Source organism: Jaculus jaculus, chromosome 2, assembly GCF_020740685.1.
Source record: "Jaculus jaculus isolate mJacJac1 chromosome 2, mJacJac1.mat.Y.cur, whole genome shotgun sequence".
Classification (NCBI taxonomy): domain Eukaryota; kingdom Metazoa; phylum Chordata; class Mammalia; order Rodentia; family Dipodidae; genus Jaculus; species Jaculus jaculus.
Window position 1 is genome coordinate 81,317,142 of NC_059103.1, and position 281,895 is coordinate 81,599,036.

The 281,895-nt window shown below is 40.2% G+C and overlaps 2 protein-coding genes and 3 pseudogenes across 6 annotated transcripts; 3 read left to right on the forward strand and 2 right to left on the reverse strand.

Annotated features, from left to right (window-relative positions):
* The window catches only part of LOC101609087, a 14,543-nt pseudogene extending 4,773 nt beyond the window's left edge, over positions 1-9,770 (forward strand).
* Positions 9,771-55,727: 45,957 nt separating this feature from the next.
* Positions 55,728-160,781, forward strand: Smarcad1 (SWI/SNF-related, matrix-associated actin-dependent regulator of chromatin, subfamily a, containing DEAD/H box 1). Of its 4 annotated transcripts, none has more exons than XM_045143190.1 (24): positions 55,728-55,943; positions 56,509-56,754; positions 81,626-81,803; positions 86,557-86,725; positions 89,058-89,124; positions 93,684-93,784; positions 96,795-96,896; positions 99,674-99,755; positions 101,530-101,921; positions 118,011-118,210; positions 124,342-124,432; positions 133,382-133,481; positions 134,291-134,350; positions 134,454-134,529; positions 136,045-136,180; positions 137,616-137,753; positions 139,536-139,631; positions 140,096-140,213; positions 140,375-140,496; positions 141,712-141,900; positions 142,799-142,917; positions 146,852-147,034; positions 148,248-148,357; positions 159,004-160,781. In XM_045143190.1, exons 2-24 carry the CDS (start codon positions 56,565-56,567, stop codon positions 159,063-159,065), a joined length of 3,081 nt encoding a protein of 1,026 aa, XP_044999125.1. In that variant the 5' UTR covers positions 55,728-55,943; positions 56,509-56,564; the 3' UTR covers positions 159,066-160,781. The 4 variants fall into 4 exon arrangements, with proteins under 4 accessions (XP_044999125.1, XP_044999124.1, XP_044999127.1 ...); XM_045143189.1 differs by having other exon boundaries at positions 56,512-56,754; XM_045143192.1 differs by having other exon boundaries at positions 55,835-55,943; positions 56,606-56,754.
* Positions 144,762-145,490, reverse strand: LOC101602502 (annotated as a pseudogene).
* Positions 160,782-167,488: 6,707 nt separating the features above from the next.
* Positions 167,489-220,965, reverse strand: Hpgds (hematopoietic prostaglandin D synthase). Of its 2 annotated transcripts, none has more exons than XM_004658559.2 (6): positions 220,914-220,965; positions 207,691-207,832; positions 188,391-188,483; positions 184,543-184,652; positions 173,506-173,604; positions 167,489-167,886 (listed from the first exon to the last, which is right to left on the reverse strand). In XM_004658559.2, exons 2-6 carry the CDS (start codon positions 207,821-207,823, stop codon positions 167,722-167,724), a joined length of 600 nt encoding a protein of 199 aa, XP_004658616.1. In that variant the 5' UTR covers positions 207,824-207,832; positions 220,914-220,965; the 3' UTR covers positions 167,489-167,721. The 2 variants fall into 2 exon arrangements, with proteins under 2 accessions (XP_004658616.1, XP_044999997.1); XM_045144062.1 differs by having other exon boundaries at positions 188,391-188,510.
* On the forward strand, positions 174,888-177,943 carry LOC123458551 (annotated as a pseudogene).
* Positions 220,966-281,895: the final 60,930 nt, after the last annotated feature.

Genomic DNA, 281,895 nt, shown 5'->3' on the forward strand with positions numbered 1-281,895 from the left:
ATTTCCTAAACCTGATGCAAGCTCCATCTCTAATACTTCATTCCTGGCATTTAACAATCCTTCACCAGGCCTAGCGGCTCAGACCTATAATCCTAACATTTACCAGGGAAGGAAGGAAGGGAGGGAGGGAGAGAGGGAAGGAGGGAGGGAGGGAAGAAAGGAAGAAAAACAGGGAGGGAAGAAAGAAGAAAAGAAGGAAGTAGAGGAGAGGAGGAGGGAGGAAGGTAGGATAAAAGAAAAAGAAAGAAGGGAAGGAGGGAGGAAGGAAAGAAAAGAAAAGAAGCCAGGGGCTGGAGAGATGGCTTAGCGGTTAAGCGCTTGCCTGTGAAGCCTAAGGACCCCGGTTCGAGGCTCGGTTCCCCAGGTCCCACGTTAGCCAGATGCACAAGGGGGCGCACGCGTCTGGAGTTCGTTTGCAGAGGCTGGAAGCCCTGGTGCACCCATTCTCTCTCTCTCCCTCTATCTGCCTTTCTCTCTGTGTCTGTCGCTCTCAAATAAATAAATAAAAATTTTTTAAAAAAAAGATTACTTTAAAAAAAAAAGAAAGAAAGAAAGAAAAGAAGCCAGAAGTATAGCTCATGCCTATAATTTCAGCCCTTAGAAGGCTGAGGTAGGAGAATCACTTTAAGTTTGAAAAGGTCAAGCCTGGGCTGCTAAGTGAGTTCCACGTCAGCCTGGGCTAGAGTGAGGACCTACCTGGAAACAACAACAAGATGAAACACAATGAAATTAGACAGTTAGGGGTGACAGGACCCTGAAAGTCAGGGTGAGGAGCGTCCTTGAGCCTTTGAGGGACAATATGGGTCTTCCTTACCTCCGTCCCCCTGAAAGAGTCCTTGTGAATGTAAGGGGAAACCCTGGTCTTTCGTTAGCCCTTACTTTCCTAAGAGAATAAATAAATGAAGAGATTGCTCTGTTCCCTGAAAACCTGGCAGCACCGAAACACATGGCATTGGACTAACCAGTTCAGTGCCCACCCACTAAACTCCCATAAAAGACCCCAATCTGAGTCTCTAGGTGGGTTTTTCCCACCTAGAAAACACATTGGGCAAGAACTCCATCTTCTCCCGTTCTCTTAACCTCTATGTCTACAAGTTCCATAATAAAATATTTCTAAACTTAATCCTCCATGCTCTGTAAATGCCATTTGACAAAATTTATAAGACAAGAACCTAGTGGCAATGGGTTCAGAGGACATTCTGTGTGGTCACTGAGTTTCTGGCTCCCTAACTCCTGAGTTCCAGCTTAACAAAGAGCTGAGAAAGGTTCTGTTCCTCTCAAAGGTACCCCAATTCCAATAGAGAAAAGGAAGAGAGTAGCACATGGTGGTATATGCCCCTACCTTGAAAAACAAACAGCAACAACAACAGCAAAAAAGATAGAAAGAAAAGAGAGAGGGAGAAAGATTTCATCATATATGTTATCCAGTCAGTGGTAACTAAGGCATGGGGCAGTCAGAATGCAGCATTTTTATCCCTCTCTTATTTTGAAAATATTCACTCACCAAATAACATTAAGGTGTCCCATTGTGAAGTCCTGTGTGAGAGATGCTAGAGAGAGTCCTGGGAAACCGAGATGTGGTTTCATCTATGCAGATTTTCAACAGTTCTAAAAGGTACAAAAGTATATGTTAATTATTCTATTTATTTAAATGTCTGCAAACTAAAAAGTACAGAAAGAAAGGGAGAGAATGAGCATTCAAGGGCCTCTACTGACTGCAAACAAACTCCAGATGTATCTCTCACCATGTGCATGTGGCTTACGTGGGTTCTGTGGAATCAAACATGGGTCCTTAAACTTCATAGGCAAATACCTTAACCACTAAGCAAACTGTCCAGCCCTAAAAGTACCTTTAAATGGTCATAACCATTGTAGTATATTAATTGTTTTAAAGATTTACAGAAAGACAAAGATCAAAACTTCTTATTTTTAATCCACAGAAATTAAGATAAATTATTTTAGTTTATTAAATGAAAATTTGAAGTGCTTTCCACAGAAACTGTCACAAATATTGGATACAGATGAAAATATTTAAAATATAAATTAATTAAAGTAATCTTTCATTTAAGTCTACAATCTACATTATTTTAAAAGAAACCGCCACAATATGAAATCACCTGGGTCTTAAGCAAGTATTTTAATTTTCAAAGCTCTAGGGTACACTTGTCTTCTATGTGCTTTGCTCACTTCCAAAGACTAAAAAGAAAACTTTAGATATAAGTCCTCCTGACAAAAGATGGCCAAACATTCCTAATACACAGACTTCAGAGTTAATACTGAAGACCAACTGTACTATCTTATCTGGAAGAAAAAATACTGTTAGAAGATTGTGGTGACTTCATTATAGTGGGGTCCCTTCTTCTGCCTCAAACACCACTCTGCAGCACACATAGTCATATTGATTCATTTATATCATTTTTTTGTTTATTTTTATTTATTTATTTTTTAATTTTTATTAACATTTTTCATGATTATAAAATATATCCCATGGTAATTTCCTCCCTCCCCACCCCTACACTTTCCCATTTGAAATTCCATTCTCCATCATATTACCTCCCCATTACAATCATTGTAATTACATATATACAATATCAACCTATTAAGTATCCTCCTCCCTTCCTTTCTCCACTCTTTGTCTCCTTTTCAACTTACTGGCCTCTGCTACTAAGTATTTTCATTCTCACGCAGAAGCCCAATCATCTGTAGCTAGGATCCACATATGAGAGAGAACATGTGGCGCTTGGCTTTCTGGGCCTGGGTTACCTCACTTAGTATAATACTTTCCAGGTCCATCCATTTTTCTGCAATTTCATAACTTCATTTTTCTTTACCGCTGAGTAGAACTCCATTGTATAAATGTGCCACATCTTCATTATCCACTCATCTGTTGAAGGACATCTAGGCTGGTCCCATTTCCCAGCTATTATAAATTGAGCAGCAATAAACATGGTTGAGCATGTACTTCTAAGGAAATGAGATGAGTCCTTTGGATATATGCCTAGGAGTGCTATAGCTGGGTCATATGGTAGATCAATCTCTAGCTATTTTAAGAACCTCCACACTGTTTTCCACAATGGCTGGACCAGATTGAATTCCCACCAGCAGTGCAGAAGGGTTCCTTTTTTCCCACATCCCCGCCAACATTTATGATCATTTGTTTTCATGATGGTGGCCAATCTGACAGGAGTGAGATGGAATCTCAATGTAGTTTTAATCTGCATTTCCCTGATGACTAGTTACGTAGAACATTTTTTTAGATGCTTATATGCCATTCATATTTCTTCCTTTGAGAACTCTCTATTTAGCTCCATAGACCATTTTTTGATTGGCTTGTTTGATTCCTTATTATTTAACTTTTTGAGTTCTTTGTATATCCTAGATATTAATCCTCTATCAGATATATAGCTGGCGAAGACTTTTTCCCATTCTGTAGGTTGCCTCTTTGCTTTTTTCACAGTGTCCTTTGCGGTGCAAAATCTTTGTAATTTCATTAGGTCCCAGTGGTTAATCTGTGGTTTTATTGCCTGAGCAATTGGGGTTGTATTCAGAAAGTCTTTGCCAATACCAATATGTTGAAGGGTTTCCCCTACTTTTTCCTCTAGCAGTTTCAGAGTTTCCGGTCTGATGTTAAGGTCTTTAATCCATTTGGACTTAATTCTTGTGCACGGCGAGAGAGAAGAATCTATTTTCATCCTTCTGCAGATATATATCCAGTTTTCAAAACACCATTTGCTGAAGAGGCTGTCTCTTCTCCAATGAGTATTTTTGGCATTTTTATCGAATATCAGGTGGCTATAGCTACTTGGGCTTACATCTGGGTCCTCTATTCTGTTCCACTGATCTACATGTCTGTTTTTGTGCCAGTACCATGCTGTTTTTGTTACTATGGCTCTGTAGTATAGGTTAAAATCAGGGATGGTGATACCACCAGCCTCTTTTTTGTTGCTCAGTATTATTTTAGATATTCGAGTTTTTTTGTGATTCCAAATGAATTTTTGGATTGTTTTTTCTATTTCCATGAAGAAAGCCTTTGGAATTTTGATAGGGATTGCATTAAATGTGTAGATTGCTTTAGGTAAGATTGCCATTTTCACAATATTGATTCTTCCAATCCAGGAACAAGGGATGTTTCTTCACTTTCTAGTGTCTTCTGTAATTTCTCGCTTGAGTGTTTTAAAGTTCTCATTGTAAAGATTCTTTACTTCCTTGGTTAGGTTTATTCCAAGGTACTTTGTTTTTTTTTGATGCAATTGTGAATGGGAGTGATTCTCTGATTTCATCCTCTGTGTGTTTGTTGTTAGCATATATGAAGGCTACTGATTTCTGTGTATTTATTTTGTATCCTGCTACATTGCTGTAGGTTTTTTTTTTTTTTTTTTAATTTTTATTAACATTTTCCATGATTATAAAATATATCCCATGGTAATTCCCTCCCTCCCCACCCCCACACTTTCCCATTTGAAATTCCATTCTCCATCATATTACCCCCCCATTACAATCATTGTAATTACATATATACAATATCAACCTATTAAGTATCTTCCTCCATTCCTTTCTCTACCCTTTATGTCTCCTTTTTAACTTACTGGCCTCTGCTACTAAGTATTTTCATTCTCACGCAGAAGCCCAATCATCTGTAGCTAGGATCCACATATGAGAGAGAACATGTGGCGCTTGGCTTTCTGGGTCTGGGTTACCTCACTTAGTATAATACTTTCCAGGTCCATCCATTTTTCTGCAAATTTCATAACTTCATTTTTCTTTACCGCTGAGTAGAACTCCATTGTATAAATGTGCCACATCTTCATTATCCACTCATCTGTTGAAGGACATCTAGGCTGGTTCCATTTCCCAGCTATTATAAATTGAGCAGCAATAAACATGGTTGAGCATGTACTTCTAAGGAAATGAGATGAGTCCTTTGGATATATGCCTAGGAGTGCTATAGCTGGGTGCTGTAGGTTTTGATCAGCTCTAACAGCTTGCTAGTAGAGTCTTTAGGGTCCTTTATGTATAGAATCATGTAATCTGCAAATAATGATAACTTGATTTCTTCCTTTCCAATTTGTATCCCTTTTATGTGTGTCTCTTGCCTTATTGCTATGGCTAAGACTTCTAAAACTATATTAAATAAAAGTGGGGACAGTGGACACCCTTGTCTTGTTCCTGATTTTAGTGGAAAAGCTTCCAGTTTTTCCCCATTTAGTAATATGTTGGCTGTAGGCTTGTCATAAATAGCCTTTATTATATTGAGATATGTTCCTTCTATTCCCAGTCTCTGTAGGACTTTTATCATGAAGGGATGTTCGATTTTGTCAAATGCTTTCTCTGCGTCTAATGAGATGATCATGTGATTTTTGTCCTTCAACCCGTTTATGTAATGTATTACATTTATAGATTTGCGTATGTTGAACCATCCCTGCATCTCTGGGATAAAGCCTACTTGGTCAGGGTGAATGATCTTTTTGATATACTCTTGTATTCTGTTTGCCAATATTTTGTGGAGAATTTTTGCATCTATGTTCATGAGGGAGATTGGTCTGTAATTTTCTTTTTTTGTTCTATCTTTGCCTGGTTTTGGTATCAGGGTGATGCTGGCCTCATAGAAGGAGTTTGGTAGGATTCCTTCTTTTTCTATTTCCTGGAAAAGCTTAAGAAGCAATGGTGTTAGCTCTTCCTTAAAAGTCTGGTAAAATTCAGCAGTGAATCCATCCGGGCCTGGGCTTTTTTTAGTTGGGAGATTATTGATAACTGCTCGGATCTCCATGTTTGTTATAGGTCTATTTAAGTGATTAATCTCATTTTGATTTAATTTAGGTAGGTCATATAGATCAAGGAAATCATCCATTTCTTTCAGATTTTCATACTTTGTGGAGTATATGCTTTTATAGTATGTCCCTATGATTTTTTGAATTTCTCTGGAATCTGTTGTGATGTTACCTTGTTCATCTCTGATTTTATTAATTTGTGTCTCTTCTCTCTTTCTTTTGGTCAGATTTGCTAAGGGTTTATCAATCTTGTTTATCCTTTCAAAGAACCAACTCTTTGTTTCATTAATTCTTTGGATTGTTCTTTTTGTTTCTATTTCATTAATTTCTGCCCTAATCTTTATTATTTCTTCCCGTCTACCGATTTTTGGTTTGCCTTGTTCTTCTTTTTCCAAGGCTTTAAGGCTAAGCATTAGGTCGTTTACTTGCGACCTTTCTAATTTCTTAATATAGGCACTTAAGGCTATAAATTTACCTCTTAGAACTGCCTTCATTGTGTCCCAGAGATTTTGGTATGTTGTGTTCTCATTATCATTTGACTCTATAAACTTTTTGATTTCCTTTTTGATTTCTTCATTGACCCACTCATCATTTAGTAGTGTATTGTTTAGTTTCCATGATTTTGTGTATGCTCTATAGCCTTTCTTGCTACTGATTTGTAGTTTAATTCCATTGTGGTCAGATAGAATGCAAGGAATTATTTCAATTTTCCTGAATTTGTTAAGATTTGCTTTGTGTCCTAATATATGGTCTATTTTAGAGAATGTTCCATGTGCTGCTGAAAAGAATGTATATTCTGCAGCCTTTGGATGAAATGTCCTGTATATATCTGTTAAGTCCATTCCTTCTATGACCTCATTTAGTCCAGATGCCTCTCTGTTTATTTTTTCCTGGGATGACCTGTCAATTGATGAGAGTGGGGTGTTAAAGCCACCCACCACCACTGTGTTTGGTGTTATCTGTGACCTTAGTTCTAATAGTGTTTGTTTGACGAATTTGGGAGCCCCCATGTTAGGTGCATATATGTTTAGGATTGTAATGTCCTCCTGTTGGAGTGTGCCCTTAATCAATATAAAGTGACCCTCCTTGTCTTTCCTGACTAACTTCGGACTAAAGTCTACCCTGTCTGATATTAGGATAGCAACCCCTGCTTGTTTTCTAGGCCCATTTGCTTGAAACACCGTCTTCCAACCTTTCACCCTAAGATAATGTCTATCCTTTGTAGAAAGGTGAGTTTCTTGGAGACAACAAATTGTAGGATCCTGCTTTTTAACCCAGTCTGCAAATCTATGTCTTTTCGTTGGGGCATTGAGGCCATTGATATTAAGAGATATTTTTGAAAGGTGTGTATTTATGTTTGCCATTTTTTTTGTGTGTGTGTATCTGGTTCTACCTGTACTCTCTTCTGTTAACTAGTATTTGCGTATTGCTTGTTTTTTCTAGGTTCCTTATATGTGTGCTTTTCCTTTTCTTCAGCATGGAGGATTCTATCAAGTATTTTCTGTAGAGCTGGTTTTGTCTTCAAATACTCCTTTAACCTGCTTTTGTCATGGAATGTCTTTATTTCTCCATCTATTTGAATGGATAACTTTGCAGGATAAAGTAACCTTGGTTGACAGTTGTTATCTTTCAGAACTTGGAATATATCACTCCAAGCCCTTCTGGCTTTAAAAGTTTGTGTTGAATAATCTGCTGTAATCCTGATGGGCTTGCTTTTGTAGGTAACTTGATTTTTCTCTCTAACTGCTTTCAATATTTTTTCTTTGGTTTGTGTGTTTGGAAGTTTGATTATAATATGGCGAGGGGAGGTTCTTTCTGGGTTTTGTCTGGCTGGGGTTCTAAAGGCTTCCTGTATCTGCACTGGCACCTCTTTCCCAATTTGGGGGAAATTTTCTTCTATGATTTTGTTGAAGACGCCTACTATGCCTTTGGATTGGAGTTCTTCTCCTTCTACTATGCCCTGAATTCTTATATTGGATCTTTTCATAGTGTCCCGAATATCTTGAAATTCCCACTCATATTTTTCTATAAGTTTGTATTTTTCTTTGTTGGATTGTATTAGGTCTGCCACCTGGTCTTCTAGCTTAGATATTCTGTCCTCTCCCTCATCCATCCTACTGGTGAGATTTTCTACAGAGTTTTTTATTTCATTAACTGTGTTCTTCATTGCTAGTAATTCTGACTGGTTTTTCTTTATTATTTCTCTTTCCTTATTTATGTCTTGTATTGCCTTCTTTATTTCATTAAATTGGTGTCCTGAATCTTCTTTGATTCCTTTGATTTCCTCTTTGATTTCTTCTTTGATTGTTTTCATGTGTTCTTTGACCTCTTTGAACATATTTATAATCATTCTTTTGAACTCTTTCTCAGGCATTTCCTCTAACTCTTTCTCACTGGAGGACATTTCTGATGCATTAATACTTTTAGGTGGATTTATATCGTCTTGCTTTTTAGTGTTTCTTGTGTTATAATGTATATGTTTTTGCATCTTGGATTAAGTTAATGCTTGGATTTTCTAGCTAGCTGTGTATTCTTAGCCCTTCCTACATAAAGTTGACACATAGTTGGGCTATTAGCCATCCCTTGGGGCAAAACTACCCATTCGAATCTTTGGTCGGGTTGTTCATGATTACAGGAAGGTACGGTGAAAGCAAAACGTTCAGCATCTTTCTCATTCAACGGGATGGAGAAGAAACAGTCTTTGATATCTATCACTATCAACGACCATCCTTGAGGCAAGGTAGTTAATAGGGGAAGGCCCCTTTGGATAGGTCCCATAATTTGCATCTGTTGATTGATAGCTCTTAGATCATGTAAAAGCCTCCACTTTCCAGATTTCTTTTTGATTACAAATATTGGGGTATTCCAGGGGGAAACAGAAGGTCGGATATGTCCAAGAGAAAGTTGCTCTTGGACAAGTTCATAGGCTGCCATCAATTTTTCCGAGGATAAGGGCCACTGAGGAACCCACACCGGATCCTCAGTTTTCCAAGTAATGGGAATTCCCTCCTCAGTGGCCCCTAGGAAATACCCACTCCAGCTCTACCCTTTCTTTCACTTGGTTGGACAGGGGATCGCCGACCCTGCAAATATTTGCCTATTCCAAAAGATGGATGATATCCCATATTTTGTATCATTTGTTGAGAAGCAGCAGAATACTCATTTGTAAGTCTCATTCCTAAATTTTGTAATAAGTCCCTGCCCCAAAGAGAAATGGGCAAGTCTAGTACATAAGGCTGTATTTCACCTGAATGTCCCTCCGCATCAGTCCATTTCAATGTTCTAGAACTGATATCAGGAGTTTTTGCGAAGCCTAGTCCTCATAACACCTGATTAGAAGACTGTACTGGCCATCCTGATGGCCAGTCCTTTTTTGCAATAATGCTACGATCAGCCCCTGTATCTAACAATCCTAATATCCTTTTTTCATCTACCTTAAGTTCCTGCACTGGGTGCTGATCTAGTTGTAAAGACAGGAAAGTTAACTCTGTGCCAGAAGATCCAAACCCCTGTTTCCCCCGTTGTTTATTTCTAGCAGGAAATTGGTCATGTAGACTGGCCAAAAGAACTAATTGAGCCACACGGTCTCTGGGTGATATGGACGTTATTCCCCTGGGGGAGGAAACCATTATTTTAACTATCCCTTGATAGTCAGGGTCTATAATGCCCGGGTGGACTATCAGCCCTCGTAAGGCCGATGAAGATCTCCCTATCAATAATCCCACTGTATTTTCTTGTAAAGGGCCAGAAAAGTCAGTTTCAATTAATTGTGTTCCCATTTAAGGGGTCAATACGAGTCTGGTGGTGGAGCGGAGGTCCAATCCTGCAGAGCCCTCAGTGGCTCTCCTTGGTTCCGAGGGTGTCTCAGTGTTGGCCAGGACTCCTCTTTCTGCTGTGAATTGTCCATTGCCCCATATATTTGTGGGCCCTGAGGACGAGGGCCCCACTGCCCGTTTTTTGGCCGTGCTCCACCAAAGCCAGAAACGAGGGGCTGGCCATTAATATCTTTAACTGATCTACATTCATTAGCCCAATGATTACCTTTTCTACATCTAGGACATAGTCCTGGCTGTCTCTTTCTACCTCCTCCTGATTCAGCCCCTCTTGCTGCACAATCTTTCTTCAAATGTCTATGCTTCCCACATCTAAAACAGGCCCTGGGAGGATTTGTCTTCTTTCTTTTTTGCAATTGCATTACTGCAGCGGCAAATCCTGCATTAGTAAGGGGCCCACCCAGTTCCCTGCAGACCTTCATCCATGCTTCTATACCTTTGTGTTTATAGGGGGTGATGGCGGTTCTACATTCCTTGGTGCACTGTTCAAAAACTAACTCATGGGATAAGAGGCATTGCACTATCAGGGTCACCAAAGATCCTCCCTGCAGCTTCAACCATCCTTGCGACAAAGTCTGAGAAAGGTTCTGTTGATCCTTGCACAATCTTGGTAAGATTACCCGATACTTCTCCCCTGTTGGGCAAAGCCTTCCATGCCTTAATAGTCATGCCATTTATCTGTCCATAAACCTCCTCAGGATATCCTGTTTGTGCATTGGCGAATCTGCCTTGCCCCATTAACATATCCCTGTCCCAAGGGGCATGCCCTGCAGCCTGATTGGCGGCTGCTTGTGCATTTGCAAACTCAAACATGAATGCTCTCCAGTCTAGATATTGTCCGGGAGAAAGACAAGCTTTGGCCAGCCTAGACCAGTCATCAGGCGTCATGCAATGTCTCTGCAAAGCTTCAACCTGAGCCACAGTAAAGGCAGCTGTTATGCCATGCTGAGTGAAAGAGCTCGAACGCTCCAGCCCATAAGCAGGGGGTGCCGCAGACATTCTTTCAATGTCTTGTCCCTTTCTATTGCTGTTATACCCTAACTTAGTATTTGGTGGGAGTTTCCGGGGTTTTACTTCCTCTTTATTAGGCTTCCAATTTTCTTGGAATGGAGCCAAGGAGGGGTAAAGGCTAGTCCTTTTGAGCTATTGCACGAGTCCCTCTGCTTCCTCTTCTGAATCTTCACTGGAACTACTAGAGAAAGAGACGCTTCTCTCAGACTGTAAAGATCTTTCCTCTCTTAACTGATCTAAGGCTTGTCTTCCTGCCTCTAAAGCGCCATAGCACCTATCATCCTCAAGACAGCTCCTAACCATTTTCCAGACTGCTTTTACTCCTGGTTTTAATGTTCCATGTTCTCTAGCAAAATCTAAATCTCTTCCTAGTTTTTCCCAACTGGTCACTGTCAAGTTTCCCGACATGGCAAACCAGGGGGCTGCTGTATCACATTCCTATAAGAAACGTTGCAGGGTGGCTCTACTCAATTCCAACCCCTCTAATTTGAGCAGTTCCTGCAACGCTGAATAGATCGGATGCGATGATGACGCACCCATAGTTTCAATTTTACTTTTCTAGCGCCTGCTTCCTGGTGTCCTAAATAGCCTCTAATTTTCAATTTTACCTTTCTAGCGCCTGCTCCCTGGAGTCCTAAATAGCCTCTAATTTTCCTGAAGACCTTCCCCAAACCCTGGGGTTGTAAGCCCAACTTACCGGGGACTTATCCTGAGCGCACCCCTGACTGTTGTAAGTTCTGAACTCTTCAGCGGGGGAGTCGGGTTCCCCATATGGGCCACCACTTGTCGTGTCCGCCTCAACCAGCAAGGAAGACAAAACCACCAGTTCTTCTTACAGCAGTTTATTCAGGCAACTTCAAGCTTCATCTCCCCCGAGCCTCGGGCGGGGCTTCCTTATAAGTGCACTCACTCCGCCCAATCACTCCAGGCCACGCCCAGACGAGCATCAGAAACCAATGAGCGGCAGAGATGGCAAACTCCTCCAAATATGGACTTGTTTGTCCCAAGCATAGAACTTCCCTCAGGCGCCATCTGTAGGGCTTGGCCCGAGGGGCTCTCCACAAAGACCTATCTGTTAAAACTACCACCACAACAAACCACTATGGCATTCTTTTCTTTATGATTTGAATAGAAGTGATTCCTTTTTAAAAAAACTTTTTTATTATTACAACTTACATAATTATAGATAATGAATCATGAAAATTCCCTCCCCCTCACTTTCCCCTTCACAACTCCACTCTCCATCATATACCCTCCCCCTCTCAATAATTCCCTCTTTTATTTTGATGTCATGATTTTTTCCTCCTATTATGGATGGTCTTGTGTAGGTAGTGCCAGGCCATTTTGTGTCTGGAGGAGAATGTTGTAAAGAGTCCTACCCTTCCTTTGTCTCTGACATTCTTCTTGCTACCTCTTCCACAATGGACCCTGAGCCTTGGAAGGTGTGATAGAGATATTTCAGTGCCGAGCACTCCTCTGTCACTTCTCAGCATCATGGTACCTTCTGAGTCATCTCAGAGGTCACTGCCATCTGAAAAGAGAAGTTTTCTATCCAAACATGAGAGTAGCAACAATATATGGGTATGGCCATTAAGACATTTGCTTTCCTGGGCAGTTTGGTGAGCATCATATATACAGTAAGCCAGACAGCAGGCGTTATACCCCTAGGGCTTCTGACTTCCCCATCATAGGTGTTCAGTAACAGGCATGTATTCCCTCCCATGGAGCAGGCCTTCAGTCCAATTAGAGAGCAGATGGTTTCCCCCATAACAGACATGCCACTGTTGTACCCATTGGCTCATTTGACCTGGCTGGCAAAATTAAAGGCTTGCAGTGCCCACTGTTGTTTATCTCCACTGATGAATTCTCTCTCTCCCATGGAGCTGCATGCAGCATAGCTTTTTCCAGCTTTCTGTCAGCTGGTCTACAGGGAGGACATTTTCAGCTCAGCTCCAGCAGGATTTCTTAGTGACCTTGCAGCCCAAGTCTTCAGCAATAGGGTCTCACCATCTATTCCTGGTGGGAAACCAAGAGCCTTGACAATGGCCTGTAATGTTTCAGAGGCATCAGGGACCTCCCTAGCCAACAACTCACTGGAAGGTATCCCATCCCTGGCAAATTTTTTAGTAACAATCTATGGCTTCTAGATGCACCATTGTCAAAAAAGTGGGTTTCTGTAGGCCTTATTCATACCCTCTTAGATTTTAATTAGCCCTTTCCCCACCCTTCCTTTACTCAATCCCTTCTCCTGACCTCAGTTAGACCTTTTCACCCCCAGTAATCTGTTCTTCTACTTGTATATTGCACTACTAGCCCCTTAAGTCCTCCCCTTTCCTTCCTCCCTTATAGCCTCTTTCTAGCTTACTGGCCTCTGCTACAAAGTTTTATTCCAACTCATATACAAGTCCAAACAGTTGTATCTAGGATCTACATATGAGAGAGACCATGTGGCGCTTGGCTTTCTAGGCCTCGGTCACCTCACTAAGAATGATGTTCATTTACTGTGAACTATACTGCCTTATGAGTCATACACACACACACACACACACACACACACACACACACTCACACACACATATAATTACTTTTTTGGCTTTTCGAGGTCGGGTCTCACTCTGGCCCAGGCTGACCTGGAATTTACTATGGAGTCTCAAGGTGGCCTAATATATTTTTATATTCTATTCATTTATTTGAGAGAGAGAAAGACAGACAGAGAGAATGGGCATGCCAAGGTCTTCAGACACTGCAAATAATCTCCAGATGCATGTGCCACCATGGGTATCTATCTGTCTTCCACTGGGAAATTGAACCTGGATACTTAGGCTTCACACACAAATGCCTTAACCACTAAGCCATCTTTTCAGCCCGTGTTTACTAATATTTTAATGTAGCATTAATTCTTTAACCCTCTTGTTTGGTCTATGCATATAAAATTATGCATTTATCAATATTTTAATTACAAGTTATCAATAAGTTATTTTATGAAAGATCACCAAACTTCTCTAGCATTAATTGCTAAACATTAAATTCAACATGTGGCATCCTTAGTTATTTTAATAGGTCAACTCCTTGTTTCCTGAATTTATTTTACTTACACTAGTCTTTTGTTTTTACACTAGTCTTTTAGTTTTTATTTGGTTTGTTTTGCCTAATTTTTCTTTTTAATCTTTGTGTGTATGTGTGTGGAGATCAGAGGAACAATCTTGTATGAACCCTTTCCTTCTACCTCGTTTTGAGGCAGGTTTTCTTACTGTTCACTGACATAGTTGTCAGGCTAACTGACTTGCAAGCAAGATTCCAGGGGTCCTCCTTTCTCTGACATTGCTTTTCTGGGATTATAGACACATGCTACTGTGTTGAGCTTTATGGGGCAGGGAAGGGGGGTGCTGGAGAGATGGCTTAGTGGTTAAGGAGCTTTATGTGAGTTCTGGGATTCCAAACACAGGTGGTCTGGCTTGTGCGGCAAGTGCTTCTTGCCACTGAGCAATCTCTCCAGCCCTGTTTTTTTTTTTTTTTTTTTTTTTTTTTGAGATAAGGTCTCATATACCCTAGGTTAACCTTGAACTCCTGATTCTCTTGCCTCTACCTCCCAAGTACTGAGATTATAGTTGTGCACTACCATGCCTAATTTACTTACATGGCTTTGCCAAGCCTTTGTTGATGTATTCAGCTATTTGAAAAATTTGAGATTCTGAATGTGCTCTAGGAATATGAAACAAACCAACTCTTATCTCTGCAATGTGGGAGTCCAGAAAAGATATTGTGGTGGAGATTTTAATCAAACTAATGCCCCTCTCCCCATTCTGTGCTGAGTAGATTTTACAAATCCTCAGAGTCTAAACTAAAAATATTAAGTCCTACTCTTCTCAGGTCTTGACCCAGATGAACCCTGTGACTCTGTGTCCTGTCCTGAGTCAGTCATATACCTTGTAAAACTCGACCATGAGTGGAAAACACCTCTAAACAAACAGCTTTCTGTTCCACATTTGTATTTGTTATCACAAATATAATAAGGATAAGAATAAGGAATTTTTTTTTTGCCCCCAAATCATGTAACCTTAGATTCTTGTAACCCACCAATAGTGTAAAGAATTCAAGATGATGTCAAACTGCCTGACATACTGTCAACAAAATTCTGAGCTATCAGAGCTCAGCGCTCAGACTTTTGAAGTTATTCCCTTGAGTTCGTGTTGACATGAATAAACTTTCTGATTCTTTATCTCTGGTGCCAGCTCTGTGAGACTCAGGTTCCCATAACAACATAAAGTTGGATAAATGACTTCAGAAGCAGACGTCATGGCAATATAAAGCTGGGAAACGATACAGGATTTGGTACAGGATTCAGGCTAATGATATTTCAAGGAAGGGAATGTCAAACTTGATACCTGAATGAAAAGAAATTAGGAAGACAATATGAAGGGGAGTTCAAGGAAAAGATAATGCCTTCAAAACTTAGGAACTGGTAATACATCAAGCTTCCACAGTAGCTGGCTCATATACCAGAAGGTTAAAACTAAGTGCAAAGGAGGACAGTGCTAGGCAGGTTTGGGAGTGCCCCTTACGTTCTTGTAAGGATCTCACATCTTCTTAGGAAATGGGAGTCTTTGAAGAGTTTGAAGTGTTCAAACAAGATAGAACCTGTGGTTTAGAAAGATTAAGAGGTTTTATTTCCTTTAAAGTACTTCTCAAAACCAAATCCTAATGATTCCTAAGGATCTCAGCTTTTATTTCCAAATATTTGACATTTTTTTTTCCTATTTGAAAAGGATCTAGAAGAGCTAGCCCAATTAAAAAAAAAAAAATCTGTCCATCTGGTGTGAGCAGATCGGTTTGCTTGGAGAGTTCTGGCTGCGTGAGCTTCCAGGGGTACAAAGTCAAAGACAGGAAGAACAGCCCTGTTTATAACTCTCACTTTAAAGACCAGCTCTCTGAAGAGATAACAGCATGCTTCTGTCATGGAACACTATGTAATTGTTGAAAATAAAAGCCTGAGGGCTGGAGAAATGGCTCAGCAGTTAAGGCACTTGTTTGCAAAGCCAAAGGACCTTGGTTAGATTTCCCCAGGACCCACGTAAGCCAGATGCACAAGGTGGCGCATGCATCTGGAGTTCGTTTGCATGCCCATTCTCTCTCTCTCTCTCTCTCTCTCTCTATTTCTTTCAAGTAAATAAATAAAAATAAATATATATACTTAAAAAAGAAAATAAAAGATTGAAGTAGGTGAAATTGAACCACCTCCAGGCTGTATTGCTTAACTTTTACAATTTTTGTGTATTTTTATCCAGGGTCTCACATAGCCCAGGCTGGCCTTAAATTCTCATTCCACATATTTCTACCTGCCAAGTACTGGGATTATAGGCATGAGCCACCAGGCCTGACTTTTCTTTCTTTCAATTTTTTGAAGTTGGGTCTCACTCTAGTCCAGGCTAACCTGGAATTCACAATTTAGTCTCAGGCTGGCCTCAAACTCACAGAAATCTTCCTACCCCTGCCTCCCTCGTGCTGGGATTAAAGGCACACACTTACACGCCTAGCTTGTTTTCTTCTTCTTCTTTTTTTTAGTCTCTTCTCCTCCTCCCTTCCTTTCTCTCCCTTCCCCTCTCCTCCCTCTTTCTCTCTGTCTTTTTCAGAACATGGTCCCATTATATTGCCCTAGTTGGCCCTATGATAGCTGGGCTCCCTATTGTCACAAAGGACCATGTATTAAAGAACTGGTCATCAGCTGTTGATACTATTGGTCAGTGGTGGACCTTGAGAAGGTGAGGTACAGTAGAAGGGAGTTAGATCGCTGGAAGCATGAGATTAAAGGTTGGGATGTTCTGCTCCTTCTCCTGCTTGCTTCCCGGCAGTCAAGAGGTAAGCATCTGTGCCCCACATGCTCTCTATTGTCATGCTTGTTACGACTTACAACAGGCCTAAGTGGTGGGCCCAGTAGCTGAAACATCCAAAGGTGTGATTCAAAATAAATCTTTTCTCCTTTTATGTTTTTTTCCTCAAATCTTTTGTAACAGAGACAGAAAACTAACAGTGAACCCATTATTCATCATTTTATCACACACTGAACATCACTCTATCATGGGGTTTTATAGGTTCTGCTTTTACTATCCCAGCTCAACCCAGTATTGCTGGCCTACAGTACTACAGTAGCCTCCTAAATGGGCCATTCTGCTAATTTCAGTACTGTAATCAGAGTGATTCCTCTTAAATATATCAGGTCAGCCTTGTGTGGTAACTCACACTCTTAATTCCAACACTTGGGTGACCAAAGAAGATGGATTGCCAAGAGTTGGAGGCTAGTCTGGGCCTAAGAGTAAGTTCCAGACATTGAAAAAAATAACTATTATTATCAAATAAAAATAGATGAGGTCATGTAACACTTTGGTACCAAACCCTGCCAGCCCATTATTGCACTCAGCTCATTAGTATTATGTTTTCTGGTTGTGGTGGTGGTGGTGGTCTTCAGAACTGAGGTTTGGACCTAGATTCTCTCAAATGCTTGGCAAGTCCTTTCCAACTCACCTATGTTCCCAGCAGGTGAAATTAAACTGTCTCCAGAATGCAGACCATTCAGGGTTTCACTAAATTTTCCTTTCTCCCTTTTCTTCCCTTTGCTTCATTTCCCTTTTCTTTTCCCCTATCATGGCCTTCTCATTTCATGTCCCTGTTGATTTTTTATTTTCTTTCCTTCTTCCTTTCTTTCTTACTTCTTTCCTTTCCATCCTTCCTTTCTTTTCTTTTTGTGACAACATTTCATCTAGCCAAGGTTGGCCTTCAACTCAGTGTGCAACTGAGGATGACCTTGAACTCCTGATCCTCCTGTCTCCACTTCCCAAGTGCTGAGCTCACTGGTAGTTCTCCATGCCCAGTCCATAATGGCACCTTGATTGCTAGTTAACGAAACTCTGACCCATAAAAACCAGACTAAATCAACCCCAGATTTATTCACCTCAGAAGTAATGTAAAATGATAATCATTTGTTGATGTTGTTTCTTTTTTTTGAGGTAGGGTCTCCCTCTAGCCCAGGTTGACCTAGAATGCACTGTAGTACCAGGCTGGCCTAAAACTCACAGGGCTCCTCCTATATCTGCCTCCTAGTGCTGGGATTAAAGGCGTGTGCCATGTGTAGTATACAATTTTTTTTAAGTACCAAAATCTTGTTGCTGTTGATAGTGGTTTCTTGAGACTGGATCTCACTATGTAGCCCAGGCTGGTCTTGAACTAGAGATCTTTCTACCTCACTAGTCAAGGGCTGGAATTATAAGCATATGGCACCATGTTTGACCCTGCTAGGAATTATTTAACCAAACTAATAATAATAATGTCTTACTAAGGGCACATACAAGTGAAACATGAACTAGACATATGGTTCCATTACTGATTTTCCCAATATAGCTTTACATTTTTCTTTCTAAAAGCAATGATCTCTTTCTAACATGCCACACAATATGCAAACTAATCATTATAATGTTAGGTTAAGAGACTATTCATTCTCATATATCTTGAGCTGCTATTAGAATCTAAATTTCCCTCTTCCAATAATCAAATATCTGCATGGCTAAGTTCCACAATGCATAAGATGAAAACTACTAATCCTAAAGTCCATATTTTGGAATATGAATTCATAATATTTGAGAGTGCTTTCATTGTTGAGATATATTTTTTCTTTTATGATATACAGAAATGCATGTGGATCAAAAGTTGTTTGCAGAATCAGTTGTTGTTATCTTAAAATGTACATAGTGAACACTGTGATTAGGAATGGAATTTGGGCCCAGTGAAGACTGTGTGGTTTGTGACTCATCTAACACAGATTTTGGGTGGCTGGGTGCCTGTGGCAGTTCAGGCTTGTAATGGCAAATCAGTGCTGAAATGATTTTCTTACTCCCTTTTAAAATCCGCTGTTGAATGCATAAGTATACTTAAACAGCTTAGTTTATACAGGCTAAGTATTGCAAAGGTAGAAATTGGCTTATGTTATTAATATGCCTTTCCCAGAATTTTCACTGAGGACTTAAACTTAAGCAATTATATTTTGATCTCTATTTTCCCTGTACAGTAACTTAATCCCAAAATGCAACTCTAAATTTAAGGTGTTATATACCAAATCATTAAAAGCACATTTATAACTTTCCAAATTATTTCTCATTTATCCAGTTAAGCTTGATGAGTTTCAATGTGAGTGCAAGTTATTCTTTCTCCTTTTTTACCAGAAGCACTCTGGCTAGGCTGCTGGGCCACTCAGGGTCTTTGAGGAGAGACAGACAATAAGTGAGCAGCCTCAGCACTTGACAACACTGACTTTTCAAACAATTTTTTTCTGTGCTAGAGTTCAAACTCAGGGCCTTGTACATGCCAATATTGCACATGCACATGGTGTTTCTGAGACAGAAATATGTAGCTCAGGCTGGCACTGAGTTCAGGGCAATCCTCTTGCCTCAGCCTCCTGAGTGCTGGGATTTTAAGTATGGGACACCAAGTCTAGTGACACTGACATTTCATGGGGAGTTCAAAAACACAACAACAACAAAAAAAAAGAAAACAAAACACTAAGAATAGCTAAGGGAAGGCATAAAACCCTTTGCTAAATGAAGTGGTTTGGGAGAGCACTAGAATGCAAAGAGAATTATTTTTTCTTTTTCAATATCTGAGATTTATTGAGGTGCAATAGAACTTGCAGATACTGAAGGTATTCACTGGGACGATGCTGTGGTGCTCTGGTACAGCCCATGCTTGAGCGTGTGGGAAGCCTTGCATCCGTGCCTAGAACTTTTCCCCCTTTTTGCTGGAAGAGGACAGGCTGTTCCAACTGGTTTTCAATTATGTTCTGCAGAGCTGGATGAGTGTTTTCTTCCAAACAGAAGTCCCCAGCAGTGTTCACTACAGTTCTCCAGTGACAGGCGGGCTTCTCGGCAGGCAACATTCCATAGTAGCTGGAATTGCTTCTGATATGAGGGTAATGGTTAATGAAAGCCATGTAATTTTTGTAATCTGGGGTATACTGAAGATCCCTGCTCGAGTGCTGACATATTACCTCAAAGGCATCTTCAAATGCTTGGCCCAATCTGTCTTGCTCAATACAACTCATTCTTCCCATCAAGTGATGATTCTTGAATTGAGAATGAAAATGGTAAATCAATTGCCTATCATACAAAAAGCCCTGGGCTCAATCCCAAATTCTAGTAGTTTGCAACTCTTGTCCACTCTTTTTTCTTCTCATCCTTCGGTTTTATTCACCTACTTCTCTCCCAAGGCTGAACTGTATCCTTTTACTTTTCTGGACCCAGAACAGGCTGCACTTTGACTTCCCCAAGTCGGCCTGATTATCCAAGTCTAGAGCACCTCCAGCTTGGGATATGTTGGGGTAGAGGTGGATGGCATCCTTTTCCAAAGAGAAATTTTCTAGGGAAAGAGAGCAACATATGCAAAGGCTAGGAAGGGAGAGGAAGAGCAGAGATGGAAAAGTGAAAGTTCAGCACAGTTGAGCAGGTCCTCACAAGAGAAGAGCCTGGAGAGGAGCCAAGAAATCTTGTCCAGTGGGAAAACAGTACCCTGATTTCTTTGTTGGTATTTCAAATTTTTCACTGGTGTGTTGATGTCAAAGTCAAGCCTTCAATTAAGTTATAAAAGTCAAATTTAGGGCTGGAGAGAGGCTAAGTGGTTATGGTACTTGCTTGCAAAGCCTAACAACCTGGGTTCACTTGCCCATTACCCACATAAAGTCATATGCACAAGGTAACACATGCATTTGGAGTTCTCTCTCTTATCATTCTCTCTCTCTCTCTCTCTGCTTGCAAATAAATAAATATTTTTTTAAAGTCAAATATAGCAGGGTGTGGTAGTGCATGCTTTTAATCCCAGCACTTGGGAGGCAGAGGCCGGAGGCTTGCCATGAGTTCAAGGCCACCCTGAGAGTACATAGTGAGTTCCATATCAACCTGGGCTAGAGTGAGACCCTACCTCAGAAAACCAAAGACAACAACAACAAAAAAAGTAATAAATAAATCAGTCTTTAGAAGTTTAAAGTTGGAAGCCAGACATGGTGGCACGTGCCTTTAATCTTGGCACTTAGGAGGTAGAGGGAGGAGGACTGCCATGAATTCAAGACCACCCTGAGACTACAGAGTGAATTCAAGGTCAATCTGAGCTAGAGTGAGATCCTACCTAGGAAAAAAAAAAAAGAAGTTTGTTGCAGTCAGGTCAGCATTGCTGGTATAAATCACCCAACCAAGAGCAGCTTCTGGGAAAAAGAGATTTATTTTGGCTTACAGGCTTGAGGGGAAGCCCCACGATGGCAGGGGAAAACAATGGCATGAGCAGAGGGTGGACATCACCCCCTGGCCAACATAAGGTGGACTACAGCAACAGGAGAGTGTGCCAAACACTGTCATGAGGAAACTGGCTATAATACCCACAAGCCTGCCCCTAACAATACACTCCCTCCAGGAAGCATTAATTCCTAAATCTCCAGCAGCTGGGAACCTAGCATTCAGAACACCTAAGTTTAGGGGAGACATCTGAATCAAACCACCATATCCCACCCCTGGCCCCCATAAACTGATATCCATACATGATATAAAATACAGTACATTTAGTATGACTTTAAGAGACCCCATAGTTTTTATTAATCTTAATGATTTTCAAGCATCCCACTAATCCAAAATCTTTTAACTGAGCCATAATACCAAAAATAACCTCAAAAAATCAATAATGGCACAGAATAAACATTCACACTGCAAAAGATGGCATCAGGCATAGCAAAGAATATTCATTCAATACAAGATTTAAAACAACCAGGGCAAACATCAAATTCTGTAGCTTCAAGGCCAACAACTCTAGTTAGTGACAAATCTCCAAGTTGGATAATTCTAACTACCAACAAGTCTCTGGTATCCCAATTCTACCCCTCCAGCTAGGCTACTCACAGTCCTGGAAAACTTCATCAGGCCATCAGCTTTTCTCAGCAGCCATCTTGTGGTCCCAGCATCTCCAGTGGGTCTCCACTGCAATCCATGGTTCGTCCTCATGGTCCCATGGGGTCTCTATGCAGGCATCCTACAAACCTGCTTCACACTGCCCATGGTCACTTCCAAAACACAAAACCATGTTGCAACCACAATGACCCTCTTTCCTGCATTTCTTATACTCCATAATACCAGGTAGGATGCCAATTTGTTAATCCGGGGCAGGGGGGAATAAACCAGACTTTGAAGAACAGGACACTCCTTGAGTACTCAATCCCCTTTAAAAGAGTCTACATTCTTCCTCCTGCCCCGGTGCAGGTCAGCTAGCCTAGTCTCAAAGGTTGTAATCTCTCAGTTGCAGCTGAATGGGCAACAGTTCACCCAAAAATTTCATTTTTTTTTTCTGTGCCATATCCCTCTGCTCACACCAGTTCATTTCTATGCAAAGCAACCCTGCACAACTTCTCAGGACCCAGGCATAACAGCAAGCTTCCCACACAAACTGCTAGCCCAGTCCAGGCACAGCTCTTTCTCACCCTCATAAGCCAAACCTCACAGTCCATAGTTTTTACTGAATTCAGGTCTTTCAACTCTGACCAGAATCGTCCATCAAGCTGTACTTACAGCACTGCAAGGCATCTCTTAGGCTAAGGTTTCAAATCCTTCCACATTCCTCTTGAAAGTCAGCTCCCAAAGGTCAAAGCCACAAAGTCAAGTGTTTAGCAGCAATCCCACTCCTTGGTACCACTTTACTGCTGCAGTCTGGTTTGCATTGCTGGCAAAAATCACCCAACCAAGAGCAGCTTGTGGGAAAAAAGGTTTTGGCTTCCAGGCTCGAGGGGGAAGCTCCATAATGGCAGGGAAAATGACAACATGAGCAGAGGGTGGACATCACCCCCTGGCCAACACAGGGTGGACCACAGCAACAGGAGAGTGTGTCAAACACTGGCATGAGGAAACTGGCTATAACACCCATAAGCCTGCCCCTAACAATACACTCCCTCCAGGAGGCATTAATTCTTAAATCTCCATCAGCTTGGAACCTAGCATTCAGAACACCTAAGTTTATAGGGGACATCTGAATCAAACTACCACAAAGTTTAAAGTTAGAGTGCCAGAATAATCTTTGTTCATTTTTGTTGTTGTTTCACACTATGTATCCCAAGCTATCCTAGAACTTTCTATGTTGCTTAGACTGGACTGGAACACATCTTCCAGCCTTAGCTTCCCTAAGGAATGAATTGCAAGCATGCACTTCCATGCCTGGCTGCCACTGTATCATTGAAACTGCACGTGTGTGTGTGTGTTAATAGTTGGTTTCCAAGTCTGCCTCCATTCAACACCAAGCCTCTTATCTGCTGGGATTACATCCTTTTGTCTCTATATTCCTAGCACGAAGCACTGCAACTAACATGGAAAATGTAAACTATTGGGACAGAAACTGGGCCTGGTATACACACCTGTAATCTCTGCTTTGATAGGTAAACATAGGAAGTTCAAGGTCATCCTTGGCTAGCTTCATGATATGTGCAAAACCCTGTCTCAACAAAGAAGAAAGGACTGGAGAAATTGCTTAATGGTTAAGGAACTTGCTTGAGAAGCCTAAGGACCCAGATTTGATTCCCCAGAACCCACAAGGTGGTGCATGTGTCTGCAGTTCATTTGCATTGGGTAGATGCCCTTATGCACCCATTCTCTCCCTCTCTCTATCTGCCTATTTCTCTCTCAAAAAAGAAAAGAAAAGAAGAAAGAAAGAAAGAAAGGAAGAAAGAAAGAAAGGAAGGAAGGAAGGAAGGAAGGAAGGAAGGAAGGAAGGAAGGAAGGAAGGAAGAAAGAAAGGAAGGTCTTGCAAAACCTCCAGGCCTGGTTCAGTTCCCCAGTATCAATGTAAAGCCAGATACACAAAGTGTTGCATTATGTCTGGAGTTCATTTGCTGCTGCAAGTGGGTCTAGCATGCCCGCATACTTTTTCTGTCTCTCTCTCTTTATCCCTCCCATAAGTAAAATAAAATAAAAGCATTTTTTATAAGAAAAAGTATAAAACAGGGCTGGAGAGATGGCTTAACAGTTAAAGCACTTGTCTGTGAAGCTTAAGGACACAGGTTCGATTGCCCAGTACCCAAGTAAGCCAAATGTACAATTCAAGGATTTTACAGGGTAACCTTTATTTCCTTTTTTTTTTTTTTTTTAATGTGAGAGAGAGCAAGCGTGTGAGAGAGAATTGTTGTGCCAGGGCTTTCAGCCACTGCAATTGAACTCCAGACATGTGCAAAACCTTGTGCATATGTGTGACCTTGCATGCTTGTGTCACTGTAGGTCTGGCTTATGTGGGACCTGGAGAGTTGAAAATGAGTCCTTAGGCTTCACATGCAAGTTCCCTAACCATTAAGCCATCTCTCTAGTTCTTCTTTTTTTAAAAAATTTATTTATTTATTGGAGAGAAAGAGAGAGGTGGGCAGGTAGAGAGAATGGGCATGGCAGGGCCTCCCACAACTGCAAACTCGTGTAGCTCAGGTTTGCTTTGAACTCACTATGTAGCCCTGGTTGAACTCAATCCCACTGATTCTCCTACTTCAGCCTCTCAAGTGCTGGGATTACAGGTGTGTTATAACACCTATGTCCCGGCAAGCTTTTATTTTGTTTTTGACTTTTAAGAACATCATTTATTTATTTATTTATTTATTTATTTATTTATTTATTTATTTATTTATGTGAGAGAGGAGGGAGTGAGAATGGGTACACTGCAATATTTTGCCACTAGAAACATATGCCACATTGTGCAGCTGGCTTTACATGGGTACTAGAAAATTGAACCTGGGCCAGCAGGTTTTGCTAGCAAGTGCCTTTACTATTGAGCTATCTTCCCAGGGCTGCTTTTGGCATGTTTTTGTGTTTGTTGTTTGCTTTTGCTGTGTTGCTTTTGAAACAAGGTCTTATGTTGCCTAGGTTGACCTGGAACTCACTATTGTAATAGGATAGCCTTGAACTTCTGAATCCCCTGTCTCCACCTCCCAAGTGCTGAAATTACAAGTGTGTGCCACTATAATTTACCTACAATTGAATGTGCTACAAGAAGGTGCATTAGCTGCAGGAATACATATGAAGGTAAAACTGCTCATAAATCCAAGACGTTTACCAAGGGAAAAGGCAATGGTGGCTTGTGCTGGCTCCTCAACGGGGGTGGGGGGGGTGCTGCATGGGGGGCCTGCAGGCGTTGGCTGGGACTGGCATTGTAGATTTTCCCAGAGCCTGTCCTTCCTCTTGTCTGATCAGCTTGGCTGGCTCATACTTAGCTGCAAGCTGCCTCATTGTTCTTCCCCAGTGTTATTGACCTTGCATTTTTAGCCCTGAGAATAATTTTAATTCTAACACCTAGCTAACTGAATTTGTGCAGAAGTCATATTAAGGTTGTAAGGTCATGGTTTTCCAGTTTATCATTCCTCTATGTTTATGAGCTCTCAAGAAAGAGCTTCAGTCTTGCTGCATTCTGACTCAATATTTGTAGACTATGAGTCATTTTCTTAACTTGAACTGCTCACAAACTATTGATATCGTCCTCTCAGGGTTAAATACAAACTTCTTTCCATGACCTGTAAAGGACTTCATCCTCTTCTCTCCTGGTCTCCTTTTACCTCCCACAGGGCTCACTGGACTCAGCTTCCAGTAATGATCAGTGGCTTTCTCCCAGACTTCTCCTGCTTTAACCCTAAGCACCCTCCGGCCTGCTAGGTTTTCATTACCAGAACACGATTTGTCAGATAGTTATTTACCTTGATGACAGACTTTTAAAAAACTTGAAGAGGCCTGGAGACATGTCTTAGCAGTTAAGTTGCTTGCCTGTGAAGCCTATGGACGCAAGTTAGATTCCCCAGTACCCATGCAAGCCACAGGCACAAAGTGGAGCATGTGTCTACTTTGAAAAAAAAAAAAACAAACTTGAAGAATCACATCAGTCTTATTTAATTATGTAGACTGTAGATATTGTAGATATATAATACTAATTTAGCCAATAAGAGTGAGAGATAGGTATATAAAAAATGTACATATTATACTTTAAATCCAATAGTTGGGAGGTAGAGATAGGAGAATCACTATGAGTTTGAGGCCAGCCTGGAACTACAGAGTTCCAGGACAGCTTGGGCTAGAGTAAGCCCCTACCTCAAACTAACAACAAGAAGAATAATTTGTTCTTAAATGTGAACTTACTGAAAAGTACTATATATCTTATTTGGAACTCAAGATTTTTCTTTTCTAAAAACAAAGAAATTATCATACTGTGTTAGTCAGCTTCCCAATACTAATACAAAACATCCAAGCTAACCACCTTACAAAGAAGAAAGACTTATTTTTGACTATTAGTTTTAGAGGTTTCAGACTATGGTTGGCTGGCACTGTTGTTTGGGGGCCTGCGGCAAGGCAGCACATCTTGATCAGAATGCATGGAGGAGTAAAGAGATTCATCTCATAGCTGGGATATAGGACAAAAAAGGAAGCATCAGGAAGCCATAATCCCTTTCAAGAAGGTCCACAATGACCTCAAATCTTCCACTAGGCACCTCTTAAAAGTCCCACTTTCAAGCCGGGTGTGGTGGCACACGCCTCTAATCCCAGCACTCGGGAGGCAGAGGTAGGAGGATCGCTGTGAGTTCAAGGCCACCTTGAGAATGCAGAGTGAATTCCAGGTCAGCCTGAGCTAGAGTGAGACCCTACTTCAAAACAACAACAACAAAAATAGTCCTACTTTCTGGGCTAGACAGATGGCTTAGCAGTTAAGGCGCTTGCCTGCAAAGCTAAAGGACCCAGGTTCAACTCCCCAGGACCCACGTTAGCCAGATGCACAAGGGGTGCACACACATCTAGAGATAATTTGCAGTGGCTGGAGGTCTTGGTGTGCCCATCCTCTCTCTCTCTCTCTCTCTCTCTCTCTCTCTCTACCTGCCTATTTCTATCTCTCTCTCTCTCTCAAATAAGTAAATAAATAAATAAATAAATAAATATTTTAAAAGTCCCACCTTCTGGGGTGGGAAGACAACTTAGTGGCTAAAGGTACTTACTTGCAAAGCATGGTGGTCCTAGTTTGATTCACCAGTATGCACATAAAGTCAGATGCACAAAGTGGCACATTCATCTGGGGTTTGTTTGCAGTGGCAAAAGGCCCTGGCATGCCCATACTCTCTCTCTCTATGTTGCCAACATATATATATGTCTCCACCTCCCAAGTGCTGAAATTACAAGTGTGTGCCACTACAATTTACCTACAATTGAATCTTCTACAAGTAGGTGCATTAGCTGCAGAAATACATATGAAAGTAAAACTGCTCATATATATATACACACATACATACATACACACACACACACACACACACATATATATGTACATATATATATACACACACACATACACATATATATAAATATATATATTTGTTTGTTTGTTTGTTTGTTTCATTACTGATACCTTCCATGATTATAGACAGTAAACCATGGTAATTAACCCCCCCCCACTTTCCCTTTGCAACTCCACTGTCCATCGTACCCCTCCCCTCTCCACCAGTCTCTTTTATCTTGGTTTGTATGTTTGTTAATTATAATATGGCAAGGAGAGGTCCTTTCTAGGTTTTGTCTGGTCTTCTAAAGGCTTCCTGTATCTGTATTGGCATCTCTTTCCCAATTTGGGGGAAGTTTTCTTCTATGATTTTGTTGAAAATACCTACTGTGCCTTTGGAGTGAAATTCTTCTCCTACTTTACCCTGAGTTCTTATGTTTGATCTTTTTGTCGTGTCCCAAATATTTTGAAATTCCCATTCTTACTTTCCTATTAGTTTGTCTTTCTCTTCATCAGACTGTATTAGATGTGCCACCTGGTCTTCTAGTTTATTCTGTCCTCTCCTTCATCTATTCTCGTGGTGAGATTTTCTACAGAGTTTTTTTTTTTTTTTATTTCACTGACTGTGTTCTTCATTGCTAGTGTTTCTTACTGGTTGTTTTTATTATTTCTTTCTTTTATTTTTGTTGTTGTTGTTTTCTTTTTGGTTTTTTAAGGTAGGGTCTCACTCTGGTCCAAGCTGTCCTGGAATTAACTATGTAGTCTCAGGGTGGCCTTGAACTCATGGTGATCCTCCTACCTCTGCCTCCTGAGTGCTGGGATTAAAGGCATGCACCTGGCTGCTTTCTTTATTATTTCTATTTCATCATTTATATCTTGTATTGACTTCCTTATTTCATTAAATTGATTTCCTGTACCTTCTTTGATTCCTTTGATTTCCTCTTCAATTTCTTTGAACACATTTATAATTATGTTTTTGAATTCTTTCTTGGGCATTTCCTCTAAATGAATCTCACTGGATTGACTGGAGGTCAATTCTGATGCATTAATACTTTTTGTTGGATTTACATTGTCTTCATTATTTGTGTTTCTTGTATATAATGTAGATATTTTTGCATCTTGGATTAATTTAATGCTTGCATTTTCTAATTATCTGCAGTATTATCAGATGTAGCAATCAATCTTATGTCATATATCTTTAGGGTAGGAGCTTAAGGTGCTCTTAAGACTCTCAAAGTACCTACAAAAGTGACCCTAGGTGTTGGGATTGCCTACTGTGAGAGTATTCAAGTAGGCTGAGTGGAACAAAATACAGGCAAATTCTAAAATTTAACTAAACAACGTACGTATTCAATGAAAAACAGTACAGAGTATTTATGCAAGAGTATGTATTATGACAACCAGATCCTCTAACAAAGTTACAATCCCTAAGGATGTTTGTTGCCTCACACCCTTAATCCTGTCAACTGGGAGGCTAAGATTTCTGGTTTGTAAAGGGTTTCAGGTCAGCTTGTGACCAAGTGAGACTCTTTCCCAATGACAGACAGAAGAGGAAATAAAGGCAGTATAAATCAGGAAGTAATAAATGACAAGCCCCAAATATAGCTTATTTAAGAATGACAAATCCGACCATTCATCAGATTTAACATAAAATTTATCTTGACATGTAAGGTGCAACTAGTACTTCCAATTCAAGCCTATCTACCAGGTTTATTTGGTGTAATCCCAGTTACCTTTAGGATGGATTTGGTCTCAATTATGCTGCAAGCCTGCTTGAGTAGCATTTCGCTACACTGTGGGCTCAGGTAGGCTGGCTGGGTTGGTGGTTCCCTGCTCTGGTTGCCTGTGCTGGATGCTTCATAGGTGAGCTCCCTTCCCCAGGTCTCTGAGGCTTCCTGACACTTGTGCTAGAGGGAGGGGGGGCTGTATATGGTGGCTGAAGTTCTCCTGCTGGTCCTCATGATCCTCTTCCTCATGAGCCTTGGTCCCTGCCATCCTCCCTTCATGTTTCTTGAGTTTGTGAGAAGGCTGGTATGAGTGAAGAATCCCCTCACCTGGATTTTCCTGTGGCTCAAGCCAAGCCTTGCAGCTGTGGCCATGCGGACGTGATGTTCCTGTTGCTTGAGCCACTTCTTCCTGTTTCTGTGGGCTTTAGAAGCTCTGAACCTCTCCTACTTCTCTGCTGCAGTTGATAATTTCTATTACAACTCACTTTTTAGTAGAAGAGTGTATTTTGCTGATTATTATTTTTTTATTTTATTTTTTTGCATTTTCTCCTCTAGGCTGCTTTGGCATGGTTCCTATGCCACCATCTTAACTGGAAGTAGTCTCTTTTATTTTGATGTCATTATCTTTTCCTCCTATTATGAAGGTCTTGTGTAGGCAGTGTCAGGCACTGCAAGGTTATGGTTATCGAGGCCATTTTATGTCTGGAAGAGTGCATTGTAAGCAGTCCTATCCTTCCTTTGGGTCTTACATTCTTTCCACCACCTCTTCTGCAATGTACTCTAGCCTTGGAAGGTGTGATAGAGATATTTCAGTGCTGAGCACTCTGCTGTCATTTCTCAGCACCATGGTGCCTTCTGAGTCATTCCAAGGTCACCACCATCTGAAAAGAGAAGCTTCTCTAACCAAAAGTGAGAGTAGCATTAATACATGAACATTAAGAAAGGTGCTTATTGGGCAGTTTGGTGAGCATAGCATATACATTTAGCCAGACACTAGCAGACATTATAACCTTAGGATTAGTGATTTCCCCATCACGGGATTTCAGTATCAGGCATGTATTCCCTCCTGTGGTGCAGGCCTCCAGTCCAATTAGAGAGCAGTTGGTTTCCCCCATAACAGATGTGCCACCATTGTACCCATTAGCTCATTTGGCTGGCTGGCTACAATTAAGGCTTGCAGTGTCCACTGTTGTTTATCTCCACTGATGATTTCTCTTTTCCCCATAGAACTGCATGCAGCATAGCTTTTTCCAGCTTTCTATCAGCTGGTTTACACAGAGGATTTTTTCAGCTCAGCTGAAAAAAGAAAGAAAGAAAGAAAGAAAAACCAAAATTATATATATATATATATATGCACATATATTTTAAATTACACACACACACATACACATGCATACATTTAGAGAGATGACTCAGCAGTTAAAAGTGCTTGCTTGCAAAGAAGTCTCCAGTATTCACATGAAGTCAAATGTACATAGTGGTGCATGAGTCCGGAGTTCATTTGCAGTGACAGGAGGCCTGACATACCCATAATCACTCCTTCTATCTCTCAAACAAAGAAAAATGTTTTTAAAGTTGGGGGAAAAGCTGGGCGTGGTGGCGTACACCTTTAATTCCAGCACTTGGGAGGCAGAGGTAGAAAGATTGCTGTGAGTTTGACGCTACCCTGACTCTACATAGTGAAATGCAGGTCAGCCTGAGCTAGAGTGAAACCCTACCTTGAAAACCAAACAAACAACAAAGAAAGTTGGGGTGGGGTGCTGGAGAGATGGCAAAGTGTTTAAGGTGCTGTCCTGAAAAGCCAAAAAACCAAGATTCAATCCACTGGTGCCCACGAAAAGCCAGATGCACAAAGTGGCATATGTATCTGGTGCTGTGACCTTGGAGTACAAGTATGTGCAGTCTTCAGCCATAGTGCCTTACTATCTAGTCCTAATTGGAAACCAAAAGCCTTAGCAATGGCCTGTAATGTTTTGGAGGCATCAGGGACCTCCCTGGACAACAACTCACTAGAAGGTATCCCATCATGGGGACTGAAAATTTTCTAGTAACAATCTATGGCTTCTGGGTGTATAGTTGTCCAAACAAGTAGGCTGTCATATGACTTATTCATACCCTCTCAGATGTTGGTAAGCCCTCTCCCCAGTTTTCCTTTACTCAATCTCTTCTCCTGGCCTCACTTAGGCCTTTTCACCCCCATTAATCTGTTCTTCTTAAATATATATAATACCATCCTCTTAAGTCCTCCACTCCCTCCCTTTCTATCTTACTGGCCTCTGCTACTGAGTTTTATTCAAACTCACATAGAAGTTGTGGTGGTTTGATTCAAGTGTCCCCATAAACTCAGGTATTCTGAACACTAGTATCTCCAGCTGATGGCAATTTGAAATTAAAGACTCCTGGAGGTGGTATATTGTTGGGGGTGGGCTTATGGGTATTCTATCCAGTTTCCACATGCCAGTGTTTGGCACACTCTTCTGTTGCTATGGTTCACCTTGTGTTGGCCAGGGGTTGGTATGTACCCTCTGTTCATGCCTTCATTTCCCTGCCATCATGGAGCTTCACCCTTGAGCCTATAAGCCAAAATTAACCTCTTTTGTCCCACAAGCTGCTGTTGGTTGGGTAATTTCTAGCAGCAATGTGAACCTGACCACAACAAAGTCTAATCACTTGTAGCTAGGATCCACATATGAGACAGAACTTGTGACCTTTGGTTTTCTTGGCCTGGGTTACCTCACTAAGTATAATCCTTTTCAGATCCATCCATTTTTTTTTTTAAATTTATTTAAGAGTGACAGACACAGAGAGAAAGACAGATAGAGGGAGAGAGAGAGAATGGGCGCACCAGGGCTTCCAGCCTCTGCAAACGAACTCCAGACACGTGCGCCCTCCTGTGCATCTGGCTAACGTGGGACCTGGGGAACTGAGCCTCGAACCGGGGTCCTTAGGCTTCACAGGCAAGCGCTTAACCACTAAGCCATCTCTCCAGCCCCAGATCCATCCATTTTCCTGCAAATTTCATAATTTCATTTTTCTTTATTGCTGAGGACTCCTGGAGGCAGTGTATTTTGGGGGGCAGGTTTATGGGTATGATAGCAAGTTTCCCCATGCCAGTGTTTGTCAAATTCTCCTGTTGTTGTCATTCATGCCATCATTTTCCCCTGCCATAATGGAGATTCCCCTCCAATCTGTAAGCCAAAATAAACCCCCTTTTTTTTTTTTCCCCACAAGCTGCTTTTGGTCAGGTGATTTCTGCCAGTAATGCAAACCTGACTGCTTTTGGTAAGATTGACATTTTCACAATATTGATTCTTCTAATCCAAGAACATGGGATATCTTTCCATTTTCTGGTGTCTTCTGCAATTTCTCATTTGAGTGTTTTAAAGTTTTCATTGTAGAGATCCTTCACTTCCTTTGTTCTGTTTCTTCCAAGGTACTTTATTTATTTATTTTGAGGCAATTATGAATAGGAGAGATTCCTTGATTTCATCCTCTGCATGTTTGTTGTTAGTATAAAGAAAAGCTACTGATTTCTGTATATTTATTTTGTTTCCTGCTTATTTTCTAAAATTGTTTATCAGCTCTAACAGTTTTCTGGTAGTATCTTTAGTGTCCTTTATATACAGAATCATATCATCTGAAAATAATAATTTGATCTTTTTCTTTCCAATTTGTATCCCTTTTATGAGTGTCTCTTGTCTTATTGCTATAGCTAAGACTTCTAGTACTATATTAAATAAGAGTAGGGACAATGGACACCCTTGTCTTGTTCCTAATTTTAATGGAAAAGCTTCACGATTTTCCCCATTTAGTGTTATGTTGGCTATAGGTTTGTCATAATAGCCTTTATTATGTTGATTCCCTCTATTTCCAGTTTCTGTAGGACTTTTGTCATGAAGGAATTTTGGATTTTGTCAATGCTCTTTCTGCATCTAATGAGATAATCATATGATTTTTGTCCTTCAACTCATTTATGTAATGTATTACATTTATAGATTTGCATGTGTTGAACCATTCCTGCATCTCTGAGATTAAGCCTACATGGTTGGGGTGAATCATCTTCATGATATTTTCTTATATTGTGTTTGCCAATATTTTGTTGAGAACTTTTATATCTATGTTCATGAGGGAGATTGGTCTGTAATTTTCTTTTTCTGTTCTGTCTTTGTCTGGTTTTTATATCAGGGTAATTCTGGCTTTGTAGAAGGCGCACTGTAGAATTCCTTCCTTTTCTTTTCTTTCTTTCTTTTTTTTTTGTTTTGAGACTGAACTGGAATTTATTCTGTAGTCTTAGGGTGGCCTCAATCTCATGGTGATCCTCCTACCTCTGCCTCTCAAGAGCTGGGATTAAAGGTGTGCACCATCACACTGGGCAAATTCCTTCCTTTTCTACTTGATGGAAAAGTTTAAGAAGCATTGGTTTTCTTCTATGAAGGTATGGCAAAATTCATCAGTGAATCCATCTGGGCCTGGACTTTTTTTGGTTGGGACAATTTTTATAACTCAAAGTATCTTTATACTTGTTATAGGTCTATTAAAATGATTTATTACATCTTGGTTTAATTTTGGTAGGTCATAAAAACCAAGGAAATCATCCATTTCTTTCAGATTTTTCACAGTGGCATATATATATTCTTAAAATATGTCCTTATGATTTTCTGAATTTATTTGACATCAGTTGTAATGGTGCCTTTTTCTTGTCTAATTTCACTAATTTTTTTTCTCTTCTCTCTTCAGGTCAGATTTGCTAAGAGTTTATCAATCTTGTTTATCCTTTCAAAGAACCAACTCTTTGTTTCATTGATCATTTGAATTTTGGGGGTGAAGGATTCTTTCTCATTAATTTATGCCCTAATCTTTATTATTGCTCCCATCTACTGATTTTTGGTTTGCCCTGTTCTTCTTTTTCCAAGGCCTTACACTGAAGCATTAAATGGTTTACTTCTGAACTCTCTAATTTCTCAATATAGGCATTTAGAACTATAAATTTCCCTCTTAGGGCTGTTTTCATTGTGTCCCAAAGGTTTTGGTATGTTATATTCTCATCATCATTTGATTCTAGTCAGATAGAGTACAAGGGATTATTTTAATTTTCCTGTATTTGTTAAGATCTGCTTTGTATCCTAATATGGTCTATTTTGGAGAATGTTCCATGTGCTGCTGAGAAAAATGTATATTCTGCAGCTTTTGGATGGAATGTTCTGTAGATATCTGTTAGGTCCATTTGTTCTATGACATCATTTAATCAAGATGTCTCTCTGCTTACTTTTTGCTGGGATGACCTTTCAATTGATGAGAGTGGGTATTGAAGTCACCCACTATAATTGTGTGTGATGTTATCTGTGACTTTATATCTAATAATGTCTGTTTGATGAAATTAGGAGGCCCTGGTTTAGATACATATATATTTAGGATGGTAATGTCCACCTATTGGAGTGTTCCTTTAATCAAGATAAAGTGACCTTCTTTATCTTTCCTCATTAATGTTGGTTTGAAGTCTATCCTGTCACATATTAGGATAGCAACACCTGCTTGTTTCCTATACCCATTTGCTTGGAATACCATTTTCCATTCTTTCACCCTAAGACACTGTCTATCTTTTATTGAGAGATGAGTCTCTTGGAGGCAAAAAAAAAAAAAAAAAAAAAAAAAAGGCAGGATCCTGCCTTTTAATCCAGTCTTCAAGCCTGTATGTTTTAGTTTGCGAATTGATGCCATTGATATCAAGAGTTATTATTGAAAAGTATATATTTATTTTCTCCATTCCTCTTGTTTTGTAGTGCTTCCTCTTTTCCCTTTACTTGCTTGTTTGAATGGTTATTTGAGTATGGTCTATTTTTTACTGTTTTCTCATGTGTTTGTTTTGCTGTCTCTTCAGTGTGAAGGATTCTTTCAAGTATTTTCTGTAGAGCTGGCTTATTTGTCATAAATGCCTTTAGCCTATTTTTGTTGTGGAATGGCCTTATTTCTCCATCAATTTGGATAGATAACTGCAGGATAAAGTAATCTTAGTTGACAGTTGTTATATTTCAGAACTTGAATACCTCATTCCAAGCTGTTCTGGCTTTTCAAATTTGTGTTTTATAATCTGCTATCCTTCTGATGGGCTTACATTTGTTGATGACTTGCTTTCTCTCTAACTGCTTTCAATATATTTTCTTTGGTTTGCATGTTTAGTGATTTAAATATAACATGGTAAGGACAGATTCTTTCCAAGTTTTATCTGTTTGGTGTTCTAAAAGCTTCCTGTATCTGCATTGGCATTTCTTTCCAAAATTTCTTTGATGATTTTGTTGAAAATGCCTACTATGCCTCTGGAGTGAACTTCCCCTTCTACTAAACCCTGAATTCTTATGTTTGATCTTTTCATAGTGTCCTTAATATCTTCCATTCCTTCCTTCCTATTAGTTTGTCTTTCTATTTGTTGAACTGTATTAGATCTGTCATCTGGTCTTCTAGATTATATATTCTGTTCTCTCCTTAATCCATTCTACTGGTGAGACTTTCCATAGAGTTTTTAATTTGACTTACTGTATTTTTCATTGATAGTATTTCTGCATGGTTTTTTCTTCAGTATTTCTGTTTCCTTACTCATATCTTGTAATGACCTCCTTATTTCATTAAGTTGGTTTCCTGTATTCTCTTTCAGGGGTTTGTTTTTGCTGGGCATGGTGGCACACACCTTTAATCCAAGCACTTGGGAGGCAGAGATAGGAGGATCACCATGAGTTTGAGGCCACTCTGAGACTACACAGTGAAATCCAGGTCAGTCTGAGCTACAGTGAGACCTTGCCTTGAAAAAGAAGAAAAAAAAACAAGACCCAGGAGTTTGTTTTCTTCTTTAATTCCTTTGTTTTCTTCTTTGAGTCCTTAGATTTCTTCATTCATTTCTTGGAGTTTAGATACAATCATTTTTTAAAACTTGGGGTAACCATGAGTGTACCTCTGTTCATTACTCATTTCTCCTCTGAATTCCCTTGTTTCTGCTTTGATATTTTCTCTCTGTTATTCTTCCTTGAGCCTCATGATTTGGCTTCTTAACTTCTCTCCATGGGAAAGCACATGGCAGATGCCATGTGTGTTTCTCCTAAGTTTTCCTACACAAGCTCCTACATTCTACTTTCCATGTGCCAGCAGCTTGACTCTAATTTCTCTTTAAAAGCCTCAGTGTCTCTTAAATCCACTTGCTTGCAGCTCTACTCCAGTTTTTCCCCAAACCCCAATTTCCCTTAAACACCAAATTTGTGATTTTCCCCTTGATAAACTTAATAATTTGCAACAACTTCTATACTTACAGACAACAAACCATGATATTTCTTTCCCTTCTTCAACTTTTTGTGGGTCTTTTTCTCCAGTCCTTATCCATAGTTCTGATAATCACCTTAGGGTTAGCTCATTTGTATATTACTGGCTGCCATGGTGATGTCATCATTGCTAGGTCTGACTTGGGTAGAGTGAGACTCTGCCTTGAAAAACCAAAATTAGCCAGGTATGGTGGCACATGCCTTTAATCCCAGCACTCTGGAAGCAGAGGTGGGAGGATCTCCTTGAGTTCATAGTCTTCATAGTTAATTCCAGGTCAGCCTGGGCCAGAGTGAGACCCTACCTTGAAAAAAAAGAAAGAAAGAAAGAAAGAAAAACCAAAATTATATATATATATATATATATATGCACATATATTTTAAATTACACACACACACATACACATGCATACATTTAGAGAGATGACTCAGCAGTTAAAAGTGCTTGCTTGCAAAGAAGTCTCCAGTATTCACATGAAGTCAAATGTACATAGTGGTGCATGAGTCCGGAGTTCATTTGCAGTGACAGGAGGCCTGACATACCCATAATCACTCCTTCTATCTCTCAAACAAAGAAAAATGTTTTTAAAGTTGGGGGAAAAGCTGGGCGTGGTGGCGTACACCTTTAATTCCAGCACTTGGGAGGCAGAGGTAGAAAGATTGCTGTGAGTTTGACGCTACCCTGACTCTACATAGTGAAATGCAGGTCAGCCTGAGCTAGAGTGAAACCCTACCTTGAAAACCAAACAAACAACAAAGAAAGTTGGGGTGGGGTGCTGGAGAGATGGCAAAGTGTTTAAGGTGCTGTCCTGAAAAGCCAAAAAACCAAGATTCAATCCACTGGTGCCCACGAAAAGCCAGATGCACAAAGTGGCATATGTATCTGGTGCTGGTTTGCAGCAGCTAATAACCCTGGCATGCCCAGTCTCTCTCTATGTTTTTTGTGTTTCTTTCTACTTGCAAAACACACATAAATAAAATGTGGACTTTTTTTTTAAAAGAAATATCAATGTAACCTGACATTCAGGAAAGATTGTACCTCCTGGAGTACTCAGCCAATGAAGAAAAGGGGGAAGAGACCTATGTTCAAGGTTATAAAAGGTGCTCTTTGTGCTCAAAGAGTGTGCCCACTATTTTGTCTTAGTTGGCACCTGACCTTACCAGGTTATAAAATAACAGCCTCACTTTCACTGCTCAGTGTCTCTCAGTCACTTTATTGAGAGGGGGTATTTTCAGCACAAGAGCAACACTAATCTTTAGACATTTGAAGAGCAGTTTGGTAAACTCAACATGACCATTTAGCAAAACAACAGTAATAGCTTCTCCACAGTGGCATATAACCACCCAAACTACAGGATTTTTGACCAGGTTTATGGTGCCAGACATAACTTCTTTCCTGTGAAGCAAGCCTCAAATCCAATCAGAAAGCATTTGGAGCTGGACATGATGGAGCACACCTTTAATCTCAGCATGCTGGAGGCAGAGGTAGGAGGATCATCATGAGTTCAAGGCCACTTTGAGACTACAGAGTGATTTCTGGTTCAGCCTGGAGTAGATTGAGACCCTACTTTGAAAAACAAAACTGGTCGTGGTGGTACACGCCTTTAATCCCAGCACTCGGGAGGCAGAGGTAGGAGGATTGCTGTGAGTTCAAGGCCACCCTGAGACTCCATAGTGAATTCCAGGTCAGCTTGGGCTAGAGTGAGACCCTACCTCGAAAAAAAAGGTAAAACAAAACAAAACAGAGTCTAGAAAATCATTCACAGACATGCTCACAGGTTTGTGTCCATGATGATACTAATTCCTGTCAAATAGGCAACAGACATTAACTATCACACCAAATTACTGTCATTAAGAAAGCAAATAAGCCTGGCATGGTGGTGCACACCTTTAATCCTAGCACTTGGGTGGCAGAGGTAGGAGGATCACCATGAGTTCAAGGCTACCCTGAGACTACATAGTAAATTCCAGGTCAGCCTGAGCTATTGTAAGAACCTACCTCAGGAAGAAAAAAAAAAAAAGCAAATAAGGGCGATAGACATGGCTCAGCAGTTAAAGGCACTTACTTTCAAAGCCTGAAGGTCTGAGTTGGATTCCTCACTTCTTAAAAATATTATATATATATATAATCTGTATTTTGTCTTCTGCTTTTTATCATCTGGAGACAACTCTGTCAGAGAAAATTTTTATTAGACAGAAAGACAAAATAGATGAACTGAGTTACGGTGGTTTGAATTTATGTTCCACTATAGACTCAGGATGTATATTTTTATTTATTCATTTGTAAGCAGAAGGAAATAGATGTGAGACAGAAAATGGGCATGCCAGGGCTGCAGCCACTACAAATGAACTCCAGATGCATGCAGCACTGTGCACCTGGCTTTATATGGATACTGGTGAAACAAACTTGGGTTGTTAGACTTTGCAGGCAAGTGCCTTGACCTCTGAGCCATCCCTCCAGACCCTCAGGTTATTTTATTAAACCTTGTAACTTGTACCTCCAGCCAGGTGGCTGGAGGAGGTGTCACTGTGGGCATATCCTGGAGTTCAGCTCTAAGGTTTACTAGGAACAGATCTGAATTCCAGCCAAAAGTATGCAGAGTGTGCTCTGCCGGTATTACTGTGGTTTTGTGCTTGTTGGTGGTGGGTTTTCTCTCTGTGTATGGATCTGTGTGTGAAAGGGGGCCTGCTTCTTATACATTATGGAACTTCACCTGGACCTGTAAGCCTGAAATAACCCCATTTCTCCCATAAATTATGTCTGGTTTGGAGGTTCATTCCAGCAGCATCGAGCTGACCACAGCAGAAATTAATAGCGAGAAGTGAGTTGATAAGATGAATATGACTATGTGAATTTTGGTCTTGTCACTAAAGATGTTGTACAGAGTGGTAAGCCAAGCTTTATGGGCTATTCTGTTGAAAGTTGAGAATGCTAAATGAGGAGATAATTATGTTTATGAACTTAACAGAGAACTTTTTTCGAACTTTTTTATGCTACTGGCACAAGGGCTGACTGCATTTTTCTGCTCAAGCCCTAAGAGTTTGATCAAGGTTGAACTTGAAAGTAATGAGATATGCTTGGTAGAAGATATAGAATTGAGAAATTTAAGATTTAAAGTTAGAAAAACTCCAGCAAGTTTAAGGTTGCTGGCACTGTGACTGGTTGCTAAAGTTGTTATTGTTGGGAGGATATTACCATGATTAAAGATAGCCCAATTGCTTCACAATGAAACAATGGAAAGAATGCCCAAGGTGATTCCACCCCAGAAAGACTCCATGGTAGGAATGCAAACTCTTTACAAAGGAAGAAACCTACTCTTTAAGGTTATGACTTATTTCATCCTTGAATTAAAAACATGGTTGTGTCTTACACATCTTGTATTGGTATCAGAAGCATGAAAAATGCATGGAGTGGGTCATGAAGTGCACATGGTTCTAGCAGCCACTATTGAGTCATAGCACAAGGCAGGGCCTGATGACCATGATAAAGAGACCAATGAAGCCATTGGAAAATGGACTGTAGTTTGCATGGGGACCTGAAGATGTTTTGGATATATCAGGACTGTGCAAGGGCTATCATGCAAAGCTGTTGACTTGGAATGGAAGAATTCCTTGTCTACTCAGTCTAGCTACTGGGACAGAATTGGAAAATCCAGAGACAGCAGGTTGTTGAATTTGAACTGTAGGTGTTTGACGATTACCTAATGGTTACTGATTTTCGCATTGGTCCAGTCTCTTCTTGTTATGCCTTATGTTAATGGAAATGTTTAATCTGTGTTGTTGTTACTCTGCCATTGTCACTGCAGTTTTGTACTTATTGGTGGTCCTGGCAGGTTGGTGGTGGTTTTTTCTCTCTCTCTGAGTGGGTCTGTGAAAGGGAACCAGCTTCTTCCATCATTATGGACCTTTCCCTGGACCTGTAAGTGTAAAATAAATCCAATTCCTCCCATAAACTGTGTCTGGTTTGGAGGTTTATTTCAGCAATGAGTAGCTGACTACAGCATGAGTATTGAAGTGTTTGATCAGATTACAGATTCTTTGGGCTACATAAAATGGCTATTAGACTTACCAAGGACTTGTATCAAACTAACTAAAGATGATCCTGGCTGGTTGCAGGATGCAATTGTTGCAGGATTAATTAGGCAAAATCCACTTCAGAGAGAGGGAGAGAGCCTTTATTCACACTCAGACCACAGAGGCCCTGAGCACAGATTGTATTGGAGTTATATAAATTTTACAATCCTTTGTCTGAACTTTACCATGCTTGGAGAGGGGAGAGATTTATAGTCTGGGAGTATACGATTCTGGCAACAAGATTAAGTACAGGCTGCTGTTTCCTGAGATAAGGTAGTTATATATAGTCCAAAGGGGTCAGGCTTGTTAGGTACCATCAAAGGGATCTCCCCTGCTACAGTTTCAGAGCAGGTAAGTGCAACATCTATTTCTTCAATGGAAGTTCTAGGTGCATTTCTTATAGATACATTGATTATATTCTATCTAAACTAATATAAGCGAAAAACATTAGAAATTTGGCATTTCTTCAATATAATGGTATTGATGTGAATTTATGTCTCCATGCCTTAAAATATTAGGATTAAAACATCAACTTGCTGATGTTAATCTGTTCATTATAATGGTTGTAAAAGATTGACTTTAGAGTGTTCAACCACGTTTGACATTTTCCTCTTTTTTGTGGGGTGGTGGTTTGAGGTAGGATCTCACTCTGGCCCAGGCTGTCCTGGAATTCACTATGTAGTCTCATGCTGGCCTCAAAATCACCATGACTGTTCCTCTGCCTCCAGAGTGCTGGGATTAAAGGTGTGTACCACAACACCTGGCTTCAATGTTCTTTTTTTTTCTTTTATTTTAAATATTTTATTTATTTATTTGAGAACGACAGACACAGAGAGAAAGACAGATAGAGGGAGAGAGAGAGAATGGGCATGCCAGGGCTTCCAGCCTCTGCAAACGAACTCCAGACGCATGCGCCCCCTTGTGCATCTGGCTAACGTGGGACCTGGGGAACCGAGCCTCGAACCGGGGTCCTTGGGCTTCACAGGCAAGCGCTTAACCGCTAAGCCATCTCTCCAGCCCTTCAATGTTCTTTTTAAAAAATAATTTATTTATTTATTTGCAAGCAGAGAGACAGAGAGAAGAGAGAAAGAGAGAGGGAGGGAGAATGGGCATACCAGAGCCTCTAGCCCACTGCAAATGAATAAAATGTACCACTTTGTGCATTTGGCTTTACATAGGTACTGGGTAATTGAACCTAGGTCATTAGGCTTTGCAGGTAAACACCTTAACCATTGAGACATTTCTTCAGCTCCTGCCAATCTCTTAACTGAAAATTAGGGTTTGCTGATTGACATTTAATTTTCTTTTCTTTTGTGTGTGTGTGTGTGTGTGTGTGTGTGTGTGTATTCCATTTCTTTATTTTAGTTAATATTTTATTTTATTTATTAGAAAGAGAGAGAGAGAGAGAGAGAGAGAGAATTGGTGTGCCAGGTCCTCTAGCCACTGCTAACAAAGTCCAGACATGTGTGTTATCTTGTGCATCTGGCTTATGTGGATATAGAGAATCAAACCTGGGTTCTTAAGTTTTGCAGGCAAGCACCTTAACCACTAAGCCATCTCTCCAACACTTAAAAAATTTTTTTTATTTATTTGTTTTCAAGGACATAGAGAGAGAGAGAGACAGAGAGAGAGAAAATGGGCATGCTGGGGCCTCTAGCCTTTGCAAATAAAACTCCATATTCAGGTACTACTTTGTGCATCTGGCTTTATGTGTGTACTGGGGAATCAAACTCAGTTTATTAGGCTTTGCATGCAAGCATCTCCAACCCCAGTATGTAATTTTCTATTATAATGTTATTATGTCTAAAAGCATTGTATCTTTGAGATGTTTCCTGTCTTGTTCATGCTGGTTCTGCTGGGTGATTATCACTGAGATTATCATCTAAATTTTATAAAAAGTGAATTAGGCTAGGAGTGGTGGGGCATGCCTTTAATCACAGCACTTGGGAGGCAATGGTAGGAGGGTTGGCATGAGTTCAAGGCTAGCCTGAGACTACATAGTGAATCTGGGCTAGAGTGAGACTCTATCTTGACACCCCTCCACTACAGATAAATGTGAGTCAGGAAGTGCTGTTCACCCTCATGCCATCATTCCCCCGCCATCATAGAGCTGCCTCTCAAGACTGTAAGCCAAAAATAACAACAACAACAACAACAAAAACAAACCTTTTTCCCCCTCAAGCTGCTCTTAGGTGTTTTCTGCCAGCAACATGGCAACATGAAGCTGACTACAACAATATACATATAATTTGTTTCCAGGTACACAAAGTGGTGCCTGCATCTGGAGTTGGTTTGCAGTGGCTGGATGCCCTGGACATGCTCATTCTCAATCTCTCTCTGATCACAAATAACTAAATTTTTCTCAAAGAATTATTGTTTCCAGGCCTACTAACATGTTCTTCCTATATTTGGAAGTAATAGATACTTAAAGGATAAAAATGTGTCTGATTTCTATGTTCCAGGTATGGATTGCATTGTCAGCTGACAACTGAACTTAAATGTTAATCAGAATGATTTTAAACTTTTGTGCCATTCTCTACCCAGATATCTTCTGTACTTCTTTAACTAATTATGTTTTATTAATCACACATGTACAGTCTCTCTGAATGATTAATTACCATATGTAAAAGCCAATGTCAATATTTTGGTTCTTGCTCCCAGGTCAAAAGGCCACAGTAAAGGAGAGGACACTTGTAGCTTCCTGCCGCTGATAAGTCTTTTTGACCAGAGAGGACATGGAAACCTGGAGATGAGCCCCAAATCAGTGTATCTGCAAAAGGAGAGACATAACAAATGCTTCCAAAGGAAGCCACATGGTCCACACAGCCTTGACTTATCCTAGCAGATGACACAATGCCAGGAGTCATAGAACTTTTTATAGGTCCCTAGGAGTCTCTCTTCAGAGCCATAACTAACCTCTGAAAACATAATGAATCATTAATTTTGGCTGCCTGCATGGTCTTAAACACCCAAGAAGAGAATATAACCACAATATATTATAATATAGCTGGGCATGGTGGTGCATACCTTTAATCTAAGCACTCAGGATTGCTGTTAGTTTGAGGCCAGCCTGAAACTACATAGTGAATTCCAGGTCAGCCTGAGCTACAGTGAGACCTGTCTTGAACAGTCAAAACAAACAAAAGACCCCACAAAAATATAAACAAATATTCAGACTAAGCTCCCCTGTCTAAACAGTACTAAACTCTAATATTAACATATATCTTTAGCCTTTATAAGGCCCTCATTAGTCAGCCACTGCTTGCCTTTAAATAATAACAATTAAAAAATCAGTATGACATGGTGGCACACACCTTTAATCCCAGCACTTGGGAGGCAGTGTCCTCACTGGTTATGTTTACCTAATGGTTGATTTGTATTGAATAAGTCTCTCCTCATTATGCCTATTACAATAGAAATGTTTACTCCCTGCCTTTACATGCTAAAATATATAACTTGTTTAGATTTCACAGGCATACATTATCACACAGTCCTAAATCTCAGCTAAAACTTGGGATTTTAAAATTATTTTTATTTTTTTGTTTTATTTTTCAAGACAGGGTCTCACTCTGGCTGAGGCTGACCTGGAATTCACTATGTAGTCTCAGGGTGGCCTTGAACTCATGGCAATCTTCCTACCTCTGCCTCCCAAGTGGTGGGATTAAAGGAGTGTGCCACCACACCTGGCTCTTTAAAATAAATTTTTAATTTTTTTATAGACAACTTCCACAATTGTAGACAATAACCCATGATAATTTTTTCCCTCCTCCACTTTTCCTTTGAAACTCTAGTCTCCATCCCCTCCCCCTCTCAAATCAGTCTGTCTTTTATTTTGATGCCATGATCTTTTCTCCTATTATGATGGTCTTGTATAGGTAGTTTCAGGCATTCAGGCACTGTGAGGTCATAGATATCCAGACCATTTTTGTGTCTAGAGGAGCGCATTGTAAGGAGTCCTACCCTTCCTTTGGCTCTTACACTCTTTCCACCACGAGCCTTGGAAAGTGTGATAGAGAAACTTCAGTGCTAAGAACTCCTCTATAGCTTCTTCTCAGCACCATGGTGCCTTCTTAGCCATCCCAAGTTCACTGCCATCTGACAAAGAAAGGATTCTCTAACCAAAAGTGAAAGTAGCATTAATCTATGGGTTTGAACATTAAGAAAAGTGCTTACTAGGCAGTTTGGTATGCATAGTATATAGATTTAGCCAGACACCAGCAGATGTTATACCCCTAGGGCTCATGACAAGCCCTGTTGTAGGTTTTCAGTATTAGGGATGCATTCTTTCCCATGGAGGGGGCCTCCAGTCTAATTAGACAGTGGTTGGTTTCCCCCATAACAGACATGCCACTATTGTATCCATTGACTCATTTGGCCTGACTGGCCAAATTTAAAGCTTGCAGTGTCCACTGTGAGTATCTCCACTTGGGAGGCAGTGTCTTCACTAGTTATGTTTACCTAATGGTTGATTTTTATCGATTAAGTCTCTCTTCATTATGCCTACTACAATAGAAATGTTTATTCCCTGCCTTTACATGCACTGTGATTTCTTTCTCTCCCATTGAATTACATGCACTGTATCTTTTTCTACAGTTTAACCATCTATTCCTGGTGGGAAACCAAAAGCCTTGATAGTGGCCTGTCATTTTGTGGGGGCATCAGTGACCTCCCTAGCCAACAACTCACTGGAAGGTATCTGTAGCAGACAGATTCAGGTTCGCTGAGATGAACTTCCAGACCAGGCACAGTTATGGAGGAATGGATATTTATTGAAGCTTATAGATCCAGGGGAAGTTCCATAAATGGCAGAAGAAACTAGCCTGCCATCATAGAACCAAGCAGAGAGGGACAGGCACAAGCCAAAAAACCAAAAGCCACAGCACAGTTCAGGAACTCCAGCTAGGAACACTTTGCATATCTTTAGATTGAAATCTGAAACCCACCACCACACCCTAACAGCCACTAGTGACATTGCCTCCAGCCAGGTAACTGCAGATGCAATCTACAAACAAACAAACAACTGAATATATTGGGGGCCATCTATTCAAAACACCACATTCCACCCCTGGCTCCAAATAGATTTATAACCATTACACATTGTAAATTGTACTCAGTTCAATTTCAAAGGTCCCCACAGTCTTGACCAATTTAAGATAGTAAGACCTGTAAAATCAAACAAGTTAAACATTTCCAACATATAAAGGCACAGAGTAAACATTTTCAACTGGTATAAGGCACAGCAAGGAGAGACTAAAACAATGCAAACTCAACCACCATCAAACAAACATCAAACTTCTGCAGTTCAAGTCCATTACAACCAGAGACTGACAGTCTCCAGATTTTCCAATTCTACCCCTACAGCTGGGCAGAGTAGCTGGGGAACACTTCCATCTCAACAGTGTGCTCTATGGTAGTGCCTACATAGTCCTGGTACATCTAAAACATCTTGAGGTCTTCATGCAAACTATGGTTCATCTTCCAAAGGCTCTTTGAGCCTATAAGGGCATCATGCCCTGCCTCATGCCACATCTCAGCAGCAGCTCCTGGAATTGTGTGCAATTCATGACCACTCCTCATATTTTCCATGCTTCTGAATCCAATACTAGGTGTACAGGACACAGCCATATTCTTAGTTCATGGACAAAATAAATCACAACCTTGAAAAGCAGGTTCATTCTCCAGTCAACTCTTTCTAAAAGTGTTTGCATTTCTATGATCATCTTTCCTCAGTCATCCTTTCCATGGTAAAGCAATTGGACCATCTTCCTTAAGATTGCTGATGTGGGGCTGGAGAGATGGCTTAGCGGTTAAGCGCTTGCCTGTGAAGCCTAAGGACCCCGGTTCGAGGCTCGCTTCCCCAGGTCCCACGTTAGCCAGATGCACAAGGGGGCACACACATCTGGAGTTCGTTTGCAGAGGCTGGAAGCCCTGGCGCGCCCATTCCCTCTCTCTCCCTCTATCTGTCTTTCTCTCTGTATCTGTCGCTCTCAAATAAATAAATTAATTAATTAATTAAAAAAAAAGATTGCTGATGTGTTTGACAATAGCAGATTCAGTAACCTAAAACCAGTCTCAGTGCCTGTAATTTAACTTGCTTGAGGTTTTCCAGCTTAAAATCTTAAATCTCTCAGTCCAATATCTTCAGCCAAGCACATCAGTCCATTACAAATTTAACCTTGATCAAACTCTCTGAGCCTGGGCAGCAAGATGCTGCCAGCCCTTATGCCAGTAGCCTAGTTCCAACAAAGTCCTCTGCAGTCTTTCCTTCCCCTAGAAAGCTCGTAAGCCAAGCCTCAAAGTTTGATGTTGTCTGCACTTAGCATTCTCAGACTCTCATCAGAATAGTCCATAAAACTTGGCTTACCACTCCAGAAGACATCTTCAGTTGTAAGCACCAAGTCCATGCCTATTCCTCCAAAACAAAGGTTCCAAAAGATCAACATCCACATGGTCAGGTTCATCTCACCCCACTCCTGGTACCAAATTCTATAGCAGACAGCTTCAGGTTCACTGAGATGAACTTCCAGACCAAGCACAGTTAGGGAGGAAGGGATATTTATTGAAGCTTACAGATACAAGGGAAGTTCCATAAATGGCAGAAGAAGCTGGTCTGCCATCACAGGACCAAGCAGAGAGAGAGAAGTACAAGCCAAAAAGCCAAAAGCCACAGCACACTTCAGGAACTCCTGCTAGGCACACTTTGCTTCTCTTTAGATTGAAATCTGAAACCCACTACCACATCTAAAGATCCACCCAGTGATATTGCCTCCAACCAGGTGTCCGCAGATGCAAACTACAAACAAACAACAGAATATATTGGGGGGCATCTATTCTATTCAAACCACCACAGTATCCTAGTAGGTGTCCATATGATTTATTTATATCCTCTTAGATTTGGATTATCTCTCCTTCAACCTTTCATTTGCTCACTCTCTTCACATGACCGCATGTAGGCCTTTTCACCCCCATTAATCTTTTCTTTTACTTACATACATATAATACCATCCTATTAAATCCTTCCTTTTCTATTCCCTTTATCCTTTTAAAAATATTTTATTTTTATTTATTTATTAGAGAAAAAGACAAAACACAGGTAGAGAGAGAGAATGAGCATGTAAGGTCATCCAGCCACTGCAAATGAACTCCAGATACATGGGCCATCTTGTGCATCTTGCTCACATGGGTTCCGAGGAATCAATCCTGGGTCCTTTGGCTTTATAGGCAAGGGCCTTAATTACTAAGCCATGTCTTCAGCCCTAAAACAATCAAAGTTAGTAAAGGTTATGGGGACCTTTAAAGTTGTACTAATATAAACAATAGTGGACATTGCAGGCCTTAAGTTTGGCCAGCCAGGCCAAATGAGCCAACAGCTACAATAGTAGCATGTCTGTTATGGGGGAAACCAAACATCCCCTAATTAGATTGGAGGCTTGTTCCACAGGAGGGAATACATGCCTGATACTGAAAACCTATGATGGGGGAGTTTGGCTCTATGGTGTGTTTGGGGCAAATCTAGAGTCCAGCTGTAAGGAGTAAGAACAAATTGGAGGTCTGGCTTTGTGTGCTTGCTGATGTTGGTGGTTCTGGCTGTTTGACTGTATATTGTTCTTTAGATTTATAGAGGTGAGCCAGATTCTTTAGCCATTGATGGTGTTCCCTTAAAATTTATAAGACAAGGGGTCACACATTCCCTTTAGACTTAGGTTTGCACACATCAGCCATGAGATATAGTATAGATTCATTCATTACACCAGAGTCAAGATGGCAGTGTCCTCAGCCAGTTGTGATGGCTCTGACAGGTCACCAAGGATCCAGAGGTTCCCCTTAAGGTCTAGCTTGGAGGACACCTGCCCTGACAAGGAGATGATAGCTCTGTTCTAGTCACCCTGGAAGCTAACTAGTCAACACATGGCAGAAGCCTGAGCATTCTACAGCCCTGCTCCAGTCACAATCCTGGAAGATGATGCATGATAAAAGCCAGAGAAATCCAATGTGGAATCCCAGCAAAAATGGACACGAAGCCAGCTGTGGTGGTGCACGCCTTTAATCCCAGCACTCAGGCAGGAGGCAGGGGTAAGAGGACTGCCGTGAGTTCAAGGCCACCCTGAGACTACAGTAATTAATTAATAGGTTAATTAATTAATTCCAGGCCAGCCTTGGCCAGAGTGAGACCCTACCTCAAAAAACAGCAACAAAAATGATGGACACAATGCTCACTAGTACCACTGACACAAAGAAAGTTCTAACCATGTTTTTTTTGTTGTTGTTTGGTTGGGTTTTTGTTGTTGTTGTTGTTGTTTTTCAAATTAGGATCTCAGTCTAGACCAGGCTGACCTGGAATTCACTATGTTATCATGTCACTTCAAGGTGGCCTTGAAGCCATGGTGATCCTCCTACCTCTGCCTCCTAAGTGCTGGGATTAAAGGCATGTGTCACCATGCCCAGCTTTAACCATGCTTGTTATATGTTTGCTGTGCCTGGTTAGAGAAATTATCTACTTTAAATAACAGATTCTTAAGATGTACAAGTTAGAGATAGTCAAACACATGATAAGGAGCTTGGCTTCTTCCATCTGCTGGCTTCCCCCTGATGCTCATTGTTGCCCTTCCGTTTGGCCTTTATATTCTCAATATGATAGCCAAGTAAAATTCCAAATCCCCTTTAGGGATATGAAAGGGTTAACATCTATGATGATATTAGAATAGATGATATCAGGGAGGGAATTACCATGGGATATTTTTTATAATCATGGAAAATGTTAATAAAAATTAAAAAAAAATAAAAAGAGAACAAAAAAGAACAGATGATATCAAAAGACATCAAAAGGAGAGGAGTGTGATAAAAGAAAATTAACAGGGCTGGAGAGATGGCTTAGCAGTTAAACACTTGCCTGTGAAACCTAAGGACCCCGGTTCAAGGCTCAACTCCCCAGGACCCACGTTAGCCATATGCACAAGGGGGCCCACGCATTTGGAGTTTGTTTCCAGTGGCTGGAAGCCCTGGCTTCTCACACTCTTTCTCTCTCTGTTGTTCTCAAATAAATAAACAAAAAAAAAAGATTAAAAAAAAAAAGAAAATTAACAAAGAAATCAAACCCAATTTTTTTTTTTTTTTAAAGGTAGGGTCTCTCTAGAGTCCAGGCTGCCAGGCTGAGGTGAAATTCACTATAAAGGTTCAGAGTGGCCTCAAGCTCATAGCAATCCTCCTACCTTTGCCTCCCAAATGCTGAGATTAAAGGTGTGTGCCACTTGGCTTAAAACACCCATTTCTACTGTACAAACTTTACCAGGGAGGCAGCATGACTCTGAGTCTTCTCTCTGTTACATAGCTACACACTACTTATATCTGATTAGTGCAGCCATAGGCATAAACACCCCTGAACAAACAACTTTCTATTCCTCATTTGTACTCTTTTTCAAGCTTCAGCCCAGGATGACCTGGAATTTACTGTGTAGTCTCAGGGTAGCCTGGAACACATGGCAATTCTCTTCCTTCTGCCTCTCAACTTCTGGGATTAAAGTCATGTGTCACAATGCCCACCACATTTGTACTTTCTTATCACCGTTTATTAGTAAGGACTTTGCTATTTGTGCCCCCAAATTCTCTAACATTAGAAATTTGGAACCTACTGATAGTGTAAAGAATTGGATACAGAAAAAGGGCAACCCTTCTACACTGTTGGTGCAAATGTAGCCTGGTGCAGCTATTGTGGAAATCATTGTGGAGGTTCTTGAGACAGCTAAAAATAGATTTAACATATGTTCCAGCTATAACAGTCCTAGACATATATCCTAATGACTCATCTCACTACGTTAGAGATACTTGCACAACCATGGTTTTTTTTTTTAATTTTAATTTTTTATTGACAACTTCCATAATTGGAAACAATATCCCATGATAATTCCCTCCTTTCCCTCACTTTCTTCTTTGAAACTCCACTATCCATCATATTCTCCCTCTCTCATTCAGTCTCTTTATTTTGATGCCATGATCTTTTCCTCCTATTATGATGGTCTTGTGTAGGTAGTGTCAGGCACTGTGAGGTCATGGATATCCAGGCCATTCTGTGTCTGGAGGAGCATATTGTAAGGAGTCCTACCCTTCCTTTGGCTCTTACATTCTTTCTGTTACCTCTTCTGCAATGGACCCTGAGCCTTGGAAGGTATGATTGAGATATTTCATGAGGAGCACTCCTCTGTCACTTCTTCTCAGCACCATGTGCCTTTTGAGTCATTCCAAGGCCATTGCCATCTGAAAAGAGAAGCTTCTTGAACCACAAGTGAGAGTAGCATTAATATATGGGTATGAACATTAAGAGAAGTGTTTAGTGGGCAGTTTGGTGAGCACAGTATATACATTTAGCCAAACACCAGCAGACATTATACCCCCAGAGCTCAAGACTGTCCCTGTTGTAGGTTTTCAGTATCAGGGATGTATTCCCTTCCATTGAGCAGGCCTCCAGTCCAATTAGAGAGTGGTTGGTTTCCCCCATAACAGACAAGCCACTATTGTACCCATTGGCTCATTTGGTCTAGCTGGCCAAAGTTAAGGCTTGCACATGCAGCATAGCTTTTTCTAGCTTTCTGTAAGTTCGTGTACATGGAGGAGTTTTTCAGCTCAGCTCCAGCAGGATTTCTCAGTAACCTTACAGCCCAAGTGTGTGGAATCTTCAGCAATAGGGTCTGTGGCAGTTTCAGTAGATGCCCCCCCCCCAATATATTCAGTGTCTTATTAGTTTGTAGTTTGCATCTGCAGCCACCAGGCTAGAGGAGGTGTCACTGGGCAGATCTTAAAGTGTGGTGATGGGTTTTAGATTTCAATCTAAAGATATGCAAAGTGTGCCTATCAGGAGTTCCTGAAAAGTGCTGTGCTGTGTGGCTTTTGGCTTGTGCTTCTCTCTCTCTTCTTGGTCTTGTGAAAGCAGGCCAGCTTCTTCCACCATTATGGAACTTCCCCTGGATCTGTAAGCTTCAATAAATCCCTTCCTTCATAACTGTTCTTAGTCTAGAAGTTCATCTCAATGAACCTGAAGCTGTCTGCTATAGGGTCTTGCTATCTATTCCTGGTGGAAAACCAAGGGCCATGGCAATGGCCTGTAATGTTTTAGGGGTATCAGGGATGTCCCTGGCCAACAACTCACTGGAAGGTATTCCATCCATGGCACTGAAAATTTTATAGTAACAATCTATGGCTTCTGAGTGTGTAATTGTTCAAAAAAGTAGGTTTCCATATGACTTGTTCATACCTTCTCAGATGTTGATTAGCCTTTCCTGCCCCCACCTTTCCATTACTTATTCTCTTCCCCTGACCACACTTAGGCCTTTCTATCCCCATTAATCTGTTCTTCTTAAATATATATAATACCATCCTCTTAATTCCTCCACTCCCTCCCTTTCTAGATTACTGGCCTCTGCTACTGAGTTTTATTCCTACTCACATAGAAGTCCAATAATTTACAGTTTTTAGGATTCACATATGAGAGAGAACATGTGATGTTTGGCTTTTTGGGCCTGGGTTACCTCATTAAGTATAATCCTTTCCAGAACCATCCATTTTCCTGCAAATTTCACAGTGATCACTGGGATGACCCAGAAGGCAACATAGTGCGGAGAGGAAGTGAGAGAGGAGTGTCCAGCACTGAAACATCTCTGTCCCACCTTCCAAGGCTCAGGGTCCATTGAGGAAGAGGTGGCAGAAAGAATACAACAGCCAACAGAATGGTAAAACTCTTTATAATGTGCTCCTCTGGACACAAAATGGCCTGCATATCCATGACTTCAAAGTGCCTGACACTACCTACACAAGAACATCATAATAGGAGGAAAAGATTCATGACATCAAAATAAAAGGACTGCTTACTATGCAACTGTCCAGACAGAAATTGACCTCAATACCCATGACCTTGCAGTGCCTAGAAATGCCTTCATAAGACCCTCATAATAAGAGGAAAAGATGATGACAACAACATAAAGGAGAGAGGAAGGGGATATGATGGTGAGTGGAGTTGTGAAGGCGAAATGGGGGAGGGGAGGAAATTATCATGGCTTAGGGTCTGTAATTATAGCAGTTGTCAGTAATAAAATCATACATTAACAAAAAAAGAATTCAAGTTGATCCTAGACTGTCTCATATTGTCTATAAAACCCCTGACCTATCAGAGCTCAGGACTCAGGCTTTGGATGTTATTCTTAGAGGGTGTGGTGATACATACCTTTAATCACAGCACTCAGATTGCCATGAGTTCACGGCCACCTTGAGACTATATAGTGAATTCTCAGGTTAGCCTGGGCCAGAGAAAGACACTACCTTGACAACAACGAAAGGAAAAAAAAAAAATTATTCCATTGAGTCCATGTTGACCTGAATAAATTTTCTTATTCTCTATCTCTGTTGCCATCTCTGTGTGACTCAGTTTCCCATAACAATTCAGGGAGTAAATGCTGGATATAGAGTCACCAGTTCTCACAGAGAACTGGTGAGTTTAACTTCAAACTGACTCTCTCATTTTCTTTTATTTTTATTTTCTTTTATTTTTCTTGTTTTTTGTGGGTAAGGTCTCCCTCTAGCTGAGGCTGACCTGGAATTCACTGTAGTTCCACGCTGGCCTGGAACTTAGGCAATGCTCCTACCACTGCCTCCCAAGTGCTAGGATTAAAGGTGCATGCCACTGCACTCAGCTTGATCATTTTCAAAATACAAAGAACTTATTTTACTTTGACATTTTTTCTCTCAATTTTTAAAAATTAATTAATTAATTTATTTAAGAGCAACAGACAGAGCGAAAGAGGCAGACAGAGAGAGAGAGAGAGAATAGGTGCACCAGGGCCTCCAGCCACTGCAAATAAACTCCAGACACATGATCCCCCTTGTACATCTGGCTAACGTAGGTCCTGGGGAATCGAGCCTCAAACCGGGGTCCTCAGGCTTCAGAGGCAAGTGCTTAACTGCTAAGCCATCTCTCCAGCCCTCAATTTTTATTAACATTTTCCATGATTATAAAAAATATCCCATGGTAATACCCTCCTTCCCCCCACTTTTCCCTTTGAAACTCCATTCCCCATCATATCCCTTCCCCATCTCAATCAGTCTCTCTTTTATTTTCATGTCATGATCTTTCCCTCCTATTATGGTGGCCTTGTGTAGATAGTGTCAGGCACTATGAGGTTATGGATATCCAGGCCATTTTATGTCTGGAGGGAGTACGTTGTCAGGAGACTGACCCTTCCTTTGGCTCTTACATTCTTTCCGCTGCCTCTTCCACATTAGACCCTGAGCCTTGGAAGGTGTGATTGAAATGTTACTCTGTACTCCAGTCACTTCTTTCCAGCACTATGATACCTTCTGAGATACCACCAGTGAAGATACTCAGCAGTGGACATTGCAAGCCTTATAATTGGCCAGCCAGGCCAAATGAGCCAATGGGTGCACTAGTGGCATGTCTGTCATGGTAGAAACCAACTGCCCTCAAACTGGACTCCATGGAGGGAATATACCCCTGATACTGAAAACTTAAAACAGGGGTAGACATGAGCCCTAGGGGTATAACATATGCTGATGTCTGGATAAATGTATATACTATGCTTATCAAACTGCCCCGTAAGCACTTCTCTTAATATTCATACCCTTATATTAATGCTACTCTTACTTTGGGTATAGAATCTTCTCTTTTCAGATGTTAGTGACCTTGGGATGACTCAGAAGGTATCATAGTACTTTGACATTTTTATTTTATTTTATTTATTTTTTATTTTTTTATTTTTTAGTTTTTTGAGGTAGGGTCTCACTCTAGCCCAGGCTGACCTGGAATTCACTACAGAGTCTCAGGGTGGCCTTGAACTCACGGCGATCCTCCTACCTCTGCCTCCTGAGTGCTGGGATTAAAGGCGTGTGCCACCACGCCCGGCTTCTACTTTGACATTTTTAAAGCTATCCTTGTATCTTTAGATAAATGGCAGGTGGGTCTCAGTTTTCACTCTTGCTGTATAAATCTCCAAAGGCAGTACTGTTGGAGAAAATTACTTTTAAAGGTTAGTACTATCTCTAATCATCTACAGGATAGGGATCCCAAACCTTAGCAAAGTCATAGAATTTTCCTAATGTCATTCATATGGTGGAATCCATTATTAATCTCAGATTTGTCTGGAAATAAAAATGACTTTATCCTAAAGAAAACAAAACAAAAATAAAATGTCTTCATATGGAAAAATAATCCATTATAGATTTTTTCTTTCATCACATCACATACCATGTATGCATAAACATTGCACATTTCATAAGATAACAAAAGTAGATATAATGGAAATCCCAATTATTTAGACTTTTAATCTTTCAGAATCTTGATTTTATATTTGCCCAAATTTGATACAACTGTAGGCTAATCAACCTAGGTTAGAGGGAGAACCTACCTCGAAAAACAAAACAAAACAAAAAAAAAAAAAAAAGAGGAGGGCTGATAGGCTGGAAAGATGGCTTAGTGGTCAAGCACTTGCCTACAAAGCCAAAGGACCCGGGTTTGATACCCAGGACCCACCCAAGCCACATGCACAAGGTGGTGCATGTTTGTAGAGTTTGTTGGCACTAGTCCTGGCATGTTCATTCTCTCTGTGTGTCTGGCTTTACATGGGTACTGGGAAACTGCACCTAGGTTGTTAGGTTTTGCAGGCTAGCGCCTTAACTGCTGAACCATTTCTCCAGCCCTCCATTCTCTCTATCTGACTGTTTCTCTCTCTCTCTCAAATAAATAAATAAAAATTAAGAGAATAAAAACACAGATAAAATGGATGTGCCAGAGCCTCTTGCTGCAAATGAACTCCAGATGCATGCACCGCTTTGTGCATCTGGCACAGTGGGTAGTAGGAAATACAACCTGGGCCTGCAGGCTTTGCAAGTAACAGCAAAGCCATCTTTAACCACAGAGCCATCTCCCTAGCCCCAAAGTAAATATTTTTAAGCTAACATTTTTATGAAGTAGGTACACTGATTGTCATACTACACTTTCTTTTTTAAAAAACAAACTTGCTGCTGGGCTTGGTGGCGAACACCTGTAACCTCAGTATTTGAAGACATGAGGCCGGCCTGTAGTCTGTCAAACAAAAAAAAAAACCAAAAATAAAAACAATAAAAAAGTTCCTTGCTACAACTGGGAAGCAGATCAAGCAAATATTTTGAAATTCAAAATTATAAGATTTTGGGGGGCTGGAGAGATGGCTTAGCGGTTAAGGAGCTTGCCTGCAAAGCCAAAGGACCTGGGTTTGATTCCCCAGGACCAATGTAAGTCAGATGCACAAGGGGCACACGCATCTGGAGCTCATTTGCAGGGGCTGGAGGCCCTGGCGCACCCATTCTCACACACTCTCTCTACCTGCCTATTTTTCTCTCTCTCTCTCTGTCTCAAATAAAATAAATAAAATTGTTTTAAAAATTATCAGATTTTTGTCCCTTACTAATTTACATGTGCAGGTCTCAGTTTTCCCATTTTGTACAACGTTAACTATTGAGATTGTGCAATTAAAACACAATTACGATGAAAAATTCTGCCATCTCCATCTCGTACTTGGCACAGTGTATGACACTTCAAAATCTGTATCATGACGTCATTTGCCACCATTGTATGCCTTATTACTGTTCTGTTTCACTGCTGTGTGGCCAACCTGGAGAAAACAGAACAAATGCGCGGAGGAACAATCCCACCATTGGAACCTGGCGGAGACGGAAACAAATTACCATGACAACAGCGCGCGCCCAGACTTTTTTCTGCTCGGCGGTCACTGAGGAAGAAAGAAGGCCTGGGCTGCGTGTTGCGTCATCACTACGCGCTCGTTAGGTTTTTCTGTGCTCTTTAGGAAGGTCCCGGCCGGGCTACCGTCCCTTTCCGCCAGGCATTATTATTATTAGTGTTGTTTTTCTTCCCCACCTTTTGTTGATCGAGGCTGCTAGTCCGTAAGTACTTCGGCAAGCCAGCAGCGGGGAGCGCGCGGGCCGGCGTGCGCGGGAGCGTCGTGAGCGCTGCCGCCAGAGCCCGCGGTCCGGGCTGTGCCGGGCTGTCAGCTTCCTCCCAGCTGGGATCGCGCCGCGCCAGCTTCCGGGCGGGTGCCCGCCAGCCCGGCCTCCCTCTGCCGCTGCCCCGGCCCCGCCGCTCCCCGGGCCTGGGCCGCTTTGTGTGGCCGCCGTGCAGGCGCGGGCTCCGCGTGGAGGCCGCGGCCGAGCGGAGCGTCCCTGGCTCGGTGGGCGCGCGCGGCCTTCGGGGGTAGAGCGGGGCGCGGGTAAGCGAGGCTGCGCGCGGGGCGGGCGGCGTGGCGGGGCCTGGACGCCGGCGGGCGCTTGACAAAGGCGCCGTCCCCCGCCCGGGCTGTGGGCTGTGGCCGGCCACGGAGCGCGGCCGCGGCGGCCCGAGCCGCCGGCGTGTGTGCAGAGCCCCCTCGCCGCCGGCCAGGCGCCCTGCCTTTGTGTCGAACCTTGTGCTCACGGCCTCCTCTCCATTTTTATTTTGTCCCCTTTTCCCCAGCAGATAGTTCACTGAAAGCCCCCAGCCCCCTCCCCAGGGTGGTGGTTTCTACCAATATGAATCTTTTCAACTTGGACCGTTTTCGCTTTGAAAAAAGGAGTAAAATTGAGGAAGCTCCCGAAGCAGCCCCCCAGCCTTCCCAGCCCGGTCCTTCTTCACCAATTTCTCTTAGTGCTGAAGAGGAGAATGCTGAAGGGGAAGTTAGCAGGGCAAACACCCCCGATTCAGATATAACTGAAAAAACAGGTGAGTTACAATTTTACTGATGTACCATCCAAGAGTATATTTTTAAAGATGGAAGGCAGAAGGGATTCGAATTTCTATTTTTAGTGTCACACTCATGCATTGTCTCCAGTTTTACCCTTTGAAATACAGTTTTGGTACTGACGTGGGCACTATGTACTTCCCAACCCATTCATTATTTCATATTTCAAAAAGAACACTTATTTGCAAGCAGAGATAGACGAGAGAGAGAGAGAGAGGGAGAGGGAGAGGGGGAGATATAATAGGCGCACCAAGGCCTCCAGCCATTGCAAACGAACTCCAGATGCATGCACCACTTTGCATTTGGCATTACATAGGTATGGCGGAATGGAGCCCTGGTCATCAAGCTTTGCAGGCAAGTTCTTTAACCCCCCTCCCCCAGACATCTCTCCTGTCCCGATTGTTTCACGTTTAACTTCCAGTGAAATAAGTTGAAAGCAAAATATAATTGAGTTTTATGTGAAAATAGCTACCAAAGAATGTAGGACATTTTGTACTGTGAGAGATTTTGAGGCTGTTAATTTGGCTAGAGATTTTCATTCCAATTTTTCCACAATTTAGTTAATTTTTTTTTTTTTTAATTTGAAACTGGGAGAAATTGGGCTGGAGAGATGACTTAGCAGTTAAGATGGTTGCCTGCAAAGCCGAAGGACCCCTGTTCGATTCTCCAGGACCTACTTAAGCACAAGGGGTCCCATGCATCTGGAGTTCATTTGCAGTGGCTGGAGGCCCTGGCGTGCCCATTCTCTCCCTCTGCCTCTTTTCTCTCAAATTATATATATATAATTTTTTTTGTTATTTATTTGTCAGGAAGAGGGGGAGAGAGAGAGAATGAGTGGGCGCGTCAGGGCCTCCAGTCACTGCAAACACACTCCAGAGGCATATGCCACCTTGTGCATCTGGCTAACTGGGCCTGGGGAATCAAACCTGCATCCTTTGGCTTTGCAGGCAAATGCCTTAACTGCTAAGCCATCCCTCCAGCTCCCCGCCCCCCCACTTTCTTTTTGAATGGGTGTGAGAGTGAGTGAGTACACCAGGACCTCCTGCTGTTACAAAGAAATTCCAAATGCATACACCACCCTGTGCATCTGGCTTTATGTGTGAACTGGGGAATTGAACCTGGATCCTTAGGCTTTGTAGACATGTGCCTTAACTGTTGAGGCATCTCTCCAACCCCTTGATCAGATTCTTCAAGATAATCTCTATGTACAAATCGTGATCAGATAACTTTCAGGTAATCTTTCTACATAGTTTTTTGGGAACCCCTTGGGAATTCCCTTGAATGCAGGTGAGCAATTAATGCCCTTCCTTGTGGATAAACCATTAAAAATATTTATTTATTTATTCATTTATTTATTTGTGAGAGAGACTAGACACACCAGATACTCCTGCTGCAAATGAACTCCAGATGCATGTGCCACTCTGTGCATCTGGCCATATGTGTATACTTGTTAATTGAACCCTGGCTGTCAGGTTTTACAGTTAGGTGCCTGTAATTGATGAACCATATCTCCAGCTCTTAACCATTTTTAACCAGTAGTAGCAGATGGTTAGGCATAAGAGGACTTGAGAATAAGTCAGAAATGAAGATTTTGCGCTGGAGAAGTAGCTCAGTGATTGAAAGCCTTGGGGTTCAATACCCATCTTCAAAATAAGTAAATAAATGAATTCTCTGCCCAGCACCAAAATAAACAAATACATAAGTAACAAAGTAAAAATGTTTCCATTTTAATCTTTATTTTTTATTTATTTATTTTTTGGTCACTTTTTAAAAAATAATTTATTAACATTTTCCATGATTACAAGAAAATATCCCATGGTAATACCCTCCCTCCCCCACACTTTCCCCTTTGAAATTCCATTCTCCATCATATTAATCTTTATTTTTTGAACAGTTGACAGTGGAGTACTTTTGAACCTTTAACTATGTTTTAAATTTAGCGGTGTTCCTCATTGTATTTTATGTTCAAGGGTGAGTGAGAATGAGCACACCAGGGTTTCCAGCCACTGCAAATAAACTCCAGACACATGTGCTCCCTTGTGCATCTGGCTAACATGGGTCCTGGGAAATTGGACCTAGGTCCTTTGGCTTTGCAGACAATAGCCTTAACTGCTAAGCCATTCCTCCGGGATTTAGTATAACCTGAATATAGTTGCTTATTAAAATTATTAGGAATGTTAGAACTTTTTGTTTTTATTTATTTTGGTTTTATGAGGTAGCCCAGGCTGACCTGGAATTCACTATGTAGTCTCAGGGCGCCCTTCAACTCACAGTGATCGCCCTACCTCTGCCTCCTGAGTGCTGGGATTAAAGGCATGCGCCATCATGCCGGGCTTTGCTTGTTGGTCCCCCCACCCCAGGTAGGGTCTCTAGTCCAGGCTGACCTGGAACTCACTATGTATTCTCAGGGTGGCCTTCAACTCACAGTGATCCTCCTACCTCTGTCTCCCAAGTGCTGGGATTAAAGGCACGTGCCACCACGCCCAGCTCTACTTGTTTGTTTTTAAACATACATTTCTTTGGGAAGGGAGAAGATTGGCCACTCCAGGACCTCCTGCGGCTATAGACAAACTCTAGACACACGTGCCACTTTGTGCATCTCGTTTTATGTGGGTATTGGTGAATTGAAACCTAGCTATCAGGCTTGGCAAGTGCTTTTAACCACTGATCTATCTCTGCACCCTGTTTGGTTTTTGGAGGTAGGGTCTTGCTCTAGTCCCAGCTGACCTGGAATTTACTATATATTCTTAGGATGGCCTTGAACTTGGGATCTTCCAGCCTCTGTGTACTGAGTGCTGGGATTAAAGGCGTGCACCGTGGCACCTGGGTATCTTGTTTGTTTTTTTGAGGCAGGGCCTTACTCTAGTCCACACAGAACTGCAATTCGACTATCTCCCAGGCTAGTCTTCAGCTCATATCAATTCTGCCTCAGCTTCCCTAGTGGTGGGATTAAAGGATGTTAGAATTTTTTTTTAAAATTTATTTATTTGAAAGCAGAGAGAGAGATGAGAATGGGTGCCTCAGGGCCTAGTACTCCATGTGCATGTACCACTTTGTGCATCTGGCTTATATGGGTATTGGGGAATCAAATCCAGGACGTCAGGCAAGCTCCTTTAAGCATCAAGTCATCTCCCTGGCCCATGTTAGATGCGTTCATGTCTGTTGCAGTTACATACATATATATTTTTGTTGTTTATTATTTGAGACTGAATGGGCATGTCAGGGCTTCTAGCTGCTGCAAATGAACTCAAACCATTCGCCACCTTGTGCATAGGGCTTATGTGGGTACTGGAGAATCAAACTTGGGCCCTTTGGCTTTACAGGCAAGCGCCTTAACCATCTCTCCAGCACCAATAATTTATTTTAAGGCAAAATTCACCATTTCAAAAGCAGTATTTGAATTGATATATCTTTTAGCGGCTTTACCTCTTGTTTTTTTATGTTTGCCACTTTTCACATAAATGTAACACTGCTGGCATATTCCTTGTAATTACTCTTAGAATTTTAAAATACTGCAGTATAATTGGAACTTGTTGGGTTGAGTCATATTTCTACAGGTTTTTTGTTAGCCTAATAAGTTTAGAATTTGTCTAAATGCTATAGGAGACAATTGAAGCATTTTAAGTAAAGAAGTGACATTGTTACTGGTTTGAGAACAATGGAGCCCCTCAAGCCAGTGGCTCTTAAGTTTGTCTTGGAACCCACAAAAAATTGACAAATGCATACTTTTGTCAGAAGGGCAAGTTATGCAAGTTTTATTTTAGGAAGGGATGCAAAGTCGAAAGCTTCCATGTTGGGAGAGGTCCTGAGCAGAGAATCCTCCTGGTGATTTCATTGAGGCTGTGTGTGAAAATAATGTTGGGGATGTAAATTTAGCATCAGAGTTGGGATGAGCATTACTAGTCAAGTTGGTATGTCTGTTGATAGAGAACCTTGATTGGCTGGTGGATCACAGAGAGAGAATGGACAAAATGGGCCTTCTAGGTGGGAGAACAGTTCCTACAAGGAGGAAGGACCAAGGCAGTGAAATAGTGTTACTTCCTATGAGTCAGGTTTAGTTTTCCACTGGAGTTGCTTTCTAGTCTCAACAGGGGAGGTTGATGTCTATTTTCTTCTCTGGTTTTTTTTTTTTTTTTTTTTTTTTTTTTTTTTTTTGGTTTTTCAAGGTAGGGTCTTACTCTAACTAGCCCAGGCTGACCTGGAATTCACTCTGGAATCTCAGGGTGGCCTCAAACTCATGGTGATTCTCCTATCTCTGCCTCCCCAGTGCTGGGATTAAAGGTGTGTGTCACCACACCCAGCTCTGTGTTTTCTTTTGTTTATAGTCTCAGGAGAGATCCTCCTACCTTTGCCTCCCAAGTGCTGGGTTTAAAGGCGTCTGCCAACCTGTTAGGCTTATGTTCTTTTTTTTTTTGTTTGTTTGTCCCAACATGGTTTCCCAGTGTCTTTACACAGTGGCCTCTGGTGTCATCTGCAGTAGGAGATACACATGGTAGAGCAAGTATTTCTGAAGTATTCTGAAGTAAAGAGTAGTCTTCAGGACAAAGGCCCATGAATGAAATAGCTGAGTCAGATGGTAGATCTATTTTCAACTTTTTCAGTAGTCTCCCATACTGATTTCTGTAGTGCTTGTAAAGTTTTGACTCTCACAAGCAGTTAATAAGGGTACCTCTTTCTGCAGAGCCTCACCCACATTTGATTATTTATTTGAGAGAGAGGCAGATAGAGAGAGAATGGGTGCACTAGAGCCTCTAGCTACTGCCAATGAACTCCAAGCGCATGTACCACCTTGTGTATCTGGCTTATGTGGGAAACTGTGGATTGAACCTGGGTCCTTAAGCTTCACAGGCCTTAACCACTAAGCCATCTCTCCAACCCTCTTTTTATTTTTTTTTTTTATATCTTTGTTTATTTTTATTTATTTGAGAGTGACAGACAGAGAGGAGGGGAGAGAGAGAGAGAGAGAATGGGTGTGCCAGGGCTTCCAGCCACTGCAAATGAACTCCAGACGCGTGTGCCCCCTTGTGCATCTGGCTAATGTGGGTCCTAGAGAATCGAGCCTCGAACCGGGGGTCCTTAGGCTTCACAGGCAAGCGCTTAACCACTAAGCCATCTCTCCAGCCCCCTCCTTTTATTTTTTAGGGTAGGATCTCACTTTAGCCCAGGCTGATCTGGGATTTACTAAGTAGTCTCAGGGTGGCCTCAAACTCACTACCTCTGCCTCCCAAGTGCTAGTATTAAACGTATATGCCACCACGCCAAGATCATTTGGAAAAAAAAAATATATATATATATACATACACACGCACACATTCAATATATATCTATGTATTTATTTATTTATTTTTGGTTTTTCAAGGTAGGGTCTCTATCCCAGGCTCACCTGGAATTTACATAGGTCTGGGTGGCCTCAAACTCAATCCTAACTCGGCCTCCCGAATGCTGGGAGGCATGTGCTACCATGCTTGGCTCATTAAATTATTTTTTTTTTATGTTTTGTTTATTTTTATTTATTTATTTGAGAGCGACAGACAGAGAGAAAGAGGCAGATAGAGAGAAAAGAGAATGGGTGCGCCAGGGCCTCCAGCCACTGTGAAGGAACTCCAGACTTGTGCGCCCCCTTGTGCATCTGGCTTATGTGGGTCCTGGGGAATCGAGCCTCAAACTGGAGTCCTTAGGCTTCACAGGCAAGTGCTTAACCGCTGAGCCATTTCTCCAGCCCTATTTGTTTTGTTTTGTTTTTGTTTTCGAGGTAGGGTCTCACTTTAGCTCAGGCTGACCTGGAGTAGCTCAGGCTGACCTGGAATTCATGGTGATCCTCCTACTTCTGCCTCCCGGGCTCTGGGATTAAAGGGGTGCACCACCACACATGGCTTTAAATATATTTTATTTATTTATTTCTTTGAGAGAGAGAGAGAGAGAGAGAGAGAGAGAGAGAGAGAGAGAGAGAGAGAGAAATAGGCAAAGCGAGAGAAAATGGGTACGCCAGGGCTTCCAGCCACTGCAAACTAACTCCAGATGCATAGGCGCTTCCCTGTGCATCTGGTTTACATTGGTCCTGGAGGGTCAAACCAGGATCCTCTGGCTTTGCAGGTGGGCGCCTTAACTGCATAGCCATCTTTCCAGCTCCCGGACTTATTTTTTTTGCTTGTTTGGGGTTTCTTTTTTTGTTTTTTATTTTTTCGAGGTAGGGTTTCACTTTAGCCAAGGCTGACCGGGAAGGCACTATGTAGTCTAAGGGTGGCCTTGAACTCACAGGGATCGTTCTACCTCTGACTCCCAAGTGTTGGGATTAAAGGCGTGTACCACCATGCCCAGCTGAACTTTTTATGTTGTTGTTGGGAATTGTAGTCTGCTCCACATTGCATCCACATTGGGATAAACTTGCAAACCAAGCAAAGTTGAGAGGAGGAAGGGATTTATTTCAGGCTTACAGACCCAGGAGAAGTTCCACAATGGCAGAAGAAGCTGGCCACCTTTCAAAGGTCCAAGGAGAGAGGCACAATTAAACAGCCAGCACCACAAGCAGGCAAGCAAGAACCTACAGCAGCAAGACCCCGCCCCCCCAGCTCACACTTCTGTAAACCCTAGGCTAGAAATCTGGTACCCCCCACCCAACCTCCTCCAGCCAGGAGGCTGGAAATCAAAGGTTTTTTTTTTTTTGTTTGTTTGTTTCTCTCTCTCCTTTTAGTTGAAAATTTCCATGATTATAGACAATAAACCATGGTAATTCCCTCCCCACTTTCCCCTTTGCAACTCTACTCCATCGTATCTCCTTCCCCAATCAGTCATTTTGATGTCATCATCTCTTCCTCCTAATAGGTCTTGTGTAGGTGATTGCGTAGGTGATTGCTAGGCACTGTGTGGTCATGGATATCCAGGTCATTTTGTATCTGAAAGAGTGCATTGTAAGGAGTCCTACCTTCCTTTGCCTCTTACATTCTTTTCACCATGTCTTCTGCAGTGGCCCCTGAGCCTTGGAAAGTGTTACAGAGTTGTTTCAGTGCTGAGCTCTCTGTAACTTTTTCTTAGCACTATATGATGCCTTCTTAGTCATCCCAAGGTCACTGCCATCTCAAAAGAGAAGCTTCTCTAAACAAAAGTAAGAGTAGAATTAATATATGGGTGTGAACATTAAGAAAAGTGCTTTTACTGGGCAGTTTGGAGAGCTAAAGTATGCATTTGGTCAGATTGGAAATGAATGTTTTAGTAAAAGACCTGAATCTGTTGGGGGACATACTTTCTAACTACCACAGGAGGTTTTCTTCAGGTACCTTTTCAATCTTGTTGGAAGAAATAGGTTTGTTTGTTTAGGTAATATCTGTTCTTGGTTTAGTTTTTGCTGGGTGACATATGTCTAGGAATTTGCTTGTTTCTTACAGCTTTATTTCTTTTCTTTTTTTTCCGAGGTAGGGTTTCATTCTAGCCCAGGCTGACCTGGAATTCACTACGTATTCTCAGGGTGGCCTTGAACTCATGATCCTCTTACCTCTGCCTCCCAAGTGCTGGTAAAGGTATGTGTCACCACGCCAGGCTTTACAGATTTATTTCTGTTATCTTCTTTTTTTAATTATTAAATAAAATTTTGTGTGGACAAATCATATGTTGATACCATCATTTCCTTCCTACTGTCCCCAGTCCACTGAGGGCCCTCCTTAATGGGATTGCTGGTACACATCATGGAGTTGGGGGTTACAAGCTGTGAGAGCAGCAGTCTGTCATTGTGGGGAGGCCTATGTCTCTTCCAGGTTTTTCAGTTCTGTGGAATGCAGGGTTTTGAATTGTGTCGGATGATTCTTCCTCTTTCATTGGTGGTCCTTGTGACATCATCATTTTCATTTCAAATGTTGTTATTTTGAGTTATCTGTTTTTCTTTTGATCAGTTTGTCCAGGGGTTTATAAATCTTGTTTATTTTCTTGAAGAAACAACACTTAGTTTCATCAACTTTTAAAAAATATATTATTTATTTGAGAGAGAGAATGGGCACACCAGGGCCTCCAGCCACTGTAAACCAACTTGAGATGCATGTGTTCCCTTGGGCATCTTGCTTATGTGGGTCCTAGAGAGTCAACAGGGATCCTTTGATTTTTGCTGGCAAATGCCTTAACTGCTAAGCTATCTCCAGCCCAAGTTTCATTGTTTTTTTTTTTTTTATTGACAACTTCCATAATTGTAAACAATATCCCATGGTAGTTCCCCCCTTGTCTAACTTTCCCCTTTGAAGCTCTACTCTTCATCATATTCCCTCCCCCTCTCAATCAGTCTCTCTTATTTTGATGTCATGATCTTTTCCTCCTATTATGATGATCTTGTGTAGGTAGTGCCAGGTACTGTGAGGTCATGGATATCTGGGTCATTTTATGTCTGGAGGAGCACATTGTAAGGAGTCCTACCCTTCCTTTGACTCTTATATTATTTCCACTACCTCTTCCAAAATGGACCCTGAGCCTTGGAAGGTATGATAGGAAGGAATATTTCAGTGCTGATTACTCCTGTGTCACTTCTCAGCATCATGGTGCCTGCTGGGTCATCCCTAGGTCACTACCATCTGAAAAGAGAAGCTTCTGTAACCACAAGTGAGAGTGGCATTAATGAACATTAAGAGCAGTGCTTACTGGGAAGTTTGATGAGCATAGTATATACATTTAGCCAGATAGCAGCAGATGTTACACCCCTAGGGCTCATGACTACCCCTGTTGTAGGTTTTTAGTACCAGGGATTTATTCCCTTCCATGGAGCAGGCCTCCAGTCAAATCAGAGGGCAATCGGTTTCCCCCATAACAGACATGCCACTATTGCATCCATTGTTTCATTTGGCCTGGCTGTTCAAATATAAGACTTGCAGTGTCCACTGTTGACTATCTTCACTGGTGATTTCTCTCCCATTGAGCTGCATGCAATGTGGCTTTTTCTAGCTTTCTGTGAGCTGGTCTACAAGGAGGAGATTTTCAGCTCAGCTCTAGCAGGATTTCTCAGTGACCTTACAGCCTATGTATGTGGAGTCTTCAGCAATAGGGTCTTACCATCCATCTATTCTGGTGGGAATCCAAAGGTCTCAGTAATGGCCCATAATTATTTGGGGGCATCAGGGTTCTCTCTGGCCAACAACTCATTGGAAGGTATCCCATTCCTGGCACTGAACATTTTTAGTAACAATCTATGGCTCCTGAGTGTTCCATTGTCCAAAAAGGTGGGTTTCCATATGACTTATTTATATCCTCTTAGATTTTGATTAGCCCTCCCTCCTTTCACCTTTCCTTTACTCAATCTCTTCCCCTGACCTCAGTTAGGCCTTTTTACTCCCATTAATCTGTTGTTCTACTTACATATATACAATACCATCCTTTATATCTCATCAATTATTTTATCAGTTTTTAAAAGTATTTTGTTTATTTATTTGAGAGAGGCAGACAGAAAGAGAGAATGGGAATACCAGGCCCTCTAGGCACTGCAAATAAACTCTAGTCATGAGATCCACTTTGTGCATCTGGCTTATGTGGGTACTGGGGAACTGAACCTGGGTCCTTGGGCTTCACAGGCAAGTGCTTTAACTGCTAAGACATCTATCTCTTCAGTTCTGTGTTCTTTTATTTTTAGATTTGTAGATGTGTGCGCATGCATGTGGGGGTTATATTTCTGCTCACCGGGGCCTCTTGTTACTGCAAATGAATGTTAGACAAATGCATTGGTTTTTGCATATTGCTTTATGTGGGTAAATGGAACCTGGGCTGGAAAACTGCATCCCAGCACCTTTAAGCTGTAAGACATCTCCCCAGTTCCTCTATCAGTGATCTTTTGTTTTGTTTTTGAGGTAGGGTCTCACTCTAGCTCAGGATGACCTGGAATTCACTATGGAGTTGCAAGGTGGCCCTTGAACTCATGGTGATCCTCCTATTTCTGCCTCCTGAGTACTGGGATTAAAGATATGCACCACCATGCCTGGCTCAGTGATCTTTGTAATGGCATTTTGGTCGTTCAGGAAAGGTACTTGAACTCCAACCCCTGAGTTCATGTATATTTTTACCAAGGAATTGTCATAAAATAAGACTGAGAAAGATAATTATTAAATTAGTACATTTCTTCTGGGAAAAGGAAAAGAAAGTACAGAGAACTTTTGCTATGTGGAAGGCAGTAGGGCATAGGGGATCCACCCCCCATCTCAGTCCAACAGTGTCCAGATGAGGGGTCCTCACAGAACAGGGTTCTTTAAATTCAGGAGAGATGCCAAAGCAAAAAGGAGGACTTGCCCATCTGGTAAGTATCTATTTATAATCTTGTTGTGATGGGCTTTATCCTCGGGCTCAGGGGAGCCTCAGAGAGCTGATTGGTGTGGGCTGGCTCAGCAAAAGGCCAGTCATGATGACAAGTTTTGGAGCTGAGCTTAATTACCACAATGCAGGATCAGATTTAACTTTAGGAAGAGCTATGCATGGTGGCTCATGCCTTTAATTCCAGCAGTTGGGAGGCAGAGGTAGGAATATAGCCTTGAGTTCAAAGCCACCCTGAGACTACATAGTAAGTTCTAGGTCAGCCTGGGCAAGAGTGAGCCCCTTCCTCGAAAAACCAAAATATAAATTTTAGGGGAGATGGATTCCCTCCCAGGAGGGGCTCAGTTTGTTTATGGCAAAACAGGTCTAGGTAACTCCTTTAGTCAAGAGATGAGGAGGGGAAGGGATCCTTCTCAGATCTCTAGTAAAGTTGAGATTGCAAGGGCAGACTTAAGGATATTTCTGTTAAATCACTGTAAATTACCTAACAAAGCTACCCGATTCTCTCTTACTTTAACCAAGAATACTTAAAGCTCCTTTTGGCCCAGCAGACTCCCTAATGCTCATCCAATTCCAAGCCAACTTTCAGGTTTGAAGTTGTGGTCTTTGCTTGATTGATTGAGATAATTGTGGGCATGAAGAATAAGCCAGGCTTTCACAAATGTCAGGCCACTACTTCATGGCTGATATTCAATCCCAGCCTCTTAATTTATTTTAATCTCATACTGTCTTAAGTTTGCAGTGATGTTACTCATACATTGTCTTTTCTTCTTTGGCTTTGGGAGCACAGTGGGTTTGGAGGGATTAAAATAATGGCAGATGAGTAAAAGAGGAGTTTATTTTTTTTTCAGGTATTTAATTTTACTTATTTATTTTACAATATTTATTTATTTGAGAAAAAAGGGAGAGAGAAAAAGAGAGCATATTAGCATGCCAGGGTTCCCTGCCACTGCAAACTCCAGACTAATGTGCCATGGTGAGTCTGGCTTGACATAGGCACTGTGGGCTCAAACCTGGGTTTTGCAAGCAAACATCTTTAAGCGCTGAGTCATCTCTCCAGTTCCCCTGTCCCAGCTTCAGGTATTTCAATATGGAAACACAAAATAGGAGAGGATAGAAAAGGATCCTACATGGTAAACAGTAGATATTTTACAAGAGCTACTCAGGGAATTCGACACAGGATGAGGTGACTACATCGGAGCCCCCCTGAGCACTCTGCTTTGCTGGAAGAACCAGTCCTTTTGCATTCACTGATCTGAATCTCTCCACTCTTTTTTTTTTAAAAATTTTATTAGCATTTTCCATGATTATAAAAAAATATCCCATGGTAATTCCCTCCCCCCCCCACTTTCCCCTTTGAAATTCTATTCTCCATCATATTACCTCCCCATCACAATCATTGTACTTATATATATACAGTATCAACCTATTAAGTACCCTCCTCCCTTCCTTTCTCTTCCCTTTATGTCTCCTTTTTAACTTACTGACCAAAGAGGAGTTTATTTATCTGTGAGAGAGAGGCAGTGGGCCTCTAGCATACAAACTCCAAATGCATGCCACCACTATGTGCACCTGGTTTACATGGATACTGGTGATTTGAACTTGGGTTCTTAGGCTTTGTAACTGATAAGCCATCTGTCCATCCTATGAAAGCCTATTTTTCTTTCTCTTTTGCACTTATTTTTGTTTGTTTAATTTTCCTCCAAATTTTTATTAACAACTTCCATGATTATAAAAAATAGCCTACGGTAATACCCTCCCTCCCCCCACTTTCCCCTTTGAAACTCCATTCTCTATCATACCACCTCCCTTTCTCAATCAGTCTCTGTTTTAATTTTGATGTCATGATCTTTTCCCTCTTATGATGGTCTTGTACAGGTAGTGTCAGGCACTGTGAGGCCATGGATATCCAGGCCATTTTGTGTCTGGAGGGAGCATATTGTATGGAGTCCTAACCTTCCTTTGGCTCTTACATTCTTTCTGCCACCTCTTCCGCATTAGACCCTGAGCCTTGGAAGGTGTAATAGAGATACTGCAGTACTGAGCACTGCGGTCATTTCTTTCCATCACTATGATACCTTCTGAGTCATCCCAAGGTCACTGCCCTCTGAAAAGAGAAGATTCTCTACCAAAAGTGAGAGTAGCATTAATATAAGGGTATGAACATTAGCAGAAGTGCTTACTGGGCAGTTTGATAAGCATAATATATACATTTATCCAGACACAAGCAGATGTTACACCCCTAGGACTCATGACTACCCCTGTTTTAAGTTTTCAGTATCAGGGATGTATTCCCTCCCATGGAGAGGGCCTGCAGTCCAATGAGAGGACAGTTGGTTTCCCCCATAACAGATGTGCCACTATTGTACCCATTGGCTCATTTGACCTGACTGGCCAAATACAAGGCTTGCAGTGTCCACTGTTGAGTATCTTCACTGGTAATTTCTCTTTCTCCCATTGAACTGCTTGCAGAATAGCTTCTTCCAGCTTTCTGTCAGCTGGTCTACATGGAGGAGGTTATCAGCTCAGTTCCAGCAGGATTTCTCTGACCTTGCAGCCCAAGTGTGGAGTCTTCAGCAATTGGATCTTACCATCTATTCCTGGTGGGAAACTAAGGGCCTTGGCAATGGCCTATAATGTTTTGGGGGCATCAGGGACCTCCCTGGCCAACAACTCACTGGAAGGTATCCCATCCCTGGCACTGAACATTTTCTAGCAACAATCTATGAGAGCCTATTTTTTTTTAATACACAAGAATAAAAATATAATTGAGGTATGATCTTTGGGGAGTAGCAGGATGAAAGTAGTACAGCTAGCATCGTGGTAGGAAAACAAGCTTACTAAGATCACATCTGAATCATAGTTGGTTCTATTTGTTGTTCTTCCTGAGAAGGATCATAAAAAGTCCTTAAAGAAAAGACATAGGGAATAGATTATAAACAATGTAGTTATTATTTATTAGATGAACACATGGTGAAAGGGTTGGAAATAGGGAGATGTTTGTGATGTTCGTATGGAGGACTGGGTGAGTTTGTTATCTGAGGCAGTTAAGAGTTTGTGGTGCATGCCTTTAATCTAGCACTCAGGAGGCTGAAGCAGGAAAATCAAAGTTTGATGCCAGCCTGGGCTACAGTGTGACCCTACCTTGAAAACAAACACAAACAAAAAATAGATCCAGATGTGATGGTACACTTCTGTAAATTCTATCACTTGGGGGGTGGAGGCAAGAGGAGCAGGAGGTTAAGTTAACCCTGAGCCATATAGAAAGTTTGAGGCTAGCCTGGGGTACCTGAGATACTGTCTATATCCCCCAAAACAAAACCTAAATAATACAGAAGTCTGGCTTGGTGGCATGCACCTATAATCCTAGCTCAAAGGAGGTAGATTCAGGAGGATTAAAAGTTCAAAGCCTAGGCTACAGGAGATGCTGTCTCAAAAACAAAAATAAAGCAGGAATATACTAAGCTGGATTCATATGCTTCTCTTTGATACACATCAGAGAGCATTTCAGCCCCAAAGTCCCAGTCTTCTCATCCCAGATATATCTTGGAATGTTTTTGAATAGAAACTGACCTGGGCATGGTGGAGGTTGCCTTTAATCCCAGCATTAGGGAGGCTGTGTGTAAATTCCAGGCAGTCCTGGGGCTACAGAGTGAGTTTCATTTTAGCCAATGCTGGAGTGAGACCCTGCCTTGGAAAGAAAAAAATAGCAAATAGCAAAAATGGTAACTGATCAAAAAAGGAGTATTATTAATGGTCACTAGGGTAAAAGAGACTATTTATTATTTATTATTTATTGAAGCAGCTTTGCAGGTGGAGGTCGTAGGTTATAGGCGAGAGGCTAGGTGCATTGTTAAGAAAACTAATATGTTTATTATCCAAGTCAAGCTATGTCCCCGCTTGCTAAATGTTTCTATATTTGCCTGTCTCACTGGGATATGTAGATTAGGGCTGTAGTCAGTAGTATGTTACCCATGCTCATATCAGTAAAAGGATATCAACATTTTGAACTTCACTCCTTTTTGCCTGGATTTACATAGAGGTTTTGCATAACGATCAGTAAAGTAGAAATACATGATACTTTATGCAATAACTGAACATATCATTTGGGTTTCACAATTGTGTTACCATTTGACAATATGCATGCCTTTTTTAGGTCTGTTTTAGATATGTGTGGTTAAATGTGAATCACATCTGTCTATAGTCATTGTCATTTTCTCATTAAATGTCTCTTTAGTTGAAAAGCAATACATGGAAAGGTTATGTAAAATGTTCTAAGAGAAAAATGAACACTCAGAAGGTTTAAGTGCATTTAGTTTTTATTTTAATTATTTGCTTTTTTGATGTTGGGTCTCACTCTAGTCCAGGCTGGCTGACCTGGAATATACTATGTAGTCTGTCTGGCCTCAAGCTCACAGTGATCCTCCTACATTGGCCTCCTACCCCTTATTTCGGATTTTGGAGAAAGGAGTCTCACTGTGTAGCCCTGGCTGGCTTCTAACTAGTCAACCTTCTGTGACTCCTTAACGCTGAGATTATAGTCATGTGCCACTATGTTTGCCTTCCAAATAAAAAAGAAGACTGAGCCTGGTGTGGTAGCGCACACCTTTAATCCCAGCACTTGGGAGGCAGAGGTAGGAGGATCTCCATGGATTTCAAGTCATCCTGAGACTACGTAATGAATTCCAGGTCAGCCTGAGATAGTGTGAGACCCTACCTTGAAAAACCAAAAAAAAAAAAAAAAAAAAAGGAGGGGGCTGGAGAGGGCCTCAGTCATTAAGGTGCTTGCCTTCAAAACCTGATGATTCTGATTCAATTCCCCAGTGCCCACATAAAGCCAGGTGTATGGCACGTGCATTTCAAGTTCATTTGCATTTGCTGTAGCTACAGGCCCTGTTGTACACATTGTCTGTCTGTCTGTCTCTCTTTGCTTACAAATAAACAAAATATTTAAAAAATATATTTTTTAAAAATTTTTTTTGTAGTGCTGAGAGATGGAATCCAGGATCTGAGGCATACCAAGCAAACTACAATTGCACTAGCCCCCGACCCCTTAAGTGCCTTGTGAATGGGCATTATTTTTCTATATTTCCTATGCTTAGTGTATTAGTTAACTTTAATCATTGCTCTGCCTGTGGTGAAGATTTTATACTGTTCTGAAGCCCCTCTCCCAAGGAAAATCCTATTTTGTAAGAAATGGTGCTGTGCAAATGCCTCAGGGTCTAAGTACAAGGAATGTGAAGTCCTGCTCTTCTCATGCCTTGACAAAGCTTTGCCCTCTCCTGCTGCCAAGTTCCTTTCAAACCAGACCATGGACAGAACTCCCCTGAACAGGCAGCTCTATGTTCTGCTTTTTCTGCTTTTTTTGCACTGGCTTATCACCAAGGAATTTTTTTTTTTATGTCCCCAAATCATGTAACATTAGAAACTTGGAGCCTACCAACAATGTAAAGAATTCAAGATGCTGTCAGACTGCCTGCCTAACAGCTTATAAAAGCTCAAATTCACCAGAACTCAGTGCAGAAGGAACTTGGATTTTTAAACTTTCCTCAGCCTTTTCTAAGAGGTGTGTGGTTCTTCTTGCTGACTTGAACCCAAGTTTCTGCCACATGACCAAGTGCCTGACAAAGCAACCTTAGGAAGGAAAGAGTTTATTGTGGCATACAGTTTTGAGGGAATATGTGTCATCATGGAGGGGAAGGCATGGCACCTGGAACAGGAGACTGGCTGTCACATGGCTGCCACAGGCCGGAAGCAGAGAGGAAACAGGAAGTAGGGCTGGGATATAAACTTAAGCCTGCCCAGAGTGACCCACTTCCTCCAGCAAGGCTCTATTTACCTCCCAAAGATTCCTCACTCTTTCCTAGCAGTGCCACCAGTTAAGAACTAAGTTCAAATACATGAGCCTATGGGGAAAATTTTATATTCAAGCCATAGTGCTTATTGATTTTTTTAAGCAAAATATCCTGTAAAATATGAAATAGTGCTTTATTGCATAATACAGTCTGTGTGATCCTTGTTTGATTTTGGGGTCTATTCTTTCACATATTTTGTCTCCATGTATATAACTCAGATTTATATGTATATATTTATATATATATGTATATATATATATATATATATATATATATTGTGTGTGTGTGTGTGTGTATGTGTGTGTAGCTTTGTGTTACATATTGTAATGTGGCTATTTAAAAATAGAATTTTTTTTTTGCATTTCTGTGTTAGTTCTTATATAAAATCTGCTACACCTCATTATTTTATTTGCTTGTTTTTTCAAGGTAGGGTCTTACTCTATCCCAGGCTAATCTGCAATTCACTCTGTAGTCTCAGGGTGGCCTCAAACACAAGGCTGTCCTCCAACTTCTGCCTCCTGAGGGCTGGGATTAAAGGCATGCACCTCCCTGTCCAGGGTAGTTAAATGTCTTTATTTATTTATATACTCAAGGACAGAGAGAATGGGCACATCATAGCCTCCTGCCAGGGCAGATGAGCTCCAGACATGTGTACCACTTTGTGCATCTGGCAAGTGCCTTTAACTTCTGAGTCATCTATCCAGACCCCTGGATTTTTTGTGCTGAGCAATCTCTCCATCTGCCCTTAGTTTGTTTTTTTAATATTTTTATTTATTTATTTATTTGAAAGAGACAGAAAGAAGCAGACAGAAAGAGTATAGTTATGACAGGGCATTCTGCCACTGCAAATGAACTCCAGACACATGAGCCCCTTTGTACATCTTACTTTATGTGGGAATTGGAGAATAAACCCAAGCATCTTCTTAAATTTTTTTGTTCATTTATTTATTTATTTGAGAGCGACAGACATAGAAAGACAGATGGAGGGAGAGAGAATGGGCGCGCCAGGGCCACCAACCTCTGCAAACGAACTCCAGACGCGTGCGCCCCCTTGTGCATCTGGTTAACGTGGGACCTGGGGAACCGAGCCTCGAACCGGGGTCCTTAGGCTTCACAGGCAAGCGCTTAACCGCTAAGCCATCTCTCCAGCCCAAACCCAAGCATCTTTAACTGCTGAGCCATCTCTTTAGCCCCCTCCTTAGTTTTTTTTTTTTTTTTTTAATATTTTTATTTATTTCGCAAGGAGAGAGAGGAGAGAAAGAGACATGGTACACTAGGGCTTCTTGCCACTTCAAACAAACAATGGTACGTTCACCACTTTGTGCACTTGGCTTTACATGGGTACTGGAGAATTGAATCCATTTTCGAGCAAGCAACTTTAACCACTGAGCCATTTACCATCTTCCCAGCCCTCTCTCAAGTTTTTTTTTTTTTTTTTTCTTTCCTTCCAAGATAGTGTTTCACTGTAGCCCAGGCTGACCTGGAATTCACTGTGTTGTCTCTGGGTGGCATTGAACTCATAGTGATCCTCCTCCTACTGCCTCCCAAGTGCTGGGTTTAAGGTATCCGCAACCACGCCCTGCTACAATTTAATACAATTAAATAATCACCAATTCCTCTCTGGTTTCACCTGGGCCCTAGCTAATTCGTCTCTTGACAAGGAGTCAGCTCTCTATTCTTGTCTTGTTGATAGATTTTGCCTGTCCTCAGTACTTGCTGCTTTCTGAAAGAAAAAAAAAAAAGATTTTCCAAAGAAAAGTGAGATAGGATAGGTTAAGGGTATAAGCATTATTAATTTAGAGAGATTTTGATGGGTGTATCCTACTAATGACTAAAGATTAGTGGGAGCTTCTCACTGAAGTCCATAATCTTGGTGTTCAAAGGATTCCCAGTTTCATCTATAGGTTCCTTTACATTGAGCAGATTTCTTAGCCAATCAGAGAGCCATTGTTTATCCATGTAGGCTGTGTGCCACTATTGCACATTGTGAACAAGCAGGGGACACTGCTATATGAAAGCAACCAGCCTAAAAAGATGTGTATACCTTTTAACTTTTTTTGTTTGTTTTTTGAGGTAGGGTTACACTCTGGTCCAAGCTGACTTGGAATTCACCCTGTTGTTTTAGGCTGACCTTGAACTCAAGGTGATCCTCCTACCTTTTGCTGGGATTAAAGGCGTGAGTCACCACGCCTGGCTTATCCTTGCTTTTGAGTTTACACCCTGCATTAACATTGCTGGAACATATGGTAATTTTAAAAAATAATTTATTTTCAAGGAGAGAGAAAGAGAGTGCATGTGCTCCAGGACCTCCAACCACTGCAAACAAACTACAGATAAATGTGCTACTTTGTGCAACTGGCTTTACATGGGTACTAGGGAATTGAGCCCAGATTGTTAAACTATGTAGATAAGTGATTTAACCCCCCTGAGCCTTCTTCCCAGCCCCTCTGTTTTTATTTTTATGTTTTGGGTTTTCAAGGTAGGGTTTTACTCTAGCCCAGGGTGACCTGGAATTTACTATGTAGATCAGGCCAGCTTCAAACTCTGAGTGCTGGGATTAAAGGTGTGTATCACCATACCTGGCTGTTTTTAAAAATTAATTATTATTGGTTTTCTTTTTGGTTTGTTTTTTTGAGGTAGGGTCTTTAGGCCATGATGATGTGGAAGTCTCTCTGTAGTCCCTCAATGGCCTCAAACTCATTGTGATCTTCCTACCTCTGCCTCCCTATATTGGGATTAAAGATATGCATGACCATGCCTGACTGATTCTATTTTTATAATGTTGAGGAGCTGTTGTGCTATACCATTTAACATTCCTACTGCAGTGGGTTCCAGTTCACCACAGCCTTGCTCACAATTGTTTTATTGCTTTTGGGTTTATTATTATTTTTTTGGTGCTAGCTATGGAGTTTGGGATTTGTACAGGTGAAATATATAGCTACAACCTTAGTGATTAACTTGTTGGTTTTAGTTTTGTTTTGGGGGCAGAATTGCTTTATGAGAGACATGGTCTTAATTTTTACCCAAGCAGTTCTAGAACTCACTGTGTAGCTCAGGCTGGCCTTCAACTGAGGGCAATCCTCTTGCCTCAACCTCCTTCTGGGATTATTACAGGTTTGAGTCACAATTGAACCTGGGCCCTTAGGCTTGGCAGACTAGCGCCTTAGCCATTAAGCCATCTCTTCAGCCCTACAATTTTATTCTAGATACAGATTCTACTTGTAAAAGTTCCTGCCCTGGATGTGGTAGTTTACACCTTTTAATCCCAGATTCAAAAGACTGACTTAGAGGCTGACCTATGCTACCTGATGAATTCCAGGTCAACCTCAGCTAGAGTGTGACCTTGCCTCAAAAAAAAAAAAAAAGAAAAGACTGGAGTCATCCTGTCTCAAAAACAAATAAGTAAATACAATAAAGGGTTGTTGGGAATGGTGACACATGATTTTTTTAATTTATTTTTTATTAATTTAATTTTTTTTTAATTAACAACTTCCATGATTATAAAAAATACCCTATGGTAATACCCTCCATCCTCCCACTTACCCCTTTGAAACTCCACTCTCCATCATACCACACACCTTTAATCCTAGCACTTAGGAGGCAGAGAGGTAGGAGGATTGCTGTGAGTTTGAGGTCAGCCCGAGACTACATTCCAGGTCAGACTAAGCTAGAGCAAGACAAGATCTCTTGCTGAATTTACAGATCATGAGTTCAGCTAGACTAGTGAGCCAGGAAGCCCTAGGGATCTTCCTGTCTTCATGATTAATTCAGGATTACAAATACATCCTTCAATGCCTGGTTTTTACATGGGTGCTGGGGTTTTGAACTCAGGTCCTCATGCTTGTGTGTGTCCAAGCTTCTCTGTTGGCTTTTTGAGACAGGGTTTCATGTGATCCAGGTTGGCCTCAGACTTACTATGTAATCGGAAGTGGCCTTGAACTGGTCCTCTTGCCTCTACTTTTCAAGTGCTGCCATTATGGGCATGTGCTACCATTCAAAGGAACTTCTTTGTATATAAATTGTTAAGAGAATTGAACATGTGTCTTGAAAAAAAAATTGTTTTTTAAAGAGAGAGAGAATGGGCACACCAGGGCCTCTAACCACTGCAAATGAATTCCAGACACATGTGCCACCTTGTGCATCTGGCTTGTGTAGGTACTAGGGTATTATATAGGTACTGGGTCCCAGGCAAGTGCCTTAATGGTGAAGCCATTACTCCAGCCCTTAATTTTTTTTTTTTTTTATTTGCAAACAGAGAAAGAGGAGATAGAGAAAGAAAATGCGTGTGCCAGGGCCTTCAGTCCCTGCAACTGAACTCCAGATGCATGCACCCCTGCATCTTCTCTTTACGTGGGTACTAGGGAATAGAGCCCAGGTCGTTAAGCTTTGCAGGAAGTGCTTTAACTGTTCAGACATCTCTCTAGCCCCCACATATCTTTTTTATTTTATATTGGGAAGGGCATTATTTAAAGATTATCGAATTGGGCGGGGCATGGTGGCATATGCCTTTAATCAGAGGCAGAGGTAGGAGGATTGCCTTGAGTTGAGGCCACCCTGCCTCTAGCGAGTGCAAACAAACTCCAGACTAGTGCCACCATATACATCTGACTTACATGGATACAGAGAAATCATCCCTGAGTCCTTAGGCTTCATAGACAAGCACCTTAATGGCTAAGCCATCTCTGCAGCCCTCCTGTCTTCTTACCTTTGGAATGGAGGAAGGGTTTTTCCTAAACAAATGGAGTATTTCTCTGCCTTTACTTGCAAATACTGTTCATGATGAGCCTAATGGTGATTGCTGGGGCTGAGATCTGGTTCAGTAGTGGAATGTTTGTCAAGCATGTTTGAAGCAGTAGGTTCTGTCACTACCTCTGAAGGGGGAAAAGGTGTGATTATAATAGTGAATACTATGGTTTTTGACAGCAAATGGAGGCCAAGAGTTTAGGATATATCAATTTAAACTCAAAATTGGATAATAGGTTTGTTTCTTAATCTTAATGCTTGGGAGATGCCTTTGTATCTCATTCTTTTAAGAGAAGAGATATAGGTATAATATTTTACTGACTGACTTTGTATAGACAGATGACCAATGTATAGTTTTATAGGACTTCTAGAGCAAAATATCATGGACTAAAGATGTAAGAATCAGAAGTTTAGTTTTTCAGAATTTGTGGCCCAAGAAATACAGAATCATCTTGTTAGGTTCAATTTCTTCCTTTTAAATAATATTTTTCTTTATTTGTATGAGAGAAAAAGAGAGAAAATGAAGAACGATCCAGGACCTTGTGCTACTGTAAACGAAGTCCAAACACATATGCCACTTTGTGCATGGGTATGAAGAATTAAATCCCTGGCTGGCAAGCTTTGCAGGCCAGCATCTTTAACCACTGAGCCATCTCCCTAGCCCTTCTGGTTTAATTTCTTTTGAAGGCTCTCTTGACTTAACATGGTGATTATCTTCCTGTCTGGTCATCATATGGCCTGCCTCTCCTAGCATCCTTGATGTCTGTTTACAAAGGCACCAGTCAGATGGGGCTGTGAGCTCATATCAGGACTTCATTTTAACTAATCACTTGTTTTGAAGGCCCTTGTCCAAATACATTCCAACAGAATGGAACCTTCCCATAAGACATTTAACCTTGATTGCTTTATTTATTCATGAGAGACAGGGGCAGAAAGTGAGAGAGGGAGAGAATGGACAATACCAGGACCTCTAGCCACTACAAGTGAACTCCAGACGCATGTTCCACCCTCTGCATCTGGCTTACGTGGGTACTAGGGAATCTAACCCAGGTCATTTGGCATGGCCCGCAAGCACCTTAACCTCTAAGCCATCTCTCCAGCCCCTTAATTACTTCTTTAAAGGCTCTATCTCAACAGACTGAACTCTTGATGATTCAACCTTTGAATAATTCATCTCTTTATACCAATATAAGCATAAGCTTATTCATGGATCTTGGTTAATGGCAATTACTAAATTCTTGAGATATAATCATTTGATTTTTTTTGGGGGGGGGGTTTCAAGGGAGGGTCTCGCTCTAGCTCAGGCTGTCCTGGAATTCACTATGTAGTCTTAGGGTGGCCTCGAACTCACAGCGATACCCCTACCTCTGCCTTCCAAGTGCTGGGATTAAAGGCATATGCCAACATGCCCAGCTCATTTGATTAAAAGAAATTTTTTTTATTTGAGAGAGAGAAGAAACAGACAGAATGGTCACACCAAGGCCTCCAGCTGCTGCAAACTAACTACAGATTCATGCACCACTTTGTGCATCTGGCTTTAAGTGGGTACTGGGGAATCAAACCCAGTATTAGTCTTTGTAGGCAAGTGCCTTAACTGCTTAGCCATCTCTCCAGCCCCTAATCATTTGATTTTTTTTTTTTTAATTTTTCGTAGGAATGGGGGAAGGAGTTCAAGATAGGGTCTCACTCTAGCCAAGGCTGACCTGGAATTCCCTGTGTAGACTCAGAGTGGCCTAGAACTCAGGCAGTCATCCTACCTCTGCCTCCCAAATGCTGGGATTAAAGGCGTGTGTCACTACACCCAGTTTTATTTTATATGCATATTATCAGACTATCAGTGATTGTGTTTTGTAAATGAGGAAAGTCTGACTGTACAAGAGTAAGAGCTGTGGTATCCATGTTCTTTCTCAGGTGTGATCTGAGTACTACAAAATAAAGCACAGAAAGAGGTGAGAAGATAAAGCACAAACTTGTATAATTTCTTTTAGTTCTTGCTGTTATCCTCTGAAATAAACAGAACAGCCCTGATTGACTATTAATGTTTTATTTTAAAAGTGGCTCAGGGCCGGGTGTGGTGGCACATGCCTTTAGTCCCTGCACTCAGGAGGCAGAGGTAGGAGGATCCCTGTGAGTTCAAGGCCACCCTGAGACTACATAGTGAATTCTGGGTCAGCCTGAGCTAGAGTGAGACCTTACCTCAGAACCCCCCCCCCAAAAAAAGGCATGGGGGCTGGAGAGATTGCTTAATAGTTAAGGCATTTTCCTGCAAAGCCTAAGGATCCTGGTTAGAGTCCCCAGCACCCACTTAAGCCAGATGCACAAAGTGGCACATTTTGTTTGCAGTGGCCAGAGGCCTTGGTGTGCCCACTTTATCTGCCCCCACATCAAATAAATAATAAAAAAATAAGTAGCCAGAGCCAGGCGTCGTGGCTCACACCTTTAATCCCTGCACTTGGGAGACAGAGGTAGAATTGCTGAGTTCAAGGCCACCTGGAGACTGCATAGTGAATTATAGGTCAGATTGAGCTAGATAAATTAAGTGGCAGGAAAGGTCAAAGGCATGGTGGCACAAGCCTGGGCTATAGCAAGATCCTACCAGAAAAACAAAAATGGAAGAATGGGCTGAACAGATTGTGTTTATCTGCAAAACCTAACAAAGTTTTAATTCCCCAGTACACATGTATAGCCAGGTGCACAAAGTGGTGTGTAGATGATGCATTTGAAGTTTGTTTGCAGCAGCTGAACTCTGGCATGCTCATTCTCTCTCTGCTTGGAAATAAATAAACAAAAATATTTTTAAAGTGGCAGGAGAGCTGGGCATAGTGTAACCCCAGCATTCAGCAGAGTGAGGCAAAAAAAGTTATAAGATTAAAATGAATTTAGAGTACATAATGAGTTTTAGGCCAGCCTGAGCTACATAGGGAAACCCAGTTTCAGAAAACCTGAAAAGAAAACAAAAATCCACCCTAAAGAGAGGCTTAGCTCTTCATTGTGGCCTGCAGCACCCTAAAGATGTCACTTAATCTTTTATGGACCTTAAAATTGAGGAAAAGCTGGATTCTTGACTTCACCACAGAAAAGAGTTTCAGGAGGAGCTCATAGATAGCTGAGGAAGTTTATGAAGAGATACTTTGAAGCATCAAAGTTAAGAGAAAGACATAAGAGCACCAATGTGACTTTACAAGAGTCTTAAGTTTTATTGTGGTTGACTGTGGATAAGAATTTGGGTGATTTCTGGAATTTCACTGTTGGAGAGGCTCTTCTGTCTCTATTCATTAGAGATTAGATAGGGTGGCTCTGGCTATACCTAGGTTGCAATTAACAATCAGATAAGATAAAACCTGGACCCTGGGAGGGGAGAGTTAGTAGACTGCATAGGGAATCTCAGGCTAGCCTGAGCTAGAGTGAGACCTAGACCCTACCTTGGAAAACAAAAACCCTGGAGCCACTAGGTTTGCACTAGGGTATTAAAGCAAATGCTTTTATTGTAAATGGAGTTTCTGGTAAAATTCATAGAAAATGGGCTAGAGAGATGGCTTAGCAGTTAAGCGCTTGCCTGTGAAGCCTAAGAACCCCAGTTCGAGGCTCCATTCCCCAGGACCCACATTAGCGAGATGCACAAGGGGTTGTATGCATTTGGAGTTCATTTGCAGTGGCTGGAAGCCCTGGTGCACCCATTCTCTCTCTCTCTGTGTCTGTTGCTCTCAAATAAATAAATAATGATTTAAAAAATTCATAGAAAAGTACAGATTTATACCTGAGAAGGGAGAAAGGCCTTAAATCAATGGTAATTGTGTTGGAGGCTGCTACCAGACCCTGCGGTGAGGGGCTCCTCATTTCCCTATCTTTCTACCCTGTGCCAGTAGCAAGAAGTTCTGGTATTAGAGCAGAAATTGGGAACACAGGATTGGGTTTAGCGTTGCATCATAGTTACCAAAAATAAATATACTTTTGAGATGATCTTTCCATTTCTCTTCTTTTGCAGAAGATTCTAGTGTTCCAGAAACACCAGATAATGAACAAAAACCAAGTATGTCATGTTTCCAGAATCAAAGAGGAATACAGTATATTGATTTGTCTTCTGATAGTGAAGATATTGTTTCTCCAAACTGCTCTGGTACAGTTCAAGAGAAGAAATTCAACAAAGACACAGTGATTATAGTGTAAGCCGTTTGCACATGTAAGAGGTTTCTCAAAGGATATGTGATATGAAATATTGTAGTGACTCTTGTCTTAACTTTTCTGTCTTGGTTATTTTTTTTTCTAGCTCATAGGCTAGAAAGAGTTACAGTGTGTATCTGTATATATGTATTTTCTAGAAAATTATTTTTCTTTATTTATTTCATTCATTTATTTGGTTGGTTTTTCAAGGTAGGGTCTCACTGTAGCCCAGACTGACCTGGAGTCCTGGGATTAAAGGCATGGGCCACCACACCCAACTCTTATTATTGTTTTGTTTTTTTAAGGTAAGATCTCACTCTAGCCCAAACTGACCTGGAATTCACTATGTAGTCTCAGGCTAGCCTCAAACTCACAGTGATTCTCTTATCTTTTTGTTTGTTTGCTTTTTTTTTTTTTCAGGCTAGGGTCTGACTCTGACCAAGACTTACTGGAATTCACTTTGTAGTCCCATGCTGGCCTTGAATTTGTGATGCCTCTACCACTGCTGGGATTAAAGGCATGTACCACCACACCTGGCTTAAACTATTTTTTTAAAAAAAATATTTATTTGCAAGGAGAGAGAGAATGTGTGTGTATGAGAGGGAGTGTGGTCATGCCAGGTCCTCTTACCCTTGTAAGCAAACTTCATGGGTACCTTGCAGTTAAACCCAGGCTGACCTGCTGTGTGTGCAAGTTTGTGCCTTTAATGCCCGGGTTGTCTCCTAGAAAATGATTTTTTTGTTTTTGTTTTTTTCAAGGTAGGGTCTTACTTCCCAGGCTGACCTGGGATTCACTATTTAGTCTCAGGCTGGCCTCAAACTCACAGGGATCCTCCTACCTCAGCCTTTCCAGTGCACCATCATGCCTGGCCATTTTTAAAGTTATACTATGCTGCCGGGTGTGGTGGCGCACGCCTTTAATCCCAGCACTCGGGAGGTAGATGTAGGAGGATTGTCATGAGTTCGAGGCCACCCTGAGACTCCATAGTGAATTCCAGGTAAGCCTGGGCTAGAGTGAAACCCTACCTCGAAAAACCAAAAAAATAAAAATAAAGTTATACTATGCTAATCACTAAGCTCTAGGTTCAGATATTTGGGGAAGAGGAAATCTGGATATTTTTTAAATTTTGTTTATTTTTATTTATTTATTTGAGAGCGACAGACGAAGAGAGAAAGGCAGAGAGAGAGAGAGAGAGACAGAATGGGTACACCAGGGCCTCCAGCCACTGCAAAAGAACTCCCGATGCATGCGCCCCCTTGTGCATCTGGCTAACGTGGGTCCTGGGGAATGGAGCCTCGAACCGGGGTCCTTAGGCTTCACAGGCAAGCACTTAACCGCTAAGCCATCTCTCCAGCCCGAAATCTGGATTTTTGAGCTAGAAAGATGAGAAAACTTGTCCAAGTGTGGTGGCGCATGCCCTTAATTCCATGTTCAGGTAAGAGGAGCACCATAAATTGGAAGCCAGTCTGGGCTATAGATTCAATTCCCGGTTAGCTTGGGCTAGAGTGAGATCCTGTGTGTTGAAAACAAACAAAAAAATGATGAGAAAGCTGGAAAAGGTAAGGTCTAGCCCAAGCTAATGTGGAATTCACTCTGTATTCTCGAGGTGGCCTCCAACTCACAGCAATCCTACCTCTGCCTCCCAAGTGTCCTTGTATATGCAGATGCACTCTGTGCAAGTGACTCCTTTACCATTCCATGGCCTTATTTTCCTGAGACAATGTGTCTCATTGAATTTGAATCTGGAGTTCACCATTTTTGCTTTAAACTGGCTGACCAGCCCTGCAAGCTGAAGATACGAGCAGCCACATTTGCCTTTTAATGGGAGTTGAAGATGAAACTCAGCTAGCCATCTCAGCAGACGTTAAATAGAACTTTACAAAACTGCTAAACTGCCCTCTTCTGAACTGTACTCTGAAATAGAAAACAGTGAAGCTCCTGAATGAAGAATCTTGTAGAAAATACATGTTTACTGGTCTTTCCAGTTACATACCCCATTTCACTTTTTGTTTGTAAAAGTTTATAATTTACAGAAAAGTGGTAAAATAATAGGTTCAACTCCCACAGTCCTTGCAAGAAGTCATTCATTGGCAATTTCACCTTTGCATTATTATTCTTTTCATCACAAGGGTTCCTAGAACCTATTGCAACCACTAGTTTTACATTTATTGCTTGAGATCAGTATAAGGTTCAGGAGTGATCAAAACCCTGGAGACCACTGGGAGGCAAAGATGGAAGCTTTTATTCAGGAAAACAGCAGCTTTCAGGATTGACTCTCAAGAGCAGAGTAATCAATTTGGGATTACAGATAGTGGACAATATAGACCTCTTCAGTTGGGGGAGGTGAGGAAGGGAGAAGTAAAGAAAGGTTTCTTGCCAGGCATCGTGGCGCACGCCTTTAATCCCAGAGGTAGGAGGATCGCCATGAGTTCAAGGCCACCATGAGACTACAGAGTTAATTTCAGGTCAGCCTGGACCAGAGTGAGACCCTACCTGGAAAAATCAAAAAAAAAAAAAAAAAAGAAAGGTTTCTTTAGGGGAAATCTAAGATAGCCAGGGTGTGACACCAGAACCAGTGTCCTGAAAGATAAGGGGGCCTAGACCTAGTCCTGGTGCATTGTTAGGCAAAGAAGGGATGATGACTGGGTGGTTCCTTGAAGAATGTGGATGATCCACTTCCTTGTGTCTCTGTTGCCCTCCTGCTGTCCTCCATGACTCCATTTTGTTCTTATCTAACATTCAGGGCCATTCAAAATAACAGTAGTATTTTAATTTCAGAATAGGAGTTTCACTGATACAGTACTACCAGTCTAGTTTTGCCTGGTTTCCTAATAATGTACTTTATGGTATTTCTACTCAAAGTACTGTTTTATAAATAGGGAACATGTCCTGAAATGGAAATCAACAAGGAAGTCTTCCAGTGGGGGTGTGGAGGGGATGATCAGAATTAAACAATGCTCCAAATAATAGTTGTTTTAGCTTTTTTTGTTTTCTTCTTTGAGGTGTAAGGTCTCCCTTGTTCTAATCCAGGGTGACTTGGAATTTACTATGTAATCCCAGGGTGGCAGTCCTCTGACCTCTGCCTCCCGAGTGCTGGGATTAAAGGACTTGTTTTTACCCTTTTGTTAAAAAAAAATATATATATATGGTATTTATTTATTTGGAGGGGGGTACATAGAAAGAGAGAATGTACGCACCAGGGCCTCTAGCCATTGCAAACAAACTCCAGATGCTTGTGCCCCCTTATGCATCTGGCTTACGTGGGTCCTGGGGAATTGAACTGGGGTCCTTAAGCTTTGCAAACACCTTAACCACTAAGCCTTTTCTCCAGCCCTTACCTTTTCTTTTTTTTAATGGAGAAGGGGATATTTATTGAAGCTTACAGGTCCAGGGAAGTTCTATAATGTCTGAAGAAACTGGCCCTGCTTTCATAGGTCTCAGCAGAAAGAGAGTGAGAGGGAAGGAAACCATAAGCCAAAGCACCCAGCACACTCCATACTCCTTGTTTTACATTATGTAATTTTTATTTTGTTATTTATTGAGGTAGGGTCTCACTCTAGTCCAGGCTGACCTAGAATTCACTGTATTTTCAGGGTGGCCTTGAACTCATGGTGATTCTCCTACCTCACCTCCCCAGTGCTGGAATTAAAGGTGTGGGCCACCACACCTGGCTTTGTTTTATCTTTTAATGTAAGTTGCTTATGTTGACATGAACATGTAAGCAGCTGGATTAGCATGAAAGCCTTGGACCATATTTTGAGTAGTACTTTATAGTAGTTTTTTTTCTTTCTTTCTTAGCATTGTACTTTAGATAGATAGATAGGTAGGTAGGTAGGTAGGTAGGTAGGTCTATAGATAGATAGATAGATAGATAGATAGATAGATAGATAGATAGATAGATAGATTGATTGATTGATTTTTGAGATAGGGTCTCACTTTGTAGCCCAGTGGGGCCTGAATTTACTATATAGCCCAGACCTAAAATACCTAGCAATCCTTCTGCTTCAGACTTGTGAGTGCTAGTGACTGGTAAGCCACCATGCTCATCTCATCATACCTTTTTAACTTCATTTAATATACACCAGTTTCTATGCTTCAAAAATTATTTTTATTCATTCATTGTTTAAAAATATTTTAATTTTTTATAACTTCCTATTTATTAGAGACAGAGGGAAGATACATATACAGAGAATAGGCATGCCAGAGCCTCTAGCTACTGCAAATGAACTCCAGATGCTTGTTCCTTCTTGTGCATCTGGCTATCTGGAGAATCGAACCTGGGTTCTTAGACTTGACAGGAAAGCACTTTGATCACTAAGCCATCTCTCCAACCCTATTTTCAAAGTTTTAAGTGGAAGTTCTGTAATTTCTCAGGAGCAGACTAACAGCATCATCTATCTCAGATGCTAAGGCCTGGCAAAGACTAGAAAGGAGAAGGTGAACAGTCAGTAATGTGTGTAGATAAAGAACAAAGTAAATGCCATAGTTCCTGGCAATATTTTCCATCTTAGCACAAGTAATGTGAGATCTTTTTAATGTCTTTTTATACTCAAACATATATGAAGTATAGATATACACTAAATATATAATACATGTAAGTATTAAGATATTAGTTCTTTTACTCTGACAAATGTAAGATTCTGTTTAATCCGAGAAAGACTAGAAATGATCTAGTATCATGTATAGACAGTAAAATGAACAACTATTTGCATACATTAAGTATTTTCCCCCCTCCCCCTGTGGAAATGTTTTTAGTTCTGAGCCATCTGAAGATGAAGAGTCTCAAGGCCTTCCTCCATTTGCAAGAAGAAATGATGAAATCTCAGACCTGGAAGACCTTTCAGAATTGGAAGATCTTAAAGATGCTAAGCTTCAGACTTTGAAGGAACTTTTTCCACAAAGAAGTGACAATGATCTACTTAAGGTTATACATTTCATACCATCAGTTACAAATTCTTTTTCTTTTTTTTTTGGTTTTTCGAGTTAGAGTTTCATTCTAGTGCAGGCTGACTTGGAATTCACTGTGTAGTCTTAGGATGACCTCACACTCAACATTGATCCTCCTATCTCTGCTGTGATTAAAGACCTGTGCCACCACTCTTGGCTTTTTTTTTTTTTTTTGGCTTTTGAGGTAGGGTCTGGCTCTAGCCCAGATTGACCTACAATTCACTGTGGCCTCGAATTCACAACAGTCCTCACACCTTTGCCTGCCACTGTGCCTGAATTCTGCATTATAATACTATATTTTTTAAAAAAGGTATCTTATGTTAGAAGGTAATTATTGACTATTACTTTTTGTAATAAAGGTAAGTTCTGAAAATCTACTTGTTGCGAGTCTTAACTCATTAACAGAACATTATTTTTAAGATAATGTGACTCTTTGTAGCCCATGGAAATTCTGAGATTTTTGGGCATATGAGTAGTTCTAAAATGGGAAAGCTTTCACTAGAAACAACAGAAGGTATAAATGGAACCTGCAGCTCCCCCTTTTTTTTTTTGGCTAGACTAGCTGACCAGGGTGTCCCAACAATCTTCCTATTTCTGCCCTACTTCAGTGCCAGGGTTATAGACATAAGCAAAAGATCATACCTTTTTAAAACAAATCTGTGGGTGCTGGGAATTCAGCTTAGGTCTTCAGGCTTGCACAGCATGCCCTCTTACCAGTTGAGCCATTGCCTGATCCCCCTGTACTGTATATTTCAACTGACTCTACTTAGTTCAAGAAATTTAAAGGCAGTGTGTATAAATTGCTCTCTACATTTTTAAATCCATATAAAAAAAATTCACAAGCTTTAAAAAGTAAATTTAGAATCTTACTAAGAATGTTCTTTGTGGACTGGAAAGATGGCTTAGCAGTTAAGGCACTTGCCTACAAGGCCAAAGGACCTCAGTTCAGTTCCCCAGGACCCATGTAAGCCAGATGCACAAGGTGGTGCGTGCATCTGGAGTTCGTTCAGAGTGACTGGAAACCCTGGAGTGCCTATTCTCTCTCTATCTCTTTCTCTCTTAAATATTGTGTATGTGTGTGTGTGTGTGTGTGTGTGTATGTGTGTATATATATATATACACACACACATACACATACACACACATATGTATATGTATATATATATATCATACATATATGTGTATATATATACACACATATATATGTATATGTATATCATACATATATACATATATATATATATATATATATGTGTGTGTGTGTGTGTGTGTGTATAAGATTATTCTTTAATGTTTTTTCCCTCCGAGGTAGGATCTCATTTAGCTCAGGCTGACCTAGAACTCACTGTGTAGTCCCACGCTGGCTGCGTTGAGTGCCGGGATCTTTAAAAGCAAGTAATGTAGGAAACATGGTAAAAATACACACACAGAAGAAGTTGAATTTCTTCTGAAATCTAAAATGTTACTAAGTCTCTGAAATTCAACCTGTTGGGGCTTATATATGAGTGATGTATGCATATGTCCCTGAAAAAACAAACAGAAAACTTCAAGTAATTCAGAAACGGAATAAAATTGAAGAGTCTTACCTCTCACTCACTTAAGAAGTATTGAATTGTTTTAAAGGAAACAGAATTATGCTGCTTTCCCCCAAAAACAAACTAAAGGAATATCATTGAGTATCTGCCCGTCTTTCTCTTTTCTCTTGCCACTTCCTGTTTCATGTATATAGTGCCAGAACACATTAATAGGAAATTTTCAGGGTTTCAGTGCAAAGCCATATCATTAAGATAATTAAACGTGGTTATGTATTAATTTTTCTTGACAGTGATCAAGAGTAAATTGGATAAATTTAAAGATACCGTTAGATTTGTTTGTTTATTGTTTTTTGAGTTAAGTCTAGCCCAGGCTGATCTGGAGTTCACTTTGTAGCCCAGCCTGGTCTCAAACTCATACCTGGCTTAAAGGCATGTGCCATCATGTCTGGCTCATAAAATAAACCAGCCAGGCATGGAAGTGCATGCCTTTAATCTCAGTATTCAGAATACAGAGGTAGGAGGATCACCTCGAATTCAAGGCCTCTCTGAGACTGCATAGTGAATTCCCGGTTGTCAACCTGGGCTAGAGCAAGACCCTCCTCGAAACACCAATAAATAAGTAAATAAACAGATTTTATAAAACTTTATCACAGGACTTATGCTATAATTCACACATTTCTCCACTTTATATAAGACTTCTTATTCTTAAATATTTCATTCCTTACAAGGTAATTGTTATTTTATAAACCTTTGTCTTTCTTTTGTCATTATTAGTTAATTGAGTCAACCAGCACTATGGATGGTGCAATTGCTGCTGCCTTGCTGATGTTCGGTGATGCAGGTATGCTTGCCTTAGCTGTAAGTTAGATATCTATTGGTACTGTTCGACAAATATCCTACTCTTTTAGGAGTTTTTACAAAAACTTGTGAAGTGTTAGTAGCTCAGTTTTTTTTTAACTTGTTTTTATGAGAGAGAGAGAGAGAATGAATTGGCATGCGAGGACCTCCAGCCATGGAAGTCGAATTCAGGGAGCCCCTTGTGTGTCTAGCTTACATAGGACCTAGAGAGTTGAACATAGGTCATTAGGCTTTACAGACAAGTGCCTTAACTGCTAAGCCATCTCTCTGGCTGTAGTTTCAGGTTTGTTCTGTTTTAGCTGAAGAAACAGAACTTTAAGGTCAAGGAACTTAACTTCTACAGCTATTTGGGAACCACATTTTAAGTTTATTTTTAGTTTTATTTCAATGTGTCACTAGAAATTTTGCTTGTTTTCTACATCCAGTTCCATAACATGAACTCTTGGGAGATGTATTTTCTTTCATTCACATATATATGTATAAGGATAAATGATTTTTAATACCATTCTCAACTTTTCCCTGTTAGGGTATAGTGTTTTGTGTGCACCCATACACTAGATTAGAAAACGTAAAAATATTTGCTTACATCTGTGTAGTCACTTAATTAATTGATAGCTTGTCAGTTTGGTCAGGTTTATCTATTTTTTCTTTTGAATGCCTTCATGTAATTTATCTGTAGGTACACTCACAGGATTGGTTTAGTCATTCTTATTTTTCTATTATAGTGCTAAAGTAAATACCCTACATTTATATTAAACTTTAATTCTGTAGGCTAAATTTCAAACTAGTTGCTTAATTTTGAATATGAGCATCTTTTAGGTACTTCATATTATTTTTTTTTTGAAAAAATTTTTATTGAAAACTTCCATAATTCCAGGTGTTGCAGTCAGGTTTGCATTGCTGGTACAAATCACCCAACTGAGAGCAGCTTGTGGAAAAAAGAGGTTAATTTTGGCATACAGGCACAAGGGGCAGCTCCATGATTGCAGGGAAAATGACAACATGAGCAGAGGGTGGACATCACCCCCTGGCCAACATCATGTGGAACAGGAGAGTGTGCCAACAACTGGCAAGGGGAAACTGGCTATAACACCCATGAGCCCTCCCTCAACAATACACTCCCTCCAGAATGTGTTAATTCCCAAATCTCCATCAGCTGGGAACCTAGCATTCAGAACACCTAAGTATATGGGGGGGGACACCTGAATCAAACCATCACATTCTGCCCCTGGCCCCTATAAACTGATAACCGTATATGATGTAAAATGCAGAGCATTCATCCAACTTTAAAAGTCCCCATAGTTTTTATCCATTTTTATGGTGTTCATACATCCCCATAGTCTAATATCTTCTAACTGAGCCATAATATCAAACAATCCCCCCAAAACCCATAATGGCACAGAATAAACATTCATACTGCATAAGATGGCGTTGGGCATAGCAAAGAAACATTCAACCAACACAAGATTTAAATAGGGAAAACATCAAACTCTGTAACTCCAAATCTAACAACTCTAGTTAATGACAAATCTCCAAGTCTGATAATTCTAACCAGCAACAAGTCCCTGGTATTCCAATTCCATCCCTCACAGGCTTGGCTACTCACAGTCCTGGAAAACTTCATCTGGAGCCGGCAGCTCCTTGGCAGACATCTTGTGGTCCTGGCAGCTCCACTGGGTCTCCACTGCAATCCACAGTCCTTCCTCATGGCTCCATAGGGTCTCCATGCAGGCATCCAGAAAACCTGCATCACACTGTCCATGGCCGTTTCCAAAACACAAGACTGTTGCAAATTCAATGACCCTCTCTTTCCTGCATTTCTTATATTCCACAATACCAGTTAGGGTGCCAATTTGTTAATCCAGGGGGGAATAAAGCAGACATTGAAGAACAGGATATTCCTTGAGCACTCAGGCCCCTTCAAAAGAGGCTACATTCTTCCTGTTGCCCTTGTGCAGGTCAGCTGGCCCAATCTCAAAGGTTGTAATCTCTCATACAATTACAGCTGAAACAAGAAGCAGCTTAGGCCTGAAGATTTCTTTTTTTTCTGTGCCATATCCCTCTGCTGACATCAGTTCATTACTGAAAAGCAACCCTGCACAACTTCTCAGAACATGGGCATAATGGCAAACTTTTCACACAAACTGCTAGCCCAGTCCAAGCAAAGCTCTTTCTCACCCTCATAAGCCAAACCTCATAGACCATAGTTCTTACTGCATTCAGGTCTTTCAGCTCTGACCAGAGTAGTCCATCAAGCTGTACTTACAGCACTGCAAGGCATCTCTTAGCCCAAGGTTTCAAGTCCTTCCACATTCCTCTTGAAAATCAGCGCCCAAAGGCCAAAGCCACGCAATCAGGTACTAGCAGCAACCCCACTCTTGGTACCACTTTACTGTTGCAGTTAGGTTCGCATTGCTGGTAGAAATAACCGAACCAAGAGTAGAAAAAGGATTTGGGTTTATAGACTCGAGGGGAAACCCCATGATAACAGGGGAAAACGATGGCATGAACAGAGGGTAGACATTGCCCCCTGGCCAATATCAGATGGACAACAGGAACAGGAGAGTGTGCCAACCACTAGCAAGGGGAAACTGACTATAATACCCATAAGCCTGCCCCCAACAATAAACTCCGTCTAGGAGGCATTAATTCCCAAATCTCCATCAGCTGGGAACCTAGCATTCAGAACACCTAAGTATATGGGAGACACCAGAATCAAAACACCACATCAGGTAACTTTTGTTAGAGTATGAATGGGTTTGTGTTTCTATTTTTTTTTTTTTTTTTTTGGTTTTCTAAGGTAGGGTCTCACTCTAGCTCAGGTTGACCTGGAATTCACTATGTATTCTCAGGGTGGCCTCGAACTCTCAGCGATCCTCCTACCTCTGCCTCCCGAGTGCTGGGATTAAAGGCATGCGCCACCACGCCTGGCTGTGTTTCTTTTTTTGTTTTGTTTTGTTTTGTTTTTTCGAGGTAGGGTCTCACTCTGGTCCACGCTGACCTGGAATTAACTCTGTCATCTCAATCCTCCTACCTCTGCCTCCTAAGTGCTGGGATTAAAGGCGTGCGCCACCACGCCCGGCTGTGTTTCTTTTTTTGAGGTAAGATGTTCCTGTAGCCCAAGGTGGTTTCAACTCACAGTGATCCTCCTACCTCTTCCTCCTGAGTGCTGAGATTAAAGTCCTGTGCTACCAGACCCTGCCCAGTTTGTGCTTTTAATAGCATGTAACAAATATCCATTTCCCTGAGTGATTTTCTTTTTTACTCAATTTTCTTGAAGCCCAAAATACATACAAAAGCAGGAAATTGTATGTTCCCCATAATCGTTTTTCAGTAGGTTATCTACTTCATTTTCTAACCCATAATTTGGTTGATAGGAGTGTATTTATTTTTTAGGTGTGTATTCTAAATTAATTATTTCAGCCACATTAAATTCTTTAAACCTTTAATTTCTTGTAGTTTCAACAAGGTAACTGTAGTGTGAATGGTACCTATGCAGAATATTGAAAATATTTTTTCATTTATTAGCTGTGTCATGTTGGACATTGCTGCTTATTTCTTCAGTCTTTATTTCCTTAGTAGTGAAATAGGATATATAATATAGCAAAACTTACGGGTTGTGAAGCAGAACATAGTTAACTTTGTAACTATGGTGACAGTATATACATAATGCTTTAGGCCATCTGAAAATGATAAAAGAGCACTTTGACTCTCTCCCTTTTTCAAAAAAATTTTTTGTTTATTTTTACTTATTTGAGAGTGACAGAGAAAGAGGCAGAGAGAGAGGTAGAGAATGGGCATACCAGGGTCTCTAGCCACTGCAAATGAACTCCAGATGTGTGCCCCCTTGTGCATCTGGCTAACATAGGTCCTGGGGATTGGAGCCTCGAACTGGGGTCCTTAGGCAAGTGCTTAACTGTTAAGCCATCTCTCCAGCCCCTCCCTCTTGTTTTTGAGGTAGGGTCTCACTCTAGTTCAGGGTCCAGGCTGACCTGGAATTCCCTGTGTAGTCTCAGGGTGGCCTCAAACTCACGGCAATCCTCCTGCCTCTGCCTCCTGAGTGCTGTGATTAAAGGCATGCACCACCACACCCAGCTTAGCCATTTTTGTTACAAGAGAGCAAGAGAGGGAGATGATTGTCATGCCAGGGCCTCTAGCTACTGTAATTGAACTCCAGACATGTGACTTTGCACATGGGTCACCTTGTACACCTGACTTGAGTGGGATCTGGAGAGTCTAGCAGGTCCTTAGGCTTCACAGGAAAGTGCCTTAATCACTAGGCCATCTCTCCATCCTAAGAATTAACATCTTTTTAACACCAATATTGTGATAGTTTACAAATGTAATGTCACAGTGATTTCTCTGTTGGGAGGACTGCCAAGTGTTTACTTTTCCTTTAGTCTATTCCTATGTACTTTGAGAACAATGAATATTATTAGGCTCTGGTCAAGAAAGCAGTCTACTCTTCAATACATTGTTGCCTTGGTTTTGAATTAATTCCTATTTATGTGCAATGTTTTGAGTGTGTGTGTCTTTTAAAAGGTGGTGGGCCCAGGAAAAGAAAATTATCATCTTCTTCCGAGCCATGTGAGGAGGATGAATATAATGATGATCAATCTTTAAAAAAGACAAGACTGGATCATGTAAGTTACATCTGAATTACAGTACCAAAATAAGTTGACAATATGTTGAGCCTGTGGCTATTAAGAGCTAAAAATCCACTGAAATGAATCAGTCTTCTTTTGCTGCTCTTTTTACAAGAACTCTTTTATCCACCTGTGTACTTTGCAATGAGCTTAAGGATTTATGTTGTCTTCATAGGGTTGTAGGGGATTTTCTTTTCATAGTTAAATTGCTGTTTGAAAAAGGGGAAGAGATGACTTAGAAGTAGGTATCACAAGGGTGGGAGACACTTGGCATGCTGCTTGTGTCTTGACCCTGCTTAGGTCCATTTGCAAAGACACAATTTCTTCTTGATGGGTTGATGTTACCAGTGTTCTTGATGCATCAGATTCACAAATCGCATAACGGTTCCACTCTGACCATGTGATATGACCATGTGATGTTCCATGTTTAACTGTTATATGTGTCAGGACCTAGCTTAGTATAAAGCTAATAACTTACACAAAAATCGATCAGCTAATTCTGATTTTAAAACATGAGTTTGGGTTTAGGGAGATAGCTTTGTGGTTAAAGGTGCTTCCTTGAAAGTCTGACAGCCCGGGTCTGATTTCCTAGTACCCAAGTAAAGCCAGATGCATAAAGTGCTATGTGAGATTGAAGTTTGTTTGTAGGACTGTGCTCTCTCTCTTTCTCTTTCTCACACATAAATTAAAAAATGTTGAAGTTTAGGGTTTAAAAAAAATGTGAATTTGTTCCACTGTAGTTAATATATTTTAGAACAGAATGTATGTAACCCATGATTCGCATTATTATTATGATGATGATTGTGTAGCCCAGGCTGGCCTTGAGCCTGATTCTCCTCCTCAGTCTCCTTAGTCCTAGTAATCTCTGTGTGAACAGCCCACTCAGCTTTTGAGTTTGATTTTATTCATGAAAAATGTTAGGTATGAGACTGGGGAGAGATGGCTCAGTGGACAAAGCAGTCTCACTTAAGCATAAGAAGCCCAATTGAACCAAACCCGGTGTAAAAAGCCAGGAGCCATGGTGGGCTTGTGTGATCCCAACACAATGACTGTAATATGGGAGGTGGAGATGGAGGAATTCCCTGAAGCTTATGGCAGTGAACATAGCAAAGAAAACAACATTGAGACCAGAGAGATAAACCCTATTTCAAATGAGATGGAAAGGGCATCTGAGTCAAAAGTTGTCCTCTGACCTTCATATATGCACCATGGCACATGTGTACTTGAGCGCGCACGCGCGCGCGCACACACACACACACACACACACACACACACACACACACAGTTAGGGAAGCACAGAAACCTGCACCTGGCTTAACCAAGTCATACAGGAATGTAGTAGTGAAACATGTCAGGCAACTACTCATTTTACAGTGTAGACTGGTCTGTACAATTATGCTTTTTATTTTACAGTTGTGAATTTTTCTATTTGAAAACAGTTCTCTGAAGCCGGGCGTGGTGGCACACGCCTTTAATCCCAGCACTCGATAGGCAGAGGTAGGAGGATTGCAATGAGTTCGAAGCTACCCTGAGACTACAGAGTGAATTCCAGGTCAGCCTGGGCTACAGTGAGACCCTACCTCAGAAAACCAAAAACAACAAAAAAAGACAGTGAAAATAGTTCTCTGCTGGGAACATGACTCAGGTGTTAAAGGCATTTGTTTGGAAACAGTACTCGTTGACATACCAAATCTGGTAAAGCTTTCTGGTTCGTGGAAAGTGACTATATTCAGTATTCAGAAGTCTAAAACAGTGAAATGGAAAGAAGTTGTTAGTTAGCTTGGTGTTCACTTCAGGTATGGATCACTCTGCATAGTGCAGTGATGTTATTGAGGATTATTGCAACAACAGGCCTCCAAAGCAAAATAAAACCCTTTAACTGTAAAAATTACCACAGTGTATTAAATTCTTCCTTTGCCTCTACAAACACCTCTGGTGTTGGGACTTAAGAGGCTGAAGCAGGAAGATCTACAATTTGAAGCCAGCATGCTCTACCTAACAACAACAGAAGGAGAGAGAAAGAGAAAGGGGGATAAAAAAACCTCAGTGAAACATGTACTTTGATAAATGTGGGATAGCAGTATTTTATAACTTTATAGAGAGTGGACATTTATGAAGCTAATTCCATTACTGAAGGTAAGAATACAAAAATGATTTCAGAATTTTAGAAAGCATTTTACTTATGACTGACCATCACTGTCATTGTTGAAGTCTGTGATAATGTGATGAGAATGTTTGTGTTCTGTGACAGAACATGATTATTGATATGATTCCTGATTTTGAAGAATTTGATTAATTTCATACAAGCTGTTCTCATCTAGGAAAACAGGTTGGAATGGAAAAGGTATTAAGTAAAATATCTACAGCTGAGTGTGTGTGTGTGTGTGTGTGTGTGAGAGAGAGAGAGAAGGGGGGGGGAGAGAGAGAGAGAGAGAGAGAGAGAGATAGATAGAGATAGAGACAGAGTGCCCAAGAGCAGGCTAGTTAGCTCTCAGTATTCAGTGGGTGGGACTCAAGGTCTGTCCCCAGTGACATACCTCTTCCAGCAGGGCTGTGCCTCCCAGTGGCTACTCCAGCTATTACTTTGAATTAAGGTAACTTTAGGTCTTATGTAATACTAGTTCTGGTATAATTATTTAGCCCTGGAGCCTGTCTATGCTTACTGTATTCCAATTCAGATACATCATTTGCTGTTTATAAATACATGCAGTTTTCTTTCTCCTATTGCAAAGTTTTCTAGTTGTTTTTTATAATGTTGGCAAGCTAACCCGGGAATTACATATGGTACAGCACTTGCTCTTCCACTGAGCTATGCTCCTGGTACTTCCATAGGGTTTTGTCTATCTTTGTAGAACTTATGTTGTTACTTTGTACTGGAGAGGTTCACAATTTAATTATTTGTGCCTTGGCTGTTGACAAATAACAGCAACTCAGTCAACTTGGATGAGAAAGCAGAAGACAGTCTTGTTTATTATTGATGACCTCTTGGTTTTCTCCACCCCATTAGGGAGAGGAATCAAATGAGTCTGCAGAATCTAGCAGTAATTGGGAAAAGCAAGAGAGTATTGTATTGAAATTGCAAAAGGAATTTCCCAATTTTGATAAACAGGTAAGTGCTGTAGTATACTGAAATTTAGTGTGTATTTATTTCATTTCAGTATAGTATTTTGAGTTCAACCATATATAAACTTAGGTTTGTGTTTTTCAAATCAGGTATTAAATATTTTTGCACAGCTTGTTAATAACATTGGTTACTTACCTTGTTATTAATTGTAGTATCAGCATCATAAAGCAATAGGACATAAACATAAATTTTGAACCTATTTAACTGTAAAAAGGTGTCTTCTCCATCAGGTAATTGGTGTTTTCCCATGTTCTTATTCTTGAATTTTTTTTCTGGTACTTATATTTTATTATTTACACACACACACACACACACACACACACACACACACACATTATTTTATTTATTTGAGAGGGAATAAAGAGAAGATAGAGGGAGAGAAAGGGCATGCCAGGGCCTCCAGCCCCTGCAAACGATTTCCATACACATGTGCTATTTTGTGCATCTGACTTTTTGTGGGTATTGGGGAATTGAACCTGGGTCCTTTTGCTTTGCAGGCAAGCACCTTAACTGTTAAGCCATCTCTCTAGCCCTTATTGTATATTTAGAAAGATTTTAAAAAATATTTTATTTTTGTTTATTTATTTATTTGACCGAGAAAGGGGGCAGAGAGAGAGAATGGGCGTTCCAGGGCCTCTAGCCACTGCAAATGAACTCCAGATGTGTGTGCCCCCTGTGCATCTGGCTAATGTGGGACCTGGAGAATTGAATCTGGGTCCTTTGGCTTTGGAGACAAATGCCTTAACTGCTAAGCCATCCCTCTAGCCCTTAAAATTCTTTTTTAAAAATATTTTTATTTTTATTTCTTTATTTATTTGACAGAGAAAGAGGGAGAGAGAATTAGTAAGATTTTTTAAAGTACAGTCCTGCATTGCAGTTTGTTAATATTCCATAAGCTTTGCTCAACTTCCTAGATATATGAATACTTTGCAGGTTCTTAGCAACCCATGTTAAGCATGGGCGTCTGTTTTATATTGTCAGTGTATATTGAAGCATATTTGGTTAACATTTGGAATATACTTACACTTGCATTGTTTTATTCAATTTTATGCTCAGATAATACATCTGATGAATTCTGATGAAGTAAATGAAAAAATTGTCATATTTGCTCTTTTTTCATTTTATTTTTAAATTTAATTTTTATTTATTTTAATATTACAAGCAGAGAGGGAAGGAATGGGTGTGTTAGGGCCTCCCACTACTGCAAATGAGCTCTAACTGCATGTGCTACTTTGTGTATCTTTTTTTTTTTTTTTGTTTTTTCGAGGTAGGGTCTCCCTCTAGCCCAGGCTGACCTGGAATTCACTATGTAGTCTCAAGGTGGCCTCAAACTCACGGAGATCCTCCTGCCTCTCTCTGCCTCCCAAGTACTGGGATTAAAGGCGTGTGCCACCACGCCCAGCACTTTGTGCATCTTGCTTTACATGGTTATTGGGGAATCAAACCTAGGCCATCAGGCTTTGCAAGCAAGTGACTTTAACTGCTGAACCTTCTCCCCAGCTCTATACTTATTCTTTATGTTAAAACTGTGTGTTTTGAGGCTGAAAATATAGCTCAGTTACTAGCCTAGCATCCATGGAACTCTAGGTTCTATTCCTAGCACTGCATAAATACGCCTGTAATCCCTGCACTGAGGAGGTAGAGACGAGAGGATTGGGAGTTCAAAGTTATCCTTGAACTACAGAGTGATTTTCAGGCCACCCTAGGTTACATGAGCCCTGTCTCTAAATGAACAAACAGTACATGCTTTGAAGCTTGCAGTTTGTAAAAGCTTACCTCTTTGGTGAAGTGTTGGTTTTAATTGAGGAAACACTTCTAATGTTTGGCATACTTTAGGCTAGAGAGCTAGAAATCCAAAGGTAGGACATGAAATTAAACAGAAAGCATTTTTTTTAATATTTTATATTTATTTTTAATTTTTTTGTTTATTTTTATTTATCTGAGAGCGACAGAGAAAAAGAGTGTGTATGTGACACACAAACACACACACACACACACACACACACACAGAGAGGGAGGGAGAGAGAGGGAGGGAGGGAGGGAGAAAGAGAGAATGGGCAGGCCAGGGCTTCTAGCCACTGCAATTGAACTTCAGATGCGTGTGTCCCCTTGTGCATTTGGCTAATGTGGGTCCTGGGGAATCAAGCCTCAAACCGGGATTCACAGGCGAGCACTTAACTGGTAAGCCATCTCTCCAGCCCTATTTATTTATTTATTTATTTATTAGAGAGAGAAAGAAGAGAGAAAAATGGAAAGAATGGGCACACCAGGGCCTTTAGCCGCTGCACATGAACTCCAGATGCATGCAACATCATGTGCATCTGGCTTACATGGGGTCTGGGAAATACCTGGATCCTTAGGCTTCAAAGGCATCTCTTAAGTCTAGCAGAAAGCGTGTGCGCACACCCACACCCACACGTGTGTGTGTGTGTGTGTGTGTGTGTGTGTGTGTGTGTGTGTGTGTGTGTTTCAAGGTAGGATCTCATTCTAGCCCAGGCTGACCTGGAATTTACTAAGTAGTCTCAGGGTAGCCTCAAACACATGGTTATCATCCTACTTCCTCATCCTGCATGTTGGGATTAAAGGCATGTGCCACCACCTCAGCTTTTTTAATATTTTTTTTTCAGAAAGCATTCTTAAAGCTGCCCTAAAAACAAGTTTAAAATGACATGAATTATTTGTTTTCATGTAGGTAACTTTTACATTTTATAAATGTTGCTAATTTCTAATTTTTAACAGAAAGACCAATAACTTATTTTTAGGAACTTAGAGAAGTGCTCAAGGAACATGAATGGATGTACACGGAAGCATTAGAATCTCTAAAAGTCTTTGCAGAAGACCAAGGTAATAAATTATGTTACAGAAAGGTTGCTTTTCCCATTAAATTCTGTAGTTTATATTATATAAGAAAATAGTGAACCTATTAGTATTAAAGAATGCATTTGCAAACAGTGTTGGGATAATGATGTAAAAATGATTTAAGCAGGGACCAGTGGTTTACATTATAATCCCACCCAACCCTCAAGAGGCTGATGTAGGAGAATGGAATAGGAGAATTGGTGTAAGTTTACAGCCATCCTGGGCCACAGAGCGGGTTCCAGGTCAACCTAGACAAGAGTGAAATTCTGCCTTAACCACGACTCAAAGAAAATGTTATAAATGATGAATGCCTAAATATTTTGACCTGTTCTTTATTACAGCAAAAGCAAAAAGTGACTTTTTCTCATTTGTAAATCTTTGTTGTAGTTAAGGCAGCTTTTAAATTGCCATGTTTAGTTGAATGCAGAAGAAATACTTTCTTACATTTTGGTGTCTGTCAGAATGCCTCTTGCAGTGCACACATTTGCATGAATTTGGAAAGCAGTAGCATCAAAAACTAAAGGGTATGAACAATATGTGGGAAATCTCTGAACCCATAATAAAATACTCTGAACTCTAGAAAAATGTAGAGGAGAGAGAGAGCAAATCCAAAAACATTTTAGTAAACTAAATAAAAATTCTAAATAAATTACAGACATCACTTACTTTGTGTGGGGAAATAGTTTATTTTAACTATCCTGGTACCAACATCTGCCAGAGATAATTTCCTTAAGTAAAGTGAAGTGTTTGTAAACTATGCATATTCCCATTACATTTTAAGTCATCTTCAGCCTATTTACAATGCGTAATGCAACATAAATATGATACAGATAGTTGTATCTTACTATCTAGGGAATAATGACAAGAAAAATGTTCATGCTTGTTCAGAGCAGATGCAATGATTCTTTTCATACTTTTGATCTGTGGCTTCATGTATCCATCATTATAGATTTACTAGTCCTATTGTTTTCCTGTTTAAAGAATTCAGTAAAATATAGTAGATTCACTCAAATAGTGGGAGGTTTTGATAAGAGATTTAAGTAGTCTTTTTAGAATACTTTTAGAAATTAGTTTCTGTTTGTTTATTTATGAGAGAGAGAGAGAGAGAGAGAGAGAGAGAGAGAGGCATATAGATAGAATGGGTGTACCAGGGCCTGTAGAAATTTCCAGATGCATCCACCACCTTGGGCATCTTGCTTTACATGAATACTGGGGAATTGGACCTGTGTCCTTTGGCTTTGTAGGCAAGCACTTTAACACTAAACCATCTCTCCAGCCTTTAAGTAGCTTTTAAACAGTGATAAACTTAGCAGAGTAGGTATTGTGATAGAAAAAAATTGTCATATGAATAGGTGAAAGTGACTCTTAACTACTAAGCTTCATAGCAAGATGAACATTGTTTGGCTGTACCCATTAGGGTTGGTGTTAGAAAACTGAGCTCCTATATTACACCTGGAACAATTTATGGTATGAAACTTCCTTGTATGTTCTTAAGACCTTTGATAGAAAATGGGAATTCAGATTTAATTCATTTAGAAAAGAAGTTATTACCTGCTTTCGAAACTAATTATTCTTACTGTAGAGCTTCAAATTCTACAATATATTCCTCTTAAAGTGGATTAGGATTTAGCAGTAAGTTAAAGTTTTTCTGTATTCAAAAGGAATACACAAATGTTTTTATATTCTTTTTTGGAACCTTCTGACTTAAAAATGTGTTCATTTCTAATTTATTTACTATGTTTTCTTTTTATGTACACAGATGCACAGTATTCTTCACAAAGCGAAGTTCCAAATGGAAAAGCAGTTTCGTCAAGAAGTCAAAATTATACTAAAAATGCAACTAAAACAAAAATAAAGCCAAAACTTTCCATGAAACCACAAAATGGTTTTAATAAGAAACGCAAGAAAAATGTATTTAATCCTAAAAAAGCCATAGAAGACTCTGAATACGATTCAGGCTCTGATGCTGGCAGTTCCTTGGATGAGGACTATAGTAGTGGTGAGGAAGTGATGGAGGATGGTTATAAAGGTAAAATCCTCCACTTCCTTCAAGGTGCCTCAATTGGTGAGCTAACCTTGATTCCTCAGTGTTCTCAGAAAAAGGCTCAGAAGATAACAGAACTCCGGCCCTTTAACAGTTGGGAAGCTCTGGTAAGGCTTCTCTCTCTCTCTCTCTGTCTCTCGTGTGTGTGTGTGTGTGTGTGTGTGTGTGTGTGTGTGTGTGTGTGTGTAATTTACAATACCGTTTGTAGTCAGGTTATCTTCAGCCCAGGGAAGCATAGATGGGTTGCCTTATCCTGTGTAGAGTCAAACATTACTTTCATTGTAAGCCAATAGTATTTCAAATAGTGTCATATGACCTAATTTTGAATGAATTAAGGGGTGATTTTCCAGAAAAAACCCAAGCTGATTGGCTGGGAATACTGTCACTCATACTTTTGCATAGAAACTTGGTTCATTTCACTGCAGAAGAAGAAATTAGAGCTTACTTTCAGGAAGGAGTCGTTTGCTAGCCTGTTCTGATCTGTTACTGCTGAGACACCATGCAGAAAGCAAGAATGTGGCAGAAATCTTACTCTTAACTGCTTGAAGAGCCATAGCACCGTGCAGGGGAGCTCCATGAGTACAAATGCCAACCTGAGTGCTTTATGCTTCATTCACCACAAAGAAGCAACTGTTTATTTTATTTTTCTTCTAAAATTTCTAACATGTTTTTCTTGGTTAAACAATACCATTTTATGGAGCTTAGCAGGCTGCAGCATTTTTAACTGGAAAGATAGCAAAGTTTGTGAACTGTTAGGTGGAAGGAAGGCGTACACACTGGTAAGTACATTGTGCATGATCATTTATGGAATTTGTTTCCTGTGAACATGTTTCATTAACATACTTTTTGAGTTTTACAAATGTCGGTAGTCATCAAGTCTTATATCCACAGGTAAATAGAATAACTCTATTTTAGATTTTGCTTCAGCTGTTGTGAAAATGTGCAGTTTAACCATGAGTTGTACATAGGCCCTACGTGAAAAGCAATATGGATGTTTATAGTTTGGAGAGAAGAGATGGCTGCTGCTGCTCTATATGGGTTTTAGGAAGTTTGTTATCTAGTATAGACACATGATGTGTGATTAACTTTGTATTTGGAATAAAGCTAAATGAGTATGAGATCTTGTTATGTGACATGGGAGAGCCTCTGCACAATACTTGTGAAAAGCATATTTTAAAACTTAAAGTATTTGAAACATAGAATCATTACTAGTACTTTGTAACTTTTTAAAAAATAATAAAGCCATTCGTTTTGCCCCAAGCACTAGCTTTTGCGGAGCACAGCTGTCAAAGCAGGCCTGTGCACAGCTTGTTTGCCTTTGCCCTAGTGATTTCTTTGTTAAGGCATTTGCTGAAGGGCTTTCTTGTTCTTTTCTCCTTTCTCTCATTTTTCTTGTTGTCTTTTAATCTTTAATGGCCTCCTATGTTATTACAGAATAGGACTGCTCAGGCTTGTTGGGATTCTAATTTACTAAGGCATGCAGTTACCTATCTGTACTTGTGTGTTTAGTCACTGTACCTACATGCCCAGATATCTTGTAGTAAAAGTAAATTATACAATTTTACCAGAGGTATATATGCCAGATGTTTTTTTTTTTTTAAAAAAAAGTCAGCAACTTTACATGTAGAAGGCATATTTATTGTAATTAGTTGGCATAGTTTATATTAGTCTTGACATGAATTTGGAGACTGTGCATTACTACTGACTCTTAACTTCTTTCCCTTTTAAAAAGTTGAAAGGAAAGACTTGATTATTCTAACCAACCATCTAAACATTGTTACAAAGTACTAAAAATGGACAGTTTTCTTGAGTTCAGTGAATGTAGTGCTTTGCTTTTCTCAGTAAACAATATAAATTAGATTTTGCAAAGTAATAGTTTAACAAGCAAATCTGCCTAAGTTTATATCTTTAGCCTCCTCTTTTAAGATTATAGAATTTTGAGTATAATATAGAATGATTTACTATATTAGTAAAAATCAAAGTAAGTCATTCATGTGCATTTTGGTAAAAAGCTATGCAATTTACTCTTTCCCTATTAATTAGTAAGGTTGAATCTGCAGTTTTGAAAGGCCTATTAATTAGTAAGGTTGAATCTGCAGTTTTGAAAGGCCAATTAATTAGTAAGGTTGAATCTGCAGTTTTGAAAGGAAACAATAGCAAAACCAGCCCTTCAGTCTTTATTTATTTATTTATTTTGGTATGTTTTTTAAGCTAGGGGTCTCACTCTAGCTCAGGCTGACCTGGAATTCACTATGTAGTCTCAGGGTGGCCTCGAACTTGCAGCAATCCTCCTAACTCTGCCTCCTGAGTGCAGTGATTAAAGGTGTGTGCCACCATGCCCGGCTTCCAGTCTTAATTTTGATGTCTGCTGTGTTTAGTAATTTTATGGCACTTAAAGTTTAGCAAAATTTACAAGCTCTGAGTATGTTTACTTGAGCCTGTTTTAAAGTCTTAATATAATTGAAGTTATTTAGTCTTAGCAGTGTTTTGACCAAACAGGAAAATTCATAAACATTTCATCAAAAATGTATATACTAAGCCATGAATCGGGTGAATGCCTATATATTGTGATTTTTGTTACAAATATTTCTTTGAGAGACATCAGTAATGAAATGTCCATTGATACTTTATTGTCCTGCCATATAAAAGTAACTTGAAAATAGTAGTGCCTTTTAAACAAGTCTTTGAAAAGTTGTGTGGATAATTGCCTTCCTCAAAGCCTTATGTGTATAATATGCAACGTCTGATATATACAATATATAGCATATACTTGCATAAATATATCAGGTATTCAGTAATCTAATCACAATAATTTAAATACTGATTACAATTTTCTGTATTCCTGTAATTTACTTCCCAGGTAATTTTTTTTCTCACTTCTCTTTCTTTCCCTCCCCTCCCCTCCCATCCTTTCTTCTCTCTTTGATCCTTTCTCTGTCCTTTCTTCATCTTCTGTCCTATTGGATACTGGAGGTCAAAATACCCATGATGTTACTCATACTAGGTAGTCACACTAACCTACTCCAGCCCAGTCTCATATATGTATGTATGTGTGTGTATGTATGTATACATATATATGTATACACACACACACACACACACACACACATACACATACACACATATATGTATATTTTTTAGTTAAAATGTTCTTAATTCTAGTTTTCCTCTTTATGCCTGAGGAAAAGTTGTTATTTTAAAAAAAATAAGTAAGTTCCTTAAGGGTGTTTACATTTGGAACTTTATTCATATTAAGTAACATTAAATCTAGTATTTGAAATGTAGCAAGCAAAATATCATTAGTTTAAAAGCCAATATTATTGTGAAGAGTGATTTTTTTTTTTTTTTTTTTTGTAGATTTCACACATTTGTTGGCATCAGTTCACCAGCCATTTACTGTCTTGTCTAGCTTTGTGCAAAGTAGTGGGGTTAACCCATGTTCTTGAATAAGTCTTATTTTATTGCATCTTTAAATGTTAACCAGATGAGCATCTTTATACTGACCACTGCAGTATTTATGAATAGCTGTATTTATGAAGTTTACTTAAGAACTTCACAAAGGCATCTGTCTCATTAGCATTTCAGTATATATACTGCTTCAGTTTTCCTCAGCCTTTAACAAGCTCTGCAGGTTTTGTTCATGGGTGAATACTTTCTGCCCCAAGTGCTATCTACTAGTAATTCAGCACAATATATTTTCACTGTTGCCTTCTTTAATCTATAAAATATCTATATGTATTTGTCACATAGAGCATTGTAATGCATATTTTTCCCCTCCCAGATGGGTAGCTTCATTGTTTGTAAGTACTAAGGTTTTGTTTTAATTTGTAGAGTTTGATAAACTTCAAGTTAAAAAATGAGTTCTGAGTACTTTGTTGACTGCTTCCATCTATTTATAGTAATGAATCAAACTAGCACTCTGCCCTCCAGCTGTTTCTTGTTAAGTAGGGATTAAGTAATTTGAGAAATCAGCTTTTAATTTTCCATTCCTATAAAAATTAAAAAAAAATATTTGTACTGCAATAGTGACACACTGTGGCAAGTGAGAGGTACTTCAATTTCATTCTCCCTTCCCTCCCTCCTTCACTTCGCTTCCTTCCCTTTCACTCCTTCCCTTTCACTCCTTCCCTTTCCTTCTTTTCCTCTCCTTCCTTCCCTTTTATTTCCTTTCCTTTCCTTCCCTTCCTTTCCTTCTTTTCCTCTCCTTCCTTCCCTTTCCTGCACTTCCCTTCCTTTCTTCTTCCTCTCCTTCCCTTTCCTCTTTATCCTTTCCTTTTCCTCTCCTTCCTCTTCTTCTCCTTTCCTTTCCTCCCCTTCCCTTCCTTTCTTTTCCTGCCTCTGTACCTCCCTTCCTTCACTTACTTTGGAATTATTCTGCCACTGAACTCCATCCGTAGCCTGAGACTCTTTTGAAAGGAAAAAAAGAATGATTGAAGACATAGCACTCTGTGTCACTGATATTCTTTTTAAAATGTAATTATCCAACAAGTTATAATTGCGTATTTCTTTTCTTCCTCTGAGTAATACCTGATTGTTTTTCTTTTGTTTATTCAAGGTAATGCTCTCATTCTAGCTCAAGCTGCCCTGGAATTCACTCTGTAGTCTCAGGCTGGCCCCAAACTCACAATGTTCCTTCTATCTTGGCTTCTATCTCGGCCTCTGGAGTACTGTGATTAAAGGCACACCTCACCACTCCCAGTAAATAATACCTTTTTTTTTGAGGCAAAGATGGAAGTTTTTATGGGAGGGGGGTGGTTGAACATGAGCTGCCATGACTGACTTGAGAGTATCAGTCAATGTGGGATTATAGATTGTCGGTTATATCAGTTGGGGGAAGATGAGAGGGGCAAGTGAAAAACAGGTTTCTTTAGGGGAGAGCTAAGATAGCCAGGGTATGACACCAGACCAGTAACCAGATGACCTGGGAGATAAGGTGGAGGGGACCTAGACCTGGGGGCATTGTTAGGCAAGGAAGGGATAATGGCTGGGTGGTTCCCTGCAGAATGTGGATGATCTACCCCCTGGTATATCTTTAGTGACTTTGTTTTGGGGAAGCCTGTCTTAACCTAAAATTCCAGCTTTTTGTTAATGACATGGGACCATGGTTTTTCTTCTGAAGTACCTTCATGCTGACCATAGGGGTCAACAAGCTCTTATGGGGGAGGCTGGGTAATGTGGTCCATGGATGTCCCTTCAGGGCCGGTGATGAGGAGATGGTCCTCCATGGCTAAAGACTGGTAGGAGATAGAGGAGGGACAGGTCAGTAAAAGTTGGGTGAATTAGTCCACCTGATTTTGGATGCATCTCAGAAGGCAGGGGGCCAGAGCAAGTAGCAAAAATAGTCCAGATATAGACCCTAAGAGTGGCAAAAGTCAGGGCCAGACTGTCCTAAAGATGTTCCATGACTCAGAGGGAATTGGTCAGCAAGATATTTTAGTGTTTTTTGTTGTTGTTGTTGTTGTTGTTTTAAATTTCGATGTCTGCCTTGCCTGACCAGATAGCATAGTAATAGCATTCCTCATTCAGAAAAAGGCAGGTTCCTCCTTTGTCCACTGTCAAGAGGTCTAGGGCTCTACAGTTCTGTAGCATGAGTGAGGCCAGAAAAGTAAGTTGTTCTTGTAGCAGTCGCAGGGCCTCAGTGGGTCCCCGGACTGCAATGCTCAGTTCTGTAGAAAGCCTTTCACAGGAGATTAGGCTGTGGCTCAGGCCTCCTGCAGCCAGTCCCGTGGCAGCCATAGAGGATGCCAGGCTTACCCCTACCATCACAGGCAAGTAAACAGCTCTTTTGTAATGATGAGCCCGCTTAGGAAGAAGGACTGCTGGCTCTTCCTCTGTGTACCTGGTGAGGCTAGGTACCAAAGTGACTGGGTTGCAAGGGCCCAAGTGTGTTCTTGGAGGGATGCAAGTATACAGCAGGGAGTCACACCAAAAATAAATTCCCTTAGGTAAGGTGTGGTTTCTAACAATAGAGTTATTCCTGAAAGCTCCTGACCAGCATTGAGAGATGTCCTTATGCCAGTAATCAAGGTGGCTCGGAAGAGAGTGTGGGATAGGAAGCTTGGAGAGAGGACGCCAGAAGCAGGGAATGTCTGAAGCAGATATGACATTGAACCAGGGGACTGCAGTAATGAGGGGTGCTCAAGGGAAGCACACAGGAAGCAGGCAGTGTGATTGGTAAGAATGAGTTGATTGAGGAGGGAGAGAGAAGAATTAAGGATGGACATCCACGGGGTGGTGAAGGTTAGATCACACAGATCTGGAGCTTGCCATGAGCCTTGATGTCCATAACTCTGGATATGGGCATTTGAGGCAGTTGCTGGCAGATACCTGGTATAGAGAAGGTGAGGAAAATGGGTTCTGTGTACCCTGTGAGAAAGCAGAAGGGAGAATAAAGGAGCTTGTTACTCTTGTCAAAATGCCAGGTGTAAAGGGAGGATGAGCATTCAGAGGTGAGAGATAGAGGGCTTGAGGCAAGAGAGAGGCAGCGGGGCATTTTGGGATCAGGGGAAGAACAGGAACACAAGAGAGTTTAAGTTTGAGAGTAGCCATAGGGGTGCCAGTGTATTTATCCCTGTATGAGATAGGGTAAGGGCTAAGGAAAGAGGGGGTCTGAGGAATAGCAAGTGGGAGGAACTGTGGTTAGGGTAGAAGTTAATTGGGGACAGGCAGAAGGCATGAGTTAATAAGTTGAGTCTAATATTATAAGTCAGCGTCAGACAGGGGACTCTATTAGTCTGAATTATTGTTTAGATTGTAGTTATATTTTTCTCATTGGGTGATTAAGACTATGTAGGTTGCCAGAATTAACTGGATACTTTGGAGATCAATAATGGTTCTGTGTAAGAGAGACTTTCAGGTAACTGTGAGGAGTTCTATGACTCTCAGCATTGTCATCTGTTAGGATAAGTCAAGGCCATGTTGACCAAGTGGCCCTCCCTCTTTTGGAAAGGCTGGAGGACTGATTTTCCTCCAATGTGACTCTCCTGTTGCAGATACACTGACTTGGAACTCATTTCTGGGTCTCCACATTATCTCCTATCAAGAAGACAGGTAACTTACCAGAGGCTAGAAGTTCATGTGTCTCATCATCTCCTGTAGCCTTTTGACCTGGCAGCAGGAACCAAAATATTAGTTATCTGTTTAACTCCAATGTTTCCAATTGATTTTGGCTTCTACATATGGTTATTAATCACTCAGAGAGACTGTACATATCTGATTAGCAAGACAGATTAGTTAAAAATAGTGCAGAGCAGATCTGGTTAGAGAATGGCACAATAGTTTAAAATCATTCTAATTAGACACAAAATGCCGTGGATATTCATGACCTTACAGTGCCTGACACTACCTACACAAGACCATCATAATAGGAGGAAAAGATCAAGACATCAAAATAAAAAAGAGACTGATTGAGATGGGGAGGGGATATAATGGAGAATGGAGTTTCAAAGGGGAAAGTGGGGGGAGGGAGGGCATTATCATGGGATATTGTTTACAATCATGGAGGTTGTTAATAAAAAAAGAATCCTTCTGACTAATATTTAAGTTTAGTTGTCAGGTGACAGTGTAAGCTATATCTGGGACATAGAAAGCATACACATTTTACCTTAAGTATCTGTCAATTATGAGTATAGGCAGAACATTTTAGTAGCCCTGAAACAGTATTTTTTATCAATTGTTTTATCAATAACTTTAAGACAATTGATTTAATCTAGAAATTGTATGCCAGGAAGAAGACAAGACAGTATAAAAACTTAGCATCTGTGTTTAAAAACAACTTTGGTTAGTATGTATAACAGTATAAGTACCAATTAGCCCCCAAACTGGAAGCAGAATAGCAATTTAAGAGTATTTTTCTAGGGCAGGAAACATGTTTTAAATATTAATATCTCTATAAGCAATGAGCTTAAGATACCAGAAATGAGACAGTTAATTAAGTGAAACCTTGGCTGAAAAACCTTAGCTGAGACTTGATTATACCTAACTAAATAAATATTTATGAGTGTTACATGAAGCTTAGACAAACTATATTAACATTGTAAGTAATACCATTTTTGAAGATAATTTTATTTGTGTAAAATTGGAACAGTACAGGAATGAAGAAAGTAAAGATACCTACCATTTAAGATGGCTTTAGAATCATCTATTTTTACTTAAAAAAAATTTTTTTTGTTTGTTTATTTATTTATTTGAGAGTGACAGACAGAAAGAGGCAGGTAGAGAGAGAGAGAGAGAATGGGCACACCAGGGCCACCAGCCACTGCAAATGAACTCCAGATGCATGCACCCCCTTGTGCATCTGGCTAATGTAGGTCCTGGGGAATCGAGCCCCGAACTGGGGTCCTTAGGCTTCACAGGCAAGTGCTTAACTGCTAAGCCACCTCTCCAGCCCTATTTGTACTTACTGAAAACCTTTTTTTTTTTTTTAAATTTGGAAGAGAGAGGACGGAGAGAGAAAAGCAGACAGAAAGAGAGAATGATCGGGCACATGCCTTTAATCCCAGCACTCAGGAGGCAGAGGTAGGAGGATCAATGAGTTTGAGGCCACCCTGAGACTACATAGTAAATTCCAGGTCAGCCTGGGCTAGAGTGAGACCCTACCTCAAAATCACAGAAAAAGAAAAAAAAAAGAGAGAGAGAGAAAGAGAGAATGGGTACACTGGGGCCTCCAGCCACTGCAAATGAAGTCCAGACGCATGAGCCACCTTGTGCATCTGGCTCACGGGGGCACTAGGGAATTGAACCCAGATCATTAGGCTTAATAGGCAAGCACCTTAAGCACTAAGCAATTTCTCCAGCACCTTCATATTTTTATATACATTCATGTGTTATACCATACAAGCAAGATCATGTTTTATATCCTTGGCAATAGCTTAAGGTTTACAAAAACTCTGCATTTATAGGACATCTTATTTTGTATTTCTTTTTCTTTTTTTTTTTTTAAGAGAAAGAGGCGGGGGGTGGGGGATGAGAGAATGAGAATGGGTTTGTCAGGGCCTCCAGCCACTACAAACAGACTCCATATGCATGTGCCAACTTGTACATCTGGCTTACATGGGTCCTGGGGAATTTAACCTTTTCTTAGGCTTTGCAAGTGTTGTAGTCAGGTTTGCATTGCTGGCAGAAATCACTGACCAAGAGCATTTTTTTTTTGAGGGGGGGGGAAGGGTTTATTTTGACTTACAGACTTAAAGGGAAGCTCCATTATGTCAGGGGAAAACAATGACATTAGCAGAGGGTGGACATCACCCCTGGGCCAACATAAAGTGGACAATAGCAACAGGAGAATGTGCCAAACACTGGTAAGGAGACATGAGTTGTAATACGCTTAAGCCCGCCTCCAACAATAACACTACTTCCAGGAGATGTTAATTCCTAAATCACCATCGACTGGAAACCTAGCATTTAGAACACCTAAGTTTATGGGAGACACCTGAACCAAACCACCACACTCCACCTCTGACCCCCATACACTGATAACATCCATGATGTATAATGCAATGAATTCAGTTCAACTTGAAAAGTCCCCATAGTTTTTAGCAATCCTAATGATATTTAAACATCCCCATAATCTAAGGTCTTTTAACTAAGCCATAATCCCAAAAATCCCCCCCCCCAAAAAAAAACCATGATGGCACAGAATAAACATTCACACTGCAAAAGATGGCATTGGGCATAGCAAAGAAATATTCAGTCTTTACAAGATTTAAAACAACCAGGGCAAACATCAAACTCTGTAGCTTCAAGTCTAACAACTCTACCAGTGACTGACATATCTCCAAGTCTACCAGTGACTGACATATCTCCAAGTCCAATAATTCTAACCAGCAACAAGTCTCTGGAGTTCCAATTCTGCCCCTCCAGCTAGGCTACTCACAGTCCTGGAAAACTTCAATGGGCCGGCAGCTTTCCTTAGCAGCTATCTTGTGGTCCTGGCATCTTCATTGGGTCTCCACCACAATCCACGGTTCATCCTCAGGACTCCATTGAGTTTCCATGCAGGCATCCAGCATACCTGCTTCACGCTGCCCATGGCTGTTTGCAAAACACAAGACCACGTTGCAGACTCAAATGACCCTCTCTTTCCTTCATTTCTTATACTCCACAATACCAGGTAGGGTGCCAATTTGTTAATACAGGGGGTGGGTAGGTAGCCGACTTTGAAGAACAGGACACTCCTTGAGCTCTCAAGACCCTACAAAAGAGTCTACGTTTTTCCTGTTGTCCCAGTGTAGGTTAGCTGGCCTAGTCTCAAAGGTTGTAATCTCTCATAATTGGAGCTGAAGGAGCAGAACTTTCAGCCCAAAAATTTTTATTTTATTTTATTTATTTATTTATTTATATTGGTTTGTCAAGATAGTTTCACTCTAGCCCAGGCTGATCTGGAATTCACTATGGAGAATCAGGGTGGTCTCAAATTCACAGCGATCCTCCTACCTCTGCCTCCCAAGTGCTGGGATTGAAGACATATGCCACCATGCCTGGCAAAGATTTCATTTCTGTGCCATATCCTGCTCATACCAGTCCATTTCTATGCAATGCCACCCTCCACAAATTCTTAGGACATAGGCATAACAGCAAGCCCCACACAAACTGTTTCTGGCCCAGTCCAAGCAAAACTCTATCTCATCCTCACTAGCCAAACCTCACAGTCCATAGTTCTTACCGCATTCAAGTCTGAGTTTGACCAGAATAGTTCATCAAGCTGTACTTACAGCACTGCAAGGCATCTCTTAGCCCAAGGTTTTAAATCCTTCCACGTTCCTCTTGAAAATCGGCTCCAAAATGCCAAAGCCACACAGTCGGGTGTCTAGCAGCAATCCCACTCCTCAGTACCACTTTACTGTTGCAGTCAGGTTCGTATTGCTGGCAGAAATCACCCAACAAAGAGCAGCTTTTGGGTGGTGGTGGGAGGTCGAAAAAAAAAAAAAAAGGTTTATTTTGGCTTACAGACTTGAGGGGAAGCTCTATAATGGCAGGGGAAAATGATGCCGTGAGCAGAAGGTGGACATCACCCCCTGGCCAACATCAGGTGGACAACAGGAAGAGGAGTGTGTGCCAAACCCTGGCAAGGGGACATTAGCTATAATACCCATAATACCGCCCCAACAATACACTGCCTCCGGGAAGTGTTGATTCCCAAATCATCAGCTGGAACCTAGTGTTCAGAACACCTAATTTTAAAAAACTAATTAAGTAATTTATAATTTGGTTTTTCAAGGTAGGATCTCACTAGCTCAGGCTGACCTGGAATTTACTGTGTAGTCTCAGGGTGGCCTCTAACTCATGGTGATCCTCCTACCTCTGCCTTCTGAGTGCTGGGATTAAAGGTGTGTGCCACCACACCCGGCTCAGAATGCCTGAGTTTATAGGGCACACCTGAATCAAACAGCCACAGCAAGCAAATGCCTTAACTGCTAAGCCATCTTTACATCCCTTTTTATTTTATTTATTTATTTATTTATGTATTTATTTTGCTTGAGAATGGGTCTCACTCTAGATTAGAACTCACACTGTAGTTCCAGGCTGGCCTCTACCTCACAGCAATCCTACCTTTGCCTCCACAGTGCTGGGACTAAAAGTGTGTGCTGCCACACCAGGCATCTCTATCTCTCTCTTTTTTTTTTTCTTTCGTACTTTTATTTATTTGAGAGAGGGAAAAAGAGATAAAAGAGGAGTGGGAAAGAGAGAGGGAGAGAGTGAGTGAGTATGGGCATGCCAGGGACTCCATCCACTGCAAATGAACTCCAAACACAAGAACCACTTGCGTGAATCTGTCTTTATGTGAGTACTGGAGAATTGAACTCTGGCTGTCAGGCTTTGCAAACAAGTACCTTTAACAATTGAGCCATCTCTTCAGCCCTATTTTGTATTTCTTTTACCCCTTTTCTTTCTTTTGTTGACAAGGTCTCATGCAGCTTATGTTGCCCTCAGACATGGTCCTCCTGAGTGCTTGGAGTGATTCAGAGTGTTGCCATGCCCAGCCTCATAAATGTGTATGATTTTCTTTTGAAACAGGTTCTCGGGTAGCCCTGGCTGGCCTCAACTCACTATGTAGTGGAAGCTAGCTTGAACTTCTGATCTTTTGGCCCCTTTCCCCTCTCAAGTTCCAGGTTTACAGGCCTCACATTAAATACTTCTGGTGAAACTGAAACTTTTAGGTCTGTTCCTGTTTTGTGCACATACCTTTTGCACACTGTTTTCATAGCACTGGAAACACGGCATGTCATCTCATCCACCACCCCCCACCCCTTTTAAATTTCTGAGTCAACATCTGGCTCTAGTCTAAGCTGGAACTCAACTCTGTACTTATTCACAAAGATCCTCCTACCTCAGCCTCAAGAGCAGTGCTGGTACTACAGCCATATGCCACCATGCCTGGCTCACATCCTCTTTTGTTCTGAAACTTAGCAGTAGTTTTGTTGTGTTCCCAGGTTAACCTCACTCATTAAGATGCTTCTGACCTTCCCTGCTTTCTTGGGAAGATGGTCTCTTAACTCCCCTGGCTTCTGACATACTAATCTTTTAGCTAAAACAGTTCTTGTTATGTCTGACCTTAATCACTGTGAAAGGACTTAAGAGATTTTATTGGCTTGCTTGTGATTAAATGCTTATGAAATTCAGTCCTTTCTCATAGTACTTAAAAACTGCTTCTTGTCTTTCCTAGCAATGGTAAAACTGGGGAGGGGAGGGACTATTTTATCTATCAGGTACTTTACTGCCAGTTAGAATGATACTTTCTTTAAAAACCTTATATGATAAATAATTGGCTACAAACATAGCTTACTAATTTTGTACTGTGTGTGGTATATATGAATGTTCATATGTCCATTTGTAGGTGCACATGCACTTTGTGAGAATTCATTGTTGGGTGTCTTAATCACTTTCTTCTCTATTCTATGAGATAGGGTCTCTTGCTGAACCCTGGAGCTTACTGATCAGGCTTTACTCTCTAGCCAGTGAAGCACAGGGTTTCCCTATCTCTGCTTTCAAGTGCTGGGTTCAGGCAGGATCACCAACCGCAGGTCCTCATGCTTCTATAATTAGTGCTTTTACTCTCTGCAGCTATCTTCCCAGCCCCATCTTAAACTAATTTAGTAGGTAGGTCCTGTTTATAGTGACAAGAGTGGACATTGGAATCTTTTATCCAGCTTTATGATGTTGAAATTAAATCCTAATTTCAAAAAAATATTTATTTATTTGGTGGGGGGAATGGGCATGCCAGGGCCTCCAGTCATTGCACTGCAAACAAACTCCAGATGCATGAGCTACCTTGTGCATATGACTTACGTGGCTTTTGGGGAATTGAGCCTGGGTCACAGGCTTCACAGGCAAATGCCTTAACCAGCCTGAACCCTAAAATTTTTTATTTACTTATGTGCGTGTGAGTGTTTGCACTTGCATGTGCATACATATATGTGCACACCAAATGTATCTTCCTGCTACACATGAATGCTTGTCTAGCTTTACCCAGGTGGCAGGTAGCTTGGGAATTGAACTGGGGCTGGCAAGCTTTGCATGCAAGTTTCTGATAACTGCTGAGCTATCTCCCCAGCCTGGAAATTAAATCTTATCCAAAATTGTTGGGCAAAACTTGGATTTCTTAAAAGGATTTAATGACGATTTAATGAGATTTTGAATAAAAGGCATCTGTAATGGCACATGATGCATACTCCTTCTGGATTCCTAGTTAACCAGAGTGGTTTTCTCCTGTGCCTACAGTATGTAGTAGATAGGAAAAGTTTTTGTTTGTCTGTTTGTTTTTCCATTAAAAAATAAAATATTTTAATGAAGAGGTCCAATAGAAACCCATATCTGGTATGTATGTATAGTCCTTTTCCTTGAAAGCACAGAAGGAACAATAGATTTCCTGGTGATTATGAATGGTGTCCTTGTGAAATGCGAAGCAGTATGCAAATAACTTAGTATTCCACATTGTCATTGTTGCAGTCAGGTTCTCATTGCTGTACAGATCAACCAACCAAGAGCAGCTTGTGGGAAAAAGAGGTTTGTTTTGGCTTACAGGCTCAAGGGGCCGCTCCATGATGGCAGGGGGAAATCATGGCATGAGTAGAGGGTGGACATCACCCTCTGGCCCACATAAGGTGGACAACAGCAACAGGAGAGTGTGCCAAACACTGGCATGGGCAACTGGCTATAACACCCATAAGCCCACCCCCAGCAATACACTCCCTCCAGGAGGCATTAATTCCCAAATCTCCATCAGCTGGGAACCTAGCATTCAGAACAGCTAAGTATATAGGGGACACCTGAATCAAACCACCACAGCCATTTTGTAAATAAAATCCTGCAGCAAATCAGTAAAATGGCTTCAGAATAGATTATCTAATTTGTGTCTTGCCAACATATCCTAGAATAAAAATGACAGAAAAAAAATTAAGCCCAGTGTAGTGGTGCACACCTTTAATTCCAGCTCTCCAGAGGCTGAGGTAGGATGATTTATGTAAATTTTAGGTCAGCCTGGGCTAGAGTGAGACTCTACCTTGAAACCACCACTTCTTCCCGAAAATAAATAAATAAATAAATATATAGAGAGGGAGAGAGTGTGTGTTACAAACTGTATTTAATGAAAATATCAGAATACTTGAGAAATATTGTGGTTTTGTTGATTGGGCATATCATAGAATTTTGAAATGGTGTGATCACAGGCAGCGTAGTTGCTTTTGTGTTTCAGTTGGGAAGAATTAAGTAACTCAGCTCACCATGGAGCCATCATTCCACTAGGAATAGTGCCAATCTGGACCTTCCCTCCACTGGGAATAGTGTGTGTTGAGACCTTTCTTCTGACAGCATGTTTTCAGCTGTGCATACGAAGAATTTCATCTGGGGTCTCCTTTTGAAAAATATATTTTTTTTGGTTTTTTTAAGGTAGGGTTTTGCTATACTCTAGGCTGACCTGGAATTCACTGAGTTGCAACTACATTTTAACAAAGAAATTCTTCACGTTTTCTGATCAGCACGGGAGTTTTGACCTGTTCCTTTTCCAACCTGGGCTGCTTCACTCCTCCTTAGGCAACCTGGTGGTCCTCCGCTCCCGGGAGATCACCATATTGATGCCGAACTTAGTGCAGACACCTGATCAGCATAGTGCACTACAGCCCAGAACTCCTGGACTCAAGTGATCTTCCTGTCTCAGCCTCCTGAGTAGCTGGGACTATAGGCTCGCGCCACCGCACCTGGCTCTTCACGTTTTCTTACAAAATTATTTATACAAGTAATGGTGTTACAGTTGGTTTTTTAAAGATTTAGATAATTGTTTAATTGATCCTAATTAATCTTTTTGTGTGGGTTGCTCAAGATCAAACTCAAGAGTCTTACACATATAAGGTAGGACCACTGAAATATACTCCTTAATTTCATAAAATTAGTTTTGGATCCATGTAGTACTTTTCCAAATAATAGTCTCTGTTTAAAAATAAAATATCAGGGGCTGAAGAGAAGGCTTAGTGGTTAAGCACTTGCCTGTGAAGCCTAAGGACCCCGGTTCGAGGCTTGATTCCGCAGTACGCACGTACCAGATTCACAAGGTTGCGCATGCATTTGGAATTACTAACAGTGGCTGGGGGCCCTGGTGCACCCATTTTCTCTGTCTCTCTCTGCCTCATTCTCTGTCTGTCACTCTCAAATAAGTAAATTAAATAAATAAAAATAAAATAACAAACGATAAGTACTTGTGGTTTTGAAAACTGGTAGGATTGTATTTTGACAATAGGTAGGAAAAAGTGTAAAAAATGGTTAATGTTAGAATTCAGTACTTAGAGCAGATGAACAGTGTGGAGACAAAATCAGATTCACATTTGGCACGTGTCACGTGTCAGTACTTCTTTCTTTGCTCATAGAGAAAGGAGACCCTGAGATGTCGAAGAGGAAAACAAAATTAATAGGTTATAGTAGTAATTACTTAGGGATATTTCTACCATAGGAAAACAGCTGCTAAAATATAATATTGTAAATTTTGCCAGGTGTGGTGGCACATACCTTTAGTCCTAGCACTTGGGAAGTAGGGATAGGAAAATCCCTGCGAGTTCAAGGCCACCTTGAGACTACATAGTTAATTCCAGGTTAGCCTGGGCTAGAGTTAAGACCCTACCTTAGAAAAGGAAAGCAAAAACAAAACAAACACAATAAAAACTTTTTTCTAGACTTGAACCATTAAACTATTTTTTTTAATGTCACAGTTCACAAAGATGTCCAAAACTAATGGCCTGTCAGAAGACTTGATATGGAACTGTAAAACTCTGATTCAAGAAAGAGATGTGGTTATAAGACTTATGAACAAGTGTGAAGACATTTCAAATAAATTGACCAAACAGGTTACCATGCTTACTGGAAACGGAGGTGGATGGAACATAGAACAACCCTCCATTCTAAACCAAAGGTAATTATTATTTGAACAGTCATTATTTTATCTTACCTGTGTAAGATGTCTGAACTTACTCTGTGTTGTGCTTATGAAAATTAAATGTGATACAGCAACAAGTGTTAGAAAAGCCCAAGGTTTCCTTAGATGCCACATACGTGGTATGAGTAGTTTTTCATTGATCATCCCCTTCCAGATCAGGTTATTTTATTCCATCATATAATTTTAAATTAATGATATGGTCTCATAGAACTTGTGCCTTCCTTCCTTGATAGTTTTTTTGTTTTTTTTTCATGTAATTACAGAAACCATAAAGATGGTTTTAGCTATCCTAGCCATAAGCTGTATCTTTTGTATGTTTTGGAAATGCTTTGGAAAGCCCAGAGTGTTAAATCTCTATGTGGTGAGAAACATACCAGAAAGGAAAAGAATAGACGGGTGTATTAAATACACAAGCATACATATTAGTCAAAACTACTCTTTCAACAAAGAAGTTTGCCAGGATTCTTGCCAAAAAAAAAAAAAAAGTCCAGGCATGGTGGCTCATGCCGTTAATCCCAGCACTCAAAGGCAGAGGTGGGGGATCATCATGAGTTCAAGGCTGCCCTGAGACTATATAGTAAGTTCCCCGTCAGCCTGGGCTTGAGTAAGACCCTACCTTGAAAAACCAAAAAAGAAAGAAAAACACTAAAAATTATCCAGCCATTAGTAAAATGGCTTCTTGTAATTGTGAACTCCTAATGTTTTACATCATATTAGGATATTGTGGTAGGGGAAATTATTTTGAACTTCCTTTAAACGTGTGCTTGATCTTAAGTAGTTTGGAGACCTAGGGCTGTTCAGAATATATTTTTTTTTTAATAAGAAATAAAGGAAATTATTTGCTGTGACTTTTTTTCATGGTCTTACTATATAATTCTAGGTGGCTTGATCTGTACTGTATAGCTCAGGCTGGCCTAGAACTCTCAAACTCATGGCAGTCTTCCTGACACAGACTCCCCTGTGCTATGTTTACAGGTGTGTGCTCCCATACCTACTTCTGATATATTCTTATGGTGGCAAAACTGTAGAAACAGTCAGAATCCCTAAATTCAGGAAATAACTGGAACAAATTACTGTGTTTCCATACTGTGCAGTGTTGTGCAACTTTAAAAATGAGTTTGAGCCACCAGGATAGCTCACACCTATAATCTCAGCACTTGGGAGTCTGAGGCAAGGTGGATCGTCATGAGTTTGAGAACAGTGTGGGCTACACAGTGAATTCCAGGCTATCTTGGACCATGAAGTGAAACCTTGTCTCAAGAAGCAAAACAAAAAACAAGAACAAAAAATATCTCTTAAGACTATTTATGGTTTTATTTTATTTTTTGTTTGCTGTTCAAAGTATTTCTTTATAGGTACTATATGTGGGCTAGGGTCTTGGTAAAATGATTACCTTAGTTGATGATTTTAGATACTTCTGGTATTTTTCTGAGTTAATGATCAAAGCACATTTGCTGATCATTGGTTAATTTAAAATTTAAAATCATAGTATAAAACAAACAAAAGCAACAAACTATGATTTCTGGCCTCTAATAGTAAGCTACAATCTTTTCTGTGCCCTTCTAGGGTGCTATGTGGTGGTGTAGGTAAACGTGATGCAGCTCCCACAAAAGAAGCTCTTTTCTCTGTTGCATAGAAAGAACTATGTCAGCCCAGTCATCTCCTCAGTGTAGTTGGAGCTGCTCTTCTTGTTCTCCAGCATGGATATGGGGAGTTCTTCACTCTACAAGACTGGCCCAGTTGAGTCTACTTTATCATAATTTGGTTTAAAAAAAAAAAAAAAAATCAACTGCTTTATTGCATCACTTTAAAAAGTCTCTTACACCCACACTCATTCACAAGGTCCTCTTGTAAATAGTATAATGAGGTAATATACTGTCCTTTCCACAAGACTAGCTTTTTTTTTTTTTTTAATGAAATGCTTTAGAGATGAAGTGTTTGTTTTGAAAGTGCTCATTGAACCTAGTCCAAAGTGTGTGTGTCTGTGTGTGTGTGCGCACACACAAAGCCACAGCAGCCTCTTCAGTACTGTGAAGTGGACTTCTAGGGGGAAAATTGTTATCTCAGTCTCTAGCTGAGTGACTTGCACAAGCAGCTCTTACTTGATGCACTGGCCAGGCTTGGGCTGCATAGGATAGGAACACTGTGGGGTAGTCCCTGTGCCATGGGAAAGGTTCAACAGAGGAAAAACAGACTTCTGGTGAAGAGCCTGCCATGTATGTGTATCTTTACATTGTTTTCTGTGGTTTTGGGTACCCTGGAGTTGTCCATGGTACCAAGTGCTATGCCCCCAACGCTTGGATCTTTGTCTTAACAAAACAGATCCTTTACAGCAAATATACTCTTAAGGAAATGCTAGTGTTAACTGTTTAGTGTTCCATTGCAAATTTCTGTGAATTATAGTGGTATAGACATTCCAAGATTCCTTGTCAAAATAAAGTCTTTGTAGAGAAAAAAAGATCATGTTATATATCTTGAAACTATTATACATTTTCAGTCACTTCAAAGTAAAAATTGCCCAAAGTTAAAATAGACTATAGTTAGGGACAGTAGAAACAAAATTTACTTTCTCGAATTTTTTTTTCTCACCCATAGATGTAGCCATCTCTCAGGCTTTTTAAGTTTATCAGCATTAAAATGCTTTAACTGAAACACTTTCTTGCATGTTAATTATACCAATATATTTAATCATGTGGCCAATAATATGCCAGCTAATCTCTGAAGGTTTTTATCTTGTCATCCTGAATTTGATAAGATAGGTTTGTTTTCCTTCTTGTTTCCAAATTGGAAGTCTGAGGCCCTTTGTTTAGCACTCTTAGGACTCAGTGTTGAGATGCAAATAGTTTAGTTGTGTTCCAATAAACTCCAGCTGTGATGGTTTTCAGCAGCTGCTTCACACTGTGAAGACTTGAGCTTGTGCTTTAGTTTCACCTTTCATCCACATATCAGTGTTTTAGACAAGTCCCTTTAGCTGTGTGTTGCTGCATGCCAGTCTTAAATTCAGCACATTACATGTACTCATGGCATTTCTGATTCAGGCCTTTCTTGGACATTTGGAAATATATTTTTGTAACAAATGTGAACACACATTTTCACACAATCAAGAAATCATGACTAAATGGATTTTTCCCCCATCACAGAAAAAAGTAACTGAAATGATCGATCTCATTTTCTTTCATGGTGTTGGATAGTGGAGGTAAGAAACATTCAGTTTAGAGAGTCTTCAGAAGGAGCATGGAACTAGTTTGGGAGACCTGAGCAGTTAGTTCCCTGAATTCTTACCAATAAATCAGTACTTGAGATTCTTATATAATCATTTAACCTCTTAGAAATCTGTAGAGTCAAGACAAGTGGGAGGAAGGCATTGTTATGCAACATGTAAATAAATATTAGAGGTCTGCTAGAATATTAATATGGCCTACCCCATTGTGATAACTTGTCCTAGTAAGTGGTATTCAGAAGACCTTTGTTAAACTTATGTTTTCATTGATCCTTTTGTGTTCTGGAGAAACAATTGGCAACAGGCTACAGTTGTCATACTAAAGAACACAAAATGACTTGTAATTTAGACAGATTCAATAGAGAAACACATATGTATGTATGTACTAGAGAACATGTTTTTAAAACATACTTCAGTCTAATCTATTTAATGTCCTAATAAAATACCTTGCCTGTGTCTCTTCTTGTGTGATTAAATCACATTTATTTGAATGAAATTTCAATGTAATACATGCTTTTACTTATTCCATTTTAACATTTGATGTATAATAGGTATTTTAACATTCTCCCTGATGTGTATTGGTGATGAAAATTTCCATATTTTGGATACCGAATATTTCTTGATCTTTGTGGTAGTTGGAATTGTATGTTGGCTCTTGGATGTGATATGACTCCCTTATCAAATTTTATCATTTCCTGTTAAGTCATTGTTATATCTTACATGTGTTAGATAACTGCAGCATTGTTGTGAAGAACCAAAAATATTGGAGAATTCAGTGCTACCCACAGGTTAGGTAAATCAGAGAGGTTTTACTTTGGCTACTTTGTGAATCAGTGATGAGCTGTGGATTTAATAGGCATTAAATACTAACTCTTATAAATTTGTGTGTGACCGGGAAGAGGTTTTTGTTTTGTTTTGTTTTTAGGTAAGGTCTAGCTCTAGCCCAGGTTGACCTGGAATTCATTATGTAGTCTCTGTGATCCTCCTACCTTTGCCTCCCAAGTGCTGAGATAACAGGCATGCACCACTACTGCCTGGCTTTTTTTTTTTTTCTTTTTTTAAAATTATCATCTGCATCTGCAAGATCATTGTTTTTGCTTTTATGATAGGATAGAAATTGCAGGCTAAGAAACCAAAGCATTTTTTTTTTTCAAATTACAGCAAAAGAACTCTGAAGCCTTTAGAAATACTATGGATTTTTTTTTCTCCCTATATTTTATTTTAAACATTTTTATTTATTTATTTATTTATTTGCAAGCAGAGGGAGAGAGGGAATGGGCACACCAGGGCATCCAGCTACAAACAAACTCCAGATGCCTGTGCCACTGCATCTGCCTTTTTGTGGGTACTGGGGACTCAAACCTGGATCATCAGGCTTTGTAGGCAAGCACCTTAACTGCTAAACCATCTCTCCAGCCCTATTTTTTTAATTTTCATTTTTATTTACTTGTTAGGGACAGAGAGAGGGAGATTGAGAGAGAGGGAGTAAAAATGCTTCCAGGGCTCTTAGCCACTACAAATGAGCTCCAGATGCATGTGCCACCGTTTGCATCTGGCTTACGTAGGACCTGGAGAATCGAACCTGGGTTCTTTGTCTTCACAGGCAACCACCTTAACCACTAAGCCATTTCTCCAGTCCCATATTTTTAATGGGAAAAGGTTTTTTTTAATATATTGTATCCCCCACAGCTGAAACACAGAATCCTGTTTAAGGTGGATGTATTTCAATCCTACCTCCTTTCAGAAACAATATTTTGACTTCAGAATTTTACCTTAAACTGTTTATATGCTGTATCCACGTCAGTCCTCTGCTCTGTGTACAGGTAGAATGTGTGGGGGCAAGTTAGTGGGAGAGGAGAAAAGCTGGAGAAATGCATTATATTTTTACATTAATGTGAAGATACGCCATTCTCCTGAGGATTTTGAATAGTCTTTGGAATGAGTATTGATTTGCATATTAAAATCTGAGCCTTGTCATTTTAATAGTAGGACAATCTGAAGCAGATTATTGAAGTTTTTCATCAATAAAAAGATAGTAGTTTCTTTATAGCTTGCTTAAAAGGTTAATAAAATGTCACCTGAAAAAGGACTTGTATGTCTATAGTACATGTTCAGTCAAATAACCTAGTAGTTTTAACCAATTAAAACAGTTAGGGAAAATGTTGTTTTCACCCATTATACCTCTTCCATAATTCTTAAAAAGTCAAACCTGGGAATTAGTTTGAGTGTTTTTCCAAATTAATTAAGATCTTGATACTTTGACATTACCTACTCATGTTCATTGATTAGTGTGTAGGCAGATTTACAAATGTAAATATATATGCAAATGTGCACAGACTCCAGAATTCAAGGTACTACTGCATTAGATGTGTACATTTGCACACATTTATAAAGCATTAAATCAGCCCGGCAAAATAGCAAATTACGTTTGTGGATTTTGTCCTTAACTTTTCAGTTCCTTAATGTATGAAAAATCTCATGAGCATAATACAGTTTTCTAGGATAAATGTGAATTTTTTTAGTAATATGTTATCATAGTTAATATTTTGTTAAAGTATGGAATTCAGTAGATGGTTGGCATTACATTATGACCAATGTGAAAATATTTATATAGTTTTCACTGCCAAGAGAAATAAATTTAAAAAAAAAGAAAGGAATTAATAAGTATGGAATAAAGTCTTAAAAAGGTTTTTAATTATACATGTGTTTTAGATTTACTGTCTTAAAAAAATAAGTGCATATAGCTTGTAAGCATAAGTTTAAAAGGTAAGGCTAGATCTATATATTTCAGTTTTTATGTTCATCATAAACCTAGATATCATGTCAGAAAAATACATAGACAGTAAAAGTACAAATCTCTAATATTTGCTAATTGTTTCTTTACCAGTTTAGCACTCAAGCCCTATCAGAAGGTTGGCTTGAATTGGCTGGCATTGGTTCATAAGCATGGACTTAATGGCATTTTGGCAGATGAAATGGTAAGTATATACTATGACTAGGATTTGTTATTGAAGTGTATTAAGACATACTTGGGCTGGAGACATGGCTTAGCAGTTAAGGCACTTTCCAAATAAGTAAATATTTTATTTTTTATAAAGACTATCTTGCTGTTAAACATTTTTCCCTCTTCACCTTGTAGGGATTTCTTGTTTTGTCTTTTGTTTGTTTTGTGGTACTGAAACCCAGAACCTGGTGCATTATATTCTAGACAAACATTATACCACCAAGCTACATTCTCAGCCCACGATTGTGCATTGTTTCCATCCTTCCACCCCCAGGTAGTGTCTTGTTCTAGCCCATGCTGACCTGGAATTTACTATGTGGTCTCAGGCTGGTCTCAACTCACAGTGATCCTCCTACCTCAGCCTCGCTAGTGCTGGGATTAAAGGCATGCCCAGCTTCATACATTGTAGTTTTAACTGCTCTTGCTTTCAGTTATATTCTTTCCCTCACTCTTCTATGTTTTTTTATTGTTTGTTTTTATTTTCAGCCTCCTCTCTCCACAAGATAAAAATAAGTCTTTCTGTTTATTATATTAATATACATGTCAAAAAATATCAAAGTTAGCCGGGCGTGGTGGCGCACGCCTTTAATCCCAGCACTCGGGAGGCAGAGGAGGAGGATCGCCGTGAGTTCAAGGCCACCCTGAGACTACAGAGTTAATTCCAGGTTAGCCTGGACCAGAGTGAGACCCTACCTCGAAAAACCAAAAAAAAAAAAAATATATATATATCAAAGTTATTTTTAATCCTTTTGCTTAAAAACAAGTGCTGGTCTTTTGCAAATGATTATGTGATTATGTGTGTGTATATGTATATGTGTGTGTGTGTGTGTGTGTGTGTGTATATATATATACATATATATATATACACACACACACACACACACACATACACATATACACACATACATACATACACATACATACATACATATATAGTGGTGAAATTTTAGTATATGTGCTTTTCTTTAGATAGTTTGATTTTTTGGGGGGGGTTGCTACTAGGGAACGAGTCTAGGACCTCATGCATACTAGGCAAGGGCTTCACATTTTTGTTTTAATTTGTTTATTTGACATATGCCAGAGGCTTTTGCCACTGCAAATGCTTGGGCAAGATTTGCAACAAGCACCTTTAACTGCAGTGCCATCTTCCCAGTACCTTAAAATTTTAATATAATTTAGATGCTTGTTATTGTTAGTAGTTGTTAGTAGTTAAATTCATATTTACATCAGCAATAACATTTCAACCATTTTATTAAGAGTCTATCCAAGTTATTTTTGTTCCTAAATTATATTTGCTGTAAACTCAGCTCAGCAAGTTCATTACAGCCAGATATGTTTAACATTACCTCCCCTTCCTTCTTAGGTTTATTTGTAGAAAGTGTTCATCATTGCCAGGTGTGGTGGTACATGTCTTTAATTCCAGCACTTGGGAGGCAGAGGTAGGAGGAACACTGTGAGTTTGAGGCCATCTTGGAACTAGGGTGAGTTTCAGGTCATTCTGAGTTAGACTGAGACCCTACCTTGAAAATACTCCCCCCCCCTGCAAAAAGAAAAGAAAAAAAAGACAGGGTTCATTAAAAATGAGTCCTGTGCGGGCTGGAAAGATGGCTCAGCAGTTAAGGCATTTGTCTACATAGCCTAACGACCTGGGTTAGATTCCCCCAGTACCCATGTAAAGCCAGATGCACAAGGTGGTGCGTGCATCTGGAATTTCTAGTACTGTGACAGAAATCTGTCATTCTTTTAGGAAACCTTGTAGGTCTCTCTGATCAAAAGCTCATTGTGGATAATAGCCACCTGCTGGTACTGGAAGTTACAGGTCAGTGCCCACAAAGAGAAGGAAGAAAGAGATAAGTAATATAAAAGAGTTAGAGTGAAAGGGGATGGGGGAAAGAGAGAGAGAAGCAGTAGAAATAGAAGATTAAGGTCAGTCTTCCCCATACCCTCTCCAGGGCCTTGTTACTCAGGTGTTCCCTGTAAGGGCCTGGTGGCTAAAGGCTTTGGAGCTCTTAATTTCTCTCTCTCTACCTCTATCTTTCTTTTCTCTGTGTCTCTCTGTTTACCTCTTTCTCACTCTCAAATAAATAAATATATTTTTTAATAGATGAGTTATATGCTAGCTGTAGTGCACACTTGTAATCTTAGCACTGGGTCATTGAAGGCAGGTGGGTTGTGAGTTTGAGACCAGCCTAGACTACATAGCAAAATCTTACTTCAGGGGCTGGAGAGATGGCTTAGTGGTTGAGTTGCTTGCCTGCGAAGGTTAGTGATCCAGGTTCAATTCCCCAATACCCACGTAAGCCAGATGCACAAGGTGGCACATGTGACTGAAGTTTATTTGCAGTGGCTGAAGCCTTGCCATGCCCATTTTCTCTTGCTCTCTCTCTCAAATAAATAAAATATATTTTAAAACCCTACTGTATAGTGGATTCTCAAAATTAACAAAGATTATACTGGTTTCCTAGTTAGCTTCTGAGAAAGAAATTTTAGTATTAAAGATGAACTCACATTCTTAGTTCAGACTTGTTAAAACAAAGTTAATGTCTATTTAATACAGAAATAAGTAACTTAAACAATATTTTAAAATACTGATGGGGGCCTGAGGAGATGGCTCAGTGGGTAAGAATTCTTTGTTGTGCAAGCATGAGGTCCTGAGTTCAATTCCAAGCACCCACATACCAAAACAAACAAACAAAAGCCAAGCATGGCAAATAGGGAGCTCAATAAGTTCTCTGTCTCAGAGAAATAAGGCAAAATAGCAGCAGAGGACACATGGCATGTGCACAGGGTGCATGTTTCTGTATACACACATGCATACACTACATATTCACATACAAAAAGTGGACATTAGATATAAGTTGAAGAGCATTATAGTTACATAGCTGAACTTGGAAATCAGACCTTGGCTTTGATTTTCAACCTTGCTAGTTTATTTTTGCCAAATGACTTAATCTCTCAGTATTAACAAAATATAATTTCTATATCCTATAATTGTATTTGTACGATAAAGGAACATATTGTATGAACTTACTTTCTTTACTTAAAGCACGGTGTTTTTATTTTATTATTATTTGGTTTTTCGAGGTTTCACTGTAGAGCAAGCTGACTTGGAATTAACTATGTAGTCTCAAGATACCCTCAAACTCATGGTGATCTTCCTACCTCTGCCTCCTGAGTGCTGGGATTAAAGGCATGTGCCACCACACCTGGCTTTTTATTTTATTTATTTATTTTAGAGAGAAAATGGGCATGCCAGGGCCACCTCCTCTTGCTACAAATGAACTCCAGGTGCATGTACCACTTTGTACATCTGGCTTTATATGTATACTGGGGAATCAAACCCAGGCTATCAGGATTTAACTGCTGAGTTATCTTTCCAGCCCATACTGTGTTTTTGAGATAGAGTCTTGCTTTAGGCTTGCCTGGTATTCACTGTGTAGTCTCAGGCTGGCCTCAAACTCACAATGATCCTCCTACTTCTGCCACCTGTGTGCTAGGATTAAAGGCATGCGGTACCACATCAAGCAGAAAGAGAGAATGGCTGCACCAGGGCCTCCAGCCACTGAAAACAAACTCCAGGCTCATGTGCCACCTTGTGCATGTGGCTTTGCGTAGGTACTGGGAAGTCAAACTCGGGTTTGGCTTTGCAGGCAAGTGCCTTAACTGCTGATCCATCTCTCTAGCCCCCTGCACAGTGTTTTTAAGTAGGCTTAAGACTGATAAGTTTGTCATACCAAAAATGCTGTGGTTAGTTGCTGGCAAGATTTTTTTTTTTATTAATTATCATTACTTATTCTTTTGGCAACTTCCATAATTAATAGGCAATAAACCATGGTAATTCCCTTCCTTCCCCCACTTTGCCTTTTCAACTCCACTCGTGATCATATTCACTCTACCTCTCAATCAGTCTCTCTTATTTTGATGTTTGTTGTCATCATATTTTCCTCCTGTTATGACGGTCTTGTGTAGGTCGTATCAGGCACTGTGAGGTCATGGATATCCAGGCCATTTCGCTCTGAAGAGTGCATTGTAAGCAGTCCTTCCTTTGTTTGGGTTCTTAACATTCTTTTGGCAACCTCTTTTGCAATGGACCCTAAGCCTTTGAAAATTGTGATAGAGATATATTTCAGTGTTGAGTGCTCCTCTGTCACTTTGTCTCAGCACTATGGTGCCTTCTGAGTCATCCATCCCAAGGTCATAACCATCTGAAAAGGGAAGCTTGTCTAAGCAAAAATGAGAATAGCATTAATGCCTGGGTATGAACATTAAGAGAAGTACTCAGTATGGTGAGCGTAGTATACATTTACCCAGACACAAGCAGATATTAAACCCCTAGGGCTCATGAATTCCCCCATCATAGGTTTCAGTATCAGGCATATATTCCCTCCCAAGGAGCAGGCCTCCAGTCCAATTAGAGAGTGGTTGGTTTCCCCCTGTAACAGACATACCACTATTGAACCTGTTGGCTCATGTGGCCTGGCTGGCCAAAGGTTTGCAGTGTCCACTGTTGAGTATCTCTGCTGTTGATTTCTGTCTCTCCCATTGAACTGCATGCAGCATAGCTTTTTCCAGCTTTCTGTTAGCTGGTTTATACAGAGGAGGTTTTCAGCTCAGCTCCAGCAGGATTTCTCAGTGACCTTAAATCACTAGTATGTAGAGTCTTCTGCAATAGAGTCTTACCATCTGTTCTTGGTGGGAAACCAAGGGCTTCGTCAATGTAATGTTTTGGGGGCATCAAGGACCTCTCTGCCAACAACTCACTGGAAAGTATCCCATCCTTGGCACTGAAAATTTTCTAGTAACAATCTGTGGCTTCTGGGTATGTCAGTGTCCAGAAAAGTAGGCTTCTATATGACTTATTCATACCCTCTGATTTTGATTAGCCCTCCCCCTATTTTTCCTTTACTCAAGTCTCTTTGCCTGACGTCACTTAGGCCTTTTCACCCCCATTAATCTGTTCTACTACTTTCATATATATACATAATAACATCTTACCAAGTTCCTCCTCCCTCCCTTTTTATTCCCTTTATATCCCCTTTCTAGCTTACTGGCCTCTCCTACTGAGCTTTATTCCAACTCACATAGAAGTCCAATCATTTGTAACTAGGAGCCACATATGAGAGAGAATATGTGACACGTGGCCTTCTGGGCATGGGTTACCTCACTAAGTGTAATGCCTTCCAGATCCATCCATTTTTCTGCACATTTCATTTTTCTTTATCACTGAGTAGAACTCCATTGTATAAATGTGCCACATCTTCATTATTCACTTACCAGTTGAGGAACATCTAGGCTGGTTTCATTTTCTAGCTATTGTGAATAGAGTGGCAATAAACATGGCTGAGTAAGTGTCTATAAAGTAGTGAGATGAGATGAGTCCTTAGGATGTATGCCTAGAAATGTTATAGCTGGGTCATATGGTAAATCTATTTTTAGCTGTCTCAGTATCCTCCACACTGATTTCCACAATGGCTGGCCCGGATTGCATTCCCAGTAACAGTGTAGAAACGTTCCTCTTTTTCTGCATCCTTGCCAGCACTTATTGTCATTTGTTTTCATGGTGGTAGCTGTTCTGACAGGAGTGAGATGGAATCTCAAAGTAGTTTTAATCTGCATTTCCCTTATGGCTAAGGATGTAGAACATTTACTTAGATATCTATATGCCATCTGTATTTCTTCTTTTTTTTTTTTTTTAATTTTATTTATTTATTTGAGAGCGACAGACACAGCGAGAAAGACAGATAGAGGGAGAGAGAGAGAATGGGCGCGCCAGGACTTCCAGCCTCTGCAAACGAACTCCAGATGCGTGCACCCCCTTGTGCATCTGGCTAACGTGGGACCTGGGGAACCGAGCCTCGAACCGGGGTCCTTAGGCTTCACAGGCAAGCGCTTAACCGCTAAGCCATTGCTCCAGCCCTGTATTTCTTCTTTTGAGAACTCCCTATTTAGTTCCATAGCCCATTTTCAATTTTTTTTGGTTTTGATTTCTTATTTAGTTTTTTGAGTCCTTTGTGTATCCTAAATATTAATCCTTTCTCAGATGTATAGCTGAATTGACGTTGCTTTTTCTTCCTGGGGGAAGTTCTCTTCAATGATTTTGTTGAAAATACCTGTTATGCTTTTAGAGTGAAATTCTTCTCCTGCTATGCCCTCTATTCTTATGTTTGATCTCTTTATAGTGCTCTGAATGTCTTGAAATTCCCATTCATGCCTTCCTATTAGTTTGTCTTTTTCTTTGTTGGACTGTATTAGATCTGTCACCTGGTCTTGTAGCTTATATAGTCTGTCCTCTCCTTGATCATCCTAGTGGTCAGACTCTAGAGTTTTCTACTTGGCTTACTCTTTTTTCATTTATAGTATTTCTTATTGGTATTTCTTTTCATTATTTCTATTTGCTTACTCATGTTTTGTAATGACCTCCTTATTTTATTAAGTTGTTTTCCTGTGTTCTCCTTCAGGAGTATGTTTCCTTCTTTGATTTATGTGTTTTCTTCCTTGATTCCTTTTATTTCTTCTTTGATTTCTTTGAGTATAGATAATACCATTTTTTTAAAAAAAATCTTTGTCAGGCATTTCATCTAAAACAGTCTCACTGGGGGGTCATTTCTGATGGATTAATAATTTCTGATGTGATTGTATTGTCTTGATTTTTTTTTGTGTTTCTTGTATTATAGTGTAGAGATTTTCGCATCTTGAGTTAATTTGATGTTTGAGTTTTCTAATCTGCACTGTTCTTAGCTGTGTAAATCTGATATATATCTTCAGTATAGGTTTACCTCTTGCATTCTAAGAGAAACAGCAGAAGTTGAGTTTGCATGCTATTCGAGTATTGTAGTAGGCTTGTTGAAGCAAATTACTGTCAAATTCTAAATTCAACTGAGCAGTATAGATATTCAATCAAAACCAGCCAGAGTATTTATATAAGTGTTGGGATTAAACTAAACAGATAATCTAATAAAGCCAAAGTCCCCCTAAAGGTATGTGTTGCTCCACACCTGTCAACAAGAGGTTGAGATTTATAGTCTGAAATGGGTTCTAAATCAGCCTGGGGCTAGTCAGTCCTTGCCCTCAATAGTGAGTGAAGAAAAAGACAAAGGCCCTATAAATCAGGAAATGTCAAAGGCAACAATAATCATTCAAATATAATACATAAGCTTTCCTAATTTGGAAAGATAGATTAGCACTTTCAGTGTACACCTATGTATCTGGCTTTGTATAAGGAGGGCCTGTTACCTTTCGGGATGGCTTCCAATCTCACCAACGCTGAGTGCCCACGTTGAACCCTTGCAGAGGGTGGCTGGGGGTGAATGAGTTCTCAGGCCATTCAGCGCCCTGATGGTTGGGTATGAGAGACTTTGTAGGGTGACTGGAGTCTTACTGGATCTGCTCAGCTGGTCCCTTTTGTATCTCCTTCAGCGACTGCTCAGCTGGTCTCTGCTGTTATCCCTTCAGGTTTCTTGGCTTTGTGAAGAGCCTGATATGAGTGGAAAATCCCCTCATCTTGTATCTGCTCCTGCAGCTCGGCACCGCTGGGTGGGCTTGCGGATTGGGGCCACTTGGCAGAATACTGGCCTATTTCCTCCTTTCTGGAAGATCTTGGTCTCTCCTGCTTCTCTGCTGTGGTTGATAGTAACTTACACACCTATACTTTAAAAGTGTATTTTGCCATGTTTCTGTTCATTTCCCTCTCTAGGCTGCTTTGGCATGGCTGCAATGCAGCCATTTTACCTGGAAGTCCCCCAGGCTCTTAGGATTTTTTTTTTTTTTTTCCCTTGAGACTTCTCTTGTTTTGCAGACAACCAGAATGTCCCCCAAAGTCCTGGTCTCTGTTTGTTTTTCTTTTGTAGTCTGTCTTTAAAATATGTATGTATGTATGTATGTATGTATGTTTATTTAGTTTATTTGGAAGAGAGAGAGAAATAGACAGTGAGAGAAAGAAAAAATGGGAATGCCAAAGCCGCTAGCTACTGCAAATAAACTCTAGGCGCGTGTGCCACCTTGCGCATCTGGCTTATGTAAGTACTGGGGAAATGAGCCTGGGTCGTTAGGCTTTGCAGTCAAATGCTTTAACTGCTAAGCCATCTCTCCAGCCCTGTAGTCTGTCTTTTTATATGGACACTATTTTTGTTAGATTAGGGTATCACCTTCATAACCTCATTTAATCTGAATTTCTGTATGTTAATGGCCCTTTCTCTAAATATAGTCATAATTGGGGGTTAAGACTTAAGTGTTTATATTTGGAGGGTGCAGACAATTCATTTTATAACTCCCTTTAGTAGGCTTTCCTTCCCTTCCCTCCCCACTCACACTGTACCTTAAGGTGACCTGCCAGTCCTCAGACTCACTCTACCTTCTAAATGCTGAGATTATAGGTGGGAGCCATTCCCCCCCCCCCCAGCTCTACCCACCTCAATTCTGACAAGGGGCTGATGTTTCAGTTGAATCACATGTGCAGCATATGTACTGTTTGTCTGGCTCATTTGAGGGTAACAGTATCACTGAGATTCACCTTGTTACTATGTACAAGAGTGGAATTGCTGGGTAATAACATAGGCATGTGTTTAACTCTAGTTAGTTGTACATGGTCTTCAGTGTTTACAGGGAAAATTGAATATTTGGTATGTATAAACAATAACCAAAAGTAGACTTTGCCTATGTGATTGAAAAGTATTCCTATCTTATGTATCATATGTAACCAGCACTTAAGACCCATCCATTCCATTCATTAAAGTAAGTATGGCATCATTTAAAGGTTATAATCAATTTATTTTAGAAGTAAGCACTTGCTAGAAATTCTCAAGAGTGTATGAAGGGAAATCAAATGTGAATATAGCATGAAGTATTCTTTTCAAAAGCTTTTATATTTTTAAATAAGTTTTTGTTCAATTTTAGATTTCGCATATTTTTGTTTGTTTAATTTTAGGGCCTAGGAAAAACCATTCAAGCCATTGCCTTTCTGGCATACCTGTATCAGGAGGGTAATAGAGGGCCTCATTTGATTGTTGTTCCAGCCTCAACAATAGGTATGTAATACCAAGAAATCTGCTTTACCTCTTCATAATGTTTTATCTTGGTAGATGGTAGTGAATATTAATTTTTCCGCCTCCTACTTTTTCCTTTGTGTAGATGTACATATGTATGTTTGATTGTATTGGTAGTTTATTTCTTTTTCTTTTTTTCAAGACCATGATATAATTATTTTGGCTTTGTAATGCTTTCACATTATTTTGAGAGTAAGAAGAACTGGGCATGGTGGCACATGCCTGCATATCCAGCACTTCAAAAGTAGAGGCTTTAAAATCAGAAATTGAAAGTCATCCCCAAGTATATATTGAGTTTGAAGCACATGAAAATGTTTTTATTTTTTTTAAAAAAGTAAGAAAGCTGTAGTGGTGTTGCACACCTTGGTGCCAGCTATGGTAAGAGGATTGCTGTGAGTTCTGGCTTGCTTCAAACTGTTAGGGCTCAAGTGATTCTTCACCTCATAACGAGCTGGAACCATGCTGTACCCAACTTTGTAAAGATTTGTTGAATCTCAGTATTTCATTTTAGTTTTTCCTTGATTAATTTTGCCATAGAAGTTAGAGTGAGAACTTTTGTGCATGTAGATGTAGAATGTACCCATCTCTAAGGTGGAATAATCACTTCTAATGGGTGGCCTTCTGTCCTTTGCCCCTTGCTTTGATCCCCTTCAGAACCTCCTATTTCATCACAGATAGTAATAATTGAGTGTCTGTTATGAAAGCAGATTTGTTTGTTTATATTTTATCAAAGAATAACTTTTCAAACTTAATTGTTTGACTTTGTAAACATAAACCCTCTTATTTCATAGATAACTGGTTAAGAGAAGTTAATTTATGGTGCCCCACTTTAAATGTGCTCTGTTACTATGGTAAGAATTTGTCATTTTCTTTTACTTTGGGAATTTCCTCAGAATTGAATTATATAATAAAACAATAAATGTAATTAAAATGTGTTTCATTTTTAACTCCTAGGTTCTCAAGAAGAACGTAAGCAAATTAGATTTAACATTCATAGTAAATATGAAGATTACAATGTTATTGTCACTACGTAAGTATTGAGAAGTTTGGGGGTAGGGAGAGAATTTTGTGAAATCCTTACTTATAGGAGAGTTTATGCTATGAACTTACAACAAAAGTGAAGGAGTTGCTGAAGATGAAGGAAGTTTTCATATGCTGTGTAAGGAGACTAAGATATTTAGTAGCACATCAGCTCACTGACAGTGGTCACACTTGAATTAGAGCAGAATAACGGTGATAAAGATGAAGTTCTTTTTTTGTTTGTTTGAGACAAGGTTTCATAGGCCTGGCTGGCCTCCAACTTACTATTTAGTTGAGGATGACTTAGAACATCCCTAATCTTCCTGCCTCCAACTTGTGTTGATTGAAACATGCTACTGCCTGGTTGTATATGGTCCTGGGAACTTAATCTAGTATACCATTTGAGCACCATGGCCCCAGCTCTCATTCTTTTTTGGGGGGGGGGCAGGGGGTTGTAGAAGGAACTTTAGGCCAGGCTCAGCTCCAACTCAGTATGAAGCTAAGGATGACCAGCACCATGCCTGGGACAGAACTCAGTGTTAAGTTCATGCTAACCAAGCACTTCACCAACTGAGCCATGTCCCCAGCCCTCATTTTGTTTTAATCAAATGGACCTCCTAGTACTTTTGGCTGTTAACTATAGTTTCTTGATCTCTGCTGTCAGTTTTTGTTTTTGTTTGTTTGGTTTTTTGTTTTTGATTTTTTTTTCTTTTTTTCTTTTCTTTTTTTTTTTGGTTGATTGGTTAGTTGGTTTTTGTAGAAGTAGGGTCTTACTCTAGCACAGATTGACCTGGAGCTCACCCTGTAGTCCTAGGCTGGCCTTGAACTCAACAGCAATTCTGCTGCCTCTGCCTTCTGAGTTCTGGCATTAAAGGCATGTGTCATCATGCCAGTTAATGTTTTAATTGTAAAACATTTTTTGGCTCCATGTTTTGTTTTGTTTTTTTTCTGCTTCTTTCTTTAATTTTTTTTTTTTTTCATTTATTTGCAAGCACAGTTAGAATAAATTGGCATGCTGGGGCCTCTTGCCACTGCAAACAAACTCTAGTTGCATGGGCTACTTTGTGTAACTGCCTTTACATGGGTACTAGGAATCTAACCCAGGGCAGCAGGTTTTGTAGGCAAGTACCTTTATCCTCTAAGCCATCTCTCCAGCCCTTCTGGTTCCTAAAAATAGAAACTCGGTTAGAAGTATGTAATAAGCTTTGCAATACAGTATATAACAATACAGATTCTTTATAAAAATACTCAATTTGCCTGCTTCCCAAGGGTGTAAAAGTTGTCTAGTAATAATAATGTTTAAATTTTTTCTAGTTAGGCACTGAAGCTTTTAATTTGATCACATGTACATATATTATGATTAGAAATATATCACTATTTCAGTACTAACTGGGTTTTCTTCTGTCCTTGAGAGACTAGCTATTAGAAACATCAAAAGAAAATAATTTTAAATAACTTTCCTTCCTAATATACTCCAAGGTCCTAAAAGTATAATCTCAGAAAATTTATTTTCTTTTGGTGACAGGTATAATTGTGCAATAAGCAGCTCTGATGACCGTAGTCTCTTTCGACGGCTAAAACTTAATTATGCAATCTTTGATGAGGGCCATATGCTGAAGAATATGGGCTCCATCCGCTATCAGCACCTTATGACAATTAATGTAAGACAGAGTGATTTGTGAAGTGTTCTAAGCCGTAATAAAATTTTAACCCAACATGGCTCAGGGAAATCTTGCGAAAGAGGGGGCGGAAAGAATGTCAGAGTTACATGTTGGGTCATGATTTTCAGAGACATTTATCATACTAATAACTGGGGGCTAACTCCACAATGCACGACCCATTTTCAATAACGAGGGTCTAGTGGGAGGGGGTAGATCACAGATGAGCCTAAATAATGGTACCAAACTGCCTGTATTTACTGAAAAGAAAACTAATAAATTAAATTAAAAAAAAATTATGTTAATTTAAAAATATAGCATTTCAGTAACTTTGTTCTATAAATGGTCAGATGCTCAAGTTTCATGCTTGTGGCTTCTGTAATGTATTCTTTGTTCTATTCTGTTCCTTTTTTAAAATACAAATATTTCTTTACTTATTTGAGAGAGAGAAAGAGGCAGTTAAGAGAGAGAATAGGCACACCAGGGCCTTTAGCCACTGCAAGCAAGCTCCAGACATATGTACCACCTTGTACATCTGGCTTATATGGGTACTTTGGGTCCATACCTGGGTACTTAGGTTTCAAAGCCAAGTGCCTTAAATGCTAAGCCATCTCTGTAGCCCTCTTTTTTTTTTTTTTTTTTTTGAGGTAGGGTCCCACTTTGCCCAGGTTAACTTTGGAATTCACTATGAAGTCTCAGGCTGGCCTCACACAGCAATAATCACTAAGCCATCCCTCCAACTCAGTTTTGTTCTTTTTAATAGTCCTTTAAAGATGTTAAAGTGATTCTTTATCATGTGTACACATGCATGCATATGTATGTGGTGAGCATGCATGCATGTAGGCATAGAAGCAAGAGGACAACCTCAGGTGTCACTCCTCAGGAATACCATCCACTTTTTTCTGGCTAGGTCTCTCACTGACAAGCTTGCCAAGAAGGCTAGACTTGTTTGTCAGTGAGCCTCAGGGATGCTCCTGTTTCCACTCCCCACTATAGGATTACAAGTGTGCACCCCCCTCATACCTGATATGTTTATATGCATACTGGGGATTGAATACATGGTCTCGTGGTTTTGAGGCAAGCCCTTTATTGACAGAGCTGTGTTCCCAGCCTATACAAACTATCCTTAACACATAGTAAACTAGCCTTAATTTCTATGTGAAAAGGTAAATATCAAATATACTTTTTCTCTTTTTATCTTATAAAAGTTAGATGATACAAGTTACTGCATGTAAAATATGACCAGTGGTCTTTACATTTTGCCTTGACTGCAAAGATGATAGTAGCAGACATCAAGTATCTAATTATTTCTTTCATCACAGATGTAAAGTTACTGATTTTCCTCTTCCCCCGACACCTTCATCGGGTGAAGGAGACAGGAAGGGAATGTGGCTCTTGAACAAAACAAAGACTGATCTTAATTTTTTTTTATTCATAGGCAAACAACCGTTTACTGCTCACAGGTACACCAGTGCAGAATAACCTGTTGGAACTCATGTCACTGTTGAACTTTGTTATGCCACACATGTTTAGTAGCAGCACCAGTGAGATCCGAAGAATGTTTTCTTCTAAGACGGTAAGTATGCATGCATTTTCTCTCTCTCCAAACGTGGTGGTCCACTTTACTAGGGCTGTTTGCACTTTTGTCTTTTGTTTCTGTTCCATAGTGTGTATACTCTATGAAGTAAGTTAAAGTAATCCATACTTCTGTATTTGAATGCAAATCAACTGTATTACATGGAGGCTAAAATTAGCAACTTCTCTGATCAATGGCTAAAACTTAAGAATGTTTAATAATACCCTGCCCTTCCCACTTGGTACACAACTTGAGCATTCATTGTCTGTCAGGTTTTATGAGATCCAGAGGAACCTTGTTACATGTTAGAATAAAATTTTACTATGGAATTCTCCAGAATCACCAGTTTTGGCTTACTGCTATTCCTTAGCTTTAGTCCCTATGATTTGTATGAAGCTGTGTTAGTTTTAAGGGACATTTCATGTAAGGAAATAAAAGCTCACAAAAACACACAACAAACAAACAACTAGTATTCTTGAAAATAAGATCTGAGGTTGTCACCTGTCTTTTCCACACATAGGAAGATGTATACATACATAACTGGTGCAGAAAAATGTTCTCTTTGTTTCACCCTTTCTCTCCTTACTCCCTCCCCTCTAAACACATGTACATTTTATTTTATTTTGTTTTTTGATGTATTTATTTTATTTTTTTCTCAAATTTTTAAACATTTTCCATGATTATAAAAAATATCCCATGGTAATACCATGGTCTTGTGTAGGTAGTGTCAGGCACTATGTGGTCATGGATATCAAGGCCATTTTTTGTCTGGAGGGAGCACGTTGGAGGGAGTCCTACCCTTTGGCTCTTACATTCTTCCGCATTAGACCCTTAGCCTTGGAAGGTGAGATTGAGATGTTACTCAGTACTCCAGTCACTTCTTTCCAGCACTATGATACCTTCTGGGTCATCCCAAGGTCACTGCCATCTGAAAAGAGAAGAATCTCTACCCAAAGTGAGAGCAGCATTAATATAAGGGTATGAATATTAAGAGAACTGCTTACTGGGCAGTTTGATAAGCATAGTATATACATTTATCCAGACATCAGCAGATGTTGCGCTCCTAGGGCTCATGTCTACCCCTCTTTCAAGTTTTCAGCATCAGGGATGTATTCCCTTCCTTGGAGTGGGCCTCCAGTCCAATTGGAGGGCAATTGGTTTCCACCATGACAGAGTGCCACTATTGCACTTGTTGGCTCATTTGGCCTGGCTGGCCAAATAAGGCTTGCAGTGTCCACTGTTCAGTATCTTCTGGTGATGTATCTCCATGTGTGCATTTTTATTTCATGAAAGGTAGCTAGCCAGTTAATGACTGAATTTTTTGGTTGGTTCTAAATACTAATTTAGTGCAGTTCAAATTTGTTACATCATTGAAATTCATAATTACCTCATGTAAAATCACAAAAACTCAATATACATATGGAGCTTCAAGTGTATTACAGCCCAGAATTCAAACTTCAGGATAGAGCACTTACCTTGCATACCCGAGGCCATGAGTGATCCATATCACTGCATAGGGCAAAAGAGCCACTGTCCCTGAAACAGTCAGTCAAAAATGGAAATGTTCATTTGGAATGAATTGTCTGTGGAAAAGCATTTTATGTTTTAATGTGGGAGGTGAAATTGGTCTTGAACTTGACATGTAGCCTAATAAGATGACTTCTGATTATAGATGTGTTGCTACCAAGCCCAGTTTGTGGGTGGTTTTCATGTTATGTATTAGTGTACTGTTGTGATTATTTGTGGACATCATTTCTACAAGGATGTTTTTATTTTTGTTAGAAGTCAGCTGATGAGCAGAGTATATATGAAAAGGAAAGAATTGCACATGCAAAACAGATTATAAAGCCATTCATTCTCAGAAGAGTGAAAGAAGAGGTAATTCTATTTGCTTTTTAATTATTAAACTATGGGATAGAGAGATAGCTTAGTCGGTGCTTGCGTACAAAGTCAAAGAACCCAGGTTCATTCCCCAGTACTTGCATAAAGCCAGCTATTACACAAGGTGGCATATCCATCTGGAGTTTTTATACACCAGCTAGAGCACTTGGCATGCCCACTCTTTTTTTTTTTTAAATTTTTTTTGTTTATTTTTATTTATTTATTTGAAAATGGCAGAGAAAGAGGCAGTGAGAGAGAGAATGGGCATGCCAGGCCCTACCACCACTGCAAACAAACTCCAGACGTGTGTCCCCCCTTGTGCATCTGGCTAACATAGGTCCTGGGGAATCTTAGCCTTGAACCTGAGTCCTTAGGCTTCACATGCAAACCCTTAACCGCTAAGCTATCTCTCCAGCCCTTTTATTTATTTATTTTTTAATTTTGTTTTTCTCCATTTCCAGGTTCTGAAGCAACTACCCCCTAAGAAAGATCAAATTGAGCTGTGTGCAATGTCAGAGCGGCAAGAACAACTCTACATGGGTCTTTTCAACAGATTGAAAAAGTCTATTAATAACCTAGGTATAATCTGACTGTTAAAAACATCTTGTACTGGGGTACATTTTGCTTTGTTCATTTACAAAAAGGTTGGAATTTGAAGTAATAAGTTAAAGCCTTTAAAATTGAGATATACTTTAAATGGATATCACTTTGACTTTTTGTTTCATTCTCTTACATCACAGAAAAAAATACAGAAATGTGCAATGTCATGATGCAATTGAGAAAAATGGCCAACCATCCTTTATTACATCGGCAATATTACACACCTGAAAAACTGAAGGAGATGTCACAGCTTATGCTAAAGGTAAGGGATTTACATGAGACCAACACTGTTCTCTGTTAGTACTGTTAAATACAGAGATGGGTGGTTGTTGAGCTGAAATCCAGGGAATGAACCCATTGTGCTCACAAGTGCTAAGTAAGCATCTACCACTGTGCTGTGGTGCATCCCCCAAATACCTTGTCAGACAAGAAAGCAAGAAGGATGGCCTTAGGGCAATAACTGGTTTTATAAAGTTTTCTTATAATACCATCATACCTGTTTGTGTTGTCCATGCCTGGTTTTTCACTATCAGAGTTGTGTCATTCTTGCCTATGAAGCCTAAAGTACTTACTGGTTGGTACTTTACAAGGACTTTGCTAATTACTGAACTGCACACCAGACTTCCATAACACATTTTTAAAAATCCCTTACATGCCAGGTGTGGTGGTTCATGCCTTTAATCCTAGCACATGGAAGGCAGAGGTAGTCGAGTCACCTAGAGTTCAAGGCCACCCTGAGACTACAAAGTAAATTCCAGATCTGCCTGAGCTAGAGTGAGTCCCTACCTTGATAAAAGAAAACAAAAGAAAAAAAAATCCCTTACAAAGATCCTGTGTGTTTTGTGTCCTACATGATGTCATTTTCTATTGATTTTCTTCATTTTGCTTCTCCTATATTGTATTTTGTCTTTATCATTTTAGTCATTATCATTTTAGTCTCTGTTTTTGCCTTGTTTTCCTCTAACACCTTATTCCTGTTTCACCTTACAGATCCATGTTAAATGCAGTCTGTTTTAAGTTTTTTAGTTTTATTTTAAACTTACTTTAATTTCAAACAATAAAATTAAAAACAGTTGCTATCTGAAATGCTCCTCCCATGTTACTTTCACCCTATTCTATTCAGGGACTACTAGAAGCTTTGCCAGGATTATTTCAAACTAAATTTTAGAATTGTATAATAATTCTAATTACTTCATGATTTGAGTCAATGAATATTAGTATTGAAATAAGATTAAAACTTAATAACCTACTTGAGCTTTTTACATAGCAAGGGAGAAGTGTGTGTTATATGCCAGTGTTGACTATTATGATGGGACACATTAGAATAGAATGAGAAAATGATTTCATCTGTAAATATGTCAATATGCTATCTAGAATATTAAGCATTTCCTCTCCTTTATGAACCTATAATTAATACTGCTGTCTATTGCTAAATTATTTCCATTTTGAAGTGTATTTTTGTTGTCTAATTTTAAAGGAACCTACACATTGTGAAGCTAACCCTGACCTAATCTTTGAAGACATGGAAGTCATGACAGACTTTGAACTTCATGTACTCTGTAAACAATACCGGCACATTAATAATTTCCAGTTAGACATGGATTTGATTTTAGACTCAGGGAAATTCCGAGTTTTAGGATGCATCTTGTCTGAATTAAAGCAGAAGGTATTTAAATAAAATAGAGCTTTTTAATGCATTTCTGTTGTGAATTGGTATTCTTGAAGCCTAAAGCCTAATGTTTGGAAATTTTGATCACATGTTCATATATTTAGCTGGTTATTTCTTTGACTCTTTTTGGGATTCCAGAACAGTAAAAAAATACATTTATGTTTATTTGTTTTTAATCTTATCATTATTTAAAAGTGTTACCTATTTGATTGCTACTTTATTTAGTATTTTGAGGATGATAGTTGTTAAATAGTTTTTGCAAGGAATATTGTGCTTTATGTGAATTAGCTTAAATTTGTAAGGTTATCATCCAAATAGCAATGTCATAGTTGTTCACATTTAATGATAACAGTTCTGTTTTGAAAAGGGAATAATAATTTACTGCCCTTAATTTCAAAACTGAAACTTAAATGCCCTACTTAAATTTAGAAGTTAAAGTAATTATTTATATGTAAGTTAAAATAAGAAATTTTGTTTTTCTTTCTTATAATATTTATTTATTTATTTATTTAAGAGAGAAAGAAAGGTAGAGAGGGCCTCTATCTAGCCACTGGAAACAAACTCCAAACATATGTGCCACCTTGTGCATCTGCCTAATGTGGGTACTGGAGAATCGAACCTGGATCCTTAGGCTTCACAGACAAGCACCTTAACCGCTAAGCCATCTCCCTAGCCCTAAAATTAAAAAAAAAAAAAATTGTCTAAATTTTCATTAGATTTTTACTTATAAAACAATTGATCATTAAATAGTTTATTACAGGCGTGTTTTTTTTTTTTCCCCTAAAATGTTGCCAAAATGGTCTTTGAAATAATCCTAATTATTTAGAGCTATCAAGACTAGGAATAATAGAATATTTTATTTTCCTGTTTGTAATCTGTACATATGTTTTCACAGGGTGATAGAGTTGTTTTATTCAGCCAGTTTACCATGATGCTGGATATTTTAGAAGTTCTCTTAAAACATCATCAGCACAGGTACCTCAGATTAGATGGAAAGACTCAAATATCTGAAAGGTTGGTATTATTTCACTTTAGTTTTAGAGTATCACTCACTTATGTATTTGTGACCATTTTAAATGCATACAGCACTTGATAGAAATTTGTTGCTTTGACATGGCTCGGGGAAATTCACAGAAGAGGGGGAGGAAAGATTGTTACAGCCATAAGTTGGGACATTATGCACAGAGACATTGCCACTTCCCCATAACTGATGGCTGCTACCCCTACAATGCACAACCCATGTTCCCCAACAAGGAGGTCCCTTCGGAGGAGGGAGGACAGGGAGGAGGCTAATGATGATACCAACATGGCTATATACACACTTTGTACATAACTATGAAAAAGAAAAAAGGAAAGAAATAAATTTGTTGCTTTGAATCTTAGGTTTGGTTATTTCAAGTTATTATCTTTTTAGTTCTTTTTGCCAGAATTACATGAATATGTATTTTGACATAGCTACAAGAATGGAATGCTATTTAGAATTTCCCATTTTATTGTATAGTATCTTAATTTACTTTTTGAAATTTTGGGGATTGAACCCAGGGCCTTGCACATGCTAGACAAGTGCTATAGCACTGAGCTTCCTTTCTAGCTCTGAACATTCAAAGTTTAAAGGACATTTTGTTTTGTTTTGTTTTGTTTTGTTTTGTTTTGTTTTGTTTTAACCATAAGTAGTTTTTAATGGACTAAGGAATACAATTGATGTGACAATAAGGCACAACTGTGGATTAAAACAGTTTACTATACAGCCAAAGGGATGATATAATCTTAGGAACTTTAAATATGTAAATTAAGAAGCCTCTGAAGTACCTCTATAACACATCAGTATCAGACAATTCAATTCCTATACATTGTTTGATCACAAAGTCAGATTGATAATTCATAAAGAATTACCCATTTATATATACTTAAGCCACCCAACCTGGCCAGTCCCCGGTTCCTAACTTTGCCCATTTTTTAAAGCAATTTAATTGCTAAAGAACTGTTTCCATGTCTTGCATAGCCTTCTGTAGCACCCTAGTCTGTTTGCTGCATAGTGGATGCAGGCAGCTTTACAGGGTGCCTCACCTCCATGTTCAGTAAACCTTGAGCAGTTCCCAAGCACATGTCAGCAGTCACTCTGCTGATGACAGTGTCCTGAAGCAAAACAAACCTGCAGGCAACGACCCTTTTCTGGATCATCACTTGTAATAAGGAGCCATGTAAGGTTGTAAGCAGAGAATCAGCAGCTGGAGATAGAGTGACCTGGGAGCCACCTAGGAAACATGGCTCTCCACATTCCACCAAGGCCGCCTTCCAAGAAGGACATGTTCACCGCAAAGCATTTGATGACAGTGCTGTGCAGGGGACCATGAGAGAGCCTCATTCTTCCAAGAGGAGTACCAGGTACTGAATAGTTCCAGGAGAGGCAACACTAAGAGACCCATGAAGTGAAATAGAACAAAACTTCCAGGCTCCTGAACAATTCTGCCAAACCAGAAATGGATTTAACAGCAGAGCCTGGATTTTCTACTACAACAGAAAGAATCTTGAGGTGCAATAAACAGGAGCAAATGCAAGTCTGTGTGACAGGGAAATAGGAAGCAAAGGACACAGGAGCACACTGAACCCTTGGAAGGAGGGAAGCATGGAAGGCAGCATGGCTGTGGTCTCCAGCCACTGGCAGCTTTGCTGGCTGGTTCTTGGCATGAGTCTTTCATTTCCTCAACTGGATGGATGAATAGATATCACTCAACAGCAGAACAGGGAGAAATGTACTTGCACATGAAGAACTGGTGGATGGATACTGAACAGACATGGGCTGAGGGCACCACTCTGTAACACCCTGTTTATACACAAGGGTAGGTCTATGTGGACAGAAGAGATGTGGGGCTGTCATGCAAGAGCCATACCCTGGGAGAAAGGAGATGACAAGGTGAGGTGGGGCTGGAGAAGAAGAGGATGCTTAGGTTTCAGTTCTTAGATACTTGAAAGCAAGCACAATGTGTCTCTGCCCTTTTAGTGAAGAAATTGGATTCTCCTTTTCTGTTCAACATCTACCTTTTCCAAAACCTTAACAAATTCTATGAAAGATATGGTACTGTCTCCATCCTGATCAGCTTCCAGGATGGTCCTGTCTATGATGCTGCCCTGTGATGCTCATCTGAGATATTGACTCTGACCATCATGCGTAGGACCTGCAACAACTCATCACAGGAGGTCTTGTCATCTTTATCCAAAACATATAGTCTAAAAGCAAAGTGCATTTTGTTGCCTCGGCTATTGAGTGGTTCTGGTCCATTCACGTCTTTGCTTTTTGATTATCCTCAATGGGTCAGAAATGAGCCAGAGTTCTCATGAATCTACAGAAGTTTACCTGGTCTTCTCCCTCTGAAAAGAAGGCATTGCTGATTCTGTCTCCCAAGGGGTTGATGGCAAGTTGTGGAATCCTCTGGAAATCTTCCCGGCTGAGAGTCCCGTTCTCTCCTTTGTCCAGGCTGGTGAACCGGCTGTAGAGGCGAGTAATCTGACGGTGGGAAAAGCCAGTCTCCTTGATCTCCTCATGCTCTTCGTCCCACAGTAATGAGGAGGCCCAGGACCTCATCACCATGCCTGAGTTCCTCTGCGAACCACAGCACCATAAGCAAAGGAGGCAGGAGAGAAGGACATTATCTTTAATCAACATTGTGTTAGTCTTGGACTTTTCATACTTTGAGGTTAATCAGGCATTTTGAAAAAGGTTCTTATTTGGCAGAAGGCTTGCAAGTTCAAAGCCAGTCTAGATTACTCAGTGAGACCTTGTCTCAAAAAATCAGAAAAGTTCTTATAGCTTTAAAAAAAAAGATGGAATTCCATTTTTTTTACTGTGTTTGAATGGCATTATGTATGCTGATTTGCTCTTAAAAATATTTTAAATACTTAAGACAGAGGCAGACAGAGAAAATGGGCACTCTAGGGCCTCTAACCCCTGCAAACAAACTCCAGATGCATATGCCACCTTGTGAACCTGGCTTACATGGATACTGCGAATTCAAACCTGGGTCTTTAGGCTTCACAGGCAAGCATCTTAACCATTAAGCCACTTCTCCAGCCCTGTTGATTGGCTTTGTCAGCTAAAGTGACTTGTCCCTATACTAGCATAAGGGTGAACTGTAATGGAAGCGTTTTATATGGAGTTTGATCTTGCTGTTCTTGGTTCATCTGTGTGTCAGTTATTTTCTCATTGCTGGAACAAAATAGCTGACGAGAAGTACCTTAGGGAAGGAAGAGTTTATTTTGGCTTAAGGTTCCAGAGAGTAGAATCCATTGTGACCAGAAAAGCATGGCAGAAACAGGAAGGCAGGTTCACATTGTCAGAAAGACAGATTTCATACAGTTCAGGACCCCAGCCCACAGAATGCTGCTGTCCAGTTAAAGGGTCTAATTAGCCTAATCTACGTAGTCCCTCTCAGGGAATTCTGTCCTATCAAAGTTGGCATTATCAACCATCACAGTCTGACAAATTGCTGTCTACCAGTAGCAGTTGTCAAGACTTCTGAGGTTATTAAAGATTGGATTTATAAGGTTTAGATACATTAGAAGTAATGGAAGAACAAATTAATTATATCTCAATGCTAAAGTCATAACTAACTGAAAGAACATTAGTATAGAAAAGCAGTATGCAAATTGAGAGGATCCCTCAGTGAAGTTATAAGAAAAGAGAAAAGAAGCTCATGGTGAAGAGCATGTTGTGAGTTTTTAGGTTGTTTTCAGTTTTTCATTTATTTATTTATGGTAGAATCTCACTTTAACACGGGCTGACCTGGAACTCACTCTGTAGCTCAGGATGGTCTTGACCTCAGGGCAATCAATCCTCCTAGCTCACCCTGCTGAGTGCTGGGATTAAAGGTGTGTGCTACTATGCCAGTCTTCAGTTATAATTTCTTGTGTACTTGTTCATGAAACTAATTCTAATCCTTTTGTCTTATAGGATTCATCTAATTGATGAGTTTAATACCGATATGGATATCTTTGTATTTCTCTTGTCAACAAAAGCTGGTGGATTAGGAATAAATCTGACTTCAGCGAATGTTGTTATACTTCATGATATTGATTGCAATCCTTATAATGACAAGCAAGCAGAGGATAGATGCCATAGAGTGGGCCAGACTAAGTAAGTATTTTCAGTTAAAACGTATTTTAAAATTTTTCAGACTATTAGAATATAGTTTTGTTAGGCTGGGTGTGGTGGCACATGTCTTTAAGCCTAGCACTTGGGAGGCTAAGGTAGGAGTATTGCTATGAGTTTAAAGCCAGCCTGGGGCTACAGAGTGAGATCCATATTAGCCTGGGCCCAAGTGAGACACTACCTCAAAAAAATCAAAAATAGGATATAGTATGTTAGATGTTCTTAGTTTTCATTTTTCCAGCAAAATATAGCTGCTGGTGTGTTTTTATACCAGTATATGTTGAATGTGACCTCCACTGTGTAGCTTACTCATTTTCTAGTCGTTAACTCCCACACTCATAAGAAATAGCCCTTCAATTGATGTGGATACAGTATCTATAGTATACCTTCCTTGAGAAAGATTAGAACCTGAGTATGGTGGCTCTATCTGTAATCCCAGTTCTTGGAAGGCTAAGGCAGGAGGATTGCCACAAAATTGAGTCCTACCTGACCTGTGGAGTAAATTTTAGGCCAGCTCCAGTTTCACAGACATCTGGGCTGCAAACTAGAAAAGGTAGTGTTTACATACTATTGCTTCCTTGTTACCTTCAGGAAGTAGAGTTCTGTAGGATTTTAGGCAAAAGTTATGACATAGATCACTGGATCATAAAAGTGCTTTCGTATATTCCTTGTGGAATATTCTTTATTTCCAAAAGACATTTCTCTATTTGTGGACAAATTTTTTTTTATCAGTACCTGCTATCAAGGCTTTTACATTACTGCTTTTATAAAATTGTTTCTTAGAACTTCACAAGGAAAGCATATTTTTTACAAATACACATCATATCTAAACACATAAAAATTATCTATCTAGTCAAGTTCTAGAGATCATTGAGCTAAATCTCTAGCCCATTGTCATATAGTTTTATGAAGAATTTAAAAGTTAAAGCTGGGTGTGGTGGTACACACCTTTAATCCCAGCACTTAGGAGGCAGGGGCAGGAGGATCGCCATGAGTTTCAGGCCACTCTGAGACTACATGGTGACTTCCAGGAGAGCCTGGGCTATAGCGACAACCTATCTTGGAAAAAACAAATGAAAATTTAAAATTTAACTATGTATTATAATTTTCAAATTATTTGTATTGAACCTGTAGGCATAGTTGATATATATCTAAATTGTATTAATGACCCATGGATATATCATGCATTTGTTTTTAGAGAAGTATTAGTTATTAAATTAATAAGCCAAGGAACAATTGAAGAATCAATGCTAAAAATTAACCAACAGAAGTTGAAACTAGAGCAAGATATGACTACAGTAGATGAAGGTAAGCTTTGCATACTAATATTTAAATACAAATTGACCAGTATAAGGGGATAAGAAAGTTTGAAGGTTTTTTATTTATTTTTTTATTTTTCCAGGTAGGGTCTTGCTCTAGCCCATGAGTTCTTTGTTTTGAAAGCTATTTATTTTTATTTATTTATTTGAGAGAGAAAATAAGAGGCTGCGAAAGAGAGAATAGGCATGCCATGGCATCCAGCCACTGCAAATGAACCCAGATGCATGTGCCACCTTGTGCATCTGGCTTATGTGGGTCCTAGGGTATTGAACCTGGGTTCTTTGGTTTTTCAGGCAAGCACATTAACCACAGCCATTTCTTCCAGACCAAGTTGTTTTTTTAAGCAGTCCATTTTATTTTAATTTTTAAAGAGTTGTTTTTTTTTAATATTTTTTGTTGACAACTTCCATAATTATAAACAATATCCCATGGTAATTCCCTCCCTCCCCCAACTTTCCCCTTTGAAACTCCACTTTCCATTATATACCTTCTCTGTCTCAATCAATCAGTCTTTTATTCTTATGTCATGATCTTTTCTTTATATTTTGATGGTCTTGTGTAGGTAGTGTCAGGTACTCTGAGGTCATGGATATCCAGGCCATTTTGTGTCTCTAGAGGAGCATGTTGTGAGGAGTCCTAGCCTTCCTTTGGCTCTTACATTCTTTCCGCCACCTCTTCTGCAATTGACCCTGAGCCATGGAAGGTGTGATTGAGATATTTCAGTGCTGAGCACTCCTCTATCACTTTTTTTCAGCACCATGGTACCTCCTGAGTCATCCCAAGGTCACTGCCATCTGAAAAGAGAAGGTTCTGTAGCCTAAAGTGAGAATAGCACTAGTATATGGATATGAACATTAAGAGAAGTGCTTACTAGGCAGTTTGGTGAACATAGTATATACTTTTAGCCAGACAGCAGCAGACGTTACATTCCTAGGGCTCATGACTATCCCTGTTGTAGGTTTCCAGTGTCAGGGATGTATTCCCTCCCATGGAGTGGGCCTACAGCCAAATTAGAGGGCGGTTGGTTTCCTTCAACAGTTGTGCCACTATTGCACCTGTTGGGTACATTTGTCATGGCTGGCCAAATATAAGGCTTGTAGTGTCCACTGTTGAGTATCTTCAGTGGTGATTTCTCTTTCCCATTGAACTACGTGCAGCATGGCTTTTTCCAGCTTTCTGTCAGCTGGTCTACAAGGAAGAGGTTTTCAGCTCAGTGACCTTGCAGCCCAAATATGTGGGGTCTTCAGCAATAGGGTCTTACCATCTAATCCTGGTGGGAAACCAAAGGCCTCAGCAATGGCCTGTAACATTTAGGGGCCATCAGGGACCTTCCTGGCCAACAACTCACTGGAAGCTATCCTATCCCTGGCATTGGAAATCTTCTAGTAACAATCTATGGCTTCTGTGTGTTCATTTTCCACAAATGTAGGTTTCCATATGACTTATTTATATCCTCTTAAATTTATATTAGCATTCTCTCCACCTTTCCTTACTCAGTCTCTTCCCCTGACCTTGCTTAGACCTTTTCACTACCATTAATATTCTTCTACTTACATATATATGATACCATCCTATTAGGTCCCCCCCCCTTTCTATTCCCGTTATATCTCCTTTCTAGCTTACTGGCCTATACTACTGACTTTTCTTCTTACTTACACAGAAGTCCAGTTATTTGTAGCTAGGATCTACATATGAGAGAGAACATGCAATGTTTGATTTTTCTGGGCCTGGGTTACCACACTTAGTATAATCCTTTCCAGATCCATCCATTTCCCTGCAAATTTCATAACTTCATTTTTCTTTACCGCTGAGAACTCCATTGTATAAATGTACCATGTCTTCATTATCCACTCATCAGTTGAGGGACATCTAGGCTGGTTCCATTTCCTAGAGCGCCAATAAACATAGTTGAGCAAGTATCTCGAAGGTAATGAGACGAGTCCTTAGGATATATGCCTAGGAGTGCTATAGCTGGGACATATGGTAGATCTATTTTTAGCTATCTTAGTAACCTCCACACTGATTTCCATAATGGCTAGACCAGATTGCATTCTCACCAACAGTGTAGAAGCGTTCCTCAATTTCCGCATCCTTGCCAGCATTTATGTTCATTTGTTTTCTTGATGGTAGCCAATCTGATGGAATCTCAATGTAGTTTTAATCTGCATTTCCCAGATGACTAGGGATGTTGAACTTTTTTTTAGATGTTTATATGATGTCTGTATTTCTTCTTTTGAGAACTATTTTCTTCCTTAGCCCATTTTTAATTGGGTTGTTTGATTTCTTATTGTTTAATTTTTTGAGTTCTTTGTATATCCTAGATATTAATCCTCTATCAGATATATAGCTGGTAAAGATTTTCTCCCATTCTGTAGGTTGCCTCTGCTCTATTCACAGTATTTTTTGCCATACAAAAGGCTTGTGATTTAATTAGGTCCCAGCGATTAAGCTGTGGTTTTATTGTCTGAGCAGTTGGGGTTATATTTACAAAGTCCTTGCCAAGACCAAATATGTTGAAGTGTTCCTTCTACTTTTTCCTCTAGCAGTTTCAGAGTTTCAGGTCTGATGTTAAGGTCTTTGATCCATTTGGACTTAATTCTTGTGCATGGAGAGAGATAAGGATCTGTTTTCATCCTTCTAGAGATACATATCCAGTTTTCCTAGCACCATTTGCTGATGAGGCTATCTTTTCTCCAATGAATATTTTTGGCATTTTTGTCAAAGATCAGATGGCTATACCTAACCCTGACTTACATCTGGGTCCTCTGTTCTGTTCCATTGATCTACATATCTGGTTTTATGCCAGTACCATGCTGTTTTTGTTACCATGGCTCTGTAGTATAGGTTAAAATTAGGTATGGTGATACCACCAGCCTTACTGTTTTGTTTTGTTTTGTTTTTTGGTTTTTCCAGGTAGGGTCTCACTCTAGCCCAGGCTGACCTGGAATTCACTATGGAGTCTCCGTGGCCTCAAACTCATGGCAATCCTCCTACCTCTGCCTCCCAAGTGCTGGGATTAAAGGCATGTGCCACCACGCCCGCCACCAGCCTTATATTTGTTGCTCAAAATTATTTTAGGCATTCAAGGTTTTTTATGCTTCTAAATGAATTTTTGGATTATTTTTTCTATTTGCATGAAGAATGCCATTGGAATTTTGATGGGGATTGCATTAAATGTTTAGATTGCTTTTGGTAACATTCCCATTTTCACAACATTGATTCTTCCAATCCAAGAACAAGGGATGTCTTTCCATTTCCTAGTGTCTTCTGCAATTTTTTGCTTGTGTGTTTTAACATTTTCATTGTAGAGATCCTTCATGTCCTTGGTTAGGTTCATTCCAAGGTACTTTATTATTATTATTATTATTTTTGATGCAGTTGTGAATGGGAGTGATTCTGATTTCATTCTCTGTGTGTGTGTTCTTAGCATATAGGAAGGCTACTGATTCTGTGTATTTAGTTTGTACCCTACTACGTGGCTATTAGTGTTTATCAGCGTTTGCTGGCAGAGTCTTTAGGGTTCTTTATGTATAGAATCATGTCTACAAATAATGATAATTTGATCTCTTCCTTTCCAATTTGTATCCCTTTTATGTCTGTCTCTTGCCTTATTGCTATGGCTACGATTCTAGTACTATATTAAATAAAAGTGGGGACAGTGGACACCCTTGTCTTGTTCCTGATGTTAGTGGAAAAGCTTCCAGTTTTTCTCCATTTAGTGTTATGTTGGCTGTAGGCTTGTCTATCGTCTTTATCATGTTGAGATATGTTACTTCTATTCCCAGTCTCTGTAAGACTTATCATGAAGGGATGTTGGATTTTGTCAAATGCTTTTTCTGCATCTAATGAAATGATTATGTGATTTTTGTCCTTCAGTCCATTTATGTAATGTACTACAATTATAGATTTGCGTATGTTGAACCATCCCTCCATCTCTGGGATAAAGCCTACTTGGCTGCTGTGAATGATCTTTCTGATATTTTCTTGTATTCTGTTTGCCAATATTTTATTGAGAATTTTTACATCTATGTTCATGAGTTTGGTCTGTAATTTTCTTTCTTTGTTCTATCTATGTCTGGTTTTGGTATCATGGTGATGTTGGCTTCATAAAATGAATTTGGTAGGATACCTTCCTTTTCTTTTTTATGGAAAAATTTAAGAAGCATTGGTGTTAGTTCTTCCATGAAGGTCTGGTAAAATTCACCTGTGAATCTATATGGGCCTGGACTTTTCTTACTTGGGAGATTTTTGATAACTGTTTATATCTCCATGCTTGTTATAGGTCTATTTGAGTGGATTATCTCATCTTCCATTTCTTTCAGATTTTCAAACTTAGTTGAGTATATGTTCTTATAGTCAGTTCCTATGATTTTTTTGTATTTCTCTGGTATCTATTTTGATACTGCCTTATTCATCTCTAATTTTGTTAATTTGTGTCTCTTCTCTCTTTCTTTTAGTCAGATTTGCTAAAGGTTTATCAATCTTGTTTATCCTTTCAAAGAACCAACTCTGTTTCATTGATTCTTTGGGTTTTTTGTTGTTGTTTGTTGTTTGTTTGTTTTTCTTTTTTTGTTTCTATTTCATTAATTTCTGCCCTAATCATTGTTATTTCTTTCTTTCTAGTAATATTTGGTTTGCCTTGTTCTTGTTTTTCCAAGGCTTTGAGGTGAAGCAGTAAGTTGTTTACTTGTAACCTTTCTATTTTCTTAATCTAGTCACTTAAAGCTATAAATTTCCCTCTTAGAACTGCCTTCATTGTGTCCCAAAGGTTTTGGTATGTTGTGTTCTCATTATCACTTGACTCTGAATTTCTTGATTTCTTCATTGACCTATTCATCATTTAGTAGTGTTTTGTTTAGTTTCCATGACTTTGTGTATGCTCTTTAGCTTTCCTTGCTGTTGATTTGTAGTTTAATCCCATTGTGAGCAGATAGAGGGCAAGGAATTATTTCAATTTTCTTCTATTTGTTAAGATTTGTTTTGTGCCCTAATATATGGTCTGTTTTAGAGACCGTTCTATGTGCTGCTGAAAAGAATTTGTATTCTTCAGCATTTGGATGAAATTTCCTGTAGATATCTGTTAGGTCCATTTGTTCTATGATCTCATTTAATCCAGATGCATCTCTGTTTATTTTTTGCCAGGATGTCCTGTCAATTGATGAGAGTGGGGTGTTGAAGTCACCCACTACCACAGTGCTTTGTGTTATCTGCGACCTTAGTTCTTTTTTTTCTCAATTTTTATTAACATTTTCCATTATTATAAAAATTATCCCATGGTAATACCCTTTTTCCCCCATATTTCCTCTTTGAAATTCCTTCTCCATCATATCCCCTCCCCATCTCAATCAGTCTCTATTTTATTTTGATGTCATGATCTTTTCCTCCTCTTATGATGGTCTTGTGTAGGTAGTGTCAGGCATTATGAGGTCATGGATATTCAGGCCATTTTATGTCTGGAAGGAGCACGTTGTAAGTAGTCCTACCCTTCCTTTGGCTCTTAAATTCTTTCTGCCACCTCTTCTGCATTAGACCCTGAGCCTTTGAAGGTGTGATCAAGATGTTATTCAGTACTCCAGTCATTTCTTTCCAGCACTAAGATACCTTCTGAGTCATCCCAAGGAATGACCTTAGTTGTAAAAGCATTTGTTTGATGAAGTTGGGAGCCCCCATGTTAGATGCACATATGTTTAGGATTGTAATGTCCTCCTGTTGGTGTGTTCCTTTAATCAATAAAAAGTGACCCTCCTTATCTTTCCTAACTAATACTGGTCTGAATTTTACCTTGTGACATAATTGGATAGTGACCCCTGCTCGTTTTCTATGCCCATTTGCTTGAAACACCATTTGTGCCTTGAAACACCATTTCCCAACCTTCCACCCTAAAATAGAGTCCATCCTTTGTGGAAAGGTGAATTTCTTGGAGGCAACAAATTAAAGGATCCTGCTTTTTTATCCCAGTCTGCAAACGTATGTCCTTTGCTTGGGGCATAAAGGCCATTGATATTGAGTTATTATTGAAAGATGTGTATTATTTTTGCCATTTTTCTTGTTTGTTGTTCTTCTGGTTTTACCTTTGCTTTCCTGTATTAACTAGTTTTTGGGTATGGCTTGCTTTTCCCAGGTTCCTTATATGTATGGTTTTCTTTCTCTTCAGCATGGAGGATCCTTTGAATTATTTTTTGTAGAGCTCGGTTTGTCAATTATTCCTTTAGCTTGCTTTTGTTGTGGAATGTCCTTATTTCTCCATCTATCTGAATTGATAGCTTTATAGGATAAAGTAACCTTACTTGACTGTTGTCTTCCAAGCCCTTTTGGCTTTTAAAGTTTGTCTTGAGTAATCTGCTGTGATCCTGATGGGTTTGCCCTAGTATGTGACTTGAATTTTCTCTCTAACTGCTTTTAGTATATTTTCTTTGGTTTGTATGTTTGGTAGTTTAATTATAACATGTCAAGGAGGGGTCCTTTATAAGTTTTCTGTTTGTTGTTCTAAGGGCTTCCTGTGTCTACATTGTCATCTCTTTCTCACATTAGGGGAAGTTTTCTTCCAAGATTTTGTTGAAAACACCTACTATGCCTTTGGAGTGAAATTGTCCTTCTAGTATACCCTGAGTTCTTATGTTTGATCTTTTCATAGTGTCTCAAATATCCTGAAATTCCCATTCATACTTTCCTATTAGTTTGTCTTTCTCTTCATTGGACTGTATTAGATCTGCCACCTGGTCTTCTAGTTGAGATATTATGTCCTCTCGTTCGTCCATTCTACCGGTGAGATTTTCTACATAATTTTCTATCTCATTGACTGTGATTTTCATTGCTAGTAATTCTGACTAGTTTTTATTTATCACTTCCTTATTTATATCTTGTATTGACCTCCTTCATTAAATTGGTTTCCTTTGTCGTCTTTGATTTCTTTGAACATATTTATAATCATTCTTTTGAAATTTTCTTAGGCATTTCCTCTAAATCAGTTTCATTGGAGGTCATTTCTGATTTATTAATATTTTTGGTAGATTTATATTGTCTAGATTTTTTGTGTTTCTTGTATCATAATGTAGAGAATTTTGCATCTTAGATTAATTTAGTGCTTGGGATTTCTAATTATCTGCAGTATTATTAGATGTATCAATCAATTTGATCTTATATATCTTCAGTGTAAGAGCTTAAAAGGTGCTAGGTATAGGTCTTAAGAATCCCAGTTACCATAAAAGTGACCCTAGGTGTGGGGTTGCCTGCTATGAGAGTATTCAAGTAGGCTGAATGGAACAAAATACAGGGAAATTCTAAAATTTAACTAAATAATGTACATAATCAATTAAAAAGATCACAGAATATTTATGCAAGAATAGGTATTATGACAACCAGATCCCTTAACAAAGTCACAGTCCCTAAGGATGTGTGTTGCCCACACCCTTAATCCTGTCAACAGGGAGGCTAAGATTTTTGGTCTGTAGAGGGCTCCAAGTCAGCTTGTGACCGATTGAGACCTTTCCCCCAATGAATGACAGAAGAGGAAACAAAGGCACTATAAATCAGAAAGCAACAAATGACAAGCCCAAAGCATAGCTTATTTAAGAATGGCAAAACCAACCATTTATCAGATTTAACATATAATTTACCCTGACATGAAAGGTGCAAGTAGCACTTCTAATTCAAGCCTATATACCAGGCTTATTTGGCGGATACTGACCTCATGTAATCTCAGTTACCTTTGGGGTGGCTTTGGTCTCAGTTATACTGTGTGCCTACTTAGGTCCCAGTTTGCCGCACTGTGGATTCAGGTAGGCTAGCTGGGTTGGTGGGTTGCTATTCTGATCACCTGTGCCCGGGTGCTGTGTAGGTGAGCTCCCTTCCCAGGTCTCTGGTGCTTGTTGGTGCTTGTGCTGATGGTGGGGGAGGGGAGGCTGTGGATGGTGCCTGAATTTCTCTAGCTGGTCCTCACGATCCTCTTCCTCATGAGCTGTTCTGTTGGTCCCTGTGTCTTCCCTTCATGCTTCTTGAGTTTGTGAGTTGGCTGGCATGAGTGAAAAATCCCCTTACTTGGCTCTTCCTGCAGCTCAGGCCAAGTCTTATGGCTGTGGCCATGCAGACCTGGGGCCACTACTGCTGGAGCCACGTCTGCCCGCTTCTGTGGTCTCTAGATGCTCTGGGTTTCTCCTACTTCTCTGTTATGGTTGATAATTTATTATGCCCCTTCCCTTTTGTAGAAGAGTGTATTTTGCTGGGTTGTTTTGGCTTTTCTCCCCTAGGCTGCTTTGGCATGGTTCCAATGCCGCTGTCTTAACCAGAAGTTCCTTTGTTTCTTTTTAAATTCATTTGAGAGGAGGTAGAAGAATGGGTGTGCCAGGGTCTCCAGTCACCAAGGTCCCTAGACTTCACAGGCAAACACCTTAAATGCTAAGCCATTCTGCAGCCCTATATTTAACATCTTAATATCAAAAATAATCTTTTGTTTGGAAGAGATATGAGGGATTCTTTCCCCCTTCCCAATCAGTTTGGTACATCATGTTTTCTTGTATTGTAGCCCACTTAAAAAAGCACCTGTCACCTTGTATGAGTCCTGTAGGACTGTTCTGTAAGTCTCTAAATCTGTAGCAAGCTGAAGACAACCCTGCTATGGTGTGTACAGGAAACAGCCTTCACTTACTGTAGGGCTAAGTTGGATTTTTTTAAATCTTTTTTTTATTGAAAACTTCCATAATTATAGACATCAAACCATAATAATCCCCCCCCCAACAGATCTAGTCTCCATCATACCCCCTCCCCCTGTCAATTAGTCTATTTTGATGCCATCTTTTCCTCCTGCTGTGAGGGTTGTTGAGGTAGTTCCAGGCACTGTAAGGTCATGGATATTCAGCCTATTTTGTGCCTGGAAGATGACATTGTAGCAGTCCTCCCCTTTCTTTGGCTCTTACATTCTTTCTGCCATCTCTTCCACAATGGATCTCTGAGCCTTGGAAGGTGTGATAGAAATGTTTCAGCACTGAGCACTCCTCTGTCACTTCTTAGCACTTTCATGCCCTTTTGGTCACCCCAGTGGTCACAGCCATTGGAAAAGAAGCTTTTCTAACCAAAAATGAGAGTAGCATTAACATATGGTAGGAACATTAAGAAACGTGCTTACAGGGTAGTTTGGTGGGCATAATATGTACATTTAGCCAAGCAGCAGCAGGCATTACACCCCTAGGTCTCATGACCTCTCCCGCCATAGGTTTTTGACTAGGTTTTCAATACCAGACATGTATTCCTTCCCATGGAGTGGGACTCCAGTCTAATTAGAGAGCAGTTTCTCCCAATACAGACAAGCCACTGTTACACCCATTGGGTCGTTTGGCGTGGCTGGCCCAACCTAAAGCTTGCAGTGTCCACTGTTTATCACCACTGATGACCTCTCTCCCATAGGGCTGCATGTAGCATAGCTTTTTCCAGCCTTCTGTCAGCTGTTCTATTGGGAAGAGATTTTCAGCTCAGTTCCAGCCTGATTTCTCAATGACCTTGCTGCCCAAATGTGGAGTCTTCAGCAATAGGGTCTTACCATCTATTTCTGGTGGGCAAGCAAGACCCTTGACAATGGCCTTAACAATTTTTGTTGTTGTTGTTATTGTTGTTGTTTTGCAAGGTAGGGTCTCACTGTAGTCCAGGCTGACTTGGAATTCACTATGGAGTCTCATGGTGGCCTCGAACTCACGGCGATCCTCCTACCTCTGCCTCCCAAATGCTAGGATTAAAGGTGTGCACCACCATATCCAATTAACTTTTTTGTTGTTGTTTTTGTTGTTTTGTTTTGTTGGGGGGGGGGGTCGTTGTCAGGGACCTCTCTGGTCAACAGTATAGTGGAAAGTATCCTGTTCCTGACACTGAAATTTTTCTAGTAACAATCTATGGCTTGTGGGTGTGCCGTTGTCTAAAAAAAGTAGGTTTCCATTTTACTTATTGATAAAATCTTCAGTTTTGATTACCCCTTCCCACCCTTCCTTCAGCCTCTTCCCCTGACCTCGCTTATGCCATTCTACTCCTAGTAATCTGTTTAAGAAGGATTTTTTTTTTTTTTGAGGCAAGCCCAACAGGCTGGACTTTCTTTTTTTATGCAAGAAAGAGAGAGAGAGAATTGGTACACCAGGGCCTCTACCCACTGCACTCAAACTTCAGATGCATGCGCCGCCTTGTGTGCATGTTTGACCTTGCATGCTTGCATCATCTTGTGCTTGTGGCTTGTGTGGCATCTGGAGAGTTGAACAGGCTTCACAAGCAAGTGCCTTAACTGCTAAGCCATCTCTCCAGACTGAAGGAGGATTTTTAATCAGATGATGCTGAAGCAAACTATGGATTGGAGATAGTTTGGAAGTCACTAAAGAAAGACAAAGATGAGCTGGAGAGATGGCTTAGGCTTGCCTGTGAAGCCTAAGGACTCAGGTTCAATTTTCCAGGTCCCACATAAGCCAGATGCACATGGTGGTGCATACATCTGGAGTTCATTTGCAATGGCTAGAGGCCCTGGCATGCCCATTCTCTCTATATTTCTCTCTCTAATAAATAAATAATAATTTTTTTTAAAGAAAGAAAAAGTTGAGAAACAAAATGTATCTTGTAATTAAGCTATTTCTGTAAAACCTCTAATGCAACTTTTTGACCCACAGGTGATGAAGGAACGATGCCAGCAGATATAGCCACGCTACTGAAAACGTCAATGGGTCTGTGAAGGAAGAATTAACAAATTTCTATGTGAAGAGGAAATACCAACTTGGTGCACACAAGGACATTTACATATGAAGACCATGGGGTTTATGAACATTTGTAACTTTTTATAATTTCCATATTGCATTTCTCATAGTATGGACAACTTGTTTGCCACTAACTGGATTCTCCAGATGCTCACCTGAAATTTCGTAAAAAACCACAAATATGTCGTCCTGAAGATGTTGAATAATCATTTTACAAAGCAGTTTTCTGAATGGGGATTAGTTGGTGATTGTTTGTAACAAATATGCTAATGCTTTAGAAATGTCAGTATTTTTGTAATTATTTCTACCTCCAAATATATATATATATTGTCTTTCACTGGATAATGTGTGTAGATTTTTACATGTGCCTTATTTGACAATGCTTATGTCTTATTTTTGCTTGTCTCATTTGAAGGTTTTTATGAGTTTAAAAAATGCATCAGTAGCGGTTATATAGCTTCATTTTTCTTGCTATTTGAAGCAGATGTTCACCAATGTCATTAAGAACTCAACTTGAATCTAAAGGTGGCATTTCATCTAATAACATCCCCAGGTTCTCTTCCTACTTCTGTTAAAACGGATTTGTTTGGCTAGGCACGAAGTTGTTTTCCAATGAGCAGTAACTAAGAAACCCCCATTGTACTCCATGGGTTCATTCCTTCTGTTCATGTCCCACCTACACTGATTGTACTTATTAAATCATCTATTCCGGTGCATGTTTTCGTTGATTTCCTGCCTGGATTTTGCTTCTCTTAAAGCTGTTGCCCAGTCACTAATGCTATAGTTCTCTATAGCGTATTTCTTGCTGCCATTATCTCCACAGATCAACAAAATTTGGGTGCCATTTTCTAGTCTGGCAGAACAGATTAACCTAAACCCACTTCACTTCAGAGCAAAATGGATATGACTGTATATTGATGCAGCCTTAGGTACTGCATGGATATAGTCATTGCCTTCAACTCTCATCAAAATATAATTTACCAGTTCCCAGAATTTGCAATACATGACTAACTGAAGAGAGAGCCATTGTTCAATTCCATTTCAATGTGGGTGACAGTGACCTTTAGAAGTAAAGCTGTCTATTTGATATCTCACTCTTTAAAATTTTCTTTAACTTTTTGCCTGTCGGTCTATATTGCTGTTTTTATTATACACCAATTTCTTTGTATAACTTGTGAGTTTCATGTGTTTTGTTTTTATTATGTAAATATCATTATAAATAAACTTATTTATAAATGAAAGATTTGTTAATTATTGGAGATCATACTTTTCAAGACATCCTAACTTGCTAAGATGCTAGGTAAATCCTTTTGATTTTGAAGGTGGAGATGCTCTTACAGTGAATCTTTTTAGATATTAGAGACTCATGAAAATTCATGGCTCAGACTGAATCATGAAGGCATATTAAATATTCTGATTATGTTTCAGCATTACAGGGCCAAAAGAAATCTGCAAATGTTAATGCTACCTCCTCCTGCATCTCTCAAATCACATAGCCAAATGGCTAGAAGTCTTACCTTTTAAATTCTTAAGTGGATTTCTCTCAATTTTTCTGTGTTAATATGTCTTTCACAGTAGGCCCTTCCTTTCATTGTGGTTGTTGTTATAGCTTTATCCCTTCTAATGACATGTGGTTGGATTCTCCCTGTAATATTATGTCTCGGGCTTAAATAAAAATATTTGTGATTGTTAAACTTGTATTTTCACACCTTTTGTAATCGCTTCTAACCCTCCTTCCCCATAAGGAGATACAGTATTAGGCAATCATCTTACATTCATAATATTGTTTATCAATAAATTTGGAATTATTACTTAAGGGATGTATCCTCATTTGTCCCTCCATTGGGCTGATGTCAGTCAACACTGCAGTTCTATCAGTTGACTGGATGAAGCCTCATTTGTTAATATGTTGACAAGCTAAAGCTACTTTTGGGGGGCACAAATTGCACATGGGTGGAAAGTATGCCTTATGTGTTTTCATAGCTATTTTGGGCCTTTGGGCTTGTGGCCAGGAAGTATTGATAAGGAAACATGCATTACCCGTCTTGCTGTTTAGTTTCCGCTTGTGCAACATGTTAGTGTTCCACAGAGCACATGCCCTTAACCATTGGCATATGTTTGTTTTTTTCCTAATTATAATAGGAAACTTCATTTCTGTTTTGATTCACCACCCCTCACCACACCCTCTTTGTCTGTATGCAGAGACATTTAAGTACAGGATGCATTCTCAGTTGTCTTGTGTGGGATAAAAGAGTGTTTTGTTCCGTGTAAAAATGCAGTCTATGGGTTAAGTATTTCCTTACAGAGCCTGCTGTGATTTCACTTTATACTTTTGAGTCAGGGCTGGAGAGATGGCTTAGCAGTTAAGGCGTTTGTCAGCAAAGTCTAAGGATACAGGTTTGATTTCCCAGTACCCACATAAGCCAGATGTACAAGGTGCACATGCATCTGTAGTTCATTTGCAGTGCAGTGGCAGGAGGCACTGGTGTGCCCATTCTGTCTCAAATTAATAAAATATTTAAAAACACATGAGTCATATGAATACCTCTCATTATCTTACTTTGAATTTTCGTAATTTTGCATTAGCATTGTATTTATCACTTCTTCTAAATCTTTCCATAAAAGCTAGTCACAGTAGAATTGGAGGAAAATGCCTCTACATAAGAAAAGTCAGTGCTTTCATTAGCTAGAGTATTTGAAATTCTGTTAAAAGTTTTTTAAAATATATTTTAAATTTTTTATGTGTTTATTTGAGAGAGAGAGAGAGAAAGAAAGAGAATGTGTGTGCCAGGGCCTCTAGCTACTGCAAACAAACTCCAGATGCATGTACTGCCTTGTACATCTGGCTTTTATGTGAGTACTTGGGAACGGAACCTGGGCCATTAGGCCCTACAGGCAAGTGCCTTAATCACTGAACCATCTTCCCAGGTCCCCCAATATTTTCTTTCTCCATACATTCCCCTCTCTCTCTCCTCTCTGCACTTAATGTCTAGTATAAAATCATTTATTTATTTGTTTGCATTTTTGATGTGGCATTCTAAGTAAGCAATCCAAATTTTATAATAGCATATAAATTCAAGTAAAATTTGATGTTCCCATAATGTTACTTAAAATGGGGAGCTAGGTATGGTGGCTCAGCACTCAGGAGGCGGAGGTAGGATTGCTGTGAGTTCTAGGCCAGAGTGAGAGTGTGGCAAAACAGAACCAGACTTTCTGGAAACTAATTGGAATGCATTGTTATGTGGAAAATGCTGTGATTTGATTGCTTGCTTGCACAGCCCTTTGGCTTCCCTTGTTAGAAAGGTGATAGCAAGCTGAAACTGCAAAAATGCCTTACTCATTGGAAAGTGTGTATCCATGACCTTTAAAAATTATCCACAAGTTAGAAACCTTTTTTTGTGTTTGTGTGTGTATGTGCACATGCACATGGGCTGCCTGCTTCACTATCTTTGCTGTAGATCAATATGACTTGCCATTGCAGTTGAAGTGTCAGACTGCAAAAGGATGTCAGACTAACTGGCCTGGCTCCACCTCCCATTGCTGTGGGAACATTGAGATAACAGATGTATGTGCCACTTGCAGCTGGCTTTGTGTGCTAAAGTATTGAACTTGGACTGGCAGACTTTGCAAGTCAGCACCTTTAATCACAGAGCCATTCCCCAGCCCCACACTTGACAACATTGTTGATGATTGTATAAGTAAATTAAAAATTATAATACTCATTTAACACACTGAGAATTAAAAGTTTTATTTTTGTTATCAAAAATAGCCTGAACACGGGTTAGGAAGATAGCTCAGTCAACTAAAGTACTTGTGTTACAACCGTGAGTACGGAAGATTTTTTACTCCAGTACCCACATGCAAAGTGTGGTGGTGTGCTTCTGTAATCCCAGAGCTGGGGAAGCTAACATGTTAGCCAAGCAGTCTACCCTAAGTTGATGAGCGCCAGGCCAATGAGAGACCTTGTCTCAAAAAGGTGGATGGTGGGGGGAGGGAGGGTATCACCATGGGGTATTTTTATAATCATGGAAGTTGTTAATAAAAAAAAATAGAATAAAAAGAAGGTGGATGGTGTTTCTAAGTGATAATCGGGGTTCTCTGGTCTCCACATGCGTGCACACCCACTCACACATTAAACACAATTGTCTGACAGTATGTAACCCTGTAAGTGAGCTTTTTACATTTTGGCAAATTGTCATATTCCTGACTTTGCAACTGCCTCCTGTGCTCTTTGAATCAACACGTGCACCCCACACCCGCCTGTGACTTGGTTCAGAATGTTGGCAGTTTGGGGTGGAGCTGTGGCATTGGGAGGTTGTTGAGGTAGACCTAGTAGTGGTGGCTGTCATTTCAAAGCATGTTTTGAGGAGGTCTTTGGGACTCCTACCCTACCTCTCTACTTTCTGACTACCATGAGATAGACAGTTCTTTTCTACCACCTTTTCCCATTTGTGATTCTCTGTCTCACCACAGGCCCCAAAACTCCCAACTCACCACGAACTGAAATTTCTGAAACCTTGAGTGTTGAGAATAAGTCTTTACTCCTTTAAAGTGATTTTTTTTTGGTGGGGGGGGGCGGCTAGAGAACAAGGTATTACACTGGCTCAGGATGGTCTGGAACTTACCAGGTAGCCTCGGCTGGCCTTAAATTTATGACAGTCCTTTCTCAGGCTACCAAGTGTTGAGAATCTAAGCCTAAGCCACCATTCCCCCCCCACCACCCATACCCTTGATTTTTGATGGTATTTTGCTAGGGTAATGAAAAGCTGACTCACAGAACATTGGTATGGCGGAGTGTGACCACTGATGTGGTTTACAGAGCTCTGGAATTGGTTCAGGGGAGGCGTTTAGTAAAGTTTGGAGGCACAAGCAATAGAAAGCCTTGAACAGTGCAAGCAGAGTAAAGGCCTGTTTTCTTAGAAGCTCTGAAGATCAGAATGCTATTAGGAATGTGAATAGTAAAAGCCAAGCTAATAAAGTTTACAGTGGGAACAAGGACCTTTGGAAGACTTAGATCCCAGGCCACTGGTCACTGCCCTGAGACTTTGTCAAAAGATGAATTTAAAAGTGACAGACTGATTTGGTGGAGGGAATTGAATGGAGCACAGTATCAGGTTGCCACATGGCTGACTGGCTCTTAGCCAGTCACTGGGGATTGGGAACAAAGGTAGAAAAGAAATATGCTCAGGAAATTTTGCAGAAGAGGGGCCAGAAAGATTGTAAGAGCCGCAGGCTGAGACATCACACCCAGAGGCATCCCTTCCCACTAAAAATAACTGACTATTGCTCCCACAATGTATGAACTACAACCCCATGGGGAATACCTGCAACCCCACTGAGGAGCATCCCTAATGCAATGGGGGCAGAGACAAGGGAAAAGAGGGTACCAACACATGATGTATCTATACGAAACATGTTAATGAATATGATAAAATTAAAAAGAAAATAATATCCTGAATGCTGCTGCAGAGGAGGCTAAAGAGATGGCCGTTTCCTTGAAAAGAAGCCACCAGGGCTCAGAATGTTAGGTTTGCAGCTTCTTTTGCTAAGAATCAAGGAGTGAGACTGCCAACGAGGGTCACCTGGCAAAGGACATTGAGTTTCGAAGAAGCCAGACCCTTGTACCACTTTGCATTCTGATTAACAGTCAGAACTCTTGTTACTTCACATCTCCCCATTTTCACTTGGTACCTACATTTGGGGTTTTCACCATGTATATACTGGCAGCTCATCTGACTTATAATTCCCTAGTGACATCATATCAAGCACCCGTTCATGTGCTCATTGCCAGATGTGTATGTTCTGCAAAGTATCTCTGGTAGCTTCATTGCTGATCTCTTACTTTTGTTGTTGAGTTTCCATTAGTTCTTTTTATATTTAAGTAGCAATTCTTCATTGGGTACATGTTTTATAAAAATTTTCTCCCAGTCTGGTTATTTTATTTTACTGATTTTTAACTGGCAGTTAAAAAATATTTTCACTTATTTGCAAGGAAAAGGGGGAGAGAGAGATTATGTGCATGCCAAGGCCACCTGCCACTGCAAACAAATTCCAAATGCATGTGCCACCTTGTGCATCTGGCTTTATGTGGGTATTGGGGAATCGAACGGGATGGGTGACTGGCAGGCTTTGCAAGCAAGCACCTTTAACTTTTGAGTCTTCTCCCGATCCCTAATTGGCAGGGTTTATAGTTTCATAGTCACTGCATCTAGGACACCAATGTCTTTGTCATACACTTTTCTTTATGCCAGTCAGCTCCCTGAGCTACTCTGCCTGCCTCTCCCTGAGCTACTCTGCCTGCCTCTTGACTTGCTAGATCCCCGCAGGCAGCCCTTCTGTAGCCCACTTATGTTTGCTTTCGAATGAACTCCAAGCTCATTTCTCTTTCACTGCACTTTTATCCTTGTTTGTGGGTTCACTTTTTATTGCTCATTCTTGTGAAATGTCACATGTGTGCTGTCAGGAGGGAAGCAGGAAACATGAGTACACCCTTGGCTATGTCTGATCATGGATATGCACTGTCTAGCACTAACATGCATGATCATCTGTCATTATGTGCAGCAGTCATGAACTCAGTGATTGCAGATTGCAGAGCTGGCAGCCAAATTTTTATTTTACCTGACTACTAATAGTTAATATGTTGTAATTCACACACAAGCCACTTTGGGGTGAAATTGATATCATTTAAGGAAAGCAGTCATGCATGTTGGTGCATGTGCAGAGTTTAATAGTATTTAACATTATTTTCTTGCAGTTATAAAAAGCAAAAGCCTATTCTGAAAAAAATCAACACTAGAAACCAAATCCTTTTTAAAATTTAATTTTTTTAAAAAAATTTGTTTATTTTTATTTATTTATTTGAGAGTGACACACAGAGAGAGATGATGGGTGTGCCAGGGCTTCCAGCCACTGCAAACAAACTCCAAATGTGTGCGTCCCCTTGTGCATCTGGCTAACGTGGATCCTGGGGAATCGAGCCTCAAACTTGGGCCCTCAGGCTTCACAGGCAAGCACTTAACTGCTAAACCATCTCTCCAGCCCTAAATTTCATTTTTAAGTTTTAACTTTATTTATTTATTTGAGTGTGACAGAGACACACACACAGAGAGAGAGAGAGAGAGAGAGAGAGAGAGAGAGAGAGAGAGAGAGAGAGAGAGTGAGAATGGGCACGCCAGGGCTTCCAGCCACTGCTAAGGAACTCCAGACTCATGCGCCCCCTTGTGCATCTGGCTAACGTGGGTCCTGGGGAATCAAGCCTTAAACTGGGTCCTTAGGCTTCAGAGGCAAGCACTTAACCGCTAAGTCATCTCTCCAGCCCATGTTTTACTTTTTAAAATTTTTTTCCAAGGAAAGAGAGAGGGAGAGAGAGAGGGAGAGAGAGAGGGAGAGAGAGAGGGAGAGAGAGAGAATGAGAGAGGGCATACCAGGGCTTCCAGCTGTTGCAATCGAACTCCAGATACATGTGTCACTTTGTGCATCTGGCTTTATGTTGGTACAGGGGAATCAAACTAGGGTCATTAGGCTTTGCAGGCAAGCACCTTAACCACTGAACCAACTCTTCAGCCCTGTTTTTTAAAGCTTTTTGTTGCCAACTTTTGAGATCAGATGAGATAGAGCGCATTCAGGGGGGTATAGCCGTGGATGACAGATTTCATATATATCGACAATGTACCATGATCATAATCCCCTCCCAACACTCCCTTTTCACCCTCCTCTGAATCCTATTTTCTCTCCAACTAGTCTTTCTTCTAATTTGATGTGATCATTTTTTCCTCCTATTAGGCAGATCTTGTGTAGGTAGCATCAGCCACTGTGAAGCCATGAATTCCACAGCCACGTTGTGTTGAGTAGAAGACACTATTGTAAAGCATTCTTCCCCCCTTTGGCTCTCACATTCTTTCCCCTTTCTCTTTCACTCCCTGAACCTTGGACGGTGTGATAGAGACCATACTTTTTAATTTTTTTTTCAAGGTGGAGTCTCATTTTAGCCCAGTCTGACCTGGAACTCCCTTTGCAGTCCCAGGCTGGCATTGAACTCATGACAATCCTCCTGCCTCTGCCTCTTAGGTGGTACTGGGATTAAAGAGTTGCATCACCCCTGGCTTTTTTGGGGGTGGGGGGATTGGTTTTCAAGGTAGCATGTCACTCTAGCCCAGGCTGACCTGGAGTTCACTGTGTAGTCTCAGGCTGGCCTCAAACTTACAGCCAGCCTTATACCTCTGCCTCCTGAGTACTATAATTAAAGTGTGTGTCACCATGCTTGGCTTTTTTTTTTTTTTTTTAACAGTGGCCTTTTGATTTTATTTATTTGAGAATGATATAGAGAGAGACAAATAGAGAGAGAGAATGGGCACACAAGCGCCTTCAGCCACTACAAACAAACTCCAGACGCATGAGCCACCTTGTGCGTCTGGCTTACATGGGTCCTGGGGAATCCAACCTGAGTCCTTTGGCTTTGCAGACAAATGCCTTAATCACCAAGCCGTCTCTCCAGGACCCCTTTTGTTTCAATGAGCAGAATCCAGTACAGTGAAGACCCTGGCATGGGACGGGGTGAGTGTGGGTTCTCTGGCAGGTTGATGAAGCTGCCTTACCCGGTAGGAGAGATGACTGAGACTGGCAAAACCTGGAGCACTACAGTTTGGTTTGGGGTCTCCTTTGTATCCACCCAGCAATGGCAGGAAGGGCTTGGACTTTCTTTCGTAACGTCTCCAGCCTGGGATGGCCATCCAGCAAGTCAGGCTTTAAGACCAAAAGTGTGGTACTGCAAATATCCCAGTAGAAATCTGCCCAAGTTACCTAGTTAAAGTAAACCAAAGACTATTTGCTTTTGAACATAAAAGGCACAAAGTTTTATCACATTCTAAAATTAAACTTAATCTAAAAGGTAAATTCTTCTTAAATTCAAAACAACTTCTTATCAGGGCAAATGATGAATTTGTGTATGATTAAGAAGTTTATAAATGACAAATAGCATTATATTTGCACACAACACGGACCTTCAGAGGTTGGTTAGTGCCTTCATGTGGAAAGTAATTTTTTTTTTGTAGATAGATAAGAGACATTTTTACTACTAAATGATCTAATGGTATATACTATTTTGAAACCTGGTCCAGTATCCACCAGTCACAACAATGTATTTTCATCGAACCTAACCTACATTTTATAATATGCAAGCATGTTCTTTGTAGGACAAGGTAGAATCCCAGGTGCATACATTTCATCCTGCTGTGCCCTCAGCTGTCACGGTTCAGACTGTATACCCTTTCCTTCATGTCACAAAGTGATTGAAGATTCTTGGTTACTTCTGCAGATATCCTACCCTCAGAATGGGTGTGTGATTAATTCACTGTGTCATTTAGCTTGTTCCTTTATGCTTTAAGGGGTCAATAAATGGGACACAAGTTATTTCTGGACTATCTATGATTCCAAGTAAAATATTTGGAGTAAAATACTCTGTCATATTGGGAGAAATAATATGTGGCTATCAGACCATTAGGGTGTGCTGAGGCTGGTCACTAGCCGAGGGTGATGACAGCTGGGCATTCTCCCCTCAGGACTACGGCTTGCTCTGTATTCTATTGTGTGGGTTCCATAGTCACATTAGAATGAAGCCCATTTTATGTAACTTTATACTTATTCATGGCAAGATAGCATCTCAAACTATATCCCAGACTGTCCTAGAATTCTGTAGTCCAGGCTGGCCTCAACTTGCCTCAGTATCCTGGATGCTGCAATTAATAATCAGCATGTGTCACAATGCAATGCCTGGCTCTAGGGTTCAGGTCACACAGCTGTAGGTGTGCCACAACTTAATAGAGCTGGTTGCTAGTGTTTCACAAGCTTACTAATTGTGTCATTTACGAGACTCTATTGCCTGGAAGATTTGCACTTCAGCCAGGAAACATGTATGAAGCATCTGCTGTGCACCACATGCATGTTGAGGTGATGGAGATGGACTAGAGCACAAACTTGGACACAATGCTCACTCTGATGTATTTATTTACTAATTAATCAATCAATTGTCTGTGCTATGTGTCAATGCATAACCTTTCACATGCCCCTGGGGCACATTCCCAGACAGAGTGAGACGGGTGATGCATAAAAGTGAAGCACACTTGGGAGACAGAGGTAGGAGGATCACTATGAGTTTGAGGCCAACCTGGAGTTACCATGGGACCCTACCTCAGAAAAGCAACAACAACAACAACAAAAGGCAAACTGTGTACAATGTATTGGTGACCAAGGGCTGACTGACATGAAAGGATGCAGACCCTCATTGATGGTGTGGGGTGGTGATTTGTGTGGAGGAACTAATTATGTATGTTTGGAGCTCTGTGAGGAACAGAGACAGTACTCAAAGAAAGGGGCTAGAGACCTTTTCTAAATAAAGATTTTTTCTTTTCAAGGTAGGGTCTCACTCTAGTTCAGGCTGACCTGGAATTCACTACGTATTCTCAGGGTAGCCTTGAACTCATGGCGATCCTTCTACCTCTGCTTCCTGAGTGATGGGATTAAAGGCATGCACCACAAGGCCTGGCTTTTTTTTTTTTTTTTTTTTTTTTTTAAGATAGGGTCTCACTCTCTTACTCTAGCCCAGGCTGAGCTGAAGTTCAGTATGTAGTCACAGGCTGGCCTCGAACTCACAGTGGTCCTCCTACCTCTGCCTCCCAAGTGCTGGGATTAATGTTGTGCACTACCACACCTGGCTTCCAAAGTACTTTTAAAAGAAAAAAAAAAACAATATTAGTATAAGGTAGGGAGAAGAGCATGTTAGAGAACACTAAAAGGAAGCCAGTGGGAAGAAAAGTTCGGGTATGTGGTGAGGTGGGAAGCTGAGAATGAAGGTGGGGTAGGCTAACCTCTTTCCCACAAGTTGGGAACAGGCAGATGGTCAGTGTGACCAGACACAGTCCTGTCTTCCACAAGGGAAGGTGAGGAGTTGCCACTTCCACAGCACTGAGGTCACCTGTGGTGGTTTGATTCAGGTGTCCCCCATAAACTTAGGTGTTCTGGATGTTAGGTACCCCAGCAGGTGGCAATTGGTATTGCATGCCTCCTGGAGGGAGTGTATTGTTGGGGGCGGGCTTATGGGTGTTATAGCCAGTTTCCCCATGCCAGTGTTTGGCACACTCTCCTGTTTCTATTGTCCACCTGATGTTGGCCAGGGGTTAATGTCCACCCTCTGCTCATACCATAATTTACCCCTGCCATCGTGGAGTTTCCTCCTCGAAAAGCCAAAATAAACCTCTTTTCCCACAAGCTACCCTTGGGTGGGTGCTTTCTACCAGCAATGCAAACCTGACTGCAACATTAAAGTGGTACCAAGGAGTGGGGTTGCTGCTAGACACCTGACTGTGTGGCTTTGGCCTTTGGGAAATAATTTTCAAGAGGAATGTGGAAGGATTTGCAACCTTGGCCTAAGAGATGCCTTGCAGTGCTTTAAGTACAGCTTGATGGACTATTCTGGTCAGAGCTGAAAGACCTGAATGCACTCAGAACTATGGTCTGTGAGGTTTGGCTTATGAGGGTGAGAAAGAGCTTTGCTTGGACTGGGCTAGCAGTTTGTGTTGGAAGCTTGCTGTTATGCCCATGTCCTGAGAAGTTGTACAGGGTTGCTTTGTGTAGAAATGAACTGGTATGAGCAGAGGGATATGGCACAGAAAAAATATTTGGAGTGAATAGCTGCCTGTTCAGTATGAGAGATTACAACCTTTGAGATTGGGCCAGCTGATCTGTACTGGAGAAACAGGAAGAATGTCGACTCTTTTGAAGGGGCCTGAGTGCTCAAGGAGTGTCCTGTTCTTCAAAGTCTGCTTTATTCCCCCCTGGATTAACAAATTGGCACTGTACCTGGTATTGTAGAGTATAAGAAATGCAGGAAAGAGAGGGTCATTGAGTTTTCAATGCTGTCTTGTATTTTGAAAATGGCCATGGGCAGTGTGAAGCAGGTTTGTTGCTTGCCTGCATAGAGACCCCATGGAGCTGAGGATGAACTGTGGATTGCAGTGGAGCTGCTGGGACCACGAGATGGCTGCTAAGGAAAGCTGCCAGCCCCGAGGAAGTTTTCCAGGACTGTGAGTAGCCTAACTGGAAGGGCAGAATTAGAATGCCAGAGACTTGTTGATGGTTAGAATTATCGGACTTGGAGATTTGTCACTGACTAGAGTTGTTGGACTTGAAGCTACAGAGTTTGACTTTTGCCTTGGTAGTTTTAAATCTTGTATTGGTTGAATATATATGCCAATGCCATCTTTTGCAGTGTGAGTGTTTATTCTGTGCTATTATGGGGTTTTTGAGGTTCTTTTTTGGTATTATGGCTCAGTTAAAAGATCTTGGATTATGGGGATGTATGAACATCATTGGAATTGATAAAAACTATGGGGACTTTTAAAGCTGGACTGAATGCATTGTATTTTACATCATGTAGATATATCAGTTTATGAGGGCCAGGGGCGGAATGTGGTGGTTTGATTCAGGTGTCCCCTGTAAACTTAGGTGTTCTGGATCTTAGATTCCCCAGCTGATGGCAATTGGGAATTAATGCCTCCTGGAGGGAGTATATTGTTGGGGGCAGGCTTATGGGTGTTATAGCCAGTTTCTCCTTGCCAGTGTTTGGCACACTCTCCTGTTGTTATTGTCCACCTGATGTTGGTCAGTGGGTAATGTCCACCCTCTCTGCTCATGCCATCGTTTTCCCCTGCCATTGTGGAGTTTCTCCTTGAGCCTTTAAACCAAAATAAACCTCTTTTTCCCCACAAGCTGCTTGTGGTTTGGTGATTTCTACCATCAATGCGAACCTTACTGCAACAGATGTGTTTCTGTTACTGCTGCCATCCCAGGGTGTCTGGCTGTCGCTTTTCTTTCTGTAATGAGTGCTTACTGAGGGTCACTGGCCAGGCCCATCAATTCTTCAGGGATTTTAAAGTGGTTATGGTTTATTCTAATCCTTTCTTTTTATTTATTAACTAGAATGCTTTTATGAAGAACAACTTTGTCTCATGATTTTATTACTTTGAAATAAAATCTGCACAGTAAAAGCAGAATAAATGCTTCACTTCAAATCTTTCCACTTTTGATTTTCAACACTTTTCCGAATGTATCTGTATACTGTCTTCTTTTATTTTTTAAAATATATTTTATTCATTTATTTATTTGAGGGAGGGAGAGATAGTGAATAAGAATGGGTGTGCCAGGGCCTCTTGCCATTGCAGACGAACTCCAGACATGTGCACCACATTGTGCATCTGGCTTACATGGGTACTGAGGAATCAAACCTGGGTCTTTAGGCTTCACAGGCAAGTGCTTTAGCCACTAAGTCATCTCTCCAGCTCACGATAGTATTTTCTAAAAGTAAGCGATGAAGCTTTGTCTGCTGGGGGTTTCTTAAAATGTGTTATGTTGGTGATGTCTATCACAAATTCATCTTCATTTTGATTCAGTCCAATGCACTGTGGTTAATGTTCTTACACAGGCTTGAATGACCTGTCTTCAGCCCATGGAAAGCCTTTATGCTGACTTATGAGTCTTTTTGATACAAACGCCAGCTCTTCTTGCTAATTGTATTTGCTTTTAGTGTGACAAGGTATCCTGTGTTTGCTGTCCCCAAACTGAAGACGAGGCATACATGATTGTTCTCACAGTGGCCATCAGCTCATGACAATCCTCCTACCTCTGCCTCCTGAGTACTGGGATTAAAGGTGTGTGCCACTACACCTGGCATAATTTTTTTTTTTTTTTTTTTTTTTTTGGAGGTAGGGTCTCGTTATATCCCAGTGTGACCTGGAATTCTCTATGTAGTCTCAGGGTGACCTTGAACTCATGGCAATCCTCCTACCTCAGCTTTCTCCCAAGTGCTGTGACTAAGGGCATGTACCACCATGCCCAGGTAAAATTAAATATTTTAATAGTACAGTATTATATCTGCTCTAAGCATCTGTTGGAAACAGCTTCATTACTTTGTTTTGATTTTCACAATAGTGTTCTAAAATTGTTATATAATTATATAAAAATTTCATGATCCCAAAGTCAACTCTACTAAAAAAAAAAAGTTTAAAGAACTTTAGCTTTATTTCTCTGCTATATTCCCCCTTAGAGCCTTTTCCTCTGCCTCTACCTCCCAGGTGCTGGAATTCCAGATATAATTTCACATCTGGCTGGAATAACATTTTCTTTCAGTAAACTTTTCTTGTGTGTTTGTCTTTGTTTTTTGAGGTAGAGTCTCATGCTAGCTCAAGTTGACCTGGAATTCACTAGGTAGTCTCAGGGTGGCCTCGAACTCAGTGATCCTCTTATCTCTGCTTCCCAAGTGCTGGGATTAAAAGGCGTGCACCACAGGCCCAGCTCAGTAAGTTTTTTTGTTTAGCTTTTTATTTAAATGTAATTGCTGTTCTTTTAAAACATGTAATATATACTCACAGAGTTTCCAATGAACCACTCTTTGTCCCCCAAGTATGTATCCAAATCTTGCAAAAGATGTGGAGCATGACATGTGAGCAGCTCACTGAACATCTGATCCTGCGAGGGAGAAAACACCACTTTGTGAGGAGGAAGAAAAAGAAGCACTAGGATTTGAACAGGAAGTAGGTATGCATCTTTTCTCCCACATGAATTCACAAAGAATGAAAGTAGTTATTTATTTTTTTTTCACACTTATGGTAGCACAGTGATCCCGGTCTCATTCTCTACAGATTTTAGTGATTGAATTCTTTAATATTTTATCACTAGTTTTTATAGTTTCATTATCAATAATGGCTAGCTATTTCACCATATAATCTCTCTCTTTTTTTTGATGTAGGTTCTCACTCTAGCCAAGGCTGATCTAGAATTTACTATATAGTCTCTGGCTGGCCTTGAACTCAGAGTAATCCTCCTACCTCTGTCTCCCAAGTGCTTAGAGTAAAGGCGTGTACCACCGCACCTGGCTATAGTCTCTTTTTATGACTTGTAACATTCTTATTTTTGAGTTTTTCACAATGTATATTTGTTGTACACAGTACTGCATTTCATGAAGATATATTTGCACATGCATATGTTATATGTTGAATATACCCCCCCCCTGCAGACTGCCTACTCTCCATTCTCACCCTCTTCCTCCCATTAGTCCTTTTGTCCCCCAGACAGTTTAATTTCTACTTTTAAAATTAAATTTTATTTTTTACAAGGTTATACTCTTATGTCTCCTGTTTCCATCCCCATTCCACTGAGGGTTATTGGTATTCACTGTGGGGTCATGGAGGCCTTAGTCAATCTTTTTGTATGGAGGTGGCAGTGCCTCAGGGTAATCCCAGCCATCCTATGGCTCTTAAAACTTTCTGCTCCTTCTGCAAGGTTCCCTGGACTTTGGCCAGTGTGTTAAAAATCTGATTTAGTGTTGAGTTCTCTGTAGTCTCTAGATTCCTGTTTTGATGAGATTTGAATGACCACAGTGTCTGTTGCCACCTCCCTGGAGCTGGTTTTCAGGCTGGTGTGAGAGAAGCGCTCATGTCATCACGCCCTCTGCAATGTCTCCTGGGCCCCTGAAGAGGTGGCACAAGTGATTCATCTCAAGTTTCACTTCTACTTTTATGTCATATATACATACATACATGATTTTATGTATCTGTATAGAATCTAGAAGCCACAAATGAGAGAAAACATACAATCTTTGCTTTCTTTGATTAGTTTCATTTACTTAATATGATTATCTGTACTTATATCCATTTTCCTGTATGTTTGAAGTGACATAACTGCAAAGCCTATTGTGTATATGTGCCACATGTTCTTTATTCCCCTGCTCCTGTGCACACAGAATCTACGAGATGATGGGCAACAGGCGTTTTTCACATTTCAGCTCTGCATCTGTGGGAGAGAAAATGGCTATTGTGGCTCTCCTCAGTAGTTATATCCAGGATGGTGATGAATGAATAAGATGTGGTTGTTGGGCAGCTTTCCTCAAAGCATTGTGTGCTTTCTGTTTTAGTGTGCATTCAGTATGTGTGCATGCAAATAAAAATCTTATAATATCTGCACTAGTGACTTCTTTAGCTCAGATTCTCTATATAAGTTGTCAAATTATTTCTAGCTAGTAAAGTGAAATTAGTACAGAGCACAGTCATCATTACTTAGTACACACTTTATTTTATTTATTTATTTATTTGGGTTTTTCACTTAGGATCTTGTTCTAGCTCAGGCTGACCTGGAATTCACTATGTAGTCTCAGGGTGGCCTCGAACTCATGGCAATCCTCCTACCTCTACCTCCCAAGTGCTGGGATTAAAGCCATGTACCACTATACCCGGCCCTCAGTACACACATTAAAGAACTATGACCAAAATAATATGAAGAAAAATTTAATTATATGTCCTTTGTGACTGTGCATGCACATGTGTGTAATTTTCTTTTTCTTTTTTTTTTTTTTTTTGTCAGTTCTAGAGACTGAAACTAGGGCATGATAGGTAAATATTCTACCACTTAGCTATATACCCAGCACCAGATGTATATTTTATTTTATTTGTTCTTAATTTATTTTTTTAATTGACAACTTCCATAATTGTAGACAATAACCCATGGCAATTCTGTCCATCCCCCCACTTTCCCCTTTGAAACTCCACTCTCCATCATATCTGCTCCCCCTCTCAATCAGTCTCTCTTTAATTTTATTATTTTTAAATTTTTATTGACAACTTCCATAATTGTAAACAATATCCCATGGTAATTCCCTCCCTCCCCCCACTTTCCCATTTGAAACTCCACTCTCCATCATATCCCCCTTTAATCAGTCTCTCTTTTATTTTGATGTCATGATCTTTTCCTCCTATTATGATGGTTTTGTATAGGTAGTGTCAGGCACTGGAGATCATGGATACCCAGGCCATTTGGTATCTGGAGGAACATGTTGAAAGGAGTCTTACCTGTCCTTTGGCTCTTACATTCTTTCTGCCACCTCTTCTGCCATGGACCCTGAGCCTTAGAAGATGTGATAGAGATATTTCAGTGATGAGCTCTCCTCTGTCACTCTTCTCAGCACTATGGTGCCTTCTGAGTCATCCCAAGTTACTCTTCTCTCTTTCTTTTGGTAGGATTTGCTAAGGGTTTATCAATCTTGTTTATCCTTTCAAAGAACCAACTCTTTTTGCATTGATTCTTTCGATTTTTTGGGGTTTTTTTTTGTTTCTATTTCATTAATTTCTGCCCTAATCTTTATTATTTCTTCCTGTGTGTTGATTTTTGGTTTGCCTTGTTCTTCTATTTCCAAGGCCTTAAGATGAATCATTAAGTTTTTTACTTGTGATCTTTCTAATTTCTTAATACATCTACTTAAAGTTATAAATTTCCCTCTTAGGACTGCCTTCATTGTGTCCTAAAGGTTTTGATATGCTGTGTTCTCAGTATCATTTGATTCTATGAATTTTTTGATTTCCTTCTTGATTTCTTCATTGGCCCATTCACCATTTAGTATTGTATTGCTTTGTTTCCATTATATTGTGCATGCTCTATAGCTTTTCTTGCTATTAATTTGTAGTTTGATCCCATTGTGATCAGATAGAGTGCAAGGAATTATTTCAATTTTCCTGTATTTGTTAAGATTTGCCTTGTGTCCCAATATATGGTCTGTTTTAGAGGATGTTCTATGTACTGCTGAAAACCATGTATATTCTGCAGAATTTGGATGAAATGTCCTGTATATATCTTTTAGGTCCATTTGTTCTATGGCCTCATTTAATCTGGATATTTCTCTGTTTATTTTTTGTCAACATGATCTGTCAATTGATAAGAGTGAGGTGTTGAAGTCACCCACTACAACTGTGTTTGGGGTTATCTGTGGCTTTAGTTCTAATAACTTTTGTTTGATGATATTGGAAGATCCTATGTTAGGAGCATATATGTTTAGGATTGTAATGTCTTCCTGTTGGAGTGTGCCTTTAATCAATATAAAGTGACCTTCCTTATCTTTCCTAACTAATGTTGGTCTGAAGTCTACCTTGTCAGATATTAGGATAGTGACCCCAGCTTGTTTTCTAGGGACATTTGCTTTTTCAACCTTTTACCCTAAGATAGTTGGCTATCAGTTGTGAAAAGGTGAATTTCTTAGAAGCAAATTGAAGGATCCTGCATTTTAACCCAGTCTGCAAACCTTTGTCTTTTGGCTGGGGCATTGAGACCATTAGGAGTTATTATTGAGGCGGCTCGGAGCAAGACGGCGGCGGGAGTGCTGCGGCCCAGGAGCCGCCTGGCTCAGAGGCCTGGGGCGGCCACAGTCCGCGGTGACTTCCAGTAAGAGGCCCGGGGAAGACAGCTGTTAAAATCCTTGTCAGGGAAGTTGATCCAAGAAAAGATGCTCACTCTAATCTCCTAGCCAAAAAGGAAGCAAGCAGTCTGTACAAATTACAGTTTCACAATGTTAAGCCAGATTGCCTAGAAGCATACAACAAAATTTGGAATTTGTGAATTTCTGTAAGGCAAGAAGCGGCATGCTTCTCTCTAGGAAGAATCAGCTGCTACTGGAATTCAGTTTCTGGAATGAGCCTGTGCCTTGGTCAGGACCCAATATATATGAACTCCGACCAGGAACCATGATTGAATGGGGAAATTACTGGGCTCGTGCAATCCGCTATAGACAGGACGGGAATGAGGCCGTGTGGGGGGAGGTTCTTCTCTCAGATTGGGCAGCTATACATGGTGCACCATCTTTGGGCTTACAAAGATCTGCAGACCAGGGAAGACATGGAATGCAGCATGGCACAAACACGGCTGGGAAGAATTGGTATGCTACACAGTCCCGCTTATTCAGGAGATGGAGTCCAGAATCATGGTCCTGCTGAAGACCTCATCCCTGCAGCGAAGCTCCAGAGCTTTGACGTGCCTACACAGATGATGTGACCTGCATTTGCCATGAATTAATTTTAACTGTACATCAAGTGAAAAAGAAACACCGAGTGTAAGCTGCTGTACATAGCTTGTGAGGCTTCTTTTCATTAAAATTTATATAATCATGTGATTAAAATTTATATAATCATGTGAAAGGAGAAACCAAGGCAGTTTGACTGTGGCTGTACTCTTAGAAATTTCTGTCTGTCCAATGTTAGCCTCCCACCCTCCAGAAGAAAATAAAAACTTGAAGCAAGACATGGTGGCTCAGGCCAGCATTCCTGAGGCTGAAGCAGAATTTCAACAAGTTCTAGGCCAGTCTAAGCTACATAATGAATTTCAGGCCAGTTTGGGCTATAGAATGAGAGCCTGTCTAAAAAATAGGTAGGTAGGTAGATAGATAGATAGATAGATAGCCAGGTATGGTGGCATACATCTTTAAACCCAGCACTTGGAAGGCAGAGGTAGGAGGATCACTGTGAGTTCAAAGCCAGCCTGACTACAGAGTGACTGTTATGTCAGCCTGGGCTAGAGTGAGGCCCTCCTTGAAAAAAGAACTGAATACATATGAATAAGATTCCATCTATGAAAAGCAATTAGCTATTTCTTTCTACCAAAAAGGGTGAGGGGGGAGGAATCTGTTTTAAACTTACAAGTTTTGACAAATTTTAGGAGGGAAGACAAAAATACACATTTTGTCCTGTTCCTCAAACACTTTTTCTGAGTATCAAACTAGGAACAAATTATAAGTGTGCCCAATAACTAGAGTTGTTTTAATCCACTCACTCTGACTGTGCCCACAGAGTGTGCAACATGACATCACTAAACGGGCAGTGTCGGGTAAGGCACATTTCATCAGTAATTCAGTCTTCACAGCGTGTGTTTCTCTATGTGAGAGGAAAATAATGGTTTGAACCTGTGTATCATGTGATTTCAAAATGAACACCTTGAATAGCACTAATTTTATTTGTAATATTTTTCTATAAAACAAGGAGCTATTGGAAAAGAGGTTTTATTTTGTAAACAGTCATTTGTGACCTCAGAACTTCTCTGGTTAATATTTAAGTAAGCTCACAGCAGATCATGTGTGAAGGATAGTGCATGCTGAGATTTGACATAAAGATACATACATTGTCTAGTTGTTTGATTTTATTAATATAGTGTGCCAATTTTGTGACTGTGATCATGTGAAAGTCCCATTGAACTAAAAAATTATGTCCTATCAAATTCTGTTCCATCAATGAAGGAACTTATATATAAAATAAAGTGTGAATAAATCTCTTATCAAATGTCAAACTTTTACATGTGAATGGTTTTCTCTAAGAGCACACAAAAGTAAATAAAATTCTCTTAATTTTCAAAAAAAGAGTTATTACTGAAAGGTGTGTATTTATTTTTGCCATTTTTCTTGTTTTGTAGTTCTTTCGGTTTTACCTTTGCTCTCTTGTATTAGTTAATATTTGAGTATGGTTTGTTTTTTCCAGGTTCCTTACATGGGTGCTTTTCTTTCTCTTCAGCATGGAGGATTCTCTCAAGTATTTTCTGTAGAGCTGGTTTTGTTTTCAAATAGTCCTTTACCCTGCTTTTGTTGTGGAATGTCCTTATTTCTCCGTCTATTTGAATGGATAGCTTTGCAGGGTAAAGTAACCTTGGTTAACAGATGTTATCTTTCAGAACTTAGAATGCATCATTCCAAGCCCTTTTGGATTTTAAAGTTTGTGTTGATTAATCAGCTGCAATCCTGATGGGCTTGCCTTTGTCTGCGAGTTTTCTCTCTAATTTCATTCAATATATTTTCTTTGGTTTGTATGTTTGGTAGTTTAATTATAACATGGCAAGGAGAGGTTTGTTCCCTTCTCCAGGCCTCTGGTACTTGCTGCTGCCTGCTTTTGCGCTGCGCGGAAGAGGGAAGGCTGCGGATGGTGGCTGACATTCTCCTGCTGGTCCTCACCATCCTCCCTTCACATTTCTTGAGTTTGCAAGGGGGCAGGTATGTGTGGGAAATCCCCTCACCTGGCTTTCCCTGCAGCTCAGGCTGAACCTGGCAGCTGTGGCCATGTGGAACTGGTGCAGCACTGCGGGAGCCACTTCTGCCGGCTTCTGTGGTCTGCGGACACTGAATCTTTCCTACTTCTCTGCCGTGGTTGATCACTGATTATGCACCTTCACCTTTTAGTAGAAGACTGTATTTTTCTCTTTCTTTCCCTTTCTTTCTCCCTTTCTTTCTCCCTTTCTTTCTTTCTTTCTTTCTTTCTTTCTTTCTTTCTTTCTTTCTTTCTTTCTTTCTTTCTTTCTTTCTTCTCTTTTTCTCCCCTAGGCTGTTTTGGCATGGTTCCTACACTGCCATCTCAACTGGAAGATCCCAGACGTACATTTTAAAACATATGCTTCCTGATAAAGTCTAGACAGCTATTCTTATATTGGTGGATTCAGAAATTTCCTGTCTCCTCTTCTGGAAACTGGTGGGTAAGGTTTTTCACTCTGAGAAGTTGTGGAATTGGTATTCGCACAAATATTTTTTTCTATTTTAAAAATATTTTTATTTATTTATTTAAGAGAAAGAGAGAGACAGATGGGGAGGGGAAGGGAGAGGAGAGGAGAGGAGAGGAAAGGAGAGGAGAGAATGGGCACACCAGGGCTTCCTGCCACTGCAAATGAACTCCAGATGCATGTACCACTTGGTATATCTGACCTTATGTGGGTACTGGGGAATCAAACCTAGGCCATCAGGGTTTGCAAATACCTTTAATGGCTGAGCCATCTCTCCGGTGTTTTTAAAAATATTTTTATTCATTTATTTGAGAAAGATAAATAGAGAAAAAGAATGTACTATTGTTTTTTAAAACCTTATTACCAATGTCATTTAGTATTGAACATAGGCCCCCAGAATTTCCCCAGTGTGCTCATTTTATATCCTCCCCACTCTGTGGATAAGGAAACAAATGGAAATCTAAATAATACTCATGATATGTTTAGGAGTTGTCATAGGGGATCAATGTCCAGAGACATATTCTGCTTTTAATTACTTAAAAATGGAAATGAAGGATAAAAGGAAATGAAGTGATGGCTTAGCAGTTAAGGCACTTACCTACCAATCCTAAGGACCCATGTTTGATTCCCAAGTACCCACATAAGCCAGATGCATAAGGCGATACATGTGTCTGGAGATCCTCTACAGTGGTAAAGGCCTTGGTGAGCCCTTTCTCTCTCTATGTATTTCTCTCTCTCTCTTTCTCTCGAATAAATAAATAGAATATTTTTAAAAAATCAGAATAAAATTTTAGCAAATAGATCTGTAAACACCTGTAATTGTTGAATTTTTAATAAATATTTTAAAAGCACAGATGGTAGTGATATTTTCATTGACAAGCATGGTGTCACCACACCTGTAATCCTAGCACTTGGGAGGCTAAGGTAGGAAGATTTCAAATTTGAGACCAGCCTGAGGACATAGCAAGATTCTGTCTTGTCCCTGCACCTACAAAGAGGATTATGACTGTCCATCTTAACTGTATTGATATTGTGATTTAGAAAATGCTGCCTGACCACAAGGTGGCAGCACCTGAACTCTTTGCAAATAGCCCAAGCCCAATTCTGAAGCATTCTGTGTCCAGGACAGGTTCCGATGTCAATTATAGAGCATGTAGCCATGAAAAGTGTTTCTGCCACATGCTCTTTATTCATGTAATTTGTTCATGAGCCTGGGTTGCTATGTCCTGTGAAACTCGTTTTGGAGGTAAGTGGTAAACACAATTTTATATTCATCCATAAAGAAGCATATTAAAAAATATTTTCAGGGCTGGAAAGGTGGCTTAGCCATTAAGGTACTTACATGTTTGATTCCCCAGAACCCACATAAGCTAGACACACATGGTAATGCATGTGTTGAGTTCATTTGTAGTGGGTAGAGGCCCTGGTGTGTCCATTCCCTCTCTCATAAACAAATAATAAAGTATTTTTAATTCATTTATTTGAAGCAGGGAAAGAGTGAGACAGAGAGACAGAGACAAGAGAGACTGAGAGAGAGAAAGAGAGAGAGAATATGGGCACACCAGGGCTTCTTATCCTTGCAAACAAACTCCAGGTGCATGTTGGACTTTATGTGTGTGGCTTTACCTAGGTAATGGGAAATAAAACCAGGCAAGCAGGCTTTGTAAGCAAGTGCCTTTTGCCACTGAAACATCTCTCCAGTTCTCCTTTTAAAAAATATTTTTATTTATTTATTTATTTTCAAGGAGAATATGCTACATCCCTTGACAGTAGAAAAAAGTGAGTCAATATAAAATGTCAGTCATTAGATTGGATCAAAACTTGTCAATGGGTAGAGGCTCATAGGTAATATCTTCAAATACTGATGAGAAACTTAGCAATATAGAAGAAACATTTGCAAGGCTGGAGAGATGGCTTAGCAGTTAAGGTGCTTGGCCTGCAAAGCCAAAGGACCCAGGTGTGATTCCCCAGGACCCACATAAGCCAGACGCACAAGGGGGCACATGCATCTGGAGTTTGTTTTAAGCAGCTGGAGGCCCTGGTGTACTCATTCTCTCTCTCTTTCTCTCCATGCCTATTTCTCTTTCTCTCAAATAAATAAATGAAATATTAAAAAAATTTGCAGACTAATAAGGCATGAAACTTCATTTTCCTATGGTTAGTAAGCTACTAGAGGATCATTCCCCAAAATCAAAAGAGAAAACAGGAGGATGAGCTCAGGAAAGGGCCAAAAGAAACTTTCATAACAACAGAAAATATCCCAGAATGATCACTGCACCAAGCGTGCAGAGCAACCAAACCCCACGGTAACAGTGACTTGTGGGTCCCTGGATCATCAGGGCCTCTGTTTCCTGAAGGACTCCAGGCAATGGTGGAGAGCGGGGTCTTGATCAGCAGTGAGCATGATGGGAAATATACCTGGGTGAGGACTTCCGGGAGTAGCTTGATTTATTCAATAGGGAAATAGTTTTGAGTGGGAAGAGGGATCTAAGGGGACTGGTGGGTTCAAAGGTTGCTTGCCTAGGAACGTTCATTCCAGCACATAGGGAGAGTCAGGTGACTTGCATAGAGGCGGGAAGAGGGAAGCAGGGGGATGGGTTGTGTGAAGCCATCTCTCCAGCCTTGCAAATGTTTCTTCTATATTGCTAAGTTTCTCATCAGTATTTGAAGATATTACCTATGAACCTCTACCCATTGACAAGTTTTGATCCAATCTAATGACTGACATTTTATAAGGAGTTGCCTAGGTAACTGGCCAAAGGTCACAGGGCTATGTGCACAGCCTCAGTTTCAGGATGTCCAGGTGGTCCAGGCTTGGAGAGGGAGTGGCCTTCTGTAGCCCTGGGGCCCTTAGCCACGCCTGGCAGCTCAGGCCCATCTCCTGAAGGCTCCAGCCTGTGCCTGGCAGTGCCCGACGGTGTCTCACAGGTGTTTGTACATCCTGCTCTCATCACACCTCCTGTCAACAAACCTTCAGTTTACCCTTTGGATAGAGAAGGCATGCTTGAAATGAACAATGGAATATACAAGAAAAGGGAAAGCATCTCAGAAACAGGACTTGAAGCCCGGAGGATGGCACAATGGGGGTGGCAATGAAGGGAAGCCCACTGATGTTAGTTAGCTCTGCAGAAACCTCTAGGGAGCTCCACAAAAGACAAAAGTGGCCTCCAGGCCACAGTGCTCTAGGAAAATACTGGAAATCCTAGGTGGTATAATATATACCCATTTTCCTGAAAATTTCATTGTTCTTTAGAGCTGAATAAAACTCCATTGTGTATGTGTACCACATCCTCATCATACCCACTCAGTGATGGACTTCTAGACTGTGTCTATTCCCTAGGGATTTTTAATAGGGAGGCAATGAATACGGAGGAGCAAGTATCTCTGTACTAAAATATAAAACTACACATCTATATTACTTAGATTAATATAATCATTTTTATTTCTGTTTTTCAAGGCAGGTTCTCACTCTAGCTCAGGGTGACCTGGAATTCACTATGTAATCTCAGGGTGGCCTTGAACTCACAGTAATCCTTCTATTTTGGCTTCCTGAGTGTTGGGATTAAAGACTTGAGCCACCATGTCTGGCCTATTTTCTTTTTCCAACATTATATTTTACTTTATTTGAGAGAGAGAAAGAGAGAGAGAGAGAGACAGACAGACAGACAGACAGAGAATGGGTATACCAGTGCCTTTAGCCACTGCAAAAGAACTCCAGATGTATGTTCCACCTTGTGCACCTGGCTTCATGTAGGCACTGGGGAAGCAAACCTGGGTCCTTTGGCTTTGCAGGCAAATGACTTAACTGCTAAGCCATCTCTCCAGTCCTAAAATAATAATTTTTAAAAATATTTCATTATTTGAGAGAAAGAGGCATATATAGAAAGAGGATAGGCATGCCATAGCCTCTAAGCATTATAAATGAACTCCAGACACATATGCCACTTTGTGCATCTGGCTTCACACAGGTACTAGGGAATTGAATTCAGGACCTTAGGCTTAAAAGGCAAGCACCTCAACCTCTAAGCAATCTCTCCAGCCTGAAGTAATAATTTTTAAAAGCATATAATAAAATTTCTATTGTTAATAGCAGTAGCAGTAAACTGATCACATTACTTTCACATCTTGTTTCGTCTCTGCCCAAGGAAAAAGTGACATGAAATCATCCAGTGTATCCACAATAGCATCAACTTGACATTGTTCAAGTTCTGTTTTTCCAGCCAAATCTGTGGAAGAAAATGAAGTAATTTTATACCTACCAGTATGGTCAATTTAATTATTATATTAAATCGGCATTATATTCATATGTTCATATAGCTGTTAAGTAGAAGTCAGACAGTAGTGGTGGACTTACAATGGATGACTCATGTAAATTGTACCTCAGTGAAGCTATTCAAAGTGAAAAAAGAAGTGGTTGAGTCACCCTAAGTGAGCTGAAATTTTCAAGTGTGATACCCAAACGTTGATTCTTCCCAATGACCTGAAAGCAGAGCTGGGAACTCTATCATAGGCTCTCCTCACTCTTCTTCAGCCCGGCCTTGACTGCTGTAGCCCCTTCAGTGATCTGTCTTAGGCAGGCGATGCCTCTTCCTTCTGCATTTTTAGTTCAGAACTGTAGGCCTATCCTCCCAGCTTCCCTGTGCATATGTCCTGAAAGATTCTCCTTCAACAATCCCACAATTCAGTCAGAACACTATTATCTTGAACCAACTCTTTTTCCTTCTATAATGGCTTCCCCATGTGAGTTGAACCCACAGGAGCTGTCGTATGAATTAAAAAAGAAATTGGTTGCCTGCATGGCATATGCAGTTGATTGGAAAAGACTGACAGGATAAAGGGGGTTGTAGGAGGGTTTTTAAAATAAACAGGAATGAAAAAGAAAGAAGCAATAGCAGCTGTGCACAATGCTATGAGAATGACCAAATATGTCCATGCTATGATCTGCCTGCCCTCTCCTCCTGGTGCTAACACTTACCTTTTGGTCCCAAGATGATTTGACATTCTTGTATTTCCTGGTGTTACCACCCCCATCTTTTCTGATGCCATCCTGACTGTGTTAGTGACCTTTAATGAGTGTTTCTGCACTCACGCCGATCAAGTGCAAATTGGAATGATCCTACAAAATTCATCTTGTTATGCTAAACCTCTAGAAAAAGAAACCTATAGTTGTTTAATCATTAAGCATTAGACCCAACCCATTTTTCTAAGTGATTCTCTTTTTCCTCCTCTCCCTGCTAATCTGAAGTTTCTTTCTTTTTCTCATGCCCTTTCTCTCCTTCCAGAATGCTCCAGCTCAGTGATTCACCACGCAAGCTTCATAAGCCCTGTCTAGGCAATTTTTAAAAATATTTTATTTCTTTATGAGAGAGAGAGAAAGAGAGAGAGAGAGAGAGAGAGAGAGAGAGAGAGAGAGAGAGAGAAGGGGCATGCCAGGGCCTCCAGCCACTATAGCAAACTCCAGACATGTGTGCTACCTTGTGCAACTGGCTTACATGGGTGCTGGGCAATTGAACCTGGGTCCTTAGACTTTGCAGGTAAGCACCTTAGTCACTATCCCTTCTCTCCATTCACCTCTCTGGACAATTTTTTAAGAACGCTAATTCAGTCCTCCTGAATCAAACTCTAGAGGTATATCAGTTACTTTCTTGTTGCTGTGAGCAAATACCTGACCAGTAGCAACTTATGAAAGGAAATGATTTAATTTTGGCTGGCTGTTTCAGAGGGTATAGTCCATGGTGGGGAAGAAGGCATGCGAAGCTGGAGAGGAAGTTGCAGTCACCCCAGCAGAGAGGAAGCTAAGGAGAGCAGCAAGTGGGGCTGGACTGGAAAACCTCATGGCTGCTCACAATGACCTACTTCCTCCAGCAAGGCTCCATCTTCTAATGATTCCACAACCTTCCCGAGAAGCGCCATTATCTGGGGACAGTGTTTAAACACTTGAGCCTATGGGGTGCACTTTAATTTCCAATCATAACAGGAAACAAGGTTGAGCAGACTGTATTTTAGTGAGCCTTGAGCAGGTCTTGAGAAAAAGGGTGAAAGGCACTCCCCATGTTCATGTGTTCCTCTTTTTGAGGAAAAAAATCCTTTTAAGTTTCCACTTAAATATAATTTTGTCTTCAAAGCTCAATTTCCACAGTCAGATATAATTTCCATCTCTTTTAAACTTCCAAAAACTTCACTTGTTGAAATATGTGTTAGTATAACACATTTTGTTAAGGTATATGACTACTTCAAAAATGAGAGGCTATTAATTACGGGTCACTTTGCTGGAGAGCTCACTGTGCTTGAATAACCTAGTGTGGCAATAGAAGGGGGCAGAGGCTGAGGAGTGAACAAGAGTGACTCAGCAAGTTGACCAGAAAGAAAAGGGCTTGAGAAGAAGCCAAAAGCAGCTTCTTACTCAAAAGCAGTGTGAGTTCGGGATGGATGAAAAAGGTGCTAGGCAAAGTCAGGAACTGTTTTAGTACTTCTCATCAATGCCGTGGCTAGAATCACTAACAAAGCCATTCAGACAACAGCCTGGTACTAAAGATGCCTGGATGGAATTGGCAGAGGCAAGAATACTCCCTTTCTATCTTTCCTAGCATGGTCAGAATGAAGAACACTACCGATTACATGGTTATGATAGCCTAAGACGATTTTATTGTTTTATATTTTTGGTGTGTGGTTATTGATTTGTGGGAGTGTGAGCTCATGTGCATGTAGAGGTCAGAGGATGACTTTCAAGGCTCGGACCTCACTTGCCCTCTAGTTTTGAGGCAGGGTCTTTGTTCTCAACCCCACTGTGTACAGCAAGCAAACTAGTCTATGAGCTTTATGAAAAGTCTCCTGTCTCTGCCTTCCATCCATCAGTGTGCTAGGATTGCAGAATCTACTATGGCTTCTAGTTCTTGTATAGGGTCTGGAGATCTGAACTCAGATGCCTATGGTTGTGTGGCAAGTACTTTATCCACTAAGCCACCTCTCCAGCCACAGGTCTAAGAAATTAAAAAAAATCTTTTATTATTTATTTATTTGAGGGAGAGAGTGAGTGAGTAAGCATGGGTACACCAGGCCCTCTAGCCACTGGAAATGAACTCCAGACAAATGTGCCGTCTTGTGCATCTGGCACTGGGGAATTGAACCTAGGTCCTTAGGCTTCATAGGCAAGCTCGTTAACCACTAAGCCATCTCCCCAGTCCAAGTCTAAGAAATTTTAACTTACATGTGTTACATGATTAATGTCATCTAACATATAACAGTTACAACTATTAGCAAAAGATTGCGGTATTACATACCTGTCCAATTTTTCAGCTAAATTTCCACCCAACCATGTCCCTCCTCCCCCAGCCCTGTCAGCTAAACTTCAGAAAGGACATGGTGTAGCCATGAGGTGAGTGATAGTAGGGGCAAGGTACAATATATATATATAAAAAAAATTGCATAGGTGGGAACCATGTGGGCCTGACATCCCAGCACTAGGGAGGAGCTTGCAGGATTTGAGGCCAGCATGGACTCCGTAGTAAGACCCTCTCTCAACAACAACAACAGAAACTAATAAAGTATTAAATTAAGTAAAATAAAGCAAAATTAGGAAAAAAAAAAAAGGTCTGGAGAGATGGTTCCACAGTTAAAAATGCCTGTTTACAAAGCCTGATGGCCTGGGTTTGATTTCCCAGTACCTATGTAAAGCTAGATGCACAAAGTGGTATGTGCATCAGGAGTTCATTTGCAGTGGCAGGAGGTCTTCGTGTGCCCATTCTTTCTTTCTCTTTTTATCTAAATAGATAAATATAGAATAGTTGTCTAGGGAAGCTAGAGAGGTTAGGCTGATATGGATGGTACATTTATATTGCTCCAGTTTTTATTTCAATTCTCATTTGTACAATAATATTAAATAATACAGCTATTAAGTATTGAATAAATATCACATTTATTTGTTCAAATATTCAAAAAATTTTATTAAAAAATAAATATATTACCTGTGTTTTTGGTCAGATATCTTGCTATTGCCAGGCTCTGGTGAAGGGTGAGTCCCCCAACTTCCAAAACAGGGATTTTGCCAAATGGAAGAGCTTCAGACAGAACAAGTTGAGAAGCAGCTTCAGAACAAAGCAGTGTTATGATGACGATTTTGAAGTCGCAGAATGCTTAAAGAATGCTCTTTCCCAAGTCCTCTCTGCCCTCTTCTCCCTGCCCCTCCCTCTCAATGAGAAATCAGTTCATGAGGCCTGGGGAGGGCTTTCTTTGTGTATTTGCCATAAATAATACTGAATCACTTGAGGATGTCTGCCCTTCTGGAGACACTAAAGAAGAACCTATGGTCCCAGTAGGAAGGAAATGTGGTTTTCCATCTAGAGCAGTAGAAACAAAACAGACTCAGGATTTAACAAGATGCACGGAATCCCTCTTCCTGAAACCTCAGCGGAGGTGAGAGTGCTCATGCTGCTTCTATGCACTATCTTCAGAAGTTCAAAACAAATATGAGCAAAGATGCAAGACAAAGTGTGGAATTATGTAAACGATGTAAAAGATCGCTTATGCTTTTTACTTACAGTGTACTTAAGCTAAAATCATAATTTTTTAATTTAATTTAATTTTATTTTTTTTTAGGTTTTTCGAGGTATGGTCTCACTCTGGTTCAGGCTGACCTGGAATTAACTCCGTAGTCTCAGGGTGGCCTTGAACTCACGGTGATCCTGCCACCTCTGCCTCCTGAGTGCTGGGATTAAAAGTGTGCGCCACCACGCCCTGCTGAAATCATAATTTTTATAATGTTTGCAAGCAAGCATATTTAACTGCTGAGCTATTTCTCAGTGCAAAAATGATTTTTTTTTTGTACATTACACTAAATAATTAGCATTTGTTTTAGCATTATTTACTTTTTTTTGTTCCATGCAAACTGTTAGCTTTTATCTTAGGTATTTTTCATTTTTACTTATTTTTTCACATTTTATTTAAAAATACTTTATTTATTTATTTGCAAGCAGAGAGAGAAGTCAGGAGGGAGAGAATGGGTGTGCTGGCACCTTTAGTCACTGCAAACAAACTCCAGATGCATGCACCACTTTGTGCTTGTGGCTTTACATGGGTACTGGTGAGTCAAATTCGGGTCATTAGACTTTGCAGGCAAATGCCTTAACTAGTGAACAATCTCTTCAGCCCCTCCACTTTTTCTATTTTTGACATTATCTAGCTACATAGTGATCTAATTCCCCCCATTAACCCTTTTATTCCTCTCCCCTCCCTTTGGTACCCTTCTTTTCCATTAAACCTCATTTACTTTCATTTCTTTTCTTTTTCAATCCATTGAGTTAAGTTAGGGCCACTTACTTGATCTGGGTGGAGGCGTCTTTACTGTGGAATGGGCAACCTCCTAGTGGCTACACTACTGGTGAGCAAGACCCCCTTTCTCCCAGCAGCCATAGCTGCTTTTTAAAGGCCTTGGGGTTCAGGTATCTTCCCCTCAATAGCAGAGTGGAAGTATCAACAGGCTCAATCGTGGGAAACTACAGCTGTTGTGAGTTCATCAGTCATATCCATGTTATATCCAGAAGACAACATTTCACAGCCATCCTCCCTATCCTCCTGCTCTTACATTCTTTCCGCCCCTTCTGAGGGGTTCCCTGAGCCCTGGAGGGCATGGTTTAGATGTCCTGTTGGAGAGTGAGTTCGCAGAAATCCCTTATTCTCGCCAGTTTGACCAGTTACACATCTCTACATTAACTGCTGCCCATTGCAGTAAGAACTTCTATGATTGAGGCTTCAAGCAGTACTAATCTATGCAAGCAAAATGTGCTTAGCTTTAAATGTCAGTGGAAACATTTTTCTGTCTAGATACTATTATTCCTTGAGTTTTGGATTTTAAACTAGCAATGCCAATGAGAAAGCCATAATAATACCTTCTAAGATTTCTGTCTTGGGGTTTCAGTACATGTAATTGATTACTTCATTTTCTACAATTTATGAGTGTTAGTATGAAAAAGAATGCTGAAGTTTTGGAACCATCCCTTCTTTGTGTTTTATCTAGTTGCATAAGTGGATCAATTAGTAATTATAGCTTAAACTGAGACTTTGTGTTTGTTTTTATTGAAACATCAAGGAATCACAAATTTATGAGACTTTTGATTCAACTTATAGCATATCCTATGGTCATTCTTCATGAATGTACATTATACTATGCACAAAGGTTGTTCTCTCTTTAAACTGCCATGAGGTCACTCTCCCCAAAATCTTACATGTTTGCCATAAAAATAAGAAGTAGAAAACAATAAGGGAATACATATTAAAAGGCTGTTGTATTTCTATATTAACTAAATTACTGTGAGACTCCTAATGGCTGTTTAAGTTATGAGAGTTCCAGTTTGAAATGAGTATTATAGTAATCTTTTGAGAGCTATATTAACGTGACACTAAATTTTTATAATAATTGAAACAGTTTTAGCATGCATATAATATCCTCTTAGTAATTAAATATACTCTTCCACATGCCAGATTGTGTTTTCTTAGTATAACTTTAATTCTACCTTGAACTGTTTCAAAGTTTTTGAAAATAGCTTTAATTCTGACTGTGGTACTGAAGATGATAGAGCTGGTGATAGCTTAACAAGCATTGAAAAGAGCGAGGTTGAAGGTGGGGCGCCATGTGAACGTTCTCATAGTGCATGCTGCCCCCCCCCCCCATGCTCGTACGGCATTGGCCGTGCATTGGTTGGTCTAAAACAGGGGACAGTTTGGGTAGCTCAGTAGGATGTATTCTTAGTATGTGGCAGCCCTGTACACAGACCAAAAGCATTGCTTTTTCCTTTCTTTTTCTTAAACAGAACTTAGAATGTTTTTAGATATCAAAAAGTTGAGATTTGGGGGTAGGAGGTTACAAAGATGCCAGTAAATTTATGAAATACCAAAACATCCCAAATTGTGTTTACCTAGTTCTCTTAACCCTGGCTGAAGAAACACTGCATAAACACTATTTAAGTCTCACCTATATTTAAGAATATATAATAAGTCAATGATAGGTAAGTTAACAACAAAACAATCTTTTAGTGCACTTAAAATGTTACCTAAAATACTTGGAAATAGGGGAGTAAGATGAAAATGTCACTAGATTAGAAGGAAGGTGACTTGAATATAGAGGGGTTTTGTTGTTGGTGGTTTTTTTTTTTTTTTTTTTTTTTTTGAGGTAGGGTTTCACTCTATCCCAGGCTGACCTGGAATTTACTATGTAGTCTTGTAGTCTCAGGATAGCCTCAAACTCACTGTGATCCTTCTACCTCTGCCTCCCAAATGCTGAGATTAAAGGCATGTGCCACCACACCCAGCAGTGACTTGAATTTAGGTATTTGTCTTTTAGGAGTCTGATTTAAAAAAAATTATTAATTAATTTATTTATTCTTGTATATGTGTGAATATGTGTGCATGTGCCTATTGCTGCAAGTAAACACCAGATGCTTGTGTCACTTTTTGTACCTGGTTTATATGGATGACTTTGGAATTGAATCTCAGCAGGCGGGCTTTGCAAGCAGTTGCCTTTAACCACTAAGCAATCTTTTCAGCCCCTAGAAGTTTGGTTTGGAGTGGCTCACTATTCACTACATGCTAAGTCATCTCTGAGACTCCCTGTACTTTATATTCAGCTTACATATGGATATAGCTGTTTTCCATGCTCAACATAATAGGTGACTTTTTTTTTTTGCCTGTCTGACCTTTAGCACCAGTCTAGGGCAAAATGCTGCACAACTTGCGTTTGTGTATCCTTCTCTAACTTCAAGAATCCCTGCGTTAATGGCATCTTGCCTGCCTATCCTTCCACATGCCTCATGATTTTGTGTCCGTTTATTTTAATACTTTAATTTTACCAACCTCAATTATTGCTGCAATGGACAGACAGCTCCCTGAATGATGCGTGCAACCTTCATCAAAGTAGCCCTACATCTTTCTTGGTCAGGGATTAAAATAATCCAAAAGAGGACATAAGTGAGATTTGCACTAATAGCTAATTAAATTGTGACAATTTAATCCTGATGCTTTGAAGCTTTTCTCTTTGCTGCCTGGACCACTGGTGACTAAGTAGGATTTTTTCAGATGGAAAGACAGAACACTGACCAGTAGAAACAGAATTTAATAAAGGTACTGTTGAAATCTACATCTAGGATTTGCCCTGATTACAGAGATACATTCTACTGTTTTAATAAGGAAAACCATACACAAAGAAGCATTAAAAAAATTATTTTGGGCTGGAGAGATGGCTTAGCAGTTAAGTGCTTGCCTGTGAAGCCTAAGAACCCCGGTTTGAGGCTTGGTTCCCCAGGACCCATGTTAGCCAGATGAACAAGAGGGTGCATGCATCTGGAGTTCATTTGCAGTGGCTGTAGGCCCTGGCATGCCCATTCTCTCTCTCTCTCTCTCTATCTGTCTCTTTCTCTCTCTGTCTGTTGCTCTCAAATAAATAAAAAAAAATAAAAATAAAAAAATTTAAAACAACTTTATTTCATATAGCACTTTTTTAACAAAATAGCTTTAATTTATATGTCCATTTACTTACACAATTTGATATTATGTGAACATTATAGAAACATAAAAACATAAATAATACACTGATATAGTACTGTATAAAGATGGATTAATTAAAATCAAAGATTTTATAGTTTCAATTTAGATTGATTATTGTTAGTTTTAAGATATACTATTCATCTGGCTACTTGTTTTTATAGTTCCAAATATAACCCTTAATCTTAACCTGTCCCTTTAAAGACATTACTTAATGGAAATGAAGAAAATTTAGACCCTACAGACACAAGTCTTTTTTTATTTTTTGGTTTTTTTTTTTTTTTTTTGGTTTTTTGAGGTAGGGTCTCACTCTAGTCCAGGCTGACCTGGAATTCACTATGTAGTCTCAGGGTGGCCTTGAACACATGATGATCCTCCTACCTCTGCCTCCAGAGTGCTGGGATTAAAGGCGTGAGCCACCACGGCCGATTCAGACACAAGTCTTTTAAAAGGACCACTTTTGGGGGGTTTAAATTGGATAAGACAAGAACTTTAAAAAATTGTTTTGGGCTGGAGAGATGGCTTAGCAGTTAAGGCATTTACCTGGGAAGCCCAAAGACCCATGTTGGACTCTCCAGATCCCACATAAGCACAAAGGTGAGCCAAGTACAAGGTAGAACATGCCCACCAGGTGGCACAAACATCTGAGGTTTGATTGTAGTGCTGAGACCCTGGGGCACCAATTCTCTCTCTGCATCTCTCACTCTATCTAATATATATATATATATATATATATATATATATATATATATATATATATATATATATATATGTACGTATAATATATATGTATATATATTAGATAGAGTGAATATATATATGTATATATTAGAGTGATATATATATATATATACATATATATATATATTCATTCATTCATATAGCACTTGAGGTAGGTGTCACTTTAGCCCAGGCTGACCTGGAATTCACTATGGAGTCTCAGGGTGGCCTCGAGCTCACAGCGATCCTACTACCTCTGTCTCCCAGTGCTGGGTTAAAGGCCACCATGCGCGGCTCATATAGCACTTTTTAAAGCCAGATTTATTTATTCAGCATTTTTGGATTGTCAACCATATGCTAGTCGCTACACGAGGCACTTGGAGATAGATACGTCATTCCCAAGAAGGAACGTAACCCTTCGGTAGTGCCAGCGCAGTCTGCAGCATCACGTGGCATTTGGCACATGGCCAGGAGCTAATAAAATATCTCTGCAACATACTTGCATTTTTACCAACAGGGATTTGGATTCTCAGATTTTTCTACAATTCAATAGTAATTGTTTTCATATTATGCCAATGTAGCTCTTGAATCATGGTACTTTACATAGATGACTTCATTTTCTTAACAGAGTAGAACTTCCTAAGCTTGTTTATTTGTTGTTTCTATTTATTTATTTATTTTTGTGGCAGGGTCTCTCTGTGGCTCAAGCTGAACTACAGACCAGGCTGACCTTGAACTCATGGCAATACTCCTACCTCAGCGTCCTGGATATACTTAGCTTGAAAGAGTTTTTTTTTTTTTTTTTTTTGTGTGTGTGTGTGTGTATGTGTATTTCAAGGTATGATCTTGGTCTAGCCCAGGCTGACTTGGAATTCCCTATTAGTCTTAGGCTAGCTCCAACTCACAGTAATCTTCCTACTTTTGCCACCCAAACGCTGGGATTAAAGGTGTGCTCCATCATGCCCAGCTGAAGTGTTTTGAAAACAGAGAAACAGAATATTGACTCTGACATAGACTTTCCACATGTGGATAAGCAGGAGGCTGAGCATGAGCTGGCTCATAGAAAGAAAACCATGAAAAAAATCAATGGGATTGCTGAGGTGTTCTCCTAAACCGTGTATGTTTCTGGTACATTCTCTATGTTCTAGTACATTCTCTCCACTGGAATGAAGTCTTATGTAGTCAGTACCTCCTCTGTGTCTACAGAGAAAGAAATGAGCATGCTTCAGCATGGCAGTGCATAGTTGGATACTTAATGACTGTTGCATCTCTTATGTTTTTACAATTTGTTTAGACTAGTGGTAATGATCATATGTGAATTTCAACTATGTTAGCTTTAACTTTTTTTTTTCTTCAGTTTTTCAAGGTAGGGTCTCACTCTAGTTCAGGATGACTTGGAATTCATTATGTAGTCTCAGGATGGCCTTGAACTCATGGTGATCCTCTTACTTCTGCCTCCTGAGTACTGGGATTAAAGGCATGTGCCAGCACACCAGACTATGTTAGCTTTTTCACAACAAATGTGCTCATAGAGATTTTTAAGTTTTTTTAACAAAATATTTTATTTTTATTTATTTATTTGAGAGACAGAGAGAGAATTGGTGTGCCAGGACTTATAGCCACTGCAAACAAACTCCAGATGCATGTACTACCTTATGCATATGACTTGCAAGGGTACTGGGGAATAGAACCTAGGTCCTTTGGCTTTGTAGGCAAGTGCCTAAACCACTAAGCAATCTCTCTAGCCCCTCATAGAGATTTTTAAAAAGGATATAATCCTACAAACAAAATTTTATTTGTTACAAAGCAGTAATTTATTGTTCATTATGTAGGAATTGTTAGAAACCCACTAGCTAAATTAAGACTGAATTTATGTTTAATGACTTCTGTGGTAATGCTATATAGCATTATGTCTGCTTTGAGAAACTGAATAATATACACTTGGTCATTACAAAATTTTGTTATATAATGGAAATTATTTCTAAAGCTATGCATTAGTTCTCAAAGAATAGATATTAACTAAATTAAGATTGTGGCTTAATTTAATAGTTTGAAGTACCTATTTGAGATGGTTCTAGGCATTTTAGATGAATTTAGGAAAAACAAAATTATTATCAATATTAATTTCTGAATGTCACCCCTCCAATACAGCTTAAATAGAATATATGTTTTACTCAAACTCAAAAGTGTCCAACTCCACTGGCTTGTGGTTTTCCCTTTTCTTCTTCTGGTTTTTCAAGGTAGGGTCTTACTCTTGCCTGGGATGACCTGGTATTCACTATGTAGTCTCAATGTGGCCTGTAAGTTACAGTGATCCTCCTATCTCTTGCCTCTTGAGTGCTAGGATTAAAGGCATATATTACCATGCCTGGCTTTGGTTTGTGTTTTTATGTTGAAAATATTCTTGCATTTTTTCCTTTGAGGTCCAATTTTTTAGAATTGTTTCTTTTTTAAAAATGTATTTTATGGGCTGGAGGGATGGTTTAGCAGTTAAGGCACTTGCCTGCAAAGCCAAAGGACCCAGGCTTGACTCCCCAGAACCCACATACACCAGATACACAAGGTGGTGTATGCACCTGGAGTTGGTTTGCTGTTGCTGAAGGCCCTGGCATGCCCATTTTCTCTCTCTCTCTCTCTCATAAATAAATAAATAAATAATTTAAAAATGTATTTTATTTGTTTGAGAGAGCAATAGAAACAGAAATAAAGAGTTGATGAGAGTGAGTGTGGACATGCCAAGGCTGCCTACCACTACAAATGAACTCCAAACATGTGCCACTTACTGCATGTGGCTTTATGTGGAATCAAACACAGACCCTCAAGCTTTGCAAGGAAGCATCTTTAACCACCAAGCCCTCTCTCCAGTCCTGTTTCTTTATTTAAAAAATGTTTATTTATTTAGTTATTTATTTGAAAGCACAGAGGGAAAGAGACAGAGAGAATGGGCACACCAAGGCGTCTTGCCACTCCAGCCACATCTAGTTTTACATTGGTACTGAGGAAGTGAATCCAGGCCATCAGGCTTTGCAAGCAAGTGTCTTAACTGCTGAGTTATCTCTCCAGCCTCCTTGTTTCTTCTCCTTCTTCTTATTCTTTTTTGTGTGTATCTGGTCTTTCTTTGTGTATGAGTACAGGCATGCACATACACTCTAGAGATCAAAGGACAACTTTCAGGTCGTCTTGTTTGAGGAAGGGTCTTTTTGACTGCTCTTTTACCATTCTAACTGGCCAGTGAGCTTCCAGGAAATCCCCCTATCTCTGCCTCCCTTCTCACTATAGGCACACTGGGATTACAGTTTACCACAGCATTGCCAACTTTTATATGAGATATGGGGTTCTGAACTCAGGTATTGAGAATTAGGTGGCAAGTGATTTAATCCACTAAGCCATCTCCCCAGACACCTAGACTTATTTTGCAATGTATCTGGAATGCATTTGAGCTATTCTTCTATAGTAAAAAGTAAAGCATACACATTTTGTACATGTGGGTTTTGTACATGGTGGGTTTGTGTGTTGGGGGTGGTAGGGATACATGTAGTGTGATCCAGTTGTTTTCCATCCTTGGTTGTTCTGATCTAGGACATGTTGGTTATTTGAAGCATAACATTTACAAATAAACACTCGTTTTTTTTCTTTTTGAGGTGGGGTCTCATTCTAACTCAGGCTGACCTGGAATTCACTATGTAGTATTAGGGTGGCCTAGAACTCATGGTGATCCTCCTACCTCTGCCTCCTGAGTACTGGGATTAAAGGTGTGTACCACCATGCCTGGCTCAAATGACCAATATTTTAATTAAAATTAACTTTTAAATGTTTATCACTGTATGTACTATGAAGTAATCTGAATTGTTTTTATTTTTTTTTACAGCTTGAAACACCAGAAATTTATTATGTCATGGTCTCTGTAGGTCAGGCCATAAGGTTGAAAGCTAAGGGTCAAATAAGGCTACAGTTCTCTGCACCTTAGGGTCTTTTCCAGGCTCAGTGTTTGCTGGAAAAATTTGTGGCCTCACAGGACTCAGGTCCCTTTCCTCCCACCTTTTGGCTTGGGACCACTGTCAGCAATGAGAAACCACCCATAATTCCTTGCCATGTGGGGTCCAGGGTCAGTGTACAACCAGGATCCTTTCATCTAGGCTAGCTAGAGTGTTCCTTGACAGTGACCAGCCAGAGAAAGCTCTTTGCTTTTAAAAGACTTGAGTGATTAGTATAGGACCACCTAGATAACCCTCTAGCTTAACAGCTACTGGTTGGTTCATTAATTATATCTCCAAAATCCCATGAGAGAAGCACTTAAGTCAGCACTTGATGAATTAACTGGGACTTACATCAGTATTTGATGGAATAACTGGAGAAAGGTTCCTAGAGGCTTGGAAACTTGGGACTATCTTAGAACTTTGCCTACCACATACACTTGGCAATAACTACAAGCCAAAGATGTTAGCCACTTTATGTGGTTTAAAATTTTCAGAAGCACTATGAAAACAGGAAAAAGAACTAAGCAACTATTCTAATAATACATCTTATTTAACCTACATGTTTTTTAAAATACTATCATTTCAACAGTTACACAATATAATGAATGAAATAATGGGGTGTTTTAATGTTTTTCCTAAACTACATCTTGAAAATATGATATATATTTGAAACTTAGAGTATATCTCATTAGGGCTTACCACATTTAAAACACCAAGTAGCCATGTATGATATGAGTTCAGGATTGTGGCTATTTGTTTTGTTCTGACAAGGTCCTATCCCAGTTCTAGAAGCATCTCTCCTAACTTGCATGTTGAGCATCAGCAATTCCTGATGTGGCTTTCAATGTGACATCCAGGGTTGTATTGATACTTCTTTTCTATACTGATTGTTAAGCTGAAATTCTCACAGGAGAATTGCTGTAGTTGGAATGGCATGGCTGGAAGCTGGAAGAGAGTCAGTCCTCAGACAGTCAGCGTGTCTAGTGCCAGAAGGTGCTACATGGGTGACTGGGGGAAAAAGACCAATATCTGCCCAAGCAACTCATGGTCTAACCTACTTAGCAGCAAATAACCTGTTGTGATGCCCACACAGGTGCAATAGTGGCACACAGCCATGGTGGGAAACCAGCTGCTCTCCATTCAGCTAACTGATCCCTTCAGTGGTAAGGGACCGATAGCTGGTGCTGGGAAACAAGTCAGAACCATATCCAAACATAAGCCCACTCTCCATTATCAAGCTACCATCAATCGTGGGATACAAGAGGGCCTACACCTATTAAATTCTCTATTAAAAAAAAAGGGTTATCTCATTTGTCCTGGTGCTAACTTACTCTACATTGGAGAATCTGCTTCTCTTTTTCAGATAGATGTAGATCGTAATAAGAGAGCCAACCCATCATACCTCAAAAGGGTGGCTGAAACTAAGAACAATTGGTGAAACAAGCAAGGGTGCTGTTTTCTTGGTGAACCAGATACCAGCACAAGGGGGAAGGAGATCAACACAGAGAAAAATCAACTCCTACAAAATCAGAGATCTAGAGACCCAGAGGCCCCTAACACCTCATCACTGAAGCACATCAAAAATGAACCCAACATGGCTCAGGGAAATTTTGTGATCTGAATTTGTAACACTTTACCATAAGCTGTACTGCTCCTAATTATTGTGATGGAGTGAAAATAGTTACAGTGAGTATAAAAATAAATGTGCATACCTGTTGTCCTACAATACTTATAATTCTAGGACTTGGGAAGTGGAGCCAGGAGGACTAAGAGTTGAAGGTCATCCTCAATTACACCAAATGTTTGAGGCATCCTGGGCTACATGAGACTCTATATCAAAAATAAAGTCACCCCTGTGTTGGAGGGTGCACAGGGCCGGCACAGAGTGAGTAGGCCAGATCCCTCTTCCCCTGGGCTCCTCCCACTTTCCTCATCCTGGTTGGTCCTCCTGCAACTAACTGGCTTGGGGCTGCATGGACCCTGAGAGTTTGCTGCAGAAGCAGGCCTCTTGTCCCACCTTCCTGATTGAAGTGCCCTGGGTTCGCAACTCCTGGATACCATGCACCAGACGGTGTGCACCGGAGGGTTTGAGTGGTGCAGTGTGGAATGAATAGGCCAGATTCCTGGTCCCTGGCTCCTCCCAGTTTCCTGGTCCCTATAGGTTCTCCTATGCCTGGCTTGGGGAGGCCTGACCCCTGTGTGGGGGCTGTAGAAACAGGCCTTTTGATAGGTATCCTGTCTGGCCCCTGGGTACTTACATCCCTATTCCCCTGAGTCAGAGGGTACATGGGCCACAATAGGAGAAGGCTGCTTGCCTCCAGCTTTGTAACTTCTTGGTGCCTTGTTCCCCAACCTATGATTCCCATGTGCTTAAGAGTATGTGCAAGTGGGTGAGTAAGCCAGAGCTCCCAGTTCCTTAAGTACCTATGATGTACCTGCAATCTCCACAATCTGCACATCTGTGGTTGTAACCCATCCTATACCAGGATACCAACCCAGTTCACTTTTAAAACAGAACACCCTCTGGTGATCCCACAAGAGCAAGAACTTACTTCTCTCCAAGAGGGGTAGACCACAATGTAAAAAAGCCAAGGAAACTCAGAAAACTGAAAGATCTCCACCAAGGATGCCTAGTACCACAGTGGAAACCTCCAATGAAACCATAGAGAGATCAATAGAAATTCCACTCCAAAATAAAAACACCACAACAGATGAGACCCTGATCAAAAGAATTGCTGAATTGGAAGCAAATATCAATGAAATTGAAGAGAATCATCTCTTAGAGCATTCAGCTTTTGACAGTACACTTAACTTGACTGAAGAAAATGTAAGAACCCTCAAAAGAGATATTAATGAATTAGAGGAGAATCAAAAAATGGAAGTTCTCAATAAACAATTGATTAAGCTTTATGAAGACTTGATAAGGTATAAGAATGAATTCCAGGAAGCATCAAGAAAATCAGAACTCAAACTGATACAGTACCTCAAAAAAGATATGGACATGATGCAAAATAACACAACAGAAAACAAAAGTCAAATAGAGCTTAGAAAAATCTCTCTAGAACCCCGCACTAACAAAGTTACTCATGTGGATGACAGAAACTCTGACCTGGAAGACAAGACAAAAGAAATTGATCGGGAAGCCAAAAACTTTGCTAAATTCAAAAAATCAAGTAAACAGAATGTGAGGGGACTGTGGGATACCCTAAATGACCAAACATCCAGATCATAGGTATACCAGATGGAGAAGAAATCCAAGACAGAGGCATAGAGAACATACTTAACAAAATTATTGAAGAAAAATTTCTCAGTCTCTCCAAAGAGAGGCCCATCCAGATACAAGAAGCCCATAGAACACAAAACAGACAGGACCAAAGAAGAAGCTCTCCAAGGGCACATCATAGTTAAAACTCTTAACAATGAAAATAAAGAGAGAGTGCTAGAAGGAGCAAGAGAGAAACAATTTATTACATACAACTCCATCAGAATTACCTCAGATTTCTCAATGTAAACTCTGAAAGCCAGAGGGCCTGGAATGGATCACTTCAAAATCTAAAAAAACTATGGCTTCCAACCCAAGCTACTCTAGTCAGCAAAAATATCCCTCATAATATATGGCAAAAGGAAAACTTTCCATGAAAAAAGTCACCTCTATGACTATATGAAGACAAAGTCAAACCTACAGAGAATACTTCAGGGACTAATCCACATAGAAGAGTCAAATAACCAATCTCAAGAGCCAACAACAAGAAGATCACAATAATCAAAAATAGACCAAAAAAGTATGAAACAGGGCTGGGCGTGGTGGTGCATGCCATTAATTCCAGCACTCAGGAGGCAGAGGTAGGAGAACTGCCATGAGTTCAAGGCCACCCTGAGACTACATAGTGAATTCCAGGTCAGCCTGAGCTAGAGCGAAACCCTACCTTGCTGGAAAGTGCTACATGAGCTAGTGTGTGTATGTGTGTGGGGGAAATGGGCAACAATCTGAGCAACCGGAGGTCTAAGCTACTCAGAAGCAAACACCCTGACAGGATGTCCATGCCAGCGCAATAGTGTTACACAGCCTCAGTGGATAAACCAATTCCTTTTTGATTGGCTACGAGATCCACTCAATGGAAAGGAAACTATATCTGTAATTGGTAACCAGAGCAGAATACTAAGAAGACAAAGATTATTTTCTCCAGTGTCAAGCTTTCACTAGTCTTTGGCAAAAATAGGGGCTACATACTCTTAAATTCTCTCTAAATAAATAATGTTTACTCCATTTAATGTATGCTGACTTCACTCTCTGTTGGAGAATCTGTTCTTGTTTTTCAGAAGGTAGTGAGACTAGAAGAGATAAACTACTCCTCACATTTCAGCCAAGCCACAGCGGAATTGGGGAGATGAGCATGAGTGATGCTTCCATACTGTTCCTGATAATCAGAGCCAGGGTGTAGGAGACAGACCCTGAGGATACTCAACACCTACCAAAATAGAGATCCAGAGACTCCTAAGAGCTCATCACTGAAGTAGACTTAAAATTCACCCACCACAGCTCAGGGGATTTTGCAGAAGAGGGAGCAGAAAAGTTGTAAGATCCAAAGGTTGAGACATCATGCCTGGAGGCATTCCCTCCCCCCCAAAACAACTGACTACTGCTCCCCCAATGCATAACCTACAAACCCATGAGGAATACCTGCAACTCTACTGAGTAGCACCTCCAAACGAATGGGGGCAGAGACAAAGGAAAAGAGGACACTAACACATGGTGTATCCATACAAAACGTCTTGTTAATAATAACAATAAATACATATAAAGAAAAATTAAAGTTGTGTTTACCAAACACTATGTATTATATGATATATTGTCATATATATGTAACACTTTGCTTTTTAAAACACCTTTATTGGTTTGTTTAGTCTCAAAGCAAATTGTATAAATTATTATTTAAAAACACATTCTAAAGATGATAGAGTTTGACTTACATATGAGTTAGAATTTAGTTATTTTGACCAGAGATGATTTGAAATATACAATAAGAAATGTAAGCCTTAGCACTTGGGAAGTAGAGGTAGGAGGGTCACGTGAGCTCAGGGCTACCCTGAGACTAAATAGTGAATTCCAGGAAAGCCTGGACTAGAGTGAAACCCTTGAAAAACCAAAAAAGAAAAAAAAAAAAAAGATATGGAAGCCTTTTAGTGTACAAACATGAGTCAAATTCATAGCAGATAAAATTGTAATGTTTTATCTGTAAATCACATTTTACTTTTTATTTTTTAACAAAGCAAATTGTAGAAATTATAGAAAATGTATATACGTAAAGATAAAGTGGGGGTTTGGGTGATATTTCAGCAGTTGAAGGCACTTGCTTGCAAAACCTGACAAGCCTGGGTTTGACCCCCCCCACTAACCATGTAAAGCTAGATCCACAAAGTGATGTGTGAGTCTGGAGTTCATTTGCAGCCTGGGAGTTTAGTTATGTGCACTTAGGTGCCTGCGAGGCAAACCCAGGGATGAGTGGGAGATGTGATGGCTCTGATCTAATGAATGGTTTCCAATCTGGACAGACAATGGTGAGGTGGTAAACCTGTGGAAGGTGGGGCTGACCTGGAGGAAGTGCCTTGACATTATACCTTATACCTGCAATAATCCCTTCCTGTTACTCTCTGCCTGCTTCCTGGCTGCTGTCAGGTGAGTCGCTCTGCTCCACCACACCCTTGCCACCATAATATGCCTCACCCTAGGCCCAAAGCCACAGAGCGAGCCAATGGTGGACTGAAACCTCTCTCACTATATGACAAAATAGAACTTTCCTACTTCACAATGTTTTCCTCAGTTTTGTTACAACCACCCCAAACTAAGAAACATACGTTACAAACAAGATCATAATATATACATTTCATAAACTATTTGAAAATATTTTTATTTACTTGCAAGGAGAGAGAGAGAGAGAGAAAATGAGAAAATGGGCACACGAGGGCCTCTTGCCACTGCAGATTAACTACAGATGCAGGTGCTACTCTGTGCATCTGGCTCTAAGTAGGTACTGAGGAATTAAACCTGGACTGGGAAGCTTTGCAAGCACGCATCTTTAACTGACGAACCAGCTTCCCAACTCATAAACTATTTTTGACTTGACACAGGCTGGCCTTGAATTCCTTATGTAGCTGAGGATGACTGTGAACTGTTGAGCCTCCTGTTTCCAACTCCCCAGTACTGAGATTTTAAAGGTGTGCACCATAATGCCCATTTTACGTGGTGCTGGAAATTTATAATCCCAGGTGTTTTGCATGCTAGACAGGTACACTTATGAGTAAACAGAGTCTCAGATAAAATGGACATGAACTTGAAGGCCTACTTTGAAGCAAAATATGTAAATCAGAGGATGATGGTATGCCTAACTTTTAGGGGAGCCTCTTTTGGGCTCAGCATTGTATGAAATGTTTGACATGCCCACTAGTCTTCCAGTATTCAGAAGCCTGGGAAGTTGGTGTCAATTGTTGTCTCATTTATCACTGTAAAAAGCATTTATGTAAGTTGCCCAGGTCAGGCACCTAGTACATGAGTTTTGAACTGAGGTCAGTTACCCAGTAGTTCTATGGGCCATATCTTGAGAAAGGTGCTACCAACCAGAGCAATTACAGAGAGGAGCCTACAAATCAGATCCTTGTTTGCAAACTGAAGCTTCTGAGGACTGCTGAGGAATTGTGGCACATGTCACCTGTCAGGCAGAGTACATCAGGCTTACTTTAGCACCCATCCTCAAATACGGCAGTCACCAAACTGAAGAAAAATCTCATTTTAGCAAGCTTTAAAATGTGGAACCACAATTAAATATAACCAAAAGGGCTGACTTTATTTTCATTTATTTATTTGAGATAGATAAAGAGATAGAGTAACGGGGAGAGGGGGAGGAAGAGAAACAGAGAGAGGGAGAATGAGCACACGGGGGCCTCCAGACGCATACAACACTTTGTGCATCTGGCTTATGTGGGTCCTGGGGAATCAAACCTGGGTCCCTTGGCTTTAGGCAAGCACCTTAACACTAAGCCATCTCTCCATCCTGCAAAAGGGCTGGTTTTTGGAGGTAGGGTCTCACTCTAGCCCAGGCTGACCTGGAATTCACTATGTAGTCTTAGGGTGTCTTCAGACTCACAGTGATCCACCAACCTCTGCCTCCCAAATCCTGGGATTAAAGGTGTGTGCCACCACACCCTGTTTAATAAAAGTTCTTATATATTATATTCTTAATAATATTAAAATGAGGCAGTTAGAGTGATGTTTTTCCAAGGGGGAAATGAGACATAAATTGGGTAAGAGAGCACCTTCCAAAAGAAAACAGTCCTAGCTGGAGGAATGGCTTAATGGTTAAGGCATTTGCCTGCAAAGCCAAAGGACCCAGGTTCGTTTCTCCAGGACCCACGTTAGCCAGATGCATAAGGGGGTGCACATGTCTGGAGTTCATTTTTAGTGGCTTGAGGCCCTGTTGCACCCATTCTCTCTCTCTACCTCCCTCCTTCCCACTTTCTCTGTGGATAAATAAATAAATAAAAATAAAATATTTTTAAAAAGTCCTTTTGATTATCTAGACTCAGAACATGTCTTTGAGCCCACAAGGGTGGGGTCTGCTTAATTTTTCCCTTATCTCTTTTTCCCTAAAACCTGACAGAAGGACATGAATAAGATTACTTAGATGCCTGAACATATGGCATGGGATCTGTTTCATATTTTTTTTCCTTAAATCATCCTTCCTAAAAGAGTTTCCCTTTCTTAGAAATCTGATAAGAAGATGTGAAAATATTACAAAGTAGCTGGTCACCTGGCATGGGGCCTGGACTGACCAGCTCACCTCCCATCTAGTGAGTTCCCATAGAAGACCCTAGTCAGAGATACCAGGAAAGCTTTCTCCTTTCCAAAGACCCCCTCTTGCCTTAAAGAAAGAGCTCTGCCCTTTTTCCTTTTCTTAAGATCTATAATAAAATCTTTCAAAACGTCATCCTCTGGGGTCTGTGGATTTCATTCATTGCATTAATAAGACAAGAACATGGAGACCACTGACAGTAAAAGCTGTGTGACTGTGGTGTCCGGTACCCTAACTGTGCTGCAACCCAACTAAGAGCCAAGAAAGGCTGTATTATTCTCAAGAACACCCCAAACTCTTGTATCCAAAGGGAAAAATGGGGGTTGGGGGATGGCTTAGCAGTTAAGGTGCTTGCCTGTGAAGCCTAAGGAACCAGGTTTGATTCCCCAGTACCCATATAAGCCAGATACACAAAGTGGTATGTGCTTCTGGAATTCATTTGCACTGGCTAGAGGCCCTGGTGGTGCCCATTCTCTTTGTCTGTCTCTCTTTTCTTCTCTCTCTCTCTCTCACTTTCTCTGCTTGCAGATATAAGAAAGGAAAAACTGTAAATATATATGCAGACAAGAACAACTCTTTAATAGAAATATTCAATAATGGAATGTATTGACTAGATATCTACTTAATTCTAGCTCCTACCAAGAGTGGACATCCTAGAGAGATTCAAACACCAGATAGCACTGCTAAAGTGAACATGAGATGAAAGCCAATATTATCTATGATAGAAACATCTGAATATTTATTCTTTCATTATGTAAGAACTCTGAATTTCTAGCTGGTCACATGCTTATCCTCGATAAAACTCCACATTTCCTAGCTTCCCTTGCAGTAATATATGATCAACCAACTGAGTAAGTTCTTGCCATGGTGAGTGGGAAGTGACGCATACTGCTTCTGGTCTTCCTGTTCAGAGGCAGCATGTGTCACCTCCCTCTTTCACACTTCACATTAGCTACAGTATAGCTTACCCTATATAAATGAAATAAAAGGGTAAGAGATCAATAAGAATGAAAGACCCTAATCTTTAACAGCTTCATGGAGCAAAACAATTATACCTAATTTGGAGTTTATGTCAAAGAAATTCATTTTATTTGTTTATTTATTTATGAGAGATTGAGAGAGAATGGGAATGCCAAAGCCTCCAGCCATTGCAAATGAACTAGAAATGCGTGCAACATCTTGTGCATCTGGCTTTACATGGATACTGGGGAATAAAACTCTGGTCCTTGACTTTTGAAGGCAAGGACCTTAATGCTGAGGTATTTCTCCAGCCCCTGCCAAGGAAATTTCTATCCTGAAGGCAATTTGATGTTGGGACTCTGTTGATTAAGTCATTTGAGATTATGGATTAACAACATCATGAATTTTAAGATTCCTTTCAACATTAAGAATCTATACAACTATTAAGAAAAAGCAAAAATTACATTTTCAGTAACATAACTAAAAGCCAGGGTAGAAGGAAAAATACTTAAAGAAAAAGCTAAAATTGAGAAAGCTAAGCTTAAAGACTAAAAGGAAAAAAAATCTGTTACCTGTAATATCCATGCTCCTTGATAACCATCTTGACTTGGTAAATTTGTGGATAAAATGAATGTTCCCTGTCACATGCCTACTGCTTTAAAATTCCTTGAGTGACTTTTGATCTCAGAAGAACTATGACTATTTCTGGCAAAGTTTCTTGAGAAAGGAAATAAGACACTATACCCCATCAAGGAGACAAATTTCTTCCTCCCCAAAATTGATCACATGGAAATGACTTTTAAGGAGTTCATGTTCCCAAAAAGGCACACAACAATTTATTGTCAATATACAAGTTATCATGGTATTGTTGGTCTTGACATCATGCACTACAAATAATTTGGACCATGGTATTAAATTAATATAGATTTGAAGTTCAACTCTTGTTACCAAAGTTGAAAAGCTGAAAAAAATTACCCACATCACATGCACATTAATTACCCCACCTATAAACCACAAGTGGTATCAGGTGCCATGTCTACTTCAGTTCTGACAAAGCTTTTTTTCTGGATGATCTTTTCCTTCTCTTTCTGTGAGGTTCAAGTTTTCTCCTATAACAGAACATTTCAGCCTGAACTGCTGTTTCTCAACTTAAAGCTTTTCATTTGTCCAGGGAGAGAAGAAACATTCTGAAAGAACTTTCTACCTGTGAGACTATTTGTGCCACTTACTTGGCTTGATTTCCGGCCAGTCAGCTAGTTCTATTCTGTGATCTTCATACTTGATGTCCAAATAAGCAAATATGTAGCGAATAATTTCTGCTCTCCCTCTCATATTAAAATAAATCAGTTTGTAGTTTGGCATGGTACAATTCTGGAAAGAGGAAAAGGAAGACAGCATTTTAATTACTCTCTAGAGAAATTTGATTTTTTTCAAGATTAATTAATTTGCAAGAGGAGAGAGAGAGAGAGAAAGAGAATGAGCACGCCAGGGCCTCCAGCCACTGCAAATGGACTCCAGACCCATGAGGCAACTTGTGCAGCCTGCTCTACCTGGGTACTGGGAAACTAAACCTGGCTGTCAGGTCTTGCAGAAAGTGACGCAACCACTGAACCTCTTTCTAGGCCCAGAAGTTTCAATATGTTTTTGGTGACTTTCCTAAAAATTTCATAGCATCTTGTGAGATAAGCAATGATATTAGAAGATCTTTCCAAATAAAAATTGTAAATGATTACCTATTTATATGCAAGAGAATGACATTATCCTCCAATTCCTTTCTCCCCTTGCTTCTTCTCAATCCCTCTGTCTTCCTCAATTTCTCTTTCCTCCTTTGTCTGCTAACTTCTCAGTCTTGCTCCCCATGTCCAGCTTTTTCTCAATTGCTCTTCCTCGTGTCTCTTTCCTTTTCAATCTCTCCCCTCCCTATTTGTCTCTTTCCTTTTCAACTCCCCAAGTTTCTCTTCTTCTAAATCCGTCTGTCAGTACTGTGTCCTTGCTTCTCAATTCCTGTCTCCCTCTTCCTCTTTCCTTCTCAGTCCCTCTCTTCCCCAAGTCTGCTTCGGTTAGAATATTCTAATGAAATGAAAATATACAGATTAAGAGGATATGTCACAGAATAGAGTAAAAGACTTTCCATTTCAAACTGCTTCTTCCCTTTCAACATTTCCTTTTTCTTTTTGCTCCATTATCCATTCAGTCTGTGATAGCAGTCAGGAGAGGGCTGGGGGTTGGGTGCACACAGAGGAAGTGAGCAGCCCTGGCCCTTCTCCTCTCTGCTTCCTTCACTGCGGCCTTCCCTCCTGCATCACGGGCATAGGGAAGCCTAGTGCTCTGTCTCTCCATTGCAGCCAGGCTGCTGGATTTTGCTGAATTGTTTGTACCCCTCAAGCATACTCCATCTTGGGGCTGCTGCTGGGATGAGATGATGGAAAGCCTATTCCTCTACCTGCCTGCAGAGTAAGAAAGCAAACTTTTCTTAGGTTTCAGAAAGTTGCATTAGTTTGATGCAGATCATTGTAATTTTCTGAGTTTTGTATAGTTTCCTTTACACTGCTGATAAGCAATTAATGATTTTAAGCACTTATAGTGGAATACATGCAATTGTATAGTGACAAAGAAATGAAAAAACAATTTCATTTGAAATTGAATTCTTGTGCTCAGTTGCTCTTTGTCTTTGGGCTACTTTGCACAAGTTCTCTGAATTTCAAATCCTACTGTTTTTTTTTTTTGTTGTTGTTGTTTTTGTTTTTTCAAGGTAGGGTCTCACTCCAGCCCAGGTAGTCCTGAAGTCTCTTTGTAGTCCCAGGCTGGCCTGGAACTCATAGCTATCCTTCTACCTCTGCCCCCTGAGTGCTGGGATTAAATGCACCACCACACCTGGCTCAAATCCCACAATTTTTATAAAGATATTTTGTTTAGTTTTATTTATTTATTTTAAGGTGACAGACAGAGAAAGAAGCAGATAGAGAGAGAGAGAGAGAGAGAGAGAGAAAATGGGTGTGCCAGGGCCTCCAGCCAGTGCAAATGAACTCCAGATGCGTGCACACCCTTGTGCATCTGGCTAACATGGGGCCTGGGGAATCGAGCCTCGAACCAGGGTCCTTAGGCTTCACAGGCCAGCTCCTAACTGCTAAGCCATCTCTCCAGCCCAAATCCCACTTTTTTTTTTTTTTTTTTTTTTTTTTTTTTTTTGGTTTTTCGAGGTAGGGTCTCACTCTGGCTCAGGCTGACCTGGAATTTACTATGTAGTCTCAGGGTGGCCTCGAACTCTCGGTGATCCTCCTACCTCTGCCTCCCGAGTGCTGGGATTAAAGGCGTGCACCACCACGCCCGGCTCAAATCCCACATTTTTTAAAAGAATATATTATTTATTTATTTATTTAACACACACACACACACACACACACACACACACATACACACACAGAGAGAGAGAGAGAGAGAGAGAGAAAATGGGTGCACTAGGGCCTTTAGCCATGGCAAATGAACTCCAGGTACATGTGCCTCCTTGTGCTTCTAGCTTATGTAGGTACTGGGGAATTGAACCTAGGTCTTTAAGCTTCATAGGCAAGTGCCTTAACTGTGAAGCAATCTTTACAGCCCTTCAAATCCCACTTAAATTTTTTTTTCATTTATTTATTTGACAGAGAAAGAGAAAGAGAGAGAATGGGCACAACAGGGCCTCCAGCCACAGCAAATGAACTCCAGACCCATGCACCCCCTTTTGTATCTGGCTAATGTGTGCCCTGGGGAATCGAATCCTTTGGCTTTGCAGGCAAGTCCCTTAATAGCTAAGCCATCCCTCCAGCCCTCAAATCCCACTTGTCTCCTCCATAATGCATGACCCACAATCCCCATGGTGTTGACATGTATCCACAATGAAGAAGGCCTCTTCAGAAAAGGGGCAGAGAGGAGGGAAAGGATGGTACCAACATGTGTTGTTTACATACTAAATATGCCTATATCTAATACAAAACAGTTACTAACACTGATTTGGAAATTACTGAAGCAATGTGGGTAAAATTCTTAGTATAGTACTGGACAGTTAATTACTAGCATTGGAAATAATTTTAAACTCTTATATGAGTACAGTGTACTTACTACATAATATGCATGGTGAGGAGGGTTAGCCAAAACTAAAAAGGTTATTTATAAGTAACCCATATAGAAACCTACTTCTTGGTGGGGTGGGGTAGTATAAACCTTTAATCCCAGCACTCAGGAGGCAGAGGTAGGAGGATTGTTGTGAATTTGAGACCAGCCTGAGACTACACAGTGAATTCCAGGTCAACCTGGATTAGAGTGAGACCCTACCTGGAAAATGTGAAAAAAAAATCTAGAAACCTACCTATTTATTAGCCGATTAAAAAAAAATATATATATATATATATATACATACATCAGTTAAAAGAAAAAGAGACTTAGGACAAAATATATATTTATACCCTGCAGGGGTATAAATGTTATGACCTCAATCAATCCAGAGATTGTTACAGACAAACTTCAGTGCAAGGACTGGGATATCTCCTAGTGAGGTGTTGGCCAGTGAGGCCCCTATAGTGACTCAAATAATACAGGCTATTTCCATGGCTCTTGATTGCCCACCAGAACTAGATGGAAAGACTCTATTATGAAAGGCAATACATATTTGGTTTTAGGACACTGAGAAATGAAGCTATAACTTGGAGACTCCTACCTGCTAACTAGTGGTCACAGTGCTGGAAAGTGCTATGTAGGCTGCTGCAGGAGAAGTCATCAGTGGCCTTAACTAGCAGTGGAGCCTGTAGGCTATCTAACTAGCCATCCTGGCAAGATGTGTCCACTAGTATTGGCATGTCTGCTATGGGGCTAACCAACTGCTCTTTAATCCAATTTGAGGTCCACTCCATGGGAGTGAATTCATGCCTGATACTGAAAACTTACAGAAATGCCTATGGCTGGGAGGCTCACACACCCTTGATTACATAGACACAGAATGCCTACCAAATCACCATCAAAATATTTACATCTATGCTGATATTACTTTTAGTTAGAGAAATCTCTCTTTTCAGATGGTGGTGCCTGCTAGAAGTGACAGTTGAATGTTTAACATTTATTGAGACATCTCTACCATACCCTCCAATGGCTTGAGGACTATAGCAGAAGAGGTGGCAGACAGTATGTAAAAATGAAATGAGGGGGAGGAGTGCTTTGGAATGCTGTCTCCTGGACATAAATGCATTGTATTCATGACCTCATGGTGGCTGTTGCTTCCTGCACAAGACCTGAATAATATTGTGCCCGCCAACAGATTGTTGTAGGTGATGGAGACGGAAAAAAAAAAGGCATCAATGTAGAAGAGGGAACAGTAGGAAAAATGTGGCAGTTCAGCAGAGGGGTTTGGGAAGAACAGACAAAGGACAGTGGTGGGAGGGGATTAAGTAAACTTTTAATAATTGTATTTTGTAATATTTTAAACAATTCAGTAGTTACATGACAATTTATTTAAATATATTTTTTAAATTTTTTATTTATTTATTCGAGAGCGACAGACACAGAGAGAAAGACAGATAGAGGGAGAGAGAGAGAATGGGCGCGCCAGGGCTTCCAGCCTCTGCAAACGAACTCCAGACGCATGCGCCCCCTTGTGCATCTGGCTAACGTGGGACCTGGGGAACCGAGCCTCGAACCGGGGTCCTTAGGCTTCACAGGCACGCGCTTAACCGCTAAGCCATCTCTCCAGCCCATGACAATTTATTTAAAGTGATGAATTAGGGGCTGGGGAGATGGCTTAGTTGCATAGGTGCTTGCTTACAAAGTGGGTGTGGATTCAGTTCCCCCAACCACCCACATAAAGCTGGATAAACATTTGTTTGCAGTAGCAAGGACCCCTGTTGTGCTTGTGCCACACGCACGCACACATACACACACTAAAATGAATAAAGTGATTAATTAAAATACTTCCTTTTCTGCTAAGGAAGCCCTTAAAACATTGGGCTTTTAAAAAAGCTGGTAAAAGGTAAGACCCTATTGCTGAAGATACGACAGGCTGCAGTCACAGAATATTGGAATGCCATGCTGAAACCAAAAGGGAAACTAGCTCCCTGCTGCTAGCCCTCAGAGTGCTGCAAAGTCCTATGGGAGCTGCTGGAGGACAACAGTCACCAACAGCATGAATAAGCAGAGGGCCCTTCAGACTATGAAATCAACTAGCCAGACCAGAAGTACACAGTTGTGCAATAGTGGCACACAGCCTGTGGGGGTAACCAACTGTTCTCTAATTGGGCATGATGCCTGCTCAGTGAGAGAGAACTCATACCTGGTACTGGTAACCAAGTCAGAATCCCCTTTTCAAGAAACTCAGACTCCAGAGAGAAAGCTCCACTGCTCTCTGGGAAAGGAGGATGAACTTGTACACCAAAAAGTTCCTCAAATCACTTTGCATATCCCCTTTGACACAAGGTGCTCTCAGTTTTTGTTTAGAGAATCTGTTTTGTTTTATGTAAGGCAGAGAAAACTGAAAAGAACCAAGATTCATCCTTAAGACAAAAAGATAGCCTACTGCCCACAACTGGAAGTGCCACCTCTACCACACCTGCTAGGGCCTAGGGTAACTGCAGAAGAAGTTGTGGCATGAAAACTGCTCTTACTGCTACCCTGACAACCATGTTCCGGGTGATGGTGATTAATCAAAACCAATCAAAGCAGAAATCCAGAGGCTACAGAGAGCTCAACATTAAAATAGACTGCCAATAGGCCTGCCATGGCTCAGGAAACTTTGTGGAAGAGAGGGCACAAAGACTGTAAAAGCCATAGTGTGGGTAGGAATACCCTGAGTCATGATTTCCTTGCTACCCCACAGGGACTGACTGAGACTTTCATGACCCAATAATGAATACCATAACCCCACTGAGGAGGGCCCAGGGTAATAGGAGCAGAGATGAGGGGATAAAAGAGTATACCTGGCCATATATATATATATATGTATGGATAAAATTCTTCCTATTCTTATTATTATTACTTTTGGTTTTTCAAGGTAGGGTCTTGTTCTCTAGCTCAAGCTGACCTGGAATTCACTATGTACTTACTCTCAGGGTGGCCTCAAACTCATGGTGATCCACCTACCTCTGCCTCCTGAATACTGGGATTAAAGACGTGGGCTACCACATCTGGCCTTAAAATACATTTTTTTAAAAAGCTGAGCTCAAGCCTCAAAACAAACTTCTATCTGAATCATATCACTTAAAACATAACATGTAGACTGGAGTGATGGCTCAGTGGGTAAAGTGCCTATGACATGGGAGAAAATGAACTGGAACTAATTGCCTGGATGCCTATCTATACCCTCTCCACATCCAGGAATGACAGAGATGTCGGTTCCTGGCAAATGCATTTCCCTGGCTTCGGGTCTAGTTGTGGGATGGAGCTGGTACTTCTTGTGAGAAGCTGAGAGCCCTAGTTCTCACCCAAATGAAATGGGCACATACCTCACTTGCACAGAAATGTTCTCCTTAGGGGCTGGAGAGATGGCTTAGCAGTTAAGGCATTTGTCTGCAGGGCAAAGGATCCCAGTTTGACTCTCCAGGACCCACAGTAAGCCAGATGCACAAGGGGTGCATGCATCTGGAGTTCATTTGCAGTGCCTAGAGGCTCTGGCGCCCATTCTCTCTCTCTCTCTTTCTCTCTTTTAAGGAAGTAAATAAATAAATAAAATATATTAAAAAAATTGTTTCCTGAGAGAAGGGACCGGAGAATGAAAATCCCGATATGTAAAGCCCACAATTTTTTAGGAGTAGCACAAATTTGGAAGACCAAATTGCATATTAGAACAATGGGACTCTTTCTCAAGTTACTTAGAAATACTGAGTGTACAAATAAATGATGGAAAGGATAATGAAAGTACATAATAGGAGAAAAATATGATGACATTAAAAGAGACTGATGGAGAGAGGGAGGGGATAGGACAGAGAGCAGAGTTATGAAGGGGAAAGTGGGGGAGGAGAGGAAAATAGCATGGTTTGTTGTCTGTAAGTACAGAAGTTATCAATAAAAATATATATTTAAAAAATAGTAAATGAAATATGAAGTAATATAGACTCCTGACAAAATATGAAATCATAATTAAATCATAATCATTTTTATCTATAAAATAAGACATAACTGATCTGTTTCTTGCTCTATTTATTTTTAACCTCTGATGAACAACACAGCCCAGAGGGGGACAATGTCATTCTTTATTGTAGTTTTCATTAAAGAGCATGTGTAGATTTCTTATAACATTTTGTTGTCATAGATCAGATTCTACAGCAAAAAGAAATAGCTTATTTCTCCATATGAATTTTATATACATGGATATATCTATTTTAATCAGCATTAAATATTAAACAAAACTTATTGTCAAATTACCATTTGTCAAATGACCGCCTTCTGTATTGTGCACAGTGATTGTGTTTGTTAATATGCAAAGTAATTATTTTATATTGTAGTTCACTCAAATAGGACATTTAAAATGTTTTGTACAGGTTTGTAGCCATATGAGTTGCTCTGCAAACATATCTTTCAGTATAAGATTTAGAGATCCAAGCTAGGTGTGGTGGCCCATGCCTTTAATCCCAGCACTCAGGAGGCAGAGGTAGGAGGATCGCTATGAGTTCAAGGCCACCCTGAGACTCCATAGTGAATTCCAGGTCAGCCTGGGCTAGAGTGAGACCCTACCTCGAAAAACCAAAAAAAAAAAAAAAAAAAAAAAAAAAAAAAAAAAAATTTAGAGATCCAAAGATATTGGAAAAAATGTTTGTATTTCCCTCTAGAACATTCTTTCAATAGTCATAACTCATTAATGAAACTGCCCTTGCATACCACATTCCTATAGTTCTTGTATAATTAATTATATTTTATACTGAGGAGTCAGGCTTAATACTTTACAGTATAAAATTCCAAACTTGCAGACTTTTGCTTTTCAGATTAAATGTGTATGTTCTGGCCACACAGACACAGTATACAAATAAAATGAAGCTGGAAATATTTACTGATTTAAAAATATTTAATATATTTTATAAGGCCTTGTATAAAAATAACAGAAAGATTTCCAAGTACGTTTTTCTGTGAACAAAACAAACCTGTAAGAAAATTCACAATAAGTACCCATAGGAGGGGTTAAAGGATGCTGCCTAGATATTTTCCTCATTATGCTTCGTAGTTTATCTCTGTTTTAATAACTCCATTTTGTCAAAGCATGCACTTCAAAGCATGGGAAGGAAAAGATCTTTTGCATAACAAAGATTATAGCCCAGGGTTTTTATTTTATTTTATTTTTGAGGAAACATGTTCCATGCCTCAATCTCATATTATTACTTAAACCCTTTCCACTTCCAACACACAAAAATGAAAAGTTAAATATAAAAGCAACATAAACATAGCCTGTGCCAAAGAAACAGAAAATGCAGTGAGAAGGACCCAAAGGGACAGACACACGGCACAGTAGGTAGAGTGCTGTGTAGCATGTATGAAGCCCTGGGTTCCATTCCTGGCACTGCACAAACTGGGTGTGGTTGTGCATGCCTATATTCCAGTATTTGGGAGGTGGAGGCAGCAATATCAGAAGTTCAAGTTCATCCCAGAATACATAGTGAGTTTGAGGCTGGCCATTGAAAATGACAACAAAACCAAGTGGTTGGGAGGAAGACAGGGCTACCAGTAAGAGTAGTTCCTTCAGAATAACAGTGTGAGACACATCCACGTAAGGCAAGGCCTAGAGGGATGGGCCGCTTGAAACCAGTGCTGAGCAAGCTTTTCCTATCACATAAAGATAGGATCAAAATTTTAAGCCTCAAGCAAAACTGCTAGCCATAAATAATATTACTAATAAAAGGTCAAATTTCCAGGTAAAATACCTAAAAACCATAAACTAAAACTAAAAGTATTTTTTATGCCACAAATCTGAGGACTTGGGGCTGGGAAGATGGCTCAGCAGTTAAATGCACTTGCTTGCAAAGCCTACAAGCGCAGGTTCAATTCCCCAGCCACCCATGTAAAGCCAGACAGGTATTCATTTGTAGCACCAAGAGACCCTTGTGTGCACGTGTGTGTACATACACACACACACATAAATAAATTAAATTAAATTAAAAATTAAAAAATGCCTTGAAGACTTAATGGGAAAAAATTGAGAAATAAATAAACTAACCCATTAAATGAAAAGGAAACTGGAAAAATAAAACTGAATTGCCCATTAGTTACACTCCTAGTTTTACAGGTAAAATCTCCAAGGAAAGGTGATCCTTCTCTTTCATAAATAGTTTTAAAGAATAGAAAAGTATGAAAAAGTCAGAGACATTAAAATATAGAAAATATAGATTAATCCCACAAATATATATCTAAACATCCTAAATAGTATTCATTCAAATTATTAGCATATATATATGTATCTATCTATAGATATATCTATATCTATATCTATATCTATATCTAGATCTAGATCTATATCTATATCTAGATCTAGATCTAGATCTATATCTATCTATCTATCTGTCTATCTCTCTATATATCTATATATATATATGGAGAGAGAAAATGTAATCATAAGATAGGATTTTGTTTTCTTTTTGGTTTTTTGTCTCACTCTAGAAATTCACTAGGTAGTCTCAGGGCGACCCCAAACTCACAGTGATCCTCCTACCTCTGCCTCCAGAGTGCTGGCACAAGACAGGATTTATCCCAGGACTGAAAAATATCCATCTGTATCATAAACTATATTAATAGTTTCAAAGAAAAATCCTATAAGCCATACTATAATCTCAGCAAACACTTAGTAATAGTTCCCTTGTGATCAAATGTTTAAGAAAACAGTATTAAAACTTTTTAGTGAGCCAGGCTTACTAAGCCAATTTCTTTGACTCCATAAAGAGTTCCTACTAAAAATTTAGAGCTGGGCATAATGGTGCATACCTTTAATACCAGCTCTCTTGAGGCTGAGGTAGGAGGGTTGTGAATTTGAGGCCAGCCCGAGACTACACAGTGAATTCCAAGTCTGCCTAGGTTAGAGTAAGACCCTACTCTACTATATGAAACCAAACAACTAAAAATAAATTAAAAATTAAAACAAATAAAATAAGATAAAATAAAAAAAAATTAGAGCAAACATCTTACCTGATTGTTAATCAACCAACGGGCTCATTTTCTTTAAGGTCAGAAATAACCTGAATTCAACTGTTAACTATTTTATTTCATGTGCTCCTAAGCAGCCTGGCTAATTTAGTAAAACAATACTATAAATAGCATATGTAAGGAATAGAAAGAAAGAGGAAACTGTCCTTGTTCATACACAGAATGGTTATCTACATTTAAGATACAAGCCTGCTGTAAGCCTGGCTGTAAATTTCCAGTGGAAATGCTAAGGAGCCAAAAGAAATGTATAGTAAGGAAATCGGGGAGGACTTCACCTACCAGGCAGATACCAGAGAAGTACATGAAACACTAAGGTAACGTGTCCTTCAGCACGCACATGTGGAGTCTCAACGCAGTGCCTTACATAAGTCATTGGGATGTAAGGGAACTAGACTCAAAAGCACACACAATCAGATGCTAATTTGCCTCATGCACAGAAGTGACATCCAAATTATGTTTCTATGATTTGACTATGTGTGATTTGGATACTAGGAGATATCCTATGTTATACTGGTTTCATACTTCCTGTTAGCTTTATTTCAGCTCTTTCTACTGTTTGTCAGGCTGTGTTAAGAATCACCTGTAGGGAAAACTGCATTTATTTCCTATAGAGAAGAGGAACTTTTACCTCTTCTATGTTAAAACTAAATATTAGCTTCCTTATACTAAAAAAAAAAAAAAAAGAAAAAAAGAAAAAAGAAAAAATCTACATAAAGTTCCTGATTCAACAGATTATTTTTGTTTCAAAGTTTTAAAAAATGTATTTATTTATTTGCTTTTATTATTTATTTGAGACATAGAGATACAGGGAGGCAGAGAGAGAGAGAGAGAGAGAGAATGGGTGTGCCAAGGCCTCTAGCCATTGCAAAAGAACTCCAGGTACAAGCAACCACCTTGTACATCTTGCTTATGTGGGTTCTAGGGAATTGAATCTGGGTCATTAGGCTTCTCAGGCAAATACCTTGACCACTAAAGCTATCTATCTAGTCCTGTTTTCTTTCTTTCTTTCTTTTTCTTTGTAAAGTCTTTTGGAATCACACTTTAAAAAGAAGATACACAGTTTCTCAAAGAACTCAAAGAATGGATATCTTGTAAATCTCCTGGGTAAAAATGTCTACATGTAAACTCATATAAATTTATTAAATGTAAAATTTAATTTTCAGAATATATTAAAACTTTTCTTCAAAGTTTCACATTGTATACTTTCATTTCTGTAGGTTTTTAGATAATTTTACTTTATATAATATTTTTAGCTGCTTAATATAAAAATATGGGAGAATAAAATCACAAAAGTAATTTTATTTTCAAGGTAGGGTCTCATGCTAGCCCAGGCTAGCCTGAAATTCACCATATAGTCTCAGGGTGGCCTCGAACTCACAGTAATACTCCTACCTCTGCCTCCTGAGTGCAGGGATTAAAGACGTGCACCACCACACCCTGCTAAAAGCAATTTTTTTTGAGGCAGGTCTCACTCTAGCTCAAGCTGACCTGGGATTCACTCTGTAACATCAGGCTAGCCTTGAACCCACTCCTACCTGAGACTGAAGACATGTGTCACTTCGTGGGAGGGACCTCACAAAAGCAACTTTAACAAGGCCATTGATAAAAACACAAACTATTATGATAAAATCTTTCAATTTTCACTAAGTTGATATTTTATTTTGACTAAATTAATATGTTAGTATTGCTGTAAGAGTATAATTAAAATGTAGTTTAAATGTTTCTAGTCTGTATGGCACAAAAATGTTCACAATCCAAAATCAAATCTCAAGCAAAAGACTAACCCTGAATCACTATGTTAAATGTCACAATAAAGATTTTATCATATAAGTAAAAAGGAATGAGAGAAATTTTGGGATAGGCTTCATGGACAGAAAACTTATAAATAAGGATAAAATATTAACAGTTTTATGATTCAAATAATTGGTGTATCTGAACTTTTATTCTTTTTTTTTTTTTTTTTTTGGTTTTTCGAGGTAGGGTCTCACTCTGGTCCAGGCTGACCTGGAATTAACTCTGTAGTCTCAGGGTGACTTTGAACTCATGGCGATCCTACCTCTGCCTTCCGAGTGCTGGGATTAAAGGCATGTGCCACCACACCCGGCTTGAACTTTTATTCTTACATAAGACATTTGAAACCCAAAGAACTTGGGGATCCCTGACAAGTTTTTTTTTTAATAACTTCTGAGTAATTGTGCAATAGCCTATGAATTTGAAGTATAAAAGCAAAGGTTATTTATGAATTTCCTAGCAGTCCCTTTCTTCTGTGTATTAATTTGCCCAGTAATAAACCCATATGAAGTACAGTCGGGCAGAACAAGACACTTGCACCCTATTTGTACAGACTCAGCTCAGCCTCCTAGGAATTCCTCATGCAGTTCTGGAAAGCTAACAGGTGGAGTTAAATTGTTGGAAAAGAGAGAAATAGAAGAGCTTCTGATAATTGTCCCTGGTTTCAATCAAACATTGATATTGAATTTTAAACCAGTAATCTGGAAATCTCTATTTTCCTCTTAATCACCAACTTAATATCATGTTAAATGTACAAACAACTCTCAATAAATCCTAGGCAAAAGGACTCATTAAAACATTTTTTGGGAGCTCTGATTTAAAATTTCTGCTCTGGGGTAAATTGGTTAAACTGTTTAAAACCGAATGATGACAAAATGTAAGTCTTGGCCAAACACGGAGATGTTTAAACAGAATGTTCCCTAAATAATAGATAATACTACAAAATAAAGTCCTTGAACTTAAAAAAAATAAAATGCAAAAAACTATAAAATGAAACGCTCAATTGCCTCACACAGTAAAAAGAAATTACATGGGAAAATTTTGAAGGAAGTTATAAACTTTGGCCAGGACAGGATTTTTTTTTCTCTAATATCAACTATATTTTCCATGATAAAATACATTTGAGGGCCAGAGAGATGTCTTAGCAGTTAAGGTGCCTGCAAAGCCAAGGGACCCAGGTTCAATTCGCCAGGATCCACATAAGCCAGATGCATCTGGAGTTTGTTTGCAGCAGCTGGAGGCCCTGGTGCACCAATTCTCTCTCTCTCTTTCTCCCTCTTTCTCTCTCAAATAAACAAATGAAAATAAAATTTTGAAAAATACATTTGATTCTTTTTAAGTGTCCTGGACCTATATTTCTATTAGAAGTTGCCATGTTATTTCCCCAATGTCATCAACATGAGGAGACTTGAAGTAAGCCAAAGCCTTAGACAGTGAAAACAGGTTACAATGTCGTCAGAAGCAATGAAAGATAGTGATAAGAATAAAACCCCAGAGTGAAGAGTATCTCACTACATACCTATGCAGAAGACAGGATCACCCACTGTGCTGTGTCTCTGTGGACTTCCCAGTTTCTTCTGTGCCTGAGTGTGTGACCACACAGTGGCTTTCTATGGTAAGTGATGGTCACAAGACAAGAGGCTACTTCCTTCCACCTCAATGTCTTCCTTCATTTCTCAGATTAAATATGCATATCTAACAGTCCAACCCGCACAAGCTTCTTTCATTTTCTAATTCTTTTGTGTGTTTGTGATAACTGATCCAACCCATTTGCATGCACAGTAAAGTCACAGGTGCTGTGTTCAGTATGTTCCTTTCTTAAAGCCTTATACCACAGACTTCTGGAAAATAAGAGATGTCCAGTCATGTTTTCTTCATAGTTATGGATGTGACTTGTTTCCTTTCAAAAATCTCACTGGAGGGCTAGGATGATAACTTAGCAGTTAGGGCACTTGCCTGCAAAGCCAAAAGACCTAGGTTCGATTCCCCAGGACAATGTAAGCCAGATGCACAAAGTGATGCATGCATCTGGAGTATGTTTGCAGCAGCCACAGGCCCTGGTGCTCTCTCTCTTTCTCTCCCCCTCTTTCTCAAAAAATAAAAATGAAAATAAAAACAATTTTTTAAAAAGAAAATCTCACTGGAGATTCCTTGGGTCTTCTCACCAGAGCTGCCTCTAACAGTCTCAACTTTTGCTTATTATATATTCTTTACTGCTGTTTCTGACAACGTTGTGTATTTGTCTGTAGTCTGTCCCTATAGAAGTAGGCTCAGTAAGGGCTGACATGTCATCGTTTCTTACTGTCATCTCCTTGTTTGTAAGGGGATTATCAGGTATGCATAGGCACTAATGTGATGACTGAACGATCGTATTTATATTTCTCCACATGTCACGTTTTCTCAAGTGCTCTTTCACTGTGCTTTGTGGCTAGTGTGCTTTGTTCATACTCATTTCACAGAAGAGATATACTGTGCTAAAGAAATCTGGAGTGCAAGATTCAAACACACTCTGTTGGTAACTCCTATTTGAATTAGTTACACATCATCTATCTGCTTTAAAATTTTATTTTTCACTCCTTAAAAAAAGCAAGAATTAATTTTAGCTAATATATTAGAACAGCTCACTGAAAATAAAATACTGGCTTGTGTATTACTGAGTCTAAAACTATGCCTGAGACGTTTAAAAACTTTTTTCTTCTAAATTTAATTAATTAATTAATTTGTGAAAGAAAGAGAGAGAGAGAGGGAGATATTAGGCATGCCAGGGCCTTTAGCCACTGCAAACAAACTCCAGATGCATGTGCCACCTTGTGCATACGTAGATTCTGGGGATTCAAACCTGGGTCTTTTGGCTTCGTAGACAAGTACCTTAACTGCTAAACCATATTTCTAGTTCCTTAAAAACTTTTAAAATTATTTGTTGCATATATACAATAACCATGCTCCTAATTCCCACTCACCACCCTTCCTTTTCCCCTTCCCAAATCCTCCCTCCACTGAATCCCTTCTTCTTTCCAACAAATCTTCTATATTGATGTCATCACTTTTTCTACCTATTTTTCAGGCACATGGAATATTTTAATGACAGGCTGGCTTTCAGCTTCAGGAAAAATCATATGCATAGGCAGCAATAGCAGTTGATCAATCATGCAATAATACCTATTTCTAAAGTGTACTTTTAGCTTTGAAAATGTATTTATGTCCATTAATGATAAACAAATGAAGATCAATATAAATACTAGTTTGTACTTACCCTCCAAGAGAAGATGTCCAAAGTCTACAGGGAGAGACTGAAGACAATAAAATACACCCTGTTGTCAGATACTGTGATGAAGAAACTATATGGGTGAAGGATGAAACTTCTCAAGGTGGGCTCTGGGGAAGGAGGAGAGTAAAACAAGCTCAAGCCATTTGCATAGCTATAAAGAAAATGTTCTCTTATTCTCTGGAAGTCTGTGGGGTGTGTGACTAGGAGCAAATGGACATGTAGCGGAATCCGTACACATAGGCACCCACCAAAAGAACAAGTCAAAATCAGGTGCAAATGGTGTGGGAGTCGGAGCTCTACCAAACCAACACAGCTGTGTGCTACCTTTTACCGACGCTTTTTTTTTTCCTAGGAGGCGTGGTCTTTTGTCTTTCACTGACTTGTAATATTTTTTCATGTGTATGGGGTGGGTTTTTCAGTGATGGAGCTGCCTTTGAGTCATCAATGCTCCTTTAAGCAACCCCTCACCCTGCTTTGTAAGGAACCCCAATACACTCATTGGTTCATTAATTCTGGTTTTGGTGCATTCATGCTTTAGTCTGTCTGTGCCTTATCAAAAGGGAATAGATATGTGTTTTGTGATTGCATCTCCCCAGGAAGAAAAGTTTCAAGCAACACACTCTCTCTCCCTCTCCACACTCCCTCTCTGCTTGCAAATAAATAAATAAATAAATATTTAAACAATGATAATAATTTTAAAATTCTCAGAGTATAAAGAATTATGAATTTTTGCTTGTAAATTGTTTAGTCATTCATGGCTTAGCAGGTGACAACTGCTAGCTACATGTTAGCATGTATTTCTGTATCTCCCGTTTTTCTTTTGTTGTTTGCAAGTGTGTGGGCATGTGTGCATGTATGCATGGTGTGTGTCTGCACACATTTGCATGCCAGAGTCCCTTGTCTCTACAAATAAACATAGGATGCCTGTGTTACTTTTTGCATTTGGCTTATATGGGTGGCTTACAGCAGGCTTTGCAAAGAAGTGCCTTTAAAACCTCCCAGCTCCCTCTTTTTCCCTTCCTTCCTTTCTTCCTTCCTTTCTTTCTTTCTTTCTCTCTCTCTCTCTCTCTTTTTTTTTTGCATGTGTATGTGGTATGCAGACCTGTTGTAGCAGATAGCTTCAGGTTTGCTGAGATGAACTTCAAAATTAGGCACAGTTATGGAGGAAGAGATATTTATTGAAGCTTACTGATTCAGGAGAACTTCCATAATGACAGAGGAAGCTGGCCTGTCACAGGTCCAAGGAGAGACAGAGTGAGAGAGAGCACAAACCAAAAGACAAAAGCCACATAGCACACTGCAGGAACTCCAGGTGGAACTAGGGACTTTGCATATCTTTAGATTGGAATTTCAGACCCACCATCACACCTTAAGCTCCCCTTAGTGAACCTCATCCAGCCAGGTGGCTGCAGATCCAAACTACAAACTAATAAAACACTGAATATATTGGGGGCCATCTATTCAAACTACCACATTCCAGCCCTGACCCCCAATAGATTCAAAATCATCACACATTATAAATTGCATCCAGTCCAATATCAAAGGTCCCCAAATTCTTTATCAACTTAAGATAGTTCCAATGTCCTAAGTTTCCTCTGAGGTTTAGGATAATTTCTTAGCTGTGAGTCCTGTAAAATCAAACAAGTTATATACTTTCAACATATACAGGCACAGAGTAAACATTTTCACCTGGTATAAGGCATAGTAAGGAGAGACTAGAACAATGCAAACTCAACCACCATCAAACGAACATGAAATTTCTTCAGTTCAAGTCCAATATAACCAGAGACTGACAGTATCCAGATTTTCCAATTTGGCCCCTCCAGCTGGGCAGAGTAGCCAGGGAGCACTTTCATCTTAGGCCAACGATGCACTCCATGGTAGTCCTTGCCGTCCTGGCATATCCAAAAGTTCTTTGGGTCTCCATGCAAACCATGGTCCATCATCCAAAGGCTCTCCCAGCTTATTCATGAGGGCCATAACACCCTGCCTAGATGCCATGTCTCAGCAGTGGCTTCTGGAGCCATATGCAATTCATGACCACGCCACACTTTTTCCATGCTTCCAAAACAAGTACTAGGTGTGCAGGACATAGCCATATTCTTAATTCAGGGACAAAATAAATCATGACTTTGAAGAGCAGGTTCCTTTTCCAGTCAACTCTTTCTAAGACTTCGCTTTTCTATCATAGTCTTTCCTCAGGCATAACTTTCATTGTTTTAATGTAAAGCAGTTGAGCCATCATCCTTAAGTGTTGGTCCCTGAAAGGCCCAGGTGTGAGGACTACTGGAACTTCCTGAGTCTAGCTAAAGTTTGGCGACCTGTCTCTGGCCAGCTAGGACTCAGCAAGAGGCCTAATGGCTTCTGGCCTGCTACTTCCACACAGGAGTTGGAATTATCGTCACAGTTTACTATTGGCCCTTACCTTTTCCCCCATCCTCAAATCCCCACCTTCGTCCCCAACATCTTATAGGCAACTGCTTGGCATAATAAAGCGAGTTCCTGCTTCCACAAAACTCCCGACTCAGTGTGGTTTTTCTCCGGTGACTAGGAGAGAGTCTGAGTCGTCCGACGCTCATCCTTCTCCTCAACCCCTTGGGAGGAACCAGCGGGCCTGGTCCCTCCTCAGCACTACCTACCCGCCAGGGAGGAGCCCACCACTTAAGATTGCTAATTTGTGTGACAATAGAAGCTTCAGTAACCTAAAATCAATCTCGGTGCTTGTAATTTTAATTTGCTTGAGGTTTTCCAACTTTAAATCTTAAATCTGTCAGTCCTATATCTTTAGCCAAGCACATTAGTCCATTACAAATTTAACCTTGATCAAACTCTCTTGGCATGGGCAGCAGACTGCAGCCAGCCCTTATGCCAGTAGCGTAGTTCCAACAAAGTCCTCTGCAGTCTTTTCTTCCCCTTAGGAAGTTCATAAACCAAGCCTCCAAGTTCAATTCTCTCTGAATTTAGCATTTTCACACTCTCACAGGAAGAGTCCATAATACTTGGCTTACTGCTCAGAAGGCATCTTCAGTTGCAAGCACCAAGTCCATGCCTGTTCCTCTAAAACGAAAGTTCTAAAAAATGAAAATCCATATGGTCAGATTCATCTCATCCCACTTTAGATACCAATAAATAAGTACCCCACACTTTAGTTCCTTTTTATCTTGATCAAGGGGAAATGTTTAAACAACTGCTGTCTTCATTTAAATCTGCTGTGTTGTTGAGGAAGGAAGGTCTCCAGAGGAAGCCCACAGAATTTCCTTCAGTCAGTTTCTAGGGCTTGGGTTTGTTCTGCTCTATTTTATTTAGAGTCATCTCATAATCAGTTACTCAGAAAACTAAAAACATGTAAGGGGAATCTGTTTAAACCTATATGAGTGGCTGAAATATCCTGTCAAGTTTTTATTTATTTATTTGAGAGAAAGAGGGAGAGAAAGAGAGAGAGAGAGAGAACGGACACAGCAGGGCCTCCAGCCGCTGTAAACGAACTCCAGACGCGTGCGCCCCTTGTGCTCATGTGTGACCTTGTGTGCTTGCGTCACTGTGCATCGGCCTTACATGGGACCTAGAGAGTCAGACATGAGTCCTTAGGCTTTGCAGGCAAGTGCCTTAACCCCTAAGCCCTCTCAAGCTCCCCATCTATTTTTTTAGACAGGGACTTCCTGGAGCTCTCCAATTAGGTCAGATTGGCTATCAGTAAGCTCCAGAGGTCCACTTGTCTCTGCCTTTTCAGTGCTGGGATTACAAGTGTGTGCTATCATGCCCAATCTTTTTATGTGGGCACTGGGAATCCAACTCCTCATACTTACAAGGCAAGTACTTTACTGCTGAGTTATCTTCCCAATCATAGTTAATTTACTTTTTCAATAATCAATTGACAGCACATTCATTATGTACTATAGGAGGAAAAACTGTGTGCTAATTCCACCCTCTGTCTTAAACCTGTCCTGGAACCCCAAAAGAATCACATCAGCTCTCTGCACTTCAGTCCTTAGAAAATTGGAGATTTGGCTAGTTAATATATGAAGACACTTACTGCCATATTACTCAAAGGCATTCTTCCTGAAAGTATTTCTCTTTCCCACAAGATACGTGAATAAAAACTATACCCAAAGGGGCACAGGGTTTGTATGCTGAGGGAAGGTACATGTGCTGTCTTTATCAAGTCTAGCAATGAAGCCAAGGTACTTACACCAAAGGGTAAATATCTACTTCAATAATCTTGGGCCACAGTACACATTTATTATTTAAAGGCACTAAGGTAGGCTGGAGAGATGGCTTAGTGGTTAAGCACTTGCCTGTGAAGCCTAAGGACCCCGGTTCGAGGCTCGGTTCCCCAGGTCCCAGTTAGCCAGATGCACAAGGGGGCGCATGCGTCTGGAGTTCGTTTGCAGAGGCTGGAAGCCCTGGCGCGCCCATTCTCTCTCTCTCCGTCTATCTGTCTTTCTCTCTGTGTCTGTTGCTCTCAAATAAATAAATAAATTAAAAAAAAAATAAAGGCACTAAGGTACTTCAGAGAGAGGTTTAAAGAGAATTTTTAGAGAGCTTCAAGTAACTTCCATAATCAAGTTCCAGAATTAAGAAGAAGGCAAGCAAGGCAGGGACGTGCCACAGTGGCAAAGCACTTGCCTAGTCCAGAAGGCACTAGGTTCAAGCCCTGGCACCACATAAAAACGTAAGTAATGTATACCTATTAAAAGGATTTGTATATTTACATTTTTAAACATATTTTGATAAAAACTATCTGAAGAGGTGTTTTTACTTGTAAAACCTAAAAATAGGAAATTTTGGAGCATAACAATGTGTTAGAAAATTTCCAGGGCTCCACGGGGAACATATGATTGCAAACAACTGCCCTTTGTGGCCGTCATGAACCTGGTACTCAGTGTCATAGCTTGTCAAAGTGTTAAGGCCAGCAAGCAGCAAATCTAGCATTAGAGCCAACCAGCCTTCCTCAGATATGCATTTTTTTAGGGTGCCTCAAACATGCAGATAACTGCAGTGAAGACAAGGACCAGGCTGCTTTCCTTCACTGAATCTGTTTCTTAGATTATCCAACATTTCAAATAAATTCCAGGTGAATTTTAGATCTAAATTATTTCTCCTCAATAGGTTTCTCTGTCCACCATTCTAGCCTAAAAATTCATTTTTTGCATGCCTTCCTATCTAACATACAAGGTTTTGGAAGGATACTTTCAGATTGGCCTGTGGTGCAGAGAGAGGAAGCTGTTGTGAACACAGGAAACCAAGCCATATGGGTGCCTCCTGACACAGCTAACTTCTGCTGCTCTATGTCTAGTGAGAAGAGAATTTCACAGTGAAAGGAGTACTTTTAGAAAGCAGAAACTTCAGGCTGTAGAGATGGCTTAGCGGTTAAGACCTGCAAAACCAAAGGATGTAGGCTTGATTCCCCAAGACCCACATAAGCCAGATGCACAAAGTGGCACATGCATCTGGCATTTGCTTACAGTGTTAGGAGGCCCTGGATTACACATTCTGTCTATCTGCCTCTTCCTCTTTCTCTCAAATAAATAAATAAAATATTTAAAAAGAAAGCAGAGCTTCAATATGTACTGTGCACACCTAGACAAAAGCATACAGCTTAGATAAGAAAAGAAGGAGTTTTCATTTCAGCAAAGTTACAAGATACAGAAAGCAATAAACAAAATTATCCAAATAATTTTCTTTTGGCTTTGAAACACAGCTTTGATCTTGGGTACTTTGATTCTTCACAAGGCTGAGCCACACAGAAATAAAACAGTAGCTCTTTATAAAATGTGGGGACTGAGTCCATAAGGGCTACAAATAGTTTGTTTTCTGGCACATTTAGTTGGTAGACACACTTGAAATAGCTCACAGGAAGCTATAGGACTCCATTACAGTTAACCTCTGAAGTTTAGAGACAAGATGTAGAATTGTCACCAGGACTGGGGTTTGGAGGAATTTAGGTAAGCGATTAACATTTGTCTTCTGTTTGTAGATAATGTGCAAATGAAAGTACCCTGATTCTTTTTCTTTACCCCAGTGAGCCATGTTTTATAGGCAATCTATTGTAGGAGCTAAGCAGAGCCCGAGGGCTGACTAGCTGGCTCAGATGCTGCATCTGTCCTTGATGAATTGTTGGTCCCCCTTGTTTTAAGGTTTCCAGATTCTTGGAGTAAGTAGTTATTGTTCTTGGAGTAAGCAGCTTCTAATCATGTAAGCCAATATATAAATCATGTATATCTTCTATTACTTCTGTCCCTCTAGAGACGCATAGTACACGTTGTCTGCTGCCTCTTTCAAGCCTGGATGATTTTTTTCAACCTCCTCATCCTTGGTAAATCCTTTGAAGCAACAGATGAAACAGCTGAGCGTCTGCCTCAGGATGCCATGTGTATACTCTTTGGAGTCTCATTCTAAACTCAAGTGAGGTCCTTGATAGAGTTGCTGTAAGTCCTTTATGAGTTACATTGTTTTTTACCCTGAATAACTTTGGATATCCCTTCTTAGGTACTAGCCCTTAAAATCTGCTATAACTCTTTGATCTATTGGCCCTCAGTCTTGCTTCCCTGGAAGAAGCCTCCCCTTGTAGTTTCTATCCCTTGTTCTCTAAGATTGTAGCTCTGATGGAATGGGACATGCCTGATGGTAGCGTGGTAAAGAAGAAAAATAACCCAGGCATGGAACACAGTACAGATACAGAGGGAAGAGGGAAGATGTGCAATATGGAAGACAGAGGAGCTTGCGTGGGTGGCCCACATTGTGAGCAATTCTGAAAGTATTCAGTTTGGGAGTGACAGAAATACATTTTTGTGTGTGGACAAGTGCTCTGAATAGTGTGGATTGGAAACACAAGAGAACTAATTTGGGAAAACAGTGAGTATCTTGAAATAGCTAAGGCAAACCACCTTGTCCTGATTAGGCACTGACTCCATTTTGTGGCTGCTCGGGGGCTGTCCGGCTGCTGACTCCGCTGGCAGCCACGTCTGCACTGGCAACGCATTCAGAGTTTTCCATGATCCTGGTCCAGATGTACAAACCCAAGACAAATCCAGGACATATATGCAAAATAACTGCAGGTGCATAATCACAGCAACAGCAGTTCCAAGTTTACACTAATCTACATCTGGCACTGATGTTTATTAGGTACGACAAGAGTCTGCAAAGGAGTCAAAATGAAGACAGCAGCCTGATGGATGCAACTTCAGATTGTTTACATTACCTAACCCTTACTCCCCTGACCTAACAGTGCCCTCAGCTTCGCCTCCTGCTGATCTTATCTTAGAGATCACCCAGAACCTCTTCTGATGGCAATCTATTCTCTGATTCATTAGCTCCTCAGTTTGCTCCATGTTCCCCCCCTGGTTGATTAGTTCCTCAGACCTTTTGTTCCCTGTACCCCCCTCCCAAAAAAGAAAAACTATAAAAACCATCTAGACTCAAGGTGGTTTCTCTCTCCTCCTGTGAGGCAGCCTGGCAATTTGTGCCCCAATCAAGCTTCTTTTTCTGCCTCAGGGTGGTCTTTGCATGGTCTTGGTCATTCACAAACCTTAGATCTGGTGATGTGACTCAGATATGAGGCTTCTGGTTTCCCTCTCAGACTGCTGAGCTGTCACTGACCCATGAAGACCTTGGACCATCTGCCTGCTGCAGTTTCTCCCACTTCCCATGACTCAGCTTCATTCCTTCTCCTTCCCTCCACTCCTTCTCAGTAAGTGCCACTCACGGATTGGCCTGCTCTCATGTTTATCTCAAATGCTTTGAGAAGGGCCCTCAAACCCCTCAGGGAGATCTGCTTGAAATGGCCTTTAAAGTTTTTAATAGCTGAGAGGATCAGGAACAGACTGATAGGCTGCCCAGAGACACACAAAAATACCAGCTGCAGCTCTTCCAGGCTCCTCTGAAGAAGTCATTGGGACATCAAGGATCCTCACCAGGAATCTGCTTTAAGTGTGGCACCAGCAGACACCAGGCCAGATCTTGCCCCAACCCACACCTACCTCCAGGACCCTGTCCTCACTGCAGACTCCGGGGGCACTGGGAAGTTGACAGCCCCTCCTTGCCTTACCAAGGTAGGCCAAGCTCTTCCCTTACCCCCACAGGAGCCAGTTAGTGCTCTCCTTGGCCTGGCAGCCAAAGATTGACGGTGCCTTGGGACCTCAGCTCCCGACAAGACTCTCCAAATCACGATGGAGGATCCCAGGGTAGCGGTTCAGGTGGCATGTAGGCCTGTTTCATTTATACTAGATACAGAGGCCATGTGGTCCATCCTTTCATCCTACTCTGACCAGACTTCCCTCAAGATCTCTATGGTGGGTGGAGATGTCCAACCCTACTTCCCCTTACATTGCTGCTCCCTATCCTGCAATGTTTGGGGCACTCCATTTTCCTAGTCTTTTCTTGTAATGCCCTCTTTCCCTGCCCCACTTCTGGGTCAGGACCTCATGCAAAAACTGTCCTTCTCCTTAACCCCCACTCATCCACCATCTTCATCCTTACTCCAGATCCCTCGCTTATCAAGGCCCCTAACCTTCCCCTGCCCACTTCTCTTCCTGATCTCTAACACACATCTCTTCTCTATAGCACTGAAATGTAAGGAAAGGCCCTGGGAGTTCTGGGAGGCCCTCTTTTGCTCTAGTGGCTTACCTCTCCAACCATTGGAAACCTCTGTCTGGGGCTGGCAACTGTGCCTATGTGCCTTAGCCTCAGCAGCACTCCTGGCCCCAGGAAGTGCAAAAACTTACCTTTGGCCAAAAGCTCAGTGTTCTTTTGCCTCATAGGTTCAAGGATCTCCTCTCTAACTCTTGCCTATCAACACTAACCCCATCTAATCTTCAACTTTTTCATGTTACTTTTATAGACAACCAAACATTGCTTTAGACTCCTGAACCCCACTTCCATCTATACACCATGTGTGGTCAGGGTCAGGGAAGTGAGACAGTGAAATTTTGGGGTTGTGGTAGGTAAGCTCTTCTAAAGCCTCCAGACAGGAGTGTGTAAGTTGCTTAGGTAGAGGTAGAAGGGGGGTAGCTAGGTTAAGTGGGAGGAGCAGGAGTCCTGCAAAGCATGACACTTTGAGAATGAGCATTAAAAAAAATGGAGGGGTGAGGTGATCGCTCGGTAGTTAAAGGTGCTTGATTGGAAAGCCTAAAGGGGGCTGGGTTCAATTCCTCAGTATTCATGTAGAGCCAGATGCATAAAATGATGGATATAATATGTCTGGAGTTAATTTGCCCTTGTGTGCCCATTCTCCAACCCCTTTCTCTCTCTCTTTCTCTGTTTCTCAAATAAATAAATAAATAAACATTTGTTTAAAAGCAATGGAAAGTATAGGAATATGGAATATCTGTCAGGAAAAAAAATGCAAGAAATGAATAAAACAGCTGAAAAGAGAGGCCAGTGGGCTGCAACTGGCAAGGTTACGGAGCAGGGCTGCACTGGCCCTTTCATGCTCACACACAAACACATGCCCCTGTGTGATGGGAGATGGACATGGAGCTACAGGATTTAGCAGTGTTTTGATCCTAGTATTTTCCTCTAGTCTCCATTTCTCCTTTTTGGGAGACCAGGGGCAGAATATTATGGTTTGAATGTGAGTCATCCTTCAAAAGCTTGTTTTTTGAAGGCTTGGTCCCCAGTGTAAGCAGTATGGAAAGGCATGTGCTTTGAGGGAGTGATGAGGGGTCATGAATTCACTGATGAATTTGACATTTGGAGACTATTGTAAGGATGGTGGGAATTGTTGGAGGAAGTCTATAACTGCTTGTATCTTTGAAGGATCTTTTAAAAATATTTTTTATTTATTTCCAAGCAGGGGGCTCAGAGAGAGAAATGATGGGAGAGGATGGGTGTGCCAAGGCCTCCTGCCATTTCAAATGAACTCCAGCGTATGTGCCACTTTCTACATTTGGCTTTCTGTAAGTACTAGGGAATCAAGCCCAGGCCTTCAGGCTTTGCAACCAAGTGCCTTTAACTCCTGAGGTATTTCTCCAAGCCCCTGAAGTGTATATCTTGCCTTCGTCCCTTCTTGTTATTCTCTTTGCTTACTGGCCACTATAAAATGAGGAACTTTCCTCCATCAAGCTGTTCTGCCTCACCACAGACCCACAGACAATGGATCCAGGAAATTATGGTTGAAACTTCTATCATCACATGCAAAAGAAAAATTCTATTTTAAATTATTTCTCTTAGGTGTTTGTCACAGCTACAAAAAAAAAATTAACACAGATATCACAGCTTGAATCATGAGCAAAGTATAATATATGTTTCAGTGGAGGATCATTCTACAAAATGTCTGATAGAACTGTTCAAATTTTGTCAAAGCCATCAAAAGAAGGGAAGCCTAAGAAATTGTTATAGCCAAAAGAAGCTTCTGAAATATGACAATTCCATGTAAGGTGGTATTCTGGACAGATGAAGGATATTAGGTAAAATGAAAAGATACAAATAATGAATACTAGTTAATAATAACATGGAAATATTCATTTATTAAGTGTGTTGGATACACCTAGCTAATGTAAGATACAGTAAAAATGCCAATGGCATAGGGTGTATAAAACTATTTAAAATTTTTGTCATTTTTTTTCTATAACTCCAGAACTATTTGTAAGTAAAATGTTGTTAAAACATGAATATAGATATATACTATTTATATATTTTAATATATAAAATAATAAATATATAAAATATTTATGTATTTTATATTATATATATAAATACAGATAATAAATAAAGATAAGAAATTAAAGTATTATAGTTAGTAATAATAGAAGAGCAACATGAGACGAGAGGAAAACAGCAACCAAGAGAATAGTCCGAGAAGAGCAGATACTGTGGAGGCACATGAATGATTAAGCGGCTGATGTGGCTGGTGAGGTGTGTAAATAGTGGCTGTGAATATAGCAGCATTAGTAACACAGATTTCCTGGAATCATTTTCAAAGATTTAAAAAAAATTAAACTCTTGTAGAATAGAGTGATTGAATTTTACCAACTTAATCCTGTAGATTAAGATAGAAAGTTTTGATTATTAAAGTTATATAAGATAGACATACATAAAATAAGGTTTCAGTACTGGAGAGATGGCTTAGCACTTAAGGCACTTGCCTGCAAAGGCTAAGAACTCATGTTCAAATCTCCAGGTCCAACATAAGCCAGACTCACAATGGTGCAAGGGCACAATGTTGCACATGCCCACAAGGGGGTGCATGTGTCTGGAGTTTGTTCTCAGCGACTGAAGTCCCTGGCCTGTCCAATCTTTCTCTTTGTCCCACTTGCTCTCTCTCAAAATAAAAATAAAAGATTTAACAACAAAACATTTACCCACACTGACTGAAAAGGCATGTCTCATTATTCTATCATAGTGTCGTTTTCTCCTTCTATCAAAAGCTAAAAATATCCCAAACTGAATTACAAGATTGAAGAGCTGTGCACTGAAATGAGGTTCCATGTGCACTCTCATCTTTATCAAATTCTTCAGTTATGACCTGCCTTATGTGTACTGTAGTCCATGAACTTGGATTCTTACTTTTCTCTCCTTCCTCACTTCCTCCTTCTCCCCCTTTTCTCTTTCTTTTCTTTTCTCTCTTTCCTTTGCTCTTTCCCCCTTCTTTGTCATGTGGTGTACCTCATGGGAAATCATATGTAGTTACCTCATCCACCCATCAGAACAAGGAAGGCAGGCCTGCATAGGTCTCCAGCACACTCTTGTAGCAAGAAAGGATTTGGGCTCCTACTATAACTTGGACAAATGTGCCCCTAAATGCACACCTGTTAAAAGGTTTGGTCTCCGTTGTGGCTGTACTTAGGAGTAGGGTGAAGTAACTTTTAGGACGTGAGGCCTTGTAGGGTGTCCTTAGGAAATTGAGGAGTGTGCCTTAAAAGGGAGTGAAGGACCTTGCCCTAATGCTATCCCTGTTCATTCCCTGACTCTATGCCCCCAAGGGAGACCAAAAGCAATAGGGCTTCTGGACCTCAGATTATAACCCCCAACTTTATGCACTAAATAGTCCTTTTCTCTTTATGAGTTATTTGAAGTTATTTGACATTTGGTCTTTGTTGTTATAACAGAAAGGTGACTAATACAGTCCTCTGCCCTTGTCATGCAGACCATTTCACACTGAACTAGCTCTGCTATCAGTATTGTCCAACTCAGTTCAGTGGCAACCACACCTATTTATGTATTTTTCTCCACACATCAACCTAAGTGATTTTTCTTTTGTTTTTATGGAAACAGTGTTTGATCTACTGTTTCACTTGTGAAAGAGATGGTAAATTTATTCCTCTTGGATGTGTATTAGATGCTGTGAACAGCAGACAGTGGCTTCAGAATTTTATCAACCCACTGGCCTATCAAACTCCAGGGTTATTCTCATTGCTGAGTTTTGTTCTTGTCCACCGTGCATTTGGCTGTCTATGGCTATGCACTTTCCAGATGACACAAGCTTCTTGGCACCTGCGCATTTTCTCTTGTCAGTGTACAACCCTGCTGTTCTCCACTGCTGTCTCCTGTCTTCCCTTACACAGGGCTGTGACAAGCCCAATTATGGTCCCATGTTCTTGGTGCCCCAGACTGGCTCAGAGCTTAACAATATATCCCCTGTCCAGATTACACATGTCTGTTGCTCATCACTCACCCATCCACCAAAGAATCACTATTTCCATAGACTCTAAAGCTGGATGAGAGCACTGGGAGGGGTGTGGGTTTGTCCTGAGGCTGACTCCCTCCTACCCACCCCAGGGCCTGTGCAGCGGAGGCTGTGTTCAGCTTACTTCTTTGCATCGGCTGTCCTTTCCCTGCTTTTTCCAGGTACCCACTCACTTCCTCTGTGGACATGTGATGACCTTCCTCTCTTTTTATTTGGAATAAAGTCCACTGTTTTCTTATTCTGTCTTCTTCTTTGGTAGTGTAGCCTGCCATAGGACCTGGAAATGGACACAACTCTTAAGTTGCTAAGCGTGCTTCCGAAAGACATGCTTCTATAATACTGACTTATATGTCAATGGTATTATCATAACATTAAGATGTTTAAGGAATGATAATTTAATGAGTATATTATAATATCTGAGCATGCTAATCTATCATTTATTGTGCATAGTAGCAATATTATTTTCATTTGTCACTCTGCACTGACAAAGTTCTCTATGTATGTGGTGTTGTGTGCAAGCTATTGAGTAATGCTGCAATAAACATTACTGTTCAGATAACTTAGTTGTAAGCTGATGAGACTCGTTTGGCTATATAACCAAGAATGGTATTCCTGGATTATATGGCATTGCTAATTTAGTATTTTGAGGAAACTCCATACTAATGCCCATCATAACAAAGCTTATATGTTCTGTGTTTGCCCTTATATTTACATACTCAATAAAATTTACCTTCTAAATAATAACCAAAAGGAATTATACTATGATAAAAATAGGTCAATTATAACAATATACTGAGCTAGAGAGAAGGCAAGAAATACTTGAAGGAACAAAATCATCTAATATTAATTTTAATTTCTAGCATTCCTAAATAAATATATGTTCAAGAATACTGGTGTGTTGGGCTGGAGAGATTGCTTAGTGGTTAAGGTGCTTGCTTGTAAAACCTAAGAACCTAGGTTCGATTTCCCACATAAGCCAGATGCAAAAGGTTGTACATACATCTGGAGTTCATTTGCAGTGGCTAAAGGCCCTGGCGAGCTCATTCTCTCTCTCTCTCTCTACCTCTTGCTCAAATAAGTAAACATAACATTTAAAAAATATAAATAAAATACTAGTGTGAAGAATGGCTAAATTCTGCTGTATCCTCTGGGTTCTCTGAGGCGGTGATGCTGCCTTGAGACTTGATTACCATGAGTGGAATGTTACAAATGTAATTATAACCTCCATAGTAACATAGGTCTTGTAGCCTTAGACCTTTGCAGCTGGTCCTGTGTTCTCTTTCATGGCCAACTCCTGCATTGGCTCTGGGCTGGATCTTGGCACTCTGGACATTAATGGGAAATGAGTAAACCTGAAGTGAGAAGGTCTTGAAAAGCAATGGCCTCTCAAGCTGATGAACACTTCTGCTCTACCATATGAAGAAGGTGGGTGAGCTTGTGGCAGACAAAGGAACAGATGAAGATCCAGCTCCACTGACAGATGCATGGGGAGCCCAAGTCAAGCAGGCAGTTTAATGGGCCATTGAGTGTCTCAGGTGAGACCTAACCAAAGTGTGAGTCCAGGAACAAACCACATTCTTGTCTAGGTCATGAAATTATAGAGTGATTTATTGTAGCAATAAACAATATGAACAACATATACAAAATATGATGAAAATATGGAAATATTAAATACAGTTGACATATATGTTATGAAAGCAAAGACCAAAGAAACACTTTGTGAAAAGGTTTTCCAAAGCAAGGTAGAATGGAGTAGGAAAACCACGACTCAAAGGGAGTGACCGGGTGGCATGGTGCTCCTTCAGTGCTCAAGCAGCACAGATGATGCGCAGTGTCATCTCAAGCGCTCGTCTGAGTTCATGGGGCCTCTTTTCTCCAGGCAGTCACTTAGTTTCACTCAGAACCCAAAGATTTAACTGAAAATTAGCAAAGTCCTGAAAGTAGATTGGAAAAAGGTTTTAGTGGAATAGTTGATGAAATGTTGGAGTAAGAAAGAGGAGAGGGAAAGTGAAATGTGACTGTTTGGATTCATCTTCAGTAACTGTGAGAGCACAGGCTGGTGCTGGTGGGTCACGTCACATGGGCTCACAGACGTTGCCCCACATTCGGCCCCTTGTAAAACACCATGACGGTTATTGGTCCGGGATCAGGAGCCTGTTCCATTTTCACTGTTGAGTGAAAAGCATAAAGATATCTTTGTGCATACACTCTCAAATTCTAGCCTTATCTCATTTCTTGATTACATTTTCCTTCAGATTTGCTTAAAGACATGAAGCCAATCCTATAAAACTAAGAAGTAGCAAGAGAAGGAAGGAACGCATGACTCATGTGCTCAGATTCTGAATCTAGACCCTACTCTGTTCAAGGAATAACTGGCTGTTATTTGTAACAAATTGGATTTCAATATACTTAACTGTTGTTTCAAAGATTTACTCATTTTTTCCCAAAATGTACTGTGTTTACAGTGCAAATGTATTGTACTTACTTAATCTTCCTGACAATCCCATGATTTTGATATTACTTTATCCATATTTTAGAAAAGAAGCAAAACAGTTGAAAAATTACTGAATAAACACAGATCATCAATAGTGATACAGGGTTTGTCTTCAGGAAAGTTTGTTTCATGGTAAATAAAATCACATTTCTTATCTAGAGGTCTGGTTTTTTTCAAAGAATAGTGGTATCCCGTATGGGGTCAAGGTCCACTGGGAAGAGAAGAAACGTGACACAGGCAGCATGCTGGACCGCACTTAGGTCTCTACTGGTGCACTCTGTCACATACATGTACAAGTTCCAGTGACTGTGCTGTGTGGAAAAGATACCAAATGTTGTCATCACATGATGTGTCCTGATGCTGATGAGCATATAGGAAAATTTCTGAAATCAGAATTCCACTGTTATCCTTTCCCTGGTTTCATGAGCTGAGGCCTGCGAGTCCCTTGTGAAGAGGAGCAGAACCCTTGGCACCACTGCCTTGGGACATAACCTGGCTAGAACATACACTGTCACGATCCTTGGTGACCTCCTATCTCTAGCTAAAGGGATATATGTTAAGAGATATATATTATTCAGGTACCTGCATCCTCCTCTCCACCATTATGAATTATTGAGCTCTCCTCCAGAAAGGAAGAGATGTCTTCTCCAAATATTTTCAATGATAAATTCTGTGACAGAAATCTGTAATGCAAAAGGCAAACAAGATGCTCTTTCACATGACAAAGTTTTAAATCACATCTGATATTTAAGTCACTTAGCTATGAAAACTGTAGAAATTAGAATTGAGAAAAAATTTCATTTCCATGAAATATATATGAGCCAGTTTTCTTTTAAGAAAACCTATGATATTTTACATATTATTTAGGGCACAGATCTTAATATGTAGTCAACACAATGAAATAAAAACAACAGAATAATCTGCAAGGTTCTGATTGTAATGGTTACTCTTTATCCTCAACTTGAGTCGATTTGTAGTCTCCAAGGAGGCACAGGTCAGGGTATGTTGTGTGTTTCCAGAGCTGTTTTACTGAGGATGGAAGACTCACCCTGAAGGTCTGTGTTTTACCCATTGACCAAGGTGACAGGGAGACTAAAAAAGCAAGGGGGAAAGGCCTGACAACCAGCATTCACCTTCCTCTGCTTGGGTCCAGATACAATGTGACAGGGCCACCATGTGCTACCATCACCATGTCTTCCACAGTTGTGTTCTCCTGGCACTGTGGGCTAAAATAAACCCTTCCATCCTTAAATTGCTTTTGTCAAGTATTTTGTCATAGCATTGAAAAGGCAACTGACATAAACTAAAGAAGGTATTTTGGTGGATGTTTATAAACAGCAACTGGAAAAAAAACTAACAAATTTCATTTCATAATTAAGGGATCATAACTTGGAGAATCAGAACATTCTATGGGCCTTATGTGAAAGAAACAGGCAGCTAGAAAAACCACATGCTTGCATAACTTCCCATTACCATAGGCCCATTAAGGTTCCAGACATGTGTACTTTTTTTTTGCTTTCAGTTATATCTGGATGTTAGAGATCCAGATCTGGGTCAGCAGGCTTCATTCAGGAACAAACCCCTCTAATCACTGAGCCATTTTTGCAACTTCTCCAACTTAATTTAATCTAATGTTAACTAGATTTTGTCCATTGGCTTAACTATCTAGAAATTCTATCTCCAATTTCCCAGTCCTGGGATTACAGGTATACTTGTAACCTAAATATTATGTTGGTGAAGCCTGGTACACATGCTTGCCTTGCAAGTACTTGACCCACTGAACCATCTATCCATCCACAGAGCTCTTCTCTTATTTGGAATTGAGGTTTCCTTAGAATGTCCTGGACTCTTTCATGTGGCTTATTGTTCCAGTTGCAAACATGAAACATCCTCTAGTTTAGCTGAAGAAATTCCCAACAAGTCCATTTGTGAAGGGTTTGGGACTCAAAGTTGTTTTCTTAGGAAGTGACCTTTGGTGGAAGGGCCTAGTGAGAGGTACTTGGTCATTAGGGGTATGCCGCTGCAAGGCATTGTGGGACTCCATCCTTTCCCACTTTTCATGGTGAGCTGAGTCGTTTTCTTGTGCCGTGAACTTCCACCTAAATCTCCTTCTCACTGATCAACAATCAATGGAAGCAATCAAGTATAAAATTTAAACCACAAGACATTGAGAATATGTCTTTGATATTTCTAAGTGAATTATCTCAGTTACCTTGTTGTATTTTCAGACACTGCCAAGCACATAACATGGTCAGCAGTTACTTCTTTCCCAGGGTCAACATGGCAGAGGAAAGCTAATGTATATAGATCCATCAGGCTCATGTTGTCCAAATTACACAGCAAGTGTCACTGATGACCAGAGGAGGGAGGCACTGTCATTACTGCCATCCATTAGCAAATGTGAAATTTTTGAAATTTGAAAATTTTGTCCAAGTCAACACATTCCTCTCTTGTGGCAGCAAGTGTTGAACCTTGGTTACAAAACTCCAACACCCTTGTGTTTTCTTCCTTTTTTATTCCTATCACATCGCACTACTTTAATGGTTTTGTCAATCTAGGTCCTCAGTTTGAATAAGAAAGTAGAAGTGAGTCACTCTCCTAAAGTCCTTCTAGTTTACCTTCTCCAACAGTCCCAGAGTAAGTTAAATATCTGTTCCAGTCCAGAGGAACACAGTTCAAGGGTATGCTTTAGGAAGGGTCTTTCAGAGTTATGCTCAACTCAAGGTTTACACTTGAGAACTCTGCCCACCAGGCATACATTAAGAGGTATCAGTACCTTTTTTGTGAAATCATTCAGATGTTCTGAAGTGCAGGCAGTAGGCAGCCACAGAATACTTGGAGCCATGCACACAGATAAGTTATAAGCTGTCATGTGATTAGTTGAAGACTACTTTTCAATACTTTTCAACATTCCAAAAAGGTCTCATGAGAATCACATTGGGTTCAGGCAACTGTTCCAAAAGGCTAAACATAGACAAAAGTTCTTTTAAAGTAGTATCACTTAAGGAGTTGTAAATGTGGAAATGGGGAGAGTAACTTTTTGTTCACCATTCATACTGTCCATTGGGAAAAATGGAGAGAATGGTTATACCATTAATGGATTACTTGAAAAGATTTTGCACTTGTGGGCTAGTGAGATGGCTTAGCAGTTAAGGCATTTGCCTGTAAGCCTAAGGACCTAGGTTTGATTCTGCAGTGTCCGCATAAGCCAGCTGTACAAGGTGGCACATGTCTGGAGTCTATTTGCTTTGGCTGGAGTCTCTGGTGCACCCACTATCTCACTCTCCTTCTCTCTCTCAAATAACTAAATAAATATAATATTTTAAAAAGATTTTTGCACTTGTGCATGTAGTATATGTGCATATGTGTGTCAAGACATGTTTGCAGGAGCACATGTACATGTGTGTTCATGAATCTTGAGGCCAGAGGTAGATTTGGGGTGTCCTTCAACATTACTGTCCATTTATTGAAGCAGGATCTCTTAGTCGTACCATCCAGTTAGATTGCACTGGGGATCCCCTGTGCCTCTCTCCCTAGAAGTGCTATTACAAACATTCTACCCCTAGTTCTTTTTCTCTGGAGACAGGATCTCAGTGTATCCCAGTTTACACTGTAACTCACTTTCTAGCCCAGGCTGTCCTCAAACTCACAATGAGATAGTATAATAAAAGATGGAGGGTCAATCAAAATTCAAGATATTCTGAATAAGACATATGAAAATCTACTTTTTAAAATAATGGCACATCCAGAAGCCATAGGTTGTTACTAGAAAATTTTCAGTGCCTGGGATGAGATACCTCCCAGTGAGTCATTGACCAGGGAGGTCTATGTTGCCTCCAAAACATTACAGGCTATTGCCAAGGCCCTTGGTTTCCCATGAGAAAGAGATAGTAAGACCCTATTGCTGAAGACGTCACTTGCCTGAGCAGCAAAGTCACTGAGAAATCAAGGTGGTGCTGAGCAGAAAACATTTTCCTTTAGCCCAGCAATCTGAAAGCTGGAAAAAGCTGCATGTAATGCAGTCTTATGGAAGACAGAAGTCATCAGCAGTGAAAACAGTGGACACTGGAAAGCTCAAGTTTGGGCAGACAGGCCAAATGTCTGAAGGAGTGCAATAGTGACATGTCTGCTCTGGGGGAAACCAACTGCTCTCTAATTGGACTGAAGGCCCGCTCTATGGGAGGGAATACATCCCTGGTACTGAAAACCTAATCAAAGGCCTATGGCAGGAGAGGTCATGAGTCTTAGGGGTAAAAAGCCTGCTCTTGTCTGGATAAATGCATATATTACTCTCACCAAATTGCCCTGAAAGCACTACACTTAATATTCATGCTCATATATGAATGCTACTGTCACTTCTGGTTAGAGAAGCTTCTCTTTTCAGATGGCGATGACCACTGGAATGGCCCAAAAGGCAGCATAGTGCTTAGAAGAAGAGACAGAGGAGTGTCCAGCAATGAAACATCTCACAACCTCCAAGGCTCAGGGTCCATTGCAGAAGAGGTGGCGGAAAGAATGTAAGAGCCAAAGGAAGGGTACCACTCACTACATACAACTGTCCAGACAGAATTTGGCCTTGATATCCAAGACCTCACAGTGCCTAGCAATACCCACCCAAGACCCTCATAATAGGAGGAAAAGATGATGACATCAAATTAAAAGAGACACTAATGAACAGAAGGAGGGGATATGATGGAGAGCAGAGATAGGAAGGAGAAAGTGGGAGGAAGGGAGGGAAATGCCATGGTTTGTTGTCTGTAAGTACAGAAGGCCTGAGCTGTGTGCTCTTCAGTAGAGCATTGTCATACTAACCTTGTGCTTCACTTCTCTTAACAGTATAGTAATGTAACACACAAACCTGTAACCTGTAAGCAGTGGCTTATTGGATGTACACAAGTCCCCTTGTGTAACTACAGGTTAACCATTTTACAACTGGGTTTCCATAAAAAGGCAACAATGGAACCTGAGACCTCTCTCTTGGGTCTCTGTACATCAAGGCTAAAGGCATCCAAATATAGGCTTCTTAAATGCTGCCTGAGAAGATGTGTCACTTTCAACTGAAGATAAAAGTTCCTAATGTCACAAGACTTTCTGAAGATTTTGCCAGGCAGGTTGGCTGCATTCCCAGCGACCAGAAGGTTGAAGCTGGTGGAGCTCACGTTAGCGGCCAACCTGGACTACACAGCAAGACCCAGTTGAAAACAAAAGGTAAAAATTATGGACTTGCTTACATTTTGGTAGTAGAATAAGAAAAAGAAGTTATACCACCTTGTGAACTTCAAAAGTAAATCTTTTCACTGAGCAGACCACAACTCCTCTTAGTAGTAACTAGTTCAGGAAATGCCTCCAGGTGAATATCATGATCATAACTCTGTGATGGTTCACTCATTCCACCATTCTTTTTTTAATTGTATTTTATTTATGAAAGGGAGATTAAAAGATAGATAGATAGATAGAGCATGGGTCTTCCAGGACCATCAGCTGCTGCAAACAAACTCCAGACACATGTTCCACCTTGTGCAACTGGCTTACGAGGGTCCTGGGGAATCAAATCTGGGTCCTTTGGCTTCAGAGGCAAGCACTTAAACCATTAAGCTATCTTTCCAGCCCTCCACCATTCTTTGAAATGATGTTGAAGTACTGGGGATGGAGCAGTGAAGACAATGCACAAAGTCCAAGACCCAGTCATCTCAGTCCTTTAATATGCTACGAATACATAGCACACACTCATGGGGTTCAGGGTGTTCACTGTGTTTCCCACGGCTCCAATTCAGTGAAGGTTCAGGGATGCCTTTGCCTGATGTAACTGATCCTACATGCATGCAGAACACGGGTTTCCTCTACTGTACTGAGCCCAGGGAATCAGAGTCCATCTATAAGAAGTGGTGAAGTGAGAACACAACTCAAGTAAAGTTTGTCACTGGCATTTGATGTTGGGCCACTACTTATAGACAGCCCAGTGGCAAGTTCAGTGTGGCCCTGATAGAATATTTCTTGATCAGGTTAGTTCTTTAGTACCTGACATAATATTTTGAAGGCCAAGTCAGGAGAATTAGAAGATAACTAACTCTAAGTCTTTTTTTTTTTTTTTTTTTTTTTTTTTTGTTTTTCGAGCTAGGGTCTTTGGAGAGGAGGAAATGAACAGTAGCAATAAAAATTTCCTCAACAATAAACTATCCTGTTTATTAGTTAACTCATAGTAGCAACTGAGAAAAATCTAAGGAAGACAATAAGTGAGACTAGTATAATTATTTTTTAAGACAAAAATCAAACAGTTAGCAAACACCAGTTCATAGACACTGCCATTTCTCTATGAAAAGTTAAAGAAATAATTGTTCACTTGAAAATTACCGTTGAAGAATACCACACTTTTGTTCTGAAGAACTATAATAAATTTAAAAAAAGGGAGTAAAATACTAATTGACATAGGATACTGATTTTAAGACCGTCTTTACTGATTAGCAATCACAGAAGCCATTGCTACCAGTGTGGGTGCATGGTTAAGTAGTTTCCTCCCCATAACTGGATCCTTGTGGACCCTGATCTTAACATGAGTCCTCACAGTGATGGGAAGTTGACTGTAAACTGGAAGTCTGTTGGGAATTTTAAATATTTGATTGCAGTTATATGATACAAGCTAAATGAATAAGGCAAGTTGTAAAGCAAACAAGTCACAATACAACTGGTTAAAATAATAATTACCAGTATATGTGCAGGTTAAATAGTTTTCTTAAAATATTCTGTGAAAAATGGTTTACCTTTTTAAAAAATGTTTTACTTATTTATTTATTTGAGAGAGAGGAAAAGAGACAGAGGAAGAGGCAGAGAGAAAGAGAGAATGAGCATGCCAGGGCCCCCAGCTGCTGCAAGTGAACTCCAGACACATGCTCCCCCTTGTGCATCTAGCTTAAGTGGGTCCTGGGGAATCAAACTGAGGTCTTTAGGCTTCACAGGTAAATGCCTTAACTACTAAGCCATTTTCTCAGCCCTAATTTACCTTTTTTAAAAATTTATTTATTTATTTATTTGAGAGCGACAGACACAGAGAGAAAGACAGAGAGGGAGAGAGAGAGAATGGGCGCGCCAGGGCTTCCAGCCTCTGCAAACGAACTCCAGACGCATGCGCCCCCTTGTGCATCTGGCTAACGTGGGACCTGGGGAACCGAGCCTCGAACCGGGGTCCTTAGGCTTCACAGGCAAGCGCTTAACCACTAAGCCATCTCTCCAGCCCTGATTTACCTTTTTTGACCGTGATAGAAAATGTAAATTGGCTATGTTCATGTGTAGCCATCCCATGTCAAGATAGCACCTGCATGGGAGTCTTAACAAAACTTGGCTACAAAGTTCACCTTGGGCAATCCTGGCATGAGCGTGGCCTCCATTCACTGTGTCCTCACACTCGCTAATCCACAGGACACTCAATGGGATGATATTTTTGTTTTGCAGGATTTCTTATGCCTAGAAAGACAGTCAAGAATATGTTAGTTTGGCCGGGCGTGGTGGCGCATGCCTTTAATCTCAGCACTTGGGTGGCAGAGGTAGGAGCATCGCTGTGAATTCAAGGCCACTCTGAGACTTCATAGTGAATTCCAGGTCAGCCTGGGCTAGAGTGAAACCTTACCTTGAAAAACAAAAACAATAACAACAACAAAAAGAATATGTTAATTTGTGTATTAAATATGGTAGCAGCTGTGCTAGTGGCAAAATCCAGCTCGAATCCAGAGCCTCTGCCATCTCTATCACTCTGGAAATAGTTCAGTGAATGGGTAGATGGGCTTTCCCAAAGCCTGTGCTCAGTGAAGCCTGTCCCAGGAAGACCCTGAGTCCACCTCAGCATACAGATATAGACTGCCTGAGCTGGTGAGAAATGACTCAAACTGTTGTGTACAGATGATGCAGCTTTAGAAATCCACACACACCAACCTAGAAAACTCATTTCAATAATTCTCCTGTGAACTAAATAAAACACTAAGAAGGTCTGCTGTAGAGAATACAAACCAAGGAAGTTATCCATAAGACTAGCCATTTATTTTATCCTGTAACATTTACCTGGTACCTGCCTGTACTCAGAACACTTTAAAATATATATATTATTTGATTTACCCCTCAGATAACTCCACCAGATAAGCTGTATTCATCCCTTTTTTAAAAAAATATTTTTATTTGTTTACTTGAGAGAGAAAGAGGGAGGGAGGGAGAGAGAAACAGAGAGAGAGAGAGAGAGAGAGAGAGAGAGAGAGAGAGAGAGAGAGAGATACAGAAGGAGGGAGGGAGGGAGGGGGAGAGAATGGGCATGCCAGGGGCCTCCAGCTGCTGCAAGTGAACTCCAGATGCATTATCACCTTGTGCATGAGTCTTATGTGTGGGTACTGAGAAATTGGGCCTGGGTCCTTTGGCTTTGCAGGCAAACATTTTAACCACTAAGCCATCTCTCCAGCAATCTCTACAGCCCATCCCTTTTTATATATGTGGAAATGTTTAGATGGGTTAACAGGACACAGTAAGAGAGACAGGGTTTGAACCAAGGCTGCATAACAGCCACCTTGGCTCAACAAACCACTGTCCACCTCTGGCTGCTGACACACTTTCTAAAGTTTAAGACTGGAGCCTGTCTCTGTGAAGGAATATCTTCATCATTCCCACTTCTGGCCTCCTTTCCTTCCCCAGAGCCATCACCCCTACTGAAAGGATTGCTTTTTTACTTTGAAATAAGGGTATATAAATTAATTTCAGGACACTTATTAATAAAGCTGTATGCTACATTGTAACAACTACCACAGCATAACTGCATGCTCAAATGCATGCTCCCCAAACTCCATTGTATTTCTTCCATATACATTCTTAGATTGTTTGTCAATTTAGTAAATCTGACAACTATGAATGTATTATAATCTGTCTCAAAGAAGAGAGTATTGGCCTCAGACAGAGGGGCAGAAAGTAGGAAAGAGGAGGAAAGGTAGTAGGAGGAGAAAGACAAAGAACTTCCACCTTAGCTTTGTAATTTAGGAAGAGTTCCAGGGAACTAAACACCCATGAGTGTAAGATGCCTATTGTCCAACAAATGATCAGTTAGGGTCTTAGGATCAGGACTTATAGAATAATCTACATCTGAGTGTAATTTACTAATAGTAAGTCAATAGTCATCTTACTTTTCTCTTCTTGATTGTGAGCATGCAGGCAGTGAGTACTAGAAAGTGTGTGAGTTAAATAGAACATTTATCCTGTGTCTGTACTACCATTAACATTTTAATATGTATAAAAAATATTTGTTTTCAAAAAATACATTTTTATTGAAAAGAACAACTTCCTAAGTCTTTTCTATAGCAATAAAGCAAGAGACACTCATAAAAGGGATACAAATTGGAAAGGAAGAGATTAAATTATCACTATTTGCAGATGACATGATTTTATACATAAAAGACCCTAAAAACTGTACCAGCAAACTGTTAGAGCTGATAAACACCTTTAGCAACATAACAGGATATAAAATAAATACACAGAAATCAGTAGCTTTCCTATATCCTAACAACTAGCATGTACAGGATGAAATCCAGGAATCTCTTCCATTCACAATTGCCTCAAAAAAAAAAAAAAAAAGTACCTTGGAATAAACTTAACCAAGTGAAGGATCTCTACAATGAGAACTTTAAAACACTCAAGTGAGACATTGCAAAAGACACACGGAAATGGAAAGGTATCCCATGTTTTTGGATTGGAAGAATCAATATTGTGAAAATGTCAATCTTACCAAAAGCAATATACACATTTAATGCAATCCCCATTAAAATTCCAATGGCATTATTCACAAGAATAGAAAAAAAAAATCCTAAAATACATTTGGAAGCACAAGAAACCTCAAATAGCCAAAATGATTTTGAGCAACAAAAATAAGGCTGGTATTATCACCATACCTAATTTTAAGCTATATTACAAAGCCATAGTAACAAAATAGCATGGCATTGGCACAAAGACAGACATGTAGGTCAGTGGAACAGAATAGAGGACCCAGACATTAATCCAGACAGCAACAGCCAACTGAATTTTGACAAAAATGCCAAAAATATTCATTGGAGAAAAGACAGCTTCTTCAACAAGTGGTGCTGGGAAAACTGGGTACCTATATGTAGAACGATGAAAATAGATCCTGGTACTTCTCAATGAACAAGAGTCAAATCCAAGTGGATAAGGGACCTTAATATCAGACTTGAAACTCTGAAAAAAGGAAAAGGTAGGGGAAACCCTTCAACATATTGGCATAGATAATGACTTTCTGAATATAACCCCAATTGCTCAGAAAATAAAACCACTAATCAATACTGGGATCTCATGAAATTACAAAGCTTTTGTACAGCAAATGACACTGTGAATAGAGCAAAGGGACATCCTACAGAACGGGACTGAGGATTAATATCCAAATGTACAAAGAACTCAAAAAAAAACAGAACAATAAGAAATCAAACAACCCAATAAAAGAAATGGGTTATGGAACTACATAGAGAGTTCTAATCAGAAGAAATACAGATGGTATAAACATCTAAAAAAGTGTTTTACGCCCTTAGGCATCAGGCAAATGCAAATTAACACTACCTTGAGATTCCATCTTTTTCCCATCAGAATACCTACCAACAAGGAAACAAATGACAATAAATGTTGGTGAGGATGCAGTAAAAGGGGCACCCTTGTACACTGTTGGTGGGAAAGTAATCTTGTACAGCTATTGTGGAAATCAGTATGGAGGTTCTTTTCTTTCTCAATTTTATTAAACATTTTCCATGATTATAAAAAATATCCCATGGTAATACCATCCCTCCCCCCTTTTCCCCTTTGAAATTCCATTCTCCATCACATCCACTCTCCATCTCAATAAATCACATCTCTATTTGGATGCCATGATCCTTCACTCCTCTTAAGATGGTAGGTAGTGTCAGGCACTAAGAGGTCATGGATATAGAGGTTAATATTTTGTCTGGAGGGAGTATGTTTAAGGAGTCCAACCATTCCTTTGGCTCTTAAATTCTTTCTGCTACCTCTTCTGCATAAGACCTTGAGCCTTGGAAGGTGTGATAAAGATGTTACTTGGTACTCTAGTTACTTCTTTCCAGCACCATGATATGTTCTGAGTTGTCCTAAGGTCAATGCCATCTGAAAAGAGAAGATTCTTTATCCAAAGTGAGAGTAGCATTAATATAAGGGTTTGAATATTAAGAGAAATGCTTACTGGGCAGTTTTATAAGCATAATATATTCACTTATCCAGACATCACCAGATGTTACAACCCTAGCACTCATGACTACCCGTTATAAGTTTTCAGTATCAGGGATATATTCCCCTCACCCCCATGGATCAGGCCTCCAGTCCAATTGGAGGGCAGCTGGATTCCACCATGACAGACATGCCACTATTGCACCCTTTGGCTCATTTGGCCTGGCTGGCCAATTATAAGGCTTGCAATGTCCACTGTTGAGTATCTTGTTTGGTGGTGTATCTTTCTCCCATTGAACTGCATGCAGAATGGCTTTTTCCAGCTTTCTGTCAGCTGGTCTACATGGAGGAGGTTATCAGCTCAGTTCCAGCAGGAATTCTCAGTGGCCTTGCAGCCCAAGTATGAGGAGTCTTCAGCAATAGGGTCTTACCATTGATTCCTGGTGGGAAACCAAGGGCCTTGGCAATGGCCTATAATGTTTTGGGGGCATCATGGACCTCCCTGGCCAACAACTCACTGGAAGGTATCCCATCTCTGGCAATGAAAATTTTCTAGCAATGATCTATGGCTCCTGAGTGTTCCATTGTCCAAAACTGAAGGATTCCATTTGATTTCTTTATATCCTCTCAGATTTTGATTAGCCCTCCCTCCACTTTTCCTTTACTCAATCTCCTCACCTGACATACTTTGGGCCTTCTCACCCCCATTAATCTATTCTTTTACTTACATATATACATATATATATTAATTATAATATATTAATATGCTAATATTAATATATTATAATATATTATATAAATATATATAAATAAATTATATCATATATAATAATATATTAATATCTTAATATATTACATATATTAAGTACCCTCCTCCTTTCCCTTCTCTTCCCGTTGTATCTCTTTTTTAGCTTACTGGCCTCTGCTACTGAGTTTTTTCCTTCTCATACAGAAGCCCTATTATCTGTAGCTAGGATCCACATATGAGAGAGAACTTGCGAAACTTGGCTTTCTGGGCCTGGGTTACCTCACTTAGTATAATCCTTTCCAGATACAACCACTTTTCTGCAAATTTCATAGCTTCATTTTTCTTTACTTCTGAGTAGAACTCCACTGTACAAATGTGTCATATGTTCATTATCCACTCATCAGTTGGGGGACATTTAGGCTGGTTCCATTTCCCAGCTATTATAAATTGAGCAGCAATAAACATGGTTGAGCACATACTTCTAAGGAAATGAGATGTGTACTTAGAATATATGCCCAGAAGTGCTATATCTGGGTTATATGGCAGATCAATCTTTAGCAGTTTTAGGAACTTCCACACTGATTTCCACAATGGCTGGACCAGATTGCATTCCCACCAATAGTGTAGAAGGGTTCCTCTTTTTCCACATTCCTGCCAACATTTATGATCATTTGTTTTCATGATGGTGGCCAATCTGACAGGAGTGAGATGGAATTTCAATGTAGTTTTAATCTGCATTTCCCTAATAACTAGGGACATAGAACATTGTTTTAGATGCTTATACACCATCCGTATTTCTTCCTTTGAAAGCTGTTTAGCTACATAGCCCATTTTTTAATTGGCTGTTTGATTTCTTATTATTTCACTTTTTGAGTTCTTTGTATATCCTAGATATTAATCCTGTATCAGATATATAGCTGGCAAAGATTTTATTCCCATTCTGTAGGTTGCCTCTTTGATTTATTCACAGTGTCTTTTGCAGTACAAAATCTTTGTAATTTCATGAGGTCCCAGTGGTTAATCTGTGGTTTTATTGCCTGAGCAATCAGGGTTGTATTCAGAAAGTCTTTGCCAAGACCAATATGTTGAAGGGTTTCCCCTACTTTATACTCTAGCAGTTTCAGAGTTTCAGGTCTGATGTTAAGGTCTTTAATCCATTTGGACTTAATTCTTATGCATGGAGAGACAGATGAATCTATTTTCATCCTTCTACAGATCATGTCCAATTTTCTCAACACCATTTGCTGAAGGGCCTGTCTTTTCTCCATTGAGTATTTTTGGCATTTTTTATTGAATATCAGGTGGCTATAGGTGCCTGGACTTACATCTGGGTCCTCTATTCTGTTCTACTGATCTACATGTCTGTTTTTGTGCCAGTACCACACAGTTTTTGTTACTATGGCTCTGTAGTATAGGTTAAAATCAGGTATGGTGATACCACCAGCCTTATTTTTGTTGCTCGGTATTATTTCAGATATTCAAGTTTGTTTTTTTTTTTGCGATTCCAAATGGATTTTTGGATTGTTGTTTCTATTTCCATGAAGAATGCCTTTGGAATATTGATGGGGATTACATTAAATGTGTAGATTGCTTTAGGTAAGATTGCCATTTTCACAGTATTGATTCTTCCAATCCAGGAACAAGGAATGTTTTTCCACTTCCTAGGGTCTTCTGCTATTTCTTACTTGAGTGTTTTAAAGTTTTCATTGTAGAGATCCTTTACGACCTTGGTTAGGTTTATTCCAAGGTACTTTATTTTCTTTGATGCAATTGTGAATGGGAGTGATTCTATGATTTCATCATCTGTGTGTTTGTTGTTAGCACATAGGAAGGCTACTGATTTATGTGTATTTATTCTGTATCCTGCTACATGGCTGTAGGTTTTTATCAGCTCTAACAGTTTGCTAGTAGAGTCTTTAGGGTCCTTTATGTATAGAATCATGTCATCTGCAAATAATGATAACTTGATCTCTTCCTTTCCAATTTGTATCCCTTTTATGTGTGTCTCGTGCCTTATTGCTATGGCTAAGACTTCCAGTACTATATTAAATAAAAGTGGGGACAGTGTACACCCTTGTCTTGTTCCTGATTTTAGTGGAAGAGCTTCCAGTTTTTCCCCATTTAGCAGTATGTTGGCTGTACGCTTGTCATAAATAGCCTTTATTATATTGAGATATGTTCTTTCTATTCCCAGTCTCTGTAGGACTTTTATCATGAAGGGATGTTGGATTTTGTCAAATGCTTTCTCTGCGTCCAATGAGATGATCATGTGATTTTTGTCCTTCAACCCGTTTATATAATGTATTACATTTATAGATTTGCGTATATTGAACCATCCCTGCATCTCTGGGATAAAGCCTACTTGGTCAGGGTGAATGATCTTTTTGATATACTCTTGCATTCTGTTTGCCAATATTTAGTTGAGAATTTTTGCATCTATGTTCATGAGGGAGATTGGTCTGTAATTTTCTTTTTTTGTTCTATCTTTGCCTGGTTTTGGTATCAGGGTGATGCTGGCCTCATAGAAGGAGTTTGGTAGAATTCCTTCTTTTTCTATTTCCTGGAAAAGCTTAAGAAGCAATGGTGTTAGCTCTTCCTTAAAGGTCTGGTAAAATTCAGCAGTGAATCCATCTGGGCCCCACCAGAGGTGTTTCTGCCAGCCGGTGCAGGCTCTGGATGCTCTGGATCTCCCTTCTTCTCTGCTGCTGTTTCAATTTCATATATACCTCACTTTTTAGTAAAAGTGTGTATTTTGCTGGTTTTTTTTTGTTGTTGTTTTTTTTTTTTTTTTTTGCTTTTCCTCCCTACGCTGCTTTGGCATGGTACCTGTACTGCCATCTTTGAAAAACTCCAGTGTGGAGGTTCTTGAGACAGCTAAAAATAGATTTACCATATGATCCAGCTATAGTACTCCTAGGCATATATCCTAATGACTCTTCTACAATATTAGAGATACTTGCACAACCATGTCTGTTGCTGCTCTATTCACAATAGCTAGGTAATGGAACCAGCCTAGATGTCCATCCACAAATGAATGGATAATAAAGATGTGGTACATCTGCACAGTGGAATTCTATTTAGTGGTAAAGAAAAATGAAATTATGAAATTTGCAGGGAAATGGATGGATCTGGAAAGGATTATACTAAGTGAGGTAACCCAGCCCCAGAAAGCTAAACATCACAAGTTCTCTCTCATATGTGGATCATAGCTACAAATGTACAGATTTGCGTGTGATCTGGAACCAAAAATCAGTAGCAGAAGCCCATAAGCTATTAAAAGGATATAAGGGAAGGAGGAGAGGGAAGGTCTTAAGGGGATGGTATTGTATACATGTAGCAAGAAAAACAGATTAGAGGGAGGAGAAAGGCCTAAGTGAGGTCAGGTAAAGAGATTGTAGAAAAGAAAGGTGGGGGGGGGATCCATTAAAATTCAAGATATTCTGAAGAAGACATATGAAAATCTACTTTCTTTAATAATGGCACATCCAGAAGCCATAGATTATTGCTAGAAAATTTTCAGTGCCAGGGATTGGATACCTTCCAGTAAGTTGTTGGCCCTGGAGGTCCCTGTTGCTTCCAAAACATTATAGGCTATTGCCAAGGCCCTTGGTTTCCCATGAGAAAGAAATGGTAAGACCCTATTGTTGAAGACTTCACATGCCTGAGCAGCAGAGTCACTGAGAAATCAAGCTAGTGCTGAGCAGAAAACCTTCTCCCTGTATCCCAGCTAACTGAAAGCTGGAAAAAGCTGTACTGTGTGCAGCCTTATAGGAGACAGAAGTCATCAGTGGTGAAAACAGTGGACACTGGAAGCCTCAAGTTTGGCCAGATAGGCCAAATGAGTGAATGAGTGCAATAGTGACATGTCTGCTTTGGTGGAAACCAATTGCCCTCTAGTTGGACTGAAGGCCAACTCTATGGGAGGGAATACATCCCTGGTACTGAAAACCTAATCAAAAGCCTGTGGCAAGGGAGGTCATGAGCCCTAGGGGAGTAAAAAGCATGCTCTTGTCTGGATAAATGCATATATTACTCTCACCAAATTTCCCTGAAAGCACTACACTAAGTATTCATACTCATATATTAATGCTACTCTCACTTCTGGTTAGAGAAGCTTCTCGTTTCAGATGGTGGTGACCACTGGGATGACCCCAAAGGCAACATAGTGTTGAGAAAATGGGACAGAGGAATGTCTAGCACTAAAATATCTCACCACTTCCAAGGCTAAGGGTCCATTGCATAAGAGGTGACCGAAAAAATGTAAGAGCCAGCCGGGCGTGGTGGCCCACGCTTTTAATCTCAGCACTTGGGAGGCAGGGGTAGGAGGACTGCCATGAGTTCAAGGCCACCCTGAGATGACAGAGTTAATTCCAGGTCAGCCTGGACCAGAGTGAGACCGTACCTCGAAAAACCAAAAATAAATAAATAAATAAATAAATAAATAAAATAAAAGAATGTAAGAGCCAAAGGAAGGGTACCACTCCTCACACACAACTGTCCTGACAGAACTTGGCCTCACAGTGCCTAGCAATACCTACACAAGACCCTCATAACAGGAGAAAAAGATGATGACATCGAATTAAAAGAGAGACTAGTGGAGAGAGGAAGGGGATATGATAGAGATCAGAGTTATGAAGGGGAAAGCAGGGGAGGTGAAGGAAATACCATGGTTTGTCTGTAAGTATAGAAGTTGTCAAGAAAAATATATATTAAAAAGAATAACTTACTAGCTAGAAATATTACATGTGAATTGTTCCATATATGAAAAATTTTGAGGACCAACATATTTATTAAATTGTAAAGTTCTTCTCTTGGCCTCTTGTACCATGTTGCAGTCAAAAGACGGGTCTGTCATCTTTAAGTGCCTTCAGCCTATTATATCAGTTATATAAGAAACATTCAGAGGTGGGTGTGGTGGCACACTCTTTTAATCCCAGCACTCAGGAGGTAGAGGTAGGAGGATTGCAGTGAGTTTGAGGCCACCCTGAAACTACATAGTGAATTCCAGGTTATCCTGGGCCAGAGTGAGATCCTACCTCAGAAAACAAAAACAATAACAAAAACAAAACAAAGCATTCAGGTTTAGACTTGCATTCCATCCCTAACATAGTTCCTATGTATATAAAAATAATACAAATCTGGAAAAATGAGGATGATTCTGAAAAACTCACCTATATATTTCTTCTTTCAACAATTTTTATATATTTGCCAGGAGATACACACACACACACACACACACACACACACACACACACACACACACATGCACGCGCATGGAGAGAGAGAGAGAAAGAAAGAGTGGGGGAGAATATGAACATGGCTGTGCCATGGCCTCTTGCCTCTGCAAATGAATGCCAGATGTGTGTACTACCTTTTGCATCTGGCCTTACATGGGTACTGGGGAACTGAAGCCCTGATGGCCATTTTTATAAGCAAGCACACTTAACGGCTGAGCCATCTCCCTAGCCCCTCATCCAAATATTTCTGATAAAAGATTGTCAATATATGGAACTAAAACAATGACAGTGGGGCTGGAAAGATTGCTCAGCAATTAAAGGCTCTTGCTTGTAAACTAATGTCATGTTCAATTCTCCAGTGCCCATGTAAATCCATACGCAGAAAGGGACACATGCATCTACAGCTTATTTGCAGTGGCAAGAGACCCTGGTGTGCCCAATCTCCCTCTCTTCTTGCAAATAAACAGTACATTTTTTAAATCAATGACAATAATGTCTTGTGAGTTGTATCTTCTGTCATAAAATGGATAATAATCTCAAAATGGTTGTTACTGCGATACACCTGTAGTAAATAGAATATCTTTGTAAGGAAATACACATGGAAGGAAGTTCCATCATTACCTACACAAAAGGTGAAATTCCCAAATTTTCATAAAATATATATGTAGCAATTGGCTGATTCTTTTTTCTCAATTTTTATTAACATTTTCCATTATTATAAAAAAATAGCCCATGGTAATACCCTCCCCCCCAGGGGATAAATCTGACCCTGATGGAGTCTTTAACTAAATTAACCCTAGAGATCAGTAAAGGATGGGTAGGACTCCGTCCCTTCACCCTGTTAAGGGCCAGGTGTACCCCTTATGTAAAAGCAATTACTCCGTTTAAAATTATGTATGGAACCTCCGTTCCATCCTGCCCTGTATGGGTCTTGAACAGATCACTGACTTTACTCCTGAAAGGCTTCTTCCATTCTATCCAAGTCTTATAAAGATTCCATTGTTCTGGCAGTCAAATCTGCTTTCAGACACACCCTGTCTGCCTCATCCCTGTCAGCCTAGTGACAGAGCTTGGATCAAGAGCCACCCTGTTGGGACATTGGAAGGGCTCCCACTAGGTCATCCTAACCACTCCAATGGCCCTGAAAGTGGAGGGGACTAAATAAAAGAGGATTAGAGTTACTTTTTATGAAACAAGGGGGTCTATGTATATCTTTGGGTAAAAGTTTTTTCTTTTATGCCAATCAGTCAGGAATAATGCAAGATCCACTGGCTTTAGTTAGAGAAAACCTCAAAGAAAGGAAATTTCAGAGACAAGCCACTAATAATTGGTTTCAGTCTGTTTAGTTGGTCTCCATGGTGAACTTCCCTTATCTCTTCTACTGATGGCCCCTGATATTACTGCTCTTAGGCCTTACCATAGGACCCTGCTTTATTAATGCTCTAAGTGTAAATATAAAGAATAAAATAAGTTCTGCTAAACTCATAGTATTGCAGACACAATACACCCCTTAGATAAAAACACCCTAGACACTGTTCTTCAGAAGTCAAGGATTTGACTTAATGTCATATGGGGGGGGGGGTGAAAATGGAATGTAAAGGGATACAATTATTTAAACATCCTCCTGTGCAGCTCTTGCCTTTAGGCACACATAGTGGAAGACACCATCCAAGTTGATCTTCCTGACAGATAAAGGAAGAGTTTCAGGAGTCCTTAGCACAGTCTTTAGTGCAAAATGCAGGTGGTTTCTGTTATCTAAGAAATGGGATGACCCACTCCGAGCAATGTACCATGACCTTCCTGTGCCTCTCTGATTCTAAATACCTTCATGATTACATAGCATAGAATATTTCTTGCCTCAGTTCTGCCTAACTTTGTATTTTAACTTACATCCTATTTTTACAATGAAGATCTTGTGGTTTTCTCCAATAAAAGCTGACATTCCCATCAGTTTGAGGCTGCATCTTGAGTTTCCAAATTCTGAGATGCAGACTTGGTGCAGCAGCTTTCTTCTTTTTCTTTCTTGTTGCCCAATAAAACTTTGCCTCACATTCCGTGAGTCAATGGTCATACTTGTGTGACACTGGACCCCACAATGCTATATGAGTTACTGGGGGAAAGTGGCCAACATCTCTATGAGCAATTTGAGGTCTAAGCTACACATCAGCAAACAACCTGACATGATGCTCACACAAATGAAATAGTAGCGCACAGCCATGGTGGGCAACCAACTGTTCTTGGATTAGCTACCAAATCCACTTAGTGGAAAGGAACCCATATCTGGAACTGGGAAACAAGTCAGAATCATATTTTTTTAGGGGGGAGAGAAGTAAGTTTTCTTTTTTATTAATTAGTTTTGTATTCAGAAAATACAGTCAGTTTGGTACCATTATTAGGCTCATCCATGACCTACCCCCTACACATTGGCCCCTCCTTTTTGAGGTATATGGGTCATGCATTGTGGAGTTAGCCTACCGATATGGGTAAGATAAATGTCTCTGCATATCATGACCCAACATGTGGCTCTGACATTCTTTCCACCCTCTCTTCCCAAAATGGCTCAGGGAAATTGTCCTGTAACAATTTTTTGAATGTTTGAATTGCAGAGTGAATTCTCTGAAGGCTACAAGATCTGCCTCATCCACCACCCAGAATATGCAACCATGGCTTCAAGATAAGATAAATTGTAATAGTTGGTGAGTCATTTAAAAATTCTTAAGCTTACTTTGTACTGTTAAGGTCCAAAATGATAGATGCTTGTTTTTAATGTGTTTTCTTTCCTTATGAATGGAGGTATGGTAGTAAATATGAAAAACATAGCATAATACATATTTTTAGTAATTAGTGTTTTTAATATTTATTTTTATGTGTATCAATTATGTTCTAGTAAATCCTCTTCTATACAATTTACTGGAGCATGCTACACTCTATTTTTTAAATTTATTTATTTCTCAATTTCTATTAACATTTTCCATGATGATAAAAAGTATCCCATGGTAATACCCTCCCTCCTCCCCGCTCCCCACTTTCCCCTTTGAAATTCCATTCTCCATCATATCCCCTCCCCATCTCAATCAGTCTCTCTTTTATTTTGATGTCATAGTCTTTTCCTCTGCTTATGATGGTCTTGTGTAGGTAGTGTCAGGCATTACGAGGTTATGGATATCCAGGCCATTTTGTCTGGAGGGAGCACGTTGTATAGAGTCCTACCCTTCCTTTGGCTCTTACATTCTTTCCGCCACCTCTTCTGCATTAGACCCTGAGCCTTGGAAGGTGTGATCAAGATGTTACACAGTACTCCAGTCACTTCTTTCCAGCACTATGATACCTTCTGAGTCATCCCAAAGTCATTGCCATCTGAAAAGAGAAGATTCTCTACCTAAAGTGAGAGTAGCATTAATATAAGGGTATTAATATTAAGAGAAGTGCTTACTGGGCAGTTTGATAAGCATAGTATATACATTTTTCCAGACATCAGCAGATGTTACACCCCTAGGGCTGATGACTACCCTTGTTTTAAGTATTCAGTATCAGGGATGTGTTTCCCCCCCATTGAGCGGGCCTCCAGTCCAATGGGAGGGCAGTTGCTTTCCACCATGACAGACATGCCACTATTGCACCCGTTGGCTCATTTGGGCTGGCTGGCCAATTATAAGGCTTGCAGTGTCCACTGTTGAGTATCTTCACTGGTGGTATCTCTTTCTCCCTTGAACTACATGTAGAATGGCTTCTTCCAGCTTTCTGTCAGCTGGTCTACATGGAGGAGTTTATCAGCTCAGTTCCAGCAAGATTTCTCAGTGGCTTTGCAGGCCAAGTATGTGAAGTCTTCAGCAACAGGGTCTTACCATCTATTCCTGGTGGGAAACAAAGGGCCTCAGCAATGGCCTGTAGTGTTTTGGGGCCATCAGGGACCTCCCTGGCCAACAACTCACTGGAGGTATCCCATCCCTGGCACTGAACATGTTCTAACAATGATCTATGGCTACTGAGTGTTCCATTGTCCGAAACTGAAGTGTACATCTGATTCTGAATGCTTAAGACTTCTGGGTTGAGGCTCCCGCATTTCACATAATTGAAGTGGAATCCCATCAGTCTCCTAAACAAGCCTAACCCCAGAAAGTAAAAACTTGTGACTGTCTGCCATTGTCTATGTTGATGAAAGGTTTCTGTGGTGCTTTTAGGGGTGTTCATTCAACAACTGCTAGGAGAAATGGAGCAGTAAGTATAAATAAGTTGGATATTTCAACATAGGGAGGTATGGATTCAAAGGTAAAAGGAACTTAGGATTGTAAACAGCCAGCGCTATATTGTTCATTCATACAGTTGCTCTAACAACTTCTAAATACTGAATTACATGGGATATGCAGCTTATTCAATTTTTTTATTTCATAAGTTAAATTTATTTTAAGTGAAATCTATTTGGTTTTAAATCTATGTAAGTATATATTAGAATAGAATGAATATTTAACAATTATTATAACAAATTATTCAATAACAAACAAATAACAAATAAATTCTAACATATTAATTTCTTAGCTTCTTTACTTTAAAGATACTTCAACAATATAAAAATGTATGTGTACACTAGGAAAAATAAATTTCCAACTGTCTACAGCTCCAGTTTGGTATGTGTGCATTGTGTGTGTGTGTGTGTGGGTGTGTCAACAAGTTAGAACTAAAGCAGCATTCAATTTAGAGCTCTATATTTTTGCACAATTAAAATGTAAAATTACTTAAATCATCAACTAAATAAGAGATATCAAATGCAAATAATATGAAAATGAATATATTATGCCCACCAAAATGCCCTATAAGTATTAATGCTATTCTCAGTTTTCATTAGATTTTTCAGATGGCAGTGACCAGTGAGGTAACTCAAACCTTGTCAAAGTACTGAGAAGTGACAGTGGAGTGTTCAGCACTAAATGTGACATCTCTGTCACACCCTCCAAGACTCAGGGTCTACAGCTGAAGAAATGGTGGAAAGAATATAAGAGCCAAAGGCAATGCTTACAATACTATCTTCTAAACAGAAAGTGGACATATTCATGAATTCACAGTGGCTGATGCTACTGTGACCTGAACAACAGGAGAAAAAAGTGATGAATCAAAATAGAAAAGAGAGTAATTGAAAAGAAGGGATTCAGTGGAGGAGGGAATCAGGAGGGGAAAAAGAAAGGTTGGTGGGAAAAGATTATGATCACGCTATATTATGGATGTTGGCAATAAAAAGTTTTAAAAAGTATATAGGAGCCAAAAAACAAATATTTTTAAAAATTTATTTAGATTTATGTGAAATAATCAGGAAGTAGTGACACAAGGTTGCTTACTGCCAAACATTACACATTAAAATACCTAAGATTCTAACATTTCCCTGTAGCAACAAAAGTATATCTAATAATAAAATAATATTTCTAGAAATTTAATAGGATTATGCTTCACATGCTTTGTGATAAAAAATGCTTTTACATGGTAACTTTCAATAGGAATATTTTAGGGTAAGCAGAAAAAGTTTTGTGTATCTAAATTTGGCATATATTTAAGAGGGTATGAATAAGCCATACGGAAACCTACATTTTTGGGTAACAGTGCACCCAGAAGTCATAGATTGTTACTAGAAAATTTTCAGTGCCATGGATGGGATACCTTCCAGTATGTTGTTGGATGGTGAGGTCCCTGATGCCTCCAAAGCATTACAGGCCATTGCCACAGCTCTTGGTTTCCCTCCAGAAATAGATGGTAAGACCCTGTTTCTAAAGGCTCCATATGCCTGGGTTACAAGGTCACTGAGAAATCAAGCTGGAGCTAAGCTGAAAACCTCCACCCTGTAGACTAGCTGACAGAAAGCTGGAAGAAGCTATGCTGTATGCAGGCTCTATGGGAAAGAAAGTCATCAGTACAGATAAACAACAACAGACATTGCAAGACTTAAGTTTGGCCATCCAGGCCAAATGAGTCAACAGTGCAATAATGGCATGTCTGTTATGGGGGAAGCCAACTACTCACTGATTGGACTGGAGACCTGCTCCACAGGAGGTACTGAAAACCTATGACAGGGGAGTTCATGAGCCCTAGGGATATAACACTTGCTAATGTCTGGCTAAATGCATATATTATGCTCATCAGACTGACCAGTAAGCACTTCTCTTAATGTTCATACCCATATATTACTGCCACTCTCACTTTTGGGTTAGAGAAGCTTCTCTTTCTAAAAAAAATTTGTTTATTTTTTATTTATTTATTTGAGAGCAACAGACACAGAGAGAAAGAGGCAATGAGAGAGAGAAAATGGGCATGCCAGGACTTCCAGCCACTGCAAACAAACTCCAGACACGTACGCCCCCTTGTGCATCTGGCTAATGTGTGTCCTGGGGAATCAAGCCTTGAGCCGGGGTCCTTCAGCTTCACAAGCAAGTGCTTAACCACTAAGTCATCTCTCCAGCCTGATAAGCTTCTCTTTTCTGATGGTGGTGACCTCTGTGATGACTCAAAAGACATCATAGTGCTCAGAAAATGTGACAGAGGAGTGTTCAGCACTAAAAGATCTCTATCACACCTTCCAAGGCTCAGGGTCCATTGAGGAAGAGGTAGCAGAAAGAATGTAAGAGCCAAAGGAAAGGTAGGACTGCTTACAAAGCAATCCTGTGGACATGAAATGGCCTGTTGTATGTCCATGATCTTACATTGCCTGGTACTGATTACAAAGGACCCTCATAATAGGAGGAAAAGATGATGACATCAAAATAAAAGAAAGGGGCTGGAGAGATGGCTTAGCAGTTAAGCGCTTGCCTGTGAAGCCTAAGGACCCTGGTTCGAGGCTCGGTTCCCCAGGTCCCACGTTAGCCAGATGCACAAGGGGGTGCACGCGTCTGGAGTTTGTTTGCAGAGGCTGGAAGCCCTGGCGCACCCATTCTCTCTCTCTCCCTCTATCTGTCTTTCTCTCTGTGTCTGTCTCTCTCAAATAAAAAAATAAATAAATAAAAATAAATAAAATAAAAGAAAGACTTATTGAGAAGGGAAGGGGATATGATGGAGAGTGGATTAATGAAGGGAAAAGTGGAGGAGGAGAGGGAATTATCATGGCTTATTGTCTATAATTATGGAAGTTGTCAATAAAGCGTTTAAATTAAATAAATAAATAAAATTGGCATAAGTATAGTGTCTAAGCTGCAGTATTAAAACTTATCTCACCAGGCACAGTGACACATGCCTTTAATCTCAGCACTAAAGAGGAAGAGGTAGGAGAATCACTGTGTGTTTGAGGCTATTCTGGAACTACAGAGTGAGTTTCAGGTCAGCCTGGGCTACAGTGAGACCCTACCACAAAAAATAAAAATTAAAAAAAAAAACTTTTTCAATAATATTTCTACTTGCTTATCTTTTACTTAATGCTATTTAAAGTATTTTGGGGTGATATCTTCCATGTGTATTTTGATTTTCTGCTAAATTACACCTAGTAAAAGCTCTCATTGACTTTCACTTTTAGATTATTTCAACATGCTAGATTAATAATCCCCAAAGATGTGTGGTGTTTATCCACGCATTCATTTAGTCTCTATACCTAGTAACTATGCTTTTCCAGGAAATATGCTGTGCTTTGGAGACAGTATGTGAGAATAAAACATATTACTTGTAAAAGGTCAGTGGCACAAAGGATATTGAGGTTCTAAATTGAGAATCATAATTCAGTATCACAGATAGGTGCAGAAAACTGGGGCACTCCACCGTCAGAGTCACATTATCTCTACTCCTCAGTAAAACTTTTGGTATGGCCCTTTATTTAAAGAAATATATAGATTATTTTTACTCTACACAATTGATTCTCTAAAACCCTATCATGAATAAAATTATTATAATAAAATGTACTATATGGTCTTATAGTCCTTGCCAAAGTGTGTGAATATTAAGTGAGAAGTCAGATATAGGTTCTTGCCTAGGATTCCTCAGAATCTAATTAGGCAGTAAAAAATTTCATATTCCAATAGCTGTTACAGGGGACTATAGAGGAAGTATATACTGTTCTAGTGAGATCCAGACTATTGTCTAACAGTCTTGTTGAGAGAAGAGGGTCTCCCCATGTTAGAAGGGTTAGAGAGCCCCAGTGTTCTGTACTCCTGTGACCTCCTGAGCCAGTTGTACTTGAGCCCTATTGTCTCCTCATGGCTGCTTGGCTTCAGTATGTCCAACCTATGTGTGCAGAAACCTCTGACCTGTGCAATAGTCAAGTATTTTGTGGAAAGAGAGCCCTGTCTTGCACATAAAATCTTCACAGAAGAATATTGTAAGTTCGTGGCACTGGAGAATAGGCACATGGAAAGATGTTCTGGAAATGTGAATGAAAACAAGCAATGATCTCTAATGTGATGTGGCTATGGATTGTGTGGACCTTTTATACAGAGCTGGTGAGACTCTGAAATGGAACTGACCTTTCGGAACACTAAATATTTCTTAAATAACTACATTTCTTTAAACACTAAATATTCACCACGTTTGCAACCCAGCTGAGCTCCTGGGTATTGATTCCAGAGCAAGGAATACAACAGTGAATAGAAAATCCAGCATCTAATGTGAGAAAAGATCACAAGTTCAAATAGAATGGACTACCAACCAGCAGCTTTACTGGGAGATTAGATCTAAGTTTCTAGCTGAAAGCAGAGATACCAAGCCTGGAGAGGACCTGCTCAGTGTTGGGCTTCATCTGTCCTGATGCCCAAGTAGGCCCTTCAGGCAGCCTGGGCCATGGTGCTGCAAGATGTTGAAGACTGAGCTGAGCATGTATAGCAGCTAGAAGGACAGAGGCAGCTGGAGGGTCACCATGGCCTCTGCCCTCTTTCTCCTATAGGAGCTCTGATCCCAGCCCAGCTCACAGCTGTCCCCTTCCAGCCCTGCAAGCTCTGTGCCCCAGGGCACCCTGCAGACCTCACCACAGATCCACTGGAAACTAACAAAGAAATTTTGATGTAATGGTGACCCACTGTGAAGGGACAGTATGCAGAAAATTGTAGGAAGAAAAGGCTTCCAGGACCATCACTCAACAGCACACTTCCCATCCAAGTACTAACCAGACCCAACCCTGCGTATCTTGACACCAGGAAAGATGCAGTCTCTGGCACTTCCAGGGTGATATGGCCGTAGACAACAGCACACTTACTCTCTACAAATGCAGTTGTCTTCTTGTTGCTGAGCAGAGCTCCTTTACAGCTTAATGGACTAGTCTGGTAAGATTTGAAAAAGTAGCTGGTGGCATGAAAGTTTTTTATTTTGGCTCACAGTCCTGTCATGTTGGCAAGGGAAACTATGGCAGGAGCAGAGGCTGGACATCACCTCTGCCACAGCAGGTGAAAAACAGCAATATGAGAAGGAGCTGATCTCTGGCAAGGGGGAGCTGGTTGTAATACCTCTTAGAGGCTTCCTACAGCAAGGCTCCACCTTATCTCCCAACCCCATCACCACCTCACCACACCACCACCTTACCACCCCTGCAAATTACCATCAGCTAGGTGAACCAAGCATTCAGAACTAATGTGAATTAACTAATGAGTGAATGGAGGACAGCTCATTCAAACCACCACAACAAAGGAGTCTTATAGAGGTTGAATATTTAAAATCAGATTTTGATCATTCTGTCTTTGATCAAAACCTGTGCCTTAGAATTCTTAGACACAAATTTATTGTCAGATGACTTTGACCTTAACCAAATACATGGTTCTCTAAAAAATAATTTTCACTCTCCCAGTATTTCTTTTGCACATTGGCTGAAATCCCCCATTCCTTCAAATTGAAGGGAGCAAATAACAGAGACAGCATTTCTTATATTAACAACTAATATTTTTTCCAAAAGATACAAAGAAATTGGAAGACACTCTTCATAAATGTTATAATGTTAATGATGGGACATTACATTGGGCATTTGTTTTCAAGCACATTTACAGGAGAATAAAAATTGCTATTTTGCCAGGGTAGGTGGCTCAGAGATTAAAGGCACTTGCAAAGACTACCAGCCTGGGTTCAATTCCCCAGTAGCCATGGAAAGCCAAACACACACACTGGTATATGCACCTGGGGTTTGTCTGCAGTGCCAAGGAACACTGTGTGGTGATTTGAATCAGGCGTCCCCCATAAACTTAGGTTTCCTGAATGCTAGGTTCCCTACTGATGGAGATTTGGAAATTTATGCCTTCTGGAGGCAGGGGATTGTTGGGGGTGGGCTTATGGGGGTTATAGCCAGTTCCCCCTTGCTAGTGTTTGGCACACACTCCTGTTGCTATTGTCCATCGTATGTTGGCCAGGGGTGATGTCCACCCTATGCTCATGCCATCATTTTCCTCTGCTATTGTGGAGCTTCCCCTGCAGCCTTTAAGACAAAATAAACCTCTTTTTCCCACAAGCTGCTCTTGGTTGGGTGATTTCTACCAGCAATGCAAACCTGACTGCAACAGTAAAGTGGTACCAAGGAGTGGGATTGCTGCTAGACACGTGCCTGTGTGGCTTTGGCCTTTGGGAAATAATTTTCAAGAGGAATGTGGAAGGATTTGCAACCTTGGCCTAAGAGATGCCTTGCAGTGCTCTAAGTACAGCTTGATGGACTATTCTGGTCAGAGTTGAAAGACCTGAATGCACTCAGAACTATGGACTGTGAGGTTTGGCTTATGAGGGTGACAAAGAGCTTTGCTTTGACTGGGCTAACAATTTGTGTGAGAAGCTTGCTGTTATGCCCATGTACTGAGAAGTTGTGCAAGGTTGTTTTGCGTAGAAATGAATTGGTGTGAGCAGAGGGATATGGCAAAGAAAAAATGAAATCTTTGTGTGAACTGCTACCTATTCAGTTGCAACTGAGTGATTACAGCCTTTGAGATTGGGCCAGCTGACCTGCACTGGGGCAACAGGAAGAAAGCAGACTCTTTTGAAGGGGCCTGAGTGTTCAAGGAGTGTCCTGTTTTTCAAAGTCTGCTTTATTCCCCCCTGGATTAACAAATTGGTACCCTACCTGGCATTGTGGAGTATAAAAAATGCAGGAAAGAGAGGGTCATTTTTGCAACACGGTCTTGTGTTTTGGAAATGGCCATGGGCAATTTGAAGCAGGTTTGATGGTTGCCTTCATGGAGACCCTATGGGACCATTATGATGAACACATGTGCACCACTTTGTGCATCTGGCTTTACATGGGTACTGGGGAATAAAACATGAGTCATCATGCTTTGCAAACAGACACCTTTAACCACTAAGCCATCCCTCCAGCCGAAGAGGGTAGAATGTTTAAAACCTAAGGCCCAAAGGACAGTCATCCTGTAATTGGAACTACTGCCCTCTGAAGGGGTTCAGGTTGTGGTAGTGAGATCCTGATCTGTTCTTGCATGAGGATTATTACCAACAAGTCAAGCTTGCCCCTCGGCACTCTCTTCCTGTCTCACTATGGTATCCCTGCATGCAAACCCCTATGAGGATACCATTGTATAGTACGTGACATAACTAAGGAGGCAATGATGAGAGGCCAAAATCATGTGACTACTGGATTTTGTCTCAGCCTCCATGATTGTGAACAACCGAAAGGAGTCTAACATGACTGTTTATGACACTGCACTGTATTATTGGGAAACCTAATACTATCTGGTGGCAAACTGTGAAAGAGCAGTAGAGTCTCTGTACTATTTCTTACAACTGACTGTATCTAAAATGATCTCAACAAAGACCAATTGTGAAAAGCTTAAAGATGGAGTTAGGTCAGGGAACTAGGTGTATAGTTTGTCAGTTTGGCATGAGCCTCAGAATGTTGACATCACAAGGCCAGTAACCCTGACTACTGCAGAACCCTCAGACTTCAGTGGTTTGTCTGCCAACTTCTGGACATATCTTTGGTCTCAGTACCAATAAAGGAAGAAAATGAAAAGTTCCAGTGTATCCAAAGGCTCTCGATTCAAGGCTTCATGGCACAAAGTGGTCTGAAATATTAATATTCTATCATCAGGTCAGACTGACTGGTGCTTGTAGGAAGTGGTCTATCTTGTTTACTCTACAAAATTTGAACTAACTCTTACCATTGATTCAAGGAAATCTTTTATTGAGTTTTTTTTTTTTTTTGAGTTGCTATTTAACTCAAGAAAGCTGTCTTTTTACTATTAGGGGAGATGTGCTCTGCTAGGATTGTTGTTATCTTGTGACCCTTCCCCCTATGGTGCCTTGGATCTTAAGTGCTTGCTACATAGCAACTGCCACATATGTCTTCAGTCTTCCTTAAAGACTGCCTTAGATAGAGTTAACTTTAACGTATAGAAATATACATTTTAAATATACAAATTAGTTTAAGACATGAGGAAAATGTGACTTTATTTTTTATTCAAAAATACAGTGCACATTTTTCTAAAGGAGTTATTTGTCTTGTGAAAACCTGGTTACATATATTTTGTCTTGTCATTGTTAAAATAAATGAGTATATCTGTTCCCTAAAAGTAGTCATGACTACTGAACAGCAAATATTTATAGAAAATTTTGCAGGTTAGTGTTCTTTTTTATATCTCAATTTGTACTTCAAGTTTTGGAAATACATTATTTTTCTAGATTTTATGTTCTACTATATTACCATCACAAATGTTACGCCTATTTAAAAGTGCATGAACTTTCAATTTTTACAAAGTTGTTGATGTATATAGCATGCCTAATGTACACATTGCCTGTACCCTTTGTTTTAAAAGAGCATTCCCACGGGTACTTCAAACATAGTCCTGTGGGCTCCTTGGCCACTCCTTCTTAGTCACTTGTTCTCCTCTCCTGACTTTTGCACTGCTTTGTATGTCACTTCCTTTTTGTGAAAGGAGTACATGTTTATGGCTGAGTGGTTTTTGTAAGTCTGGTTCCCTCCAGTAGTATTTGGGGCTCTGCCTACCTTTTTTTTTTTTTTTACTCCAAGCTGTGTGCATTTCAGCTCAAACTGGCAGTAATTCTTCCAGTGTCAAAGAGAACCCTGGTGCTATTATAGGCATTGACTTCCTCATACAGAAGTGAGGCTCGGAAATCTTTCTGACACGTGCCATCTATGTTTCTGTCTATTGAGAGCTTACTGAGACAGAATGTGAGTTCTTAACTTTCAAAATTTTCACTGGATAGGTTGAAGGGTATCTTGGAGCCAGCTGTTTAGTCTTTTCAACAGCATGTGTGTGGTGTCCAGGTGTAGTGGCAGATGCCTTTAATCTCAGCACTGTGGAGGCAGAGGTATGGGAATTGTCTGAGTTCAAGGCGAGGCTAGGGCTATAGAGTGAATTTTCTCTCATCTTCGGCTACATTCAAACCCCAACTGGAAAAAAGTAATAATAATAATAATAATAATAATGATAATAATAATAATAATAATGGAGCACGTGTGTGAAAACATGTTCTCATTCTCTGATGTTTATGTGGTTTTGTAACAGATGGTGCAACCACACACTTGGCTTTTTCTTCACATGGTCACATCTCCCTGAAGCAGCCTCTTAACTCAGCATCTGTTGCAGCTGGACAGGCTGAGCATCTCACAACCCATTGAGTTCTGTTTCTCCTTTTGTTTAACAATTCTCTCAATCATCTTTCTTTTTCACCTTTTACCCAAGGGGGTGGGTGTTAAATGTCTTTTCTATTCACTACTTTGTGTGGAAATATCTCCATGTAGATAGCTAAGTTTATCTTTTATGAGCAAACTCAGAGTACACAATTCCAAGAATTTTATTCATATAACAAACTTCCTTCCTCTGGTTTTCAGTGACATGTTTTCTGAATCATTACCCACAATGACTTTCCAATCATTGTTTCTGCTGTTTGTGAGACTGAAATGATGCCTATATACTGAACCATGTTAGGGTTCCTGTTTCACTCTATTACCTTCTGAACTTCAGCAGCTGATTCTTCAGTGCCCAGGTTTCTGAATGATTCTAGTCTTTTGCATACAAGTCAGGGTTTATTCGCTAATATTCCTCAAAGTTCTTCAAACCTCTTATCATTACTGATTCTGTAATTTTGGTATTAGTTATTGAAGCCACTTTCAGAAGGTAAAATTTGTACCTACTGAAAGGCTTGATCAATGCAAGGAACCAGATCAGTAAAGCGAGTTCAGGTTTATCGGCACAGCTCTCAGGAAAGGTTCACTGGTCCCAAGATGGGAGGCCAGAGAAATTGCATCCAGGACCTAAGACAGAGGTCTTTTAAAGGGGAGGGCAGGGGAAGATGACTTGTTAGCTATGAACTAGGCCAGGCTGAGGAAAGTAACTATTTCAGGGATGGGAGGGAGCAGAGGTCTCCTTATAAGGTCCCCTACTTCAAGCTGGTTAGGAATGACATGGAGAGGGAGAGTCAGAAGTTGGTGGGTCTGTGCTCAAAGGAACATAAGAGTGTAAGAGCATCTGGTTGATGGTCACCCTGGAAACTTCTTGGATGTGCTGTTGAAGGAAGAAGAGGAGGCAAGGGCCTATTAGAAGAAAAAACAAATCGTTATTAATGGACTCATAAGTGGGGCACGTCCCCTAGTGGATTGGCTTGAGCGCACATCAGACAGGTGGACTGGACCTGGCAGATGTGTGTTTGGAGGCCATCAGTGTCCAGAAGGGTTTCTAGGAACCTGTAAAGGGTTTTAGTTCCAATATGTAAAGTTTGGTGAATGTCAGAGATAATTGTAGCAGCCTGTTTTAGGGGGAGAATTAGCCAACTATTGTTAAAAATCCAGACATCCCTATCTTGGGTGGCCCCCTTTTTGAGGAGTTCATTTTTCTCATCTGGCAAGTAATTGGGTTAGCATGTCAGAGACAGAAAACAGATCCATCCTGTGTTGGAGCCAGAGGACAGGGCTAAATTTCATGCTACAAAGTCATCCCTGGCATTGCCTTGGGTTACTGGGTCTTCAGAGGTCTGGTGTCCTTGGCAGTGGATAATGGCCACCTCTGCTGGGAGATGGAGAGCCTCCAGAAGTCTGGCTATGAGGGCTCATTAATAATTGGAGTACCTTTAGTAGTGAGGAGTCCTCTCTCTCTCCTTCCAGAGGACTAAATGAGTGTGAGTTACAGAGAAAGCATATTTAGAATCTGCATAGATATTAGTTCTTAAGCCTTTTGAGATATGTAGGGCCCTAGTTAGTGTGATTAATTCAGCCTTTTGGGAGGTGGTGCCCATTGGTAAGCGAGCAGCACGTAGGACATCAGTAAGTGTGACCACAGCATAGGCTGCTTGTCAGTTACCTGAACTGTCAACTGAGGAACTTTCATCTACAAAGAGGACTAATTGAGGTGATGGGAGGGGTGTGTCTTGGAGACCTGGCCAAGGGGAATAGAGGGCCTCTGCTATTTCTGGGCATGAATGAGAGAGAGACCCTGGGGAGGGGGAAGAAGGGACAAATGTTGCTGGATTGAGGGTGGAAGAGGTTGCTAGAGAGATTTGGAAGTTATCCAAGAAGAGCAGGTAGAAGGTCTGTACCCACAAGGGCACAAACAGGGAAAGAGAAGAGTGGCTTAAGAGAGCTATCAGGCACTGAGAGGATTTGATGGCAATGAGTTCAAGAAGTGTGACACTGAGGACCTCTTTAGTCAGCTCTGCTGTTGCTGCCAGAGCTCATAGGCAGGGCTGCCATCCACACACTGTGTCATCTGGTTATTTAGTCAAGAAAGCCACCACCCTGTTTATGGTTCCAATGGGCTGGGCAAGGACACCTGTTACCATTCTTGATCTTTCATCTGTAAAGAGGGAGTATGATCAGGAGCGGTCTGAGAGAGCCAGAGCTGGGACTGACAAAAGAGCATCACATAACAATGAGAAATGGTGATGGACTACATTAGGGTGGTATAGGGGCCCTGTAGGTGCTTCTTTTGCTGCCCAATATAGTGGTTTAACTGCTACAGCAAAGTTAGGAATCTAATGGTGAAAAAATATACCATGGAACCCAAGAAAGACAGGATTTGATCTGCATTTCCTAGAGGCTGGAGGTCATGGAGAGCTTGGATTCTATCAACTGTTGAGGCCTTTGAGCCAGGGCTCTGCTGTACTCCCAGGTTGGTTGCAGTAGGAGGGTAAAGCTGAGCTTTGGAGGGAAACACCCCATAGCCCTTACTGCCAAGAAAGTTTAATAGGGAGGCTGAAGCTTGTTGAGACAGAGGGAGGGATGGGCTGCCAAGTAGAAGGTCATCTACATACTGTAAGACAGTGCTGGGTTCTAGACTGCAAGAGCAGCTTCTGGGAAAAAGATTTATTTTGGCTTACAGGCTCGAGGGGAAGCTCCATGATGGCAGAGAAACACGATGGCATGAGCAGAGGGTGGACATCACCCCCTGGCCAACATAAGGTGGACCATAGCAACAGGAGAATGTGCCAAACACTAGCATGGGGAAACTGGCTATAAAGCCCATAAGCCCACCCCCAACAATACACTCCCTTCAGGAGGCATTAATTCCCAAATCTCCATCAGCTTGGAACCTAGCATTCAGAACACCTAAGTTTATGGGGGACACCTGAACCAAACCACCACAGATACCATGTTGGCCTAGGGGTCAGCAGAGCTGAATTGCTCAGTGGTGACTCAGTAAGGAGTTTGGGTTTATGGGAATTTGCATAGAATTGGGGAGTTGAGGTTGTAGACACCTGGGTCTGGAGTTACCATCAGAACAGATGCATTCCCAAACCATTTCTGGCAGCAATGGCAGCTTCACTCTAGTTCATAGTGTGACCCTCTCTTACCTTACCTATAGTGACAGGTTCCTGATTCCATCTGAACTTCTCTTTTTCAACATCACATTTTCACTGGTTGAGAATTGTGGAGTACCATCTTACCTAACACATTACTCTAAATTTATATCTAGCCCATCATCCATAGGTATTGTTCCTATCAGGGGCAGCAATGACCTCCATGGCTGTACCAATGACAGATGGTCTCACTGTAGCATTTGACATGACTGGTTGCTCCTTCTTGTAATGCTCTCAGCTTTGATGTTTCCCTTCTCTCTATCAACTTCAATGTGTTTGCCTCCATCTTCTTTACACCACATAGGGAGCTCATAAGTGCCAGTTCCTGAATCTGTTCTTCACTTCAGTCTCTAAGTAACCTTGTCCTTCATGGTAGAATTCAATGGACTTGAGCCTGAGGAATTGAGACTGGCCTTGAACATTATGTAATCTTTGAAATTTTGCATCAAGCTCTATTCCATGACTTGACCATTGACTGTTTTGCTAGTGCCTGATGTGAAGCCAGAGAAGCCTTTTCCCGAGAAGGAAACTGGCAGTGAGAAAGCCACATCAGCAGAGGACATCCACCAACTCCTGCTGCTTCATGGCACTGTGGAGCTCAGAAAAGGCTGGAGAAAGAAGAAGTGGCACCTGTTCTTATTCAGGGATTTCTTAGTTGTGTCTAATGACCAGTACATATGGCCTTCATGCTCTCCTTGCCCCCAAAGACTGCTTCTCCCTAACCATTACTGTAGGATATACAAACTTGTTTCCTTCTGTATTTGCAAATATTTTGAACCCTCAGTTATTCAGCAAGTGTTCTAGAAGTCCTATTCTTCACTGGGCCCTTATAGAGAATAAAATCCAAAATGGAGAGAAGGGCTGGAGAGATTGTGCTTGTATGCAAAGCCTAAGCCAGGTTTGATTCCTCAGTAGCTACCTAAAGCCAGATGCACAAGGTGATGCATATGTCTGGAGTTCATTTGCAGTGGCTAGAGGCCCTAGCATGTCCATTCTCTCTTTCTTGCTCTCTCTCTCTCAAATAAATAAATAAAATATTTATTTAAAAAAGAATGGGGAGAAGCAGTCAAGTGATAGTACATACCCTGTACTTTTGAGGATTAAGCAAGGGGATTGGGAGTTGGAGACAAGCATGAGATATATTGTGAAACCTTTTTTCAAAGAAATCATAATGAGAATCAATAAAAACTGTGGTATACAGAGATGCTCATGTTTGGTGCTTCCAGGCAGATAATAAGTCAAGAGACAGGAAACTTGAGATTGCAATGAGTGCTTCCAATAATGAAAACAAAAAATCAGACATCAAAATAGAAGACTAGACTAGACTACTTGAAAATAAGGAGTTACATGGAGGGTGGGTGGATGCTGGAAAAGGAGGTTGGAGAGAAGAGATTAAGATCAGGGGGCATGTGTAATAGAAGTTGGCAGTAATTTTAAAACGAGAATGGAAAGAGGCTGTCTGTGAATAATGTGGGAGGCTGTTACAGAAAGTTTCCTCAGTATGTCTCTGATCTGATAATATGTAAACCAGAACTAAGGAAATAGGAGAAACTGTTACACCCAGTATCAACAGAGGAATAAGTAGAAGTGATGTAAGGGCAGCTTGGCCCTCTGGCAGAAGGGGACCAGAGAAAGCTGATGTAACTGAAGGCTAGATTTGGGCACATGGTGTCACATATGACCATAGGGAATTTGTCAAGAATTTGATCATACAGGATCTTGACAGGCCATGGTAAGGGGTTGGAATATTTTTCTGCAGAATAGTTAACTTGGGGAGTGACTATATCCAGCTTCTTCCATGTGTTGTTCTATTAGATAATGGATTGGAAGTCAGGCATGAATAAAAGAAGGCCATCACTTATGGGAGGTCATATTCCTGTTCGCCTATGGATAATACTCATAATCATCCATTGTAGAAGTGACAGAAAATGAAGGGTTCAGGAGATGGTTTTGGAATGTAGTGAGGAGAAAGATCCTCCTAGATGCAGTTTCCTATGAATGCTGAACAGGGTAACAACAAATTCCCAGCCTAGACAGTGGAAAAGAGTTACTGTCCAAAGGTGTTGCAGTCAGGTTCACATTGTTGACAGAAATCACCAAACCAAGAGAAACTTTTGGGGGGAAAAAAGAGTTCATTTTGGCTTACAGACTCAAGGACAAGCTTCATGATGGCATGGAAAATCTATGGCATGAGCAGCGGGTGGACATCACCCACAGGCCAACATAAGGTGGACAATAGTAACAGGAGAGTGTGCCAAACACTGGCATGGGGAAATTGGCTGTAACACCCATAAGCCCACTACAAGCAATGCACTGCCTCCTGGAAGTGTTAATTCCCAAATCTCCATCAGCTTGGAACCTAGCATTCAGAACACCAAAGTTTATGGGGGACATCTGAATCAAACCACCACAAAAGACAAGGAGATAGTAAACATTTTTCCTTATAAACATTTGGGCACATTCATCATTACCATTACTATGATGACTTTTTATTTCAGAAAACAAGTAGAAATGGACCCCTGCTGCAACAAAACTTGCTTTTCCCTTTACAGGTTATTGTTAGAACATCGTACTTTGACTCAAATCAGCTAATCTCTCCAATTGATAATCAGAATTTATTGCCTATTTTTTTCACTGACCCATAGCAAAGACTGGGGTGACTTAATTCCATCACCTCAGTTCCACTCAGGCTACACTTGGAAATGTTCCTAGATAGGCTGATGAAACAGTAATGAACTCAAATGACATAAAAAAATCTCAAGGCCCTTGGTTTCCCAAGGGATGATAGGCACAATGTAATTTCCAATTAATCCCCAGAGTCTTAGTCAATTTTTAAAGCAATTTTTGACATAAAGGCAGGCCCATTATATGATCCTATCTTGAGGGGCAACATACAGTGGGGAATTATTTACTTTAACAATTTTTTAAACTACTATTTGGGCTGTCTCAGTCTTGGCCAGGAAAGGTTCCACCCATCCTGAGAAAATATCATCATAAACAAGTAAATATTTATATCCATACTAATCTGGCTTTACCTCTGTGAAATCAGTTTCCCAATATCTACCTGGCTCTGTTCCCTGCTCTCTTGCCTCCATTGGTGGTACCTTACCAGAGAAGGCATTTGTCTATTGGCAGGCCTGATAGCGGATGGTGATGTCCTTGAAGATTGAGTCCATAAAGGGAAGAAAACCTCTTTCCTCATTAGCTCGGTTAGCTTGTTGTTTCCTAAGTAAGTTCCTTCATGTAATTGCTTAGCCAGTCTCTTCCCTAGGGCTTGGGCAGCAACAGTCTTCCATTCTCCAGTTGATACCATCTTTGTGGGGTCTGTTCCTTTATCAGATGAGAGGTGAGCTGTAGATCCTGTTCCATGTATGTTGGTTGCTCAGGAAGAGTAGGTGCCAGGAGGGTGACCAGACAATCTGATGGATGCTGAGAGGCAGCACTCTTTGCTACTAGGTCTACAAGTCTGCTCACTCTTGCTTCTGTGGTCTCCCCTTTCTGATGACCCAGACAATGGATTATGGCTACTATAGCAGGTGCCCAAATGGCAGCTAGTAAATCCAAATTTTATCTTTTATTTTTAATGTTTTACCTTCTGCTGTTAATAGCCCTCACTCCAAGTAGATGGCATCATCCACATGTGCCATGGCAAAGGCATAACAGCTGTCTGGGTAGATATTAGTGTTTTGTCTTTTTCCAATATCAGAGCCTTGGTCAGTGCTATCAGTTCAGCTTTTTGAACTGATGTACCCTGAGGTAGGGCCTCAGCCCACAGGGGTTCTTCCAAGGTCATCACAACCACCCTTGTATACCTGATTATGTCCATGGAAAAGCTTCTGCCATCAGAATACATCACCAGATCAGGATCCAGCCAATCCACATTCATCAGGTCCAGGCAGAGTCCATGGAAGGCAGAGATGATCTCTAGGCAGTCATGCAGAGGGATTGATGCCTCATCAGTTTCTGGAAGCAGGGAGGCTTGGTTCAAAGCCTTGGTTTGGCAAAATTGTATCCTTGGTTGATGTAAGAGCAAGGCCTGATAGTGGCTTATGTGAGAGTTGGACAGCCATCTGTCTGGTGAGCTCTTTAAAAGAGTCTGTATCATATGTGGAGTTGTAATTGATAAAGTCTGGACCAAGGTTAATTTGTCAGTGTCCTCTGTCAGAATAGCAGCAGCTGCAATAGACCAGAGATAAGGGGACCAATGAGTGGCTACTGGGTCTAGCTTCTTAGGCAAGTAGTCCACTGGACAATGCCATAGCCCTAGTCTTTGAGTTAGGATGCTCTGGCTGCCCCTTATTTTCATCCATGTACAAGTGGAAGGGTTTGGTTAAGTCTGGAGGTCCCAGGGCAGGGGCTGATGTCAGAGCTGACTTTAATTCTTGGAATGCTTGTATCTCATTTTCAGTCCAATTAAAACCTTTACTTTTTTATTTTAATTATTTTTATTTTAGTCCTCCAGTGGCCTCATATAGAGGCTTGGCTAATTCAGCAAACCTTGAGATCTAAATTCTGCAGTATCCTACAGCTCTGAGGAATTCTTGTATCTGTCTCTTAGTGGGGATTTGAATGATGTCCTGAATCCTAGAGGCTGACAACATACTTTTACCTTCTTGGAGATCGTATCCCAAGTAGGTTGCCTTACACACACACAATTGAGCCTTCTTGGCTGACACGTGATATCCCAGATGTTTTAAGTTGTCCAGGAGATGCTCTGTGGCAGAGAGGCATTCCTCCTCCATTTCTGTACTAGGAGGAGGGTGTCCACATATTGTAGGAGAGTTGCCTCAGGTGTTTCCTTGTGAAAGGCCTGCAAGTTTCTATGATGGGCCTCATCAAAGAGGGTGGGGGAATTTTTAAATCTGTGGAAGCCTAGTCCAGGTTAGTTGCCCACTGGTGCCTTGTTCTGTGTCTGTCCATTCAAAGGCAATAAATGGGTGGACTTCCCTTTGCCAATGGGATACTAAAGAAAGCATCATTTAGGTCCAGCACAGTATAAATTTGCCTTTTGGGTGGTATCATACTGAGCAAAGCATAAGGGTTATCTTGTGGGGCTTTGTCTTTGTGCCTTCTGGAAGGTAGCCAACATAACTTCAGCCATTTTCTCAGCCTGTCTATCTTCTGGAATGTCTCTATTATTGTATACCCTGACAGCAATCTCTATTAACTCTGAAAGAAGTTTACCCTCAAAGTCTTCTGTTTTCTGAATATCCTTTCAAATATCTGGTGTGGACTGAATTACAAAAGCAATGTTAATAGTTTGCCTATTCTCCGGGCCTCAGGATCTATGGGGGGGGGGGGCTTGTCCTATATGCTTCCAGCAGCCTTTTTAGGAAAGCAGCAGGGGATTATGTGGGCCCTTGAGTTACTTCATTCACCTTAGATTTGTAGGCTGCTGAGCAAGTAGATGCCCAGAGACCACCTATCAGAGTCTGGTGAAAGAGTCTAAGAGACACCCGACCTTCAGTGGTGTTGGGCTCCCAGTCCAGTCGTGTGGAAGGGAAGACCTCATCAATATCATCAGGGTTCTCGTGAGGTAGCTGTCAGTTCCCAAAACTAGTTTCTTGTCTTCCCTTTGCATTTTATAATGTTCTTCTGTTGAGAAGAGGGTCTTCAAGAGTTGCTGACAGTCCTCCCATGTGGACTGATGGATTACAGAAGACTGTCTTGAGAAGGGATATCAGAAAATCTGCTTTAAATCAGATTTTGGTTTAGCAATAAGAACGGGATGCTGAGGAATCAAACCTAGGTCTTTAGGCTTCCCAGATAAGCACAAGCACCTTAACTGTTAAATCATCATTTACTTGATGCCTTTTTTTTTTTTTTTTAACAAATTATCTGTTATATCCTGATATACATTTTAGGTAAGTCTGATGTTTGCCTTATGTAAGGAGTTTGTAACTTGATCAAGTACCTTACTTAACTCAGTTTACCTATTTAACATTTTGTCTACTGACAAATTTCACCTAACAGATGCGACTTTAGGTATTCAAAAGAGAGGAACTGTAAAGAGAAACAAAGTTATATGCCATTTGTCATCCCTTTTCATTATCTGTTGGGCCTTGAGAGACCTGGACACGAGGCCTAGTGGAACTTCCTGAGTCTAGCTAAAGTTTGGGGACCTGTCTCTGGCCAGCTAGGACTCAGCAAGACGCCTAATGGCTTCTGGCCTGCTGCTACTTCCCCGTAGGAGTTGGAATTATCATTTCAATAGTCACAGTTTACTATTGGCCCTTACTTCTCCCCCCATCCTAGAATCCCCGCCTTCATTCTCAGTTATTATATAGGCAACTGCCTGTAACAATAAAGCGAGTTCCCGCTTCTACAAGACTCCCAACTCAGTGTGGCTTTTCCCCGGTGACTAGGAGAGGGTCTGAGTCGTCCGACGTTCACCCTCCTCCTCAACCCCTTGGGAGGAGCCAGTGGGCCTGGTCCTTCCTCAGCACTACCCAAGGGGGGGGGGGGAGAGCCCGGCAATTAACAGAGATAATTGGTCATTTTTTTGTCTCTGGACAGGGCCAGGGGAACATATGGTTTTGTGAGACCAAATATAACCATTTTAATTAAAAAAAAAAAAAAAAAAAAAAAAAAAGGCCCAGGCCTGATTTAGATAGAAAACTAGTCAGCCAATGTGCTGACCTTTTGCTTTTGTAAACTTTACTTGTTTAATTGCTGCCTTTCCCCCTAAAGTTTCTGAGAAATCTCCACTTCAAGGACATTGCAAAAACACTCCACTGCAGGGGGTGGAGGGGGCCTCCGACCACCTGCTTAGATAAGAAACTGAGGAATCTCCACTTCAAGGACAATGGAGATGATTTCATCTGCCTGGAGTGCCCCTAGCTCCTGCCCCCAACTTTGCCCGCTGAAACCCCAAGCCAATCAGAACTGTTTAAATCAACCAATCATGTATCTATATCCTACTTCTTTGTTCGAATTTCTATATGAACCCCTTCCCCCAAAAGAAAGGGGCTCTCTCCCTCACTACCACTGTGCCAGACTGTGGGGACAGAGCCCAGGCCTAGGCTTGCAATAAAGAAAACTGTTGCTTTTGCATTCCAATGTCTTGGCTTCTGTGGCGGTTCTCAGGGTGACTCCTGGGTGACTGGGGGACTTGGCTTCTGGTCAGGGGTCTTGGCACAACAGTTTAAATTTGAATAGGGTCTGAGATAAAGGGGTCACCATTCCTTTCTCCAGAGTCCAGCTTGCCATGACTTTAAATAGCATATAACAGTAAGTAAGAGCAAAAGTAGATGACAGAGTAGAGAGCTAAGCATCCTGACATTCCTTTTCTTACTCTAAAGTTTTTTTTCTTTTTTTTTTACCTAGGAAATTTATTTTACCCATTTGTAATACATATGGTGATCAGGTCTTATCTGTGTCTAAGCTGGTTAGACCTCCAAAGAACATGAATTACATCTGTGCTTATGACTCTGTGACCCACCTAGCACAGGACATCCCCTGTGTCTAATGTAAGCTGAATTTACATTAACTCTATGTCCCTATATGAAACTTTTAGAGCATCCTTGAAAGTCTGTGAACAGTTGAAAAATCTTTAACTTTAGGCATTGTGTTTAGGTTTAGCCCAAAAATTAGCTTTCTATTCCTTCTAAATGGAAATTAATTTTAGGCAAAATTTGGTCTTTTTAGATCATTTACATCCTTTCTACATACACATGTCTTCATCCACATACTTTAACATTCTGATCTGAGTTCCACTCAAAAGGCATTTTTTAATAGTCACTGATCCAATGACATCTTTTTTCTTTATTTTTAAAATTTCATTTATTTATGTGCAAGGGGGTTGGGGGGAGAGACAGAGAATGGGCACACCAGGGCCTTCCGCCACTGCAAGCAAACTCTAGATGCATGCGCCTCATGTGTATTTGGCTTCACAGGCAAATGCTTCTTAACCATTTTTAAAGGAGATTTTTCAACAGAATGATTTTGACCCTTATCTTCAAAGATGAGGACATGACAATTGAACAGGATAAAAGGTGGGGGAGGTCAGGGATGAGGGTAAGGCTAGTACTAACATGTGCTGTTTACATACTGAGTATGTCCATAACTAATTCACAAAAAGAGTGAATAGACATAGCCAAGCATGATGATGTATGCCTTCAATTCCAGCACTTGGGAGATAGAAGTAGGAGGATCATTGTGAGTTTGAGTCAAGCCTGAGACTATAGAGTGAGACCTTATATTGATACAACAAACATACAAATAAAAAGCCCACAAGAATAAATAGACTTAGCTCTTTAGAAACATTTCTTAAAAATGGCTCAAAACTTGTTTTCTGATATTGTCATGTTTTGTTTCATTATTAACACATAACTGTGATCAGGAGTCCATCATATAAAGATGAGGAACTTCATCCTATAGCTTTTCACTTTCTTCTTCCAGAGCTCAAAGTAAAATAAAGTACAGGAGAAAATGAACTTAAATTTGTTAATGTAAATATGAAAGAATTAAAATTAAGTTTTGGATGAGTTTATAAAAATTTAATTTTTTCTGTAAAAATAGAGAAAAGAGATGACTTTGGCCATTAGTACTTCAAGGCATTTGATACTAACTCTATTTTGATACTAACTCTATTTTTTTAAACTTTTCTTTTTTGGATGTGGGGTCTCAATCTAACCCAGGCTCACCTGGAACTCTGTGGTCCCACACAGGCCTCAAGTTCACAGTGATCTTCCTGCCTCTGCCTCTCAGAGCTGGGATTAAATGCATGTGACACCACACATGGCCAATTTTTATTTCATATTCTATATGTTGTAATTTTTTCTGTAAAAACAAATTGTGTTAGTAATAGTTGGATAAAGTGGGTTTTTTTCTTGATAGTAATGTGAACATAATTTTCTCATAATGTAACATAAACTCCTGAAAAATGGCTTGTGTATTTTACATCAGGCAAGTTAAGACCCCACTTCTCAAAAATTAAATTATATTTACAAATAAAAACTATGCATTATAATTTCCAGAATAAAATGTATTCATCTAAGATCAAGTGACTTGGACTTGTATGTTGTATAATAAATTTCTCCAAATTGTAATATTCCCTTCTTTTTTTTTAATTTATATTTTGTTTGTCATTTAATTTCAAAATAACAGTGGAAACATAAACCATACAACTTACAAAGTACTCAAAAGGTTATAATATAAAATTTTATAAAATCTATAGTACAAACTAGTAAACGATTCAAAGTAGGGCACATAATACTGATACAGCAGCAGCAGCTTTGCAAATGTTACCTATGGGATTTGCATAGCTTTTCCTTTTCTAAGTTACCCAGGCTGGCCTTGAAGCCACAATTCTGCCTCAGCCTTCCAAGCAGAGAGGACCACAGGCAGAAGCCACTGTGCCTTTTTTCTTATGAGCCTTTATTCCACAGGAACCACTAAGACATTTAGATTATACTATTAACAGTACATAGTGGTTTATTACTATTGTAAGATATTATTCTATCCAGACAGGGTGGTGGCTGACAACTCTGGAGGTTGAAGTAGGAGGATAGTCATGATTTTTTAGGTCACCCTGGGCTACAGAATGAGTTCTAGGTCAGCCTGGGCTAGAGTGAGACTGTGCCTCCAAAAAAAAATTGTTCTATTAAAAATATTCAGTTGGGCTGGAGAAATTGCTTAGCGGTTAAAAATATTTATTTGCTTTGCTTCCCCTTTAGTGATCATTCATCTTATTTTTACATAAAAGTAAGTGTCAGGTTTTATAACAACTTTTGCCAGACTTGGTGTGTCATTTCTTTAACCCCAGCACTTGGGAAGTGGAGAAAGGAAGACCAGTAAGTTTGAGGCCAGACTTGGTTAGATAGGACCCTTTCTCAATAAACCAAACAAAAATACAAACCAACCAACCCTGCAGATATGTCACACAAGTGTTATAGCCATAAATGTGTACCCCATAAACAGGTCTGCTTCTTAGATGCTAAACACTGTCCTTTGTCTATTTTCCAATCTGGTAACATTCCAACAACACTATATGGTGTTTCAAAGCAATTTTTTTTTAAATGGAAATACAGACATTTGTGCTGGGTATATAATTCAATGTGTGCTTACTTAGTATGTGCAAGGTCCTGGATTCAATCTAAAACAATGAAACAAATAAGTAACAATAATTACTGATTTAAAAAATTACTTGTATGATGGCACATGTCTTTAATCCTAGCACTTGGGAGACAAAAATAGAGGGATCACTGTGAGTTTGAGGCCACCCTGAGACTACATAG

Excerpts from the sequence above, each read along its gene's own strand:
- Smarcad1 (XM_045143190.1), top strand. The coding sequence starts at position 56,565 with ATGAATCTTTTCAACTTGGACCGTTTTCGCTTTGAAAAAAGGAGTAAA. Across the intron at positions 96,897-99,673 it reads TTCCCAATTTTGATAAACAG|GAACTTAGAGAAGTGCTCAA; the intron begins GTAAGTGCTGTA and ends ACTTATTTTTAG. Across the intron at positions 148,358-159,003 it reads TATGACTACAGTAGATGAAG|GTGATGAAGGAACGATGCCA; the intron begins GTAAGCTTTGCA and ends TTTGACCCACAG.
- Hpgds (XM_045144062.1), bottom strand. The coding sequence starts at position 207,823 with ATGCCAAACTACAAACTGATTTATTTTAATATGAGAGGGAGAGCAGAA. Across the intron at positions 184,653-188,390 it reads ATATCTGACCAAAAACACAG|ATTTGGCTGGAAAAACAGAA; the intron begins GTAATATATTTA and ends TTTCTTCCACAG. Across the intron at positions 167,887-173,505 it reads AGTGGTTCATTGGAAACTCT|GTAACTTGGGCAGATTTCTA; the intron begins GTGAGTATATAT and ends TACTTTAACTAG.